This window comes from Strigops habroptila, chromosome 11 (genome assembly GCF_004027225.2).
Source record: "Strigops habroptila isolate Jane chromosome 11, bStrHab1.2.pri, whole genome shotgun sequence".
NCBI classification, from domain to species: domain Eukaryota; kingdom Metazoa; phylum Chordata; class Aves; order Psittaciformes; family Psittacidae; genus Strigops; species Strigops habroptila.
This window is the reverse complement of record NC_046360.1, coordinates 971,244-1,213,504: the sequence shown is the minus strand read 5'-3', so window position 1 is coordinate 1,213,504 and position 242,261 is coordinate 971,244. Positions and strand designations below refer to the sequence as shown.

The window sequence follows — 242,261 nt, the reverse complement described above, 5'->3', positions numbered from 1 at the left end:
TACTTACCTGGTATTAGTTGGCAACCGAATCACTAGAGACCAGGTTCCCAAGGTGTGAAAGCAGAAATGCTCTGCATTCAGGGTGCAGGAGGCTGGCAAAATCCTGCTGCGGAGAGTAAATGATCCTAAAAGTGAGTTTCATTCATTTTTAACTCGGCCACTTTCTCACAAAAGCAGATATCCGGAGGTTGTGCGTTGAAGAGCTCTGAGATTTCCATCAGGATTGGCACCTCATGCAGTGAGGAGACACCAGCCTGCAAAGAGGCTCCTCAAGGGTGGAGGTGTCTTTGCTGCAGGGAGAAAAGCTCCCTGATGCTGGGCGCTGGGCCGCAGAGTGGCACTGCAGGAACGGCCACTTTGGGTGGCAGCTCCCGGGAGGGCAGGAGGGGTGGTGGCAGCCCCAGTGCTCTCCATGGCCCGTTTTGATCCTCTGCTGCGTGACTCTGAGCCCTGAGGCTGCTGCTGCTGCTGACAAACCGGTTTTCCATGGCACATGCCCAGGGCAGCCCGCGGGGCTGGATGGGATGAGGGGCTGTGGGGGTAGGTCCAGGGCTTGTCCCAGCTCCCCATCCCCACATTGCTGTGGCATGGGGGCACCTCGGACATGGCCTCGGTGCCGGGAAGGACCAGGGATGTTTATGACACATCATTAACATGCATGAATGAACATGTTAAACCTCGGCACAAGGTACTTCTCGTCTAAACACCTACTTTGCAAAGGACTGCTCAGTCCTGGTAGCACCTCTGGCTACGTCTGACTGTGAAGGTGTTCTAACACGTATTACAAGATGCCTTTTTGCTAAAGAAAATAAAGCCATTACACAAAGGCTTACCCACAGAGCAGCAAACCTGGGCAAATCCTTTGGAAAGCCCCATTTTGGCTGGCACAGGCAGCACTAACCTACCCTGATGCCAGGGTGAGGGGCACCAGCATGAGCTGTGCTGGCAGCCAGGGGTCCTTACCCTGCCCAGCATTACCGAGAGCCCAAGGTCTGTATGACAGGACCCAGCTTTGCCAGCCTGGGATTTGGAGTTTCCTGCTGGATCTGAATGGGGTGATTTGAGCCACGGTATTTCCAACGAGCTGCGGATGTAGCTCACAGTCATGAAAAACAAGCTCAGATACAGGAGACAAAAGAGCAGGGATGCACTGAGCTGTTCCTTAAGCACGAGGAAGTGGAGTGCTTTTTCCTGGAGCATTTCTCAGAAACCGAAAGCATTTCTGCAGCGCTTCTCTCCGCTGCATTGGGGTGACGGTCAGCATTATCCAGCAGAAAGCTCTCAGCTGTGACCATGCACCAACTGAGGCCATCGGGGCTGCTTTAGACCAAAATCTGTTTTCTGGGCAGCTTCCAGGAGCTCGGTTGTTTGGGAGGAAGATGCCGTGAGGGTTCACTTGTGCTCTCTGGTTTAGGGACTGGGGTGAACAAGTTTGAGCTGTTCTGAGATCAGCAAATGGAACAAAGACACTCGCTGGCCTTTATCGCTTTGGCTGACTGTTGTTGTTGGCCGCGGTACAGGCGCGCGCTGAAATCTGAGTCACTGCTCTGCCTCGGAAAACACAAACAGACTCCCAGGAAATCTGCTTCCCTTTGTTCTCCCACAGCCCCCCCACGTCCCACCATGTGCCGTGTGCTGATAGCGCGGCATGGGATGGGAGCTGCGGCGGGATTGTGCAGCTGGCAAAGGCTCCACAGCCGTGGAATGTTCACCCTCATGCAGCAGAACCTCCCCTCCGGTGCACTCTAACAGCTCCTTCCTGCCCCAGAGCGCTGTACACACAAATGTGATGCTCAGTTATCCCTGTTGTTTTGTCAAGGATTCCTGGCCACAACTGCTTGGTTGAGAACCTTCCTGCCTTCCTGGATTTCTCCTTTCTGGAGGAGAAAGTGTGTTGTGGCAGGTCTGTGCCCTCCCCTGTGCTCTGCTCCGGGCCCTTGGTACTGTCTGTGCAGCTTTGCGCTGATTTTCATGGTGGATGAGGATGAAGAGGGGGGAAAGGAGCTTTTGAGGACCCTGCCGTGGTGGCGATGGGGAGCAGGAGGATTTTCTGCCTTCCTTTTTGCAGATGATCTGTAGTCAGCACCTTCCTGCAGTACTCGGTGCCTGAGGGGTGCAGTTTGCTCCTGACCGGTTCCTCCTGAGGCCACATCCTGAGCCTTCACCGATAGTTTTGGCTTCCATGGGAGCACTTTCTTCATGGAGGGTTGCAAGATGGAACACTGAGGTGCTTCACCGCTTAGGGCCAGTGCATTTCAAACCCATGTGGGCCTGAGAAGAGAGATGCATGTTCCCAGCTCCAGATGAAGTGGTTTGCATACATCTGCACCTCTGCACAACAGGAGCGGCTTGCTCAGCGGGAAGAGACAGGGATTGCTGATGGCTGGAGCAGAGGAGGGAATCTTGGCTGCTGGAAAAGCCAGGCAGAGCCCACTGCCGTTATGGCAGAGGTGACACAGGAGCAGACTTACATCCCCATGGAGGCAGCAGGGCAGCTGATGCTCCAGAGCTGGTTTAGGTAGGGGCAAAGGTGTTTGCCTGGGATCTCCCCCCCGGCTCCCGCGGCCTGACCCCAGGTTGGCAGGCATGTAACGTGGTTTGGCAGCCGCTCCCTGTGGTAATGCAATTAACCCATTTCTCCACTATAGGGCACTGAGAGACTATGCGAGAGGAACAGATCACGGAGCAGCCCCGCTGCTACACCCAACAGTGCTGGTTAATCGCTGTTTTGTGCAATTCTTAGTCGAATTCTGAAAAGGTTAATTCTATCAGAGAGAGGAGAAACATTGGCACTGCCTGTGTGAGAAGCAGAGCTGCTGGTAAACTGGTGCATCAGCCCAGCAGAGCCTTTTGTGGGTTTGGTGGCAAAGAATGTTTGTGCTTAAAAATGGAAACTTCTTGTAGATAAGGGTCCTGTCATTCTGTTCTGCACACGAGCTGTATATTGCTTGCATATCATCACACTGATGGGCTGGTGAAATCATAAACCAAAGGTTCAAAGCTCAAATGTCTGTGCAAGATGGAGCTGGCAGTGTCTGTTTGCTATTGCCATCCACACCGCAGGGTGGAATTACAGCTCTAATGTATATACATGGGGTGATAAGACAGGGCTCTGCATTTAACTCTGCCCCTAGATTGCGGTTCCCTCTGCTCCAACACTTGCTGATGGACACAGGGGGGAGAAAGGATCATGCAGGGTCTCAGGTGGGGAGGGAGCACAGGGGATAAAACCCTTCCTGGAGGCAGGGCTGTGCGCCCTGTGCTTGCCCAAGGGAGCCACGGTGATGGGTGATGGTGGGAGATGATGGGTGATGGTTGGTGGTGGTAGGTGATGGTGGTTCTCCTGCCTGAGCTGGGGTGCAAGGGCTGAGTGTGATGGTTGGTGCTGGGTACCCGGCTCCCACAGTTCCATGGTTCCCTGCTCTGTGCTGGACCCACACTACAGCCATTCCCATTCCCACACATTTGGGATGTCCCAAGGGCATCAGGGGCCGAGCGAGGGTGAGGATACGGCCCCCCCAGCTCTGCACTGGAGGCTTGCCGAGACCAGGCCCGCTCTGCACCGCGCCACCCTCCGCAGCTCTGCGATGCCTCATGCTGGGGCTTGAAGCATCTTTTGTGGGTACTTTGAAGCTCCCAGGTCTCATGTCCCGGGGCATTCACAAAGGCTCACACTGAGGTTCCTCCGCAGACAGTGGGAAACGCGGCTGCAGCTTCTTGGGAAGGCGACTGCTCCTCTTGAAGTCGTTCATTTGAATGCAGAGGCTGTGGAGCCTCCGGAGCCCGGCTTGGCCAGTTCTCTCGTCTCATGTAGGTGTTTTGTGGAGGGTGCTGCCATTAGAGCGGCTCCTGAATAACTGATCAGACAGATTCAGTGTTTGGCTTTACCTGCTGAAAGCCCCATGTGCTAGAGCTGGGGTTCCCAAGCCATGGGTGGGACAAGAACCACTTCAAAGAGCTGCAAGAAGCAGTAAGATGCTCTTTGCAGAGGCACCGATCCAAGCCATGGATCCCCCTCTTCCATATGGGCAGGTACGAGTGACAGCCTGAGCTGCGGGGTGTGTGGCATGGAGGGGGTGATATGTGGATGAGGGGACAGGTCATGTCTTGGTTTCAGGAAAAAGAAAGGCAAATGAGCAAAGGAATTGTGATCCCTTTGTGTTTGTGTGTGTGGTGAAGATGAAAGGCTTGCTAAGGTGGGGAAAACACATCTATTATCCCTGATTTGGGAGCAGTCGGGGGTGTCTGTGGGAAAGGGATCTGAATTTAGCCGGGATGCGGGCGTGCACAGCACGGGTGGGGACAGAGGAGCCGAGGCACGCTTGCGTGTCCCTGCAGCTGCTGCAGAGATGGATGCTTCGGCTGCTGAACCCTTTCTGCTGGCTCCCATCCATGCACCTGCTAAGAGGCAGCACCAGGCAGCTAAGCCATGTCTCCCTTGTGCAGCTGGGGAGCGGATCATGGAGACATCTATCAGCTTGGTCTGCTCAGGACCATCAGCGTCCGCAAAAGAGGCGAGGTTTGAACTGGCCCCCTTGAGGGCTGGGTAACGGCGGATGAGTAAGTTCCCCATTGAAGAATGAACACAGGACCTGCTGCCTGACCTGGGTCCTGCTGAGAGCTGGGGCGAGGATGTGGAGCTGCCTTCTTGTGCCACAGCACTGCCCTTGTGCCACAGCACTGCCCTTGCGCCACAGCACTGCCCTTGTGCCACGGCATTGCCTTTGTGCCACAGCATTGTCTTTGTGCCACAGCATTGCCTTTGTGCCACAGCATCATCCTTGTGCCACAGCATTGCCCTGGTGCCACAGCATTGCCTTTGTGCCACAGCAGTGCCCTGGTGCCACAGCACTGCCCTTGCTCCATACCCGCTGTGAGCTTGGTCCCCGGGGCCGCAGCCCAGGCGCTGCCCGCGGGCCGTGAGTCAGGAGCCCGGCGCCGGCCATGCCTCAGGAGCTGACTTTGGACTCCTCCGTCACACGGGGCCACACCTTTTGTAACGACGGAACGCAGCTTTTGGAGCATTTGCGTTACTACACCCATGGCCCGGCCCCGGAGGCGCCAGAGGGGCCACTGGGGCGGCTGTGGGCACGTTCAGTGACTTGGGCGCCATTTCGGGGGGGGCATGTGGCTGAGGAGGAACACGCTGGTGTGAGGAGATGTGCTCCTTGGACTGACTCCTGCCACCATGTGAGCACCCTGCAGGCTGCCGCAGGGTCCCCCACTGCAGCCCAAAGCTCAGCGCCTCAGCCATGGTGGCACTAAGCTCACCCGGAAGGGCCGCCCCTGCCCGCGGTGCCTCTCACCCAGCGCCCGCCCGAGGAGGCTGAGAGGCCCGGGGGGGGTGGGTGCTGCCGGGGGTTGTGCTGTGCTTCGGGGCGGAGGACGGGCAGCATTGCCGAGGGGCGGCTGCCCTCACCCGCGGCGGGGTGGAGCGGCAGGGCCGGGACGCGAACCCGCGGCCCCGGAGCCGCGCCCGGGACCACCGCGGAGCAGGTGGAAAAGGGGCGGAGCCGTGCGGTCGCCATGGCAACAGAGGCGCTTCCCGCGGGGCCGGGCCGGGCTGCGCGCGCGCCGCGGCTCCTGGCGCTGTGGGGAGAAGGGGCCGGGCCCTGCCCCGCGGCTCCGCTCCGGGGGGGCGCGGCGGGACCGCGACCGCGACCGGGCGAGGCCCTGCCCCTCCGCGCCGCTCCCCTCCGCCGCCCGCCCGCAGACCCTCGCCCCGGGGAACGCGGAGGGGCGGCCCCCGCTCCGCCCCGCCCCGCCTCCCGGGTGGGGGTGTCCGGCCGTGCCCGGCCGCCGATCGCCCTCCGCCGGGCAGGCCGCCGCGCTCCGCCGCGCTCAAAGTTAGTTGGGAAGTTCCCCGGTTGCGGCGGGGGCAGCGCCGTCCCGCGCCGCCTGCCCCGAGGGACGAGTCGGTGCCCCGTCAGGGTAAGCGCAGGGCGGTGGGAGCGCGGTGCGGGGCGCGGAGCCGCGCTGGTGGCGGCGCCGGGACAAAGGCGGCCCGGCCCGGGGAGGCGGCGGGCGGCTCCGGTTCGCTCACCCTGAAGGGAGCGCTCCGAGAGCCGTAGCCCCCAGAGCCGAGCCAGGGGAAGGAGGGGGGGGCTGCCCGTGCTGCTCCCGCGGGTCCCGGTTCCCCGGTAGCGGCGGGGGGGGAGCGGACACACGCGGGGGTCCTGTGCGCAAACGGGGTCTCTGTGTGCGGGGTCCCGTGTGGGTCCGTCACCGTGGTGGTGGGTCGCTTCGCCGCTTGTTTTTCACTGCGTCAGAGCCAAGGGCGAGGGGAGAAGTTGGCTCCTCGTGTGTGCGTTTGTGTTTGGGAGAGAGAAATCCCCCCCGTGGCTCCGCAGCCGCGCCGGTGTGGGTGCTCCGGTGGTGATTTTGATGGCTCATGGGTATAATGTTCTGCTGGCGAGCGCTGCAGATTAGAGCCTTATTTTGTAATCCAAGATGACTTTTGTAAGCGCTGCAATTATCTGTTCCCCTCTGGATTAGTGACGGTAATGTGCTTGGTGTTCTTAAATGTACAAATAAAGATGCCCCCCTCCCTCTGCCCCCGAAGAGTTCACAGCAGAGCTGACTTCTGCTCGGGTGAGGAGCTGTCTGCAGGAGGGATTTGGCATCCCAAGCGCGGTATGTGACTCCCTTTTGCCTTGGACTTCAGGAAACATACCTGAAACAGTTTTAAGTGCCAGTTTAAGGTCATTGTGCTGGTTCCTTTCAGTTGCAGATGCACATACCTTGGCTTGCTGGCACATCAGCCCGTGTGTGTGTCCGGCTCTTTATTGTAGAAGCACGTCTGGCGTTTGGGAGGGCAGATTTGTGTTGTTATGCAATTTATTTGTCCGTTTTTCTTCCTGAATTCCAAATGTAAGTGGTTGATGTGTGGATGGGGGGCTGTGGAGTGCTGCTTATGGGTGGAAAAAGCTGCTCCGAAGGAGGTCAGTTCCCGGTTCCCTGGGTTTATGTGGAGTTCTGCGCCTGGGTTTGGGAGGGAGCAGAACTGGGGTTCTGGAAGGGTGAAGCTAATCTGGGAAATCGCTGTTTCCTGCGTGGTGTTGAGTCCTGTGAAGAGCTTTGCCTTCCCCCCTCTGTTTGCAGCATCGTTACTGTTGTGGCATTTCTCCTGTCTGAGCGCAGGAGATTAATCCTGTGGGTTCAGGTATTGACTTGACTTCTATTTCTGTGGCGTAATCCCCGTGTTTTTGATTTGTGTGTGAGGAATGGGATTAAGGGAAATCACACTTGGCAGATGGCAGAGCTCTGCTGTACCATGGCGAGATACCGTAACCTTTTATAATACCTATGGATTTGGCTGCCTGGAGTTTAGCAGCACAACTGTATTGGAGCTGAAGTGTTGCTGGTGGTGGAACACGGGGTCTGCGTTGCAGGAATGGCAGCACACAGCAAGGGACATTTTGTCAAGCTGATGCTTCCTGCCACCGTGGTAACTGCAGGCAGTTTTCATGGTAGGCTGAAGAGGTGAACTATGTTTCCAGGGTAACTGGGAAGTTGTTCAGCTGCTTCAGAGGTACTTTTTGCCAGAACTGAAGGTTGTTGGTATTTTCTTTCCTTGTCTCTCTTCCAGAAATCAGAAGGTTTTGCATCTTTTTAATGACCACATGAAAATACCATTTTTCTTTGTTTTCCTGTGACATTTTCAGGGTGCAGTAGGGAAACAGACAATGTGGGGCAGAAATTCCGGTAAAGCTGCCTGGCAGCTTAACCCAGGTAAAGACCTTATAAAAAAACCCCCAGACTTTATAAACTTCACTTTCTTATTTGGTAGGATTTTCATCACTGTATGCTCTGCCTCTTTCTGTAAAAGTTGTCAAGGATATTTATTAGCAAGTAAACCTATAAAGCCTTTCTACTTGAGAATAATTAAAGAGGTAGGAATCCCATTTAAATAGATGTGGCCTGTAATTCACTTTTGATAGGCGTATGGTTTGTTGAAAATACACTCGTAAACTGGAGTCTGTTCTCTCAGACGATGCTCTGAACTAATCTGCAGCTCAGTGTTTCTTTTCCAGTATAGAGAAGAGCTAGAAAAAAGCGACTCCAGAGTGTCATAGTATGGGAAGTCCAGTCCCTAGAAGAAGTCAAACCCTAGGACTGTTCCTGACTCAGATACCCGAGTTTGTTGGGTTTTGCTATCTCATTTTATCTCATTTTATATGTGGTGGCAACGACGTGAGTGTCAGAGTCCCAGGTTCGTGCTCACGCTGCAGCCCTGGAGGCTGGAGGAGAAAGAGCAGAGTACTCAGATATGTTCTCCTGCCCTGGGCTCTTGACTGACACCGTGCCCATAGAGCAGGAAAATGTTAATGTCTGATGATGGAGCAGTTTACCTCCTCTGATCCTTGCCATCCTGATAGCTGTGTGCGGTGCTTGGTTGCCTGTTTTATTTTTAAGTACTGTTTCCAGCCATGTGTAGCACTGTCATCCTGGGTGCTAATTGGGTCCCTCGTGTGTCTGCAGACTCCTCTGACAGTAGTAATACGCTTCCTGTGTGCCTCACTGCTCCCAAAGGAAAATGAAATAAAATAGACCTTATTGAAAGAAAGAATTTCAGACTCCGAGGTCTGCCTTTGACAAGTTTGCCAGCCCCTACTGCCCATGGACTGAAGGTAGAATTTAGACCCTGTGTGGAAGGTTTGAGTCCTGACCAGCAGGTCCCGGTGGAAGGTCGATGGCAGCTCAGGTATTCCTGCCTGGGATTCTTTGCTTGCTCTGTGGTTTTGCTTGGGTGTTGTCCTGGACTCTGCTCCATTCAGCACTTCTGCTTCTCTAGCTACTAGATAATTTTGAAGCCAGTCCTGTTACCTCCCTTCTTTCACACATGCTTGGTTACTGTCAAGTGAAAAGGGAGCGCACTCGCCCTGGTGAAGAATGTGTTGATGCCTTGGCTGCCTGGTGCCTTCCTCGGGATTAGTCTTTGTTTGATCTTAGGTCACGGAGCTTTCTCTCTTCTGGTAGGTTTCCCAAGTATCATCAGAGCCAGGTTGTTAGAGCTCTTTGTGATTTTTTTTGTCCTGTCCTTGAGTTTTTAAATAGTGGTAAGAAAGCTTCCCATAGTCTTGAAAATGTCAGTGTAGCAGTGCTTGTGGGGAATGCTCCACAGGTCAGGGGCACCGGACTTGGGACTGCACTTGATCAGGATCCAGTTGGGGGTTGGAACTTGATAATCTATAAGGTCCCTTCCAACCCAAACCAGTCTGTGATCATTTGAGAGGATTACTCTGAGCATGTCAGTTAGGGACATGGGGCAGTTGTGACAGCAGAAACCTACCTCTCACATACCTTGGGCTGCTCATGTGTGTAAAACTTGTACTGGTTTCTTATTGAGCAGTCACATATATCCAGATTTTTCTCTAGGACTTGGTATGTTTTCCTGAATTGATATTCCGCCGGAGCTGGTAACTTGGCTCTGCTCACTGGCTGGGGAAGTTTCCCTTGGCAGATGAGGTTGTCATGCTGAGTTGTGAGCTGTGGAGTCACTTACAAATTTGACTAGTAAAGGGGTGTGTGTGTGCATGTCTAAGTGCGAGTTCTGAATGTCCTGCATCCAGTTAAGTGTAATGTCACTGTTCTTATTTTCAAGCTCTTTGTTCCTACAGGATGTTTTCCTGCACGAGGGTGTGAATAACGCTGGTTGGAAGTCTGTCTTTCACTTCCATAGCTTGATGAATTTGCGTGATGCTGTTGGAGGTATTCAGTGCCTTAGTTTTTCTGCTGATTTATGTATTAATTTATTTCTTAATGCATGTGCAGCCTTTTGGGGCTCCTTGTTCAATTGTGAAGTAGCAGGCAGCTTTTGAGAGGAAAGTATTATGTCTGTTGGATACTTTAAAGAGGCGTTCATGGGACAGGAGATTGTTCTGCATTCAGTGGGCTGTTTGTAAAAGCGAGACTGAAGTAAACTACTTAATCCTGCAAGCCCAGGCATGAAGCTCGCAATGATGCTGTGAGCACAATCTGTATCACTTGTTTGTGTTTGATGCATGAGGGTGAGTAGAACCTGAGAATGTTGCAATGGTTTCGGTGTGTTTTTTGTTGTGTATGTAGGGATTGCCCAAAGACATCCTATGGAAAAAGCCGCAAACTCTTTGCTTTTGCCTCAGAAGTCCATTTAAGTGCTGCTACCCTGGTTGCAGTAGTAGCCTCTGCAGGGTAAACCACTGTGGGGTTGTCTTGAGTGTGCAGCCAAAGAGACTGGAATAATAGCAGCAGGAGAGCTGTGGAATTCCCTCCACAACAAACTAGTCCTGAATCCTAATCACAGCCTCCTAAACAGCCACAGGCCTGATGGATTTAACAGTGTAGCTGGAAGACCCCATGCTCGGCAAACTCTAGATGCATCTGCTCTGTGAGGTTGAATGTACAGGGATTTGCTGCTGGTTGCCCATGCGCGAGCTTCAAGCGAGACGTGACTGAAAGGAGCCGGTTCTGAGGAGATACCCGACTTGCTGTGTCAAAAGAGGTGAAAGCAGTTGTCCTTTGTTGACTTTTGGTACGTTTGAAGGGTGTACATCAACTTTTGTCTGAAATCTCAAGCCCTTTACTAGAGCACAGCTTCAAAATAACCCCCACAAATCAATTGCTGTTTTCCTTGAATGGGCTTCAGTGGGTGAAGCAATTTTAGCTGCAGGGGACTTTCCATGCCTTAGGTTCTGTTAGTCGGAGGAAAACCAGATTCTTAACCTGGATATTGAGTTCTGGAGAGAAAAGGGTATGGAGATCTGCTGGATGATGATTTTCCTCAGGCCTAGGCTTAAAAACCTCTTTTAAGAGCCTAGATTATTCTTCTGTAAACAGCCTAATCTTCAGATTCTTTTCTCAAATCAAGGTGACTTATTTTCTTGCCTCCCACTGTCTTTGGTTTGTTCTGGAAATACCTAATGCTGGAACTTCTGCAGACAAGAAAGCCTTCAAACGGCTTCCCAAGCTGGTTGGGGTTATTTTTCAGTGCAGCTGTATAATTAGGAGACTGTTAATACATATTTTCACAGTTCCTGAATACCTCAAAATTACATTGAAACAATGGGAGTTGAGTTTTTTTAATACTCATCACTATGAAACATGCTTGCAGAGGAAATGAACTTGTTCTTAGGCTGTGTGATTGTGGTGATGCAACGTGAGCAATCTGGGACTAGAGAGGATTATTATCCAAAACATTGCTTGGTTTTGTTTTGAGTCATGTCCTATGAACATGCACTTAAATGTTGGGATGGGGGGGAGGGGGGAGAATCTGAACTGCTTTAAAGGCACTTACTGAGCTGTTCATTAAAAGTTCTTATCAGTATTAAGTGCCCAAACTTTGAGTTTTGGGCTGTAATAAAGCTGCTGCATGCCTGAAAGAAGATAAGCGTTGGTCTTGCAGCACTGTGAGAACTGAAAGCTTTGTACTGTTGCAGTGATTATGAGTCAGGATGGTCATTAGCCTGCTGTAACAAGTACAAAAAGATAACAATTCAATTGCTGAAGGTTTGGTTATCTGCACAGTTTTCACTTAGAAAGAAAAAGGGGGCATGTGCATTCCAGCGCTTCCGAGAGTGTAAGTACACGGCATATGAACGGCGCCAGCTTTGGGGTGGTTTTTATTTGTCTTATTTTACAGATTCAGTGTAAGCTTTCGGGGGGGTGGTCGTTGATCTGGGGCCTTTCCCCAGCTCAGAATACCCCTTCGAGCTGGCTGGGGCTGGGGAGGGAGCTCTCACTGCGGCACAGGCCTGACCCAGTTCCGTGCGGCCGCCGAGGCCGCTGAGCTCTGGCCTTGCTGGGAAGCGTGGGAGCTCCTCGAGCTGGGCCAGCCCAGGAATCCATCCACAGCTTTGGCTTTGCTGCACTTGGGTGCAAAGGAGATGCTGGCAAAAATAGAAGAAACAGAAAATGAGCTGCATTCAGTTTTTTTAAATAGGTAAGCATGACGTGATGGAGAGAGGTGGAGAAGAGAAGGTGCCGATGCCTTTATTTTGTTAGTTTTTCTTTAAATCTAGTTGTTAAAAACTGTTCTACCCCTCATAGTTCCTAAGGGTAAAAAGCTGCCAGTATTTTAATGAAATGCATGGAAATATGAGTATTTTTGTGTGCTTTTGCTGATGCAAACAGTGTTGTTGCCACACACATCAGCCCCTTCTGTTTGTTTTCATAGTGACTGTTTCTTCTGGTATTGGTAAACACACGCTTCCCGTGCCTTTCAACAAGTCATATCAATATATGTAAAGTTCTGAGACTTGTTATTCCTCCTGTTGTAAAACTAGCTTGATCTTTATTTCACAGCGTTGATGAGAATTTGAAAACCATAAAGAGGAATGGGATGTACGTTTGTCTTTGTTCTGTGTTTTAATGAGGCCAGCTTGCAGCCTGCGTTAAGTCTGGCTGCTCTTTCAGCTCAGCCATAGTATCAGGAGCTCCTGGTAGGGAGCGAGTTGTGCCAAACTTGAAGAGGGATGTTTATCTGCTGCAAGCATGTTCAACCATACAAGGCTTTGGATGGACAAAGCTGTCTCATCCGTAATGAAGGCATTCGGCCCAGCAAAGCCATCATGTGTTTTAAACAGGGCTGGAATTTTGGCTGCCAGAATTGTGCTTGATATTTCGTGAGAACACTCGGAATTCTTCATTGAACAAAATGGGCGCAGATGCCTTTCTAAAAGGAGTGCTCGTGCTGGGGTTGTGCAGCTCAGCTGCCGCCTTAGAGACCTTTACAAGAAAAGCCATTTCTATTACTTGTGGTCAAACGGTGCTCTCGCTCTTTTGGCATTATTAAATGTCAGATATTAGTATAATCTGCCCTTGGAATGTTTTAAGCAACATGACGGTTGCAGGCTTACCGAAGTATTGTCCTGTTCTTGTAGTCCACATGTACAAATGATACAGGGCTTTTCTTCTGCACGTTTGAGCCTACAGTAACAGTTATGTCCAAGCAAACAGATGTCTTGATTTATACAAATAATATTAACCATTTCTAAAACATGTTTGAATTAATGTAGTGTAATTCTCACTGGTCATCATAATGTTCAATTTGTTCTTCACAATATTAGTGTTGAAAAATCACTGCTGCTCTCTGTGGTTCCTGCTTGCGAATGAGAGATTAAATGAATTGGTTTGGTTAGGTAGAGTTCCAGTACAGCTTCAGAGCTTTAGTTACTCGCCTAAATTCGGTCTTCCTTAGGACAGAGATGCTCAGTGTTGCTGCGTGGTGGCGTGAGGCTGCAGGAGAGGTTTCCGTGTGTCTGACCCATTCTCACTCAACTTGACAGAGCAACGGATGTTTTCTCACTTCTTCCTCACCATAGTTGAATCACGGCGCTCGTAGGAAGGGCTCATCGATGGCTACAGAGCAGCGTTTCAAGGTCGGGGAAGCGGGTTTCTGCGTGGTGAGCATTATGCTAATTCAGTTGTTAAACATATTGGAATTGTGCTTCCTTTTGCTTCTGCAGTGCTTGCAGATTCCATCAGAGCCTTTGCGCTGCGCTTAGAGCACAGAGGCTTGGATTAGGGCAGGGAGCAGCCTTCTTGTGTGCTGGGTTGTAACCACGTGCAAGAAATGTGTCTGCAGATCTCGGATTGATTTGAGTTCTTTACATGGAGTACTTGCTTAAACAGCGTCACTATCGTGCTGGTGCTTATGCCTGAAGATGAAATCTAAGGAGGTGATGCCGCGGTGGAGAGGGTGAAGGCTTGGAGGCTGGGGGAGACCAGCAGCTGTAATGATGGAATTCATTGTTTGTGTGCATGCAGAAATGAAACAAGAGTGTATTGAAGCAGAGGTGGAACTTAGGCCCCAGTACTGACACCCTTTACAAACAACACGAAGCCTTTTGTCTCGTATTTGGTCTGGCATACTATGAATGTGTACTGGCATTGATTCCTAACCAACGTGTAGTATCTTTAGAGATCTTGTGACGCGTTAAAGCGTATGTGATACTTGTATGAAGTAATGATCACACAGTGACATGTTTGTTTGGGATCAGTTGCACACACTGTTAAAAGTAGTTAATTTTGAATCCAGCTTTTCTGTGCTGCAGACGTATGGTTGACTGAGATGGGTTTTGCACAAGCTTGGCTCTGTAAGGAGCAGGTGAGGGTAGTTTTCAATGACTGTGCTTGTATGTGTGTTACATCCTTCCGAGTCACCCTGGGAAGCTGAGCTCGGTGGTGTTCCTCCTGGTGAGTTAGAAGCATCATTGTACCTCGGGACAGTTGGAGCCTTCCCACAAGTTCTGAGGGCAGGGTGACGCCTGCCTCCTGTCCTGCCTCCTGCTCGGGGCTGCTGTAGCCTGGATTTTTCTCACTGCTTTCAAACCTTTATAAGTGGTGACCTGCTCCATTTTCTGCTTATGTTGGCTCCTTCAAACACTGCGAGGCAGCTCTGCTCTGGAGATCTGCATCTCAGCATCCTGCTAATTACACTGGTTCTGCCAGGACTCACTTGTTGATGGGGAGTGTGGAAAAGGCTGTGGATGTGGGAGGAGCGCCTCAACCCAGAGTTTGAGAACATCTTCAGCAGTGCGAGAAGGAAGCAGTGAAGCAGAAGGCAGGTTAGTGTCTGGAGAGCTTTAGAATAGGTGGTGGCACATGCTGGAAGGCAGCGGGTGCTGTTTGGACACTTGGCTGCCTGGCAGCTTCCTGCTCCTGCCGAGTCCCTGGCATTGCTTTGCGTGGAGGCCACTGCCAGTGCTTGATGGGCTCAGGTTGTGGAGCTGTCTGACTAGTTTGAGACCGGGGGTAGTAACTGCTAATGATCAGAGAGACAGGCAGCACCAGAACCTGTCTTCAAAGAGCAACTACAGAATGTGGTGTTGGCCAGATTCAACAGCTCTGCCCTCGATTACGTCTGGAGAGTGTACTGGAGAGGGGCCTGGAGTGAAAAGCTTGTTGAGGCATGAGTGTGTATTTTAAACTATATAATTAACAGAAGGTTGTTTACAACTGTCCAGCCAATATTGGCTTTAAACCAGTGCGCAAGACAGTGTTTAGAAGAAGTTGGACTGGCTTTTATTAGGCATCACAATCTGGAGGGTTTATCGTTTTGCTGCAAAACAAACAGGCCATGTGCTGCCTGAACGTTGGGCAGTTTGGGTCAGGTAGGTCTCTCCATCCTGCGTTGTGTGTCTTTCATTCACCTGGTCTTCTGCTGGCTCATCAAGTCTCTAAACTACAGATTACTGGAAACTGAAAAGAAAAGGTATTTTGTGCCTTTGTCACTTCTGAAGCATCCTCCACTGGCTGCTGTCTCCTGAAAGCTGCTGGGATGTGTGAATCATTGATTGCAGTGGCCAAGCCTGCCACTGGCTTGAGGAAGCATTTGACCTGCAGCTCCCTGGGTTGGCATGGTTGTTCTGAGAAGGGTTTCATTCAGACAGGATTCCTCCTGCGGGAATTCTGGATCCAGAGTCAGTTCCTTGTTCTCGTGAGAGCATCGTGCCACTACCTGAACGTGCAGATCTGCAGCAAAAAGGCCAGTGAGGGAGTTGGCTCAGGAGATTTCCCAGGAGCTGCAGGACTTACCGTGCCTCTTGAAGCTGGTGAATGAGTCTTGTGCCTTCCAGAGGCATCCAGTGCTATTAACAGGGAAGCTAAACCCAGGATCAGTCAGTCACGCTTTGCTGCGTGGCTTTCTGGGGGCAGGAATGGACACGGGCAGAGGAGTGGAGCTGGGAGAACTCCGTGTATTCTGGCTTTGGTTTGGGTCAGATTTCAAAGGATCCTTCTTTGTAATAACCTTGGAAAGATGCTGTTTCCAAGTTCACTGTGAGATCATTCTCGGGTTACTAAAATGCTGTTAAAATCCCTTCTTTGGATATGCCCTGAGAAATTTGGATCAGGCTCTGGGGCTGCTGTAATAGCGGTGAGGGTGTGATCCGAGGGAAGCATCTGGGCCTGGATGCTCCCAGGCAGGCGAGTGCTGATGCCCAGGTTCTGGATGAACTACTGAGAACATACCTGTGACCCTTCATTCCTGCTGGTTTTTGTGACCTCCAAAATATGTAGGTGATCTCCACACTGCACCATCTGTTCTTTGACAGGTCTGCGCTGTTTAAAGTGTTTTTATGTTACTCTTACCTTCATTTCGATGTGTTGAGTGGTTCTGTGGCTTCTGTGCTTAAAACTTCCCAGAGAATTAAAACCCCACTGTTGACTTGTGGTTAAACTGCACTTCTCTGCTCAAGGTGTGAGCGTGGTGTGAGCAGCCACCACCGCCTGCCCTCGCCTCGCCCTGTGCCCCCGCTAGCACAGGGGGGGTGCTCCCAGCACAGGGGGGTGCTCCCAGCACAGGGGGGTGCTCCCAGCCAGGCTCGGCCGCGTTCTCAGTGATGCTTTCTCACACTTCTGCTGTTTTACTTCCTTCTCCCTCCCCCCTCAATAGAGACATGAGCATTTGAAGTGTCTAACCTGTTGCCTTTCAATTAATGGGCATTTTCCCCTTTCTGTGCTTTCTCAAGCACCCAAGGAGGTGGAGGGGACTATGTTGTAGTCAGTATCTTCTAGCTTGTGTATTGATCAATAATTCATTACCGGCCTTGGTAGTACTGAATAACATCATGTTTGTGAAGAGCAAGGTAGCAAACGATGGCTCATGCGTGTGCAGGCTTTGTGCTGGCAGAGGTCTTGGCTTAAACATACTTTTGTTCAGAAATGGGAGGAAATGTATCACTGCTCTGGTTCCTCATGTTCTATTTCATGTTTGTTCAGCCTGGAGAAGAGAAGGCTCCTTAAGGGGACGCCTTAGAGCAGCTCCAGTGCCTAAAGGGGCTGCAGGAAACCTGGAGAGGGGCTTTGGACAAGGGCCTGGAGGGACAGGCCAAGGGGAATGGCTTTAACCTGCCAGAGGGGAGATTGAGATGAGCTCTGAGGCAGAAGCTCTTCCCTGTGAGGGTGCTGAGGCGCTGGCACAGGGTGCCCAGAGAAGCTGTGGCTGCCCCATCCCTGGCAGTGTTCAAGGCCAGGTTGGACACAGGGGCTTGGAGCAACCTGCTCTAGTGGAAGGTTCCAGACAAAGGTTGCTACAGCTTAGAGGAGCAGGCCTAGAACTTGTTCATTAGTTTGTGGAATGGAATAATCCGTTCTGGGAATCATCTGGAGCAACCCCTGTTCAGAGCAGGACCAGTTCAGAGTGTCTTTCTCCCCTTATGCTGCAGCTCATTTCTAGAGTAGTGCTCGGGACAAGTATTTTGGGCTTGAGTGTAGCTGCCTGTTGACAAAGCAAGACTACGTGCTTCTGTTATGACTAACGCAAACATTTGGAAGGTAGAATGGTGGTGTGAGTGGGGAAACTGCTGCTGGACAATATTGGCTGGCTGTGCTGAAAGAAGATATGTTGTTAGCAGTAAAACCCAAAGCTGTTGAACACAGCTTTAGAGCATATGAGTCTTTAAGAAAGCAAGTGGAACGTCAGGCGGTGAAGACATCAAATGGCAGAGCTGTAAGAGCCAAAGCAGAACATTAACATCTGTAACAAGACTATACAATGACAAGTTTGTTTCAGCTGGGTGAAAGCTTAGAAGCAGCATAATCTATTACAACATCTTTGCTCTCAGTGTTTTGCCTGTAGATGGCACGTGCTTTTTGTGAATGAGTCTATGAGCTGGTGACTGCAGCCTCAGAGTCCGTCCTTTAACACAAGAACAGGTAAAACTAATACAGTGGAAACCCTCTTTCTTTTTTGTAGAATTGAAGGGATCTTAATGCTTAGACCTCAGGTACAGATGTCGGTCACCCCCTGCCCTTGTGCAGGACTGGGGCTGCACTGGTTCCGCAGCTCCTCACGTGGGTCTCTGCCCCTCAGCTTTGCACAGGGGGTGATGCTCTCCCCTTGCCCAGCAGCTCTGGCTCTGCTCTGCCTCGTGAGCAAACAGTGTTGTCCCACAGACATTTCCCCAGGGCCAGTCACTCTTTAGCTCTTTTCAGTGGCTGTCAGTGGCTTTGAATCTGCATGGTGAGAGCAAATCCTGAGGACTAAAACAGAAGGAAAGCTGACTTCCTTATGGAAACCATGCAGTTTAGCTTTGCCCAGGTGCTCTATCTTGGAGAGGATACACACATACCATTTTTAATCTGTCATGATTCTTTTTGGTCTTCTACACCATCACTGTGTTTCCTTTATCCTCTGTTTTATGGGTTCAGGTGTTTGATTGGTTCAGGTGATTGAACTGTTGAAGTGACCTGTTGAAGGTGCTGCTCCTTCAACAGCCTCAGGTTTGCTTAAATTCTTGGTGAAACCGCTTTATTTTGTTCTCCATACGGCAATACCTTCATCCCTTTTCTGGCAGTCAGATGAATGTATAAAAGCTGTAGCATTTATAAATTGGTACTGGTGATATCTGAGTCAATCACAGCACAGTGTGAGCTGGTTGTACGTTCTGAAGGTGCTTTACCATGCCAGGCTTTACCATGCAAGGCGTGCGTCTTCCAGCGCTGGAAATCCTGTTAGAATTTGAAGAGGACGATCGGGGATTATGGGCTTTGTCCTTTCTTACGGGCCCTTCTGCCACAGAAGCACCTGCCACACTCAAAGGCAAGCAGGAAACGTCTGCTCACATCGCTGCAATACAGTGACCTTCAGCAGCTCAGCTTGGGCAAGCGATCCGGCCCCCCAGCTCCTGCCTGGGGGCAGGGGTGATGTGTCAGGTTTATTTCTGAAGGCTTCAGAGCCCTTGCTCACAAGCACTGGTTCTGTGAAGGCACTTGCTATTTCTGCACCAAGTAGGTGGATGTTTTAATAAACCCAAGCCCACAGATGGTTTCACTCTGTTCTTTGGCTCCCATGTCACTGGGTCAGGCACAGACCCACCTTCCAGGAGTAGTTCTCCTTGTAGTTCTCCGTAGCTTTGTTTCCATCCTGCTGGCAAGCGTAGCAAGGGATTTTCTGAGCAGTATTTTGACTTCGCATTTGCTCTGTGCAATAAATAGTTTCAATTTCCATGTAATTTTCACCAGTGTTTTGGGAGGAAACTGTCCCAGTAACATCACTGCTGCCTATAAAGCGTTTGCAGCAGCTGGTAGCTCTGCTGGCAGCGAGCACAGTGAGCAAACCAGAGACTCCAGCAGTGCTACCTGTGTCCTGTCAGCCCTGAGGCTGGCACAGTGTCCTTTGCTTCCCTTACTGCCAAGGGGACAGGAAGTACAGGCAGTCACAGTAAATATTTCCTGGTGTGGGTGGTCTCTGAGCTCCATTGACTGTTGAAACCTGGTACTGGACGTGGCATTCTGTAGGGGAGTGCCAAAGGTTGTTTTCCATCCTATATTTCTGTCTGTGCTGCGGGCAGCTGGCTCCTCCATCGCTTGCTCTGCTTCAGCTGCGTCCATGGAGTGCCTGCCAAATGGGAGCATTCCCACCCAGAGCCGGAGCCTGTAGGGAATACACAGCCCTGCCTGGCCTCAGGGCTTCATCCCTAAAAAGGGATGCTCGGAAGTGCTGCCTGCGCGAGGGCAGAGGGGTTGGTGGCTGCTCGATGTGTTCTGAAACAGCAACAAACCACGTTTCACCCTTTCTAAAGCAGGGTTGTGGAGACCACACGCTCAAAGGAGGTATAAATAAATCAGCATGTGATTAATTGTATTTGGGATGTACAGCATAGGAGAACGAAAAGGACATAGCCAGGGATTTAACCCTGTTCCTTTAGAATCTGTGCAGAAAAATTTATCCTAATCCAAATCTGAAGCTGTGGCTGCCCCATCCCTGGCAGTGTTCAAGGCCAGGTTGGACACAGGGGCTTGGAACAACCTGCTCTAGTGGAAGGTGTCCCTGCCCATGGCAGGGGGTTGGAACTGGATGAGCTTTGAGGTTTCTCCCAACCCAAACCAGTCTGGCATTCTATGAAAATGTATTCTAAATACAGTTAAAAGCTTCCTGCAGCAAGAGGATTGTGTTGTTCCCACACATTAACCAGGAGGAAGTTCTCTAATGATTCTGAAAAGGTCTGAGGAGAAATTTGCCAGGTTGCAGATTAAGGAATCCACCCTCTGTTGTGTCAGGGACACGGCCCTGGTGACTTTTTGAGCTGCAGGTGGGGCAGGGTTCTGCCTGAAGCAACTGAACATTGGCCTCCAAGAGCCTTGGCTTGACCTCTTTTTCAGTTCCATAGTCAGTTCTTCTTGCCTGTATCCAAGCCCAGTCATTAATATTTCACCTGGCATGTGCTGGAGCTGTTCCTGGAATGTCGTCTTTTCATGCTAAACTGTGTATAATGGGGGGAAGTTATTTGCAAGGTCTTGTTTGTGGGTGAAACACATTTACAAGGATGAAACCTAAAAGAGTATTACCAGGACTTGAAGCTGACCACAAAGCGAATGTTGGATGACACAAGCAAACAAACCAGCACTTTCTGAGGCCTCCTGGGAATACCGACCTTCCGCACAAACACTCCTCAGCCTTGCCCAGTAATTCGTGGTGTTCCTGCTGAGTGTCCTCCTCCGCTGGCACAAATCAAGGTTTTGCTTTTGTTCTCTGGTTCAGCTGCCAAAAGCATTGGGCTTTCTGAAGATGCCCACCCACTGGTGAGCCGATGGAGTCCCTCGTGCAGAGAGCGAGCAGTGACTCAGGGGGGTGAGGATGCGCAGCAGCTGGTACCAAAAAATGATGATTCACCAACATCTGAAAGCATTTCTCCTTTGGGTAGGGTTTGTTCTAGCTTGCTCTCATGAGGCTTTCAAAAGAAATTAGACCCTCTGTGAAACTTGGAAGGGAGAAGAGTTTACTCTGAAACTGTCAATGAGAGGGTTGTGGAGGATGAAATTATGGAAGAATGAGGTGTAGTTGTGCAGGTCAGGAAATGCCTAACGTGCTCTTTCAGTCAGTGTGCTCTTGATGGATCTCTCTCCTGAGGAGAACACACTGGCAGTGGTGTATGAAAAGGAAACACCCGAACCAGCAGGCTGGCTTTGACAAAGCTGATCTTCACAGAGAAGTAGTTGCCTTTGGTTGTCTTAGAGAGGCTGTAATCATCCCCAAAAGACTGCAGAAAGTTTTGGAGGCCTTGCCTGTTTTCAGGTCTGAGAATTGGTGATAAATGTGATAGCCATGCAGGGGAAGGTACAGTCGCAGCTGGTGTTTGGAGGCATCTCCTTTTGCTGGGAAGAATCCTGGATTCTTCCTTTAAAATCATTTGGCACTGCAGGGGAGAAGAGCATCCTGTTGGTGGGGAGGGTGGTGGGCACCATGCCCGGCCATGCTGCCGGGTGGAAGCTGGGCTGGCTGCGGGGTGAGAGCACAGAACAGAGGCTGATGACCCAGGAGGGATGACATTCAGAAGCTGTTTCCTAAACGCAGCTGGAGTTAAACCCCTCTAGCTCCAGGCCTGCTCCACTGCGCTGCCTCTTCTAAACAGAGGGTGGACGTGCTGCTGGGCAAAGGAGCAGGGATGCTCCTGCTCACTAGCGACTGATTTCTGTCGACAAATCCTGTCTGGTTGCTTCTGTCCATGACACACACACACTTTGACAGCTCTGTAGGACTGGCAGCTGCGGAAATGGGTCATTACCTATAATTTTGTCACAAATCATTCCCTCCAGACTCATCTTTGTCTCACAAACTCAAGGAAATTTGGAGGATGAGATGGCTCCCTGTGCTGCCCAGCCCTCACAGAGTGTTCCCTTGTGGTTACAGACTGTTGCATCTTGCTGTTGAATCCTATTTTAACATAAACTAACGTGTTTTCCTGAGTGAATGTCTCTGTGTCCTGCTGCATCAGGAATGCAATCTCAGGTTTATGTTGTCCATTCCACGGGCACGCCAGCGTATTGAACATCCCATTTTTGCCTTGCTGTAAATGTTATTGCCTCTGTGAGGCCAGTTTGAATTATTGAAGCTATTGGCTTGTAGTGCTTTATAATTTGTTACCCTTTTAACTGCCTTACCCGTCTAACATGGGTATTGAAATACGAGGTGTAAAGTTTGCACTCTAGTGCTTGGGTAGCAGCACATGATGAAAAGGATTGTAGAAGATAGTCCTATTCTTTAGTGCATGTCTGGGTCTCGGTGCAGCTCTAAGGAGTGATGGTAGTTATGCAATTGTCCCGGCAATAGCAGTTAGAGCTTTACAAGTGCTTGTAAATGCTGCTATTTATAGGATGTGCACTTTGTTTAACCAAACGGTAATCTTTCTCTGCAGAGGGAGAAATGTCAGAGCGGAGCGGTTCATCCTTGGGATGGGACTGGGCTGCAATGTCCAAAGGAACAGCACTTCATCCTTAATGAAAAGAGAGGCTTCAAATAGGCTTGTACCTGGGGAATGGAGGAAGATTGTAACTTTGGAATACTTGGAATATTAGTATGAAAGATCTGTGGGGCTTTGCAGGTCATAGGAGATCTCTTGTGAGATATGAAAGGTGTGCTTTTAGTTCTCAACCTGTTACTATCGATTATTGAGAAGCAGAACAAGCCCTTTGTTCTCCCAAACTTCCCTGCGAATATGGGAAGAGAGGATTTAAATGTGTTTTATTTCCTGCTCTTACTTTGTGAATCAGTTTGTCCAGGGATATTTTTAAAACTTAGAGCCAGAGTGACAGGACTTTTGTTCATCTTTCTCTTTAATAAAAGACCCCGTATGTCCTCTTAAATATAACTGGTGGATTCCACTTCAGGGAATGACGATATTAATAACGGGAATCAGGCTTAAATCCAAGAACAGAAAAAACCCTTCTTTACTGAATTAGTTACATGATCCACTTGGTGATAAAGGTTTCAGAAAGGGTTTTTTTCCCCCATCTCTGTGTTACTTTGGTTGTGCTGTGTAAGTCGTGTGTCCTGGCAGCATTCACACACATGGTGAAGTTATTCCCTTCTTCCTACGTGCCCAGTAAGTGATTGGATTAAGCAAGAATTAACGGAGGGATCCTGTCAGCAGCAATGCAAGTGCAGGAGGAGGCAGCAGGAGGACAGTTGCTCGGGAGAACTGATGGGACCTGCTGTACGCTGGTGCCAATACATGGTCAGTGAGGAGAGGAAGGGGTGAAAAAAGGGAAAAGAAAATAATTCTTTTTATAAAGACTGAAACATTTAAGACACAGGGGAAGCCTTTTGTAGAAGGCAGGAAATAAATCCTGGATTGTTTTGTGTCTGGTCACTGCATTTGTTTTCAGTGGTGCCCGTGGCCTCCCGTCCCAGTGAGAACCTGCAGCAGAGATGAACGTACAGTCCCTGGCAGAGCTGGGCTTCCAGGAGCTCTGGTGCGTGTGGTTACAGAGAGCTCCTCCCGGATTTGCACACTGACTTCTCTTGTACTGGCAGCAGATTTGCTGCTGAAGTTGTTTCTAAAGAAGGAAAATCCTTTGTTTAATAGTTTTCTACTGGAGTATTCTTAGTGTAAACAGGGATATTCACTGTTGGAGCCATGCTTTTGGGTTGTTTCAGTTTTATAATCTGGATTTGGGGAGGTTTATTATTTGGGGTTTTTTTGACATCATAGAGATTTTTCTCTGTGGAATTTTTCTGTTTCCCATCCTTACAAAGGACAGATGGACTCATCTGCTGTGCACTCAGGGACAGCTTATAGATTATTTTGCTTTGTGTCATTTAAAACATTCTTATTTATGAGCAAGGAAGTTGGTGATAAGCACATGGTTCGTGGTGCAGAAAGGACCCGCAGGCTGCTGCTCCTCTTGTCCTAATAGGCTTAAAGGAATTACCAGTGAGGTAAATACCAGTTCCGTGCTGGTGGTGGGCAGGGCAGGGCAGCGCGCAATGCAAAGGGTGTGTTTGGGGTAAAGCCCTTCCCATAGGATTTTAGCAAACACAACACTGCAAAGGGAACAATCCATTCCGATTTCTGAGGAGGACTGTTAATCATTTTGTACAGATAGATTGTTTAATTAAAAGCCCAGACGGCACCTCAGGACATGAACACTGTAAGACTCTGCTTGAGCCTGGAGTGGTGTTGGCATGTGCATCCCTGAAACACCCTGTCCTGGTTCAGCTTGGCCCAGGAAAAATCCTGGCTGCAGTAGTTGTGAGGAGGAGCAGAGGGAAGAGCCAGGCCTGCACACGCTGTTCTCTTCATTATCAGCAGGAAGAATTGCAGGAGAGATTTTGGTGCCATTGGTAATTTCATTCGTGCATCCCGAATGTGCCCTAGAACAGCCGAGGGGAGCGAGACCGGAGCTGAGGGAGCGTGGAGGAAAACAGGGCCCAGAAAAGGGGGCAGTGTGGCTTGGGGCTTTGCTGGATGGAGCTGGGACGTGTAGAGGGTGAGCACAGGACTTTGCTAGGTCTTGTGGAAGAAAACGGGATCCTGGAAAGCTGTAGTATAATAAAACTAAGGTACAAATATCATCCAAATGGGTAAGCTGTGGTTGAGCAATGTTGGCTGGAGACAGCAGTTGTACACTGTTAGCAGGGATTATGTCCCGCATCGTATACTCGCTGCCTTGCGTTCCGTTGAGGATCAAGTTTTATCCCATTTAAGAAGCTCTGTGCCCCCTTCTTCCTGTCCAAAGGAAAAGAGCTCCAGGATGAGAGGAGCAAACATATTCTCAAGCACTGCAAGGCAGATGCTGGGTTTGCAGCTGAATTTTTGCCCTGTGGTATTTCCTGTTGGCATCACCCTTACTGCAGCAAGATTCCCTGGTTTAGAGCATAACTCTCCTTACAAAACCTTTGCAACCTTGGAATGTGAGAACATATTCATCGGATTTTAATGATGTTTCTTAGAATAAGGAGTGGGTGAGGGAGGAAGACTTCATTCAGATCTGTGAGACAGAGGAAGGGACAGATTGATGCTGATAAGCTCATTGGGTTAGTGCCTGTTTTGGAAAGGAGAGGTCATGGGCTCTGCGGGGGCTAGAACAGGGTGTAAGTGCTTGAGACACAATTCCAAGTGGGTTGGAAGATGAAAGGGAACGGGCAAGGTGAGTCCACAGCCTGCCCCAGAGAGGAAGGCATGAGTGCAAGGGACGAAAATAAATCCCTGCAATCTATGTGCCAGTGTGGTGTCAGGCTGCTCAAGGGAAGCTGAAGGTGAAATAACCCTTTTCCAGACTGCGGGCTCAGGAAGGCAATGGTCTGCGGTGGGGTTTGTGCTTTTTAGGTTAATATTCACATGCAGGGGCTCCATATTCCACAGAATCTGCAAATAGGCGTTTTGGTGGGGGCTTAAATACACACCAAAATAGATCGGGCGAGGGGAGCCCAAGGGCTGCCCAAAAGTAGACAAGAGGGTGGCAACACAAAATTGAGCCCCTCGGTGAAACACGGTGAAGTACAGGATGAATTGCCTCAAAATCAAGAGAATGACAGCTTTTAAAGGGGAAAAAACTGAGCATCTAACCTTACACAGCCACCAGCATCTGCTCCAGAGCTTAAATATGCTTTTTATTAGGACAAATTCAGGTTACTTCTTGTTGCTGAAATTGTAATTACTCTGGTTTGCCCTCGTCTCTGCACTAAGGATATAATTAAAGCCAAAGCTGCTCTGCCTTTGTGGTGAGAGCCTGGAAAAACTGCTTTGTCATGGCAAAAGTCATATTTGGCTGGAAAAGCAGCCGCTTGAAGGTCAGCTGCTCAGGTGGCACTTCCCTGCTGCGGCCACAGAACGGAGATTTACAATAGAAAGTAGATGGCAGTAATTGAGATGATGGCAATGCAGAGCTCGTGTTTAACCGGCGACTGGCAGCACCTGAACTGCAAACACTACTTGTGGAGACGTGGTTTTACCTGTGCTCAGGCTCGGTCTCTCTATTGTGCGCACCAAGTTAGACCTTTCAGTTTGACCTTTCAGGCTGTAGGTGGCAATTTTTGTTGATTCTTGAATAACTATCTGAAGAATAAGCTTTTTATTTGCTGTATACAGTTAAATGAGGTGGCTTTATGCTTCCACATGGCAGCCAGCTCGTTTCCCTTTGGATGCTCAGGATTTCTGTCTCGTGGTGTTACCTGTGCGCCTGGGTCTGTGCCACGCCGGGCTCTGAAGCTCTTTGTTTGTGTGCAGGAGAGGCCTGAGCAGTGCTGCTGCAGTGATCCCTTCCCCTGCTCTTAATGCCATCTTGGGCACCAGGACCCTGTTCTCACTATGAGGAGTGAATCCAGTTGTATGGATCAGTTCCAGCAGAAAATGCAGATTATGGTAAGTGGCAGCTAAGCTTTTGGAGATCTGGAGAATATGCATTTATTTCCATTGTGTAACTCTAGGCCTTAGCTAATAGGTAACCAATAACACTCTCAGACACACCAATCTGGCTGTTTTTGTTAACTGCAAGTACATTCTCAATGCAGCTGAGCAGCTATTTGTATTTTAAGAAGGAGTTGATGTTTGTATGAAAACATCGAGGTGTTTGCTTTGCAAAAGAAATCTATTTCTTTATTTTGAAGCATCTCAACCCTTGAAACTTGCTAATGGGAACTCAGTGCTGTGCAGAAGCTCTTGTAGGCTTTGAGATGCATTCTTTGGTGGTTAGGTCTGATCAATGAATAATGGTGTTTGTTGCTGCTGTTCTAGGGGAGGAGCAGGATGTCTGTCCTTGTGATACACTCTGTAAGCAGCCTGTCTGAAAGGCACCTTAATCTGAGTTTAGCTACTGCATGAATTTAAATTGGAATGATGTTATTTGATATTCATGCTCCCTCTACATCAGTACTTGCATTTCCTTTCTTGTTTTGCAGGTTCTTTTTCCTTGCTGGATTTTTTCAGTTCTGTTGAATGTGTAATTACAACTATGGCAACAAGAGTAGAAATAAATTCTACTTTGGCGTCTTTGACGACAGTACCTGACTTAAATGAGATCAGAAAGGAGGATAAATCACAGCGTGTGTATGTGAGTGTGCTTTCAGATGCAACTAGCAAGGCAAAAGAGGCTTCAGCATCACTGACTCTGGAAGAGAAGAGCAAGTTTGGGAGTACTCTGAGATCTGCAACGATGCCATCGCTGGGATCACGACCAAGGCTCTTCCCAAAGCCCTTTTCGAAGGAGAAATCTTCAGATACTTTTGCAAATGTAAAACCACCTGTTCCAGCTTTCAGGTCAAGTAGTCTTGTTAGAAAGGGCCCTGAAGAAACATCATCTGTTAAGGTATTGAGTGGAAATGTTCCTCCATTAGTAGATCAGAAGGCAATAGACAATGAAAGTAAGGCTGGCAGTGAAGTGGTCACAAACATGACGTTCTACACTGGGCCCAGTGCAAACACTGTCATTCTCTTTGAGGCAGCAGGCACAGAGCAAGCAAAGGTGAACCTGGCCCAGGAGAAAAGGGCTGCTGATGACCGCAGAGTGTTTACGACTATGCAAACAAAAGAGCTGCAGTGCAATGCGAAGCTGGAGAAACCATCTGAGACCTGCAGGAGTCCTGAGGGGTCTCTCCATAGGCAGATATCTCTTTCCTCCAGTCTCAGGCCAGCTTCTTGGAACTCCCTCAAAACTGGTGAAAAAAAAGATGCTTCTGAAGTTCGTCCAGGGGAGAAAACCGATGATGATGCATATAACATCGGCAGAAAAGTTGATGTCTCTATTGATTTGCAGCAAAGGCCAAAGCAAAGACCAGTATCTGCTATTTTCCTGGAATCGCTACGGGATCAAAAGCATCGCACTGTGGAAGATGCTGAGGAGACAGCTCCTGCAGAGAAATCCTGGGCTAGGAAACCTAGGCCTTTGTCCATGGACCTGACAGCTAAGTTTGAACATAAAGATCTTTCTCCTTGCAAGAAGACTTGTTCCTCTCACGACAACAAGGAGAATGCATCGAGAACATCTTTTACTGATGTGGGCTGTCACGGTCAGGCTGAAATGGGGCCAAAACCTGAGGAAACTGAATTTAATAAAGGCAGTTCTAAACCAACTCTGAAGTGCAGTAGTCAGGATATTGGTATCCTAAATAATGGAAAATGCATCTGGGAGACAAAGCTTAAACCTAAAAGTGAACAAATTGAGACAAAACCAGAACTAACGACTAACTTGCAGGGTTCCGAAAGAAGCCGTGAAACCACGTGTGAAAACAGAACTGTTAAGGGGGGGAAAAGACCAGATCAGAAGGACACGTGTATGATCCCAGGCTCTGAAAGCCCTGCAGCTTCCTCACAAACAGAGAATACTATTGTAAGAGGTAGTGTTAAAAAACACATTAGTTTGTTTACTCCCGAAAATCCCAGCACCTCAATGGATGCAGAACTGCTCCCATCAGCTGCTGAGAAGGAAAGCAGAAGTGTGACCATCCAGCAGAGAATCAAAGAGCTGACAACAGAAAACCCTGAGGCCAGGGCAGGAAACCTGCGCAGGTCACTGCCGTCACGACCACGTTCTGCAGACTTCACCAAGATGTGAGTTCAGAGAAATTCTGTTTAATCCTCTTAACTCCACCTCATGCAGTAAAATTTGTTCTCTCAGTGCCATAAAACTGATCTTCTTGGTTCCACTAAATGTAATTTTTCTTTATACTGTTATTCTGGAGCCTCTTTCTCACCTTTTCTTACCCAAAAAGTAGAAAATGTAATGAAACAGAGCCTGACAAGAGCTGCAAATGACAGCAAAAATAATGCTGTCAGTCTGGTGGCTGTAACAGTATATCTGTCATTAAAATCTCATGCATTTTGAGATCTTGAGGTGAGCACTGTAGCCTTGCAAGCTTCTATATTTGTTGGAAGGCAGAAGGATGGTTCCCATGTCTCTGACAGCAGGACAGAGTATCGGGTTTTCAGCCAGACAGGAATCTTATTTTGCTGTCATATTAAAGCCTGAAGATCGATGATGTCTATTCTGCCGGAGCTGCGGCCCTGAGCAGTGCTATTAGGGTAATATGAGATCTGCTATTTTTGTACACCCACCCAAAGGAGCAAAAATCCTGTCCAGTACAAAGAGATTGAGTCCACGATAAATGTGTTCTGTCAGAGCCAAGTTGGGTAACTGCGGCCGGCAGCCGAGGGAGGGGATTCTCCTGCTCTCTTCTGCTCTGGTGAGACCCCCCCTGCAGTCCTGCATCCGTGTTCGTGGTTGTCTGTCATGCAAGAGGCAGAAGGACAGAAGAGTGGTGGGTTTAGGTAGTGTAAGGGAAATGTGCTTCACTTAACGAGTGCTGCGGGTGTTTTTCAGCGGACCTGCTTTGTGAACCTTGGTCTTTCAACATTGTGATCAAAATAAGATTTACCTGAGGCACAAGAGTATGAGTATCTCTTCCACTGTGCCTCATTATCTCTAAATCTTACACTGTACAGTCAGCTGCATAATCAACCATTTTTTGGGAAACAACAATCCTTTGGTTTAGATGCAATGAAACCACCAAATACAGTTGCTGACTATGAAATGGTGATGTTTCTCCTTTAAGAAATACAGGTTATTGGCCAATTTCTACCAGCCTGCTTTGGTGGGAGTGTATTTGCTAACTAACTCGCTGGAGTAAAGGAAGTAACAGAAATCTCTTGGTTTAGGTTTTCAAGTCTGACTTCAAGCAGTGAAGCAAAGCCTGAGAAACCCACTGAAATGAGAAGCGACTCTATGGGGGAAACACCAGAAACCCCAAAGGTAAGAAAGTGGCATCAAGCCGGTGCGGTCTCCAGCTGGGTGTGCATTGGTTTGGAAGGCAGAGAGCACTGTCCTGCGTGTCTTTATCAATCAGTGACTTGAAAATGGGTATTGAGAGTATTAAGAGTGACATAATCCTAATAGGTTTACTTGTGTGAGTCTATCTTTAGGACACGCCGATCAAGTATGGGAGTCTTCAGTGCTGAGTGGTTCTGGGGTAGCTGGGGTTATGAACCTTCTCAAGTTTTGTGCTGTTTTGGCATGTGTTGTCTTCTCTGGAGTTCGATGTGGGTATAAATTCACCACAGATTAGAATGTCTTGTGGAATCTGCGCTCAGGAGTTCAGTCCTGCATATCACGTATCAACACTTCTTTCCTTTTTTGCATTAAAAGGAAAAATCAAGCTGTGAGATAATTATGTTATAATCAGGAGCTACACAATTGCTTAGTTACCTTGGTCTGAGGGGATTTTGTGTTTAACCTGTACAGACCATGTTGCACAGAGTAGGCACAAGTAAGTTTGAAAATAAGCTTTCTTACACACCTTTTCAATAAACTCTCCTAACTGTCGGATTTTCCTGTTCCAGAGCAAGGAGATCAAGCTTGGCCATGGCACTGATTGCACTGAGGCACATGCTACTGGGAACCCCTGGAAGCCCCGGCAGGTTTTGAAGATAACACATAAAGCTGCTGAGCTGGAGAGGAGTAGGAGCTTCCTTGGAGACAGTCAGCGTTTTCCCCAGCAAAGTGACAGCTCCGTCTCCTTCACAAGCAGCTTGGAAAGAAAACTAAATGCAAGCACACCTCTGGAAAAGACCTACATTAAAACTGTCCGAGCCACCTTGTTTGACCATCATGTCCAGAGGCATAACGTTGCTGCTGATCACCCTGGAGCTGATTCTGCTCTGAAAGTGAATGATGAGCCTGAGGCAAAGCACGATGTGGTGACTTCAGGGCCCAGCAGACGATCGTGGGTGGGAGAAGTGGAGGAAACCACAGGTATAAAGAAGGAGTATCAGAAGCAGCCTGATCTCTCAAAACATACAGCATATGGAGAGAAAAGTGGGAAACCAGCTGGTTCAAGTGAAGACAAGAAGATGACTTCAGGAATTCTCTTGGAAAAATCTTTGGTTGAGAAAAGTGAAAAGCCCACTCCCAAACATGCAGAGGGCTCTGTGATTTACCAGAGAGTAGAGCCAAGATATGAAATCTTCCAGACCTGTGGTGAAAGAGCTCTTAGTGAAGCCATTACAATGGTTCCAGAGAAAAAGGCCATGACACTCAGAACTAGAAAATCATCTGTGAAGGAGAATAAAACCGATGAGGATGTTTCACCCACTGGTCAGTTGGTTAGGACGAGTAGTAAAACTCTCTACTTGAAAGAAGATAGTATTATTTCGGAAGTTAGAGACACAAAGGTGTTTACAAGCAAGGCTGCTTTGAGAGAACCCGCTGAGTGCACTTTACCTGAACAGAAAAAAGATTCTGATAAGACTAGTCCAATATTAATAGCTGAGAAAATCCCCTATTCTACAAACAAAAGTAAGTGTTTGGGAATGAATGAAGAAGCAAACAAGCCACATTCTGAAATTCAAAATGAAAAGAGTGAAGCCTCTTCCTTGGATAGAACAGAAAGGTTTAATGTGATGAAATCCTCTTCTGAGAAGAGGACTTTTAGACCAGGAGGGACAGACAGCTATGAATACAGAACCAACTTGGATTGGGAAGTTACTTCAAGTGTCAATAAACATGGGGCCCAGTCCTCTGTGCTTTCAGGTGGACAATTTAGTACATCATCCAGTAGCCCCCAACCTGATCCAACAGCACTAACGGTTAATAAAGAGGAGCCCAGGGCCTTTGGTTTAAGGAAAAGTCTAGACTTTACTCGCAAAGAACAAGGCTTTAGCTTAGGTAGTCCAGCTCGTGAAAGCAGTGAAAAAATGAGAGTCACAGATCCAGAAGACAAAGTCAGGAGAACCAGAAGCAGCGTTTCTGACTTGAAGATTTCTGAGAGGTGGAGGAGGAGAACCTTGCCTCAGGATTCCATCAAGACCGAAGAAGTCATCTGGCTCACCCCTGACAACATCAAAAGGCTGAGTAGGACAGATTCACTGCAGTTGGATGAAGGCTTAGTTAAAAAGAGAAGCAAAAAAAGCAAGGAAGGGGTGGAAGGGGACGAGGCAAACCAGACTGCTCTTGGCAGGCCTGCTGATGACTTGAAAAAACAGAGTTCTGCCTTTGAGCCAAAGGCAACTTATTTTGCAGTCACTTATCAGCTCCCTGATAACAAGAAAGAGAAAAGCCTCATATGTGCTCCTAGTACAAGTGAAAGCAGGACAAGTTCTAGCTCAAGTGAGGGAGCCACAGTTAATCTGGACCCTGTTTTCCCTGGAAGGTCCAAACCTTCCTTGCAGCAACCAGATACAAACGTGAGGAGTACAAACTGTAGAGAAGCCTCACGGGAAGTGCACGTTCACAGGGATTGGGGCAAAGATGACCACAAAGATGGTGTTTTTTCCAAGAACATTGCATTTGGTAATTTTCCTGTATCTACGAAAGATCACCAACAGTATCATGAAAAAGGGCTGGATCGTTCTAAAGAGAAAATTGTAGATGTTGATGCCTTCGTGTTAAAACCGGATCTGGAAAGTTCAGCTCAAACTGATCTCAAAGGTAGCAGAAGAAAAGCCTCCTCTTACCATGAGCCCAGATCCCCGCTGTGTTTTGCACAGTTACCTAAAGACAGTGAACCAGCCGCCCCGAAACGGAGTGAAAATCACTCTGATTTACCTGGGAGGAAGGCTGAGGAGGGTTACAGGTCCCACATCCTCGATATTGATGCGCTTATGGCAGAGTACAAAGACGACCCAGTGAAGGCCAGTAATGTTCAAGACAAGCTCTCTGAAGAGCAGAGTTCGCTGAGTAGGGAGAAATCAAAGAACAAGAGAAACGTGTCAGATAGGGTGACTTCTTCCTATAGCTGGAAAGAGTGGAAGGGATCAGATCACTATTCTGTTGTTAACAAACAAGGTGAGTGTGCAGATGAGTACAACAAGCCAGAGAAATTAATTCTAAATGAAAAGAGCAAAGAGAAACAGGAATCGCATAGCCCTGAATTTGATAAACCAAAGCCCAAAGACAGAAAGTTCCTTCCTCCTTACTGGGGAAATCCGAGCAGCTTTTGTCCAGAGAAGTTTGTGAATTCCCCTGTGGAGTTCACGAGGAAGAAAACTTTCATTGTTGATGAGGATGAAGAAGTGAACTTCAGTTCCAGGAGCCAGAGTTCAAAGTTGGTGATCGATAAGGTACAGCCCATCAGCGCGGTTGGTGCAGACCAAAGGGTGGAAGTGAATTTTGCTTCCAAGTTGTCCATAAAGGCGGATGATGGCCTCTTACAGAAGAAGTTGGTCACAAAAGAACAGTCTCTGGAGGCATCTCCAGAAGGTGATTGGAGCAAAAACGTAGCAAAGATCTCTATAGTGAGGAACAAAGACGGTGCAAATAAGACTGAGTGTGAGAATGACTCTTCCAGTGTGAAAAGCAAAGCTGATTGGAAGAGCTATACCTCTGGCTTGGGAAGTGCACCCTCAGATTTGAGACGATCCTATTCGGAAAAGAGCCGCCAAGGAAAAGACACTCTGCTGCTTCTGCAGGAGGTGAGGGCAAGGAAGGATCTGCACCCGTCCCGGCAGAGCTTCCCGCTGGAAGGAGCTGACAGCGGATGGAAACACAAGGTGGCAGCTCGGTCAGAGTTGTTCTTCTATGAGGATAAAAAGGTATTGCACAGGGTATGCAGGTGTTCCTGGAACTGACACTGAAAGTGAGGAGAAGCTTTTATTAAGTGTCTACACAGCTTTTCAGCATCAGCTGTGACTTGGCAGCAAGTGAGCAGGGACATCCAGTAGAGTTCCTGTCCTCTGGGTTGTGTTTTCTTGAGGAATTTGTATTGTACTTCATGACTAGATTCTTCTTTCAAGTGCATAAATATTTATTGATGTTTCCATGGGAAGCTTGGAAAAGCTTTAAAGTGTGTGCGTATTATTTCATTAATGTTGGGATGTTAAACTGTTAATTCTGCAGCTCTATAATTATTAGAAAAGTAGTAGTTTGGGTTGATTTTGCAAGTTGTCAGCAGTGATCTTGGAGTTCTTTTTGGGTTGTTTTTTTATCTTATCTTTTTTTCTGAAGGAAGCAAACTCATAGAACCACAGAATCCCAGAAAATGGTTTGGGTTGGAAGGGACCTTAAAGCTCCTTCAGCTCCAACCCCTGCCCCGGGCAGGGACACCTTCCACTAGAGCAGGTTGCTGCAAGCCCCTGTGTCCAACCTGGCCTTGAACACTGCCAGGGATGGGGCAGCCACAGCTTCTCTGGGCACCCTGTGCCAGCGCCTCAGCACCCTCCCAGGGAAGAGCTTCTGCCTCAGAGCTCATCTCATCTATTCTGTATTTTTACTGGGTGAACAGTCCTCATGTGTAGGTGGAACTTCCCTGCTCATCCTGACTGGTGACACGTTACTGCGGAGCCAGGTGAACGTTGATGCCTGCAATGTTTTCCATTTGCATTTTCAGCTTTGAACTTCCTCTGTTCTTCTTTTCTTTTCACAGGCTTCGAGGAGAGAGTGGAGCAAGCAGAGTTCAGATAGAACAGACTTCTTCTTGGTTTCCACCCAGGGAAGCCACCACAGCTTTTACAAGGAGAGGAGGGCAGACGACAGGACGGTACGTGGCTGTGGAGGGGTTCTCGGGTGGGGGCTCTCAGCTTAGGCCGTGAAAACTGAACTATTGCACAAACAGAACCATTTCAGAGCCTGGAAAATGACAGCTTGAATTTTGTTCTGTTAGCAACACACAGAGAACTATTTATGTGAAGGATCACAGCTGACGTTTTGGGTTGTCTGATTTGTTTTTTGGGGTAAACTCCCACTTAAAGTTGTTGTAAGAATATCACTTAGGTGATATTCTCCTAAGTTGCAGAAGGATGGCCTGACTTCAGCCCACAGTGGAATTTTCTGTTGGGAAATGGCATCCTATGTCCAGGTGTTGGTCTGAAATACAAAGCAAAAACCTGGATCTGCCAAAAGTTACATAAATGAAATACCAGTATTTTCTGTGGAAAATGCAAGGTTTGAGGCCACATCAACAGCACAGAACTCACCGGTTTTAAGAGAGACATTGTTGCTGCCACTGAAATCCTTCCTTACTGGAAGAACTTGTTTGGAACCACTGCAAGTGCTGTGGGTTTTTTGTTGGTTTTGTTTTTAACCTTGTGCATGGAAACAGATTTGATACACTGGAATAACACTGTAGTCACTTCAGAGTACACTCCGTTATAAGTCCACACACGCATCTTTGCTCTCTTTGAAAATCTGGGTGTCCCCCATCTTTTCAGAGCCCTTCCCCTTGCGTGGACAGGGGGTGACTGAAGGGTGTTTCCATTCTGACTGTCCCAAGGTCATCTGTCCTCTTGGTCTGCTGCACACTCGTGTGGTGGCTGCGAGTACTGCTGCTTGCAGAGATGCTGGTTTTGTAGTTAGTCACACTGCTATTTACAGCCCTTCGATAGAGAGCAGACAAAGAGAAAACAAAGGAAAGGAACCGAGTTCTTTTTTCCAGTGAAGAAAAAGGAAACCTGTAAGGATTTTGTAACAAGTTTCCTAATAGGAGTTTTGGAAACAGGCTCATCGTCTTCCAGTTCTAGCCTTAAAACTTCATGGAAGGTATCCAAGGGCTCATATCCCCTTGTCCTTCCAATTTCAGCATGGCCTTCAGCTTGAATCTTCGTCTTGGGGGGAGTTGGGGTTATTTACAGAGTTAGCAATTATCACTTGATCCCTAAAAGTTGTTATGTGCCATCAGCTTGTGGTGCAAATATGTAAGATGATGTTGACAAGGCAGAATATGGGGGATAGAAGTGCTGTCAGAAGTAGTGCTGGGGTGGTTGAAATCTTCAGCTACTGGGCTTACATAAACATGACTGTTATTCTCCAACGTGGTTGTGAAGTGTGAGGTGGCTCGGGATGGACCCTTGACTTTGCCCAGTGTAGCCTGAGGCAGGAAAGGAAGGCTGAGAGCCCCACCAAATAAGAGCACTCTGTCCAGCACCCACTGGAGTTGCTTTGAAGAGCTGGATCGTGGTGTATTTGTTCTGCAGAGCAGTGGCAGCAACAGGGGCAGCCTGGTCTCTGTGTGTGTAAAGCGTTCAGGAGGTGGAAAGCTCACCATACTTCCCTGTTTGCCAAAGCCCCACACAGATATCGCAGAAGAGGATGTAAAACTGAACTATTTCTTCTGGCACCAAGGTTGAAACCTTTGTTTTCATTTGGAGAAGCTCTTGGTGTGCAGTTTGCAGTGTGGTCGCTGTTCTCTTTGGTACGTTTCAATACTTCCCTCTGGTGGAGAGACCTGTTGTGTTTGTGTTGGAGCTCGAGGCTGAGCTCTCTCTAACACACCATAACTGCACCGCACTGTGGTGAACCACCTGGATTTCAGAAGGTGTTTTCAAGGGTTGTCTTTCATAAATCAGGAGGATTCCATCACAGCTGACACATGTCTTTAATTCTCTGACGTTGGGTCACAAACCTCAGTTCCTGGTGAAGTCATCAAGACTGATAGGAGTCTTATGAATTACAAAGTGGGGAATGTGCGATGTGGCTCACCCCACCAAGTAAGGTAACTGCACTTGTGTCGGGCCGAAGGGATTGTGCCTTCATCTGCAAACAGCAGCTTTGATGCAACTATGAGTTAGATCCAAATTTGCTACTTTGTGTAGTTCAAACAGAGCACTCTGGTCCTAAAGCTGGTGTAGGCATGAATTATTGTGAAGCCTCTGGTTATACATTTTATCTATTTATTTTATCATAGAATCCCAGAAAATGGTTTGGGTTGAAGGGACCTTAAAGCTCCTCCAGCTCCAACCCCCTGCCCCGGGCAGGGACACCTTCCACTAGAGCAGGTTGCTCCAAGCCCCTGTGTCCAACCTGGCCTTGAACACTGCCAGGGATGGGGCAGCCACAGCTTCTCTGGGCACCCTGTGCCAGCGCCTCAGCACCCTCACAGGGAAGAGCTTCTGCCTCAGAGCTCATCTCAGTGTCCCCTCTGGTAGGTTAAAGCCATTCCCCTTGTCCTGATGTCCTTTGGTGAGGAAAACTTGGTATCCATATAAAGATGTGGCGTGTGGGTGGAGAAGGATTTGTTTAAGAAAATCATGAGCTGACTCTTAGAAATATTTTGGAAGGGAACCGCAAGGGAGAGAAGATAAATATTTTATAAACATGAGCAGATGAATTTGTAGTTGGGCCTTTCACAGATCTGCAGTTCCCAGTTCTGCCCATGACAGGTCTCTCCTGCCCACTGGAAAGCACGCCTTCTCATCTCCGCGTTGTGTAAAGCCTCCAGTGCATGCAGATGCACTGAAAACCATGCGTGGAAATCTGGAAGAAAGTGAAAAGAACTTGTCAGCTCCGCAAGGTCTTTCAGGTGGTGATTAGAAAAGTGAGGGGTGTTTTTGTTAGCCATCCAGACCCAGAATTCCAAGCAGAGGAGGCTGTGGTGTCCTGGAAGGTGTTGTGCCCCCTCCACGCTGTTCCTCACAAGGAAAGGTGAGAACTGGAGAGAGAACAGCCGTCAGGGTCCTCCCTGGACTGGCTCCGGCCACTTATCTTGCCTTTTCCCATCCAAAGCCAGACACAGGTCAGAAAAGCAGGAACAGGTAGAGGTGTTGCAACTCTCTTCACAAAGTACCTACCGCTCTTCAGTCATTCAGTTCTGCTTCCTATTGCTGAAACCAGCCCGGAGGAGGGTGGCTGGTGTTGGTTAAGGACTGGGTTTGCCCAGGCTTGCTTCCTTTTTTGGTAGTATTCGCTTGCTGGGAGCATTCCCGTGGTGTATAAAAAGTCACTTTGTTGTGTCTGTTTCTTCTGGTTCACAAAAGACGTTTTTCTATTTAAAGCAGCAGCTCTTTTCACATGTGGTTTTTGCTTTTCCTTCTACATTAACTGAAAATAAGGTCAGCTGGCAACCCTGACCACTAACAGCATTTCATAACCCAGCCTGCCCAGCAGAGAGGGGGGAGAAGCTTCTCTTTCCCTCCAGATGAAGAGCTTTTTAGCACGAAACCCAAAGTACTATTATTAATTCCAGCCTAACGCACTCGGGATTACAGAGAAGGGAGAGGTCGGAGCAGTTCGATGCTAAATAACAAGTGGTGAAGTCACATGGTGCCGGGAGCTCAGCTACCGCTTATAAGTAGTCCCAGCATCTGTTAAAGGCACAGAGCAGAGCGTGGTGACGTGGGGCTGGGCAGCACACACCATTCCTACAGCGTTCCTGCTGCTTCTCATCCCACCGCTCTGCTCTGAGCTGCTGCCGGAGGCGGGGAGGAGCAGGAGCCTGGCTCTGCCCACCATGGTTCTGCCTTAACTTCAGCTGTGGAAGATGGAGTATTATTACTGTCCACGTCTGCTGAAGCTGCTGCAGTATCTGTGGGTAAGTGGGCTCGAGTTGTGCTTGTCAAGTTGGATGTTTGTAGCTGTTTTCAGAGATACTGAGGATGTTCACAGGCAGCAGTGGGTTTGCTTTGGAATTTTGTTCTGATGTAGCTAGATAGTAACATTGAACTTGGGGGTTATTTTGGGTGAGAAAGGCTATTTTATCTTTAATACTCACTTAAAATAAGGAGACTGCAGACTACTTGAATGTGCCTCAGAAAACCCTCCTAGTAACTGGAATTTCTTCCTTGTTAATGTCTAACTATAGCAGTTGTAGTTTTGTATTACTGTGTGTTAGAAATACTCTTCCTGATGTAGTGATGGGGAAAGGGGAATGGCTTTAACCTGCCAGAGGGGAGATTGAGATGAGCTCTGAGGCAGAAGCTCTTCCCTGTGAGGGTGCTGAGGCGCTGGCACAGGGTGCCCAGAGAAGCTGTGGCTGCCCCATCCCTGGCAGTGTTCAAGGCCAGGTTGGACACAGGGGCTTGGAGCAACCTGCTCTAGTGGAAGGTCCCTGCCCGTGGCAGGGGTTGGAACTGGAGGAGCTTTAAGGTCCTTCCAACACACACCAGGCTGGGATTCTGTGTGTTTGGAAGCTGGGCTCTGGCGAGTGCTGTTCCCAGGGGTGCTCCTTCCCCTGCCGCCTCTCTTTGCGTCAAGCAGCAGCACCCCTGGTTCAGCAGTGTGGGATTTCACAACTCCGTGTATTTAATTTGGCTGTTCTGGGTCTCTCGTGTCTCAGGTAGCGCTTCCTCTTCAAACAGCCCTCTATGAAAAGCTCTTTCTGAGAGTCTGCTTGGGCAGGCTGCTGCCTGGGAGGGGTTACTGTTGCACAGGGATTGCTATTTGATATTTTCACATTCATAAAAGATGAGTGTGATTGTAAAGCGTTATGAATAGATGCTGTACTACTTTGAGCCTAATTCCTTAATGTTTTAATTTCTTCTGTACAAATCCAGCATCAGTTTTCATTTGCTTGTTGTGCTGTTTGCATTAATCTCACGACATTTTCAACTGTAAATCCATGTAAGCGGCACTGACACACTACACCCTTTAATGTTAGCTGTTTGCTGGCCTGTTTTGAAACTAGCAGAGTTGGCTTCCCACATTTAGAGCTGAGTTTTACAATCCTTGCCTTGTGTGTGCTGTGAGCAGTTGTGATCAGAGATGGGGCTGCCAATGCAAAGTTCTTGCAGCTGGGAGAGAAAATAGTGCTCAAAGAACTAGGTCTTTCCCTGTTGGAGACTGTAGTGCTGTAAACCATGGAAGTCTTTGGCCATTCTGATTTTCTTTAGCTATGGTTTTAAGAGGCAACCTGTCTTTAAATCGCATATTAAAAGGTGACCATGATGTATCAGACTTCAGTGTGATGAGGGAGTGGATGTTCTTCCTGGTGTGAGAACGCTGAAAGAGATCTCCAAGAGATCTCCAAGTGCTTTTGCTTTCACATTATCTGGTGATTTTCCATAAGGCCAGAAGAAAAAACCCCAACTTAACCCAAACTGTTCGATCAGACCAGATCCTCACTGGGATGGTGTCTAACATGGGGCAGTTTTAGTCTGTAACAGGACAGGTATGTTCTGTTTTCTGTGTGTACAGGCTCTTTTAGGGACCTTGAAGCATTTCTTAAGGTGTTCTCTTTAGTGCACTCCTGATATGTTGCAGGAAGATATTGGACAATAGGATATTAAATACATATATAAAAAAAAGAAATTTTAAGGGAAAAGCACATTTGTGCCTTTAGTCTCTTTCTGTGGTGATGTTACAGCTGAAGGCTGCTAGGGAGGTATCAGTTCTCTCTTTAATCAGGAGTAACTAGAGATGTCGGGGTTAGTTGTCAAGTGTTATTTAATCTATCCTGGGGAGCTAAGATACTTTATTCATTAGATGGACATACCTGAAGAACCTGTAACTCTTAATTAAAAGGCATTATAATGAAAATGCATTTTAAAAGCTCTATTTTGAGTTCCCAATGGGTTGCATCTCTCCTGCTGCGTAGTTGCTTTACTCCTGCGCAGTGGTGTAGCTGTGGGACACAGGGACACAGTCAGTGCCAGCTGTGTGCCCATTATTTGGTGATTCCTCTCCTGATCTGCGGACAGGATACGTGGTGTTGTGGTGTGTAGGGACATTGTCAAATCCTCAGAGTGTTTTTTGAGCACAGCATAGCTGTGGTCTGCCTGAGCATGCGGGAAGTGGTGAGTGCCCACCGCAAAGCCTGCTTTTTGTCACTAGGTTGTGTTAGATGCAGGCAGAGGTCAGTCCAGCAATGCAGCCAAGAGATCCCTTTTCAGTTGGAGTTGTGATAATGAGGAGAGCAAGCTAATCAAACCTGGGTCATCTGCACCCATAATGAGGCCTGCTGCGGGACTCTGAAGTACTGCAGCTCGCTTCATGTCAGTGTTTTCCTTAGTGTGATGGGATTGCTGAGGAGCAGGTTCCCGGGCAACACCTAGGGTTGGACTTTGTGATGGGTAATGAGAGCTACTGAGGACTATGGCTGCAACTGTACCAACCAGCGAAAGAAAGAGCAGTAAAAGGAAAGCCAGGAGTGCTGATGGGTCGTGCAGATCACTGCATAAGGCTTTGAGTGTTTAGGATAGCTGTTCCAGAATCAGAAGTTCCTGGCTGGTGTGATTCGCACAGTCTGATTTTGGACAGGATAGTTGATGTTTCCTTGAGAGGGGGAAGAGCAGGACTCTTAAATACCACTCTGTTTGGTTCACCCTCAGTAAATTGTCTTTTCATACTATAAATGTGCCTGTTGTTGGGAGAAGTTTCTCCGCGGCTTGTGGGTTTGTGACTGCAGCAATATATCGATGCTTCTTTGGCTCTGACCATTCGGATTCGAGGTGGTGTGAGCTATAAGCTGTATGGCACACAAGTAAGCTTTTGCTGTGATGGGGAGAAGAAGGGTCTGGGCTTCCTCTTAGGTCTGTCTGCAGCCCTTGCTGGGGCTGTCTGTGGTTGGACCTGCCTTAGGCTGAGCTTAAGCCACAACACCGTGGTTAGGCATAGGCTGCTGCAGGTGTTCCTCTTCCTGGCCTGCCCAGGGCTGGCTGTTTTCCATCAGCTGGTGTCAGCACCAATTCCTCTTGCTGCCTTTTCCATCAGCCTGGAATCCACACGGGCCAAGCTGCTCTCAGGCATGTTTTCAATTACAGACTGTAGGTGTTATTTGGACCCCTTCGGATACGTGTGGGGCCGGAGCACTGCGCACTGATCACCAGCTGCGCTGTGGCCGGCAGCTGACGTTCAGACACCGAATCATAGCTCTGTACTCCACGTCATCACTTCCTCCTCTGCTCTGCCTGTACTTCCTCCTAGCCGAGCTCTTTCCATTATCTTTAATTGGTTCATTATTGTAATTACATATTCAAGTGTCAGTCTTGCAGTGACCGTGTGCTGTATTTATTCTATTTGAGTGTTTTCCAGGGTACATGGGGTATTCATCATCCCTTTTCCAGATGGTGAGGAGCTTTGCTGCAGCTGATAGAAGACATCTTTAGGTCTGACTTGAATAAGAAGTCCTTTAAGTGCAGCTCAATAGTCTGTTGTCCAGCTGCCTGCATCAGTCACACCACGAGCTGGTCGGCATGCCAGGGATGCACCACAGGAAGGTGGTTTCCTGCTCCTCTGCAATGCCCTTTGTCCAATAACCAGCTTTTTGGGCTTGCTTGTGGACACAGCCACTACCGGAGGGCTCCGTCAGTTCTGTTCCTGTCCATAGCTATCTCAAAGTTGTGAGCAATTCTTGCTCTGCCCCAGGGTGTTTTGTGGGATGCTGCAACTTTGATGCTGTGTCTGAGGCTGCTGTAGGAGCACTGTGATAAGCAGCGATCCGTGTCACAGGTAGAACCAGGTAACATAAGCCGGCTCGGTGAGTGGAGGCCAGGCTTCGGTGGGGGCAGAGCTGGCAAGAGGTAGGGAAGCTCTGGATCCCTTCCAGAACAGGTGCTGAAGGGAGGGAATAGGAGCCCTGGCTGATTGTGAACAGGAGCTGCCGAGCTCACACGGAGAAGATGGTTGGTGTCAGGATGTGAACTGTGCTGGGGCAGTTCTTAGTACCTTGGCAAGTGAGGATGCCTTGAAAACATCATAGGTGTGGTCTAAGGGAAGCTTGGCTCCAAGTTAGCACAGTGAAGGTGCAAAAAGCCTGTGGAAGCCCAGTGTCGTCCTCTTAGGAGCAGAGAATCTCTCATGAATCTTGCAGCTGCGTCACACACACATAATACTGTGGTACAGCTGAAATGGAAGGTGGCTCTAGGCTGCTCAGTTTTGGCCTTCTGGTGCAGATGCTGGTGTTGAGCCTCCTGAGCATGGCGGGTACCACTCCTGGCGAGTTGTTTCTTCCCAGCCTGGCTCTTGTCTTTGTTCAAATAGCAAACATGCTGCATCCTAAAAGCATTCAATGGAAAATGGCATGTTTTAAATGAAATGTTCCCCTGCAGCACTGTGATGATTTTAGAAGACTTCCTTACTCTTTATGAACAGTCATTAAACGACAATTGCAAAACCAAAAGAAAATTGGGGCATTTCGGTAAGATCTGAATTTTGTTTTGACAACATTTTGTTGCTGCCTTTTAAGGGTGGTTTTGGTACCTCTTTATCAGGTGATTCCAGAGGAAGTGGCAGCTCATTAATAGCCATGGCAAGGGCATGTCATTGCTGCAGCGTTTCCAGGGGGATGGAGGGAAACCCTAATGGTGGGTCTGTGTGCTGTGGGAATGGTTATCCCTGCTTGGAGGGAGGGCAGGCACTCGCTGTGGGTGCTCTGTGGCTTCCTCTTGAGGGCACTGCCTTGGGTTTCCTCTGGACAGTCTGTTCTGTTACAGGTTTACTTCTTACGATGGGGCAGTTGTGTTTCAGGCACATATCTTTTCCTGAACACTCAGGAATCCCTCACATGCAGGTAGTGTGTGAGGTGTATCTGCTGGGCTGGTGTCAGCAGCTAAACCTGCCTTTCAAACAGTAAATGGAGCCCTGTTGCAGGGAAAAAATCTGTCTGAAAAGGCATTTTCCTAATCCCTGAAAGCTGCTGTGGAAGAGGAATTCTAACTTCTGTGCCATAGCTAAGGGCAAGCAGAGAACGCAGGGAAGCCCGTTCCCAGCAGGAACACGAGAGAGTGCTGTTCAGCCACCAAGGCCGGGCGCTGGCTCCAGGCCACTCATCCTGCCATGACTCCAGGCTTGCACAAGGGACAAGGTGCAGGATCCAGGACAGGCTGTCGTCATCAGGTGTGGTATTCAGTTTAATTTACCATCAAATGCTTTGATGAAATGGTGCATTCTAGGTTAATTCTGCACTATAAGGTCTGTTCAGGAAGAGGTAGACCTGGTAATTTTTATTCTGGAATGACTGGGTCATTCCGGGCTTGGAGCAGCTGGAGCTGGGCACTGCCTGCCCCTTCCCCTTCAGTGCGAGCCTGAAGTGGTGAGTACGCCTCTGCTGGGAGGCTGGAAGTGGATTGTTAAACCTCATTGATACACACAAAGCAGAGGTAACCGCTGCCTCCCCACTAATATTTTGATCTCAACTTGTTGTGACTCAGTTCCTGCTTTCCCATGCTGTTGTCCGTGTTCCTGGTGCTGGGAGACAGCCAAGTTCCCACTATTGTTCCCATTCTTTCGGCGGCTGCGAGTTGTTCGCACAGCCAGTGCGTGTTTACTGTACTGGAAGGAAACAGCGTTTTGGAGAGCAGCTTGCGCAGGGGGAAGGTAGTTCTTTGTCGTGGGCTTTCCTCAAGAGGTGCAGGACTTTGTTCTGTGCTGCGGAGCTTCTCTTAAGTAACTGCAGGTGACTCTCAAGCCTGAGTGAAGCTTGGAAGTATCTGATTTAGTGATTCATGGTTGAGGCTGATAAGTACCTGCCATGGTAGGAAGGCAGTATAGGTTATTTGCTAACCACGGTACCTAATTTGGCAAGTTTTGATTGCTAGGGCTGGAGATTGCAGATGTTGGATGTGGATTTACTTCTGAATTTGTTCCTTAGCTCAGCAGCATTCCTGAGGGCAGGAAATAGAGCAAACCTAGTTATGATCACAGGAGGAATTCCAGCAGACCAACCTTTAAGCTCTGCAGCGTTCCACACCGAGCAGGAAATAATGCACTTAATCTGTGAAATGTAAGTGAAGGGCACTCCTGGAGCAGTGATCCTGATAAGCAACTTCAGATGTGGCCTCCTGCAGCACTGTGGGGCTGGTCTTGCACCGTGACACTGCTTAGGGCTGCACAAAAGCGTCTCTGCTGGGTGTAGCTTGGTGTAAGTGTGGGCTTGGCCAGCTTGTGGTCCCCACGTCCCCGGGGATGTGGGAGCATCGGCCCTCGTGTGGCTGGGCCACCCTCCAGCAGCTGACGTGGGGCTGGTGTGCTCTGCCTGGCAGGAGGAGCAGGGGGCAGCAAGAGCCAAGAGTCCAAGAAGTAATGGAGCCGTGTATACATGCGAGGTGCCACAGCCACGGCAAATAAATGCTATTGCTTTTGTCATAAAAATGGCATGTTGCAAGATAAAATGGATAAAGGAGCTATTGTAGGAACTTGTACCTGGTGTTTGTTCTGCTTACTGCCATCAGGAAGTGGCTGATGTAAATGAAGGATGCATGGAACAGTGTTTGTAGGAAGAAAATGGAAAGAGCCACCAGGCCTCATGTTGGGGGCCCCAGAGCTGAACGCAGTTGCCTGTGCTTAAGGTCTGAGAGTCCATTGGATCAGGGCATGGAAAAGTAACTGCTCCCATGTTGGAACCACAGCAAAAACTGCATCCGGTGCATGTTGAGGTGGTGCATTGGATCAGAACAAGAGACCTGCTCCCAGGAGTGGCGCAGGGTGGTCAGCCTGCTTTATACTTGTTTACACACCCGTATTTTCAGTTCAGTGTGCAAATAGCTTCATTTCCTTAGGGATAACTTTCACATCGTGTTTTGTGTTGGCAGCAGATACCTCCCCTATTGTAAGACAGCTCCTGGTTTTCCAAAGCCTCTCTCTTAGGTGCCACTAAAGCCAGTGCTTAGCTTGCTACTAAGCTTGTAGCTAACTTGGTTGTAGTTTCCAGCCCACATTGGAGGGGATGTCTGGTATCTGTATAGCAATGTTTATCAGCAACAGACTTTCATCCTGGATTCTTATTTGTATAAATGGAAAATGAGCAACTCCCCATCTTTTGCTTGGCTTGAGCCTTTGGATGTAAACAAATGTAAAGCAAATGTTTTTAGGGCTTTCCAGAATATTTGTGCTGTAGGAATTTCCTGTTTCTGTTTTGTTTTTCAGTTTTTCCCCCTCCATTGAGATAGAAGGGAAGTGCTGAATGATTATGGACGTGGCCTTTCAAACAACATAGTGTATTTTTAGCTTGTTCCCTCAGCTTTGACATTGATAGCTTTGTTTTATACTGAAACAATTCAAGGTACAAAAACTATGCATGTTCAGGATGTTTAACTGGGCCTTTCTTTGTTCCCTCCAACTCTGTTTCTCTTGTTTCCCAAAGAAAACTCTTTTGGCACTCTGGTTGTTGCAGTTATTGCTGGTGATCATGTTTAAACTGAAATTGTTTAAAATCTTAGATTGAAAGTTATTTCACCTTATTTTACCTTTGATTTGTATTGAGCTTGGAATAATCACATAGTACTGTAAAAGCGCTCAGAAATTTGTACAGGAAAGGGGATGTCTGGCTTCCTGCTGGGATTGCAGTGAAACGGGAAACTGCGGTTTTTCACCGATCCCATCACGGATGACCACAGTGGTACGATGATAAGGTTATTTAGGGAGATAGCAACAAGTATGTGGAGAGTTCAGTCATGAGAATTATTAATGTGTTTTCCCTTATCACAGGCGTAGTTCTGTAAGGAATACAAGGAATGCAAAGTTAATGTTTTCCTTATCTGACAGCCTTGGACTACACTGATACCTTCTGAAGCGCTTTAGCACCTTCCTTTGTCTCCGGTATTAATGGGTGCTTGTGTAAGCTTGGCAAGCCTTGATGCAGGACCTGTTGCTGCTGCAGCCTCTCCTTGCTCACTAGTTCGTGAGGCCTCTGTGGGCTTTTAAAATAGCCCAATGTAAGAAAAAAGCCTGGAAATGGAATTCCAGACTCTTGCAGCTGGCTGTGTGTACGAGAGGAATGCCTTTAGTGTCATGTTCTATACAAGCTGACTTAAATTCTGAATAAGCATAAGGTAGAATTGTCTACGTGAGTTTATTTGCTTTGTATCAGGAGAAATTGAAAGTAGGAGCAGAAAACAAATATTTAGGGTAAATATTGAGATACCCTCTGTTTGAGGTTACAAGAGATTTCACTGTACAAAGTCCTTGTGCTAAAACACTCTGTCCACTCTTTTTTTCCTCCTTTTTCCCTTTTTTGTGTTGACCACAGGCTGCTGTGGTTGGGGCGGGTGGCACAGTCTGAGCATCTGAATGAGTTGTAGTTATCCTGCCACCATGCAAAAGAAACCAAAAAACCCCAAGAAAACAAAACTGATGCAACCACTAAGGCCTTTAATCTTTGGCTGTGTTAGGTTGCATGGAGAATCTTGGATTTGAGGGACAGGAAAGTGAGGTACAGCCAATGGGAAGAAGGATGGAGGAAGAAGAATTACCTCAATGACTGGCTGAGAGTCCATGACATGTCAGTTATTCTGGGGTGGTAGATGTGATACCCTCTCAAAATCAGAGGGGAAGCAAGGCTTGTGTTGTCTTCCGAGTACCTGTGCAGCAGTGTTGGCTTTGTTGGGGCCTGTGTCACGAATTTTTTCCAGTGTGGGCAGAGTGGGACATGTGTTCCAGCTGATGGTGCCCCAACACTGTGTTGGGAGCATACAAGAAACCTGGAGAGGGGCTTTGGACAAGGGCCTGTAGGGACAGGCCAAGGGCAATGGCTTTAACCTGCCAGAAGGGAGACTGAGATGAGCTCTTAGGCAGAAGCTCTTCCCTGTGAGGGTGCTGAGGCGCTGGCACAGGGTGCCCAGAGAAGCTGTGGCTGCCCCATCCCTGGCAGTGTTCAAGGCCAGGTTGGACACAGGGGCTTGGAGCAACCTGCTCTAGTGGAAGGTGTCCCTGCCCGTGGCACGGGTTGGAGCTGGAGGAGCTTTAAGCTCCCCTCCAACACAAACCAGTCTGCGATTCTGGGATAACCTCAAGGTCCTCACATTATCACCCAGGCTGTCTTCACAGCCTGCAATACGGGGAAGGTGTGAGGCTGAAGGATGTCAAGCTGTAGATGGTTCCTGGCCTGCTGCGGGTCCTTGTCAGGACTTCTGCCTTCGGGACGGAGGTGGATGCAGTGGTGTGAATCCCATCATCTGTTCCTCCTCTCTCGGCACAGATCCTGGCTGCACCAAGGGTTTATTTCTGTTTCAGACGAGGCATGTCACAGTGATCCCTGCACCCTGCTCCGAGCAGCTTGTCACGGCTTTGAGGTTCTGCTGGGTTTGGAGCTCTGTCAAGTAAAAGCAGGTGCAGGAGCCTGAGCAATTCCAGTCTTTTGTTCATGCACCTAAATATAAGCCATTTGTTTAACTTTAAGCTCTGTGTTAATTCCTATTTTTTTTAAACTTAAATGAACAAGATCACTGTGTGCTGTGAACAAAGCTCTAAATTAAAGACTCTGCAGTAAGAGTGTTCTATGAACAGTTGTGACAGCTCACTGACAGGAACAGGGGAAGCGCCTGCAATTCTCCAAGTCTGCCTTCTTGCCAGTGAAGTGAGATTTAACCTGGCAGACACACACAGACAGTTCCCCCCCCTAAGTCTGATAACCTGATTGAAATCTGTGCCTTTTTCAGACTTCCCCAAATCCAGATAATCCCCAAACTGCACCCAGAGATCTGTCATTTTGTTTGGGTAACAGCAAGCCATTCTGCAGAGGAAAAGGGGGAGTGAGAACTGGCGGGTTGGCAGGAGCTTTGTAAAGAAACCAACTCGATACACAAACAGTTTTGTTCTTTGTATGTAGAAAGCAAAACAGACTGTATCTGCCCAGGCTCTTAGACACTGTGTGTTTTCCCAAGTTAAAACTGGTTTTAAGCAGTTCAGTTGGTCTTGGCTTGGAATGCAATGAAAACCTCTGCTCCAGCTGTTGGGCTTTTGTGCCTGTGCCAGATGTGGGGTGGCCGGAGCGGTTTGCAGGGGGATCACTGGGAAGCCTCAGGAGTATTGCTTGGCATTTCAGATGGCTGAGTGCTACAGTACTCCTTTTTACTTCAATTGAGAATCCGAAGGTGACGGTAAAAACCTTTATTGTGGGATGTTACATGTAAGAAATTCAGCCTGTGGTTAGGAAAGCTTGTTGGTCCTTCCATGAGCATGGCAATTCAGCTGGCAAAGTGGAGAGTACAGAGGCAAAAATAAGGAGCATATAAAAACCATAAGCTGGTTTGTAGTGTCTGAGGAGCCCACGGAGTAATTGGGTCTGGAGCTGCGCAGCTCAGCTCAGCACAGTGCTGTGTGTCTTTAAATAGTCCGTAATGTCAAACACAACAGGTTAAATTAAGTTCTCTTACTAATGAAATGGAAAGAGTCGGTGTGGAATGCGGGCCCAGGACAGCCTTACAAGGGCAGGCTTTGCTCCTCGTGGTGCTGAGACTGGACAAACCAAGAGGCCCGGGATGGGACTGAAGCTGTTGTGAGCTTGGCGAGTACTTGGTCATGTGTGAGGTGATGACTTGCAGGAAACACTTCAGAAATGCATGAATTATTAATAATTGCTAACTTAAGTGGAGTGATGGGCTGTGAGGCAGGTCAGGATCCAGACAGTGGGTTTCTGAGGATCCCACAAAAGAAAAGCGGAGACACTGTTCTCTTGGTTAGAGAAGGATGGGCAACATTAGCGTATCACATCTGCTTTGCTGGCTCAAGGATCACTCAGGGATCCAGTCAAAGTACAAACTAATCCCTGGCGTCCCTTTGCTGGTGTTTCAGCTGGGTTGCCCTCCCAGTTCCGTGCACCCCAGTGCTGCCAGAAGGGAGGAGGTGGTGGTGATGGTGGGATCCATGGCCATGCAGGGCTCACACTCCTCATGGGGCCGAGCTGTGAATTCCACCTCCTCCCACGGCAGGTCCGTCATCTTCTGTGCTACACGCAGGTCTGTCTTCGTTGGACCTTTCAATCCTATATAGTCATTAGCATAATTACACCTATTTGAGAACAGGTAAAGCTCAAAATGAGCTGAAAAAGCTTTTGGGAAATAGAATATAACCATAGAATTTTCTTTTCTGCTGAATAAGGGGAAAAATAGGGATCATTAGTTCTTTGTGCGGGGTTGTGTTTGTGAGTCGGAGGTGGAATGGAGGTTAATAGTAAAAGTATCCAGCAATGTTTGAATAATGAGGTCCCATTTGCCATGGCAGTGATTACTTGTGCAGTGCCAGTTAGCTGCGTGTGCTCTGTGTTCTGAAGCTGCAGACCCTCGACAGACCCAGGGCGGCTGCAGCTCAAGATAATCACTACCAGCTTTCAAAGGCAGAAGATCATCTTGTGCTGTTCTTGTTCAGAAACAAACCCTTACTCAGCCAGAAAGACTGCTGCTGAAGTGACTGGGAGACAATTATAGAACATCTGTATGGTTTGAGCTATGTTCTGTAGGCTGGTGGTTATAAAAAGATGCGTGGATTCACCACAGAAGAAGTAAAGAGAGACCATGTGTAACCCACACGCTGTTGTTTAATTAAAATACAGTTGTGAGCTTTTTGCCAGCTGGGAAGTGTGTGGAATGCTGCAGAGCATCGTATTCTGGGGAGCCTTAGGAGGGAAAGAACAAGCACAAGCTGGCGTGCTCCCCGGGGAGCCCAGGCATTGCTGCTGTGTGGTGTGTACACCCCAGGCAGGAGACCTGCTCTGAAACTGCTGCTCTCCTATGGCTAATACAGTCCTTACCCTACTGTGAAGGCGATTCACGTCTCTTAACATTATTTTTAATAGTGGCTTATGTTTTTAATACAAATGAAATGTCACTTGAACTAGAAAAGCCCAAACCCATGATTTGCTACTCACAGCTATTGAAAACTCTGTCCTTTAGGCTTTTCAAGTGTGCTCCCACTTTGGCTGGTTGATGTCACCGGGTTCTCTAAGGGCTCAGAGGATTCTTTTACCTACCAGAATAGAAGGGCTAGAAGCAGTCCGTTTTAATAACATGGAATAATAACCCTCCTCACACCCCCTGCACGGGTCCAGGCAGGGCTCAGCTGTTGATGACGAGGGGCGAAAAGAACAAATTTAGTATCTTAATTTAGTATTGCAGATAGACTCAGATCAGCAGTTTTACAGCCTCCTAAGGATGAAAAAGGTAAATGGGACATTAACACGTGAAAATCCCACTCTTTTCAGGGAGCTCTAATGAAAAAGTGAGTATATTCTCTAGTGAATTCTCAGATCCTTCAAGCCACGTACACATGTAGAGGCTCTCACAGCAAGTGTGTGAGAGCTGCCTCCTGAGGATCTTGGGTTGAATCTGGTCGTGCATCTCCTCCCGTTCTGTGCCGGGTGATACAGCAGATACTGGTTGAGTTTCAGTTCTGTGCCCATCCTGTCTCAGTGCAGGGACTGCTGACTGACCCGTGTGGCAGCTACTCTCCACAGCTCTCTGATGGCTATTTTGGGGGGCTGCTGAATCAGACAGAGCCTGAACCCATCCGAAATAGCCAAGTGCCTTGTGAAGAATCCCTGTACACACAGAGCTGTGCTTGCAAGTGCACACATTTGAAATAGAGAGCTCAGATCCAACAGCTTAAAAACGTGTAGTAAGTCTTGAATTTCAACCTTGGGCACAGGATCTCCATCGTTCATGAAGCATTATCCATAACTGTCAGAATAGATTTAGGGGTTTTTCTATTTCTTTAAAAACGTTAGAAACTCAGGTCTTGGGGCATCTGATCAGAAGTCTCTCTTCCCATTTCTGTACAAGAACATCTCTGTAGCTCTTTAAAACAAGAGCTGCCTAAGGGGGGCAAAAATGTTTTTCTCTATTGGTTGCGTTTCTCTTTAACACTGAGGGTTTTTATTAGGCTGCTAATTTGAGAATGTTCAAAACAAATATAATGTATTCAGAAATGAAGGAGAGCACAGGGAATGGGATGCTTTGTCACCAGATTTTTTTTCTTGGAGCTAAGTTACAGGATGGTGGAGCCTTTCAAGCAGTCCTTAAAAGGCAAAACACCCCATTTCCTCAGAGCATCTCATGCTCCTGTGCCTGTTTGTAAGTAGGTTTTCTGCTATAATAATACTCTGTGAGAATCATTTCATAAAACATCTAGAAATTATTCATTAATTAATGAATGCATGAACTAATACATTTAAATCTCTTCCTGAATGGTTTAGAGGAGGAGAGGATGATGCAAGACCAAGGTACTTTGTATGGCAAATGAAGCAACAGCAACACAACCCCCTTGAACAAACAAAGTGAGCAGCTCTCAACATGCCTTTTTTGCCTTCAGACCCATATCTGTCTCCCCTCACTTCTCAACTAGTCACGTCTTGACTTTGGACACCTTTTTGTGCTTATTATTTGAAACCCTTAGCTTTTATTTCTGCTGTCCTCCCAAATGGGCTGTTTCCAGGAATTCCATGGCCAGTGGCATCTGGCTGCTCAGTATTAGCTGGTTTTATCTGTGGGGTTCTCCTGTTATTTCCACCTATGTGAGGCTTTGTAGCCACGATCCCAGCCAGGGTCTCCCAGCTGGGGAGGGAGCAGAGCTGTTGCCGACAGCGAGCCCTTGCTCACAGAAGTGTCTGAAAGTGGGGGAAAAACTGCTTTACGTGGTCAAACCCACTCAGCTTTGCTTTGAGCTCTGGCTTAATCATTGCCTTGCACTGATGTTGTAGTCACTAACTTGAAAGTATCTTGTTTGAGTTTAGTCACGTAATGAACGGTTAGAGGTGATGGTGCTGCCCGAGTGCCCCATCAGACAGCAGGAGCAGGGTGCAGGCTTTGCCTGGAGCTGCCCATCCGAGTCGGAAGCCTTTTGGTGTCGGTCAAACACTCCCTTGGCAGAGAGTTTGCTCCCGTTTCCCCGCGGAAGGGTTAAAATCAGTAAGTGCACGTGACATATGCAAACTATGAATCATTCCAATAGATCTGTGCAACTCCTGCCTGCTCCGGCAGCAAGCAGATGCTGTTCCCTCGTTGCCGTGGTAACCCTGCCTGTACTATAATAAAGCCCAGCCCAGATCCTTCCTTAGGCAGACCTCTGCGGCTCTCCCACCTAGCTCATTGTTTCCTCTCCGGAGCAGAGGGAAGGCAGGGACACAGAGGAGGGAGCGGGATTCCAGAGGCAGCATTCCTCCTGCTGTGACCTCTCGTGCCTTACCCAGGGAGCGTTCGGACCGGGGCGGGCATCCAGACCCGGCACAGACCCAGCGCCTTCTGCAGCGCGTCCCTGGCTGTGCCGAGGAGCTGGTGTGAGCAGCGGCGTCAGCGGGGCAAGGCTCCGTGCTGGCCTCTGGTGCAGCTGCATTCCTCTGGGTGAAGCCCCTTGGAGCAGAGGAGCTGATGTCATCCAGGAGATCTCTCGGCAGGCTCTGAGCAGCGGCAGGTCCAGTCTGAAGGCAGCAGCTCGACCGGGGTCTCCTTCAGCTTCACAGGGAGCTCGGCATCGGGAAGTGAACACCTTGAGAATGGCTCTGGAGAGGGGAAGAGTGGTGAGGAGGGGGTGCTGCTGATGGCGATACCTTCCTGCAGAGTTCCTGGGGAAGAAAGCCATTGGGATTTATTGCTCGGAAGACCTAATCGTGTTGCTGCTAAATGGATTGTATAGAAGCATCAGAACTTTGTTTCGTGTACTGGCACCTGAAACCAGAAGAATACGTTGTTTTTTATCCTTCTGATGGTATTTACAGCAAAACAAAAACTTGGCTTAAAAAGGGAGTTGCTTTTCCAGCTCTGAAATGAGACAGTGAGAGACCAGTTCTGTGCTTGTAAATGGACTAATTTCAGGTGATTGTGTCAGGATTTAAACCTTGATTTCTCTCTCTAACATGGCTGAATTAAACGTGTTTTGATGGAACTCTGGAAATCTGCTTGTAAGTGGGAAAATTCTTTGATTTCTTCCTACTTGACAAATACCAATCTCCAACCTCACCTCTCGTTTGCTATTTAAATACAGAAATATGCTGATGGTTATCGTGCAGAGCTATTTACCTTTATGAGTGGAATCCTTTTTGCAGAAGAAAATCAGGGTTGTTAAGGAGAATCTATTCGCCAGCAATTCCTACTGAATATTGATTTCTCATCTCTGCTGGAGAAATGGATTACCTTGGAGACAAGCTGACAGTGGCACAAACCCACATGACCCAGTGGATGGGCACAGTGCGGAGATCCTTGCAGGAAGCACTAAATTTAGTCACTACTGCGGTTGCTCACGAGCGGACTAGCGGGGAAGGTGGCGGCAGGACTCCCTTCAAGCGAACCTCCTCCTTCAGGCACTTTGCATCCCGGAGCAGAGAGTCCTTCCGAAGGTTTTCAGTGCGGAGTCAGCAGAGGTTTTCCTCTTTGAGGAAGAGGCAGACCAGTTCAGAGCCACCCGAGCTTGTAAGCTAAACACCTTTTTGAGCCTCTCGAGGTAGATAACGCAATGCAAAAACCTTGGTGGTGTTGCAGCATTTTATCTCGATAACAGAACCTGTATCACATCTGCTTTTCAATGCAGAAATAGCCCCCAAAACTCTTGCAGGTAGTGGTGTGTGTCTGTCTGTCTGCTCCCAGCTGGTTCCTTTCCACAGCGCAGGTGGGTATTTTCATGTGCCAGGGAACAGTTAGCCCAGGTTTGGGGATTGGGGAGGAAATGTTGGACTGCTTTAAAACAACACGCTGAGGTAGGACAAATATTTGTCTGACATTAGAACAAGTTAGTCTGAAACTGCACTTGGGTCATTTCCACACCGTGGGTCCATGTCACTTTGAACTCACAACAGTATTTGTGACTTTTCAGTAAAAAATGCCTTAAGCCAAACTTGTACAAAGCATTAAGTGCTGTCACTCTGCAGTCAGTGAAAAGAGGTGGTTTCTCTCAGTGTAATTGCTGTTTTGTCATGGGATAGAAGCTTTATGACCAGCATGGCCTGTGAGGGCTGCAGTGAGGTGTAATTTTATGGGGGCAAAGGGAAGGTGAAGAGCTCTTGGTTCACCCCAACTGTGTGCCACGCAGAGCCCCCATCCCCTCCCTTCTCCTTAAATGCCTTTCCTGCTCTCCAGGTTGTTTTCAGGAAGACCAGTTGGTATTGAAGAGCCTCACAAAGTGCTGGAGGAGCTGCTGGCTGTGGAGAGAGAAGCCCCATCCCAGTGGAAGGGGTGCGGGTCTGGTCCGGGGTCTGCCCCGCTCCCTGCAGGCCTTATGTGACACCCCCTGTGTCTAGCTCTACCAAATACTGCCAGTGGGTTTAGGTTATAGTGTGTGAAAGGTAAAGGAATCCGGTTTATTCTGGTTTTATTTTGTGAAGTGGGGCCTAAACTGGCGATGTGAGTTGTAGCTGGAACTGAGGGTTTAGGGCTGATGCTTGAACTGCGGGTGTGCGGTTCTTGACTTGAGTGGAATCAGACCAAAGCCTTGGAAGCAGCATGTGGGTAAATCCTGCAGAGCTTCCTCTCTGAAGTGGCTCGAATGTTGTTGGGTTTTGTTTTTGTTTTCTAAATGAAGTAGTTACTGGCTGTACAGTGCAAACACACAGAGTTGTGGTGCGGCCTCGCGGCGCGCTGCTGGTGGAGCAGCTGAAGGTAAAGCTGCATTCCTTGGGCAGGCGTGGCGGTTGGGTACGGGCTATTTCCAGTGCTTTTTATCAGGTCTGGTTATAGCATTTTTGTCCTAGCTTGCTGCTCGCCTCCCGTTTGGAAAAGAAAACATTGTCAAGTGAGCACAAAAGAATGAGGAGGAAAATATTTGGTAACCACTGTTACAGCGTTAGCATGGAGGAGCTCTGCTGCTGCCTTTTGTAAGCTGATAATTTTGATTTATTAGAATCATCTGACTAAAAAGCTTGTTTAAAAGAAGGCTGGAGAATGGGAATGTGGAACCTGCAGAGGACAAGTGTACAACTTCCTTGGCTCTGCATTGCTTACAGAGCAGGAATGGTGAGACATGGGGTGACCTTTTCGCTCCGTCCATGGTGACAGTGTGGAGCTGCTGTTCTCTCTTTCAGCAGTCATTTTGTGTGTGCTTGGCTTTATGCATGAATTTGCTTTAACTTGTGCCCAACTACTGGGCTCAAACTTAAGTTTTTGGCACTCGTTCATGGTCTCTGTCCTCCACAGAACAACTTGTGTATATGGACTTTGAGCTATTTATTATAGTTTTATCTGGCTGGGCAGGGTCCTGGTTTTATTTCGACCTTGGAGCTCCTGATGTTTTTCTACAAAACAACTGTGGAATTACTGTCAAGCACATAATTCATCACAGCCTGAATCCTTTATTGTTTTAGGGATGTGCTGTAGAGTAGCCTCTCAGCACTGGTACTTCAGCGATGCGGTTAAAATAGAGCAGCCAGGGGCTGGGGGCTCGCAGCTCCCATCTCTGGTGGCTTCTGGCTGAGAACTTGGCATCATACAAGACCACGGAACCTGTCACAACTCGGGTCAAACAGCACAATTTAAGGTAGTGTGAGTAAACTTCTTGACCTATAAATGCCTCGCTGCTGAGGCTGAAGGCAGGGGAGGTGTGAGAGCGAATTCAGCTGCATTGTGTAGCTGTGCTCTTGTTCCCTCTCATGACTTTGGACAGGATAGAGTTTGTGTGGATCTTCTGTCACTGATCAGATGCCTTCTAGAGGAATTAAGAGTATTGCATTTAAAGCAATCATCCATTTGTAGGTATATCTGTGAATATACAATGCTTGGGCTCATAAATTGCCTGTTCTCTGTAGCTGCCACCCCGTGTTTGCAGTAGCTGTTATGGCAGAGGGCCGCTGCTGTGTGTGCTGCCTGCTGGATGCGCAGTGGAAACTCAGGGCTGTTCCATCGGCCTGGCATGGGTGCCGTTCCCAAACTTTTTAAAGGTAGAGAAACTGGGAGGTCAGCACCTTACTAATAACCCAGTACAGCACATTTGAGCTGGCCCCTGCCGCATGTGTGGCTGGGGAAGGGCTCACGGCTATCGCGGTGTTTTCTGGGCTGCGAGAGATTTTTATCAGCTACGGAGCAGCTTCGGGATTGGAGCAGGAGGGATTTGACGTAACTGGTTATTTCCTTGCTGAGATTGTAAAAGTAGGGATCAGGCTGCGAGAGAGAGGAAATCATTTTCTTTTCAAGCACTTCTCTCTAACAGCTCCGGGTGACGTACTCGCTGTGATGGTCGGTTCATACCTCGTCACGTTTTCCTATTGGATATGCAGGGCTGGATTCCTGACCCAGCTCCCATTGTGGCCGGTGCTTCTCTGCAGCACTGTGGGCAGGAGGTTCTGCAGCAGGTTCCTGAGGAAGGGAGCTGGGTGGATACACCTTACTTAGAGTGTGATCCTCTAGTTTTAATACGGGAACCGGTCTGTATGCGCAGGACACTGTCAATTTGTGCCTTATAAAGGCTCTTCCAACCTCCACTTGTTCTTTTTATCGTCTCGTTTTTAATTCTTACACCTTACATGACACCTCAATAAATAAATGTCTAACACAGGGCGGTCTGATTCTGAACCTACAGAAAGTACAGCCTAAAAGCAAGGACAATCCAGGCATAAAATGAGCCTGAGGCCTAAGCTGTTTATCTTGCTCTCAAACCGGTGGTTGATCAGTCAGTTTAATGTGTGCAAATCACAAAGAGGAGTGCAGGGATAATTTTTCTTTTAAACAGCTTTTCTGGTATGTTCAGTGGGACTGCCCAGAGAAGCTGTGGCTGCCCCATCCCTGGCACTGTTGGGACAGGGCTTGGAGTAACCTTCTCTAGTGGAAGGTGTCCCTGCCCATGGCAGGGGTTGGAACTGGAGGAGCTTTAAGGTCCCTTCCAACCCAAACCAGGCTGGGATTCTGTGTGTCTTTCTAAGCCAATCTAAGCTTGTGCAGTCACTTGTTTCTTGGAAGGGTGGTGGACTATGGCTTTTTCCAGTGGAGTAGGATCCCTGTCCAGCACAGAACAACAGGAGAGGGATGAGAGGAGCACTGTTAAATCCTGGATGGCACCTTGGCTGTTAAAGGAGCATTGATCTGTACTATCTGGTTTGACTTTACCTAAGGTCTGTCTGGAAATGTTTGTCCTTTATGGTGAACACCCTTCAACAAACTACTTGTAAAAAGGAATTAATGCAAGTTGGCACTTTTATTCCGAGCTTGGCTGTTTGGATCCTGCTGGACTGTTTTGGCCTAATATTCACTGAAAGCACAATGAATTGCTCTCAAAAATACTTTGTTGTGTGAGTTGTTTGTGCTGTTTCGGGGTGGAGGGGAGGAGTAAAGCTGTTTGGTTTAATTAATGAAGATACAAGGGCCAGTGCTGAAACAGTTCGGGCTTTTTCATTCTTAATAGCTTCTCTCTGGTTTAACAGGCCATGAACATAGCTGGCAGCATGAATCTGGGCCATGAGACCACAGCGATGGGCATTTGGTAGAGTGCCTTTGTTGGTCCCTTGTTGTTCTGACAGGGGTTATCACTTCAGCGACTTTGCTCTGGGATTTTACTTGGCTGGCTGCAAGGGGTTGATTTTTACCATGTTAGAGCATAAGAGATGAACATAAATATGTTTGGAGCTGGGCATTTTGTGCTGATTCACCTTGGGGGTTTAGCTTTGTTTGCCTTTTTTTTGGTGGTTTTTTGTGTTCTTTGAGTTTGTTTTTTAAGCACTAAGTGCTATCAGGGGGAAATAAATTGTATTAAACAAACATATGACTGAACACAACTCTTACCATTGGCAGTCCATTTGTGTTGAGCTTTTGTAACACTGCAATAGTTGCAGGAAATCCTGGTGCTGGTTCATTGGGGGGGGGGTGTGTGTATTTTGACCGCTCTCTTCTAAAACAAGAAATCCTGTCCCTTTCTGCAGATATTTAAATCCAGACTTTCAATTAAAGAGCACTTTTTTCCCCAGGAATGTTTGTTTGAAATTTGACTTGTGTCTTACGTGGCAAAACATTAACTGTGCAGAAGAGGTGTGAAATCAAGTATTTCACGTAGGAGGTGTTGATTTTAAGTATGCAGCTTCTCAAAAAAAGCAAATAGCTTCACTTCCTAGCATAACAGCAGAAAACTGTCTTGGCTTGTTCTGGCTTGTGTCCCTTGTGATGCTGGAGATGAGGGATCCTGTTCAGCTCTGGCTGCCAGCTTTTATTACCGCTGCTGAGGTAGGACAGCACTGCTCTGCTCAAAATCTGCCTGATGGACAGGCCACCGCGGCTCTGATCCTGCTGGGTTCGATCTCTTGGAGTTTAATGTCTTTAGAACTTGACTGTCTCAGGCTGAAAACAAAACTTAATATAGAATTATAGAATGGTTGGGTTAGAAGGGACCTTAAAGCTCATCCATTTGCAGTCCCCTGCCACAGGCAGGGACACCTTCCACTAGAGCAGGTTGCTCCAACAAACCCCAGTTGATACAGGAAGGGTTTTAAAGATGTTCCCAGCTATTTCCTCTGCTCTACTTTGGTTTTCAACCACTTCTCAGAGGACGTGCTCAGCTTTAGCAAGGTATATATTTAGTATTTGGTTCTTGTCTGCTTTTTGCACATCAAGTCAACCTCTGCTCTGTCTTCAGCCTTGCACTGAAACCACATGATATGTGCGTGGTGAGTGTTCACAGCAAGTCATAGCAGCTCTATTTTGAGGGTATAAAAAATGTCAACTCTAAAATGGCTTTGAAATCCTCAATGGAGTGAGCAGGTTCACTGCTCTGAGAGTCACTGCAAAGCACTGAGGAGATTTCGTTGCTCGGTGGTAGCTGGTTTCCTGGCAAAACTGAAATAACCTGGGTTCATTTGGCCACATTCTCTGTTGTGGACAGGCAGCTCTGGGTAGACTTCGGGTCTCTTTGGTGATGCTGCCTTTCAAACCCTGCGTCTCTCAGCTGGACCCGGCTGGCAGAGCCAAGCAGGGGAAGTCATTCTCTGTGTTCAAAAGGCATAGGAAATCATAGATTCCCAGACTTGTTTGTGTTGGAAGGGACCTGAAAGCTCCTCCAGTTCCAACCCCCTGCCATGGGCAGGGACACCTTCCACTAGAGCAGGTTGCTCCAAGCCCCTGTGTCCAACCTGGCCTTTAAACAGCCCATGTTTCATAAGGTAAACACTGTCAGCTTTAGGGATATAACTGGTTGTTGCTTATCATATCCCAGTGGAAGAGGTAGAGAAGACACATACGGCTGAGGCAGGCCAGGTTGCATGGCAACAGCGAGGACGTGGCTGACATCATTTATGAGAATGTTGTATACCGTGGGGCTTGGTACCTGCTCCAGTGCACAGGGAAAAATTCAACATAGAATCAAAGAATATCTGGAGTTGGAAGGGACCCACAAGGATCATCAAGTCCAACTCCCAGCTCCTCACAGGGCATTTATTATTTAAAGGTTTTCTGAGTAGAACGGCAGTAGATCCTTAGGATGTGATGGTGCTAAATGTGCTGTGTGAGTGCTTTCCAATGCGGGCTGGGGCATTTGGGGCACCTTGTGTTTCCCCAGGCTCACATACCCCTGCAGTTTGCCACGTCAGACCTGCCTGTCCCCTCCAGGGCTTGTCCCACCGGGGCCAGCTGGAGCAGGTTACAGCCATTCCCCTTGGCCTGTCCCTTGTCCAAAGCCCTTCTCCGGGTTTCCCGTAGCCCCTTTAGGTGCCCCTTTAGGCACTGGAGCTGCTCTAAGGCGTCCCCTTCAGGAGCCTTCTCTTCTCCAGGCTGCCCCAGCCCAGCTCTCTCAGCCTGGCTCCAGAGCAGAGCTGCTCCAGCCCTCGCAGCAGCTCCGGGGCCTCCTCTGGCCTCGCTCCAGCGGCTCCACATCCCTCTGGTGTTATGGGATTGACTAATTCCATTACTTTCGTGGCTGCTCTTAGGCCTGGTCTCCAGCGCTTGTAAAGTGCTTCTGTGATTTGAAGTGGGCATTAGGGTGGGCTGAGGAACTCGTCCTCGCTATGGATGCCTCTGGGTGGAGCCTGCACTGGAGGTCGCTTAACTTCCCTCATCAGTGAGGTCAGAAAGAAAACATACAATTTCTGGAACTGCTTATCTGTCACTGCACGTGGTGGTGGGGGGAGGCAGAAGGTGCTGCTGCTGCCCAGGACGCTGGGCTAAGGCGGTTACTCCTTTCTTACTTACACACCGAGGTGGCAGATCTTCTCGCCTGCTTGCTAGGAACCAACTGGAGTGGTGGTCTTGAACCATGGCTTACTCCTTGTGGGCAGCTCTAGTTCGTTGCATAGTAAGTATACATGGAAATCCGAGGATGCTGATCCCACAGAGTTAGACTTTCCACTTGCTGTGTAGGCATTTGGCTGCTTACCAAGAGAAAATATATAGGTTGTGAAATGTTATATAAGGCCCTCTAAAAGTGTGGTGGGTTGTGTTGGTTGGTTGGTTTTGATATGGTGATATGTTCTTGATAATTTTTAGAGGTGCAGAATATATAGTTTACCTTTTAGTAATAATCCTTAGAATCGTTCAGGTTAGAAAGGACCTCTGAGGCTCATGGAGCCCAGCGTCCAGGTCAAAGCAGAGTCAACTGTGAAATAAGAGAGTAATATTTTAACAGGATAAGGTGTATTCCTGGCCTAGTGCAGGGAACAGCTGGGATGGTTTTCTGCATCTGCAAGGACTTGTAAGCTCTCCTTAGTGCAGCGTCACATATAAGGGGCAGGGGAGTTCTGAATATGGGTGATTTAACCCAATTTCTGACTTCTTTTAATTATGAAAAGGAGGGAGAAGGAGATAAGGAAAAAAAAGCTTTCCAATAAATAGGCAAAAATTTTTCTCTTTGAGTTCCACATTAACAAGGCAGATGATCACAACTTCATTCCATTGTGCAATCACATTCATATGCAATTTATGCCAGTAGATTTTAACTTCTATTTCTTGCACTTCAAGCTGTGGGGTGTCATTTTGGCTGTCGGATGTCTCGGTCTCTTTGGCAAACAAAGCTATTTTTGAAGCTGTCTGTGCGGATTCTGACTCATGAGATCTCTTTCAACTGGTGGAATAAAGACGTGGTGTATGAGGAATCCATCAGTGCAGAAGAGTTTTTCACATCAGTGTGTGCATTCGTGCTTGGTTACAGTTAATTTTTGTGCTGGTAGGACCAATATTGTGTGCACATCACTTTCAGGAACTGGAAATTGCAGGAGTAATCAGCCCTGGCCTATGGCCAAACCCAGCTTAATTCCAAGGGAGCACTGAAAGAGCCATAATCATCATGTCTCATTTTAGAAGAACTAGAGGGAAATCAGTATAGAGGTTGGCTGGTTTATTTTGTATGAAAATTAAGTTAATTTTTTTCCTGGCTACTGGTATAAGAATTATGAAGTTCGAGATCAAAGATGGAGAATTACAGCATTTGAATCCTGGATCAACAGTGGTATTTATTTGATTGGGGAGATTTTTCTCTGATTATAAACAACAAAATCCCCAATTTGGGTTTATCTTGTGCACTAAGAGGAGACCAGGCCCCCCTTTTGATGTCCTTTTCCTCTGAAATGGCTGGTTTTACTGTACGATGAATATTCTGTTTATCGAGGAAATGCTGTCTCTGGCCTCGCTCCACGTGTTGTACACCTCTACCTTCAGCTTTGATTGCTTCTGCCAAGGGATGGAGGAAGAAAGAGAATGGATCACACGTATTAGCACAAGCTTGTCTAGTTACTAATGGGTAGTTGTCTCTTACAGAGGAATGGTTTCTGTTCAGAACAGATCTGTTCTTAAAAGCAACAAAAGTCAAAGCCAGACATGTCAGTTCTTCATTCCTTCAGGATCTCTAGTTCTGTGGAGCTGATACACGAAAAAAGACCTGAACTTTGTCACTTTGGTACATTCAGTGTCTTACGTTATTTTCCCAATCTGTCATGTTTTACAGCTCTTGATTTGTAATCCCAGTTTGTTCTTCATTCATGCTCTTTGGCTGGAACACCAGGTTGTTCCAAGTAAAATGTCAATGCCAGAAAATGCAAATGTATCTCTGTGATCTAATTTGAGTTGTTTGTGTCTTAGAAGCATCTCAGCCATAAAACACAACGGTACCTATGTATAGTTCTCAGAGTATTTAGGTGATTTTGACTGGTATCTAAAAAACCAAAAGTTTAAGAAGAACTATTAAGTGCTATCCAGAGAGTATGAAGGCTCAAAGAGGATGGAAGTAGAGAAAATTATGTCTTTTTTAAGGAGCCTCTGCTGTGTTTGAAAACTCAGCTTATACTTACTGACAAATAAACCTTTTGAAGAGGAAGGAATGGATTTTTCCCCAGCCACCTCCAAGGTCCCACTTTCAAATTCCCAATTAAGAATTACTGAGCCTTCAGATGAGCCATACATTTGCATCTAGATGTTCTGCTGCTGAGGCGGTGTTATCTGGGCTGTCCATGCTTTCTGCTTCCAACTATCACATTGGTGATAACACAGCACTTGTTATAAACAATGTCTCCTACATGCCATGAGAAGAAGTTGCTTTTCTGCTGCTCCCATTCCTGTTTCTAAGCTTTTCAGGCTGCGTTTCTAGCTAGAAACAGTGTGAGTGATTGCAAGTAATGCAGTCTGTACACCATGCATAGAGAGAAGGTGCATCAGTCACAGCCGGCGGGACATGCTGGCTTCCAATGACAAGGAGATGCTCATGTGTATTGGGTCATCTTCTGTCTGGGGCAGAGAGTGTTGTCCCACACCTGCTGGGGGCTGCAGGTATGGGCCTAACATAGATGCCGCTTTTTCAGTGCAGAAAGCAGCAAAAGTTGATAAATATTCATTTATTGTATTTTTTTGCAAGAATGCAGGACTCGTAATGGGAGATTGGGATTGGAAACAAATTCATAACAAGCAAGTTTATTCCTGCCTTTATGTTGACCAAGTGTAACTGGTGGATTCCAACCCATTATGGCAAATGAACTCTGTTAATTGTTGCGCTGGGGCTGAAGGAATGCTGAAAGGTCTGATGGTGTCGTTGCAGGATCAGCTGAAGCAGTGCTTCTCCAGACAGCCCGCGGGAGCCAAGGACACCGACACGCTCGTGCAGGAGCCCGACAGCCAGTACGGCACCTGGAACAACCCGCGGCACAGCGGGGACAGGTGAGGGGGCCAGGTCCCGCTGGGCATGGCTCTGCTTGGCTGGCAAGGAGAGAAACCCTTGGCTTGGGTGTGCACGTGTGCATGGGGCTTCTCGAAAGCGTCATGCTCACTTTCAGTGGCCACGTGGTTTCTTTAGTCTGTCAGTGAAGAAATATTCCTTTAATGTCTGCAAATTGCAGTAAGTTTTGAAATGTAAACTCCACCCTCAGTGAGAATGCAGCATCACCACTCCTAGAATCAGTGACAGTACCTGCCTGGACTGGAATAGGCTGGTGTCGGTTGGAAGGGACCTTAAAGCTCCTCCAATTCCAACCCCTGCCACGGGCAGGGACACCTTCCACTAGAGCAGGTTGCTCCAAGCCCCTGTGTCCAACCTGGCCTTGAACACTGCCAGGGATGGGGCAGCCACAGCTTCTCTGGGCACCCTGTGCCAGCGCCTCAGCACCCTCACAGGGAAGAGCTTCTGCCTGAGAGCTCATCTCAATCTCCCCTCTGGCAGGTTAAAGCCATTCCCCTTGTCCTGTCCCTACAGGCCCTTGTCCAAAGCCCTTCTCCAGGTTTCTGGTAGCCCCTTTAGGCACTGGGAGCTGCTCTAAGGTCTGTCAGGTGAATGAAAGATAGTGTTACAGATGCTTTTCTATTATTAACATGATTTAATGAAAGAAACCTAGAGCACTGAAGTGTGAGGGGTTTGTAACTTACACCTGTTGTGTAAATTATAGCTTCATCTACACTGAGCCACTATCCTGTCTGCTCAGTGCGGTGTGAAAATAGCATTTTATCTGGGGTTTTAATGCTATACTTGTTGAGATCTTATAGCAGACATTAATGTCAATTATGTTTGGTGTGTTCTACACTTGAGAACAGTGTGTTATAAATATTTTATTGCTTATGAGATCAGGGTAGCTTTCAGGCTGAGGTCAGTGAGCTCACTGACACACCAGCAGTGACATCCAAGTCTTCCGTTAAATTACTTGGATTTCAATATGTTATAGGCATTTTCTGAAATCAGTTTCTTAACAAAGGTGCTGTCTCAGCTCCGCAGCAGACAGCAGCTGAGTGTAGCTTCAAACCTGGAGGATTCTTCCTGACTAGAAAAGCTCCACCTAGAAATTCTGGTTCATTGAAGCACTGAACTCAGTCCCCGTGTCCTGGAGCTTTGTTTCCACTCTAAGAAATGTTTAGTTGCTTCTGCTTTTACAGTGTAATGATGACACTATAGTGAGTTTTTAGCATTTTGCCACCCCCTTGCTCTACTTCAACTTGACGTACGGCTCACTGCGGGGGAATTACTGGTGTATTAATTCAAACACTTAGAGGAATGACAAGAACATGCTTTTAAGTATTAAATTAATAATAGGAATCTTCCTGGAATCTGCATTTTGTTTGCAGTTTATGTTTTATGAATCAGAGGACTTGTCATAAGGACAAGGGCAGACGTTCTGCTGCTCTTGCTGTGGGTGATGGAGCACATCCCTGCGCTCGGCTGCTGCGGTGCTTGTCTCCTCCTCTGCTCAGCCCAGAGGCAGGAACTTACAGGAGGCTTTGATAATTCAGCTTTCCTGTTTTGCCTGGCTCGCTTCCCTTAGACTTTATATCTCGCCAGCCACACAGCCCTGGGGTTGTGTTCCCTGGGCACCTCTGTACGCCTGCCCGGGCAGCGCGTGGCTATCGCTGAGCACAGGGCTGAGAGCACACTGGGGGTATGGGCACCATGACCCCAGTCCTGGGGGGCACACAGGGAGCAAACGGGGACAGGAGGGACAGAACAGTGTCACCAGCCTGCTGCTGCTGTGTCACAGGAGCTTCCGGCTTCTGGCATTTTCATAGATTCCTGGAATCACAGAGTGGTTTGGGTTGGAAGGAACCTGAAAGTTCATCCAGTTCCAACCAGATTAGGAACCATCATGTGAAATTAGGAGCTTTGACTCCTGATTTCAGATGATGAAACAACACATTCTTTATGACCTCTTAGCATTATCTTGCTAAAACTGATGAAACTTGATTGCAGTTGACAGTGAGGATTGGTCTCAGTTTGCAGTGTGTCTGTGATGCCCATGCTGCTGGCATTGGTGTGGGCTGGATGAAGGACAGTTTTTCAGAGAAGCCAGTGTCTGTAGATGGCACCAGTTGAACATTGTTGGTAGCTCACGGATGTGCTCGTAAAACTTGGAATCTTAATGAAGTAATAGAAGAAGATGCATAATGCATCATCTTCCATATTCTAGTGGATCTAAAGCCTAACGCTGCAGATACCAAATACCATTCAAAGCCAAACCAGCAGACAAACCCTTCCCCCTGGAGCTCATTAGAACCATTGCTTAATTATCTGGGGCCCACACGCTGGAGGAGGGAAGAGGCATTCACTGTGCCCATGTGCTGGAAACCCTGTGTGCAGGGTTTGCTCTGCCAGACTGGAAATATACCATGCACTGCTGCTTGGTAGAAAGTTGTTATTCAGCAGCTCCTGAGTGTTTTCCTCTGAGATCACTATTGGACTGTACCAAATACTAAGGTCTATTGTTCAAAACGTGTGTGTATATTCCTCTGTAAGTGTTGAGATTTTGGGGGGGGGGTTTGAACAGTTTTCCTTGATATTTGCTGAAGAAAAGGTTCTTAGTAACAAAAGGCTCTTGTTAAGAAAAAAAGCCACATATCTGTATGAAATATACAATAATACATTGGTAACAGATTAATCTGAATTAAAATAAATACAATCTAAATATTATATGTGTATGCATATATAAAAGCACCTCCTGGGGATAAGAAGGGAACATGAACAAATGATCTTGAAAGCTCTGCTAAGTACCTCGTAGTGTCCTGCAGGAATCCACTTACAGGAAGAGTATTGATTGTTCTGTATTGATAAGCATTTATATGTATTTGAGATTATTTTGGATGAGAAAGGAGAAGAATCTTTTGTCAGTTTCTCTTTGCTTGAGGCCTGCAAACAGGGCATTACCCTTCACAGTGGTTTCAAATGTACACAGTGCCGTAAGGTCTGCTGCTGTTATATATTAAACAGGGAGGGGAGGTATTTCCTGGCTGTTATTTCCTTGCTGTTTCCCTCATCTTGTTTGTGTGTGTGTGTTTGGAGGGGCCTTTGTGTGTTACAGTCCAATAATTACAATCTATCTGTATACTTGCATTATCCAATACACTGTAAATCCATGTAGGTAAAAGGCTGTGCTAATGAAAGTGAGCCACACCCTTGCTGCTGGTTCCTGCTGCCTCCAAACCTGCCCTTGGTGCTTTTTTCCAGTTCTACCTTTATTTATCATCTGCTGAGTATGTGTGATCCAGACTGTCCTGGCGTGTATTTGTTTACCCTGAAGTCTCACAGATTCCATTGTCTTCATTTGCAGCTTTGTACCCGAATCTCCTTCCTTGGAAAACGATGTCATTTCAACGAGGAAGCAGCCTCCAAACAGCCACCCATCCTCACTGTCCTCGCAGACAGAACCTGCCTCCCTGGCTGATCACCATGACTTCTCTAAAGACCAAAGGAGCACGAGTTTGGATCGTTCCAGCACTGACATGGACTCTACTGATGGGGCTGATTTACCTCCTCCAGGAGACACCTACCCTGATGAAAAGACCACTGACTTCTCTTTCATTGATGTAAGTTACCATAATGGGAAACAAGTTCTTCTTCATTAACTATATCATTACCTGTGTTGGTCACTGCAAAGCAGTATCTTAATGGAAATTTTGCACTCAATCTTCCTCTGCCTTTTCTTTATCACATGGAGTTTTCCCAGCTGACTTCCTGCCTGAAAAGTTTAAGATCAAAGCTACAAAGTTCTTCTGGTTTCTTTCGTGCTTAGATTTTTGAGAGATTCAGAAAAGCTGTTGGCCTTGGGTCTGCCAGTGGCTTAATAAAGTTGCTGTTTCTCTTGGTGCTCCTCAGTGAGCTGTAACGGAAGAGTTAGATGGCTTTATGAACACTGGAAGCAAATATCGCAAATAGCTACTGACTGCTGTGCTAGGAGCCATGCAGATTCAAAGCTATGAAGGCCTTTACTAATGTTTTTCTTATTTACAATTGGTCTCCATCTGAAGTCACTTACAATTGCCCTTTAAGGGGCTTCTTTCATACTTAAGAACCTTGCAGTTAGTAGAACAGCGATTTCCTCTGCTGTGGTTAAAGGTGTCTCTTTAAAATATGAATAGCTGCAAGTACAGCTGGCAGTATGCTGTTTTAATGAGCAGTTCATTCCTAACCTGAAATCTCTTGAAAAGAAACAAACCCACATCTCCTGAAGAAGAGGAGGAGACTCAGTGGTGTTTGCTGATGACCAGCAAGTCTCTCACAACAAATTGCTTTAAACAAATAAAAAAATTACAGCTCCTTCTTTTGCCCTGTAAATGTTATTGCTTTACTGTCACACCCAGAGATGGATGTGTGGGAAAGGACTGAGCACAGAACTTTTCTGAATGCTGTGACACTTCACTTGCAACATGACAACTTCCTTGTTGCTGGTGAGCAGCTTGACGTGTCTGCGGATGGCAGCCCGTGAGGACAATGAAATCCCAGCACTCTGCTGCAAGAGAATTTTGTGTAGTTGCACTTTTTAGGTCCCAGTCATCTCTTCAGCCTTCAGCTGGTACTAGCGAGCAAGGCTGCATTCTGAAACACTTGAGGAACTGAAATCCTACTTATTGCAGTTAGTTTTTTATTAATTCAGTTAAAATAATTCATGCAGATCAGGCACCCACAGCCGAGATAGATCAAAGAAGCAGCGCTGCACCCAGTTAGCCACAATCTAGCTTATCCTCATTATCAATTCTCTTTAATATAATTTTAAGTAACTACAAGAATAATAATCAGGCAAATAGCTATAGTTTAATTAAACTGAATGGGTTAATGCATTAATGTAGGGTGGGAAATCATTACGGAGGAGATGACTTTTATTTTCAGGCTGGTTAAAGGTTTTGTCTCTCTTTACAGCAAACCACTGTTCTGGACTCCAGTGCTCTGAAAACTCGAGTGCAGCTCAGCAAGAAGAGACGCCGCCGGGCTCCTGTTTCCCACTCCCTTAGAAGAAGCAGAGGGCTGGAGTTCGAAAACAGGTTTTCTTTGACAGAAGAACCAGACAATACCTGGATGTTTAAAGATTCCACAGGTATCCCTCACTACCTGAAATAATCAGCTGTGATCAGTTTGGTTGTAAGGGCAGGAATTTCTACATGGTACAACATACCTGAAGTTGCATCGAGGTTTAACACCAGTTTCCTTTTCCTACCTCTGGGTCATCCTCTAAATCAAGTCTCCCCCTCCATTCCTTGGAGTCTTTGGAGCAAGGGAAGCTGCAGCACCAGACCTGCAGAAGACCAGGGTGAAGGGGAACGTTGTTGCGGTTTCCGAGTTTCTGGCTACTGACTTAAAGAGAATTTTGTTCACTGAGGAAATACTGAGTTTGGAAATTGCTGCAGTTGGGTGCATTATCTCACATTAAAACTTATCTCACATTATGTGATCAACCAAGATGTTTAGAAGCAGCAACATTCATTAAATTAGGAGTACCTTCCACTCCCTCACCTGTCAGCAGGAAATCTTTGTATTGCTGAGTACCTAGTATGTTTGTTGAAACACCTGGTTCTGTCCTGTGGTGTGTTTAATATAACTCTTTATACACATTTGAATGGAAAGGGAGATCTAGAACAAGGTATAGATAATAAAACCTGCTGGCTAATGGTTTTTCTTCTCCTCTGCTTCTTTTCTTTTAAACAATGAATTAGAAGAGAAGAAAACTATGCAACAGGAAGATTCCGATGAGGAAGACAAGGTCCAGCATACCGCGAGGTCACCATCTGTACAAGCTCAGAGACTCCCCGTGTTCCCAGGAATGGATCATTCTGTTCTCAAGGTAAGTGTAGGCAGAAGGTGTCAGCTGAGAGTTAACCCGGGTCAGGAGCTGCAGATCCTCTGCAGGAGCAGAGTTGGGAAGTTTTGCTGAAGATGTCTGCAGGGGTGGGTGTGATGTGTGGAAAAGCCACCCGGTTATCTTTCTTATTTTAACTCTTGGCTAGAAATATGAAGTGATTTGGAACAAAACAAGCTTTGCAACAGCAAACATGCTTTTGAACCTGCAAGGTTTATAAGGAATCCCTTCAGTGATTTCAGGCATATGGATCTTTTTGGGTTTATAACTCTCAGTAATCTGTTTTCCATTCCAAAAACGTCTGAATATTGGCTTAACAAGGAGCCCTTTTTTCTATTTTTATATTCAGGCCCAGCTGCGGAGAAGACAAGAGTCAGAGAGTCCTGGTGAAATAGGTTCTGCTCAGCTCTTCAAATCCCCTAAACCACAACCGCAGCTCGGAACTCCTGGTAGCAGAGTGCTGCCCTCCAGTGTAGAGAAGGAGGACAGGTGAGAGACTTCCTCCAGCGTCAGAAAGATGCTAAGACTCATTTTGGTGGGAGAAAAGCATAATGCAGACACACTTCCCAAGGCTGTAGGGGAAACGGGATATTCCTTTTTTGATTCTGTCATTAATTTTTATAATTAAAAGAGGGGTTTTTTTATATCTTAGGTCGGAAGAAAAGTCTCCTCAGTGGCTGAAGGAGCTGAAATCAAAGAAGAGACAGAGCCATTATGAGAATCAGGTTTGAAAAGGTACCTTCTGACAGAAAAAGGGGCTTTGCAGTGGTAGAAGCACACGTGGGAAATGTTTCCTTACCATCTCAGTAAAACAACTCTGTAAGCATAAACGTTGAAGCAGACTCACCATGAAGTGTGCACCCAGGAACGTGCAGCAGTTCTGTGCTGAGGCAGAGCAGTTTTCCTAGACATTTTCATTCACTTGTGGTACAGAGCCACTGGCTGTCTGCAGATAATTTAATATTTAACAACACCCAACCTGCTTGTGCTTCCACCAAGCAAGAATGAGTCTGTCACTGAGTAACTGAGGCTTGCACACAGTCTGAAAACCTTGGTGTACGTTCTTTCAGCACCATTCTGGGCAGCTCAGTTAGCACATTAAACAGGACCAAGACAACACTACAACAGTAGTACTGCTTTGTGGGGGCCTTCCTGTCACACTGAGAGGGGTCTGACTGTTTTCTTGATGGTGTCATACCATGACTTAATTGCGTCTGTGTTTTCTTTGCAGGTAGTGGTTCTAACTAGAAGAAGATGAAGAAGTTTAACAGAAGCCTTAACTCATCTGAACCTAAAATTCACACGTCACGTTGCTGCTGTTTGCTTCCTGCCTCAACTGCTATGTGCATGGTGCCTTCCTGTTTCGTGGAGAAAGCTGCTTCATCTTCATAGTCAAATACAAAGCTATATCTTTTCAGATGTGGGAGGACAGTCACCCTAGGCCTGCCTGAAAGAAGAACCCGTGGGTCGTAGGTAGCACTTCAGAAAGTCAGGAAAGACGGGAATACTTGATGTAGGAGCGGAAAAGTCCCTCGGTGTTGAACAGAGACTACATTTCTCCATAGGTTTTCAGGGGCTCGGAAGGGTAACTGCTGGTAGCCACATCAGGTGTAAGGCTGGGCTTTGTGTTTGGTTATGAAAATAACAATTTTAATTAAATTTATCTCTTTCTTTTTTTGTGGAAAAAATAGTAAGCTCCTGTTTAGACTGAAGTCTGTGGAAGGTGAGAGTGAGCGAACAAATGATGTTTACTGCCATATTGCAAAAGGAAACTTGATTATTTTTTGTAAAATGTATTTTTGATTGGCTTATATTTACATGTGATCTGCTGAGCCAGCAGATGGTATAATTTTTAGATGAACAAAATGTTGACTTTTGTCACTCTTGAAATGGTATATTCTGTGTTTTGTCAGCATGTGGAATAATTGCTTCATTGGAATGTCCTTCCTAAAAAGGATCAAGCAATAATGTCAACCAGTTCTCTCTAAAAACCATAACTATGTAAATACTGTTTTTATAACAAAAAAGGAAGGGAAGAGGGAGGATGTTACACTCATATCAGGGTTCCAGTTAATTCTTGAATGTCACTTTAATAGCAGTTTGGATAGTCCCACTTCATAGTTTTCTTTGTTAATCTGTAAATACCAGGTTTAAGTTTTTATTTTTATGCTGATTTTATGGAATAACCTAAATGTGATCTTCAGCTTCTCAGATCATTTACTTTCCTTTTGCTAAGACTGATGTTCTAATAGCGGCATAGATCTCATGCACAACACGGGTGTTACGGATACCACTGATATCTCAAATATGTTACTATCTTTGAATACAGATTCTGAAATAGCAACTGAGGTGTCCATGTAAGACATACTTTATTCTCTCCCCAAATAAGTGCTCTTTTCAGTAAACCTTTTCAAGATGTAGCCCCCCGAGGGAGGTTATTCTGTCGTGTCAGTATTCCTCGCGCAAAGCCCAAACGCTGCGGCTGGGTGGGAGCAGGGGCTGCTCCCGGCCTTGCTCTCCCTGTATCCTGCTTTTGGGCTTCTCTGGATATTAATGATAAAGCACCAGCACTTGAACTAATTTTCCTTCTTCTTTTTTTACAATCAGCATTCGGAAAGCTTGATCTTCCTGGGGTTACCACAGTGGTGCATCTGCGAGCCAGAGTGGCATGCCTGCTCTGCTGTCTGTCAAGCTTGTAGCTGCCAAAACCATGTGCCAATTCTTCTTATGGAGGAGTCATAGAGGAGGGGAATTTTAGTCCCAGTCTGCTCATAGGAAATAACAGCAGTATGTCAGGAGACAAGTCCCATATGCCCAGATCTCTCTCCCAGATTTAGTTCCGATAGCAGCTCCCTGTACTTAATGGAGATGAAATGAATATGTTTCTCTTACGGGAAAAAACCTTTCTTTGCTGCTTTGCCCTGTTTCACATCAGAGCTCTTCCAGTGTTAGGGTTTCACAGCCCCTTCTGCTACCAGTTCAGAAACGATCACCCAGATTTCTGCCAAGCCTTTCACTCTGTGTGGGTTTAACCTGGGCCGCGAGATGGGCTTCCATTTGGATGCAGTCAACCACTACTAAAGAGCTGCTCTCAGCTCACTTTACCATGTTGCACATAATCTCTTCCCTCTTCTTTAGCTGATGGTGGAAATGACGACTCTTAAGCTTTGCTTGTGTGTCTTTTGGGATGTGTTTTGTGATGGCAGCACTCGAGGGTACCCTCAGTTCCATACCCCGTGTGCCACACGCTTGGGTCCCCCTGAGCAGCAGCGTGTGCGGGTGTGAGAGGAGCAGCGATGCTTTGCTCACTCAGATGGAGTGGGGCTGACTTCAGACAGTACCTAGAAATCAGGTAAATTCCCCCTGCTCACGAGAGTATTTACCCAGGCTCGATGTTCAAATTCAGCAGGTTGAGAGTGTTGCATTACCAATAGCTGGAGGATTTACTGGTTCTTGGTCTAATAAATGAAGGCCAGAAGTTGTGTAACTGAAGTGTTTGCTCTGTGTTTGAGGAAACTGAGGGGATTAACACCGGGTTTCCACAAAGCCCTTTGAATGTGTATGCATTTCCACATCTGCTTGGACAATGCACTGAACCTTACTGTAATTAGTAGTTTAACCTACTACTGAGAAATGTTTAATGCTTAAATGTCTAATTAAAAAGCATCTTTAGAATGTTGTTGAATGGGAAGGTGTTTTTTCTGCTCTATCATTTCTTTATGTTGTACATGGATTAAATACCTACTTCCTTCTCTTCAGGTTATCGCTATGTAATAAAAGATATATAAATATGTTATTACTACCTAAATGACAGAACATACTGTAATACACTTTATATAATTCTATTTTATTTCCGAATAATGCTTGTTTGGATTTTTTATGCTTTTACTTTTGTTGCCACGTACTTCTTTTTGCTGTTAGTACAAGGTGGAAGTGAGCTCTTGGCCTCAGCACTTCAGGGATGAGCCTTCATGAATTACTGGAACCTGCCTTAGAGCAGGTTCCATTTCTTGTCCTAGCAGAGGCTGAGTAATAACAAGTGTGAGGGAGATCCTGGCGCTCCAGGATCTCTACCTAATGTTTTTTAAGAGTCAGAGTATATGTAATTTGGAAGTCTTTTCTGCTAGCACTACTCTTGTTGTTACCAGAAATCCTTCCTCCAGTTCAGTTTGGGGATTTACACAGCCATTCTGTTCCATTTTATTGGAATCCCCACTTGTGGATTTCTTCCCTGTTATTTTTCTGTTCGCAGATGCACATCTTCAAGGTCTGTGTAGCTGAATTCGAGCCCTGAGCTGCTCAGGGCCTCGCTGCTTTGGTTTTACTTCCTGTGGAGAAAGAGGCAACCTTTCTGTTCTTCAGCCTTTGAAGTCTGAAAGTGCCCCTATAGGAATTACCCCCCCTCCTTCTGCTTGCACAGAAGTTTGTTTCACCCTCTATTTGTTTGCAAACAATTATTGGGGAACTGTTAAACACTGTGTGTCAGATTCAGAAATGCAACCCTTCGCTGGCCCTTTCATCTGGAGCAGCAGCATCCGTTCGCTTATAACCTTTAGTACTTGTGCAAACACACTGGAATAGGCCTCCTGGCTTAGGTATTAAACCGAGGATGTGGTTTGATGTCAGGGTGTTAAAAGGAGAGCAAAATAGCTTAGTGGGGATCAGGGCAGTTCAAAGGCAAATATCATATAAATACTTTAAATACAACGTGTTAAAGTCTGTGCCCCGGTAAAAGGTGCTTCTGTCTCGAAGCCTTTTCCCCTTTCTATGAAAATCCTGGTGCTGATACTGCAGTGTCGTTGCCCTTCGTGTTCCTGTGGGAGAGAACCTTTGGCAGATGCTTATCTGGATCCTGTGGAGCCAGAGGAGCCGTGTATCCACAGCTCCGGTCGCCTGTGTGTGGTGTCTTGAATGTGGTCAGTGAAGCCATGGCGGAGCGTAGGATTGCCGGCACGGATTGGGATGTAGGGACAGGCCAAGGGGAATGGCTTTAAGCTGCCAGAGGGGAGATTGAGATGAGCTCTGAGGCAGAAGCTCTTCCCTGTGAGGGTGCTGAGGCGCTGGCACAGGGTGCCCAGAGAAGCTGTGGCTGCCCCATCCCTGGCAGTGTTCAAGGCCAGGTTGGACACAGGGGCTTGGAGCAACCTGCTCTAGTGGAAGGTGTCCCTGCCCGTGGCAGGGGGGTAGAGCTGGAGGAGCTTTAAGGTCCCTTCCAACACAAACCAGTCTATTAAATACGATGGTATCTATTAAACATGATGGTATCAAGCCTGTTTTTAAAGGAGCTATTGTTATAGATTAACATTTTATATTGTTCCACGTAGCCTTATAGCTTATGTAAATATGGGTCACAATAAATACATTGTGCTATAGAGAATATTTTGTACTACATAGTTTCCTAAGTAATAAAGATATTCTGGCTGCTGTGTATTGTACTGTACCATTACCATTCCAGTCCAGCTTTACCAGATATTAGGGAAAAACAATCTATTTCCCAACACTATAAGCATTTCTCAAAGGGATTTAAGAGGCTGACAGCAGAAGGAAATTGAGTTCCGTTAGGAAGGCAGATCAGTGAGATCTAGTGCCCCTTCTGTCATGTTTCTGTAATTGCCTTATCAACGTGCAAGCTGCGAGTGTGGGAAGGAAGATTCATGGGCGCTGCAGGGCTCGGTGTGGTGGGAACGCTGGCCAGGAAGGGCTGGTGGGAAGAGTTCTGTGTTTCTAATCTGTCAAAACCAGATGCTGTTGTGTTTGGTGAAGGAGGCAAATTAATGCAGCCCAGGCTCGCCTCTGAGCGCCCCTCCTGTACAGAAGGGATTTGGTATTTTAGAGCCAAGCAGTTTCATTGCAAAGGGAAAATGAAATTGTGCAAAGGAACTGCAATAGGAATGGGGTGTTTCAGACTGCTGACCCTGCCGGGCTCTTTGTAGGTATCATGGCCACAAACAAGCTCATGTGGAGCTGTTCTGCCACGTTAACTTCATGTTGCCGAGACCCTCATCCCACCCCAGCTCAATTCCATGCAGTGGAGCTGTGCAGCACCCATGGATGGGCTCCAACGGGACGGGCAGAGCTCCTCGTGGTGGTTGGACTCGTCCTTCACCAGCATCCACAGCAATGGGAAGTGTTGAAGATGGGTCGCGGTGGCTGTGGATGGTCTGTGTCACACGGGGCTTGGTGCATCATCCCTGTGGCTCCCCCTGCTCCGTGCTGGGGCCAAGCTCCCTGGGGAAGCTGCCCCATGGCCGTGCATCGGTGATGGGATGGGGATGAGGAACCTCGCCATGAACAGCTCTGATGTGCGGTGTGATACAGCACAGTGTGGCAGGGCTCTATCTGGGTGCTGTCATGGACAGGGTGGTTTTCTGACCATCTCCCACTTGGGCAAACTCCAAGTTTGTCCAACTTGGCCGAGTGGACCTGGTTTTGGGTAGTTTTGGGAGCTGTTTCATGTGCGGTTCTTCGTCTCAAGATGAGACACAGGTGGGAAACCCTGCAAGAGGTGCAACGAATGGAGAGGTGTGGAGTTGGATGGAGTTGAATGGAGCTTTGTACTCACTGAAGAGGGAATCGGGCCCACTACCAGCAAAGTGGAAGGCTCTCGGCTTGGTGCGGAAGGGCTGCATTTCACCCTGTTAGATTGTGCTCCACCTCTTGAAGGTGGATGAACCCACAAGCAATGCCCTTGGCTCCCAACAGCCTGTTGCACACCCCGGTATGTGTGTATGGGATGCTCCTGGGAACCACATGGGGCAGGGAGATGGACTGGGGTGTACAGGAGGAAAAGGAGCTTGATGGAGGTCACCTTCCCCTTGAGGGGTAACACTAAGCAGAACCCAAATCCCAAGGGCCATTCCTGCCCTCCTGGCCTGGTACCAGCAGAGCTCCCGGGAGCCCCCCGGGTCTCTCCATCCATCCCAGCCCAAACCATAACCATTCTGCATGTTTATGCTCTGTGCTGTGTTTGGTTTCCAGGCCCAACCCTCCCGTTTACTGCTGATGTGAGAGTTTTCCCTGGCAAGAGGCGGCGTGAACGTGCTGATGTGAGTTTCCGCGTTAATCTCCTGCAAAGCGCGCGGCCGTTCCGCGGGGAGCGCCGGCGGCACCTGAATGCCGTTGCCATGGCGCGCTGCGAGCCTGCGCTATTGAGATGGGATCTCATGGATGGAATTCCATGGACGCAGCTGCTGTATCAGCGCCCGGGCAATGTGCTGCTCTGGTCAGAAGCAGCCCATAAATAGGTGGGCTCCTGCGCCGGCCGCAGAGCGGAACCGCACCGGAGAGGTCCCCGCAGCACTGCCTGGAGCGGGCTTTGGGGGAGCATCAGCGTGTCTGAGTCGAGGTCCCAGCACCTGCTAACGCTTGCCTTGGATTGAGGACGCTGGTCAATGCGGTTTCTTTTATTCTTCTCCTATTAACCTCTTGCCAGCCTCATGGCGAGAGACAGGGCAGGCGCATCCCGATGGGTTTCCTGTTTGATGAGGAACTTTGGGAGCTGTTCCTGGAGAGCAGCAGTGGGCTCTTGCTGCCATCCTACCAGCCAGGGGTCTGATGCCCCTCTGGACACTGGGAATGTCAGGTTTATGTTAGTGGGGAGAGATGGCAGCAACTGGAAGCTGAAAATCCTGCTGGAAATAAAGGATGGGACTTTAGACATGAGTTCAGTGAGCAGCTGGGTGAGCTGGCCAGGGACAGAGGGATCCAGTGCCACTTGGAAGATGGCTCAGTTTGGTCATGGGCTCTCTGGCCCCATGGTGATGCCTGGGTGAGGATGCAGGGCCCGTGTGCCAGAGGGATAGAGGATGGATAACAGAGTGCTTCCTTCCAGCCTGGGCACCCCTGGGGCTTTCCAGCAATTGGGCGCACTGAATTAACTTTGCTGCCTGTCCCCAGCCAGCTTCGTTTGCTGTGTTTTAGTACATCATTTAAAGGCTGATACCTCACCTTAACCTCCTCCAATTTGGGTTTTCCAGGCACAATGACCGAGCAGCAAAGTCCCCCCGAGCAGATGGCGACCGGGGAGGGTGCTGGTGAGCGAGGTGGCACTTACAAGGTACCCTGCGGGCAGCTGGCTGTGCACGGACTCTGGGTGATGCTGTGGGTCCCTGCGCATTGCAGGGTGTGTGCTGGCACCGGGGAACCAAGTGGTCCCCGGCTCCGCTGATGCAGCAGCACATCAGTGTCAGTGCTGGGGTGAATCTGCTCCTGTGGCTGGAGGGAGGCTTCGTGCGAGGGATGTGCTGCTGCCTGGCAGGAGGAGACGCTGCTTGCCCTTTGCCTGCCCGGCTGCTGTGCATTGAGCCGTGTTTAATCCAGGAGATCAAGCACCGGCACAGCGGGACCGGCTGCGGGTTCAAGTGGTGAAACCCCCCCGGGTGTTTCTCTAGGTTCTGATTCTTGTGCTCACGGGGTGTGAAAGGTGAATGAGCTCTGGGTGTTGCACTGGCTGCAGCCCTGTCGGCAGCTCGGCAAGGCTGATCCTGGCTGGGAGCAGATCCTGCAAATGGGATAAAGAGCTGATGCTTATCGGGATGCTTATTGCTTTGGGGTGGAAAGAAGTTCCTGAGGACCACGGTGTCACCTCCATCCCTTGGTACCCCCATCATGCGGGGTCTGCAGGAGGCTCTGCCCTTGTACTGCTCAGAGGTTTAACTGGGACCCTGTTAGGGCAGGTCTGGGGGTGCCAGGGTGCTGTGCTGACCCTCCTGGTCCCCAGATTGCACTGGGCACCCTGGGCCCTGCTCCCTGCTGTGCTCTGGTCCCCGGCACCAGCTCGAACCCATCCTGCAGCTCAACTGAGAGCGGGAGGTCCTGGGGACACTTTGTGGCCTTTGTACCCAGCAGAGTTTAGAGGAAAACACAGAAATGAGCTTGTGCCCGGCCAAGGGGACAAGTGGATGTGAAGGGAGCAGCGAGAGTAAAGGATGAGCCATGACCAGGCTCGGAGTAGGAGCCCACAGCCCTGGAGGTCTCTCAGCACAAACCCTCTGTGTTTTCGATGTGTTTGAGCCAGCCGAGTTGTTCTCAGCCTGTCAGGGATGAAACATCAGCCTGTGTTTTACTGAGCAAACACCTTTGGCCAGTACAGGGCTGCAGAGGGAAGCCCTGGAGCCGTCCATCGGGGCAGAGGCACGTGCAGGGCCCAGCTCTGCTGCAGGAGAGCAGCGATGTTGGCTCGGGGTAGCTGGGACAGAGGGGATGTGGCTGGAGCTCTTTGCTGCTGCTGCTTGTGCTTGCCCAGGGGGGTCCTGCCCTGTTGCAGGGTGTTCCCCCCACAGCTGACGGCATCTCTCCTGCCTCAGGTCATCATCTACGAGCTGGAGAACTTCCAGGGGAAGAAGTGTGAGCTGACGGAGGAGCTCCCCAACATCGCTGAGAAGGAGCTGGAGAAGGTGGGCTCCATCCAGGTGGAGTCTGGACCGTAAGTCCAGGGTGGGAGGGCAGGGAGAGCCCCCCCCTGCAGCGCTGCATCGTGCTGGGTGCCGGTGCCATCCCCGGTGCCATCCCCAAGCTCCGGTCCCGCAGGTGGCTGGGCTTCGAGCGCCAAGCCTTCGCCGGGGAGCAGTTTGTGCTGGAGAAGGGGGATTACCCGCGCTGGGACTCCTGGTCCAACAGCCACAACAGCGACAGCCTCATGTCCATCCGCCCCCTCCAGATCGTGAGTAGTGGCTCTGTCGGGGTGTTTGTGCCCCCAGGGACAAGCACGAGGTCTCAGGGCACTGGGGGGCACAGGGCAGCCCCTGACCCCCCTCTTCCCGCCAGGACAGCCCCGACCACAAGATCCACCTCTTTGAGAATGCGGGATACACCGGGCGGAAGATGGAGATCGTGGATGATGACGTCCCCAGCCTCTGGGCCCACGGCTTCCAGGACCGTGTGGCCAGTGTCAGGGCCCTGAATGGAACGTAAGGACGGGGGCACCGGGAGCACCCCAATGAGGTCCTGTCCTGTGGCACCATGGTTGGTCCCCCTGCAGTGGTGTCAGGGATGCTGGTGCAGCAGGGATGCGGCGGCTTGTCCCCATCGTGCTACTCATGCCCATCACATCCTTTTTCCCCTCCCTGCTGCTACCCTTTCCCTGGCCCACAGGGAGTGATGGGGACCAGGGCAGCATCCCTATGGCTGTGTGATGGCTCCTCGCTCTGCTGCAAGAGCAATGGAGCCCTGGGCTCTCCAGCTGCTCTTGGCATGAGAGTGTGCCCCACCAGGGCTGCAGCAGCACTGCATGGTGATGGAGCTGTGGCCCTGGCAGCAGCAGGCAGAGCACCGGCACTGCCGTGGTCCCTGTGGTGGCACAGGGATGCTCTGTGCGGGATGTGCTGTGGGGCTGGGGCACCGCTGAGCGCTGCCTCCATCCCTGCAGGTGGGTTGGCTACGAGTACCCCGGGTACCGGGGCCGGCAGCACGTCTTCGAGAAGGGCGAGTACCGGCACTGGAACGACTGGGACGCCAACCAGCCGCGCATCCAGTCCGTGCGCCGCGTGCGGGACCAGCAGTGGCACCAGCGCGGCAGCTTCGAGGAGAGCTGAGGGCTGCAGCGCTGCCGGGGGGGCGAGGGGTCCCCGCGTGCTGCTGTGACCGTGGTGGATGTTGTTGTGCAAAACCCTCAATAAAGCGCTGAGCTGGAGGCTGCCGGGGCCCGCCTGGGCTGGGGTGTGCTTGTGGGGATGCAGGGAGGGACGGTGGACATGGGGGGTGCGATGGGGGGTGCCACAGCAGCGCCCCAGCAGCTCTGTGCAGAGCAGAAGCGTGGAACAAGTGAGTGTTTCCAGTTACATGAAGGCTTCAGCTTCCCAAGCTAACCCCTGGTGCTGCAAAGGGACCTGAGCCCTGAGCCAGGGGCAGCCCAGCCCCAGTGGATGTTATTTGGGCTATTGCCAAAGGTTTTTCCTGCTCTTTCTCAGAGCACCCCCCTGCACGGGGGTCACTCTGCTCATGGCTCCTTCCCCACGTCCCTCAGCTCTGCCTGCTCTGATGGGGGGCAGCCCAAGGGGCACGGTGGTGGCCGGGGGACACGGGCAGCCTCAGGGCTGATGGGGAACAACCGTCCCCAGGTAGTGCCAGGTCTTGTGCACCCCAAAGGGGGCCGTGCCCTGCGGGTGAGTGTCGCCATCCCCTTGCAGGGCCCCCGAGGAAGCTGCGCCCCAGCACTGCGGTTGCTGCTCCCTGGGGATGATCCCTGTGGCACATGGGTGCCTGTTCTGGTTGCAGGGGCAGAGGCAGAGACCTTCTGGGCCGTGTGTCCCAGGGATGGGGCAGGGATGGGCAGCGCTGCAGTGCCTGGGCTGGCTCAGGGGCAGAGCCGGGGGAGCCGCGCTTGGGGATCACTGCGCTGGCGGCCGGGGTGAGGCTTTGTGCCGGTCCCTGAGCAGCCGCTCCAGAGCTTTGCTCTTTGGGCCCGGGTTTGCAGCGCTTAGAGGACACTGCAGGGCCCTGAGCAGCTGAAGCTGCTCCCAGGACAGTGCATGGGGCTGCCTGTGGCGTAACCACTGCCTGAGGCTGAGATGAGCTAAAACCCGCCTGGCAGGAGCCGTGCCGAGGGACTGGGATGTGCTGTGGGGATGCACATGCCCGGTGCTGGGACCCGGGGCAGCTCCATGGGGATCCTGAGCTGGGGACCCCGATGAATTATCCCTGAAAGATGGGGAGGGCAGCGGCTGGATCCCTCTGGGGTGCTGCAGGTGGAGGCACAGGGCATCAGGAGGATGGTGGCACACTTGGGAGCGTTGTAGGTGCTTCCTCACAACTTCAATGTGCCGAAATCCGCCCGTGGCACAGCGCGATGTCTTGCAGAGCTGCACGAGGCCTCACAGACCCACGAGGTCTCATCTGGGGCAGCTGCAGACCATGGGGACTGATCCTTCTGCATGTCACTGGTGCCCAGAGGTGCCATTGGGGGGCTGCAGCACATCTGCTGCGGGACCATGGGTGTTGTGTGCAGAAGGGAGCTGCTCTGGGCCACGGTAACACTGCGTGGCCGTTGCTGGGGTGACATGGGGGATCCTGCTCCTCTGAGGGGTGGGAGGGGGCTGTGGGTGCTGCTGTGGTGTTGTCCCCCCTTGCTGGGAAACTCACTTCGCTGCAGCCTAAACCAACCCATGGCCACGACACATCTCCCCAGGTCATCCGGTAGCGAGATGCCAGCGAAGGGGTTTTGCTGCTGCTCTCAACCCTCAGCTCACTCCTTAGGAAGTGCTGCTCATGCTGGGCACAGCCCGGATCTGAGCTGATGGCCTTGGTGATGTCCTGGTGTGATGGAGCAGCCTCTGTGCTGCTGTACCTGCTGCCCCAGGGCTGGGGATGCTGCTCAGGGACCTCAAATACATGCGGATAACGGAGGAGCCCAACACTTGGCACCAGCGCCCAGGCTGAGGATGCTGCCCCGCTGCATCGTGCCACCATGAGCACCCCCTGCCCATCCCCGCAGCCCCGGGTCAGGGCCCAGGACCCTCGCAGGGTCCCTGTGTGGTGGCCGCGGGCGCTGCAGGTGCACCCAGGCGTTCCCCTCTTGTTTGATGGCATTTACTGCGCTCGGGAAGAGCCGAGCTCAGCAGATCCGTGCCGGCGGCTCGCGGGGCTGTGGAGGGATCAGATCCCTGGCTCCAAACGCCCTGGAGCAGGCCTTTGTTCACAGGGGCTGCTCAGCTCTTGGCACGCGTTGGGCTGATGCATGCAAACTCCAAAGCTCCTTCCCCACAGACCCAACAAAGCAAATGTGAAAGGTAATGGAATAACTCCCGGCTCGGGGCTTGGGCAGACAAAGGCAGCGGCCCATCAGCTGACCCGGGCTTTCACTGGCGTTTAATCCAGCATTCTCGCTTCGAATCACGCTTTAACTGCTCTATCAATGGTTTTGGCACCGTCCTGCTGCGCCTCGGTATAAATTCCACCTCCCAGCCCCAGCCCTTCACTGGCTCATCGGGTACTGGTATCACTGGTAAGGATTTTGCTATTTACTGTCCTGTTTTGTGTCGTTGCCTCCTCTCGACCCTGGAGCTCCTGAAGAGCCTTGGAAGTGGCAGCGGCTGCGGGCACAGGGGGGATCCATGGGGATGATCCTGTCCTTGCAGCCCAACCCGGGTGGCCAAGGCAGGAATATCGCTGCCGGCCATGGCTTGGGTTTTGGTTTATTGGGAATGGGCTGTTTGGAGCCTGCTCAGACACTGGGGGTCCCGCTGGGCTTGAGGACGAGGGTCCTTCATGGCAGTGGCTGTGCTGGGTGCTTGGCGCTGGTCACCCTGCACATATACAGTGGGAGCCCCGGTGCTTGTCCCCATCACCCCGTTCAGGTCCCTACATGGGACAGGGACTCCTCAGCTCTCCCAAGCAGGGACAGTGGCAAAAGCCTTGCCCATGGGGTTGGGAACAGCTCGGGAATGCCCGGGACTCACGGATTCCTTGCTGCAGGTCCCATCACGGGTGATGCTGCCCCAGGACCATTCTCTGGGCTCCTCCATGAGCCTGGGGACGGTTTGTGGTGACAAACAGCCCTGAGTGGGACTGGCAAACTGCTGGGTGAGCTGTGGATATGGACCTGCCTGTGAGCGCAGTCCCGGTGCATCCTCAGTGGCAGCTTTCAACCTGCTGTGTTTCCCCTCAGGGCACTGGACAACCCAGTTTATGATGGCTTCCGAGCACCAAATGCCAGCCTCCAAGCAGCAGCAAGGCAGCTCCAAGGTCAGTGTGTGAGTTCTCTGCTCTGAGGCATCCTCAGCCTCACTGAGAGCCCAAAACATCCCCAAAACACCCCTGAGGAGCAGCTGAGCTCCATGATGCAGCCCCTCACCCGCATCCAGCATCCCGCTGTGCTGCTGAGCTTGTGGAGGGATGAGGGGATGTGGAGTGGGGCAGGAGACACATGGGGGTGTTTCTGGCACATCGCATGTCTCAGTGCAGCCGGAGCGGGTGGGAACGGATCATCTCCTGATCCCTGTGCAGGTTTGGGGGCAGCAGACATGGTGCTGCACTGAGCTGGTGTCTGGGCGCAGCGTGTGCCCCGCTCTGAGGTCCCCGTTCCCCTCCAGATCGCCATCTTCGAGCAGGAGAACTTCCAGGGCCGCTGCCATGAGCTCAGCGGCGCCTGTCCCAACCTGAAGGAAGCTGGTGTGGACAAAGTGGGCTCCATCCTCGTGCACTCCGGACCGTACGTGCTGGGGGGACTGGGGCACCACAGTGATGTGCGGGAGGGAGGCAGGGGCTGGGATGTGGAGGGGTGTCTGTGCTGGCAGCACCTGGATTTCATGTGGTCAGTGCTGCTGTGCCCACAGTGGGTGCCAGTGGGTGAGCAGGGGGTGCCAGTGTCCCCACGGTGGGCTGGCCTCCCCCAGCCCTGCTGGGTGGGTGGATGTGGGCATGGGCACGGATCATGGTGTTTCTGCTGTTTGGTTTCCTCCCCTTTGGGCACAGGCGGGAATGGGACCCTCTGGTGGTGTTGCTGGTGGCAGCTCCTCACCCCATCCACCTGCTGACCCCTGGGTGTGCTCTCCGAGGGTCTGTGCCCCCCATGTTGGGGCTCTGGGCAACGGGGAGCCCCTGGGAAGCACCTATGGAAGCACCAGGGTGGGCTCCCTGCACCCTGTGCCTGGCAATGTGCTGCACCCAGGACCTACGGGGCAGTGCAGAGCATCCTTGCAGGAGCAAAGCTCCATCTGGGACATGTGAGTGATCCCATCCTGCTACATGTCCCCAGGAGCCAAGGATGGGTGGCCACCACATCAAAGCATCTACCCTGGCGCTGCTGCCAGGCCCCACGGTGCTGTTTCCACGTCCAACAGGGAGCAGAGGGGTCTGTGCTCTGCCGGGGGCACGGTTGGGGCTCAGCTGAGGGTGTTTGCCAGGGTCAGTGCCGGGGTGCTGGTCCCCACACCTCTGCCCCATCTGAAGCCTGCCCCCTGCTCTGTTGCAGCTGGGTGGGCTACGAGCAGGCAGGCTGCAAGGGGGAGCAGTTTGTGTTTGAGAAGGGGGAGTACCCCCGCTGGGACTCCTGGACCAACAGCCGGAGAAGCGACAGCATCACCTCCCTGCGCCCCATCAAAGTGGTGAGAGCACCCAGACAGCCACTACCCACCCGCCAGACCAAGGTCTGCAGCCACGCGTGCTCCCCAGCCTTCCCCGCGCCCCCAGCCCCGCGGGCAGGGGGAACCCCTCCTGTGCACCCCCGGGTGGGGGGACGGAGGGAGCGCAGGGACGGGGGCAGTGGCTGTGGTAAGTCTGGTGGTGCCCAAGCAGGTACCGGCATCGGGTGGGAGCCGTGGTGCCAGCCCCTCGCCTCGGTTTCCCCATAGCCCTGGGCTTATCCCCCCATCCCTGCCTGCCCCCGGGTACCCGCAGCCGCTGAGCCCCGTTCCTGCTCTCCCCGCTGCAGGACAGCCAGGAGCACAAGATCGTGCTGTACGAGAACCCCAGCTTCACCGGCAAGAAGATCGAGATCATAGACGACGACGTGCCCAGCTTCCACGCGCACGGATACCAGGAGAAGGTCTCATCCGTGCGGGTGCAGAGCGGCACGTGAGTACCGGGGGCGGCGGGACCGGGGCGATGCTGGAGCATCCCATGGCTGAGCAGCATCGGCCGGGCTGGGCGATGGAGCCTGACCCCATTGCTTGCCTTGGCAGGTGGGTGGGATACCAGTACCCTGGCTACAGGGGCTACCAGTACCTGTTTGAAAAGGGGGACTACAAGGACAGCTCAGATTTCGGTGCTCAGCACCCCCAGATCCAGTCGGTCAGGCGCATCCGGGACATGCAGTGGCACCAGCGCGGCGCCTACCACCCCACCAACTAGAGCCGCCGGCCCCTGCCAGGGCGCAGGGACTGGAGCAAGCTCCCCCCCGGCCACCAATGTCGCCCCATGGCCTCGCCTCCCGCCTCCCTCGTGTGATGCCCAACGCTGCCGAAGCAACTGAATAAAGCTTGGAGTTTCAAAGAACCGGCTTTGGCTCCTTCATTCCTGGGCAGCAGAAAGGGCCCCACCAGCAAGATGCTCGTCCTGATCGTGTGCTGCTGGGTGGGAGGGGGACCCATTGCTGCACCCCAATGCTCTCAGGGTCACCTGCATCCCACCCTCCTCATCACCACCAAGGTGCCTGAGGGAGGTGGGCCGGGGGCACAGCAGAGGGACAGGAGACAGCACCCTTGGGGGGGGGTCCAGCCCCACCGTGGTGGCTGCAGGGCTCAGCCCTGCCCTGGGCTACACAGCCAAGGAGAAGCAGCTCCTCCACAGCCGTGCATCCCCTTGTGCCTGGCAAAGCTATTCCCAAAGCACCGTGGTGCCGGTGTGGACGCAAGGGTGTCTGTGGGGTTCACCCTCTCGGTCAGGACACCCCCAAGGCAAATTGCTGCTTTAATTATTAGGCATCGTAAGCTTTGATTAGCAACAATGCTTTAATTTAGCATTAATAATGCTACAGAATGGTGTCACTATTTGCATTGTAATGAAATGTCACTGCAGGGGTGCAGGGGCTGCTTCCCAGCCCCAGCAATGGGCATCTGATGGGACACCCCGGCCACCCCCATGCCACATCCTGCCATGCTCCTCTCCCATGCACCGCAGCCCCTGTGGAGTGGGGACCCTCCTGTGGCTGTTTGGCTGCTGTGTTTTGGTGTGAACACCATAGAACCAGGAATCACAGGGAGATGGGGATGCATGGCCCCACTTATCAGCTCCCACACAACTGCCCCACAGACAGTGTTTTGCCTCTGGAATCCTCTGCCTTTCGGAGCCTTTTCCACTGTGCCCGGGATGACTGATCCCAGCATCAATCCTGCTCTGGCAGGGCCCAGAGCCTGAATTAATCATCTGCCAAGTGTTGCTGTGAAATGTCAGCTCCCGGAGAGTCGTGCTTTGGCAGCGCATCACCACGGCCCAGCATCCCTGAGGAAATCTGTGCACCTCACTCAACAGGGGGAATTCAGAGTGATCCCAGACCTCAACATTCCCTGTGAAAATGGGGTTTAAGGGAAATAGGGACACGCACCCCCTGTGCTGCTGATGGGCAGCCGCTGCCTCATCTGTGAGAGGGAAACGGTGTATTCTGGGGGTGCAAGCTGCTAAAATCAGCAATGAGACCCACAGTCCCCCCTGGGGACCACAGGGCTGTGAGCAGTGGGATGTGGGGGCCTGGGAGCAAGAGCACTGAAAGCAGAAGAGGAAAATGTGAATGAGCCCAGAGGAGGCTCATCTGGGGCTTGTTGGGGAATTCCCTCAGCTGGCGGCTGGTGTGCTCAGGTGGGTGCCCTCAGGTCATCTCCTTGCAGCTTTAGCTCTGCTCAGGGGGGGTTTTCCACTCTGAGCTCTGCCTGCTCTCAGGGTAGCAGAAGCCCTGGTGCTGCTCTATGTCCCTGCAGCAAGAGGACTTGGCAATGCCCCTGGTCATCGCTGCTGTTCCTGGCTGTTATTCCCTGGTCATCGCTGCTGTTCCTGGCTGCTGCGGGTAAGGATAGCTCTGGAGAGGGCCACTTCCCCATCTGGTTGCGTTTTCAAGCAGCCACAGATAACAAATGTGGAGCCATCTGCCCGGCAGCGCAGGCAGGGTGGGCAGATCTCCCAGGCTTCCAGAGCCGTGGCCTGGGCTGAGAGAGGCAAAGAGCCGGGTCTGGTGCGGGGAAGGTGAGCAGGGACCTGCTGCATGGTGACAGCCCCAGGCAGGGCCGGGGCTTCCATCTTGTGCCAAACACCAAGGCAGGAGCTGCCGGGTGCCGGCGCATGGTCAGGGCCCGATGGGGCTCTGGCTGCTGCCCAGCTCCCTCAGTGGCTGCTGCAGTGTTTGGGAGGTGATAGCATGAACAATCACTGCACTGGTCCCTGGCCGTGGCACCCACCCAAGGGGCTGGAGGGATGGGGGGCAGAAGACAGGGCCCCCCGCTATTCCCTGCCCCAGCTATGGGGTGGCTGTACCATGGCAGCAGGGAAAGGGGGGCTCAGGCACCGCTCTCAGCTGCAGAGCCCTCCTCGTGCTCCTTGCAGGGAGGTTTTCCAGCCACTTATCTCAGTTTTTGTTATTTTCTTGTATTTCTCAGGTTTTTCAGTCACTTGTGGCTTTCCCAGAGGTTTGGATCCACCACCCAGGAGCTTGGGGCTGGAGAAGGCAGCATGTGGGCTGCTCACCTCTGCTCCATGTCCTGCTCCAGGATGCTTCCTCCTTCCAGCTCCCTTTTCCTTTTCCCTGCTGGAGAAGCTGTAGAAATGGAAGGACACAGAGGGGGGAGCAGGAATATGAGAGTCGGCGCTGTTCAGCTCAGCGAACAGCCAGAGCTGCTGCTTGGCGCTTGATGCTGAACAAACGGAGCCGAGGAGCAAGGGCTGGGTGAAGGCAATCGGTCAGTCCTGGCCGGAAGCACCCGGGACTTTAGGGGAATTCACCACCATTGGGAATGCCACTACTGAAACAAGTGTTTCAGGAGATGTGGTCACCCCGATGGCGCAGCTCCGCAGCACGGCGGAGCAGATGCTGTCACTGGCTCAGAGAGAAACGGGCTGGGATTTGGATGGGGGTTATTAACGTCATTCCAAAGCCCAGGGTCGCGCGGTCCCATCAGCTGCTGCCCTGCCGCAGTGTCCCGGTGCCCCAGTGCCCTGCGCTGGCTGTCCTGCAGCACCTTCCCCCCTCTAGCGCCCACCCGGCCCCGCAGCAGCGGGGGAGCCGGCGCCGGGAGCGGCTCTGCCGCGGGGGGGTGGTGCTGTCGTGCCACGCACCGGCAAAGCGCTTCGTTCTCTTCCACCCAGCAGATACCACGGGGGGGGTCCAAACCCTGCCACCAACCGCGGCGGTGCCTGTTGGGTGCCCAGGGGAGCTGTGGGTGCCGTGGGGTGCTGGGGCTCCCCCGGGACCCTCTGCCTGCGGGGGAAAGCCCAGCAGCAATTTGCCACGGAGTAATTCATGCAAGAACAGCAATAACACAACCCCTGGCTGGATCCCACCTGAGATGTGGGTGCTTTTTCCTTCCCACTTGATTTTTCAGCTGGAGCATTGGCCATTGTGTGTCCTTGGAAAGTGCCTCCGTGTGCGACTGTGTCCGATGCGGGATGGGCTGGGAAGCAAATGCAATGAGGAGATGACAACGTACCCATGACTCACACCAGCTTTCCTTTGCCTTCCTGTGGTGCCCACCGAGCCCAGTGTCAGCAGTTGGATGGTTCCTGCTTTGCACGGGGCACCAAGGCCCTGGGAACACGCTGAGGTCAGGAAATCACTGACTAAAACCCAATAGTCCTGAGAAATAGGAAATATTTACTCTTAGCTCTAGTGAGGCAAGTTCTACCTTATCTGCAGCCTTGGGTGTTGAACGTGCCTTGCCCACTGTTAGGGCAAGGACTTCATGAGTTTGTATGGATTTCGCAGAGTTTTGTCCTTTGAAAATTACTGTTACTGTTATTTTAATTCTCCAGTTTCTGGAGCCACGTGAGATTCTTAGCTTTGATTGTTGGCTTTTTGTCTCCTTTAAACTAAATTGAGCTCTAGCCTCGTGTTTGTGCATACACGCACAGACCCGAGCCACGGATCCTAAATGCTTAAGAAAGGAAGGAAAACTAAGCAGGAACCCAGCACGTGTTATTAAAGTCTTGCAGGGTTGTGATTTATCGCTGCTCAGCTTTGGCATGTGGAGAAGTAATCTCACTTCTGATTGATGTGAAAGCTGGGACAAGTGTGGAATAACCCAGCTGAGAGAGGGACAGGGGGGGCACAGGGGTGCTGGCACTGCGCTCCATGGCGAGCAGATCGTCCTTGGCCTGGCTTTATAGAATCACCTCTGTTTATAGGGTTTAATGTTCGTATGTGAAAACTGGGGGGGGGTGTCAGGTAATTTTTCCATTTCAGGCTCTGAGTGCTGCAGCCAAAACACAGGATTGGGTGTGGAAAGCTGGGATTGATGCTGCTGGGTGCTGGCTCAGGACCCGTTGGCATTGCTGGGCTGGTGCCAGCCTCAATTATGGCTTTTCTCACCCTACAGGGGCCGTGTGGGTCAGTGGAGGAGATCTCTTGTATTAGAGGCAGAGGGAATACCACATCCTGTCCAGCAACCAGTGAGACAAACGTGCCTTGATCACCCTGTGGTACCTGGGCTCTGCACTGCCCCGGGAGCAGAGGACCGGATCTGATGGATGTCCTTGTCCAGAATTCCAGACTCCCATTTGCTTTCCTGCTGCTTGTTTTTGTTCCTAACAGTGTGAAGAAGGAGAAGTTGGGAGGACAGAAGCTTTGAAGCTTCATAGGCTCCTTCCAGCAAGTAAAACTCCCGTCCAGCTGAAATGCTAATTAAGAAACATCATTTCTTCAAAGGCCAGAATTGGAAACAGCCGCATGGAGACGTAATGGGATTAACAGGTACCAGGGGATTACGGCAGTGGAGAGGGCTCAGCGGCGCTGCTCCTGCCCTGCACTGCAGCTTGGGGTGCTCTTCCCAACGCCTGGTTATGAAACACTCAGGACAAAACCTTTATGATTTAATGATACGAGCATCCAAAGGTCTGTGCTGGGAAATAATGAGTTGGCTGCAGCTGAGAGCAAGGAGCATCCTTGCGCACACAGCTCCCAGCACAGGGGCTGCAGCCACCCTTGTGCCATGCTGTGGGATGGGGCTTTGCATCCGATGGATTTACCCGAACACATCAGGCAACAGGGAATGTTCTCTTCCCCTCCAGGCGAGCAGCCAGGGCAGCCCTGGTGCGGCAATAAAACCACAGTGATCACCAGCACACCCAGCAGCAAGAGGTGGGAAACTGGAGTATGAGCAGCCACCACCATCAGAGAATGGCAGCACAGAAACCAGCAGCAGGGTCTCGCTTTCAATGTCAGCAAAAGGCAAAGAAACTATTGTCAGTGATGCGAACTCCTGGGCAGCAGAAGTGCCTATTAGGAAGCATCTGCTCCTCCTAGTCCAGGCAGTCTATGGGAAAGCACATGGCAACATAATGGGATTAAAATATATCACTGGATTATGGCATTTCTGCAGAGATCAGCTGCTGTGGATGTTCTTATGAAGTCAGGGGGGAAATGAACAACAAATTTCTCTTTTCAGGATGGACATAACCTTTCCTTTTTCCTCCTTAGTTTCTATCTTGCATAAGGCGCAGGAGCTGGCGCCATACCTTTAATCTGTACGGTTCAGTTCATCTAAAAAGACAGCCTGTGCTGAGCTGAGTTTGGGCAATTTCAGATGAAATGGCCACAGGAGCAGCTGGTCCCTGGGTGCTGCTTGTGTGGCCGTGGCCGCATGGTGGGAGGCTGCAGCCCTTGAGAATTCCCTTCTCCCAGGAGCCTGGAGTGTGATGTGGTGCCTGTCCCGGGCCTGGAAGGTGCAGCATGAGCAGGATTCGGTCCCTGGGGTACAGCAGCAGTGGGAGGCTCGTGCCTGTGAGCATCCCTGGGGTACGGCAGCGAGAGGCTCTTCACCTCAGCTGCACCCTCTGCTCCTAATATCTGGCCTGTGGTAAAGCCCTCAGCAAAGCATTAGGACAGAAGCAGCAGCGATTTCCAGCCACCAGGAGCTGCAAACCCCGCAGACAATGGGGACATTCTTCAGAAACCCATACAAATAACCCAGGCAGGCGCACACTATTTTGGGATGCTCGTATGCTCGGAGGCAAATGTCATTTGTATGTAACATCCATTTCGGGAGCCGAGTAATGAAGTCGTGCATCATAAGGAGGGAACTGCTCGCTTAGCAACCTTCCAGCCGTGACGTCTTCCCTCCGCAGGACGGGATTGCTCCTTCCACAGCCAGGAGATGGAATGCTGCTCACAGCTGCCCTGAGAGGTGTTTGGAACTGAGGCACACCAGGTCCCCTTAACAGCAAATCCTTCACTTGGATTTGTGCCCTGAGCTAGAGACAGGCAGCATTTGTGCTGCAAGGGGTGCTTGAGAACTGCCTCACCCCAGCACATCCCTGTGCTACCTTCCTGAGGGCTTTCCATGCTCTTATAGGGATGGAGAGGAGTGGGGCATGGCAGAGGGGGTGCACTGGGTGCTGTGGATGTGTTGGGTGCCTGGGTGTGCTGGGTGTTCTGGGCACACTGGGTGCTGTGTATGTTCTGGGTGCACTTGATGCTGTGGGTGCTGTGGGTGCAGTGGGTGCTGTGGGTGCAGGCTGACAGCAGGACAGCAGCAGGGAGGGAGGGGGTGGCTGTATCACATGGTGGGGAGCATCTGTCCTGGCTCACTCCGAGCTTTCCAGATGATAAGCAATTAAGGGAGAGCGATTTACAGAAGGTTAAGTCTGAAGGCAAAGTCCATTATCTCTGAGATGAGCTCCAAGGGAAGAGGCCGTGCGGAACAGGGAAGTAGGACACTTTAACTGTTAACGTCCCTTTCGGCACTGATCTGGTATCTGAAGGACAGAGGCTGATGGTCCCTGCAAGGATGCTGGCACGAGCACCCCAGTGCCTCTCCCTGCCACCGTAATGGCATTTGGGTACCTGAATTAGCCCCGGTTCTCCTGTACCAGCCTGGCTGCATGAGGGATGCGCACACATGCGGTTGCAATGCTTGGTTTAAGCTCTCTGTGCACCTGCTGTGTGCAACGTGCCACCACCCTGGAGCTCTCACATGGCAAAGGCATCAGGAAAGGTGTTATTTTTTGTGATCCATGCGCCTACACAACAGCTGTAATTAATAGCCTGCATTTTCCTCTGGGTGGTTTAGAGGCATTGAGTCCTTCTCTGCCCTGCCCAAGCAGAAAGGAGCTCGTTGCTTTTAGGGTTTAATTGAAACAAGTGGCTTTTCTACATCCCATCTGGGTTTGATTTGCTCTTAGTGCAGTGCATGGTAATGGCTGCAAAGGTGCTTTTCACCAGCGCCGAGGTCAAGCTGAGCTGAAGATGCTAAAGCCATGTGAACGCATTTTAGCAGAAAGATGTTTTTGAGGTCGCTGGCAGGTTATTTACTGTGCTTTCCTGACATGTGGATCTCTTTCCTCCCAGGCAGGCTGTCTTTGGGGTGCTGAAGCCATCTGCCTGGATGCACCCCCAGACCCCATCCACAGGGTCCTGCAGGGATGCAGACCTGCACCCCTGGGCTGGGCAGCCTCCCTGGACCACGTTCCCTCAGCTGTGAAATGAAGATAATTCACTGGTTTGCTTTACAAGGGCACCGAGAGGGTAAATGAACTGTTTGGCATTTGGGGACTGCAGATAGGGTGGGTTATGATCCTGCAAATCCTGCTCTGTGGTTATGCACAGCGCAGCAGGAGCATGGCTTCACTCCGCTGTGGTCCTGGGCTCCTTTCCCCCATGGACCTTTCCTGTGGTATCGCTCCTGCCCAGGCAGCCACAGACTCAGGTGGCAGCAGGAGGACACAACCAGTGTCCCAGAAATGACATGGCCACCAGCTCTGGTGGCCTCACGCCTGGCATGCAAAGGGCAACCCGGTCTCCAGCATCCACGTGTGGGGTGATGACGCAGCCGTAGCTGCCGGCCGATGGCACCCGCTGCCTTACATGCCTTTGGTGTCTGGGTTAAACCCGGTACCTAGAGCCTGAAATCTGCTTAAGGGAAAGCTGACATAATTCTGTGTGGCCAGGACGTGCTGCGGAGCAGGGGCAGGTCCCTCCCTGCTCTCCTGCTAATCAGACACTGCACCCATGGGCTTTACCCACAGCTGATGCAGTGGGACACCCCCTGCACCATCCTACAGCAAATGAGAGAAATCCTCTTACAGGATGATGCCTGGTGCCTGCAGATGGGCAGCAGACATTCCTCACTTGCTGCCCGCAGCCCCTGGCCCTTCTCACAGCAGGGATGTCCCCAGGGATGTGGGACTGGAGCCACACCACGCGGTCTTGGTCCTTCCCTGGTAGGGATGATTTCCTGAGCATCCCTTTGCCATGCCACCAGCACCAGTCCCTCAGCATCCCTGAGGTACTGGTGGTAAGCTGTGCCCCCCCTTTGACAGCCCATGAGCTTGCTGGGGTGCTCCTTCCCCAGCTCTGTGCCATGCAAAATCAGGCAGTTTTGCTTGGCAGCTCACTTGCCTGTGCTGGTGGCTCTCTGAGCATAGCAGCACCGTGCTGATCCTCTGGGACCTGGGCGCTACTGACACCGAAGTAAGTTCTCACTGTCATCTCCTACCAAAGTGGAGAAGGCAGTAACTAAAGCTGCTGAGCACACACTTCTTCCAAAATTACCTCATTTATTCAGAGGATCAGATGCTGCAGTCTTTCATGGCTTCTTGCAAGGCTTGGATCTTGTGGGATGTGGGGCTATTAATAGGAACCAATCTTTCCCCTTCTTCTCCTCCAGGCTAAAGGGAGAAGAATTCAAACAAGGGCCCCTTTGATGTGATAGAAGTACAAATAAACTCCATGTCACTTTGTTCCCAAGCTGGCAGCGCATTCCTGCCGTGTCACCCCATCTTTGTGGTGGGGTTTGACTGTGTGAGGGCTCGATCCGCAGTATCTGGGGTGCCCTGGAGCAGGGTAGCCGAGGCGGAGGTGCAGCCTGTCACACCGCAGCACTGCCACAGGACATGGAAAGCACCAGGTTGGTTCTGTTTTGCGGAGAGTTGTTTTCTCTCACTGAAATAGAGATGCAGCCAAGCAGAAAAATTAACAGCGTAATGGCTAGCTCAGGCAGAACAGCGTGATTTCCCTTCTGCTTTCCTGAGCAGCCTCGCAGGGAGGGCTTTTCCCATGTAGGTTTTAAACACAGATAGGGGGAAAGGAGGGCTGGGACACAGGCAGGAGGCTGGCACGGCTTGGCTGTCCCTGTGTCTTGCGTCCTCCATCTGCAGCTGATGGAGATGAGCTGCTTTCTGCTCCTCTGTGTGTGGGTGCAATGGCCGGTGCTGAATCAGTGCAATCACTGCACAAATCCGTGGCCAAGCAGCAGGGACACGGCTGAGCAGGGCCAAGGCAGCAGCCCCGGGGCTGTGTGTGCCAGGGGGATGCTGAGTCCTGGTTCTACTCTGCCCGGAGCAAGCCTGAGCTGCCAGGCTGGAGGAAGAGGACATCCTCTACTGCACCTTCTGGTGTTGGAGCAAGGCAAAGCCGCCCTGTGCTCATCCAGCACCAGGCATGTGCTGGCCCCGGGGTGGCTCGGCCATGGGGAGCCATGACTTTGTGTTCTGCCACCGTGCACCTTCCGTCTGATGCTGCTGTTGTCTGCAGTGACATCAGGCGCCAGGGCCAGCTCGGGACCAGACGTGTGCTATTGGATCCGGGTGAATGATCAGCCAGGGCAGTAAATGCCAATCTGTGTGCAAATAGATTTTGAGGACTAAAAGCCAGGGAAGAGAAATGACTAGAAAGCATTTCCTACATAACTAGACTCGTTTCCAAGGAGCACATGTGAATGGTTTCCTCGCAGGCTGCCGAGGCTGGCTCAGCACACTGGAGACCCGACACCCACCGGCTGCCAACTGCTCCCACCGGAGCACCGGGTGCTTTGGCATCGCCCCGGGGTGTTGCCATGAGCCCCACACCTCCCACTGCCTGCCAGAGCTCCCTCTGAGACACTCCTGCATATGCTGATGTACAGAGTCCTTCTGATCCACTCCTACAACGGGCAGCAAAACCACCCGGGAGGCGCGGGAGGGCTTTTATTTCCAGCACTGCATGATTTACCTTCCATCAGATGTGGTGACAGAACCTGATTTAACTTGTGCCATTTCACTATCTGCGCAGTTGTGGGTTTGTTCCTTCCACCCCTCAGAACTTATAGCTAAATTAGTCAATTATTGATTTTTTTTTTTTTTTTTTTTTCCTCTTTCCCTCTACCAAGTTACATTCAAGCCAGGCTGTGGAACAGTGAATGCTCAATGGTTCCCTCTTGGCATCTGTTTGTCTAATCAGGCTGTACAGGGAAAGTGCTGCTTTAATGCCAGCTGATATTAGTTCTCACTTATAGTGCTGAAGGGGGACTCTTCTTAGAGCTTTAAGACATTTGCTGTTACAGTCCTCATTTGGTTTATTTGCCTTAAACTGTAGCAACATCCTCTGTTGTTTTTAAATCAGGGAGCTCTGGAAGATGGGTCAGTTTTGAGCTGGGCAAAGGAGGGCACAGGCAGAAGGACATGGGGAAGGTGCCTGTGATCCCAGGGACTGCAACAACAATGAAGGGTGGAGAATTAAGCATAAAGACAGCTTGAAGATCTCCTTGTTCTCCTCTTGCCCTGTGAGGTTTCATGCAGGGCAGCCTCCCTTGCAGAGGAAACACAGGGTGGGTGCTCACGGTGATGGTGTCTAAGGTGCAGAATAAGGGCTGGCCATTAGCCTCCATCCCTGGGTCTGCCTTCCTCCTGCAGCAGAGGTTTTGGTACCACCAGTGTTCTGGCTGGGCTGGTTTCAGTGTGGTGATGCTGCAATGGTGATGCCGGTTCTGCAGCCCCAACTCGCCTGGCAGCAGCTCTACGCTGGGAATGCTGCTCCTGCGCTTTTTAAGCTTGCCCTGGCCAGGTGAGAAGCATGTTTCCTGTTTTAGATGTGTGGGGCAGAAAGCTGTTTCCTCACCATGATCGGGTTTAGGAACATTCCTGTGTGCAGTGCACAGAGGTCGGAGCCAGCTCCAGCAGCAGCGCAAGAGCATCAGGCTGCAGTGACAACGCAGAGCCCATGGGAAGGGACCGATGGCTGTGTGCAGCTGGGAGGCAGAGCCTGCTGGCGCTCCTGGTGCAAGGGAAAGCTTTGGTGTTTGCCATGCCTGTGGAGCCAGCAGTGGCTGTTCACGTGCTAGGATCGATTTCACATCCAGCCATTGCGGGTGGCCTCAGGTGAGGGTTTCTTTCAGCACACAAATATTCCTCTCCAAAATGTTAACTCTCTATTTACAGCTCCATTAGTAAAGAGATAAATGGTCTTTACTACCATTTTTCTGAGTAGATCACAGAATCCCAGACTGGTTTGTGGTGGAAGGTTCCTTAAAGCTCATCCAGTTCCAAGCCCCTGCTATGGGCAGGGACACCTTCCACTAGAGCAGGTTGCTCCAAGCCCCTGTGTCCAACCTGGCCTTGAACACTGCCAGGGATGGGGCAGCCACAGCTTCTCTGGGCACCCTGTGCCAGCGCCTCAGCACCCTCACAGGGAAGAGCTTCTGCCTCAGAGCTCATCTCAATCTCCCCTCTGGCAGGTTAAAGCCATTCCCCTTGTCCTGTCCCTACAGGCCCTTGTCCAAAGCCCATCTCCAGGTTTCCTGGAGCCCCTTTAGGCACTGGAGCTGCTCTAAGGCGTCCCCTTCAGGAGCCTTCTCTTCTCCAGGCTGCCCCAGCCCAGCTCTCTCAGCCTGGCTCCAGAGCAGAGCTGCTCCAGCCCTTGCAGCAGCTCCGTGGCCTCCTCTGGACTCGCTCGAGCTGGTCCATGTCCTTCTTGTGTTGGGGGCCCCACACATATGATCTTGCTCAGCCCATAACACTTGGATTTGAACACTCTGCCACTTAGTTGACTTCTGGTTCCAACTATAATCGAACGAGTGAAAAGAGAGAAATGGTGTGATGCAATTGCAAAAGGAAGGACTCATACCTCTTGCGCCTGTGTTTTCTAATGCAAGACTTGAGACATTGCATGACTCTGTTTTTCCTCTCTGCCCCCAGAGGACATTATTATCACCAGTCAGACTATTCAAGTACAAATATTTGATGTTGATAATATTTTTGAGAATTTAATTGCCATTTGTTTCCCAGTTCCAACTTAACCTCATCATCATGTCAGCTAGTTACAAAAAGGAACATGATGACGATGAACTACATCGTGTGGTTTACCTGTCAGAGATGGTTGAAGTACCCTCACTAAGAGTGTTCAGGAGAGAGCTGGAGGAATGTGTACAGATGCAGAAGAGACTCTGTGTTTCTCCATGAGGCCAGAGCTGCAGCGCTCATTCCCCTCCTGAGATTCAGGGTGCCTAATGCATCGGCACTGCTAAGACAGAGGCTGTCTTCTGTAAAATTGCTCCTTCTGGAATAGTCAGCGAATAAAAGCAGCAGCAGAAATGGCCATTAATTACTCTATTTGTTTTCCATATTGCCTCTCACTGCTTATTAGCATAGCATGAGACGGGATGGAACTCCAGCTTCGGTGCGGATGCTGCAGAGGAATGCCTGTGGGCTTGCCCTGGGTGTGCCTCCCGCCCTGCTCTGCACCACATTCAGAGAGGGGCCAAAGCCTCCCAGAGCCCAGCAAAGCTGAGGAGCCCAACAGGCAGAGGGGATAGTGTGAGGCTGACTCCTTGGGATGCTGGGCTAAAGCCATCCCTGTCCCTGCATCCGCTCCCATCCGAGCGTGGGAGCAGTGACTCTGGTCTGTGCCGTGGGGTGATATCAGAGAAGGCAGCAGGCTGAGGGGGGCTGATGCTGCCGAGGTTCCATGAGGAATAGTTTGCATTTATTTATCTCTTACTGTCCTCTGGGCACTTTTTACCATTGCTTACTAATGAATCCTCAGACAACCTCACCATGCAGGAGCGGCTGCTCCTGTGCTTTACCTCCAGGTAACCCTGCGCTCTGGGGCTGCTTTGAAACACTTTGGTGAGAGGAGCTCGGAGGAGGTGGCGCAGGGAAGGGGTTTCTGCCCTCTCCCTTTCAGCTGAGCGTGGTTGCGCCTCAGGTGACGCTGCCAGGAGTAGAGGAAGCAGCAGATGCAGCCCCTCTGCTCGGCTATTACACAAACAAGCCACGGAGAGTCAGATCCCATCGGAATCCATCACCGATAAATGCATTATCCCTACCAGCACTGTTGAGGAGGGGCAAGGAATGCAGCGGGGTTCTGGCTGCTGGCTTGCTCTCTCCATAGGCAGCAGCATCCCATGGAGGGAACTGAGCTAAGCACTGCTTAATGCTCTTAATCTTAAACTATGTGTATTTCTGGTAATAGATCAGAAATACTTAAAAATTAGCATTTAATAATCTTCTCTAGAGAATAAATACTCAAGAGGTGTATCATTATTGTTAGCCATGCACAGAGGCAGAGCTCTGACCTGTTTGCAGGTCTGCCTCCATCCTCCTGTGCCCATTTGCACCATTATCTTGATGGGATGGTGTTGGTATAGGGCAAACTAATAAATCTGCTTCAGACGCGTTACTCTCTGTAGTATCATCTGTCATCCTGTGAAGCAGAGCAGTGCAAAATTAAACATTTAAATCTTATACAGATGGTAGGAGAACTCGCTCCTCGGAAGGAAGGAATGCCAGAGGGGAGGCAGGGTTTCTTGGCTCTGCAAACCCGGCGCTCAACCCAGACAGGCCTCCAGACACGCTTGAATTGATTGAACAGGATCAATCAGCATGCACAGAAATGTCAGGAGGTATTTAAATGCACTCGCAGCGTGCAGGAGTATCGTGTTCTGAGCTCTGCTAACCCTGGCATCGATGGATTCAGGGTTCCCTTCACCCTGGGGAACCCTCACCGTGCGCTGTTTATAAACACAAATACCACACGCAAACACTGAAACCACCACAAACCAGCGCACACAAAACCAAACCCCACGTACAGAGCAAACACTAAACCTGGGATACAAACACATGCCAAGAAAAGCTGCCGACTTGCACTGGGGGAATTGCACTTCCCTATGTTGGATGCCTGCATTACCTGTTCTGCTCGCTTCAGGATGAGGAAAACAATCAGGTTTGCTTCCACTCCACAATTAAAAGAGGCCCGTTCAAGTGACCTTTATAACCTCTGAGTATAAAACTGCAAAATGTGTGAGTTTTACCCGCTGCTAGAGGTAACAGGTACCAACCCCCTCCCCTGCCCTGAGGCCCCGTGAACGGTGACAGTGACACCTTTCCTTAGAACCCACCATTGGCTCAGTTGTAGTTGCTGCTTCCACAATGGTTTGCGCCGATGGAAACCCAAAAGCAGAAAGAACAAGTTTCTTAATTAGGTTTCTGTATTAGCCATCACCAAACATGACTTCCTAGAAACTGTCACCAAGAATGGCTTTGGAGGGTCTATTACAATAATACCCAGACGATAATGGTGCAAACATGTCAGGGAATAAAAAGGACAGCATTTGGAATCCGACGTGGCATTTCCGTGGTTGTTATTGTTATCATCAACATCAATGTAAAGTCATTTGAATGTTTTAGACCACAAAAGGCCCTTCTTGGAGGCGGCAGTGGCGGGCAGTGATGGTTTGTGTTTGCTCTCCCCTCCCTTGGCGCGGCTGCATCGGGATGATGGTGTTTAGCAACACTACCAGCAGTGCTGTTGCTGCTTCTGCACATTCCCAGCTCAGGAAATGAAAACCGGTTCTCTCCATGGACGTACCTGTGAGTGGTGAGGGACAGAGGAGCTGCCGCTTAGAAGAGCCAGCAAAATGCATGTGTCCGCTCATGGAACCAGGCTGAGGACGTGGTAAGGGTGGCAAATGCTTACTCCTGGTTAAACAAATGAGGATATTCCTCATAACAGCGTAGCCAGTTTTGGACCCATCAGTAGCCAGCACCAGCCTTTCCTATTGAAGCTCATTTTGGAAAGGGGCTTTTTATAAGTGCAAGTAGGGACAAGGCAAGGGGCAATGGCTTTAACCTGCCAGAGGGGAGACTGAGATGAGCTCTGAGGCAGAAGCTCTTCCCTGTGAGGGTGCTGAGGCGCTGGCACAGGGTGCCCAGAGAAGCTGTGGCTGCCCCATCCCTGGCAGTGTTCAAGGCCAGGTTGGACACAGGGGCTTGGAGCAACCTGCCCTAGTAGAAGGTGTCCCTGCCCGTGGCAGGGGCTTGGAGCTGGATGAGCTTTAAGGTTCCTTCCAGCCCAAACCAGTCCGGGATTCTGCGATTCCATGATTTTATAACTCTAAGATGATTCCACAGAGGAGGTGCAGAGGAACCTCCCTGGCGGAGGAGAGACCTTCCCCACCGGATCTGCTCTGGTGAAAAGCGTTGGTTTAAATTCATGTTTTCCACAAAAAGCAGGTTCTCAGACGGCTCATAATGAGCCGCACGGTGAAATCCTCCCGGCTGTATACTCTACCTTGCTTTAATCAGATCATTAACTTTCATAAAGCTGTAGGAAGGAGGAGTGGCGGCACTTGAAAAGAGCTCAAAACAAGCTGAGTTTCAAACTTCAGACTTGTCATTGACTTAGCCTTTCATTGAGCCAATTATTTATGACATATTTGACGAAATCCAGAGAAGAAAGGAGTTGAAATCTGCATATCTGCTTGGCTGCAGCAGAGCTACTACTACAGCTTCAACCAGGACCGCGAGCGCGGGGCTCTGCTGGGTGCGGGAGCACCCACAGCGCTTCAATGAGCAACAACGGGGTTCCACACAGGTGCATCTATTTGCATCCCACTTTTCTTATGCACACCATGTTTCAATGAACTATGAGGACATTAATCCTAAGCCAACGCGTCCAACGGGTGCCAGGCTCCGAGAGGGCAGGCTGCTGCGCTCCGGGGTTCGGGGTGCTGGTCCCCCATGGTGGGCCGTGTCCATGGGGCCACATTCAGCTCTTGCTCCCCCCTCGCTGCCATCGGGGCTGAGCCGTGGGGGTCCCGCGGGGCACCCGCACCCCGCGATAAGCCGACAATGGGGACCCTGCGGTTGCCCCCTCGGGTCCCTGAGCCCCCCGGGGCAGGGGCTCCGCGCCCTCCCCTGCGGCCGCACCGGGACGCGAGACCCCCCCCCCCCGGGGCCGCCCACCGCCCCAATCCCACCCCGGCTCCGGCCCCGCCGCCGAATCCAGGTCCGGATTTTCGCACCCGCCGCCGGGCAGCCCCTGCGGCCGCGCCGCCCGCCCATGGCCGCCGAGCGCCGCGGGCGCACTCGGAGCTGCCCGCCCGGCGCCGCGGGGGCCGCGTAGGCTGCGAGCCGGGGCGGGGGGGCCGCGCCGGGCGGCCCTGCCGCCGCCATGGGCCCGGCGGGGACGGGCGAGCGCTGAGGGGCCGCTGCGGCGCGGCAGGGGCGGTGCGCGGCCCGGGGGGGGGGTTTCCCGCCCGCCCGCCGCGGCGGCCGCGGGCTGAGGGCGCGCAGGGCCGGCGGCGAGCCCCGGGCGCGGAGGGCGGGGAGGCGGCCGCTGCCCCCCCCGCCCCGCTCGCACACACACACACACACACACACACGCACACGCGCAGCCGGGAGGCGCTCGGCGGCACCGGCGGAGGGGGAGCGGGAGCGGGAGCCGCCGCCCGCCGCCAACCCCCTGCCTCGGGGGCGGCTGCCCCGGCGGAGCCTCCATCTGCAGCCCGGCGGCGGGAGCGGGAACATGGCGGACCTGGAGGCGGTGCTGGCCGATGTCAGCTACCTGATGGCGATGGAGAAGAGCAAGAGCACCCCGGCGGCCAGGGCCAGCAAGAAGATCACCCTGCCCGAGCCCAGGTACCGCCCGCCCCGGCCCGCGGGGCTCCGGCCGCGGCCCGGCGGCCTCCCCGCTGCCTGCCCCTCCGCGGTGCTGAACATAACGGTCTGGCGGCCTCGGGCGGCCCGAGCGGGGAGGGGGGCCGGTGGGTGCGAGGGGTTGGAACAACTTGTGGGGCGCCGGTGGGCAGGTGGAGGTGTGGAGAACGTCGCTTCTCCGGGGGAAGCGACCACCCCGCGGCCGGGCGTTTATTCGAGCCTAAACTTGATGCTTCATTCAGCGGGTGAGAGGTAGTTGGAGCGGTGAGATAGAGAAAATGGTAAACCCGAACTGAATCATGCTCGCCGCTGTGTTCCGCAGAGCTCTTTTCTCGGTGGTGCTTCGTGAGGTTTGACAACAGAGCAGGGAGATGCGGGGACAGACTTGGCAGGAGGTTTTTCCCTTCGCAGGCAGCTCTCGGAGCAGAACTGGTGTGTGCTCAGCCGTGAACCGGGGCACGGCTCGGTCTCTCGGCCGGCTCCATCACTTGTGGGTCTTGCCGGGCTGGGGTGGTTTGCTTGGGGCTTGGAGCAACCTGCTCTAGTGGAAGGTGTCCCTGCCCGTGGCAGGGGTTGGAAGTGGATGAGCTTTAAGGTCCCTCCCAACCCAAACCAGTCTGGGGTTCTGTGAAAAGCATCTTTTCTGCTGAACGACAATCCCTGCTTATGCACGCGTTATAAAACCACCTGAGCATCGCTTACTTATTTACTGCTGAAATGAAAAGTAAGCTTTCCCTCTCTTTCACGGCTTTCTGTGTGTGTATACATATATATATGTATATATGTAAAATGATGATTTAGCCAGCGAGCTAAGGATTGCAACAGAAAAAACCAACCCCCCAATGCACTGCAAAGCGTGTAGGCAGTTTGCACGGCTGCTGGTGGCCTAGCCCGGCTCTGCCGCAAGCAAGGGCTCCCTGAAGCCCTCTCGCACTTGGTCACTTGTTTTTCTGCCTTTATGATTGAATTCTGGGCACTGTGGATGGTGAGGGGCATGGGGGAGCGCGGCCTGTGTTAATCCTCCTCACAAGGGCATGAAACCTCGGGTAAAGGGGTTTGGCAGTCGTTTTTAGGGTCCAGTTGAGGATAGATTCTTGGGCAGATGAAGGTGCCTGGTTTTCTACTGATGTGTGGAGATGCTTATGAAAATAATACCCAGAATATTTAGCCTGCTGTTAGCCTGAGGTGCTGTGTGCTTTACTGGAGCGCTGCTAGCTTCACATTCCTCAGTGCTTTGGATATGTGTGCTGCTGTCCTCGGTGGCAGGGATGTGCAGTGGGGTTCTATCTTTGCAGCAGGGATGGGACCCCTCTCAGGAGGTGGAAGGTGGGATGTGGAGGGGTGCAGGGGAGGGAGGGGTCCTTCCAGTGCCTGCAGGAACAAACAGCAGCAGTCTTGGAGCTTGTGAGGAGGCTCAAAAGCTGCTGCTGGTACCGATAACCCATTGCACAGAGTGTGGTGCGAGCCTCGTAGCCCAGCACAGGCCTGGAGAACCCGCAGTGTGCTGCTCTCCTCCTCCAGGATCCGCGCTTGGCCGATGTTTGGTCGTTTCCCTGGGCTCGGGGAGATGGTTCAGCCGCGTTCGGGAAGCGGCAGCCCGGTGCAAGAGGAAGTTTTGCAGAGTAGGAGGAGAGGTGAAGGGTGAGTTGGGTGCAACGCCTCGCTCCCTGAGCTGCGTGTGGAAGAACCTGTTTGCAGGTTACATGAGATATTAAAGGAAAAGGATTGTTTGCCATCCCCCCCGGACTGTCGTGCTCTGCAGAAGGTGAGGAGCCTTAAGCAAGGGATTGGTTTGTAAGCGGTGCCAGGGTGCCGTGGGACAGACAGGACAGCTCAGGAGATGAGTGAGAGGAAGCGTGGACATAAATGAGAACAGACTTACCTAAGCCTGGGACCACAAACGGCTCTTAGGTTGCTTGAAATGACTGAACTTCTCAGCTTCTAACTGAAACCAGGGGTTTCCTCATGCAGTAGGAAATTGTGACCGTTATGCTGGTGTCAGATGTCTTCCTGCTGGCTTCTGGTTGGGGTTTTTTTTTGATCCCTCTCATTAAAACAGACACACTGTGTTGGATATACTTAAATATTCTGTATCGCTGGCAAAGTGATTCATTTAAAATTACATAAATCGGCTGGTTAATGCAGGTTGATATAGTAACAGTAAAAAAAATACAGCACGCAAAGTCCTCTCTTACATGAGTTTGAAATCAAACAATATTTCCAAATATATATTTTCATTTCGGGGTGTGAGAGCAGCTCCTCGGAGGAGCACGAGCACCGGGTTGTAACGCTGTGAGCAGCATCCTGGCGTTCGGCTCCTGCCTGTCACCGGGACACATAGCAGGAAGGTCACTGGAATATCACATCCATGCCTGACAGTGCATGGCTCTGCCTTATTGCAGCAGGAATGTGTTTCTTGTTGGTTTATCTCCAGCGGGCAACCGCTGCCCAGCGACGGCATCCTGTGCGCTGACGTTACCTCCTGGGGAAATATCACAAAGGTTTTCCCCCCCCCGTTCCAGTTTGTCTCTTTGCTGGAGCCTGGCACACCTGTGGGCACCGTTTTATATCTCTCAGATAAGAGCAAATGAAGCAAATGAGTTTACTGTAATGCAAATTTGAGGGGGCTTCCTGTTTACAAGGAAATAGCTGTAGTGCAGCAGAATGAATTCCAAGGCTGCAGGCCAAGGCTTAGCAGCAAATAAACTGTGAGGGTGAAGAGTTTATTGGCCATGGGGCTGATTATTGCTGAGTTTACACGAAGTATCCTCAGACTGTTTCTGTACTGAAATCGTTAAATATCACAGTTTGGGAAGAAAAAGGACAGTGAACACTGATGAGACAAGAAGTGCCCAAGGAAGAGGCTGAGGGTGTTTTTGTTGTTTTAAAACACCAAAACAAAACGACCCTTTTTCCATCCTCTGTCATCTGCTTTTCCTTCCCTTGCGTTTCCTTCTTTCGTTCTGAAGGGCCTTGCCAAGGACCGGGAAAGCTGCGGTATCCTTGAGTTTTGCGTTGTTCCTTGGGAGCTGCTTTGTGGGTGGATTCGCATGGGTGGACAGGAGGGTGTCAAAGGCAGAATGTCCTGCACAAACAGGACTGAAATGGAAAAGAAGACATGTTGAAATACGAGCAAATATGAAACCTTGATCATTTGCTGCAGAATTAATGTCCAATACTTGTAGTTTCAGGGGAAGGAGTAAATTCACTGCACTCCATTTTTAGCCTATTCAGCAGACTTGTGAAGTTCTTCACTTTTCCATGTAAATTTTAGATTTCCCTTATTTTGGTCAAAGGGAGTGGAAGAACTCTATATAACAGCTCCTTTTATTTGTCAGCAGCTTCCTCTTTTCTGAGTAAAGGATTTGCATAATGTAAAGTAGAGGAAAAAATGGTCCAAGAAGTCCAGTAACTGGAATCAAAGAGGGTGTGGGGCTTGCAGAGGGTTCCATACAGCACTGCTGTGCTCCTCCATGCCTCTGAATCCTGCCCCTTGGGGAAAAAGGAGCCTGTTGCAGTCACTTTCTTAAAAGCCACGCTTTTAACCTGTTTTTCCTCAGTTATCATCCATCCTCGCTTTACCTTTAGAGGTGAAGACTAAGGCACTGGCACCCAGCTGCTTCTTGCTGAGGCAGGTCAGTCTGGGGTGTGCTCTTTGCTTTCCAACCAGGTATTCAAACCAACTTGTTTAGAACCAGTTGAGGTTCACTGAATGCACGGAGGTTGCTTTTTCTTTCCCAATTCGGTGCTGAGCTATTTGTGCTTTGCTTTCTTCATGTTACAGTGCTGAATATTGTTGAAACCCTAGGGCATCTCCAGCTAGGAGTGAAGCATCTCTGTCCTCTATCCTTCTGGTTTTCCAGTTTTGTTCTCTTGGCATTACTGTACTCTTTCTCTGAATTTCGGTTGTTTCTTCATGTTCCCTCCAGCGTTTTCTTGTACCTCTTGAAACTTCTGTAACATCCCTAAGTTACAGGCTAAACCTCTGTCTCTCTGCTGTCAGTCTCGGTTACTTTGATGGTGTTTTCTCTGGCTTTCTTTAACGCCTTCTTGTTGTGCTTATTCATTTAGAGTGCTGTCTCTACCCAAATCTTCCCAACACTTGTTTGTGTAATTTTCATCTTTGTTGCTGTTACGCTTGTGTCATCCCTTTGCATCTTTCTAGGCGCTTCTCTGCTGCTCCAAGCATACCCCTCAGTTTGGGATTCTGCAGGTGGCACTTCACTCACTGAGCATCTCTTGCTCAGTGTCACGGTGTTGAGAACTGCAGCAGCTTCTTTGGCCCGACGTGAGGTGAGAGGCACTGCCTGCTTTGGTCCGTGCTGATCATTGCCGTCAGGTCTGCAGGACTCCTCCCTGAATCCCTCATTAAAACACCCTGTTTGTAGGAGGCTTCTGAGGTTTATTGTGATTAATCTCCCAGTGCTTGCAGTGCTGAGGCGGTGCTTGCTGTGTTTACCCGTGGAGTTTCCCGTCTGTCTCCCTCTACCCGTTTGCATTCACTTCCCTCCGATGGCACGTGTGGGACCTGGAACACCTTTTGTGTTGCTGCTCCATGGCATGGCAGGGTCTCACCAGTGACATTAACACCAAACCCCTACTTTATGCACAGGTTGTTTAGAGAATGTAGCGGCTCCAGGAAGCCCTGTGCTCTATCACGCTTCTTCCTCACTATCTGAATGCAAATGGTAGAAATCTTCAAAGTGCTGTTTTCCTGTTTTCAGAACGTAGGCCCATATTCTGCAACGGCTTATGCATTTCCTGGGCTTTGCACAGAAACGTGCCAATGAATGCAGAATTAAACAGGAGATGCTATGGAGGACTAAGGATCTAATGCTTAATTCAGATGAATTCGTGAATTTAGCTCTGTAAGGTGGTGGTACTTCACTGAAGCTTGTTCCATCTGCTTGTAGCAATAATGACTGGAAATTATTTGACTAGAATTTCTGAAGCTTGGCCGTGTAAAACTGCAGAACAGTTCAGGGTTTTGTTTGACATTTACCATTTTTTTAGTCAAGTGAATTTGTTTCTTGGCATTTTTATGCCATTTCCAGGACTTACTAAATATTGAATTGAAAAATCTGAAGTGAGAAATTAAAACCAGCATGCAGGACACTCGAACTGTTCAGAATGGTTTCATCGACGTGCAGTTTGTGAAATACAGAAGGAAAAAGGATTCTGGATGAAATGGGTTTAGGAACCCATTTATTGCTTTGCAGCTACACTACATCTCGTCGTTTGAGATGAACATTTAAGTGAAAAACGCAGGAGGCAAAGCTTGGTGAGAGCTAAGGGTGGCTGAATGTGTGGTGGACACCAGACAAGGATTGCGAGAGGTGCTGTAGGTGGCTCTGGAGTAGGCGTGTGTTGGAGACAAGCAGTAGGGACTTTCCAAGGCCAGAGTCCCTGTTAAATGGAGCTTCTCGTAGTTCACCGGGCACTTTGATGAAACAGGTAGTAAACTACTCATACGGATGCATTATTCCGTGTTATTATACTTCTGCAATGCAGCTAGCATTTCTGAGATGGTGAATTCTCATTTCAGTGAGACAGCAGAGCATCTGCCCAGTTTTCAAGTGCTAAAAATACCCATGAGGGTGTATTTTTACATATTTGAGACACTCCAGCATGCCTTTTGTCCCCTGCCCCAAGCAAGAGTGCTGTGCGATGCCTGGAGAGCAGTGTGAGCTCACTGCACTGGCCCATCCTGCTTGTCTCCTGTCTTGGGCTATTTTTTATTTCCTTACTTAACATTGTAAATTACTATTGACAAGTACAGTCAAGAAAGCTGTTGTTCATTTAGTTTAGTGCAGTTCATAGTGATGTATGTATTTCAAAGGTTAGTTTTCATGTTCAGGAATGATGAAGTGTGTAGACTGAAGCTTACACGTTACCTTGCTTGGCTGAAAAGGGATGCGTGGGTATTCATATGGTAACTGGTTGAGGAGGGGTTAAAACTTGATTTTTCCTGAGCTAGCATTACAAGAAGGACTGAACAGTTGTGGTTTTGTTGTGGAATAGCTCAGCCCTGCTCGGGGTGAGGACAGATGACAGTAGTTAAATTTTATTTAGCAATTCAGCCTCCTAACTGCTGTCAGTAGAAGTGTGTGGTTGGGAAGGTAGTAAGAAGATGGGTTTCTCAAAATAGTTTAGTATACATACGGGAAGCTTGGGGCTGCTGACAACGTGTGCTTGCTTTTTATCTCAGCTTCATGCTGCAGGACTGTCTTAGGGAAAATGCAGGCTTTCGGGCTGGAGGTGGACTGTCAGTGCGGCAGCCTGTGGAGCAGGGCTGCGGATGCTGCTCCCTGCACCAGTTGAGTGTTCTCTCGCTTGGGAATTCCGGCTGTTACTTGTTTATCTGTTTATCTGCAGTGACACATTAATAAAAGAGACAGGCCTATGCAGAAGAGCATGGGAGGACGAAGGTCCCGTGGCAAAGCTCTTGCAGCTTTAATAGACAAGAAAGGAGAGTCTGGACGAAGGGCCCTGGTGCTACCTGTGCTGTACGGATCAGAAACTAAGCCAGATAGAAAGAAAACATGCACCTTTGGTCACTTGTAGGACCTTTGGCAGCTGCAGGGATTGCAGTCTGATTTTCCAAGCTTTGGATAAGCAGTGGAGGCCCTCGAGTGTCTCAGCTCCTGAGCACACAGTACTCGGAGCATCTTTGCACAGGCAATAGAGCTCTGGCCTCGAGAGAGATGCTCCAATTAGCTCTCCTGTGGGGATGCTGTGAGACTGAAGCTTATGTTTTGAAACATAGACCTTCCCTCGGGTGTCATTACTTTAATTAAGAAAAAAGGTAAATGAGGGTGATCTGGGAAGAGCTCAGTGTGCAGTCTGCTGGTGCTGTGCTGAAAACAGGGATGTTTCCAGGGGTGTTTTTGGGGGAAGGCTTCTGTGGTGTGATGTTGTATTGTTGCTGTGGTGCATCCGACCAGCTGCAGCACACAGAGCACAGATGGTATTCCTGGTGGGAGATGTGGACAGGCAGATTTGCCTTTCCAGTAAAATTAATGCACTTTATAGCCATTGCTCCCCGCACAGGTATGACAGCTTTCCAGTGTCTGGGCTTTCCCGTCTGAAATGCTTTCGGCAAAGCTCTGGAACTATAACATCAGGACTTGAACGTATGCAGCTCTCAGTTTCTTTTCAGGTGAAATCCTGTGGAATGGTCTGGTTTAATCTTCTTATCAATAACAACATTATTATTTCTTTTTTTGTAATTAATAGAATTAGAAAAAAGCCAGTCAGGAGCTGTCAGGTCCAGGTGCATAAGCTGAATAACACAATTTAATTGAACTAAATTGATGTAAAAGCAGCAGTGCCTAGCTTTAGAAAATACAGCTGTTTCCCACAGCAGGAGCTTCACCCCATGCTTGTTAGTTTCTGCAAGAAAATCATTCCAAAACTGAGTAAATACCTATATAAATATGCCTTTCATAAATAATAATGTCTGAGAGTGTTGGGACAAACTGCTTCCATGTAGAACCCCCCAGTTCCCTTCCAGTGTGCCAGGAATTCATCCTGTCAGCATGTGTTCTGTTGGGAAAGGAACTGGGGAAAGGGGAGCTTTCTCAGGTAGAGTTCTGCAAATCAGAGCCTTTATTATAGACAAACAGCAGTTCAGCCAGGCCAGTGCTGCACGTTGGCGATGCACTGGCAAGCACCACCTCCTGTAGTCTGAACTTGTTTAAAAGGCTTCTGAGAAGAGCTGAGTCTTAGGCCACATATTCCTTAACAGGTTTCACTTTTGATCAGTTTTGCATTGCTAAACCTTTTAAATGCACTTCTCTAAAGAAGGAAGGGTTGGCTGCACTGGCTGCATGCCAGTCTGTCCTTGCTTTGAGCTGGGCTTGTTGACCCTGTCATGCTGGCAGTTCAAAGGCCTTTGGGGCAGGATCTGTGGTCCAGTTTTAGCAACTTTCTGATGGATTTGGATAGTGCAAATAAACACTGAAGTCTCTGTACAATTGCATCTTAAGACTATAAATGAATAAATAAATCACAGGCGAAAGAAAACGTTGGCCGTAGTTTGTGGTAGCTCAGTTAATGTTTATCGTTGCACACTGAATTTAAAGAAAGATCTAAACATTTTATAGATATGGAAGATTAAAAAAAAATTGGCACGTCTTGAGGATTTTGTATTTGTTTAAGAACAAGAATGATGAGTGACAAATTACTTAATTGCAGTAGGAGCGAGGAGATGTGGTTTTACTCCAGTTTCTCCTCGTACTCTCTCAGTAGCAGCATTCTGGTGGAAGGGCAGGTCCTTGACATTACCAGGCAGTGTAATTATTCCTGAAAAATTCATGTACTTAGAGGCTTTTATGTTAGTTTCAGATTCCAGCAACGATAATGCGGCTGATCCTCAAGGAACATGAGGATGGTGCATATTTTGACATCGTCGCTATGTAGCTCTCGCTTTTGGCTCTCTAGTTGTGAACTTGCTCCGTTACTATAATTTGCACAAGTGAAGCTGCTTCGTCTCCTGGATGAGATACATGCACTGGAGGGGGGGTGTGTGGGAAAGTGTGGCTGAGCTTTAATCCATTCCATCATAAACAGGGTGAAATATGCTGTTAATTGTCCTTGACAGTTGCAAGAGCATTAGTTGGCTGCAGGGAATGACTTGGCAATGGGCTTGGCATCAGCTTCAGAGGGTGTGCAAGGGCAGAAAATTGGGTAGAGGTAGGTGCCAGTTTCTATCGCTGTTCTTGTCCTGTGTGGTATCCATGCAGGAATGAGCAGGACCCGTGCTGCAGGCGCGTGTGCTGCTGCACTGGTGGAAGGAGATGAAGTTTGGTTTCCCCCACTTTATCTGTCAGCTGATGAGACTAAAAGTAGGACGAGCTTGTGCTTTAATTAATGTAGCACCAACCATCACTTTTATTTCTCTATTAAATGATGAAGTCAGCTGGATATTGCATTGCTGTCTGGGGTATTGCAGTAATAGGATATGATAGTATAGGATGCTCAGAAGTAAAAGAATAAAAGGAACATATATTTTCCATGTTATTTCATTGTTTGGGTTTTGGCTTTTTTTTTTCTTTCCACAGTCTTCTAATGATTTCTTTCCTGTTCAAGTATGGAATTGTACAAGTAAGGGGTAGATAGATGGTCAAATGGGCCCTTCTAGCTTTATATGCTGGGAATTTACTTTGCCCCATTAATCGCTCAAACAAACGTTGCGATGTGTAAAATACCTTTTAGAGCATCTGAGAACAAAATAATTTGGAGAAGTATTAACTTCTGCTGAACTTTGCACTGGGTACAAGTCTGAGAGGAAGCAAAATGAAATGGCTTGAGTGGCTTGTGATACGTTCACCATCTCCTTTACCTCTTACACGGGAGGGAAGCTAATTCTTTTTTATGGGTTGCAGCGGGTGGCTGCCCTCCGCCTTCACCCCCCAAGTGGAGCGTTAAGCTGAGCTGGGGGCTGAGAGCCAGCCATTTTTGCAGTTTAGTCTCATTCAAGGGGAGTTTTCTGTTCAGTTGGAGAGATTCTTCATGCCAGTGATGAACGTACTACAAGAAAAATAACAGCATCCTTAGTAATCAGCTGCACAGATTTACTCATTATGTTGAGATGTTTCTTTTCTTCTCCCTGTCGCCTTCTGTTATGTGACTTGTTTTCTTTCCTTCTCCACAAAACCTCAGTAAAAATACTTCTGAGGAGAAGCTGTGTTACTGATGATGCATTGGTAGTATTATACTTCAGGCTTTCAGATTTTCTCCTCATTTGAAATTGAGTCTAAGTGGGTTCAGTTATTTTCTGACTCTGGCAAGCTCAGGTCTGTGTTGGCTTTGGGAGGCTTCCCTGCGGGTGCAGGCTGAAGTGTTTGTGCAGATTGAGAAGGCAAAGAGGAAAGTAGAGATGAAGGGATGGGATGAGGGGACGTGATGAATATGGTGAGAACAGGATGAGAGGGAGGTTGGGAAAAGGCAAATAGGGAGTGAGAACAAGAAAGGAGAGGAGAAAGCAGTCGAGAGTAAATGGAAGGTGACTGTCCAGTGTGGAAATGGGATGCTGGAATGGGGAGAGTGGGAAGGAGGTGCCACAGGTTGGCAGCCAAAGCCAGTGGTAGTTCAGCAGCTGAATATCTCACATTCTCTTGAAATGATTATTAGCATCTAAGCAGTTTTTGGAATTGCCAGGAGCCATCAGGAGCTTCTTGTGCTGGGTACAGGATACACACGTGCAGAAGGATGCTACTGCCCTGACGACAAAGAGGAGGAAGAAAAGAAACCCAGCTTAATTTTACAGACTGGAGAGCTGAGGCAGAGAATGTTCAGGGCTTGCCCAGGACGGTACAGGGGGTGATGGCAGTTACATGGGGCACTCTGCTCTCCTCAGGCCAGCCTCCCTAAAGCTGCCGTTTCATTCTTGGTTTGTTTTTCTGTTCCCCTTTTGCTGGTTCACCTTATAGGTGAATATGCTGGTGAGTGTAACTGTGTATTCCTAATGCAGGTATGATTCTTTAATGCTTGCTATAAGACCAAACATTTTTCTCCTCAAGCTGTTGGGTACATTTGTACAATATATAATATTCCACAAATCTGAACTCTTAGTGATTTATAAGAAAAAATAATGGCCTTTTATGATAAATAATTAAAAGCTCCTTTAAGGTACAGTAAGGCCAATAGTAAGTAGCTTCTTGATCGAGTTCCAATAGTAAGAGTATGTATTCACATACATACCATCACATCTTTCTTTACCCTTTTCATTTCCTAGGTGCAAGATTCTTCCAGAACTCCTGCACAATTCAGTATATCAAACCTGCAGGGACAGAATCCATGCAGCTCTGAAATTAAGAGCAGAACAACTAGGAAATGCCAAAATGAGTGCTCTTTATTTTGCCTTCCTCCCTAATTTGTGTTTCTGCTTATGCCCACATCCTTTGGGGTCCTGTTCCCAGCTGCCTGTACTGGCTTGGGCTGCCCAGTGCACTGTTCCTTGGGTGCCGGTGGCTGTCACCCTGCTCTCCCAGGGACCTCCTGGTTTGCTGCTGCTGGTGTAGCTCGCCTGGGAGGGAGGGCTGTGGGTGAGTGGTGCCCCTGCCATACACGTCCTTTTCTGTCTTAAATAGAACATAATGTGTTTTCTTCCTGGCTTTCAGACGATGTGTTTTGAAGCAGACATGTTCCGCCTGTACCGACCTTGGCCCCGCGGCGGTCGGCTGCGTCCTGTCAGACCATGTGCCACCACACATGCTGGTAGACAGCGACAGCTTTTGAATTGCCAAATATATTTTAACCTAAAGGTTGCTTTTCAGCGTGTTTCTTTGATCAAGTCTGAAAGACCAGGATGCTAGCTGTAGTAACCAGAGCTTCAAGATGCAGCTTAAAGCTCCTTTCAACAGATTCTTCAGCTCACGCTTGTAACAGACCCCTCTCCTGGGGCGATGGAGGAGCTGACCAGGTTAGAGTGACCTATGCTGCTCGCAGAGTTTATAGTTAGATGTCAGTGTCATCTTTCTTCCTGCTCCTGGGCAGGCAGTACACTCCGAGCTGTTTCACAAGCTGGTTGGGTTTGTTCAGCCTTTGCTTTAAGGGCAGCTTCTCCCATGGGGCTGCAAGAGACAAGCACGCCGAGCGCTTGCAGCATCCCATTGCCCCCCTCAACATCAGCAGGAGGCACTATATGGGTACTGCCTGCACTGCCAGGGGTGGAGGCGACTGCCGTATCTGCAGTGAAGAGCTCTCCCAAAACTTGGTTGCTGGGTCAGCACTGTGTTAGTCCTTTCTGACTGACCTTAGCACGGTGCAGCTCCCTTCCCTGCCTGGTCGAGGGCAAAGGGCTGCATCATGCTCCCAGATCCCCACTTCAGTTCAGTCCTGGTTAAACCAGCAATGAAGTATTCATAGTCCCTGTTGCATTTCTTATAAAATCTTAAGCCTGACTTGTGATTTCCCCTAAATGCACTTGTTATTTCAGTTGACCTGTGGTATGCAAACAGCGAACTGAGCGTTTCTGATACTCCTGTTGTTTGCTATTCTTTATTTCAGAAAGGAAGAAGATGCACAGACAGAAGGTTTTGCCACAGCACAGCCAGATACGCTTTTGTTTCTGAATTTCATTTTTAGCCAGCTTTTGTTTCTGCTTCTTTTGAGTGTTGCTATTAAGGTAGATCATGCTGTGAACTGAGATGAACTTAGCAAAGAAGTCCACTCCTCGCATTAGTGCATGGTTTGTGCTGAAAGCACATGTGGCTGTGGAAAGCTTTTCAGAAATGGTTACCTCTCTGTGAAATGCAGCTTTTAACTCAGATTGTTTACATGTAGGGCAACTGATGATTCAGTGTATGGAAGCAGAGAAGGTTCTTCCTTCCTGTTTGTGGAATGTGCTAGGCTCCATTTTAAAATTTTCCACCCTTCTGAAGCATATATGGACTCTGCTTCATTTCTTTTGAACACAGAAGGATTTCTACCTTTGACGTCTGTGTGAGAATTGAAGGTGGTTATTCTGGGTAGTCATAATCTAGTCCATGTCCTTTATTCCTATTTATTCATCTGGATAAGGAGAACTGCTTCTGAAGGGGTGGCAGCCTGTGTTCGGAAGCTGGAATGCAGTGTGGACACCCGGAGCCTGTGATCATTTTACAGATTTGTTCAGATTCTGTAGCTGCCAAAACGTTTTGTTCCTTTGACATGTTATCCATCAGACCAGAAGCACCGCGTGTCGAGGGAGAGGAGGAGGCGCGCTCCTTTGTTCCTGTCACAGAGTGTTTTCCTGGACACTTCAGTCACACGTTAAATTTTTCATTATCTTCCCCCGTTGTCTAGACTGAGATATGTTTGCGTAGTTTCTTGCAGAGCACTCGTTGGAGCAGAGGAAAGCATTCGTGATGTCATTATTATTAAAAGGGCTCATTCTGTTAGTAATGGTCTAGCGGTCAGTGGGAATGGGACGTTGCACAAGAGTGCTCCAAGTGCAGGCGCTCTGATGGGCTCGAGTCAGCCAGGAGGCTGAGGGGAGGGAAGTTTGTGGTCTATGGTGTTGCACACCATGGTCATTTATGAGCCCTCCATGAGCATGGAGTGACAAGGGGAAGGGCTGGTTGGGAGAAGCGGGATGCAGAGTGGGCTGTACCGCCTGTGCTCACCATCGTGTGGTGGTATCAGTACAACTGGAGGTATTTTGCCATCGATGTGCTCACATTCATATTTAAGAGAAGAATTAAGTTTTACCATCACTATTTTAAACATGTTAAGCTAGAATGTATATTTTTAAAGATCTACCCATAGAACAGGCAGCCAAACTTGGCAGTTCTGCCAGTTATGTGATAGATTTTCTTGTGCTACCTTGCTTTTCCCGAGTGCAGAACCATAGTGTCTGTTTACTGCTTCTTCTTCGCTTGGAATCAGTATTTTGTTTAGATTGTTAAAATACGCAGAGAAGAAACATAGTTTTTAATGAGCAGATAAAAAGATTAGCAAGTTCGTCACTGAATAATTTATAACCTTGAACCTGATTAACAACGTTCAGCCCTCCCCGTTCTTGTTTAAGTTGACGTGGTGCTTACCCTCCAGAGTGCTCCCCTGGGATCACAGTGTTCGTGGAGCTGTGTTCCAGGCGGGGCTTGGAGATATACATATCATATTCATAGAGTGATTCCCTACACTGGGGTTTGAGCCTTCCAGCTAATTCTTGGCTTTTATTAGAGATGTTTTTCTGGTCAAGTCACATAGGCTTCGTGCCTCAGGTCCTCGTTTGAGGAGGAGTGCAGATACTTTCCTCCCTCAAAGATAATGGAAGAGATGCTGGTTGATATTTGGGAGGGTTTTCAGAAGCTCTGGTGATGGGTCCTTGTAGGCACAGGAGAGGGGATGGTCTCAGCCCTTTGCTTTTTCAGGCAGGGCTCTGCTGCTCGGGGTGACCCAGAACTGCACAAATACATGTTAGTGATGAGGCTTTAGAGGAAAAATGAGAAACAACCACAGAAATCTAGCTTTTTCTTCTCCAGACAATGTTAAAATTCGTCTCTGAGCACTGACCTGTTCAGTTTCTCCTGACACGGAGTAGTCCTGAGGCCACATTTTCCAAGGATGAGGTGCTCAGTCTTTCTTCTGCAGGAACCTGAGTGATATTTAACAGTGTTGTTCAGGGCACGAGCACTTTCTACAGGGCACTTGTGGTACTTTTGTAAAAACAAAAAGAGCGTATGAAAATATCAATTGTAAAATTGGAACAGAAAACTTCTAGTGGAATTTTGGCTTCATGCTATGGCAAGAGGGTTGGTTTACCAAGGCACGGCTCTGCCTGGGCTACATCGATTCGCAAATTTATCAACTTGTATTGTTGCCCCTATGAAATTTTTATGGGCATTATATTACAATGAATATTGAGGTTACTTGAAAATAAAGGAAATCTTTGTTAATGTGGTTTAAATGGGTGATTGTGACGTTATAAGTTAGGCAAAGTAGATGTTAAGTGCACTGCAGCCAAGCAAGGGGCCTAATGGAGCTTGTGTTGGCTCGTTTTCTGGATGATGGATGGCAGTTGCAGTGTTAACAGCCTGCTGTAGCTCGGAGTGACTTGTATGCTTGTTTTACATGGTGCAAGCTAAAACCTGATGCAAGAATAAAGAAGTGATGACCAGAATGTCCCCTGGGAAGTGCTGTGACCCTGAGGCAAGGTTCCACCTGGTGCTGCCTAGGAGTTTCTGCTGCAGTCTCTGTTTCTGAGGAAGACCATCCAGTGTTCGGTGCTCCAGCTCCTGCTGGCAGCCCCATACCAGCCTTTCATTCAACCCACAAATACTTAACTGGGATAAAAACTCCTCTGGGCAAACCCAGGGAAAACCTTGGGGCTCTCCTTCAAACTGAGCTCTCCTTTAAGCTGCTGTGCTCTTGCCTTTGTAGTGGTGTACAGCAAAGGCAAGTGTGTGCAATCACTGATGGCTTTTCTTTCCAATTTATGTTCAGTTGTGGCATTTTCAAACCTTACTGTAAGTGGAGAAAAGTGATGTTTCTTGTGTACCTCAAACTCTAAGAACTATTAAAAAATCGCAGTATTGGGACTGGAAGGCTGATTTCAAGGTAGCAAGGTGCTGTCTGCAGGGTTATTCATAGGTGACAACTGGATCTTCATGAAATGAATTCTATGAATGCAGCAGCCTGTGACTTAGCTGCAGGTCTGTTGGTGTTGATGGCTGTACTCCTCTGAATCTCACTGTCTTTAGACAGAGCAGCAGGCTGCCTGTCATGCTGTGAGCTGAGGCACTAGATGGGCGGTGGGATCTCACCTTGCATGAGCCTTTTACACTGACATTTCATTTTAGAGATCTGTTTCTCCAAGAAGGTCTGGTTTAAAATCAGCAGTTTCAAGTAACTCTTCCCCCCCCCCTTCTTTTTTTCTTTCAGTATCCGCAGTGTTATGCAAAAATACCTTGAGGAAAGGGGTGAATTAACCTTCGACAAGATCTTTCATCAGAAAATTGGTAAGTCATAGTTAAGTGAAATGTTACTCGTGTGAATGTTAAGACCTGCTTGCCTGCCACCTCTCTGTAATGACTGCTGGAAATCAGTGTTGGAGATGGTCTGAGAAGCACTGGAGTATGGACAGGACTCAGTAAAACACAGGTCTTCAATAAAATGAAGTGTTGTGGAAGGGAAGAAGATGAAGCAGAGCAATCTATCAACTTCATGATCTGGAAAACTACTGGGAAAATAATGAAATTAATGGAAACATTGAGGAGAAAATTATATTACGTGGTATGGGCTTGTCAACAATGTAATGTGTCACATCAGTTAAGCTTTTTTGTTTCCTCTGCAGGGCTAATACGCCTTGTTGATAAGGGAGCAGTAGTAGAAAAGATAATCTATGTGTTGTCTTGACTGTCCGACATCATGTTTTTGCTGGCAACAGAGGGAGATGTGGCCTGGGTGAACCTGCTGTGTGCAGGGGGCAAACTGCTGGGGAGATGGGCTTGAGAAACAGGTAGTGAGTGCTTCCATGGGAGCATGGAAGGATGTACCCGGGGAGTTTGTACCAGAGCATCAGAGATCAGTTACTATGCAGCATTTCAGTTAACGGTGTGAATGTTGGGATGGAGAACCTCTGTATGCGTGCTGTAACCACACCGAGGACAGGATGACAAAAGATCCCCCTTGAGGAGGGGAGAAAATGTAGTGCAGCTCAGTTAAAACCAGCAGTGCCCTCTGTGTCTGTGCTGGAGTAATCACACAGATCCAGGCTGGAGAACCACTGCTCGGGTAGACGCTGTTAACTGAGGTTGTATTGTCTGCGCTACATCACACAACTAAATATAAAATCAGGATCATAGCCAGTGAGGCATGTGAAGTAATCCTCTTTTGGCAGGGTATTGTGTCCATCCTGGCACTGGACTACAAAATATACATGGACCTGCTGGAGAGAGTCCAGGAAAGAGCAGTGGGAATGAGCAGACCTTACTTAGCAGTCTGCTAAACACGACCTGCGAGGAAGTATTGAAATGGGGTGTTAATGTAGGCTATAAAAGGGAGAAGTGAGGTTGAACAGTCTTCAAAACCAGAAAAGCTGTTGCAGAAATGAAGAGGTTGGTCAATTTTCCAGGGGCTTGACATGTGAATTATAAAAGAACCTGGATACGACTGAAACAATTACAGCAGTAGGATGGGTGATGAAGCAGGGGAACTGATTTCATGCGGGGCTTGTGAAATCTTTGTCCTTTGGCATATGTCTGCTGGGATAATCCAGCTGCTCTTGTCTTGCAAAATGGGAACAAAAGCATAAAACAGGCTGGGAAGACTCGAGGAGGTCAGTGGATCTATTCCTGTCTGAAATACCCTGATTCTGTAATTAACAGTGGAAGCAAATGCCCGTGAACAAGGTGCCATGCAGCTTGTTGCCCAGGGAAGGTGGTGCAGTGGGGGCATCTTCGGGCAGGTTGAGCTTTAGCTGGGCTCCATGGCTGGAGCAGCAGTGTCCAGCCTTCCCAGTTGCCTGGAAATGTGCAGCTCAGTAGGCGGGAGAATATTCCGGAGTGGGAGTTTCAAGTATTGCCAGATTGAAATAAAGAGTATTCACAGATTGCCATTAATGGATTTCATGGCTTTGTGCAAAGAGGGTTGTGGAAATACCAGGCTATAGAACACATTCGTAGCAGTCTCAAGGAACTTTCCTTTGTATTACAGTAGCTGAAGCGTGGTCTGTATTTTTGTGCATAAAAGCTAGCATTTTTTATTCTGGCCCGAAATTTTGCACTGTAAATACCTTGTTTGCTTGTACTGACGTCTCTCAGCATGTGCTTCAGTTTAGATGTCTGTGCTGAATCATTAGGATTTGCTGTAGCATGGCAGTTGCAAAATAAGTGGAATTTTAAGCAGGCAAACACAGGCTGGCTCTAACTGTTCCATTCTCTTTGGTGGCAATGAAGTGGAGTCGTCTTCTTTTTATCTCCTTCAACCCAGAGCAGCTTCACTGTAATGGATATTTCTGTTCATGTAATGGAATACGTTTCATTCATCGTTGGTTCCAAAGAACAGTGAAGAATGCTGCCGTTATTCTGATAGGTTACAGCAATTACAGTTGGGTAGCTGTAACCTTGGAAGGATTACAGCTTTCTGTTCTTTCCTGCATTCTGGTGGCCATCGAAGCTGGCATTGTAGAGCCCAGCGTTCCATTAGCACAGCAGTTTCTGGCCCAGGCCTCGAGGTGCACAGCTCGCAGGCGTGCAGGGAGGTTTCCTCTCCTCTCCCCATGGTACGCTCACAGCAGCGCTTGCCCGTGTTACCTGGAAATGAGGAGGTCGCCTGTGACCACTTTGGTGGTGTTTTGGTTACTTCTGAAGCTGGTTTCTTCTGAAGTAGGATTTAGACTGGAAGAAAACACAGATTAAAGATAAACATGACTGTTTTTAACAGAAGACTTTGCATTGCACTGGAAAATGTTCTATTTCCTTACTGTGGTGGTTCATTTGAATTTTATTGCATTTTCTAGCTAGTTCTTTGCCACTAAATGAGTTCTGTTTCCAGACGTTAGCATAATTGCTTGTGGTAAAGTACCTTCGATTTTAGGCAAGCATGATGTGAGAGGCTGTGAAAATAAATCTGGCGAGGTAATTAAAAAGTCTGATCACTTTTTTACCCTCGTTGTTATCTCTTTGCATGGGGGGGACGTGGCTCAGGCTGGGCCCGCACGCAGGAGGCAGCTCCTGCTCCGAGGAGTTTCAGTCAACCGGAGCTGGACGAGTGTCTGGTCCTGAGCTGTCATTCTGCTGCTTCACCCCCTTGCTGCTGGCTCTTCCCGTGCCTTTATTTTCTCAGTTAAAGAGCTGTCTAGTATGCAGTGCTTTATCCTTGTGTATTATAAAACTTTATCAAGCTGCCTGTTCTTTCCTTTGGCAAGCATGTAGATGAGGACTGTTAAGCTGTTTTTTTTCCCCAGACCACAATTCTTTCTTGCAGCCCCAGGTCATTGTTTTCTCTGTCTCCTCCTTTCAAATGCAAACCCCAGGCTTTGATCAGTTGTCTGATACGATTCTTTCTGATGTCCTATGTGGGGCTATTCCTGTTGGATGTTTTCCTATGAGTATGTCTAATTATGGTGCTGTTCTTATCCAGGTGCAAGTGCTTATCTTTAATGAGCCCTTAAATCCTTTTAGGATCAGTGTTTTCCAGGTCCCTCTCTAAAAGATTGGCCTAGATTCCCTCCGTGCCACCTTCCCCAGGTGTGAAGGGAGGGCTTGGAAACCAAAACCTTTGCTCTGCCCTTTGGAATCACAATAAAAGCAGGGAAGTCCATCCGCGAGCTGTGGCAAGAGCCTTCCAGGGATGAAAATGGCCTGGAGGCTTCATAAGATCTGCATAAACAAGTGTCTGTCCTCTGTTCACATCTTTTTCTTCATGAAGGCAAATCGGTTGCTCTCCTCTCTCGAAGATGGGATGACTAGCTGCAGGAGTGATGCTCCAGAATGATCTTGAACTCTCTAAGAATCGCCTAATGAGTCAGAGGACGTGAAGATACAGAACCACCCAGAAGAACGCTCTGGCAGCGCTCAGTAGCCCAGCAGCCGGCTGTTCCCACAGAAGCTGCTTCCTCCAGAGCAGAAGCTTCATGGGGGAAGTACAGGCTGTCTCGAAGCGGAGTGCGTAACCACCTCTAACTAGTTTTCATTTTACCACATCCTGTTTGCTACAACACCAGATTATGTGTTTGCTTTAGCAAAAGAGACGTTTTCTGGTGTCCCCATATCCATCATTTACGTGCAGAACCCGCTCTCGGTTCACGACTGAGTTCTCCTGGTGCCGTGGGGAGGGCACGCCTGTGACAGCGCTGCTTCCAGAGGGCAGTTTGGGAATGAGCTGGAAGGAGCATCGCTGCTGGGTGGATCAGGGTCTGCTCAGCCAGTGCAGCTGCCAAGCGTGAACCGGAGTGAATTAGGTCATAGTGTTGCTTTAGAACAGGATTATCGAGGTTATTAAAGTTAAATGCTTTGGAGCAAACTTGTTGCTAGTTATAGTTCAGTGGCTCTTATGTCTGACACTGGACTTACTGACAAATTGCATCTACCTGGTAGGCAGTGAATAAAATCAGCTTAGAGCTTCTGGGATATGACAGTAAAGCATCCTAGAGCTTCAGGTCCTGGCTTGGGTTTGCCCTTGGGTTTGGCCTTGGGTTCTCTGGTGACTGCTTGGGAGCTGGTGGGTTGTGGCAGTTTGTCTACACCCATCTCGGTTTCTCATCGGTTACACAGAGACGTTGGGTTTGGGTCTTGGGGTGAGATGAGACCAGAACGTGTTTTAGCTGTTTCGGTAGCTGGTCATGCTGCAATTTCAGCCTTTCGCCTTGCCTGGGGAGTCACTTGCATGGGTTTTTTTTTTTTCCCTGAAACTTGATCTAATTTCTGGTTTATTTTCTTTAAATACAACATTTGCAAAAAGAACCAATTAAAAACCATGTAGTTGACGTAATGAGTTACAAATGGGGTTTTTTTTTCCCTATTTACCATCTACTTTCGCTTAGTGAGGAGTGATCTTTCTTGGGTGATTCATTTAACTGTCTTTCATATCCTCTTAAATCAGCAGGCTCCAAGTTGGAGGTCTTCCCAGCCAGGGTGAGCATTTTGCCATCTGCATCAGTGCTTCTTCCTACACACGCACATCTTCTGCGGGGCTCTCGCTTCTTATCTGCTCCCTTTACACTGCAGCAGCTAAGTATAGCTAATGTATATTCCTTTTAGCTGAGTTTCCAGAGCAGATGAGCATTGGGTCTCTTTTGTAGTTCCTCCTGCACAGACAACCTCCATCTGCGGGGAGGGACTTTTCTGCCTGCCCTCTGCAGTTAGAGGGAAACGTGCTCCTGACCATTGTGGCTGCTGTTTCCTCCAGCTCTCTCAGTGACAACGTTGAAGAAAGCCCAAACCCCTCCAAACTAGGGTGAGAACAGCTAAAGAGGTTTTTTTTAGGGCAATGAATCATGCTTTCTGTTGCTTGTTTCTCTACTTATGGACCCATCGTATTTCATTATTTCAGAATTTCGATGCTAATCACTAGGTGGATCTTGAGTTAAAATCTGTTGAGAAAAACATTCTTGCTCTTCCTCTTTCTGTTGCCAGTGTGGTAGCACAGCGCACTGCGCTCTCCGAGATACCTAAAAATAACAGGCTGGGAAAAGCACCTCCCTAGAGCATTATTTAAGCTATTGTTTAGTTTAAGCGTAAGATCTATGTGCCGTTGGCATTCTGAACTAATTAAATAGTCCTCTGAGGACACAACAACGTAAGCAATAGAGCTTGGTTGGGAGTAAAGAAAAGCACCTGAGGTTTTGGCTGTTAAATGAGCAGGGGATGACAAAATTATTAGCAGATCTTGCTTCTAGTCACTTCTAGCTGCTTGAGATGGCTCTGAAGCTGCAGCTTGGGCATGCGAGTGGTGGGGCTGGCCTGGGCGTGCTGCGAGCTGATGATGGACCGAGGTCCTCCATCCTTCCAGGGAGAGGACTGTGGTGAGCAGAAGGGGCCACCCAAAACGCCGTGTTAAGTGTCTAAAACCAGATTGTTTTGAGAGCCAAAGTCACCTACAGGTTGTATGTTAGCTACTGACCTGAGACTTGAGTGATGGCAAGTGTCACAGCCTTGGACTTCTTTATTGACAGTGTCCATGAGACTTGTAGCAGTGTGGTAATTTTACTCTGTTCTGGTATGTTGATGTTGAATAATATGCAGCCATATAATAGGGAAAATAGGCACTAGCTTGGTGGGTTTTCTGTAAAAGCAAGAAGGCAGGTTGGTTGTTGAAGTGCTTTTCTTCTGGGGCTGTTTCTGACCTAGGGGAACCAGCCACCATACAGAAGTAGGCGCCATCAAAATTAGGAAGTAACTATACAAACAAAACCCCCGTATTTAAAATACTTTTTAAAGACTGATCTTCTTCTTTCTCCTGTTACTTCTTATTTTCAGTTCAAGTTTAAACTAAACCCTGGATTCTGGAGAGCCTGCGGGAGGGTTGATGAATCTCTTGAACTCGTGCTTTCCTTGCACCGTTGATATGATCAGTTAAAAACAGCGCAAACCCCAAACCGCAAGTCGAGGTCGGAAAATGGGTGACTGTAAACTGAAACAGAAACGATCCGTGTAAGATGTGTCATAGAATCATGGAATGGTTTGGGTTGGAAAGGACCTTATGATCATCTAGTTCCAACCCCCAAATTCCAACCAATTTCACAGTGATTCTCCACTTGTATCAAACTGGGGTGTGGACAACAAAAGGGAGAAAATAACGTGCTCAGAGCCTACTTATAAAGCTGTTGTCTGGTTTGCTGTGTGCAATTTCCCTTCACCAAAGTAGGGCGAGGCTTAAGAATTAGTTTTTATGTCAGAATTTAAATGTCACTGGATGCTAAATTTCTTTCGACATACTTTATTTTGTGGTAAAATAAAAGTGGTACTTGCATGAATTACACTGAAGATCATTTAGCGGGATATTGATGAAGATTCCCGCTGCAGATTTTATGTGCAGGCAGTTTTAAGGAGGTGTCTGTCTTGTGTGTCAGGGACAAATAGTATCCAAAGTCACTATAAAAAATGTATGTATTCATTTTGGTTTCTCTTCTGATCATAAATAATTGAGGATTTCTCTGTTGGGATGCAGCCTGATACTCTCCCATGCCTGCTAGTGCAGAGGGGTTGGAAATACTCAGTTGTGTGATTTCCCAGAGGAGGTGCAGATCAAGTCTGAGCTTTAAAGTAGGAAAAATATATATCCTATCCTCTGGAACTTCTTATAATGGATAATGTACTGAATGGCTTTAACCTGCCAGAGGGGAGATTGAGATGAGCTCTGAGGCAGAAGCTCTTCCCTGTGAGGGTGCTGAGGCGCTGGCACAGGGTGCCCAGAGAAGCTGTGGCTGCCCCATCCCTGGCAGTGTTCAAGGCCAGGTTGGACACAGGGGCTTGGAGCAACCTGCTCTAGTGGAAGGTGTCCCTGCCCGTGGCAGGGGGTTGGAGCTGGATGAGCTGTAAGGTCCCTTCCACCACAAACCAGTCTGGGATTCTGTGATTCTATGAAACTCATCCTTGATATACTGCAAAGTGACTTCCATGCCAAAGATGTTTTTTTCTACCTGCTTGTACTTGCTTGAGCTTTCTTAGCCCATTTCTGATGGGATCTCCTTGTGTACCAGCAGTGATGGCGAGCAATCTCAATTTCTCCTTTCTCCACCCCAGCAATTTCTCTGTCAGTCCAAAACAGTTGCACTCCCATGGAGTTTTTATCAACGTGCCTTGAAACGATTCACCGACTAATGAAGCCTCTGAACACCACTGTGAAATAGGTAAATATTAGTTTCCCATGTCTGTAACGTGACATAATAACAACTTTAATGAGATTTATCTGCATGGCTCTGTACTACTAATAAAGCAGATTCTGTGGTCCTGCCAGTGCTGCTCATTCATCTCAGTGGGATAACTCATTAGTAACAGGAGAAAAGCTCAGGAAGAAGGAGAAGAGTAAGTAGACCCTGAATTAGTGAAGCTCTTAAGTCTTCTGACTTTCAGTTTTTAAGAGATAGAGCAGTTAGAAAGTCACAGAGCAGAGAAGCTGGAGAGCTCTGGCTGTCAATTTCCTCATTGATTTGTTTGTAGAGCAGATATTTACTATAAACCTTTCAAATGCTTTTATTGTTCTATACCAGTATCTGTCCTCTAAAAGAATGATGCAATAGGACTTGCAAACCCCCTGGGGAATTGGTCCAGATTTGCAAGGTTCTTGCTGCAGAACATCACTTGGAGCATGGTCAGGAGGTGAGTAACACACCATCAGAACTCAAATCTTCACACTGTGTAGGGGAGCAGAGCAGTAACCTTGTGGGGTTGCTGCTTCTCTCTTTCCCGGCCTCTTTCCCCTGACAGCATCGTGTCCAGCCAGTGCATCAGTACCATTCTGCTCTCAAATGTGTGCATGTCTGCAGGGGTTGGATAGGTGGGTTCAGAAATCTGCAAACCAGTTTCTTGATGTTTCTGGATGCTTCTGTCAATAATGTCTGTGATTTAACGGGGAAAGAGGCTGAAGAGAAGTAGAACCATCTGTTTCTGAACCTCCGGCTCTCAGCAGCTTTCTTCTTAGAGCGCACAGAATGAACCACAGGAAGGCTTTAAAATTCATGTAGGAGAATCATCTGTGCTCTGTCACTGTTGTTTTAGTGGGTTTGTTCCTCTTTACCTAAGTGCTGCCTGTATTTACTAACTGAATACTACTGGTTTTGTGTTCTGATTTAACCATGGTACAACAGACTTCCTAGAGGTTGTGGCAGAACCGTGTGATTCGTTACAGTGGTTCAGATACTGAACAGTCCTTGCTAAGGTGAATACTGGCATCAGAGGCTTGAGAATCTCCTTCTGCTGTGAAATTATTCCATGTCTTCAATAAATGATGTTAGTGCCTCGCTCTTCCCCAAGCAAAGCCACGCACAGGCCCTTCCTCATAAGCAGAAATACACCTCCCAGTGGGCTTCGTGTGTTAAATAATTCATAACGGTGAGCGGTTCGTAGCGTGGAGAGGTCAGAAGAGACTGTGTGCTTTTCAATCATGAGCGATGTTCCCTTGCATTATGTAAGCGATTTGCAAAGGTTCTATAATGGAAAAATACTGATCAAGAAAACGACAACTGGCACGTCCTTCGTAGGGACTGAACATCCTTGTGACGTGGGGAAGGAACCGCTGCAACAAATAACAACCATCGTGACGTTTTTAAGCTGCTAATGCTTGTTAGCTTGCTCATAGCTTGCTAGTAGCTGCTAATACCACTTGCAAAAGCGGTGGGAGTTTCTTCTATGTACAAGTGAAAAGAGAACAAAACCTCAAGTGCTGTGTATTTCTTGATGAGCTTCAGTGAAGGAATTTAATCATGTTCTTTGCAATAACTGATGGATTGAAATGAAATGCTTCAACTCTGTATTCAGTTGTCCTTTTAGAAATCAGAATAGTTTTATGTGGTACTAGTCCGTCTTTCAGAGGTAGGTTTTCTGATGTACAACCCTCTTTTTCGTTCACCTTTGGTATGTGAATACATACTCGACTTCCCCATCCCTGGCAGTGTTCAAGGCCAGGTTGGACACAGGGGCTTGGAGCAACCTGCTCTAGTGGAAGGTGTCCCTGCCCGGGGCAGGATGGGCTTTAAGGTCCCTTCAAATCAAACCACTCTGTGATTCGATGATTCTGTGACTTTAGTCAACTGGAATTCTGCATGTTAAGGGAGACCAGAGTATGAAAGATATGTACTGTATGTGGTTCAGCTATAAGTTTTTCCTATTCTTTTCATGGCTTTAAGTAGTGCTTTATTGCATGTACGATATTCAGAGGTACATTTCATGAGGATATTAGGATAATACCTGGTGGTTTTGGGGTTTTTTTGGAGGTAAGGATCCAGTGGCAATTGCAGTGGGTGAAGCACAGACATGGCATTTTTAATGGTTTACAGCTGTGTGTTAAAAACAGCACACATTCTCCTTTTCCTTAGGAACCCTTTTATCCTGTGAATTGCTGTGCCACCACTTGACATCTTGACAGCTGCTGGTCCTGCCCTCTGGAAGTGCTGAGCTCCTGGCTGCTGTCAGGAAGGGTATTTACAGTGTGCCTTCTCGTTTGAGATGCAGGCTCTCTAATCCACCTCGAGTATTTAGCTCTGAGCTGCTCTGCGGGGCTAGAGGCAGAATAGTGATTGAATGCTTTTAGTAAACCAGTGTATTATCTGCTTAAGATTCTCTACCTTGTGGGCCTGGATTGAGGATTAACACACAGTCTGTGAATACTCCTCCATCGTGTCCAGTATGTGTGTGCTGGAGGAGGTGAAGGCACGCATAGCTCCGGGATTTGGGACCAGGGCTGGCCACGTTGTAACAAGTGTTAGTGATTTCACGAGGGGAAAACTGTTGGAAAACATGCCTGGAAATAAGCATTTTCTTTGAAGACACTTGAAACCTTTTAGCCAAAGTTTATTTTTATATAATGATTTATAGGCATCATTAAACAAGCTACCTGGCAACTTAGTAATGCTGAGCTCAGTTTGAGTGTGTTGTAGGGAAGTTGTTCTGCACTCCTCCCCACTGTATGCAAGTCCTGTCTTGGAAAATACAATTTGTTCTTTTACCCTGCTTTTTATGCACACAGATATGTTTTAATTTGTTATGATTTATTTTTAAGGAACAGTGAATGTACTTTAGGCTCTATTAGGAGAAATAGGTTAAGGACAAACAGCTCATAATTGGAAAGCAAAGTAGTGAAATCTGTGGTGCCTTCTGGGCTGGGAGGATTTTTGTGGCTTTGTACCTAGCCCAAGCTGTGATTCCTACGCAGATGAGTTTTCCCTGGTAGTAGCAAGTCTCTTTTGTTCCTGAACAAGGAAATCAGTGGTTCTCTCAATTCTGGAGCTTTTAGGTGGTCTTAATTATGCTGCGCTATGGCAACTGAGTGCGTGTAGCGTACAGAACAAGATCCTGAACTTGACTGGATGATCCTTAACAACTGCAGCCTGGTTCGAATCACAGCTTTTATATCGTTTAATAACAGACTCTACCCCTAATGTTTTGTGTCCATGATCCAGATCTGTTACTGGTACCAGTGGTGGGCTCGTTACATTACTTAAGACAAATAAAATAGGATGGGATAAACCATTTCACCTCGAATCCTGTGCTCAGTTCTGGGCCCCTCACTACAAGAGAGACATTGAGGTGCTGGAGCGGGGCCAGAGAAGGGGCCTGGAGCACAAGTGTGATGAGGAACGGCTGAGGGACCTGGGGGGTTTAGTCTGGAGAAGAGAAGGCTCAGGGGGGACCTTATCGCTCTCTGCAACTGCCTGACAGGAGGATGGAGCCAGGAGGGGGCTGGTCTCTGCTCCCAAGGAACAAGGGATGGGACAAGAGGAAACGGCCTCAAGCTGCCCCAGGGCAGGTTTAGATGGAGCTGAGGAACAATTCCTTCCCCAGAGGGTGCTCAGGCATTGGAACAGGCTGCCCAGGGCAGGGCTGGAGTCACCGTCCCTGCAAGGGTTCACACCCCGTGTAGCCGAGGCCTCAGTGCCATGGGTTAGCGGTGGCCTTGGCAGTGCTCGGAACGATTTGACTTGGTGATATTAAAGGTCTTTTCCAACCTAAATGATGCTGTGATTCTGTGGTTAAAGCAACCAGCAGCTGGGTTTACACTAATTAGCGTACACTAATTTCACTGTGGAGTGTTGGTTGAGGTTTGCTGTTACTGCATCCTGCAGGTTCCTTGGCAGTCCTGCGCAAGAGGCTTTGCTGGAGACAAGTTGTCTGTGTCCTTCTGGTTCTGCTCCTCTGACTTCTTCATGCTGCTGTCTGAATTCAGCCAAATAAGAAAGATCAGGAGATTCTTGGAGGATCTCAGGACAGAGACATTTAAGGGCCCTGAATGAGGAAAGCTCCTTGTGTTGCATGGTTTGCACCAGCCTGATGTTGGGAAGCCTGTGCTGAAGCTTCCCCTGCCTGAGCCGGAGCTGTTTGCCACAGCCGAGGTCTGAGGAGCCTGGTCCTGGTGCAGATGTCACTACTTACTGGTTTGTCATTATTCTGTATTTATACACTGCACGTTTAGTTAGGATTTGGAAGCAGCTTGATATCTTTGTTTTCTAATTTGCTATTTTGCCTACTCGAAAGTGTCTACATCAGCATTTTGGACCACATTCAGGTCTGCTGTAAATAGCTGCAGCTTCCTTTCAGTCAGTGACATTGTGAATACTTGCATCAGGGCGGAATCTGTCTATTTTTAGCTCTGCTGTCTTACCTAGTCGCTTCTGTTTGTTTTAATAAGGTTTTTATTTACTCCCGTTAAAAGCGTATTTGGATCAGATACCAATAAAATTCCGGTTAGAATGAGATAAGTCGTTCTCTGCAAGGTTTGTTTAATTACAGAGTTCCTCATTAATTGTTTTATTATTATCTCATGCTCGCAATTAATTGACATTCTGGTGAAGATAAAGGTACGGTGCGAGCGCAGGAGTGACCTTGGGCAGGCAGAAGGCCAGCGCTGTCCCCTGGCCTGGCTGCCGGCGTGGCTCTGGCTGCCGTCCCGCTGGCCACTGCTGGCGGAGCTGAACCTGCTGATGGGGCAGTGCCGCCTGCTTCAATAGCGCTGGTGGCGGGGCAGGAAGATGACATGGAGCTGTAAAATGAGAAGGTGGCTTTCGTCCCTGTGAGTGGAAAGGGCAGCATTTCTTGCTTAAAACTGTAAGAGAAGGGTTTGACATTGCAAGGTGGATATAGCCCATGGGCATCGGCCTCGCTGCAGGACAGGCTGTGATTCTATGAAATATTGCTATGTTCCTTTTTAAAAGAGATGGGTTAACCTCATTCCTTTCCTTGTCCCCTCCGAGCTGGTGAAACAGACTTTGCCTGGTTGGGGATGAGCTCTAGGAATGGCTCAAGCAGGCACCAGCGTTCTCACCCCAATCCCCCCGTGTTCAGCTCCTCTCTGCATCCCCCCATCCATGCCTTGTCACAACTGTCCAGCTGCAAACCTCAAGGGTTGTCTTTGTCCCTCCTTGAAAGACATGTTGTCTTGGTTATTAGAGTTAGCGCAATTAATGGCATTTGTCAAACTTAGCTATGAAGGGTTATTCATCAAAAGATAATGGGAAAAAGATACTGTCCAGAGAGTGGGAAAGTTGAGGCTCGGAGCTTGGTGTGTCTCTTACTCCAGTGTGTGCATTATTGATAGCATCCAACGCTTTTGTGTTACCAGGAAAAGCTTTTAGAACTTACTTTTCTTTTCCCTTAACAAGTAGTGATCTGGTTGTTGCAGAAATTATATAGTATAGAGGAAGAAATCTTTAAAGCAAAAGCTGTCAGCATCTTGATTTCATAAATAATTGCTGGTTCCTTTTATCTGTTACTTAACGCTATCATTTTTCTAATTCCTGCTTTCTGTTCTTGGTCTGATTTTCGGTGTGTAGTTAAAGGTGCTTATTGTGCTTTGCGTCAGTTCTCCCCGAACTTCTTCAAACTACTGTCACTTCTTCACTGCTGCGTCTGTCAATTAGTTTTGCAATTATGTGAGAGCTGCAGTTTCTGGCTAGTAATTTTTCACTCAATCTAAGAGCAGCAGTAGAAGAGATTTCCTTTATGCTGCAGTGGAAGTGCAGACTTAGGGAAGTTGTAACACAAACACTTCCAGTGTGGAGAACATTAGGCTCTAACTGGATTTGTTTGAATGCAGGATGGTGGGAAGATGTCACGTGCTGATGCCCGGGACGTGGATTGAACAGTCAGACAAGCTGCAAATGCAGGATGAGGGAGGAGTAGGATGTTTGTATTTGCATTGATGCTGTAAAAGAGTTTAAGAGAAATCATTCAAGAAAAGGTTAAATCGCAGAATCCCAGACTGGTTTAGGTTGGAGGGACCTTAAGTCTCAACCAGCTCCAACCCCTGCCACGGGCAGGGACACCTTCCACTAGAGCAGGTTGCTCCAAGCCCCTGTGTCCAACCTGGCCTTGAACACTGCCAGGGATGGGGCAGCCACAGCTTCTCTGGGCACCCTGTGCCAGCGCCTCAGCACCCTCACAGGGAAGAGCTTCTGCCTCAGAGCTCATCTCAGTCTCCCCTCTGGCAGGTTAAAGCCATTCCCCTTGGCCTGTCCCTCCAGGCCCTGTGTTTTCATGCTATGATTTATTTTACTGCAGTATTTTTAATAAACTTTTTTTTTTTATCGTGTGCTTTAAAATGCTGCTGTAATAATTCTGCTCATGTTCACTGGAACTGAGTGACAGCATTTTCTCATACTTGATATGGCTGTAACGTATTATGACTGTATCAATCATCTAGAAGGGTTTCTAACTTCTCATTTGGGATGTCTCCGTTTTCTTGCACAGCAATGCAGTTCAGAACAGAGCCCTGGGGAGAAGCAGCTTTGCAGCACGGGCAGCATCAGCCTCCTCTTGTTCCCTGCCATAAAGAAATTAAACAGTTTGGAAAACACTAAGCGGGCCTCAAACGTTTGCCAGGGCATTGTTGAGGGTGCGTGTTGGTGTATTTTCACACTCCTCCCACAGTTGTCTTTGTGGGTTGGGTTTTGTTGTTTGTGGGTTTGTTTGGTGACCAGCCAGTGGCTGGGACCTCGCCAGGGATTTTTCTTTCAGTGCATTCATTGCTGTTTGTGCCGCTCTTTAGTCTCTTAATTACACGACTGTAATCTTCTTTGGTTCATTGTCCAAGGGAAAGTTCAGTCAATTCAGCAGTGTTTTGCTCAGTGCTGCTGCTGCTTCCATCATGTGTAAAGTGAGGAATTGGGTTCGTGCCCTCAGTGGCAGGCTTTACTCTCAGAGCCAGGTTCATGCCGTGTTCACCACGCTCCAGAGGTGCCAGGAGCAGCTCTGGGGTTTGGGCAGGAGAAGGGACAGTCTGGGACCTGCTCAGGGTCCTGCTTGGAGTGAGCCTCGTGTTCCCACCGGGGACGGGGTGGCTCTCGTCTGGGAGCAAGGTCTTCCACATGAGGTGTGGGGATTGCAGGGGCTGCTCTGGTGCTGCACTCCTGTCCCCTGTGCAGCAAGGGAAAACAGCTCACCAAGAGTATTCCCAGCAAAATGGGAACTAAGGCAAGGCCTTAAAAGAGCAAAAGGAAAAGCCCCAGTGTAACCACAGATTGCTGTAGGGAATAGCAAACTCGGGGTGGGTTGGTTTGTTTTCAGAAAAGCGTGTTTGTTTGTAAAATATTTCAGGAATGATTCTTATTGTTGAGAATAGTGAGAAAGTTTGGAGATTCTCAGAAGGGAATCTCTTAATTAGATTTCTGTCCTTCTTCAGAGAACAAACCCCAGTTTGTGTAACCTTTGAAAAACCGCCCTAACCAGCTAAATGAGTTGAGCAAAGTATAGGAGCTGTCTGGTCATAATCCCTTCGCTGATGTCCTGATTGCACCAAAGAAATCCCGAGGACCTCAGGAAAACAAGTGCTTCCAATAGGAAACATAACTTGGGATCTGGGAATATCTAGAGGGGCTACCAAGAAGCTGATAAATGTTTTCATTGTACATAAATTAAAGCTTTTGTTTGGCTGGTCAGCAGTGCTTTGTCTGCTGGGACTGAGGGGTTTGCCTCTGAGTAGTTGGTGGTCCTTAATAAAATCAGGTGATAGTGAGTTGAAAGGACATGATGCTCGTAACTGACAGTTAATGCTCTCCTGTACATACTACAATGGAATTACAGTGTAGAATAGTCTGGAATATATGAGATGTTAAAGGTGGTTGTAGTATTTCTTAGTTGAGTGTATAATTTTACTATAAGTTCAAATTACAACGACATTTTAATTAAATCAGGTCTTTGTATGTATAATCCCTTCTCTGTATTATTATAAATACTAATATGAAATATTATGTATATCTTAAGTTGAAAAAAGGCATTTTCTATCTCCACATGTTGCCTTCTTGGGAAGGAAGAGGGGCAGGGGAGCGATGGAGCGGTGCTCAGCCACTCTGCTGCTTCTTGCTTCCTTTGCTGTTCTAGTTCATGTTTTCCTAGTCCTGCCTCCAAAAGATGGGTGGGATTTCCATAAGCAGCAGTAACTCTAAATAAGAAAAGGTATTGCCTGATGCGTTGGAGTCAGAGCTGGTTCATTTACAGCTCTGAGGGGCTGTAAACCCAAAGCATGAGCTGTGGCACCAGATACCCATGTGAAGTCCAAGGGTAGCGGGTACCAGCCCGGGTGCACGTAAGGACACCGCTTCCATGAGACTCAGCATGTCACGATGCATGAAGATGCCTATAATGGAAAATACTCATCAGCAGGCTGCAGAGGTCATGCTTTAAATTACTTGCAAAGGAGCTATAAAGGTCCCGATGTAATTTATTGTGCTATAAAACCTATTAGAGGTAACATTAACCAGTAATTTTAAACTGGGAATGCAGAAGAGGTTGTTTTTTATCAATAAAATGTAGGTAAATCTATTTCAAAACCAAACGATATGAATAGTATTTAGTCCTTATTCTGAAAAAAAGAACAAAATCTGGTCTGTGAAGGGGAATGGGATGTTCCAGTGCAGTATGGAAACATCTCATGCAATTCTCAGCAGGTGGAAATTGGAATGTGCTTAATACACCTGTGGGAGGTGAGTGAGGTTTATGATCCTTTTCTGTTCTGAATGCTGGTGGTGGGTATTGCTGAGCCTTGGGACCAGGGATCTGTGCAGGTATAGACAATCCAGGATGTTTTCCAGGGAACTGTATCCCTGTTTACAGGTTTCTGCAGTAACGATATGGCATTTTCTGATTTTATTTTTCCCTTTTCTCTTTTCTTTCCAGGATTTTTGCTTTTTAAAGACTATTGCATGAATGAGATTGATGAAGCTGTCCCTCAACTGAAGTTTTATGAAGAGGTAAGGAGGAAGGCTCTCCCTCTGCTGCCTGGGGACGCCGAGAGGGCAGGAGAGGCGTCCAGGGGGCACCTTGTTCTCAGTCACTTCAGCTTCACAGTGTAATGGTCGATTCATAAGAGACAATCTTTTATATAGTAACGATGGCACCTCAAAGGGACAAAACTATCACTTTAAACAAGCTCAAGAGACTTTTAAGATAGCGATGTAACTATTGACAGGTTGGTAATTTGGTACAGTCATGATCAATACGGTCAGTTGTGCTCCATTGTCAGGAGAAAATCAGTGAAGAACCCACAGACGTGGTGCCCGAGGCAGGCATCACCCAGAGGGATCCATCATCTGGGGGAGCACGTTGTGTCCTTCCCATCCCTCCTTGGCTGAGGGGCCCCGGCAGCGGCCGCGCAGGGACCCTGAGGAGCCTCCTCGCTCCATTCATTCCGTGCTCTATTTGTGAGGCTCTAAATATAAAAGTGTAGTTAATCCTGTCAGAGGTGCTGGTTTCAGTTCAAACACGCAGACGTGCTGGGAAGAGGCAGCCTCTGCTGCTCACTAGTAATTAGAAAAGCTGCCTGAGATAACCTTTTGTCTGGATTACTCTTAAGCTGAATTTCTCTTGCTGGCAGCACAGAATAGCCTGAGCTGGTCATCGGTGGGAGATAAATCCTCAGTGATGATTCTATGATACACAGTTCCCCCCCGTCCCCGATATTAGATACTGTCAATAAAGAAGAACCTTTTTCCTATCGTTTCCACCTTTTTATATCCTGAAGATATCACTGTCATAGGTAATCAAAAAGGCACGTTGTCACGGATTGTTTAGCAGGATATTTTTAGCTGCCTCTTTATCTCTGAAACAATTTGGAATTACATTTTTAGGTTATTAGCAAAGTGTAGCTTAAAAAGAACTTCAGTGCTTTGTCAGGTACTGTTCAAAAAGTCCCATTACAGATATTTCGGGAGGGGTTTGGTGCGGTTTTTTCGGTGACATACCGGATTTCTCTCTTATTTTTTAATATTCGATTTACTTGCTGCATCTATTACATGTGGAATAATTTGAGTACATTGCCCCATTAAAAAGCGCTTGATGTAGAAGGGCCCCGTACTCCAGGGATTTCATGTTGCTGCAGCTGAAGTCACGATCAGGCATTTAGCTGGGGGAGTGATTCATCCAGCTCGGCTTCGAAAAGGAGGGGAAAAAAAGGAGAAAAAGAAGAAGTACTCCGGGGTGCTTGAAAACTAACACATTCTGATTCCCGTTTTCAAAGCTGTGTCTCTGGAGGCGAGCTGAGGTTGGCCAGGGAAGGGTTGAAATACAGTGACAGGGTCAGTTATCTCTGCGTCAGGAGCAATGCTGCGGAGCGGCTGCTGACAGAGACCGGTGACGGTTCTGAACGCTGACGCTTCGGCTCTGCCTAGTGCTGTGGTTTTTTGGCATGCTACTGTAATGTTCTATTTAATGAATGTATAAAATTAGCTGTGAATGTGTCAGGCACATGTGGTAGATGTGGTTTGTAGTAGGGGTGTCTCATGGAATCACCTGTGTAATGAGCAGCATCGGGCAGTGTGCAGGGGGGGAACAGGCTGAGCTGCCCTGGAGTGCATCACCAAGGGGGACTTTGGTCACCTCCTTTCCTTCCTCCAAACCTTTACAAGACAAAGGGACTTTGGTTAAAAGGTGACAGCAGGCGGGGATGTGCCTGGGGCTGTTGGAGGGACCCCCCTGCTTTGGGTGTGGAGTTAGATGATTTGAAAACCAAATATCAAAAGGGCAGGAGGTTGCATTCGAGTAAGACAATATAATGTGCATCAGGCTTTCTCCTGAACTTCTAATTATTTTATGACATGGCATTAATTAAAAAATGTTTTCTTGGCAAAGATGTATTGAATCATTTTAATTATAAATGGGTACGAAGGGGAAGCAGTCACAGATGGCAGCTCGTGGTGGAACAGTTTCCTTATCATAGGCAGCAAACAAGGGGACTAGAAAAACACGGAGTTCAATTACGGTGTTCCACCTCTCGAGGTAGGCTGGTCTGAGTCCGTCACGTGGAGACCTGCTGGAGAGCTGTGCGGAACAGCTCATCCTGTGAAAGGAGCAGCCTCGGAACGAAGGGACAAAAGAAAGTGTATTGTGAAATAGAGGCAGAACACTGGGTTTTTACATCTTTGCTTTCTGAAGTCCTCAAGGATGTGCTTTCTGTTAACCATGGTGCTGTTCGGCTCTGAAGGGTCTGGCAGGACAAGCAGAGCCTTCCCTCTGTCCCTGCTTCATGAGGAGATGCTCTGTACATCTTTTGTGCAGGGTTTATTCTGTAGGCTGAAGGTACAGACAGCTCTGATCTGTCCTGTTCCCTCTCCCACAGGCACTGAATGAAATCAGGCCGGGAAGTACTGTGCCTCGGTTTTCCTGAGTCAGAGCAGGGCCCCAGAGCAGGGCTGCATGCTTCCTTTTATTTGGATCCAGGGATCTCACAAGGTCCCTGGTTGGACACAGGGGCTTGGAGCAACCTGCTCTAGTGGAAGGTGTCCCTGCCCATGGCAGGGGTTGGAGCTGGATGAGCTTTAAGGTCCCTTCCAACCCAAACCAGGCTGTGTTTCTATTCTGTCATTCTGTGATGCTGGGCAGGTCTCAGCAAGTCACAGCTGAGTCTGTTCCCTAAAGATCCTGTATGGTTTTTACATTCTGTCAGTCCTGGAAGAACTCTTTCCCTAAATAAACCCCAAAGGACCCTTGGGCTCAGTGAGGGTTTTGTTCTGTAAATTAACCATACGGGGTTGCTGTTGTTTCACTTGGAACACACTCACCTATACCCCACCTGAAGAGTCACACAATCATTTAGGTTGGAAAAGACCTTTAAGATCATGGAGTCCAACCGTTAATCTGTTCTCAATGAAAACAAGTTTCAGATGTTTCAATTCCTACTGACAGTAGTGGCAGCAGAACTGCCCTGGTGGGATTCCCTCCATACATGTCTTTACACTTTTTGCCAGGGGAGGTGTTTAACTGCAAAGGGATTTAGCTGTGATGGAAGCATGAGGGACGGTATCAGACTCAGTTTGAGCTACAGGGAGAGAAGTTTTCTGCAGACAAATCCAAGGGGAAAAAGCCCTGTTCCTCAAAAATAACAAAGACTTTCTGAATTCTTCTTCAATGTTTTAAGAAGTCTCCTCTTCATTCTCAGAGTCAATACAGCATTTTTCAAGACAAAAAAAATGTTGCAAGCAAATGTGCTCTTTAAGCATTAGTTAAGGAAATAATAAAGGAACATAAACTTCAGCTAAAGTATTTGGGCTTTTTTAACCAAATAAGTGAAAAATCATTAGAAATGTGCTGATCTAATGGACCTTTTCTCTTGTGTTACAGATAAAAGAATACGAGAAACTGGATTCTGAGGAAGAGCGGCTGACCCGGAGTCGGCAGATCTATGACACGTACATCATGAAGGAGCTCCTGTCCTGTTCCCATGTGCGTATCTTACATCTCACACTGCTCTTTGCCTTACTTGAGTAGCTTGACAACAGGGATAATTCACAATACCCGTTGTTTCGTTCAGAGAACAATTAAGACTGTTACTGAAGGGGTTGTAACTACAAGTGCTTGTAGTGCTGGGGATTTCCATTTGAAGTCCGTGGGACTGGGTTTCTATGCTGGCTGAAGTCAGCATAGAATGATAGAGTGTTTGTGTTGGAAGAGACCTTAAAGCTCATCCAGCTCCAACCCCTGCCATGGGCAGGGACACCTTCCACTAGAGCAGGTTGCTCCAAGCCCCTGTGTCCAACCTGGCCTTGAACACTGCCAGGGATGGGGCAGCCACAGCTTCTCTGGGCACCCTGTGCCAGCGCCTCAGCACCCTCACAGGGAAGAGCTTCTGCCTGAGAGCTCATCTCAATCTCCCCTCTGGCAGGTTAAAGCCATTCCCCTTGGCCTGTCCCTACAGGCCCTTGTCCAAAGCCCCTTTCCAGGTTTCCTGGAGCCCCTTTAGGCACTGGAGCTGCTCTAAGGTCTCCCAGAAGCATTCCTTTTTTTAGTTTATTTTAAGTAATAAGAGGTGTGTGCCAGTTATTGTTAAACTTGGTGGTAGGCAAAGGAAATATTTGGAGATTGATCTGTTTATATTTCTGCAAACAGAATATTTTACAATATGATAACATCAGTGCAGTTTGTGTGTGTATATACTTGCACACATTAACCAACCTCCCCCAACCCAGCAGCAGCCCTGCCCCAAAAACTCAAAGGAATGGAGCTGCCAGGGACAGTTTGTGGAACTCTGGTGTCTGGAAAAGCTCAGAGTAAAGGTTGAGATTATTGTGTTTAAAACTGGTCACACACAGATTGCTGGGGGTTTTGTTATGATTTGTTTGGCCATAAAGCAGGCTTTCATACTACAGGGAGACAATGCACTCTTTAGCCTCAGCGTGGCGAGTTGAAGGCGTGGGGCCGCACTGGGACAGATACAGCTTTGTTATAGCCCATGGAAACACGTGTTCCCTCCAGCTGAGCTTTTGCCCCATTGATCTGTATTTATCAATTTCATTTGCTGTCACTTTAAAGAAGGATCTGCAGTGGGTTTTGCCCCAGTGGTGTGGTTCAAGCAATTTTTGTTAATTATTATGTTACTAACCCATTATGGGCTCTGTAGTGGTGGAAGGTCCATGTCTCCTGTCTGTGGAGCTGTACCCGGATAGGGCATTTTTCATTGATTTGTTAAAGGAACATCATCTGGCCCTTCTGTCTTTGCCTTTCTCCTCCTCATCTTCCCCTCTCTTGCCTTCCTGCTTTGGAGTATTTGCTTCACTGCGTCCCTCTGCATGGTTCACTATGACATGCTTTGGGGGGGGTGTTGCACTCATTCAGTCTGAGGTACGTGTCTTTCTCACATGGTTAAAAGAACAACAGTGCTGTAGACCTTCAATGAAACTTTTACATTTCCAGCTGTTTGAAACCTTTCTCTTTCTTTTCCAAAAGCCTTTCTCAAAACAAGCTGTAGATCACGTACAAATGCATTTAGCCAAGAAACAAGTGCCAGCCAGCCTTTTCCAGGTGAGCCTAACACTCAGAATGGTCTTGTTGCTTCACTTCTGTGATAGTAAATGACTTGGTACGTCTTATTTCAGGAGACAGAATAAACTGTACTGGTGTATATTCTTTGCTGTGGTAGTGATGAAAATGCTTTTTTAAGTAAAAAATTACAAATTAGTATTATCTAAAATATTTTAAGCACATTTATGAAAGCAAACTGTACCTTGGTGTATATGAACAGAATAATTCTTAAATCTGTGCGATTTTAAGCCATTAAATGATTTAGAGTAAATCACTTTCCATCAGGAGGATACACATCCTGTCAGGATAAGCCGAACTGAGAAATAGCCTTAATGTTTCAGCAATGTGAAATCTTTGAAAGCATTTTTCCTTTAATTTTAAGGTGCATTAATTCCCACTTGATGCTGGTGTGGAATTCAGCATTTGTGCCATCTCACATGTTCTAGCGTTCCTCTAGAAAAAGCCACGTATGAATGGAAGGTGCTGGTTTCTTGGTAAGGACAGAGAGGAGATGAAGTGAGAGAGCAGCTCTGGGAGTACAGACTCCACAGGAGCGACCACTTACTCTGTTTGAATATAATGGGGAAAAAGAGCTGTGCTGTGATTGACTTGCCAGACCTGTTGTCCATAGGCAGGTGCTTCACACAGGTTTCATACATGAACTGGATTCCAAAAGCTAAATGAAGCTTCAGTGCTTCATTCAAAGTGCCTCTTTCAAAGAAAACACAGTAAATGCTGTAGTTGTACAGGGCCAATGTGAGTTAAGTGCAATGGGTAGTATTGCATCATCAGTTTATTGTATGCTTAAATACTAATTGTGTTTCTTACCCCTTTTTAGCCATATATAGAAGAAATTTGTGATAGTCTCCGGGGAAAAATATTTCAGAAATTTATGGAAAGGTAGGAACATGGCACATTATCCAAACTTTCTACCTAATGTAGCAGGAAGCCGGGACCATAAGTATTGCTGTAAAATAAGGCTGAAAATGTTTAATAAACTTCATTTAATTAATAGTGTATTGTCAGCGAGCTTCCGCAAATGAGTGGCTTTGTTGTGTGTCGTGATTAATGTCAGGATGCAGGAGTGGAGAAATTGTAAAGCTGATTTTCTCTCTTGCTCCATGTAGCAGCAATAATGGGCTGCAGTTTGATCTCAGGGGTTTACAAACACAGAACTATGTTCTGGGGGGAGATTCTCATGAGTCACCAGCTCTGGAGTGTGACTGAAAGACCTGGTTTGTCTCTGGACACCCCGCAGTTAAGCAGGAAAAGTCTAGTAAAGAGCACAAGACAAGAGATGATGGTAACAATCCCTCTGTAGAACTATAATTTCTTACTCTGAAGAGAAATACTTAATTGTTTGTGTAGAAATGAGAAATGATTTTTTTCTTTGGAACAGCTTGTGGTATTATCGATGTTTTTCCTATTTTAAGATAAAATGAGTTTTAAATGTTCCTTGGAGTATATGGAGGCTCATTAACATGAATCGAGCTGCCTCTGTTTTCTTACAATTATCTTACAATTATCTTCCTCTTTCTGCAATTTAAATGTTTGTTAGTTCCAATTTTAGTTGTTTTTAAAAGTTAAAAACCATCTGAAGGAGAGATGTGAGGGCATAGTGAGCACTTACAGTTACAGGGATAAGATTATCTGATGTCTGTCTCCTACAAGGATGTAAAATCTGAAGCATGCACTGCTAGTAATTGTTTTTCTTGGTGGGGGTAAGATTGCAGTTGTTTGAAAGGGAGCCTGTCATTTGCTAAATAGCACCACATGCCCTGGTGCAAAGTTATTTTACATATCAGGGTCTTGATGTTTCCTGTGATCCTTCACCCAGTGTCTCAGACCATTTCTAAACTTCTTTTCCCTACAGTGACAAGTTTACTAGATTCTGTCAATGGAAAAACGTAGAACTAAATATTCATGTAAGTACCTCCAAGTATATTTATCTTGTCAAAGGAAGAATATGTTTCTTTTTGAATACTTGCTTGCAAGTAGATTGAAATAGAAACAATAAGGAGCTCCTTTTTCCAAAACAGTGCATGTTATATGGATTACACTAGTTAAATATCTTAACACATTGGTAGGTTCTTTAGATGTTTTTTACAGTAAGTTTTTTTTTAATGCTGCAAATTGAATCTGGTTTTGTTCTGGTTTGTTTCTTGCATTTGCAGCTGACCATGAATGATTTTAGTGTACATAGAATAATAGGAAGAGGGGGATTTGGTGAAGTGTATGGTTGCAGAAAAGCAGACACTGGAAAAATGTGAGTATATACCCACTTTATTTTAGAGGTAATGCTAAACTCTGAACTAGTAAGGAAATCCTTCCAGTTGTTTCTTACAAAACCACTGGGAAGCAGCGTCACGTTACTCTGTAGTTCTTTGTAATTAAATGTTATCCCAAGAGGTTCCGATTTCTGGATCATCTTTAAGCTTAGTTTGATATTTGATCCTGTTACGTGCCATGCAGTGGGGCTTCAGTCTAGCAGAGCTCTTAAGCACATCCTACATTTAAATGGTCTTTTCAGAGGTAATGGAAAGGGCAGATGTGTTTGAAATGAAGTGTGTTCTTAACTGATTTCCTGGCTCGGAGCCTGACGGCGCAGGACGGTGTCCCTGTGGAAGCCGTGGTGGTGGTGTGGAGGTGCCTCTTGTCTGCTGGAGGTTGCTCCTCTCGCAGTGAAGCCCATCCCGTACCTGGTGCTGATGTAGGGACATGACTTCAGTGCTGATGTAGGGACACGACCTCAGTGCTGTGCAACCTGCAGGGTCGGACCTGAGCAGGTTCTGAACACGGAATTCCAGCCGTGTGTGATTGCATGTTTGTGCCCTGAAGAGTACATTTCACTGGTGAAAGCAGTGATCCTTATTTATATTTGGTAGAATATAGTTCCAGTGTTGAAGTTCTCTTTAGCAGAGCTCTTGGTGGGAACTCCAGGATCAGCCCTCTGTGGTTTTTATCCTTTTTCTGGTCTTACCATTCACACGCTTCTCCTGATCATCAATTTCTAGGCATAATTGCCCCATTATGTTCTCTTTTGAACATCTGGGCATCAATTTAACAAAGTGTTCTCAATATCTCTCTATCTGTTTATTTACATTCCACCCCGCCCCTTTCAACTTGCTTTTCTCCTAACAATTTTAGTCCAGGGACCATCCTTAAACATTCCTCTTCTAAGTAGGCATTGGCATGTTTGACGTGCCAAGTGTCTGCGGTTACAGCTGGCTTCACTGGCAGTGCTGTGTGCTTGGCATCCTTGATAATAATAAACTTCTGAGCTATTAACAAGTGGAAGACATCTTAATGTTGCTGTCATGCTCAGTATTTTTGCAGTGACTTCAAGTATTTATATTAATACTATTACTAACAATACTGTCTCTATTCTTGCTTGGGGACTTTTTATGTCCACGTACAGTTCATGAATTTGTCCATGTTCAAAACTAAAGATTTTATTTAGCTTGAGCCACTCTAAGTAGGCGTCCACCCCGAAGAGGTAGCTGACAGATTCCCAGGCATTTTCATGTCTCAGGAGGTGGATAAACCTTGGGACTAGCAAGTGAAGCAAAGGGCAGGTTTTATCAGATATAAATAAAGTGAAGTGAAATGTGGGAAAACCAACCTATTTCAAATTTGAAGCAAGACTTTAGATTAGGTTCAGTTGCTGGGTAGAGGTTTGGTTTAGTTCTTTCTTAATCCAAACCTGTTTACCCATCCCTAATCCAGATCCCGTCCACTCTAGATGGCTGCCTCTGCTGCACTTACTGCCTGCAAGGAGCTTGGGAAGCCACCCCTCGAAGGTAAATGCCATCGGTGTTTCACTAACCCACAAAGACACACCTGAGGCTTCTTTCACATCACCTCCTTCAAGGACATCTAAATAGGGGCCAGAAGCATGATGCAGAAAGCAGTCCAAAGGGGGAGGGATTGCAGTGCTTTGTGAGCATGCAGCTCCAGACGAGGATGAGGTTCCCCATTTCGGTCAGCCCTGAACGGCCCCTGTCATTCACTTGATCAGGGGAGTCAAAGCGTGAATCAAGGACAGCATGTGCAATGTTATTTATAGTCATCGTCTGCAGACTCCCCAGCAGGAGCACGTGCTGTGAATATATTCCTTGTTTTGGAAACGTAGAATTCCGGGATGTTCAGGCTCACTCTTCCCCCACTCACCACACATGCATGGCAGGGATGACGTGGCTCGTCGAGGGAGTGCAGGGCGAGGTGATGCGAGGCCCCGTGGCTGTGCAGAGCTGTCAGTGTAGGCAGTTGATGAGCATCGATGCAGTGCTGTAACATGGTGTTCTCTTCAGTTTAGTTTAACACCAGTGGCCTAAAAACCTGCGGTTGCCCATGTCTAGAAATCATCTATGGAGGAGCACACGTCTTCTTCTCAGCTGTTGTCTAATAGTGGCCTCACCTACTGCCTTCAGCAAATAGCCAGACCATGTAATATCCTACTCTTGTTTGATGGTTGTTAGGGTAACGTTCTGGTTTTGAGCAAAATGTTATTAATTTGTGTGATACAGATGGTAGAAGATGAAAAAAAAAAGCTTTCCTGTGTGTATCTGACCTTTGAGTAGAAAGAAAACTTAAAATGATAAAACTCAACGTGTGTTCAGGATATTATTTTCCTCACAGAAACTGTTAGAATTAAATATAACTGTAATAGAGTGTCTGTTACTTAATTCATACTGCAAAGCCTTGCTTGTAGGTATTAAAAAATGGATGTATCATATGTAATACCTCTATCTCTGTGGCTGTTTGGACACAGAATTATTTGTTAAGGCACATTTCTGTGTTAGGAGGCTTGTGCTGAAAATGTCTTAACTCCGAGATGTTGGAGGTTTTCTTATTTAGTTGTGTAATGATGGTTTTAGTACCAGGTTTAAGTCTTTAAAGAGCTTGCTTACAGGATATTGAAATATGCATGGCATAACTGGTAGTGAATAACACTGAGTAAGGAGGAAGTGTTTTCTGGTGCTTTTTCTGAACGGTTAATATTTTCAGGTATGCAATGAAATGTTTAGATAAGAAGAGAATCAAGATGAAGCAAGGAGAAACATTAGCCTTAAATGAAAGAATTATGCTGTCTCTTGTCAGTACAGGAGTAAGTATCATTGATTTGATATTTTTTTCTTTTTTCTTTTTCTTCCATGTAATATAAAAGCTGTTACGTACGATACATATTCCATCAATTCAGTTGTGTGACATGCAAATGTTAACTCCTTCTGGAGCCTTCCCCCCGATTCTAGCAATGTGTCTGAAACAAGAATGGAATGTGTTCCAGGCCCTGCACCAGCTCCGGTGCCCTTCTCTGGCCCCGCTCCAGCACCTCAATGTCTCTCTTGCAGTGAGGGGCCCAGAACTGAACACAGGATTCGAGGCGCAGCCTCACCAGTGCCCAGTGCAGGGGGACAATCACTGCCCTGGTCCTGCTGCCACACTGGTGCTGATACAGGCCAGGATGCTCTTGGCCTTCTTGGCTGCCTGGGCACAAGTTGGTTCATATTCAGTGCCTGTTGACCAACACCAACCAGGTCCTTTTCCTCTGGGCAGCTTTCCGGCCACTCTTTCCCAAGCCTGGAGCATTGTGTGGGGTTGTTGGTACCCACGTGCAGGACGCAGCACTGAGCCTTAGTGATCCTCATACAGTTGGCCCCAGCCCAGTGATGCAATTGGGATTTATCAGACTTTTAATCAAGTTGATTGTTTTCACCAAAGTTGTGGCTTCTGCAGAAGCGTCAGAAGTCTCGAGAGCTGGAGGGGTGAAGTTCTGTAGCGGAGACTAGACAAGAAATCTGGGCAAATTAGTAGTAATTGTCCTATTAACTTCAATTTGTGGTTCTGTTGCTGCAGAACTGACTGTGAATTCTCATGTCTAGCGATTCGAAGAGAAAATTGCTCCCAAGGCTGCTAATGGTGGGGGTAGTTTTCTTACGTGACAGCGCAGAGCTTGTCATTGAGCAACAGAAAAGCAGGGACAAACCATTTATTTTTTCATTAAAGATTATGAGCTCATTAGAGAGTAACTACTTTTAGATTCTTACAAACTTGAAAGCGAGTTTGAAAAGAGGTTTTGTACAGGATGCTGCCCATTCGAGTTAGGTACATCTGCTGACACGAGATGCTGGAACGTTCTGAATATGCAGAATTCAATAGGTTTGAAAGGGGTAGAACAAGGTAAGTCATTTAATTCCTGAATCTGAGCTGTCAGGTTTGCACGGCGCGTGCCGTGCCCGGTGACAGGATTGATGTGCTGCCCGGAACTAAATGGAACTGGGAAGTTCATTATGGTACAATTAGTCATTAAATAGGGAATCCAGATGTCTCTGCAAAGTACATAATAACAGCTGCACAGATTACACATACCTTTGTGTAATCAGATCTGGTAACCCACCTCAGATGTTGGCTCTCACAGCTACTTCTTGAGTAGGGAGCTCCCGGACTTGAGTCCATCATGGCTGCGCTGTGAGAACAGCTTCTCCTGGTGACTTTGCAGATGAGCACAGCTTGGAAGCGGGATGGACGCTGCTATGGAGCACAGGGAGCTGATGGGCTCAGCCACATAACACCGAGCAGGGGTTCCTCACTGGGGCATGTGCTTTGTCACTGATGGTTGGTGTAACACGGACAGACTGTTGGTGAGGTTTGTGTTTCCTCTCCTGCAAGATACAGGCCCTGGCTTCCTGTCCCATAGAGATGTTCAGGCTGGGTGCTGGGAATGCATTTTGAAGTTCTTGGGAAATAGCAGAGTAGGGAAAATATTTTGCTTTCTGTTAAAAGAAAGAAAAATATTTACTTTCTGTAATAGCCGATGTTTGCCTAACTTGTGTTCAAAACCAGAGCATCGAGGTCACTGAGGGCATCGCTGCTGATGGGCTGTGTAACAGCAGTAACCTTCACACACAGCAGTGTGCCAGAAGGTGCTGTCTGTGTTGGGAAGCAGGGGCTCTGCACTGGTGGGGCTCCATCCACTCTGCTGTGTCTTCTAGTTCTTCTAAGAAAAGCAGGTGGTCAAGCTCTCTTATTGAGGGTAGTGATTGAATTAGGAAGGCTTACACAAAAATGAATTACACATCACATTTACACTTGCAGAGTTCCTTTAAAAAATGAGATCCATAAAAATACAGGTGCACTGGTATAGAGACACCCTTTTCTTTTTCTGTCTGTGGTGTTTAAATTCTGATCCTTCTGGGTAATTAGATTGCTCTAAGGTTTTAGGAAGCATGCTTGGGGACACTGCTGAATTATCCAGTTGATTTAGAAAATCAAGTTAATAATTCTACTAAAGCTTTTGCTCTGGAGGTAAGTTGGAACTACAGAATATGGAGTTTATAACAAGAGGTAATATCTTTTGTTAGATGCCATACAGCCTTGCCTATAGGCTCCTTGTCTCTAGGACCATTTAGCAATTACTTTCACACGTTTCAAACACGTGCCTGCCTTCTGCATTTGGGATTAGTATGGGCACAGTAGCAATAAAACACAGTTAGGTTCAAATGTTGCAGCAGGATTGGTCCATGCAGTGTGGGAATCACTGGAATTCCAGTCAAGTAGAGAAAGGTTTACATTTCAACCTTATCTGGTTTTGCCTTGTGGGAGGATGCGCTGACCTGAGCTGTCCCAGTGGTGGTGGGGATGGGGTGTGTGGCTGTTCCCTCCCTTCCGGAGCCGGCTCCGCATCCCCCGCTCTGCCCAAGGCCACTGTGTTTTGCTGCTTCTAAATTGGGAAGGAAGCGAGTTCCTGTTAGAGATTCCCAGAGCTTTCACTATCAGTACTGCAGTAATTAACTCATTGTATAAGTCATGTTAGGTCACATTCGTGCTTCCTGCCTGGGGTCCTGGCTCATCAGCAGTTAAGCTCATCTTGGCCCATCTTCCCGTCAGCGCTTTGGGGTCGGACCGTTGTCTGTTGGCATTACTGTGCAGCCCAGTCCGGTTCGGTAGCACAGCCACTCCTTAAGCTTCCACTGTAGACTAACCAAACAGCCCTGGTCTCATTTGACTTTGGAGAAGGGATCGAACAGGTAATAGCCACCCCCTTTTAATTAACATCCAATATAAGCCTGATGAAGAGAGGATGTTCTGCCAGCTTTATGCCGTGGCCTGTGCATTACAGAGGTACCAGCACACGGAACGGATCATTGGCAGCACAGAGGTGTTTTCCCAGCTGTATTTTCAAGGGCTGCTTGTCTTAAACATCTGTGTGAATTAAGGCTCAAGCGCATCAAGCAGTGGCAGTGTAATCCGTCCCCGTGCACGGCCACCGTGCAGTGACACTTAAATCTGCACCCACCACACTTGTTTTCTGGGTTTTGCATAGTCTGGAGCTTGCTGTTCCTGCTTCCCGGGCATCACATACTCATCAGAGCTGTGGCTTCCTTCCTGGTGTCTTATGTTCCCTTTAACCATCTGCTCTGAGTGCTGCTGGGGAGCTGCGGGGCAGCAGGGGGTGGCTGTTCCCCCCCGTGCAGCTCTGCAGGGGCTGGCACTACTGTGGCTGCATTTAATGTCTAGGTGAGGATAACACCTTCTTTCCTTTGGGGTTTGGTACAGGATGTGACTCAGATCCTCGGTCAGTGTTCCAACAGCTGAACGTTCACCGTGCAATTGTGAGAAATAGTGTGTATCCTTTACACTTCATGGGAACAGCTTTATTTCTCTCCGAGCTGCCTAAAGCTTGTCAGCTTTGATGTATTTTTCATGTAAGTCTCGTGCAAACTCAGGTAAATAGGATATTTGTAGCTGCTGTAGGTGCAAGTCTTCAGAGGATAGTGATGATACCTGCACCTTTTAAGCCTTTGGCTCCTCACAGCATATGAATATTGGCAGATATCATAGGAAGAACATCCCATCTAGTTTTAGCTTCTCTAAGAAGTGGTACTTTGCTTATTGCCCAAGATGAACTCTTTGCTCCTTTCCTTCTAGGACTGTCCTTTTATAGTGTGTATGACCTATGCCTTCCACACCCCTGACAAACTCTGTTTCATTCTGGACCTGATGAATGGTAAGCAAGACTCATGCAGATGATGGTGATGATGTTACAGAAATACTGGCAGGAGAACTTGTCGAGACCATAAGGAGAAGGAGGGAAAAATAATCTGGCCTGCAAGCACGAGGGGTGAATTGATCTAAACCAGGGAATGTATAGAACAGGCTGGAAAATCTCTGTTACCTTGAAACATTAATATATTTAAATAAAGATATCAAAAGGCCCACCAGGCTGGAAGCTTGGGGAAGTGATGGTCATGTGGAGAAATGTATGAGATCAAGGACACAGCTTTCAGAATAAAATAAAAGGGCTGCTATAAATAGGTCTGCAAAGAGAGTTGATGAGGAAAGCATTCCTTAAAGGAAAGGACTCATACCTAAAAGCCTTAATATATCTCTTGTGAGGACGCACAGAGAGAGGAATTGGTGGAGTTAAGAGAGAGAAGATACTGCAGTGTCCGTGTTTGCTGAGGATGCTCAGTGCTTGTGGGACTTGGACTATTTCCTAGGAATATTCACAATTTAATGTGGTGATGGTGTGGATTAGCTCACAGAGTGACGTGTTGTGCCTGCTCTCACACAGCATTTTACTTGCTGTGTAAATCCTTTACATTGAGACTCAGTTGCTGGATTAGTCACCGAATGCAAATGTATATGAAGTAGATGTATTCTTAAATGGAGTTTCAGATTGATCAGGTTGATTTATTACCTTACTCAGGTATTTTGTCCCCATTGGTGCTTGCAGAGTGTAGGGCTGGGTCTCTGTGCTCCACAGGTCCTAAGAACCTACAAATGCTGCTCCCCACAGCATCCCGCTCTCTGCCTGTGAGGCAAGATTTGGCTGTTCCTTTAATGGCATCTCAATTGTCCTCTTTTCAGGAGGAGATTTGCACTACCACCTCTCCCAGCACGGAGTGTTTTCTGAAAAAGAAATGAGGTTTTATGCTACTGAAATCATCCTGGGTTTAGAACACATGCACAATCGCTTCGTTGTGTACAGAGACCTCAAGGTAATCGTGAACAGAGCGACTGCTTTCACCCCGGTGCTAGATAGCAGCAAGTAATCCAGACATACCCACAGGTTCAATTACCCGACCTGAGACCTTTCATGGGGAAGAATACAGATTATTTGTTCATCTTCAGCTGATTTTTCTAATAATTTTCAAAATAGTTCCGAGCTGAGCTGTTACCCAATTTGATGTGCCTGAAAGATGCTTCCGTGGGGTCAGAATGACTCCTGTGCAGTGTTACTCATCTCACCATCTTAATGATGCTATTAAGTTAGAGAATATACTAAAGTGATGTGGACTTGAGGCCAAATGGGATTTATTCTGCCATGTGCTTTCTGTTTCCCTAGTGGTATTCTTCAGGCTTTTATAATCTGTGGGATTGATGGTGGTGCTCCATTAGAATGTAGATTTGAGCTAGAAAGTGACTGTTACATTGATGTAAAAAACCCCCAAAAGCAATTACCAGTTACCAGAGGGTATTGATGTTTGAGGATGAGTTACTGTGTTCAGAGAATGTGTAGTTCTGTCAGCTGTAACATAGCAGGCAGTAACCTTTCTGTGCCTCTGGCTTTCCAGCCTGCAAACATCTTGTTGGATGAACATGGGCACGTGAGGATATCAGACCTTGGCCTGGCTTGTGACTTTTCCAAAAAGAAGCCCCATGCCAGTGTGTAAGTATTACATATGGGGGCTTCGCTGCACATACAGCTACTGCTAAGTAAGTCCCTTATGTGTCTTTATCATTTAACTTCACCTAAAGGAGAAAAGATAACACTTGTGTGGCACAGGCTTGCTTTGGCACACAGCTGAGCTGGGTTCAGCTCTAATAAGGTTTTTCAGTCTCCTCTTTCTGTTTTCCTGCACAGTTGTAGCAGCTGATGTGTAGGCATGGCTGGAAGATGACACATCATTTTGAGATGATTCACTGCTCAGAGAAGAACTGAGCTAAAGTACCAGATTGTTTTAATTGTCCTAAATGGATAATTAAATATTCCTATACTGACTGAAAAACAGGATTTATTGTGTCTTTCTCTCTCTGGATCTTTGTAGAACTGGAGGCAAATTGTGTTCCTTGCTGCCTCTTGGCATCAGGTCATAACTGGGATCTGAATTTCTTGGGTTGTGTGTGGATCTGCCATCGTATCTGGCAAGTTTTATTCTTAGGTCCTCATTTGCCCTGATTTAGTCTCAGAATTTATGCAAAAAGGAAAACTTCATCCTGTCATACCTTCAAAGATTTGCAATTCAGTGGGTTCTTGGGAAAGTCCCTGTGTTCCAGTTACAACAAGGGTAAAAGCAATGCGCGGTGACTGCTTTCTAGTGGTGACCAGCCATGACTTCTGGCAGAGGCGTCCTGCTGTGACATCTCGCTGTTGGCTGGAAAGAGACACGTGGAACAGCTCGGGAGAGCAGGAGGCAGCTCTGCTCGCCTCAGGGCTGGGGGTGGGAGCAGGTCTCAGCCGTTCAGGGCCCAGGGCTGGAGTGATCTGGCCTGAAATACCAGGAGCCCTGACTGTGTCCTGGGGTCTGTCCTCCCTGTAAACCGAGTGAATGGATTAGGCAACCTTCCCACCTCTCTGTTGTGTTCCACTCTTAGACAGAAGCTACTTGCTGACCCCTGCACTGATTCTGCTAAAGCTTGCTGTAGCTGCTCCCATTTGCCTAATAACTTGTTGTTCTGTTGGTCATGTTTGAAGGTATTTCCTCAGTAGGTACATAAAAACAAAAAGCAGATGTATGTTGGCCACAGAAAAAGCAAAATAAAATCATGTTTAAAATGAATTCCTTTAAAATGAGACTACCTTATGTAGATTTTGAATTATTTTTTCAGTGGTAGTTCTGGTTGTGATAAAGATTTTGTCCCTTTCTACTTGTCAGAGGTACCCACGGCTACATGGCTCCTGAGGTGCTCCAGAAGGGAACCGCGTACGATAGCAGCGCAGACTGGTTCTCGTTGGGCTGCATGCTTTTCAAACTCCTAAGGGGGTGAGTGAGGTTTCATGTCCTGTGTGCTTTTTAGCCTGGGCCTCGTCATTGTCTGCCCCTTGAAATATTAATATGTAACGTATTACACAGCATCTGAAATGGTATCTTACTGCCATCTCTGCAGCGTGGACCACGTCTGCACGCGAGGCTAAAGCAGGCTTTTTGCTTCCAAACCAAACAAGGAACAAGCTCTGCTTCCATTAGTAGGTGCAGGTGTGGGACAGGGAGGAAGGCAGATGCTATATTCACTCTTTTGACTTCTACTGATACACAGTTTACTCATCTCTTGGCAAGTGTTAATATTTTAAATGACAGAATGTTATTCATTGCTTAAATACACCAGCAGCCCTGTTAAATGATGGGCTTCATTTTATGCTTAAGACCTGCTATGATGATGAAACTCTTTGCTGCACTGTTTCCTTTTTACATGAAGTCTTCCCTCCTGTAGTGCTTGCGTAAGTTATCATGTGTGGAGGCTTCCACTTGTTGAATCTGCCCTGTTACCTTAGTGGTGTACAAAAGTACGTGATGATTACAGCTTTGTCAACCATGACCTTCTCAGTAAACTTAAGTGGCTACGTAGACTTTATTAAGACTACAGGATTTATCTGAACAGTCAATAAGCACTGATTGGCAAGTGTTTGCTGGAAGTAGCATCCTCAGTATTAATGGTAAAACAGAAGAAATGTTTTAAGCTTTTTAGAGTGCTTCTCTGTAAAGATCGATCATCAGTTAGATCACTCTGTGTCCTTGCACTTAATTAGTTATAAGCTCTTACCTTTGTCCCAGACACTGTACAAAAGGTGTGTGGCTTCTGAGTGGAACTACAGAGCTGTATCAGTTTAACAGTAATTGTTCACAAACTAGACTGAATGTAAGTGTGCAAATAAAAGAAGTATTTCTAGGTACAGACAGCATCAGGCTCCTGGGAGCAGTCCTGTGTCTGTAATCAGTCCCTGAAGCCCATAGCAGGACACACGATGGTTGGGGTTTGCTGGGAGCAGAGAGGAGAGCATCCTTCATGCGGGACCACTGTGGGCTCCTCATCTTTCCTTCTGAGACCTTCTCCTTTTGAGTCACTTGGGCACAGAGGATTAAAACCGCTGGCTCTGGTGTGGCTCTTCCTTTGCAGGATTGAAGTCATGTGATGAAAGAACCGGCAGCTAGGGACAAGTGATGCCATGTACTACAGGCACTCAGGCTTACAGGGTGGGGAGATCTCAGTCCTTACGAGCTGCGATTCCTCCTGGCAGAGCTGTGTGGAGTGGTACTGGTGGGCGGACAGAAGCCAAAGCATTATTCACTGTGAGCTCTCCTTCCTCATCTGTTCTGAAGCCAGTTAAACATTTCACATCTCAAAACAAGGGCTGGGCACATGGTGCCATTTCTTGGTGTTTAGTAAATTTAGGCTGGCACAAAATCTGCCCATAAGTCCCCAGTGAATCATTTGCTTCCCTGATCTACTCAGAGCCTCGCCATCGCAGTACCTGAGGCTGTTACTCTTGCCTTCTTACTTGTCATGCTTAAATCCAGACGAATGGAATTCCTGGTCCATCCGTCGGATCCATTCATCAGAAACATTTTTGAGGATAAAAGGCAAATAACTCTTTCAGTAGCAGGTCCCCAGTTGAAACAAGCTGGTACCCAATGCCGTGTGGCAACACAAAATGGTTTCTAATACAATAAAGTGTTGATAAGTAAATAACATCTTAATTTTGAAAAACACCATTCCCTCAAAGTTTTGAGGAAAACTAAGAAACAGGGGTTATAGCCTAAATTTAATGAAAAAATCTCTTACTAAAATTTTTCTGCTTGTAGTTGTTTAAATCTGTAAATATTCTAAGGTCTTCTATAGCTAAAAGGAAAAGGTCAAACTCAGAACTATGAAGCAGGAAAAGGATAAAGCTGATAATTTACGAGGTGAATTGGAGGTAGCTAGTAGCCACAGCATGCCAGTGTGTAAAGCTTCATGTTGTAAATGCTCAATGTGTTACTACTTGTTTCCATGTTCTGCAGGACAGGATTGGTGAGGTGGAGGAGTGGGGCTAAGGGGATGCTACGCTCTTCCCTGGGGTTGCCACAGCTGCAATAACCTGATGTGTTATGGCTTTCCGTTGACTAGTGCATTCTCTTATTTCTACAGTCACAGTCCTTTCAGACAGCACAAAACCAAAGATAAGCATGAGATCGACCGGATGACGCTCACCGTGGTAAGATCCTGGCGAGGGTGGCACTTACATTCCTCTGGGTTAGTAAATTCCCATCTCCTCTAAAACTGGAGCTCTGCAGCCAGCTTTCTGAGAAAGCTGTATTTGCACGTGGAAGAGTTGCTTACAAACCACTATCAAAGAAAAGCTACTCGCCTATGTGGGGAAAGCAGATCACACCACCTCTATAATGAAACGTCTTTTCTTGTGCTTCTGTTCTTCATAGAATGTGGAGCTCCCGGATTCATTTTCTCCTGAACTGAAGTCCCTTTTGGAAGGGCTCCTGCAGCGAGATGTTAGCAAGAGGCTTGGATGCCAAGGAAGAAGGTAGGTGTTGTCTTCTCCTTGGACTGCTGCCTTCAAAAATTTCCACTTCTCTGTAAATGACTGAATTCATTTCATGTCAAAATCTGCTTCCTGTTGTGATGACTTTAATTTTGGAAAGAGAACATTCAGAAATGCAGTGCATGGAGTAATGTTTCAGCTTCCTTTGGTTTGGACCAATTTTTGGGCAATTTCTGTCACTGAAGACTTGCCCGAGCTCCCTGCAGTCGTGCTCACTTGGGTGGTGTTTGTACTTTTCATCCCTGTGTTGTTTTCATGGTTTTGCCTGATCCGTTTTGGCAGGAAGTCACATTACTTGACTCAGACATACTGATAGCTTAAAATTTATTGCTTATATTGTATCTGTAATGATATATTGCACACAGAAAACCCCAAACCCCCAAGCACAGAAACTGTGAACGCTTGTTTCGTTTTGGGTTGCCTCTGTTTCCACATGTTCCTCTTTCATTCTGTGATTGTAAGGAAAAGGCATTTTTTTGTTTGTTGGCTAAAAATCCCGGCTTGCTCCATCCAAGCTTACCTTGCTCATAGCTGCTCACTGAAACTGGTGTTATCACCTACTCAAAAAGCCAGGGTGAGGCCAGAGAGAAAACAATGGGAGGAGTAAACAACTGTTGAGAGCCCATTGGCAAGGTGTGATAACAGCTAATTGAGAGTCACAGCTGAGGCTGGGCGGGCTCTGATTCCAGTGGGATAGGCAGTTTTTATCGTGGAGCCCTCTGAGGATAACCTGAGGTTGCTTTTCAGCCTGGGGCCTATCCAGGGGAGTTGCTTATTTTGCCATGAAATATGTACGATATGAAATGGTGTGGAGTAAACTTGTTACTTGGAAGTAGTATATGGGATCTGACAGATGAGTGTTGTTTGAAACGATGGACTAGCATAGCAAACCAGGAGTGATTGCTTGCCAGCCCTACAGCATGGTTTCCAGTGTTTCCACATGAAAGTCGTCTGTTATTTGCTTAGGAAAACTTATTTCCCTAAAAAAGAAAACATTTTCCCGATGTTTTCAAGTGATAGAAATGTGACCTTTGAAGGCTTTCTATTTCTCAAGTATGTTAGAAAAGTCTCTTCATTTTGTTAACTTCAGTTACTTTTATTTTGCAGTGCACAAGAAGTAAAAGAACATCTGTTCTTCAAGGGCATTGATTGGCAGCAAGTCTATTTACAAAAGGTAAAGGATTAAGATAGTAACCTTAGATTATTTGGTACAGCAGTAAAGGAAAATAAGCCGCAACAGGTAATGGCCAGAAAACTGCAGGGTTCCAGTCTTGTACTCACTTGCATGAGTACGTGGAGGATTGTTGAGGAAAACTGCTGTATGGTCATTACTTCAAGTCGTCCGGATCAGTAGTACTGAATTATTCAGGGTTAAATGACTGCATGGAGCCTCCTGCTTTGCTGTCTCTAAACTGTAGGGTTTTCTCCCTGAATTTTCAGAGGAGCAATTACTAAAGGAGAACAATTCGGGCTGAAGTTGACTTTCAAGGGACATACCTTTGCAGTCATGGGTAATCTGTGCAAAAAATAAAAAGGCTGTATATATTAGAGAATGGGTTTCGATAATGTCCATGAATTTGTCTTTAATTCTCCTGCTTTTAATTCTTAGTATCCTCCACCATTGATTCCTCCCCGGGGAGAAGTAAATGCAGCGGATGCTTTTGATATTGGGTCATTTGATGAAGAGGACACTAAGGGCATTAAGGTACACAGCTTTAGCTGATGGGTACAGAATGACTGCTGTGCTTAACTTGCCCTGTGCGTGCCATTCCTTTGCTCCCAGGCTACTGAGTGTGCAAGGGATTGCTTTCAACCTCGGGAACTTAATCCATGTTATGAAAGAGGTTATGAAAGGGGCTGCTTGGCTGCTTTGTTCTTGCATGCTAAGTCCTTACATTCTATTTTTCAGATTGACTGAAATGTGCCTTCTTATCAAAAGTTTTATAGGATAAAGCAAGTATTTCAAATGGTCAGATGGCTTTTGGGAAATCCTCAGATTTTCAAGAATTCTTAATGGTTTGTAGTTTTAAAAACTGTAGTTTTTTTCTGGTAGCTTGGAGAAATGGACTAAACCTTATTTTAATAGTGTTACCTTATGGTCAGAGAGGACAGTGGGAAGCAAATTAAATAGCTATGTATCAATGGTAGCAACTTTGTAAGTTAGAAAAGTGATAAAAAGAAACTTTCAGGTTCTGATATTATCCAAACCCTAATGAAAACAATGTAAGTGAAAAATGGGAAGTTAAAGCTGCTGGCCTGTTGCTGACACACATGGAGAGGGCGTGATGCACCCTGTGTGTTCATCCCGCTCCCAGAGCTTCCTGGGCACTTGGAGACAAGAAGTGAATCAGTGCTTGTCTTGGGTCTCTCCTGTTCTTTATTCTTACCATACCTTTCTTCAGTAGATCAGACTTTATTCTTGTTAGCACAGAAGTGAGTCAGGAGGGAAACTAATTGCTCTAAACTTTATAAGCAAAAACACATGTTAAGTACTCAGTGTGCCGAAAAGGAACTTGTCTGTCAGTGTCACCTGCTGTAATTACAGAAGTTGGCACAGAAAAGGTTTTACGTGTTTAAAGAGCAGTGCGGAGAACCCAAGATGTTCTTTATCCCAGAAAACTCCACGCCGTCAGTGTTAGACTAACAGGATTCCAGTTTCCTGCAATTCTGGAATGCTGTAATTCAGAGGAATGTTTTGCAAGGAGAAATCAGGTGGTCTTTGTCTTTCTTGTGGGGATCAGATATTCTCAGCAAGGCCTGTAACTCCTGTAGCCAGATCACTTCTATGTAATCTTTGTTCAGGCCGCCTATAAGATAAGTTTATTCTTAGTCATGAGTCAGTGAGGGGTATCATGTACAGCTTCTTTGCTCTGCGCTCACACTGGGACGTCACAGCCTTTTAGAAGGGACTGAATAATTCCTGCCTGTGAGTCAGCTGCAGCCGGAGCTCCCACTGAGGTGTCAGGAGCCGCCTCTGCCCGTGAGGATGCCAGTTCTGAGCGCCTTGTCTCCTCCCTTGCTGCTGTGGGTGATATTTATACTGCAGAGTGTCCTGTGACACAGAGAACATGTGTTCTTTGAGGTTACAAGCGGGAAAGCCAACAGTGGATGCCCACAGTTTTCCTCTCTTACTCAAAGGCCGTCAGGAGTCCCTGTAAACCACGTGCACTCAATTGCAGAGAGGTCTTCTGACTTCAGATCCAGCATGTATTTTCCTGCTGTGGTCATAGAATCACAGACTGGTTTGGAGTGGAAAGCTCATCCAGTTCCAACCCCTGCCACAGGCAGGGACACCTTCCACTAGAGCAGGTTGCTCCAAGCCCCTGTGTCCAACCTGGCCTTGAACACTGCCAGGGATGGGGCAGCCACAGCTTCTCTGGGAAAAGTCTGTGCCAGCGCCTCAGCACCCTCACAGGGAAGAACTTCTGCCTCAGAGCTCATCTCAATCTCCCCTCTGGCAGGTTAAAGCCATTCCCCATTGTTGTATTCTTACATGTCCTTCCTGAAGATCCAGTAGTTTCAGTTTCCTCCAGAGCAATTCAATTCAAGTACTGTAGTTAAGGATTAGGGGAAAAAAGCACTCATATAACAGGGAAACTGAGGTCTGCATCATGCACTGCTGAGTGTTGAAGGTTAATTATTAAGAATGCAGAATTAAGCTGTGGAAGCATAGCAGGTATTCTGGAGTACAAGATATCTTTTTATTTATTCATGGAATATTTGTGCTGAGAAAGTTTTTAGGCAACAAAGTTAAGAATAGTGCTTACGTTTAAGGGATTATATAAATGTAAAGTCTAGAGAACATGATGGGACAATGTTGAGTAAGGCTTTTAGAGCTATGAAACCAAAGAAGGCCTGTTCTCTGTGTCTGAATGAATATCTGTGTTTATACATTAATATCTTTGCTTAAGTGAGTATTTGTGTTTTGTTTGTACCTGTTTGTTTTGTTAACATTTGAGTTCATCTTTTAAAATAATGCTGTTATATGGGTTAGTATTAACTGTTGGGGATAAGGATAGTAATAAATGATTAAAATGTTGGTGTTTTTATGTTGTTTTTCTCTTGCAAGTTGCTTGATAGTGACCAGGAATTATATAAGAACTTCCCTCTGGTAATATCGGAGCGTTGGCAGCAAGAAGTAGCAGAAACTGTTTATGATGCAGTAAATGCAGACACAGATAAAATTGAGGCCAGAAAAAGGGCTAAAAATAAGCAGCTTGGCCACGAGGAAGGTAATCTGTCAAATATACTTCTCCATCTTTTGCTGCGAGGTAGTAATTCTTGTGTTTGAAGTTTCACAAGGCAGACTCTTATATTACTGTCATTCACCAGTAATTGTTAGCATTCATTTAGTCAGTGTCATGTTTCTTAAGATGGTTCTTAATGTTTTGAAATGCTGTATGGTGACATAATGTTTTGGAAAACCTTTTGTACTCTCTTTTAAAGAATATCATGTACAGCCTTTCATCGCTTTTGTTGATGGTGTGTGCTCAGAAAAGACTATGTGGGATTTGATGTCATGACAGAGAAGCTGAGAAAGCAAACGGGAGGTCCTTTGCAGTAAACCTCGCTTGTTTGCATGGGGGTGTTCATCACAAACTCTGAACTTTGGATAGCAATACATAATTCTTTTCATAGTTAATGCTGAAGAACTGGATTCTGCTTTTGGTTACTCCACTGCAGCTGCCTCAGCCCATGTAGTTAGGGCAGAATGGGCTCTGTGTGTGCCTGTGCACATGCAGCACTACTGCGAGGGCATGTGGAGTCTCTCTGTGTCAGGGCTGTGCCCTTTCTTAACGCTGCATGTTTGCAGAATGCAGCACCTCGTTCTGCATACTAATGCTTCCTCTTGTTGTAGATTATGCACTTGGGAAGGACTGTATCATGCATGGATACATGCTGAAACTGGGGAACCCCTTCTTGACTCAGTGGCAACGTCGTTACTTTTACCTCTTCCCAAACCGACTTGAATGGCGAGGAGAAGGAGAGTCACGGGTAAGTGGGGTCCTCTGGAGAGCAGCAGCAGGAAAGGCAGGTGGATGTTGAGGCAGATCTGATGAACTCATGCTCAGGCACATACCTCCTGTGGACGCAGGGTTTTGTCTGAGTCAGTGACCAGTGGATTTGGGTAGCTTATCTGGAGTATCGCTTTAGTTAATGGGTAGCTACACAGCACTGAGGAAACATAAAGTTGACTTGAGAAACCTGTTTACTTTGTTTTGTCGTGTTTTGGAAGGAATTTGGTAGTTCATGGTGTTGTTTTTCATTTAGGACCTCTGGACTATTTATACAAAAAAACATAAACTGGTAAGGTCATAAATGCTATAGCATTTTGTTTCAAAGAAAATGCTATAGGAACTTTAGTTTAGTTCAGCTGTGATGATGTGCTAGGAGATCCTGTGTGTATTTAGTTAAGTAAGGTTTTGGAATTTCAAAACATTATTGTCCATAGGGAAAGCTTTTCTGCACACTGTTGTGTATGTTTGCCTCTTTGTAAGTATATAGTGCTTCAATATTCATTCCCTTTCAGCTCTTTGAAATAGTCAAATTGCTCTTTTTTTGTAATAGCAGTAATATTTGGAAAACGTATAACATTATTTGCAACTCTCTTGAGGGAAAATAGTGAATATCTGGTTGTAGACACACCTATTTGTAGATTCTTATTTTGTGCTGTCATTCCTGGCTTTCTTAGCTTGTATTTCGTTGTCTCTGTCGAAGCAACCAAGCCCCTTGCTAAATCTCTCTCTTACCTTATAGTCTATCTTTAGTTGATGACCCACTCTTCAGAAATAAATGTTTGTGTAATGATTGTTCATGTTCATAACTTGATTTACGCGGGTAGTCTAGAGAAATTAGGTAGTGGCTTCATTTGATGGGTAAAAAGGTTTTTGAATCATCTCTCTGATTTTTTGCAAATGCTACAGCAAAACCTACTGACAATGGAACAAATAGTATCTGTTGAAGAAACACAAATTAAAGATAAGAAATGCATCTTACTGAGGATTAAAGGAGGAAAACAGTTTGTCCTACAGTGTGAGGTGAGACACTTGTTTTTCAGTAACTGTTAATCAGATTGGTTTTGCATATGATAAGGATTGAAGTTTTTCAGGTCCTCCCATTACGTATTAGCTAAGGGTGCTTTATGAAGCAAAGCTGAACCTAAGCAAAACTGGGAAGTTCTTATCCCACTTGAGTTTTGAAAGCAGGAAACCATGCAGTTCCTGTCCTGGATTTCAATGGTTGAATAGTTTAATAATAAATAGCTAAAAACCTCAAAACTCCTCAACCTCCGTGGGCTTGGAAGGCCTTGTTGGCACGTGTTGGTTGGTGGTAGCTGATGTGTTTGCAAGAGAGGAAGTACACCAGTCCTCAGCACGTTTTGACCGGCTGTACTTGCTGCTGCCTTGCCTGGCTTTGGAGAAGCAAGGGCTGCACGTTTCAATGCCTAAAGTTCCTCATTCCTTCGGAAAACTAAACTAAGTTGCTTTAAGTGCTAACTAAGAGAGAAGACGCTATTGGCAGTTTGCTGTGAAGTGCCAAACGACTTCTGTATCTCTTTCAGAGTGACCCAGAGTTTGTTCAGTGGAAAAAAGAGCTGACAGAAGCTTTTACTGAGGCACAGAGGTTGCTGCGCCGGGCTCCAAAGTTTCTCAATAAATCTCGCTCAACAGTTGTAGAGCTTTCCAAACCACCGCTCAGCCACAGGAATAGCAATGGTCTGTAGGAGGAACAGCAACGCAGGTTCACTTAGGGAAAGCTGCTTCGTGAACATGCCGAGTTTCACAGAATCCTTACGAATTACTTTGTGCAATCCTGCATGCGGGATGTGCTTAGAAGAGGAAGAACTAGATGTTTACAGCGTGGGATATGTCAGAACTCTGTGTCTGGAGGTTGTGAAGACTGGAACCGTGGCAAGTGAATTCATGCTCCTAGCAGAGGTGGAAATTGCCGAGCGTAGAGGCTGCATGTTGCTCCCATGCATTCCCCACCCTGGCGGTGTCGGAACCGTGGTCCGTTACCTAGAACTACTGATGGAAGGAAGATCCTGTTCTCCCTGCAATACACGCCAAGCCTGGAGACTGGGATGGTGACTGCTGGCTGGGAGCACAGGTCTGTGCGGGACTGACGAGCCCCTCGGCTGCAGGAGGAGCTGCAGACTTGCTGTGTGGGATAACCTTCAGTCTGTTGTGTTGCCATGTTCTTTCCGACCATTACTGCTGACTTTGTAATAACCTTTCTCCATACTGCTGATGATCAACAGTGTGACTCTTATGCACTTCAAAGTACTGAATTCTAACTGTCCTGTGGTTTAAATGTTATTGCTACTTCATGGAAACATTGAACTCAAATTATTCACTTGGTTTGTTGTACTCACTAATAGTAGCTACCACCGTTTTGCTTCTTCTACGTATATGCAGTACTATAACTGACACCATAGAGTAATAATTGGTGAAGAGGAATTTATGGTAGCTTCATCTAGTGCTCTGTTGTATAAATTGACTATTTTAGCACAGTTTTTAAAGAGCAGATTCCTTTTGACAAGTTTACAGTGAACATAAAGACAGTTCTTTTCCATTTCAGGTCAACTGCACTTTTTAAAAATTAAAAAGAAATTACTCAAATCCAATGCATACTAGTGCATGTACTGGGTTAAAGTGTCTGGGTACCTCGGTACGTAGTCGGGATCGCTCCTCAGTTGTGGGACTTGTGGATCCCTCTCTGTTGTACACAAAACCATGAAGCAAGTGTGTTCTCATAGCGTAGGTAGCCCGGGCCGTTGCTGTAGCTCAGCTCAGGAGCTTTGTGCACCCATCACACAGCTCAGCTTGCAAAAGGATTTTTAATTGTCTTTTCTAGTGAGTTCAAACTGTCCACATTGAAAACAGTCTGAAAATACTGGGATGGAACTGAAAAACGAGCTGATCGAATGCCAGGTTTATATTAATTCTGCTTGAGACATCAGTCCTGTCATGTGGAAACTCTTGCTAAAGTAAAGATCTAATCTCTTAGCTGTGAGACAACTTCAGGCCTGTCAAGTCAGCTTTCCCTGGCTGTGCTGGTGTTTTGTAAGAGGGAGGTCAGGGCTGAATTTGAGCTTTCCTTCCGATTCAGTGAACACCTTAGAGAACGTTTTCTGCCCAGCTGTGGTGGTACAAGTCTCATAGTCCCTAAAGACGATGGGAGTCGTACCCGCATGGATGGGGACAGCGGCTGCCCTGGCAGCGTGCTCTATCCCCTGGTGTGTACCGTGTGTCTGGCTGGTGTCACTAACAGATTTCCATGGAGTCTGGGCCTGTTTCCATGGAGAAAAGTACAAATTGGCAAAACCAGGAGAAATACTTTGAAAGTACTAGTTTATCCTGAACACACTTGTGATAAAATTGGGTGGATTTGCTTCTGGAAGTGGCTTAACCCCCCAAAGCCTGTGCTTTGGCCATCCCATACAGTGCGAATGGAAAATGCACTTTGGAAAATACCCCTTGTGAATCAGGTGATAGCTTTTAATGATCCCCCCATTTATTTTTCATGTTATCCAGTATAAAGAGTACCAGCTTCTGCAGTCCTCACTGGTAAGTGATGTTTAGCACCTCAGCATCCTCTGTAAGGAGTAGGGATGGTGTTTATGACATTGGAATAGGAAAAGTCTCATCTCACTGGTGCTGACTGTGCACTGGGTGTTGTTAAGCTTTTCCTACAATGCCATGCAATGGGCTTATTTTTCTTCTTGATTTGGAAAAATACCCTCAGATTATGATAAAAACCGCTCTTAGTTCTCATGTAACTTGTTTGTACGTCCTTAGTTCACGATCGGTTCCGTTCTTATCTTTCAGTTATTTTCCATGGTTGTTTTTCACTTTAAATCCTTGTTGGAAGCATTTTGCGGCTCCTGATGTGTCTCTGAGGAGGGGAGGGACACATCTGCGATTGGGAAATTGTGCCTCAAACCCATAGATTTTATATGACATGAAGGCTGTGTGTTGACTTAGGGAAATAGGCACGTTTTGAAGTGTAATGGAGTTGGGATGCCCTGGAACACACTCATTCGTGGGGTCCTTCTTGCCTCATGCAGGCTCAGGGCAGCCCCGCTCGCAGTGTCAGTGCTTCAGTCAACTGATTTATTGACCATTTATAAAAGCTTTATATTGGTGACTTATACATGACTGTGCTGTAAGGAGAGGAGAGATTACCGCAGCATCGGATTCCAGTAACAAATGGGGTTCTGCGTGGAAGGGACCGGATCTGCCAGGGAGGGAGAGCTGGAATTCCACCTTTCAAAGCCAGTATTAGATACTGCTCTGGGCTCATCTGTTTAGCTACCGGATTCTCTGCAGCTTCTTTTTCTTGGACAAAGATTCTTGATGCTGTTCCTTGACAGGAGGGTCTTTAGCTGTGTGTGTAGAAAATCTTGTTGAAGGCAGAGCACATAAGGCACGGTGTGGTCTTTTATGTGTTTTGAGCACAACTTTAGGACTGGGGGGTTTGGGTGGGGGGAGTTGTTGGGTTTTTCCTCAATGATTCAGGGAAGTAAAGATAAAAGAAATTAGAGCTTTGGGCATCAACAGTGAATGATGAAACACAGACTTTTAAACACGATATCTGAATGTCCTGTAAAACATGTTGGCTGTACTGATGTTCTAGTTCATGTTCAGGAGCCTGCTCAGGAATTGTTTCCTATATTCCAAACCAGAGAATCCCCTGTCAGATAGAGCCGTATTCAGCACTCCCCGGACCCAGTGCCGAAGGGATTATTTTCCAGTTATTCCTTGTGTCTGATGTATGAGCTGACAAATGCAGTGAGACTGGATGCTGGAAGGGAAGTGCCCGAGTGACGTGGTGGGAGAGGGATGTGTAATTCCTGCCAGAGCTGGCCTGGGGGAATCACAGCGACTGCTCAGGGAGCTGTGGCTCTGTTCCATGTCCTTTCCCTTTCCTTTCCCTTTTCCCTTTCTTTTCCTCGCTCTTGAGGTAGGGTGACATTTTTGTTAGATGCAAGTTGCTGTAAATTAATGTCTCAGGAATAGGGATACAGCAAATTCCAGCCAAAATCAGGCTTTTTTGAGTTAAAATTGAAGTGCAGGAGAAGCAAAGCTCCAGTTTTTCCTGCTGCAAGTAGAGTGTAATGGAGGAACTCTTTGGAGCTGGGACACACTGCTGAGGTGTCCCATCGAGGCAGGGATAAACGAGGCAATTTTTATTACTCAAATTTATTTGGTAACAAATTCAGGAAACTGTTAAAGGAACACGAACTAATTCTTTTTTAAATCCTTCATTCCAAGTGTAGGCTCTCCAAGTGTTCCAGGTGTAAAAGCTTCATATTAGTTGTCTTTGAGCTTTATGTTTTGTCACTGGTCCAGCAAAGTCTTTGGCTGCAGCCTCCCGGGTTCCTTCCCCACCACTGCTGTGATAAGCTCCACTGGTGGAAAGGCTGGAGCTGACCCACCCAGTGGTGACATTCCCAGTGTCACCCCCCGTTAGGCTTCAAAACCAGAAGACCCCGAGCACATTAATAATAGTTGGATGTGCTGGAAACCTGGCAGGTAGGGATGAGGGGAGGGCGCACGGCTCCGGGAGACAGACTTGGATTAGTTGCGTTTGAATTTTGCTTAATTTCAGTAACTTCCCTTTAGAATGCAGCAGTTTTTATTCTCCTGCTTCTGTTGGTGGGGAGAGGGAGGGAAGGAAATAGATCACTGAAACATGGAATGGCTTGGGTTGAAGTGGCCTTAAAGCTCATCTGGTTCCAAGCCCCTGCCACGGGCAGGGACACCTTCCACTAGAGCAGGTTGCTCCAAGCCCCTGTGTCCAGCCTGGCCTTGAACACTGCCAGGGATGGGGCAGCCACAGTTTCGGGTTGGTTTTGCTTTTAATACAGATGCAGGAGTTTGATGGCAGTGCACAGACAATAGGAAACATGTTCGGTGCTAAAAGCAAACCTGTTTCTCTCGGTTGTGATGTGCACAAGCAGAGGCTGTTGGAGCAGCTCAGGTGTGGTGGTGCACAGCACCACGGGTGGGAGCAAGCCCCGGTGTGTGTGATGAGGTTTGCAGTGTGTTAGCTCCTGGGAAGGGAGTACCTGGGGCTCGGTGTGTGGCTCTTTCCCTGGCAGCTGATCAGCTTTAGGCCTCCTGTAATCCCATGGCCGTGTCCGTACCGCAGCCGTTCGCAGTCGCACGGGGGTTTCGCTGTCCCCACACAGCACATGGCAGGGACACAGGTATTTCACTCTGGGATGCTCCCACTCGAGGTGTGGCTGGGGTGGAGGAAGGACTATTTTGAAGTGTACAGTAGAAAGTAAATAATTCTAGTTGTGTTGATTAATATAAGGAATGAGTCAATTCTACAAATGAAAAAAAATCTGAGAAGTGTATTTTGGAAAAGCATAGTATTAATTTTAATATTGTAAAAAACAAAGGAAAATATCTAAAGTATACAGAGAACAGATGTATATCCAAATGTCTGAGGAATTTCCAGGTGATCTCCTTTTGTTTTCTGTTGATTTCTATTCCATGGTGTACATATTGTGTGGACTGAACATCGGCTGTTTTAATACTATTGTTAAATTGTATTTTTATTTTGTGTTAAACTAATCCCCACAGACTCAGCTTTATTTTGTTTATGTAAAGGTCGCTATGCTCTGTAGGTATAAACCCCAGAATTCTATTTTAACAGAAGAAAAAGCATTTTATATTATTTATTAAATACATGTTTCTCCAACTTCTGACATTCCACAGAATCTCTGCTCCGTACATGTATAGAATCGGCAGTTCCTTTCAAGCAGGATCAGCTTTATTCTGTTTTTCATAATAAAGGCAAACCAGCTTCCCTCAACTGTGCAGCCTCTGTTCCCAGCACGGTGATTCCAGGCGCTGGCGGGACCATCTCCAAGTGCAGAAACCCCCCTCGATTTGCTGGGTTTAAGTTTCCCCGTTATCCCGCGGCATTCCAGAGAGGAGGCTGGTGTTCACGTGAGTCTGTGCTGGGTGATGGACGAGAATGAATGACCTTAAATCAGGGCGAGGGGTCGGTTGGATGTTTAAGAGAGCTGGGGCATCAGCTCCGAGGGTTCAGAGCTCTTTGGTCGCAGTTCACTCGAGCGGTGGCTGTCGTCGGGCTGGTCTGTGTAGGGCAGAGGCGGCTGCGTGGCATCGGTGATGGCAAGATGTGTTCACTGGAAGGGATTTTTGCTGTTTTGGGGCATTACTTGGTTCTTGATTACCTTAATTACTTGGCTAGAGCCCGTGAAGACCGTGAAAGTGTCCTGGCACGTGCCCGGCCATAGAATCCCAGACTGGTTTGTGTTGGAAGGGACCTTAAAGCTCCTCCAGCTCCAACCCCCTGCCACAGGCAGGGACACCTTCCACTAGAGCAGGTTGCTCCAAGCCCCTGTGTCCAACCTGGCCTTGAACACTGCCAGGGATGGGGCAGCCACAGCTTCTCTGGGCAGCCTGTGCCAGCGCCTCAGCACCCTCACAGGGAAGAGCTTCCATAGATGAGTCAGGGCCGTGCCCATTGCCGCAGCCGAGGAGGGGACCGGGCACCCAGGTCCCCAGGGACTGTCCCTTTGGGTGTTGGGAAGGGGACCTGGTGCTTGCTGAGGCTCGGCTGGGGCAGTGGGTGCAGCAGTGCTGCCATCCTGTATGGCACGGGCACCGGCTCTCTCTGCCTGCCAGGAGCTACCGCCGGGCACGGCTGTAGGTGACCAAACCTGGCACCTCCTTCCCGAGCAAGGGACAAAAATAGAGCGAAATTCATCAGATAACTCATTGGCTAAAAATAATTCCAGTTGCAGCCGTGGCCTCTGCAGTTGGAGGAGTACTCGAGGTATTAAAGCACGTGCTCTTAATTTCCACCATGGTGGAGCTTGTAGTACATGCTCATTGCGGCTTAACCCGAGGTGAGATTTGGCTTTTGCTGGCCATGCTGCTGAAGATGCCTCTTGTTGAGACGTGTCCCAGTGTGGGGATGGGGGTGGCTGCTTTTCCCCCATCTTTTTTCCTTCTCGTTTTCCATTTTCCCTTCCTCATTCCTGCCCTTTGGTGGTGTATTCCTGAGCTGAGGAGCGAGCTGTGGTGCTGAGCAGTGGGAGGGATGGAGAGGCCGGCAGCAGGGATGAAACTCTGCTGATGCCGGTGGGATTGCGGTGTCTTGGGTGATTGGGATAGTGCCGGTCCTGATGCTGCAGATCCCACGTGTGCCCTTGCAGGGTTTCCTGGAAAACCAGGGAATGGGCACTGTGTGCTGCTGGTTGTTGGTGCAGGGTCAGCATTTATCCAGGTTTGTGTAAAGCAGTGTGTTGTCAGACTGGAAGAGGAGACAAAACTGCGGGCTTACCTGGAGGCAGGGCTGGGAAGAGGCTTTCCCAGCGGTATCGGGCAACTTTTCCTTAAGGAAAAAGAGGAGAGGGCAGGTGAGATGGCAACTAAAAATGAGTCTGAAAAACAGAATAAAGCGAGAGCATCCTGAGAGAGGTGTTTCATGAGCACTGTTTCAGTGACTGCATTTGGTCCTTGACAAACTAAAAGGAGCAGATTCACATGAGTAGCTACGAGTCATTTAAAGAGATATATTGAAAGAGAACCTGTTTTCAATGTGTAATTTAATGGTAAGAGAAGCCAGTATGTGTAAATAACTTTAGATATTGTATCTATGAGAATCACTCTTTGTTTTATGTACTTGGCTCTTTTCATATTTATTGTGCAGAGGAGGGGGTGCCCCGTGTTCGCTGCTGCACGTGCAGAGTTCTCCTCCCAGAGGTGATCTCCAGGTCCCCGCGGATTTGTGATGTGCCACTCTTGGTTAATCCCACCATTCTTTTGTTTTAGAAGGATTCTTTTGGCACAGCTAAGCTGCTTCTGTGTGTTGGTCAGTACAACTGCTCTCATACCACGAGAACCCCAATAAAAACCGTCCTTTGCGTGTGTGCTGCCGCCTGGTTCTTTCGGTCTCGCTGGTCCCTGCCCACAGCGACAGGTTGGATGGATCCTGCATCCCTGCATCACCGCATCCCTGCATCCCTGCCTGCCCTTTTGCTCACTGGAGGAGCTGTGGTTGTTGGTGCTTTTTCCACTTGTGGCTGCAGATGGGACGGTACCTGCTGTGGTGAGGAGGGTGCTGGGGGATGATCTTCAGCACGGTGTGATGGAGCAGCACAGAACCCAGCCCTGGCAGGGACCATGAGGTGTGTTTTGGGTGATGAACAGTGGATTTCCAGAAGCATGGGAGGGACCCGATGCTCATGCCCAGCAGTGAGCCCCACACAGGCTCCCCTGTGGCTGCGGTGCCACTGGGGACCATGAGAAGGATCATCTGAAACTGCACATCCTCATGCTGCTCCCAGGGCTTGGGGAGATCCTTGGAGCAACTCTCAGCTTCCTGCCAGGCAACAAGACACTAACAGTTATCTCCTTTCCTGTTAACAGCCTTCCCACTTACTGGTGCTGATGCCCTGGGCACATCCATGGAGCTCTCTGAGGGAGATGCCCAGCAACAACGGGTGTGTTTTGCCTTTGTAGCTGGGCTTGGCCTGGGCTCACATCCGTGCATGAGAGGTGGATGCTGGTGGTGGGTGGCACGTGGATCCTGGTGGTCACTGGGGGTTATCTGGTGGCACTTCCACGCGCTTTGTCCTTGGCAGAGCTCAGCAGGGAGGTGAGGTTGGGGATGGTGGTGCCAGGGACCCCTGGGCAGGCAGGACCTGCTCCCTGCCCTCCTGCCTGCCGGTGCTGCTGATCACGCTGCTGTTAGCACCCCAGTGACGACTTCTTTCCAGCAACCAGAGGCTATTTCGGGCGCTGCTCTCAGGTCCCTCCCCAGGTCATCCTCCCCATATCAGGGTGTGGGGAGCTGGGGAGCTCCAACCTGCAGTGTAAGGGGGCATCCTAGGCTCCCCTCCTGCAGCAGCAGAGCACCCAGGGCTGGCTCATGTCACAGAATCCCAGACTGGTTCGTGTTGGAAGGGACCTTAAAGCTCCTCCAGCTCCAACCCCCCTGCCACGGGCAGGGACACCTTCCACTAGAGCAGGTTGCTCCAAGCCCCTGTGTCCAACCTGGCCTTGAACACTGCCAGGGATGGGGCAGCCCAGGGCAGTTCCCCGCTGCTGCAGGGCGCAGACATGTGCGCGGTGACGGGCACAGACACGTGTGTGTGGGGGACACGGGTGCACACGCGTGTGCGGGCGGAGCAGGGGCGGGAGGGCCCCGCGGAGCCGCTGCCTCTCCCCGGCCAGGCCCCGGTGCCACCGCGGTGGGTATTTTTAGCAGTGACATGTGTCAGCTCAGCTGCCGCGGGGGGAGGCGCCGCTCCCGGCCCGGCCCGTCCCGTCCCGCCGCGCTCCGCTCGCTCGGGTCCCGGTGCCACCGCGGCCGCAGCCCCCGCGCCGCAGCCGCCAACGCCGCCAGGTAATGGGTGCTCCGGGGGCTTGGGGTGCGGGTCGGGGTGCGAAGGGGCCGTGTCGGGTGCGCGGGCAGCCGGGCCGCGGCCCCTCGGCATTCCCGGCTATTTTTAGGTGGGAATGGATGGTGATAGCGGCGGTCCCGGCGTTGGAGGCGGCCTCCAGCCGTTGTTCTGTGCCGGGGAGGGCTGGGATGGGAGCGGGGATAGGAATGGGGACGGTGCTCCCTGGCCTGTGCAGGAGGGTCGTTGAGGACCTCGGATCTTGGCACCCACCGGGATGGCAGCAGGTCCTGGGTGGCCCCAAAAGCAAGACCCTGGCCGGCTCCCGCATGGGGACCAGAGCCACATGGGGCCGCATCCTGAGCAAGGGAGCCAGGGTGGTGGTGGTGGTGGTCCCCAGCCCTCGTTCATGCCATGCTGTGTGCTTGGCCAAGGCACGTCCCCCTCTCCGTGCCTCAGTTTCCCCCCGTGCAGAGCAGGACTGAGGATCCAGCTCTGGCTGTTGTTGGCCTCCCGCAGGCACCCTCCGGGCCCTGGCCACGCTGTCTGGGGCTGGTTCTACCGCTCGGCCACCGAGCCCTGGCCGGGGGCACAGCGCTGGGGCAGTGCTTGTCCCCGCTGGGAGCGAGGGCATGCGGCACCCAGGGCTGCTGCCCCAGAAGGCAAATGACATTCCTGACCCAGCTCCTGGCGCTCCTGGCGCTCCTGCCCTTTACTGTACAAGGAGATGCGGCTGCTGGAACGAGTGGCTGGGGCCGGATGAGCCCTGACCCGCTCGGTGCATGAATGATCTTGACAGGTGAAGCCGGGGCCAGCCCAAAACAGGGCATGGGCTGGATCCTGCAGCCACCAGGGCCACCAGGGCCACCCAGCCCAGGGCAGCAGGGCCCCAGTACCACCCCCGTGCCACCAGTACCCTGTGCCATGCCGGGGGCTGGATGTGGCTGCTCATGGCTGTGCCCTCCCCAGCACACCAAAGCCCCGTCCCCTCAGTGCACAGCCCTGGGCCCAGTGCTGTGGCCAGCGGTAGCCCCTGGCTAACCCTCTGCTCTCTCTCTGCCCGTGGCTCTCCGTACAGCCCCGTCCCGCTCACCGGCATGGCCATCTCCTCACGCCTGGCGCTCTGGGAGCAGAAGGAAAGTCTCGGTCTGGGATGGCACCAGTGGTGTTTGGGGGCTGGATGCTCACAGGATGCAGGGTGGGGGGACACAGTGCAGCCAGCCCCCCGCATGGCTCCAGGGTCGGTGTCCCTGTGGCTCCAGTGCACATCGCTTGTGCTGTGTCCAGCCCCACGGGCTCTGGGCACCTTTGCAGCCTCAATGGTCTGGTTTGAGTGTTTCTGCTGCTGTTTGGGGCACGTGGTTCCCTGCGGGGCCAAGGCTCTGCAGGGTTTGGTGCTGGGAAAGCCCATTGCTGCGGGTGATGCAGGAAGCGGGGCTATGGTGCAGCTTGGGCCCTGCATGGAGGGACCGCATGTGGCCACAGCGATGCTGGGAGCTGCTTCTGGACTTGCTGCAGCCGGGATGGTTCCTGCCGTGGCCGTGCTGGAGCTGCTGGCGCTGGGCAGAGCTGGCAGCGCAGCCAGAGCTGGTGTGTGCAAACCTGGTGCTTCTCCGCAGGGCTTGTCTCAGTGCTTCTTCCCCTGCTCACCACCAGCCCGGTGCTCACGGGTGGCTCATGTGGCATCACCAGCATCCTGCAACCTGCGGCTGCCGCGCTGGTCCTGTATCGAGCTGGTGCTCAGCTCTGTGCCCGTGCTGCTGCCTCTGGGGTTGGCTTTGCTGGGGCGCCCATCCCTGTCTGTGCGTGTAACCAGCCTCTGCTCCTGCAAAACAGATCCGGGACGAGGACCGGGGGCCGCCGCCGGCCGCTCCCCCCCTGCTCCTGTCGGTCATCCCCGGGGGGTTCATCAAGCAGCTCGTGCGGGAGACTGAGAAGGAGGCCAAGGCGGCCAAGCTGAGGAAGGACAAGGCGAGTGGCAAGGAGGAGGTGAGTGGAACCCCCGGCATCACGGGGTGTCCCCGTCTGTCCCCAGCCAGAGCAGGTCCCTGGGGACTGGAGGGTGAGAGCCTGAGGTGGTTTTGGGGTTGGATGGCAAGGCTTCGAGCATAATGCAAGTTGGTGTTCTTGACTGGCTTAATTAGAAGGTGAGTAATTAAGCAGACCATGAAGCTCTCTGGTTCAGCAGGAAGGGGTGTCCCTGGGCATGGCACCAAGTGGTGACCCAGGATGCGGCCAAGTGGGAGGGAGGAGGATGAGGATGATGCCACCACTGACTGCACCCATGCAGCCAGGTCCATGCAGCCACCCGCAGCCATCGGCTGTGCCTGGAGGGAGCGGGTCAGGGCTGGGGCTCCGTGTCCTGCCGGGCTGTGCTCAGCATGAGCATCCTCCTGATGCCAGGGCTGGGGCCGGGTCCTTCACCCTGTCCCTGTTGGACCCGGATCCTCTCCTTCACTTGGCAGCCCGTGGCAGCGGACGGCGAGGCTGGAGCTGGGGTCACCGCAGCGGCTGGAGCAGAGGGGACCAAGGACGGGCAGGCGCTGCCCAACGGGCTGCAGGCAGAGGGGCCGGGGGCCAAGGGGGTGACGGCCCCCCCACGCAAGGAGCTGCCACCCGGGAAGGCTGCATCAGGACCCATCAGCAACAAAGCCCCATCCCCAGCGCCCGGCCCGGCAGCGGCTGCCCCAAAGCCAGCAGAGACCCCTCAGCCAGAGGCAGCGAAGCCATCGTGCCCCAAGAGGAGCCCCAAGGACCCCCATCCGGGGGGCAGCCCCCCGCCTCTGACCCCCACACCAGCTTCCCCCAAACCAACAGAGACCCCTCGCCCTGAGGCTCCCAAAGCAGCAAAGCCATTGTGCCCCAAGAAGAGCCCCAAGGACCCCCACCCAGCGGGCAGCCCCCTGCCTCTGACCCCCACATCAGCTGCCCCAAAGCCAGCAGAGACCCCTCGCCCTGAGGCTCCCAAGGCAGCGAAGCCATCCTGCTCTGAGAAGAGCCCCAAGGACCCCTGCCTGGGGGGCAGCCCCCAGTCTCCAGCCCCTGCACCCAGCAAGGGCCCCCAGTGCTCCAGCAAAGCCCCAGCAAAGGTGGGTGACACGGCCAAGAGCACAGTCCCTGAGAGCACCAAGAAGGAGAAGGGGGCACCCCTGAGCCGCGTGGAGCCTCCAGCCAGGGCAGGAGCCAAGAGGGAGCTGGGGCCGGCCAGGAGGGAGCCGGAGAAGATGAAGAAAGATGTTGGAGATGGGAAGAAGGAGCCAAGGGAAATCAAAAAGCCTGGAAAAACTGCAAACAAGTCAGAGGGGCCCAAGGAGGAGCCAGGACGGACCCAAGAGAAGTCAGAAGATGTGGCAAAGGAGTTGGGAAAGGCAAAGGAAAAGCCGGGAGAGGGTAAAGAGGCACCAGGAGAGAGCAAAGAGACAGGCGAGAGCACGGACAAGGACCAGGTAAGGTACCGAGGACCTGCCGGGCTGTTCCTGTGGCCTGGGGCACTGATGCTGTTTTCCAGTTTCACGCTGCAATTCCCATTGGCGTGGGGGGCCAGGGGAAGGTGACCCATGGGGCCAGGCAGGCAGAGGAGCACAGGGCTCCTGCTGCTGTGCATGGGGCAGATGCAGTTTGTCCAGTGCAGTTTTCCACTGGTTCCTGCAGGATTCCCTTCTCTCCTCCCCACAGGCTCCCAGGGATGTTTGGTACGAAGCAGAGAAGGTCTGGCTTGTCCAGGAGGATGGATTCACGCTCGGTAAATGCCTTCCTCTGCCCTCATTTTCCAGCACTGAACCTAAGAGGTGTCTCCAGCCCGGCTGTGGGTTGGCAGCAGGGTGGGCACTGGGTGCTGCTCCACATCCCATTGGAGACGACCCCTCTGCAGCTCCCCACGATGCATCCACCCTGGTTGGAGGCACTGGGGGGACTCACGGGTCTCTCATTGCAGCCACGCAGCTGAAGCCGGACGTGGGGACGCCGGAGCTGCCGGCGGGGAGGGTGCGGGTGCGCCGGGACGCGGACGGCAGCATCACCGAGGTGGACGAGGACAGCGTGCAGCGGGTGAGCCCCCCTCGGGCCCTGCCACAGGGATTGGACCCAGGGCATCGCCCTCGGCTGGATGCGCCCGAGGTGTCGGGGTCCGGCACAGCCCGTGGCACGATGGCGTTGCTCGAGGGGGGGTCTCCATCTCTGTTCCTCTGCAGACCAACCCCCCCAGCCTGGACTTGGCCGAGGATCTGGCCGCGCTCGTCAGCCTCAACTCGTGCAGCGCCATGAACACGCTGCAGCAGCGCTACCGGGCCCGCCTGCCCTGCACCTTCGCCGGGCCCAGCCTGGTGGCCATCCGGGACAGCGGCACCGGCGGCGGCCCCGCGGGCAGGGTGAGCGCGGCCACCGGCCCCCGAGGGACAGAGGCGGGGGGCGCCGGGCGCGGCGGGGCCGGCAGGTGGCACCGTGCGACCGCCGCAGCCGGGGCCGGGGATGCGCTGAGGACGCTCGAAACGAGGGATGCTCAGATAGGGGATGCTCTGAGGATACTGGGGATTGGGGATGCTCAGATGGGGGATGCTTGGGGCTGGAGTTGCTCTGAGGACTCTTGGGATCAGGGATGCCCAGAGTCCTTGCTCATGGACAAGCTGCAGCGGGTCTTGCTGCAGGTTCCCTGGGTCAGTTCCCAACCATCTCTCTGGTACTAGTGTGACAAGGCCAAGCTGGCCGGGCTCCGCGGCATTTCCCTTTCCCCTGGGAATCTCGGGGGGTTTTGCACTCTGGGGAGAAATCATCGCCCTGAGTGTGAATGCTTTCAGGATTTTCCGTGTAAGCAGCCTGTTTTGGGCCGTGCTGTCCCCCTCTCCCGCAGGCACTCAAGGGGAAGCGGGACATGCCACCGCACATCTGCTCAGTGGCACAGCGAGCCTACAGGAACCTGCTGCTGCAGCGGCAGGACCAGGCCATCGTGCCCCTGGGGCGCACTGGGGCTGGCAGGACCTCGTGCTGCCGGAAAGCTCTGGAGTTCCTGGTGGGCTCCGCGGGCAGCGTGGACGGCAGCGTCTCAGGTACGAGCTCCCAGCCCTGCTGCGGGATGCTGGGCAGAGGCAGTGGGGTGCTGGGCAGAGGCAGTGGGGTGCTGGGCAGAGGCTGCGGGATGCTGGGCAGAGGCTGCAGGCCGGGCAGCACAGCAGACACGAGGGGGATGCTGTTTCCATCTGCTGGCCTCCGTCTGACCTGTTCCTGGTGTGATTCATGCCCTTGGGGTGGCTCCCGAGCAGCCGGTGCGAGCCCAGCACGGGCTGGCGGGGCTGTGAGTGTTCTGCGTCCCAGACCCAACACATTTACTATTTTGATAAACAGCAGAGTAAGCACCAGGAGGGAATTACTGGCGTACTTGGGGTAGCACTTTTCCCACCCGATCAAGTTACGGGTGACGCGAGGGGAAGCACTGTTCAGCAATCAGTAGCTTTAGAGGGCAGGTTTGGATATCGGACGTCTGGGTACACAGTGCTCTTGCAAACAGGGCTGGCGAATGGCCTTGGAGCAGTGTGGTGGTGTGGGCAGGCTGGCACGTCCCCTTCCCACCATGCACCCGTGCTCTCACGGTGCGGGATGCTGACCCCATGTCTGGCTCGTCCCTGGGTCCCCATGTGCTGGATCAGACCCCCAGGAGCAGCAGGCAGGGGTGCAGGCAGGAGGAGAAGCCTCCTCCAGTGCTTGTTCGCAGCCTGAGGCTGCGCTGGTGCAGCAGCATCATGGTCTGGCTCTCTCCCGGTGAGCACCACAGCAATGCAGCGCTGCAGGCGGCTGAGGGGGCTGCCGGTGCTGGTTTTGCAGTGGAGAAGATCCAGGCGATGTTCACAGTGCTGGGAGCCTTTGGGTCAGTGACCACCAGCCACAGCAGCAGCTCCACGCGATTCTCCATGGTCCTGTCACTGGATTTCGGTGCCACCGGCCAGATAACCGCTGCTCACCTCCAGGTACCCAATGGGCCTGTCGCCTGGTGAGATGGGAGGGCTGTGGCTGAAGCCGGGGTCCTCGGGATGGGGCAGACAGTGATGCTCAGCTCTGCTTTGGACCAAAGTTGCCCCAAACTGCAGCTGAGCAGGAGCTCTGCCAGCGGTGCGGTGGGGTCCCCGCAGCACATCCTCCATCCCCGGGCAGGGAGAGCAGAACAGTGCTAGAATGAAATGTTGATGAGGAAATGTATAATTCAGCATTTCATTAGCAGCACCTTCCACATCAGCCTCGAGCTGAAGCCTCTGAGGGCTTTTATCGCCATCAGGGCTGTGATGCAGAGGCACTTTAGTGAGAGCTGCTGGTGCCTCGACTGATGGAGGAGAGGGCTTGAGCTGGTGTCTGCTGTGGGGAACACCAGGGCTTCCCATGGCTGCCCCACTGCTGCATTTGCTCTTCAGACCACTAGAACCACCCTGGGGTGCTGGAGGGAGGATGGGACCTCATCCTCAATCAACTGGGGGGGGCCCAGCTCTGCAATGACTTGTTCCTGGTGTCAATGCTGGCATGAAACAACCTTGACAAGGCTGGAGGCTGATCCAGGCTCCTCCCGAGCTCAGGCAATGGCTTATGGAGAGGCTGTAGCACCTTTGCTAGGGCCATCACACTGCCCAGACCTCCAGATGTGCGGGGAGACTGTGGGTGTTGTATCCATGCACTGAAATGTTGCCCCTTGATGCACGCCAGGGGCACGATCCAGCTTTTTCTTGTACACCCTGTGGTGCACAGCATCCAAAGCCAGCCATGGCCCTGCAAGGAGAAATCCAGCCCCTCCTTGGCAGCTCCCAGTAGCATCTCCATGTCCCTGGGTGCCACTGTCCACTCTCCTCCTGTCCGGTGTGCCAGGGCACCCTGCCCGCAGCGAGGGGCTGTTCCTGCCTGCACTGGGGCTGTCCCTGTCCGCACTGGGGCTGCCGCTCACTCCTGCCTCCGCTCCCTCCCCAGACCATGCTGCTGGAACGGTGCCGTGTCGCCCAGCAGCCCACTGGAGAGAGCAGCTTCAACGTCTTCCCCCTGATGCTGGCGGGGCTGGATGCGGCGCAGAGGTGGGTGTGAGGGTCCCAGGGCTCGGGGTGGCTCCTCTCCACGCCTGGATGCTCAGCTGATGGGTTCCCCACTGCCGAGGGGCTCCCCGTGGTCTATGCCCAAGTTGGCTCCAGGAATGTGGTTTTTGAGACCCCTCTGATAAAGAGGTCGTGAGAGTGATCCCATTAGTGATGCTGCAGGGATTTTATACACATATATTAGAGAGTTTCTAAGGAACAGGGGTGTTTTCTAGTGCTTTTTATGCCCTTTCACTAAAACCAGCATTGGGCTGATGAAATAGAGGTCCCTTTCTCTGCTTGCTCCTGGTTTCCCTCCAAGGCTGCATGTCTCCAGGCTATCCTGGGCAAAAAAAAGGTCCTGGTGGCAAAAAATGGTCCTGACTCCATCCCCTGTGTGGGACAGACCCATGGCAGCATTCCCATCAAGGTCCCTGGGATGCTGCTGTAGAGGGGCTCTGTGGATGTCCCCAAAGAGCAGGCAGGGGTTTGGGGAGTGCTGGGGCAGGCGAGGAGGGACCTTGATTCTTGTCTTCTGTAACTGCTTCCAGGACAACGCTGCACTTGCACCAGGTGTCTGAGAACAATTCCTTTGGGATCAAGCCATTCACGAAGGTAAGGAGAAATGCTGGAGCCATACACTGCCTGCAGTGGGGAGCTGCAGCGCGTCCCCTTTGTCACCTGAGTAGAGGATGTGTTGGGTCCTCGGCTGATGGGTGACTTGGGATGGTGCCTCTGTACCGGGTGCATGTCAGGGTGTGAGGAAGAATCTGTCCGAACACCCCCCAGGACCCCTCCACAGCCCATGGGAGCTGCTGGAACCGGGGCTGCTGCTGCCTGGGGTCTGCACTTGGGTTTGGATCCCCCCATCTACCCCAGGGACAGATCCTGCTGCTCCAGAGCCAACAGTCCCCAACGTTTCCCTGCAGTGCAGCTCCTGGGGATGGGAAGCGCGCTGTTTGGAGAGCCCAGAATGTGATTTTTAGGCACTAAAAGTACCACCGTTGGTTCCCAGCCCCTCATTAGGTCCGAGCTGCTCGCAGAGATCAGGCAGATCGTGCCAAAGCGCCAGGACGAATCGCAGTAATTTGCTGTTACATCATCTACTGATGGATTCAATATTCACTCTTCATTAGGGAGCTCCTGCTCTGGTCCAGCAGCCAAAGGCATTGGCTGCTGGAGCAGCAGTTCCTGCACAGGGTACAGTGAGGTACCACGGTACCCAATTCCTGTGGGATCCCCATCCCAGCAGGGAGGGTTTTCCCGCTGGGATGCAGAGGGTCAGCAGGAGCTGGGCAGCACTGGCTTCGGGCAATATCTCTTCAGTCAGGGAGCACGTGGTCTGCAAAAGGGACAAGATGAGCGCTGTCCCTGCCTCTGCTTCTCCATTAAAGCCTTACTGCCTTGCTGGCCATACAGTTTTCACCTGCTGCACTGCATTTCCCCTGTTCCTGCGATGCTCTGGCAGAGGCCGTGACATTCCCCCCCGTCCCTCTCCTCCTGCAGCCCGAGGAGAAGCAGAAGGCCTCGGCAGCGTTCACCCAGCTCCAGGCAGCCATGGGCACACTGGGCATCACCGCGGAGGAGCAGGCGGCCGTGTGGCGCGTCTTAGCCGGCATCTACCACCTGGGAGCTGCCGGCGCCTGCAAAGGTGAGCAGGCTCCTGCCTCTCCTTCCCTTGTACCTCCTCTCGGTGCAGGGGGCTAGAGGAGGAAGGTCCCCACGGCACTTGGTGCCTGGGTGCGTGGCGAGGCGTGCGGGAGCGATGCTCACCCCGAGGCTGTTGTGTGGTTGTGGTGGCTCTGAGCTCTTTGCTGCCCATGGAGGAGCCGGGTGGTGCTCTGTGCTGGTGTCCTGCCCACGGGGGATTCTGGAGCGGGTCCATGCCCTGGCTGTGTGCAGGCAGGATGGGGGCTGAAAGGCATCACCTCGTGGCAGCTCCTTGGGGAGGTTGGGGGGGTAGGTAACTCATTGGAACCGGGTGCCCAGAGAAGCTGTGGCTGCCCCATCCCTGGCAGTGTTCAAGGCCAGGTTGGACACAGGGGCTTGGAGCAACCTGCTCTAGTGGAAGGTGTCCCTGCCCATGGCAGGGGTTGGGACTGGATGAGCTTTAAGCTCCCCTCCAACACAAACCAGTCTTGTTTGTTTGCCTGTTGTCCCCAATGACACTGCGAAGGGACAGCTTCAGGTAGCAGTAATTTTATCATCTCCTGGGTGCCTAATACAGTAACTGAATTATAATAGGATGAATCTGGATGAAAATTATATTTATAAAGACTTTATTAATACAGGTGTATAGAAATTGCCTTATTCCTTATAAATTATTTTAAGATGTGCTCAAACCCATTTTAGAGGCAGCCACATTGATTTACACACTTCAATTTATGAGGGCTGCATAAAGGCTGCTATAAACTAAGCTGTAGACATTTATAAATGTCTCTGTAACATGTCATAACACATCTTATGGTAATTTATGCCATTAATCATATACTAATTATTTTAAAAGGATGAATGCTGTTGTCACTTAATGTGAGTTCTCCTTCTCCTTCTCTCTGGTGTTGTCTTTCCCCATTTCCATCTCCCCTAAAATGCCCTTCCAACTGGCAAAGTATGACACAACTATCTCAGGCTGAAGAGTGTGATGAGGTTCTTGGCAAAGGAATCAAAGTGCTTCTGCCACCAGGGTTTCCAGGAGAGCAGGTTTTGGGGACATGTGTGTCAGCTCCAAGGCAGAGGGGGGACGGTCACTGTTGGCTGCAGAGGGTTTGCTTGAACTTCCCGAACGTTCCGTCCCCAGCATCCCGTCACTCAGCCTTGGGAGCGAACCGAGGGCTGTGTTCAACAAACCTTGTCACAATTACTTCAGCACGAGCAGGAATGTTAATAGTGGGCCCAGGCAGGGCTGTGGCTTCGAGGCGGACTCGGGTACAGGATTAACAAGCAGAGCATGTCTCAGCATCACTCGCTCTGGTATTGATTCTCCCATCGTGTTTCAACAAAAGGGGAGAAATGAAAGGAAATACGGATGAAAAATGGATCAAAGCTGCACAGAGCAAAAGTCTCAGTGGGGGCGATGACTCTTTTAATGTGGTTAAACCTCTCTCCTGATAGCCATCTCTTCCCTTCCCCTTTCATGCGCTTTGAAGCTGTATATTCAGAATACTCTCCTTGCAATCTCACCCAAGGGAGCCTCGTCGCTGGGGTTTCACTGGCATTGAGCAGCACAACCGGGCACCACGGCCTCACTGCAGCTTAAACCCACCTTCTGCTGATGGCTGTCACCTCATTGCAGATTCGGTTCATCCAGGAGTAAAACAGGAGGGGATCGTGCCCCCTCCCTCTGGCTGGGAATGGAAAACACATCTGCAGGTAGAAAAACACCGAGAAGAAAAGGTTGTATTTCAAAGGCCGGCTCCATCCCGGTGTCAGTGACTCCTGTTGCCTTTGAGTTGTGTTTGAGCTGGGTTTTTGTGAGGAAGCAGCCAGGGGCCAGCAGGGCATCCCGGGTCCCCATTCACCTGAGTGCTCCTAGACCCTTTGTGGCTGCAGAACGTGGCATATTTCAGTTATTCTTTGCCTCTTTAACCGGGAAGGAGGGTTTGGGGGCAGCATTCAGCTCGCCCTCAAGCTGTGAATTCTGCTGACTGTTATAACAATAGACCATCACAGCTCCCTGCTTCCTGCAGGCTTCCCACCATGTGCCTTTCAGAGAGGGAACTGGGTTTCCAGTGGTGGCAAGGCATTAGAGTCCTCCCAGTGCTGTGGTTGGTGTGTGCCAAGTGTGGTTACCCCGAACCCCACCATGCTCTGGCACAGCCAAAAAACCAGTGTCCTGAGCACCGTGATAGAGGAAAAACATCAGGGCAGATGTGCAGGAGGGGGCTGGAGCAGGAGGGGCTGAGCCCGGGCCCCACGCACTGGTGTGCAGGGCCCTGCTGTGCCTCTGCAGGGTCTGCTGGCAGCGGTGGAACCCCTCGAGCTCCCTGTGAGCTCTGGGAATGGAAAGTTTCCAGGAGGCTGGAAGCTGTTCAGCCAAGTCTTGTAATGGGAATGTCCATCACACTGTGAGAGGGACAGCACCCAGCAGGATCCAATGGGCATTAATTATGCAGCTTCCTGAGCGTAGATGTCTATCAGGAGTGGGCTCAGTGACTTACTGCTTTCTTGCCAGAGCTGAGAAAAAAGCCTCGAACCTGCATTATTTCTGCTGCTTTTTACAGCCTCTGAGATGTAGTGACCTTTCCTTAACTGATATGGAAATGACACTTTTTTCTTTGTTCCACCCAAGCTCAATGCCCAGATTTACCCTGATTTTTTATTGCTGCCTGTTGCTAAAAGGTCCCTTCCAACCCAAACCAGTCTGTGATTGTATAAGAGGAGGGAGCAGGATGCCCATGGAGAGCCTCTGCCCCTGCTGCAGCTTTGCTTTCCCCCACACAGAGCGGCTGTGGGGCACTGGCACCCAGCTGTGGCCTTGGCTATGGTTAAATCACTGCTCTGCCACAGCTCTGTGCTATGGGTGAGTGAAAGGCCACTTCTCTCCTGACGGGAAGGGTTCCTCTGTTTCCCTGCATCCTTTATCAAAATGCCTCTTGGGAAGGATTGCATTAGGGCCGGCCTCTCGATCTTGCCCATTTTTCTCTCTCTGTTAAAGCCTTTTGCTTTTCAGCACGTGGGTTTTCCTGCTGTAGAGGGAGGCGCAGCTGATGTTGCAGTGTTGGCAGGATGGTGGCTCTCTGTCCTGGAGCTGCAGCCCTCGAGAGCAATAGTTTTGCCCTGAGGGAGCCTGGTGGCTTCCTGGGAAAACCCAACCCAAGGTGATGCAGTGTCCAGGGCCTGGATCACAGCGGTGACCATCCAGCCACAAGCCTGGTTGGTAATGGTTGGACTTGATGACCTTAAAGGTCTTTTCCAGCATGGTCGATTCTATGATTCTAAGCCTCTGTACACCGGGGGATGTCCTTAAGATTTCTTTTCCCCAGCCCAGAGGATTTAGGCAGGATGATGTGTGTCATCCCCACCCCAGGGCAGGGGGATCCCAGTTTGGAGCACGAATTGGGCAGAGCTGCCCTGATCTGCAAAATGAGGAGATTTGCTGGAAATTGAGCTTTGCAGAGAAGAGCTCCAGCCCCATGGGCAGTGGGATGCTGGGGGTTTCTATACCCCAGTGCATCCCTGCTCAACATGGGAGCTGCTTTTCCCCTGTGTCCTGGCTGTGGTCTGGGGTTTAGAGCCAGGGAAGCAGGAGCAGAAAACACTGGGAATAGCCAAGTCCTGGCTGGAGCCTGGCTGGCTGCTGGGGGGGTCTGGGAAGCTCGTGGGTATCCTGTTAATGGTGCATCTCCTTCATGTGGTCACAGCACAGCCCTGGTCCAGGCGGGCTGTCTGCTGCGATACGGTGCTATCTGTTCAGTGCTCTGACATCTTTATTACAGGCAGTCGGGGAAATGCAGCCAGAATGGCAGATTTCTTTAATCATGCTATTACACAGCTCTTCCCTTTGTTATGTATAGGCTTTAATATGTCATACATCAGGCAATGGGTCAACAGAGAATAGACTGGAGAATTTAGTGCAGGACAAATAGATTAACCATGCAAGCCAGGAGGAGCCTCCTCTGTCTCCCTGTCCCCTCCCAGGGCAATAAAGAGGAACAAACGGGCTTTTTTATTTGTCCCATTAGCAGGGCAAATGTTTTAATGATAAAATAAGTGAAAGTAAATGGGCAGGCTGAGAAAGTGTGCTTGGTGCAGCCGGGGGGGCTTGGGAAGGCAGGAGAGTAGGGCTGCTGACCCACATGGATTGCATGGGAGGGGAGCTGAGCTCCCCTCTGCACCCAGGCAGTCACCTTGCAGGTACCAGCACAGGCAGTGATGGGGGTGGGGACATGGGATCCATCTCCTCCGGGCTTTGCTGCAGCTCTCCACATTGGAATGAAACCCAGGAGTGAGATGAAGCTGGTGTGACCCTGTCTTTTCCTATCGCTTCTCTTAAATATGAAATGGGCCGAAGTAATTACCCATTAGGTGTTAAAGCTGGCGTGTTTTACAATGGCCACATTACACCCAGGAGGGCTGCGTGCTGCCGCTGCTGCTCTTTATGTTTTATGAAGTGTGAAATGGTGCCTGGGCTCTGCAGGGCACGCGGTGGGTGATGGATGCAGAAGCGGCCGTGCGCCCAGACTTGCTGACTCAGCCCTCGCTGGCTGCGTACAGAAAGGGTCCAGTTTGGGGAGCACCAAAGGGCCAGCCCCTGGTGGGGGATGGAGTGTGTCTGATACCACGTGCTGGTCAGACAGTTGTGGTTTGGTTTTGTGGAGGTGTGAAGCCTGGAGCAGCAGGATGTGTTCCATGCTGGAGCAGCATGGTGGGAGCCACTGGTTTCCCCACTTGCAACTGCTCCGTTGGGAAGGGTTTGCACTGGGGCTGGGAGGGAATGGAGCCCCTCAATTGTCTCAGGGCTGCTGAAGTGGCCAGCATAGGATGCTGGATTGGCCAGTGCATGATGCTGGATTGGTTGGTGCAAGATGCTGGATTGGGCGGTGTGGGATGCTGGAGCAGGGAGCACAGGATGCTGCTGTGGGAGCTGGGCAGGGGGCAGGTCTGCGGCAGCCCTGGCCCTGCAGCCCTCTGCTTCCCAGGAGCTCTCCTGTCTGTCAGGAATGAGCCTGTGTCCAACCAGCTCAGAGGAAAACAAGCGATAGCAAAGTAAATCAAAGCCTGGATTGTCGAGGTGGTTCCTGTGCCTGCTCCAGCACAGCCCTTGATGTTGGAGGCCTTCAGTCAGAATAAGAAATAATGGGAAAAGATCAAAGGGGAAGGGGGGGATGACTCTCTCAGGTGTGCTGTGAACCCCCCAGCTGCTGGCCCTGGGAAACGTGGCCTTTTGCTGCTTTGTGCATCACCTCATCCTGGAGCAGGGGCCCCTGGTCCCCCACAGGACTGCCCAGGATGTGGCCATCTCTTGCTCTCCACCCCACCCCTGCGACCAGCCACCAGTTGTGTTTTAAGGGATCATCCTGTATGTGATCCTTCCAGGCTGGCTCCTCATCCACCACCACCTAAAAGCCCTGAGGGCTCTGCGTGACTTTGCTTGCCTGCTCCGTCTCTGCTCATCCTGCCATGTGCTGGGTGGCTGCATCTGCAGCACTTTCCTTCCTGGATTTGTAAAAGGATTTATCCTGCATATTGTTTCCCTGTTGACTTTAATCATGAAGCTGGAATTGCTGCTGCTGGATGTAAACATCGTGTGCGGGTTCCGTTTGCTGAGGCTGCTCTCGGGCACAGCAAACATCACCAGAGGTGGGGAAGGTGATCCCGGATTTTGAGGGATTGGTTCCTAATCCCATCAGCTTCCACCAACACATCTGCTGGTTTGCTCCACTGAAGCTCTTGAAAAGCACAATATTGCTGATGCCTCACTGGCAGCAGCAGCCTGGGCATATTGTGTCCACATGGGTCCAGACACGCTCTGAGTTGCCTCAAAGCATCTCTTTGGAGTTGTCTCCTCTCTGCCCTGTCTTGCTGAGCAGGAGGGATGCTCTGAGCACCTGGGGAGCACTACAGTGGGGAAAATAGGTTCAAAAGCATCGGTTGGAGATCCTTGAAGTTTTGAACCACCTCCTGACCGAAGAAAAAAGGTCTTCTTATGCTAAAGGATTGCCCAAGGGACAAATCTCTCAACCTTTCCGGAGTCAGCCGGCCTTTAATATGGTAATCACCCTGCAAAGCTGAGAAAAGCCTTACAGCTGTTGTTAGCAGAAGTGTGTGTGTAGAGAGGGCAGCCCCATGTATTGCTCATGGGAGTGCAGCCAGATGGGCCACTGGGACCGAGTGCTGAGAGAGGTTCTGGAATTGTCCCGAAGGAGAAGGAATGGCAGGGGGAAGTGGATAGACTTGAAGGAGGAAAAAGCTTTCAGTTCAGTGTGATGTTACGCAGCTGGGGACTGAGGTGATGCTAAAAATCTTCCTACCAGCCATGCCTTCGAGGCGGAAGGGTTGATCTGTAGCTGTTTTGCACCCTGGTCTTAGCCAAGCATCCAAGTGCTGCTGGGGGCAAAGCCCCCTCCCTGACTGCTTTGCCCAGGTCCACTCTTCGCCCAAAGGGCATTTCCAGGCTGTGTCTGCAGGGTCCTTGCTCTGAGCACTGGTAAGGGCAGCGCCTGGTCTGAAACTGCATGTTAAGGATCACAGAATCCCGGCCCGGTTTGGGTTGGAAGGGAGCTTAAAGCTCCTCCAGTTCCAACCCCCTGCCACGGGCAGGGACACCTTCCACTAGGGCAGGTTGCTCCAAGCCCCTGTGTCCAACCTGGCCTTGAACACTGCCAGGGATGGGGCAGCCACAGCTTCTCTGTGCCTGTGTCTCACCACCTCGAATGCGAGGATGTGAGGGAAGGGCTGATCCAGCACCCTTGGGGAATGGAGGGAAACTGGGGTGCACTGGTACATCATCCCCACACCTCCCCATCCCACACTGCAAACAGCAGCCCTTTGTGGTTTGATGTGATTTGGGGGATGCACATGGGAGCGGGCAGGATGTCTGCGGCCGGCTCTGCTGAGCCCGGCTCTGCTGAGCCCGTCCTGCCCCTGTGCCCTCCGCAGCGGGCAGGAAGCAGTTCATGAGGTTCGAGTGTGCGAGCAGCGCGGCGGCGGCGCTGGGCTGCGACCTGGAGGAGCTCACCACAGCCACCTTCAAGCACCACCTCAAGCAGATCCTGGCGCAGGTCACGGCGCGGGGCCGCCGGCTGCCCCCGGCAGAGGAGAGCCCGGCAGGTACCGGTGCTGCAGCCCTTTTCCTTTGCTTATGGGTGACAGGGAATTGCTGTGCTCCCTGTGCAGGGAGAGGGTGGAGGGTGGCTGCAGGAGGGGAAACACCCCTCTTCTTTGCAGGCAGTGAGGTCCCTTGAAGTATGTTCATGTTAATCTAATTATTAACTGTGCTCTGTCATGTAGCTACATGAAAACCAGGTGAATTCAGATAACGTCCCTGGCACATAAGCAATGAGGCTAGTTCTGCCTAGGAAAGGGAGGAAAAACCCAAAGCAGGAGGGCAGCAGGGTGGGCTCACAAATGAAGCCATGCTGCGGGTGTGCTGCATGCACCCATCTCCTGTGAGGAGCCCTCCAGCTGGACAAACTGCTCCTGAGCCACTCTAAACCCCAAATTAATACATGGCTCTAATTCTGAGGCAGATCCAGCATGCACACGGGATATGCCTGGCTTTAAGGTGAAACTTTCCACACCCTACTCATCCTCAGTGGCAGAATTACAGCCAGGCCCCTGCAAGCGATTCTGATAAAAGCAAGAACTGGCCTTTAGCACAGCAATAGTTTTACCTCTTAAATGCACGTTAGGCAGGAGGCACAGGGGGAGCTGGAGGCAGGCGGGTGACACGCAGTGCCTGTGTAAGGGAGCGGTGCTGTGCTTGGTGCTGCTACCGGCCGGGCCCTGTGTGTGCTGCAAATAAATGACGTGTCGTTGTCTCCTCTCCTCTCTGCCTGTGCCAGGGCCGAAGATGACGGGTGTGGAGTGCGTGGAGGGGATGGCTTCGGGTCTCTATGAGGAGCTCTTTGGCGCAATTGTTTCGCTAATCAACAGGTACGGAGCTGTTGGGAGCTGCGGGTGATGGCTCCTTCTCCAGGGGCTGCTCAAGAGGAGCCTTCTCTGGCGGTCTCCAGAGAGAGGCTTGGAGCTGGCAACTGCTGCCTGCTCTAAATCAATGTTATATGAAGATCTCCATATGGGAGATGCGCTGGTGCTCGGATCTTCTGAGGGCTGACTGCCGGCACTGGGGAAAAAAGGGCCCTCTGGAGCATCATGTCTGCAGCTGGATGTTGCACAGGGCAGCACATGTCCTGGTCCTCTTGCCGACATGGGCAGCCTGGCACGGTGACCTGGCACCTCTCCTGCTGCAGCTTCTAAGCTGTACCATGAGCAGACATACCAAGCAGGGCATCACGGTGCTGAGAGGAGCAGCCCAGCTTCCTATTAATAATAGATGTGACTTTGCAGACTGAAATCAAGGTTACCAGTACAGGCAGAGCAACAAACCAGTCCAGGAATCCCACAGAGAGCCCTGCAGATGTGTGGCAGGAGTTGCTCCATCACAGGGGAGGATTGAGGTGTCAGTGAGAGGGGCTGGTACCTGAGCAGCTGCCGAGGTGCCCTGGGAGCTGCGGCTGCATCCCGGTGATGGTGTGGCCAAGCAGGCAGCACCTTCATCTGCTCCAGGGGCTTATTTCATCTGGAGAGCCGGGATGGGAAGTTCATCCCCTGTGGGCTGATGTATCTCTTCGGGTGCTGTAAATACAAAATTATCTACTGGGATAAATGGAATAAGTTAACACCAGGGTGAGGATCAGGCCTCAGGAACTGTTCCATTTTCTCAGTTCTGATGTGCAACTCAGTTTGTTGAAGTCAGCATCCATATAAAAGCTGGTGCCCAAAATACTCTGTGTTGCTGCTGCAGGTTTATTTTAACCTGCAGTTATTTAACCTGCATAATATTTTTATTGTAATTCCTAGCAACCACACTCCAAAGGGGAATTGCTGATGGTACTCAAAGAGCTGACAGAGGAGCAAAATGCTGCTGGTTCTCCTGAATAACAGCATTAGCTCGGGATGTGTCCTGGGTCTCCTCTTGTCTTTAAAGGTAGCTTTGCTTTGCCCAGCTTTATTTTCCACCCCAGCCCACCAACGCCTGTTAAACCACTGCAACAACAATCCAGGCACGATCCATGAAAACCCTGCTTCCTCAGTGAGTTGATGGTGATGGTGAACCTGAATCTTTTTAACCCCAGCTGCAGGAGGATGCTGCTATGGAAATCTGCACGCAGCACTTTATAAATATACCTTTGTTTCTTCATTCCACCCTGTGCTTTCACAGAAGCATCCTCACTGCCCCGTGCCACTGAGGAGAAATCCTTTAATCTCTGCCGCAGGGCTGCCGGGGATGGAGCAGCACAATGTGATGGTGATTCAGAAATGTGCATTAAAAACAGCCCTGGAGGTTTCCCAGGGTTGGAATCCCTTGCTGCCCTCTCATCCCGTCCCACTGTTAAGGGTTTGTTAGGCCAGGTCAGGAGCAGTCTGCGCCTTATGCTTCCATCCAGGCTGGGAGGCGATGCTCAGCTTGGGTAGATCGAAGAAGAGGGAGAAGGGAGAAGCAAAGGAACCGTGTCAGGAGGTGTGGGTGCTCCCTGGCAGGAGACATGGGGACAGGGCAAGATGGGAAGTGCTGGTCACTGCTACATGGGATGGTGCCCACCCAGGGGTGTTGCATGTCGGGGGGGAGGAGGCAGTGTCACCTTCAAAGGGAGAGCTGGGCATGTCCATGGGTAAAACCCATGATGCGTGTGGCTCTTTCCGCAGGTCTTTCTCGTCCCCGCACCTCTCCGTGGCCTCCATTGCCGTGGTGGACACCCCCGGCTTCCACAACCCCCGGCACCAGCGCCACGAGCGAGCAGCGACCTTCGAGGAGCTCTGCCACAACTACGTGCACGAGCGGCTCCAGGCGCTCTTCTACGAGAAAACCTTCATTTCGGAGATGGAGAGGTACAGAGAGGTGAGGAGCAGGGGCTGGGATGGGGCTTTGACACAACGGGTCCCTGTGCCCTGCCAGGGTGTGACCAGATAACTCAGTACCTTTAGTGGAGGGTTGCAGAGAAATGAGGGGTCTGTATGGAGCAGTCACCTTGAGCCAGGTCTCTCTTCTCCCCACTGCCCCAGTTGTGGATCCTCTTGGATATTCCTGACATTCCCAAGGTGCCAGGCTGCCTTGGCAGCAGTTTGGGTATGCGTGTTCCAGCTCAGGGACTTTGTGCCCTTCTGGTGCAGCTGAGTTTTCCCTCAGGTGATGAATAATAGAGGATAGAAAGGAAAATGATAAATTATTGCAGAAATAAGCTGCTGAAAAACCTACCAGCAGAGATGAACTTATTAAGCTTGCAGGAGTTACTCTAATACCTCTAGCCCTGGGAACAGAGTTGAATTCCCATGGCTTAATATTCACACAACACTTGTACCAAGTAAGTATCTGTGTGCTCTCCAGTAGTGATGAATATCACTAGATAGATATTCATCTAGATACGGCTGAGCTCGAAATGGCAGAGGGCTCAGCAGGCTCCGCTCCGTTGCTGCCTGCCCTGGTGCAAGCACATTCCCTTTGAGCCATAGCACTGCCACTGTGAGCCCCAGTGACCCATTTCCTCCCCGAGCTGGGTCACAGAGCATGGGTCACGCACAGGATGATGCTGGCACGTGCCCTGGTAGGCAGAAACTCCAGCCCCGCTGCTGCTTTCTCCACTTGCATGCTGAGGCTGCCAACCTGAACCTCACCGTGTTACCAGGGAGAGACACCGAAGCTGCAGCTCTTGCTGAGCATCCCTGGTTCACACAGGAGCAAGGGCTCACCCTGCCCATCCCAGGGGCTCCCCGTGCTCCAGGGCACATTGGGGGTGCTGGGATGAGGTGCAGGTGGTGGGTTACCCTGCAGCAGGGGCTCCTCGCCTGCAGCCCTTGGCTGAAGAAGGGAACCCCACAGAGCCAAGTGGAGCAGTACCCACACCACCTTCCTCCCCCTCCATGCAGACATCTCTCCTCTTGGCTTTCAGATGCCAGACCGTGACTGAAGCAGGCTTTTAAATAATGTTTTCCAGGAAAATGTTGAGGTGTCTTTTGATCTTCCAGAGCGCTCTCCACTGGACACGCTGTCCATCATCGACCTGAGCTCCTCACAGGTAACTCGTTCCCATGGGAGCTGGTTGCTCTGGTCACACTTGGAGCATCCTCCTGCTCAGACGAGGGAGGGCTTCAGAGGCAGAGCGGGACCTCATGGTGTGTTTGGCACAGAGCAGCCTGTGGGGTTGCAGGGGAGGGTGCAGCATCACCCAGGGCCTTTTTGGCTTTTTAAAATACAAGCACCCCTCCTGGTCAAGCCCTGCACCCAGGGCACATCCCCCTGCCCTGCTGCAGAGCAGGATGGCTGGTCCCTTTGGGATGCTGTGTGACTGCAGAGGTCTCAAGGGTGATGGTGTTTGGAGCTGGATGCGACCAGGAGGGTTTCCCAACCCTGTTCTGGCTGGTCCGGGGCAGGAAACACAGTGAGCAGAGGTGGCGGGGAGCAGGATGGCAGTGGGGGGGAGCAGGCTGGCATGGCTGCCTTCAGCCCCCTGCCCCATTCCCAAGCTCATCTCCTTCTGCAGCCGCAGGCGCTGCCGGGCAGCCCGGGATCCGACCGCAGGGGACTGCTGTGGATCCTGGACGAGGAGGCGCTGACCCCCGGCTCCGGGGATGGCACCGCCTTTGACCGCCTGTGCTCCTACTTCACAGCAAAGGGACCCGACCAGGAGGGTAAGCGGGGGCCAGCTCGGCCGCCCGTCCTTCGGCATCACCGTGTAGCTTTGGGAATTGAATAGGCCATGTAATAGATTAAACAGCTTTTCTCCTGGGGTTGTGGGGCTCCTGCTGCAGGGGACAGCCACATGCGGAGGTGCGAGCAGGGGCTGCACTTTGAGATCTCCCATCAGCTGGGCACGGACCCCGTGCGCTACGACCTCACGGGCTGGGTCAGCAAAGCCAAGTTCAACCTCTCAGCACAGAACGCCATCCAGGTGCTGCAGCAGTCCACCGTGTAAGTATGAGCGAGGTGCCGCGACACTGTCATCCCTGTGGGAGTGGGATTGGGATCCCATGGGAGTGGGATTGGATTGGGGATGATGCTGGTGAGAGCTGAGATTGCAAACCTGCCCCAGCTCTGAGAGGCCACTTGTGGTGGGGAAGGCAGAGGGTTGTGTGGGGCATCCCAGCAGAGAGGAGGGGACCTGCAGCCTTGGTGCTGGCTATCAGGGGTCCCTGCCTGTTCCCCCCACCTCCTGCCCAATGCACAGTGCAGGGATGGAGCTGATCTGGCTTTGCATGAGCACGGTGGGGACGGGATCTTGAGTGGATCCCATCTGCAGGGCAGCCCCGGGCACATGCTGACACCAGTGCAAGAAAGCCATAAACCCCCACAGCTTCAGCCCGGCTTTGTGGGAATCCTGAGAGCTTAGCTGAGGTGTGGGGAGCAGATGTCAAGTGATTTGAGTCGCAGCCATCAAGCCCTGGGGCTGACTGACAGCAGGATGTACACGCTGTGATCACAGCAGATGCTGCCGGGTGCTGGTGAATAGCGCCGCAGCGAACAGCTTCCCATCAGAGCTGGCTGGCTTCTTCTAGTCAGCAGATCTGTGACACTGGCCTTTCAGTGGGGGTCCCCTCCTGCAGGCGTGGGCAGTGGGGGAATGAGGGGCACCAGGGGGACCCTGCGATGTCCTTGGCTCCGCAGTGCCACAGGGCAGGCATCAAGCCATGAAGCATCGCTGCCTGAGGTCACGTCCCCTTGCAGCAATGGTGCAGGTTTTCCCCACTTCCTCAAGGAACCTTGTGTACTAAATTGGAGTTGAAATGTAATCGAGCTGCTGCCGATGTCTCTGCACATGGCAGGACTTTGACCTTGTGCTTAAACACTCGCTGCTCATTTTGGCTTCAATTCGGGGAAGTTTTAACAGTGGTGAACAGCTTGGTGCCCAAACCAGAGAGGAGCAGAAGGGTGGGAGGTGTCCTGGCACCCTGCTCTGCTCCATGGCCGGGTGCCGTGCGGCAGCACTGATGCTGAATTTGGGATGCTGGTGATTGCATCCCCCTGGAAGGGGCTTTGAAGCAGAGGACCCCCAGCACTGACCACACTGCTCATTGCTCACAGCGAGGCCGTGCGGGAGCTGGTGGTGCCGCGGCTGCGGGCGCCGCTGGGCTGCCGCGCCGTGGCGGGGCTGGAGGGCCGCTCGCAGGCAGCTCTGCACCGCAGCGCCTGCGTCAGGAAGACCTTCGCCAGCAGCTTCGCGGCTGTGAAGAAGCGGTCGGTGTGTGCTCAGCTCAAACTGCAGGCGGTGAGTGCACAGTGACCACAGGGGTCCCACTGCGGGGCTGTGTCCCACAGGGCTCTGAGCCTGGGGTGCTGCTCTGGCCACGGGAAAGCATCCCAGGCAAACATATCATGAAGCAGATTACACACGCACCTTGCTGTGCCACCGCTTAATCCTCTTAAGCACTCGGGCAACTAGAGCAGCCTCTTTGCTGGGCACGTGCCAAGCTCCTGCTGACCTCAGCCATAATTAGGTGCCTAAAGTCTCTTGAGGAGAGTAGCACAGTCTCTGTTGACTCCCCTTCCAGCCCACTTTGAGGTCCTGGGTGTCCCTGGCAAACCCTCGCTCAGCAACCCTCAACCCTGTAGGATTTGGTAGCCCATCAATAGAAAACCTGGGACATGAGCAGGAAGGGTCCCACTCAGCCTCTGCGACCTGTGTGCTGGGCTTGCACCTCGGACCGAAGCTGTTCCTAACATGCACTGAGCTGTGGGGTTCTGAGGATGACTCCAGCTGGTGCGGGGGGTGTCCCCAGCACCGCTCCATCCCCGCTGACCTCTGCTTGCCCGGCAGGATGCGCTCACGAACCTCCTCCGACGGTCCCAGCTGCACTTTGTTCACTGCCTGCTCCCGGAAGCGGGGCCCGAGGGGCCGGTGCCTCGTCCCCCCGCGCCGCCCGGCGCAGCCCCGCAGCTGGATGTGCCGACCCTGCGGACACAGCTGGAGGGGACCCAGCTCCTGGATGCCCTGCGCCTGCACCGCATCGGTACGCCTGGACCCCCACCGCCGTGTGTGCTGCCCTTCCACACCTTGCTTTGCTCATCATCTGCCTCTTGCCAGCCCCACTTCAGAAAGCCCTCGAGGTTGTATTGCTGCTTTTGTGGGGGTTCCCAGCCCCTCTCCTGCCCGCAGCCTGGGCACGGTGGCTGCAGACCAAATGGGGTTCCCCCATGCTCCCTTTGGAGCATCCACGCATCAGGTCCAGGGACATCTGCATGATGCAAGGTGCTTGGGTGGTGTCTGGCTACCTCAAGCGCATCTCTGCTGCTTGTCCACTCTTTCCACCCTGCCCTCACTGTAGCTCCATGGTCCCCACCACCCGCAATGCCTTTTGCTATGCACAGGAGGTGCCACCCTTTGCCTCAGCCCCCCACCGCCGGTTCCCTCCCCAGTGTTTGGTGTGAGCCACTTGCCCCGAGGCTGGTGCAGCCCCCAGTGATGTCTGTGTCCCCCCAGGGTATGCGGATCGCCTGCTCCTTACCCAGTTCCGAAGGCGCTTCCAGGTCTTGGCTCCGGATGTCATGAAGAAGCACAGCTCTGCCTACGAGGTGCCGAATGAGAGCAAGGTATGTGCCAGGACGGCATGGAGAGCACAGGTTGGGAGCCCCTCATTGGACCGTGCCGATGCTGGAACTCCTCCAGCCTTTCCCAATGCCATAAGGGCTTGCTTTGCAAAGAGGAGCAACTCCTGCAGCTCCCTGCAGGCAGCCGTTGTGCTGGCATTGCCTGGGCCCTGTGTGATCCTGGCTGTCCTCTCTCCAAACGGGTCACGCCGGCATCTCCCTGCCCTGCGACAGGAGCTGCTTCCCAGTCCCTGCCTCTCTCAGGCATCCGTTGTTGCTGGGATGTAGGGGGGTTCTCCCAAGTTTCTGCTATAAATTTATTATCCCACAAAGCCTGAAATTCAAGGGAGCTCAGGAATGAAGATGGAGATTTGCCATTTTTATTGTTTCATAATAAATTTATAGCAGAATCTTGGGAGACCCCCCCGTGCCCCTGGAACAGGCTGTGAGAAGCACTGAGAGCTGGGAAGAGCCGAGAGGAGATGAATTAAACATGGGCACGTGCTCTGTTGTGCAAACTGCCAGCCAGGGTGTGCAAATTCAGTTAAGACTCGGGATTTAATAAGACAAGTTTGACAGCCAGAAAAGGTCAATATTGTTATTAAATGCTGTAAGGAGGCAGAGGGTGCCTTCTCAGCAGTGTGTAAACCAGGGATTTGGAAAATCCTGGCCTCCCTGGAGCTCCTGCCACACGGTGTTAGCTGGAGGCTGCTTCCCAGTGAGTGCATTAACTCGGCCACTGCAGCACAAGAGATGCTTGTCTGGAGTGAGGGTGATGGTGCAGCAATGACCAACCTTGTGCTCATGCTGGCCCTGCTGGATGGGATGGGATGGGATGGGATTGTCCACATAGCCCTGTGCTGGACCCAGTCCCAGCAGTGCCACAGGAGCAGGTACTTCCTTGCCTCCAGCACACGGTTTCATGCATGGTGGTGGTCCATATCCAATGCACTCATGTGCTGCATCCCCACCTTCCCCCAGAGCATGCAGGGCTGCAGGCTGGGGTGCAGTTCTGCTGCAGCAAGGTGCTTCAGGGGCCGTGGTGAAATAATCCTTCATGGAGGAGATGTGTGTGGCCTCCAGAGGCTGTTGTATGGAGTGAAGCATTAGTGGAGGGGTTTTGTTTCAATTTTGGGAGCTCTGGGGTTTTCAAATCATCCGTTTGTCCAGATAGTGTTGGCTGCCCCAGGGAAATGTGTGATGTTGCTGGCTGCTACATTCGTATGCTGGTCCAAAGCTCAGAGTAATTGAGTTCAGGCTTCTTTTCCTGCTTGCCTCCCTGCAGGGGCTCAGCTCTGCTCTGGTGGAGCCCCAGTGGGCTCCAGGGGGAATTTGGTGCTTTCCCTCCTGCGTTTGGCTCCATAGGCAGAACTCTTGGTCAGGACAGGCTCTCACCTTCCCCTGAGTAGCCTCCAGCCACAGGCACCCATGCATCGGGGCCCTCCGGGGCAGAAAGCCCTTCTCACACCAGGACTCAGGGCTGGATGCACCCTTACTGAGTGCCTGTAAGGACCGGGGGTCTCTGCCCTGTTTCATCAGGCTCGTATCAGGGTGTAAATGTTTTCTGAGCAATTCCATGGTGTGCTCCTTCTCCACAGGCCATACAGGAGCTCTTCCAGGTGCTGGATCTGGAGAAGAGCAGCGTTGCCATTGGGCGCAGCCAGGTATGACGGCTCCAGCTCTGCTTCCCTGTTGCTCTCGGTGTGTATCTGTAGAGCCACTCCCATGTCAGGCACTTCCAGCTGCCCAAAGCTTCCCAAACTGGAGGGAAAACCTCTCTTCTGCTATGCCCAGGGGGCTGGGAAACCAAGCTTCACCAAACATCAAAGCAGAAGGCTCCTCATTCACATTTGAAAGCATTTCCCTGGGTGAAGTGTGTACCTAGTTATCGACATCCGGCCCCTCATGGCATTGATGTTCCTCTTTACCTTTGATCTCTCCTGGGAGTTAATGGGGCTTGGGCACTCGTGGTTTTGGTGGGCTGGGGTTAACACTGCAGGGCCAGGCAGCTGAGGTGTTGCGGCAGCAACGTTTGAACTGAAATGTGATAAGCTCAAAGCAAACTGAATTTTGCCAGCTCCCGGAGTCTATGAAGAAAGAATTCGTGACACAGTTCTGTGGCACAAAATAACTTTCTTTTATCCTGCACAGTGCAGTTTGCAATTACCTCTTCTATGAAACCCTTGTACTTAATCAATAGCTCAATAGCAGCTCCAGTCACATCTTGTTATGGAGAGTTAGTTTTGCCATTGCTTTGAGCATTGATTTTGCACTAGCTTCTAAAAGTTGCGGTCTTGTGAAGTTAATGCAGACATTAATGAGACAATCAGATCGGTGGTGAAGCAATCATAGCATTATCTCAAGAAAGGGAGCTTCCTTGGAATTGTTCTTTGATTCAATTTAGCATCTTTTGAATGCAGCTTTAAGTGTGCCACTGGCTTCATGAGTGTAATTTGGTTTTTATTAGAGCTGTATTATGCAAATGGGGCACAGTAGTCAGAGGGATCAGTCCCATGTACCGAGAGCTTCCCCAGGCAATGACAGAGATTTTTCACTGAGAGATTGATACAGGCTGAATTTGATGCCATCAGCAAATCTGTATCATGGAATCACAGACTGGTTTGTGTTGGAAGGGACCTTAAAGCTCCTCCAGCTCCAACCCCCTGCCACGGGCAGGGACACCTTCCACTAGAGCAGGTTGCTCCAAGCCCCTGTGTCCAACCTGGCCTTGAACACTGCCAGGGATGGGGCAGCCACAGCTTCTCCGGGCACCCTGTGCCAGCGCCTCAGCACCCTCACAGGGAAGAGCTTCTGCCTCAGAGCTCATCTCAATCTCCCCTCTGGCAGGTTAAAGCCATTCCCCTTGTCCTGTCCCTACAGGCCCTTGTCCAAAGCCCCTCTCCAGGTTTCCTGGAGCCCCTTTAGGCACTGGAGCTGCTCTAAGGCTGGTGCAGTTGTCGCATGCACTGGTCCAAGGACATTCAGTCTCCTGCAGGTCTCTGGGAAGGCTGCTGGGTGTTAGCCATAAATACATCCCACTGGCTGTGGGCAGGTTTCAGGCCCCATCCTGAATGTCTGTTTCTTGCTGTCAGGTTTTCCTGAAGCCAGGAGTCATCTCGCGACTGGAGAAGCAACGTGACAAGCTGATAGCCCAGAAGATGATCCTGCTCCAGGCTGCGTGCAAGGGCTTCCTCAGCCGCCAGACGTTCAAGAGGTTGAAGATCCAGCGCCTGGCCACCCGCTGCATCCAGAAGAACCTGGTGGTGTTCCAGGCAGTCAGGCACTGGCCCTGGTGGCAGCTGCTGAGCCGTGTGCGGCCCCTGCTCAGCGTTAACCTCGCGGAGGAGCAGCTTCGGGCTAAAGAAGTATGTACCAAGGGGTGGGATGGGTTGGGAAGGGGCAGGATGGGATGGGGTGGGATGGGATGCTTTAGGGGCTCTGTCTGGTGGGTTGGGCAGAAGTCACTCCTGTCAGAGCAGAGATGTTTTTCTGCCCGTTAGAAGCTGTCGTATGTTCTTGGCACTGCATTTTTTGCCCTGAGTAATGTGTTTTGCTGTGAAGTGAGAAATAACTCTCCTTCTTTAGAGGGACAGTAGCAAATGCACCGTGTCCCCACATAGCCAAAGCCCTGTCCTAGGGCCGTGACTGCCCCATTGCCCTCCTTATGCCCCCTGCGAGGCACTGGGTCTGCTGAGCCAAGTCCCTTGTGGATGGATGCCCCACATCAGTCTGTGGGATGATGGATGCTGAGCGGCCAAACACATCCTTGAGGCAGAGAACTGCTCTGTACTGTCACCAGCGCTGTGCTGGCTTTCCCCTGTGCTGCCACTGCTGATGAGAGAGTTTAACGGGCACCTGCTGACCCAGGACATGCACCTTTTGCCCTTCTGCACCATCTGGGACCTGCACTAAATTCTTTGTCTGTCTTCCTGACGTCCTGCTCCTCCTTTTGCCTTAGTGAGGTTTTAACAAGATGTTTTCAGGCTGGTTCAGATGAAATAAAAGCTGCCCAAGCCTCTGTTTCTCTCTCCAAACCCGCCTGGGATCCATCAGGCCCCATCACCCGTTAACCTCTGTTTTTATCACAACTCTGCACGTTCTGCTTCTGCTCAGTGTTGAGCAGGAAATCAAAGCAGGACAAGGCAGCGCCGAGCAGCTCTCGCTGCTGTTACAGCCAGGCTGCCTGAGAAGGAATCACAGAAAACAAGGTGCCTTTGCACCCGCTCTGTGATAGCCTGCCAGGGCCCCAGGAATGCTCCTCGAGCAGGATTCCAGCGCTTGGCTGCTCATCCAGGCTTTTGAGGTTTGCTGCTTCCTCACAAAGCGTGCTGTGTGCACACAGCAGTGCTGACGTTCCCTCCGATGGAATTCATGTCAGGAGCTGCAGTCCCGGCAATTTGCAGTGAGCAGCCTTCAAAGTTGCGGGGTAAATTGTATTAATAAGGCAGCCGTGTCTCTCCTGCTTATTTTGAACAGAAAACGAGGTTTTCATCAATAAGCTGGGGATGCTGGAGCTCTCCATGTGTGTTGTTTTGCAATCTTCCCTAGGAGGAGCTGGCAGCGTTGAGAAGGAAGCTGGAAAAATCTGAGCAGGAATGCAGCGAGCTCAGGCAGGCTGCAGAGAAGCTGGAGAGCAAGGTAGAGCCCAAACCACCTCTGTAGAGCCCTGAAACACCTCCGTAAAGCCCCAAAACCACCTCTATTGAGCCCCCAAAATGCCTCTGCCACAGATCCTGATTGCAGCACTCAGGACCAGCGTCACTGCAGGGTCTGTGCTGGGTAGGATCCTGCCTGCCTCAGCAGCAGATGGTTGCACCCAGAGAGCAGCTCAGACACCTTGGGAATGGGCTGTTCCCAGGATTGTTCCCGGGGAAAGCCTCATATCCCCTCCAACAAGGGCAGATGTCACCTCATGCTGCCACCAGTGCAGTGTATGAGGCTGGAGAGTGGCAGTGTGAGTGTCATCCCTTCTGCTGACAAAAGGCTGCAATTAGAACAGGAAATTACACACTGATGTAGCACATGATGCTCTCAGGACTGCAGGCTCGCTGACCTGTGCAGACACCAGAAGTGACTTGGTTTAATGGGGTGAATGCTAATAGTGAGGAGGCGGCATGCAGGAGAAGTGTCCTGCATATCCCCTGCAGGGGTGCAGCCACGGGCTCCTGCAGTGATTGCTCTTTGCTGGGTGCTGTCAGTGGGAGCCTGGGGTTCTGGTGGCACTGGTTGGTGATGGTGTGTACTTACCACGTCCCCTAAGCACATGCAGTGGGAGCAGTTGGGATGCTCAGGTTGATGCATGCATAGTGATGCCCAGACTGACTCCCTGTTTCCCCCCAGATCATCGACCTGAACACGGAGCTGTTGGATGAGCAGTACAAGGGCGATGTCGCCTGCCAGGTCCTGGATGGGGAGCGGGCAGAGAGGCTGCGGGGAGCCCGTGAGCTGCAGGAGCTGCAGGTAGGAGAGTCCTGAGATGTTGGGCCATGCCGGTGGGGATGCTGCTCTCAGACCCAAGTACCCTGGAGCTGGGTAGAGCTGCTCCCTCCTTCCCTGCTTTCCCCAGAGCAAACATGACCAAGTGCAGAAGAAACTGGAGTCAGTGGAAAAGCAGCTGGAGGAGGCCCAGCAGCTGGTTCAGTTGCGTGAGATGAAGATAAGTGGCTCTGGAGGAGGTAGGGGCATCCCTTGGGGGTGATGCATGCTCTGGGCACCCACTCTGACCTGCCTCTGTAGGGCAGCAAAGCATTCTGGTTTGCCCACCTCAAGCAGTGCTGCTCCCCCAGCCCTTGCACACCCCAGTGTGGTTTTGGCACCCCATCTTTCTGCACTGCTCACCCAGCAATAAGCTGGCAAGAGCAGGAGCATACACGGCTCTGGCTATTACATGGAGCTGGAGATACAGGCAGGGATTCTGCCTAAAGGCACTGCCAGCACTGACTGGCACTGCCTGGCACTCCTGGCAGCTCCGAGTGTGATTGAAGCATGTTGTGGAATGATGAGGAGGATGGGATGGGATGGGATGGGATGGGATGGGATGGGATGGGATGGGATGAGCACGCATGCTTTGCTGAAGGCGTTGTGCCTGTGCTATGTAAGCTGGGGCAGAGCTGCACCCTACGAGCTCAGTGCTGGTGTTTGTGCCATACAGGAGCCATGGTGCTGTTGTGTATTCACCCATCCTACCCCAGCATGGCTGGTCGGGCCCGAGCACCCCCCAGCACCTCGTGTCTCTCTCTGTTGGCAGAGGACGAGTGGCAAGTGCGCTTCGAGTGCGCGCAGACAGAGATCTGCTTCCTGCAGAAGCGGCTGGTGCAGCTGGAGCAGCGCCTCGAGTCCGAGCGGGGCACCAGGGCCGGGCTGGAGCAGAAGGCAAGTGCTGCCAGCCCCGGGTCATGCGGGGAGCGGGGATGCTGCTGGAGCCGGGTGTCCTCTCCCTGCTCCCCGGGCGGGCTGAGGCTCAGAAGTGCAGCCGCTTGGTGCTGATGCTCTCACTGACCGCTGGTTTGAGAATAAATATCCCCAAACTTCCTTCAAGCTTAAAAATGTCACTTTTGCACCAGAACATGGCAAAATTCAATGTTGGTCAAGCGTGAGCATGAGCAAAGGGCGGGAAGCTGCAGAGTGGGTGGGGGCTCAGTGGTGGGTCTTGGTGCTGAGCTGGGTTTTGGGTACTGGACGGGGTTGTGCTCGCATGATCTCTCATGCATAGAGCTGCTAACATAAAGAGCTGGCAGTTCTCAAGCTCTGCCATGAGGAGGGAAAAAGCCACTGTGCTTCCCTGAGCAGTTCCTGGGAGTCAGGTCACTTCCCATGAGGATAAAACAAATAAATTGATATTATTCATGGTACATTAAAAAGTAATAAGAAAAGCAGCCCGGTCACTGGAGCTTGGGTAAAGCAAAACAGCCCATTTACTTCCCGATAGTTAGTTTGGAATTACAGGCTTCATTAATGCAAGATTTTGCTTATTTAAAGTCATTCCTTAATGACTCCATTCTCTGGCTGGCGAGAGCTCTGTGTGTGTCTATCCCAAACACAATGCCATTCCCAGAGGGATCCAGCTCCTTTGGTCCAGGTGCTGCTTTTTGCAGAGCAGGGCTGGGATGCTGCAGGCACGGGGCGGGGGGGGTCAGGTACCTCTAATTGTCCTTGTTTAACGGTGGGTCTGGGGTGAACCATCCCCTGGCACCGGGGTGCGTGTGCCGGGGTCTCACCCACTGTGCCCACAGCTCGGCGCGGCGCAGGCAGCGTGTGAGGCGGCCAAGAAGGCGTCGCAGCAGCTGCGGCGGCGGTGCCGGCGCCTGGCCTGCGAGCTGGAGGATGCGCGGGTGCTCGCCGAGAGCCAGCAGAGCCGCAACCACGAGCTGGAGAAGAGGCAGAAGAAGTAAGGCTGGGGGGGCACAGAGAGATGCCTGGGGGGTGGTGCCGGGAGCGGGGCTCCTGCTCTTTCTCCCTGCTTTGGCTGCTGGAGGGTGCACCGAGCATGAGGTTGTTTTCACATCCTGTTGCTGTGTGGCTGTAACACACTTCCATAATGGAAATCTCTCCCAGTGCGATGCTCTGGGGAGGCACCGTGGGGAGGGATGCTTGGGGCATCCTCATCCCAGGGTGTCCAAGGCTTCTGTGTGCCCTTCATGTGCCTGTGCTGGGAGCGCTGCTGGCAAACCGGGCACATGGTGTGCAGCAGAGAAGTGTAAGAAATGAACCCCAGTGTTTTAGTGCTGCTGTTTGAAGGAAATGGGTTTTCTGCCTCAAAATAGGATACCAAGATGAAGTAGACAGAGAAAACATGGGAAACCACCAACTGCTTTATAATTTCTTTAAATTTACACTTTGTTTCTCATGTTCCCTGCTGTCCTGTGCTGAGATGCTGACTGTGGGCTAGGGCTTGGTCAGACCCGGAGATACAAAGGTGCTGAGATGACCTGTGTTTCCCCATCCAGGTTTGACCTGCAGTTAGCCCAGGCCCTGGGGGAGTCCGCCTTTGAGAAGAGCCTCCGTGAGAAAGTGTCGCAGGAGAACACCAGCATCCGCTGGGAGATGGGCAAACTCCAGCAGAGCTTGAAGGTAAGAGGGAAATATCCCACTTTGCGGCATTATATCCAGTTTCGGGAAGAGCTCTCAGAGCAAAGCCATTATCTTTGCAATTATAGCTGAGGCAATCAGGCACAAGCCCAGCAACTTGATTCCAATTTCTTTCAGTGCAGTTCTAGGATGTGCCTAATGTGTTTAAATACCACCATCGTCTGCCAGAAGAAGGGCTATCATTGTACACGAGTGATAACCATCCATGCTTAGCTAATCAGCAACCCCTCATTTCCACTGAAGCCACTTGTGCTCTTCTCCACGCCTCTACCCCCAATCTCACCTGCAAGAGACCGCAGGGATGTGGTGTGCTGGGGCTGGGGGAAGCTGCAACGCTGCTGCAGCCACCCCAGGGCTCGTGATGGGGACGGGGCTGCTGGTGCAGGGAGGGTCTGAGGATGTTCCTGAGGATGCGGTTGGGAATGGTCTGGGTGTTAGGAGCAGGGTGCAAGTGCAAAGCCCCTCTCCATGTGTCTGATCCACTGCTCTGCCCTGCCGAGCAGCAGAAGGAGGCAGAGGTGTCCGGCCTGGCACAGAAGGTGTCGGTGCTGGCCGGCCGGGTGGAGGAGCTCAGCACCCCCAGCGCCCTGGATGCCCGGGCAGTGCCTGCGCTCCGGAAGCAGCTCTGGGACATGGAGGCCAGCGCTGCTGAGCAGAGGAAGGAGCTGGAGCAGCAAACGGCTGCTGTTGATCACCTGGAGCAGGTAGTGTGGCTGGGGATGTTCATCCCTGCACGTGTGTTAAACCCGCACCACAGCATCCCCATCCCTCCGGGGTTGTGTGCAACTGCTGGGCAACCACCTCTGGGTATTTCAGCAACACCAGTGGCTGGAGCTGGAGATAGAGCGGATGAAGCAGATCCACCAGAAGGAGCTGGAGGACAAGGACGAGGAGCTGGAGGATGTGCGGCAGTCCTGCCAGAGGAGGGTAGGTCAGCGCTGGGTTGGGGATGATGCTCGGTCCCCAAGAGGAGGAACCATTCCCAGGGGTCCTTCCTCCCCGCTGTTTCCCCACCACCACCCCAGCATGAGCCCCAGCAGCAGCCCCAGAGCGCAGAATCAGGGTCTGAGTCAAACGTGGGTCCATGCATGCTGGAGGCGCTGCAGGGATGGTGCACAAGAGCCATGTGTGATGCAGCATATGGGCTTGCTGCTCCTGGTAGCACCAGCATCATGCTGAGGGCACAGCTCCAGCCAGCCAGGGCTTTGTGTTGGGGGATAATGAACAGAAAATACCACTTCAACAGGGCCATGAGGTCGGTGACATGTGAACATGAACTCCAGTTTCTTCAAAACCCCTGCGGTGTTTGATGTGGGGTGTGTGGTAGCAGCCAGTTCCCATTAGGCCTGCGGCATACCTGGCTGTCCATAGTGAATTAGCATTGCCGAGGCTTAATGAAGCGGTCGGTGGGGCTTTGCAGGTGCTATTTTAGGAAGGCAGGCCAAGTGGAAAGGCAAACAAGGCAACCTCTGCTCCTCCTACTCCTGTCAGCACATAGTCATGCCCAAAGCCATAAAGAACTGTGTGCCCCAGGGGCTGCCCCCGCGCAGGCACCATTTCCCCCTGTGCTGCCCTTCTGCTGGATGCTGCAGCGGCAGGTCGGTGCTGCTCAATCCCCCTCTCCGCTGGCCCATGTTGCAGACGGTCTGGGCTGGTTGTGAGGATGCATTGCTGAGAGATCCTCCCCGGGGTCCTCCCTGTCCTTCTGCACCTCTCTGCCTGTCTAATTGCCCTGTGCAGAGCGCCAGCATGACTAGAGATGCTGTGCCTTGCGGCTGCCCTCAGCCAGCAGAGCCATTCATCCTTTCTCTCCCTCACCCTGCATGGCCTGACTATTATTTTCCAAATGAGTAAATGGCAGAGACACAGCAGAGAGCAATTGATCCTTAGCAGCCTGCTCCCACTCCCTTTCTGAGCCCTGTTTCCGAGCAGTGGCTGGGGATTGGAGCCAACCCCTCTTCTAGGTGGCTGAAGGCCCTGTGTTACTGCTCTAGAGCTGCAGGGACAACCTTTGGGGAGGTCCGAGTGTGGGTTAGCTCAAATAGCCCATGGTGTCCCCAAAAGTCCTGTAGGCTCCTGGGCTGCTTCCCCTTGCTCCCGCTGGCCGCTGCACTGGAGCAGATGCTCCAGGGGATGTGGCCCATCCCTGGTCCCCAGCGCTGGCTGCAGTGATGGGAGGGTTTGATGTGCACCCTCCGGGGGCTGCCAGGTCCCTGCCATGGCAGTGGCTGTGCCACACGGAGCCTTGGCAGAGGATGCTGGGCTCTGAGCGTGGCTGGTGGTGTCTCCCATGCACAGCTCCGGCAGCTGGAGATGCAGCTGGAACACGAGCACGAGGAGAAGCAGATGGTGCTGCATGAGAAGCAGGACCTGGAAGGGCTCATCAGCACCTTGTGCGAGCAGGTAAGAGCACAGAGCCCACCCCAGGGGCTGCTGGTGGGGAGAAGCTCACTTTGCTCTCCTGGCTGCTAAACCCGTGCCCTGGCTCAAAACACATAAGAAGGGGCCTGTGAGTGCCTCTGTGTGTGTGTGTGGATGGGCAGCAGCTTGGTTCTTCACGCACAAATGGCTGCGATGCCTCTTCCAAACGCTGCCCATCCAAGCAGTGGCACGTGCTGCAGCAGGCACTGGGTGCTGAGAGGGTTTTGGGGCTGCAGGCATCGTACAGGACCCCGCCAGCCCCACAGAGGGGAACTGAGAGGTCTCTAAGCTGGGGGAGTCATCTGCTTTCTTGCTGGTATTTTCATGAGAGTCAAAGTGCTGGAGCAGCTCCAGCTGCCCAGAAAAGCAGTTGATCAGATTCTGCTCTTTGCAGAGGAATTCTACCCCAGACACATTTGTTGAACAAATCTTTTTTCACTCTCTAACGTGTCTGTGGCAGTGATTGAAGTGCATGTAATGGGAAAAACACACACAGCTGCTCCCTGTTAAATTAGAAGGCGAGGGGCTGAACGCAGCCTCATTGAACAGCATTTATTGGCTTGGGCATCACTTAGCATCACCCAGCAGCCAGGCCCAGGGGCTGCCTCATGCACAGCTCCTGCTGAAGGAGCTCTGGAGGCCAAGCAAGGTCCTGCCTGGCCCTTCCCTGGGGCCATAGTGCAGCTGGGGCTGATGGTGGCATCAGTGCAGCGTGTTCAGAGGGTTCATCTTGGTGCTGTGCACCCCAGGGCTCCTGGTGCTGATGCTCCCAACCCTTGCAGAGGCCCCATCACACTGCAACCTCCCCTGCGCACACGAGAGGAGGAGTTGGTTATCTGGAGTTACAGTCATTAAGCACCATGTCCTCCAGCCATTGGCACATGGGTTTCACCAGCTCACCATTCCTGGCAATTGCATGTGTTCATTACATGGGATGGCTCCGGGAGCGTTGGAATGATGGGCATATTTCACACAGACACAAAATGGTCCGACGAGGCTTATCCATAACGTCGCCCCTGCTCCTGGCTTATAAAATGTTTTGGGAGCTGTCAGTATCAATCTTGCTGTATAAAAGCAGGATATGATTACAAGTGCCTCTCAGTCCATCACGTCCCTCCTGTTCAGTGGAGGAGAATTAAGATGGATGAGGAGGGGGCTCTCGAGGAAAGGCACCTTCTCCTCACCAGGACTGGCCCCACTGAGGGCAGTGTGAGGGGAAGAGGGGATGGAACAGCACAGCTGGAGATTGTCATAGTGCTTGAAAGCACTATGAATGAAATCCCAGCTTTCTAACCTAAAAAGCACCAGGCTGCAATGGTGGGAGGTGTTGGTAGCTGCCATAGCTGCTGCTTCCAGCTAAGATACAGAACCCATCCTCTGTGGTGGTGGGTAGACCCTGAGCTACGGGAAAAAGATGCTGAGCATCATCCAAGAGCCCATCCGTAGGGATGGCAGGATAACAGCAGCCTGCTGCGTTGCAGGGTTGATATAAACGCTGTCTGATTTACAGAGGACACTGTGCTTCAGAGCAGTTTATTAAAAAAGGGGAATGAAAATCAGCAAACTAATTAAGGAAATGGAGCTGGAATGGTTTGTGGTTCCAGCACACGCAGCCGGCTCTGAACTGAGTTACGGGGTCAGAGCCGCACAATTAATTTTAGCCACTGAACAGAAAATGGGAGAACAGCTTTGAAACAAGAAGAGACAGGGAAAACAGACTCGGTGGAAATGCTGTTGTACTTCAATTAGGCTGAAATCAAGCACTGAAACCACGTCCCTGTTTATTTGCTGTTTCTCTAATTCTCTCATCCTTGTAACCATGGTTGCTCTCAGCTTGAGTGGGGAGTGGAAAGGGGTTTTTTCCAAGGTGCATCCTACTTCCCTTCTTTAAAAGGCTTCAGAGTAACGCAGTGACACCACATGCCCAGGATGAGCATTCAGATCACCCAGCAGTGATGCTGCAGCAACAGCAGCAGCATCGAATACATCCCTCCACAGCTGCCGGTGACTCCAGATGCTCTGCATTAGAGATGTGTAAATGACTCCTAATGGAGCTTTCCTCACTGGTGTTTGGTGTTTCCTTCTGTTTCCCCTGTGGGCTGACTTTCTCCTGCCCTGGTCACTCTTTTCCCTAAAGGGACGGAGGGGTTTTTCTGGCTTTTTTTGCTTTCACACAATGACTTTTGCATTTTCTGTGCCAGCTCTCAATGCAGACACTGGACCAGCATCCTCTGGCTCTGCCCCTCTCTGGCCCTACCCCTTGGTCAGGGTGGTTTCCCAGGGGAGTGACATGCTCAGTGGCCACAAGGACAGGGTGCTCCAGATCTGGGGACCCGCAGTGTCTGCCTGCCCCTCTGATTGTATAGCGGGGCTGTCCCTCGATCACAGGGGTGGTCACAGGGCTGGCACGTGCCTGATGGACACCAGGGGTGGGCAAATACTTTCAGAGGAACAGCTTTCTGGTAGGGAAAAATGTGGTGTTTTGGTGGAATCTGCTAAGTTTAGTGTTTACAAAGTTCATTTTCCCCCTTTCACTGAACTATGAAATAATTTTAATAATGAAATTAATAATTAAATAAGTAATATGAATGAAATAATTAAATAGGATTTTAAGAATTAAATTAATAAGATGGAAGAGGGGGGATTTAGATTAGATATAAGGAAGAAGCTCTTCCCTGTGAGGGTGCTGAGTGTTCAAGGCCAGGTTGGACACAGGGGCTTGGAGCAACCTGCTCTGGTGGAAGGTGTCCCTGCCCGTGGCAGGGGGTTGGAACTGGAGGAGCTTTAAGGTCCCTTCCAACACAAACCAGTCTGGGATTCCATTATTTGATAGAGGGCAAATGGTAATATTTATACATAGATATTTAATCTCTTCTTGCATCATGACTTCAGCACTACCAACTTCTTTCCCTATTCCCTAATTGTGTGGGGAACACCTTGGCATGGGACAGACAGGTCCAATGGTGGGTGGGACAGGAAGGCCCGATGGAGGCTTTGCGGGGTGGGATGGGGCAGTAGGGCTCAGGACAACCCATTATCCCTCCCCAGATCGGCCACCGGGACTTCGATGTGGAGAAGCGGCTGCGGCGGGACCTGCGCCGGACACGGGCTCTGCTGGCTGACGTGCAGCTGCTGGTGGCAGCGCCCGCGGAGCCTGGTGCCAGCGCTCAGGACATGGAGAGGCTGCGCAGGCAGGTGAGCAGCATCTCCCTGCCCTTGGAGCATCGCCTCAGCCAAGGGGATGCTGGGAGAGACATTCACCCGTCTCCCGGGTTTAATTTTGGTGAGGGGACCCTGTGCTGTGCCAGGCCAGAGTGAGAAGTGCCTCTTGCACTGATGAGGGCCTCCTTGCGAGGAGCACTTCTCTGTAATGAAGCCGACAGTGGTTAAGTATCCTTTTACCTCTTTTTTTTTGCCTGCATCCCTGTTAATTACCTTCTGTTGAGTGTTTTCTGTCTATCTAATAAGGAGCAGCGCCTGGTTCAGGAGGCGTTGCCATAGGGATGCTGTAAAGGCAGGAGCAGGGATTGCCGTGGATTTGCCATAGTTTAAGGACAAATACACACCGGGTTCACAGCCATGTGCCACACTTGTGCCCACCATGCCAGGGATGGCCTCAGCCCTGGGGTGAGCTCAGGGTCCCTGCCAAGGGACAGGGGTGGCATGGGGATGCCCATCCCCAGGCTGGCCCTGTATGTGCATTGCACTATGCCAGGACTGGGCGAACAGTGCCAGTCCTCCAAACCCACCCAGTAATTAATCCGTACTGTACATTTCCCCTGGAAACAAACTAAAGGGGAAGCCTGAGCAATTCCAACAACACACGTATATAATTGAGATAATAGTTCTGCGTAAATAACATCTGTGAGCAGCAGCTGTTCCCACCTGTGCTGGGGGAGAAGGGGAAGGTGAGCTCAGCGTGATGGAGTGTCCGTGCCCTTGCCCATGCTCACATCCATGCCCATGCCCATGCTCACATCCATGCCCATGCCTGTGTGGCTGGCCCAGACAGCCAGGACAGGGGATGGCATGGCAGAGATGGGCAATGGCCATTTTTGGCACTCATTCATTCTCTCTTGACCATTATTCAGCTAATGCTGCACTCAGCAATTAACCCCTCAGTATTTCCTGAATCCTGCTTTGGGGCTGGAGGTGATGCACAGCCCCTTCCTTGCTCCTTCCCAGCTGTGGAGCAGTGCCCTGTGCTCAGCAATGGAGCTCACAGCAATGGGCTGGAGCTGAGGGACCCTTCCACGGGTTGATCTGAGAGACCAGGCAGTGATGCTGGGCTGCTTGCTGTGGCAGAGCATGGCCATCCCCATGGTGTCTAGCCCTATCTTGCTGGGGGAATACTGCCTCGGTCCCCACAGCCAGGCAGGCTCATGTGGGACGTTGCTTTCTCTTCCTGTAGTGCCTTATGGCCCACTCCAGCTCCCTTCCAGCCTCTGCCCGGCTGCCTCATGCTTTGGAAGAGAGCAGGAATCTTTAATATTGGGGATATTGAGTTTTTACTGCACCACCACCACCGAGACTCTGCCTGCGTTAAAAATGCCGCATGATTCTTTCATCCTTTAAATTCAGCCCATTTCTAATGGCATTCATGACGACTCTCTCAAAAGCCAATGCATCCTACCACCAGCCCACAAACCTCCCCAGGAATGAGAACTTTGCTAAAATGCTACATTTGCGTTAATCAAAATCCATATGGCTGCGAGTGTAGCATTGTTTCTTAATAAGGCTGAAGCATCCATTTTACGCAGGTATTTAACAGATGGTGCAGCACAAACTCCTGTTGTTCAGAAGTTCATACATTATGCATTTGGGGGGGGGGGAATTTCAATTTATTCTTCCCAAGTGGGAAAATTCCATTACACGAAGTGAAATGGAGGCTGGAATTTAATGAGAGGTGCTGGGATGTGTTTCTCTCAGATTAAAGTATCCGGAGATTCAGTGTGATCGTGGCAAGGGAAATGCCATGGTGGTTGTGGATGGGGTTGATTCTGGAAGAGGCTGGAGCTGGGCAGGTGGAAAAGCCGTGGCCATAACACCAGCAGTCGATGTGGTTGGCATCTTTAACACCTCCCAGCAGCTATCACTGGGTCATTTCCATCATGCCTGAGCTTTATGCAAAACCAAAGGCTATTTCTCAGCCCCTGGAAGGAAGGGGAGCACAGCACATGGCTCTGCAGGTGTATGAATAGACCGACCAGACCATCCATCAGCAGGGCTGAGTTCGGACACAGGCACATCATTTCTCTACAATTCAAAGTGCCAAACGTCTCCGTGCCAGAGCTTTGTCTTTCCCACAGTGAGCAGCTTCTGGCAGGCTCAAAGCTGGAGACACAAAGATGTTCCGGGTTATTTCTTCCCATCCGTTCCTTGGGTGGTGCAGGGGTGATTGAAGGGCTCAGGGATGGATGTGGTGGTCCCAGGAGGCAGAGATTTTCTCACTAAAGAGGTTAAAGATAGCGAGAAGGGGATGCAATATAGGAAAGGCCATTGCTGTGGCCCCGGGGATGGAGGGGGGAAGAGGTGCTGTGCCAGGAGTATGCAAAGAATCATTGATTTTAAGGGACTTCCATTTCCCCTGCAGATTAGGCACTGAGGAAGCAAATTACCTGCTCAACTTCCCCAAGTAGGTCTCAATCACCCCAAACAATTGAGGGAAATGAGCCGAGGATTGCTTCTGTTGTAGTCTTCATAATCCCCCTTTGCTTTAGAGGGAGAGCGTTAAAAAAAGACAAGTAAACCCTGAGAAAATAGCCTAAAAGGCTCCAGCTCTCGGTGTTGTGAGCCTTTGGTTTGTTGGGAGCCGTGGTGTGCAGCGGCTCCCATTCCCTTGAGAGCTCTGCATCCTCTGCGGGAAAACTGGGACCGGCCATGGGAAATGAGCAGCAAGTGCAGGGGTTTAGGTTTCTTCATCGTAAAGAGAAAGAAACCGAAACGAGAGAAGGAACTGGCTGTTCAGGTACAGCCTCCTCCGTCCTGGCAGTGTGAGCTTGGGGGATGCTGCAGCATGCAGATGTTTTGCAGCCCATTTAAGATCATTGTAAGTCTTAATGGCTGAACTATAAAAACCGGGAGCGAAATCAGCATTTATAAATGTGGGATTTCATGTGTATTTGCAAATGCAATTTATGCCACGTGAAAAGCCCATTTGCAAACTTGGAACCATGAATTGCTCTAATCAGGAATTACATGTAATTCCCATAATTTTGCAAATTAATGATCCCAGCTCTCCCTGTGCCACGGCAGAGGGTTGGATGCGCAGCGTGAGGTGCAATAGCAGGGGAGATGCTCTGAGGCTGAAGAGCAAACAGACTGTGCAGCAAGGGGAACGCCAGGATCTGTATGTGGATTCTGCTTAATTGTGCTCTTCCCCAATTTTTCCCAGTTGGAAGAGAGCGAAGCAAAGTGCACAGAGGCCCAGAGGACCCAGCAGACAGCAGCCCAGCAGCTGGAGAACTTGCACATGGAGCTGGAGACCCTGAGCAAAAGCAAGACCCTGGTGTGTTCATGGGGATGCATGTTTATTAAATCACCTGGCAGAGAGTTAAGAGGCCAGGTTGGACACAGGGGCTTGGAGCAACCTGCTCTAGTGGAAGGTGTCCCTGCCCGTGGCAGGGGTTGGAACTGCGTGAGCGTTAAGGTCCCTCCAACACAAACCATTCCATGATTTACTAAATCACCCGTCCTCTTTGGGAACAACAGCCCCAGGGTGGTTTAATGGGTGGATACAATGACTACATGGCTGCAGCATCCCATAGTCCCACTCTGGAGATGCGCAGGGGCTCCCTTTGCCTCTCCTGGTCAAGCACAGTGTTGGAGACTGGTGTATCCCAGAGGATTCCATGGTCTGGGCAGTGCTGGGATGCACCAGTGGGATGCTGAAGTGGCCCCATGGATCCTCCCACAGGTGGACGAGCAGCTTAACCAGCTGCAGCATGAGAGAGCCGACCTCCTCAAGCGCATCGATGTGGACCAGGAGGACCTGAACGAGCTCATGGCAAAGCACAAGGCCCTGATTGCCCAGGTACGATCTGGGGCAGCATCACCCTCCCTGGGAGGGTACCTGGAAACCCCACAGCTCAGCTGGGGGCAAACATCAGTCCCCATTGGGGCACAATGGGATGGGGACCCTGACAGCAGATGCTGTGATGAGAGGAAGGGATGGATCACAGCTCCGGCTCCTCCCACCCATAGCTTTGATTCTTCTTTCAAGAGGTGTCTTTAGTTTCAGTAGTTTGAAGATCCTATAGCTTCCTGTCTGGATCCTGTTCTATTCTTTCTTTTATTGATTTCTCAGGCAGAGCTCAGAAAGTGCTGACAGCCAGCCAGCCCTGGGGCTTTCTGTGCAATACCCAGACTAAGGCAGGCTCTCCCAAAGGATTATACCCTGGAGCTGAGGGACCCCAAGGCTCCCAGAGGAGCAGGAGAGGATGGTGAGACCGACAATTCACAGTCAGGTGCCCCTTGCAGTTGTGGTACAGAGCCACAAGCCTGCATCTGAGGACAGAAATGACCTTGACAATCAGTTTCTGTCCTGATCTGCAAATACTTGTTTCATAAACTAGGGAAGTTGCATTGAGTCAGGAGAATTCAGGTCCCTCAGCCCAGTGCAGGAGGGGCTGTTTGGGTGGTAGGAGGTGCAGGCAGGAGCCAGCCTTCAGCCCCGAGCTCCTTGTGGTGTGGGTCCTGTGCTCCAAGCCCCCATCTCTGACCCACCGCTGTGCTTTCCCCTTCCGCAGTCGGCAGCAGATATCGCTCAGATCCGGGAACTGCAGACGCAGGTGGAGGATGTGAAGAAGGAAAAGCAGATCCTTCAGGAGAAGGTAATTCCTCCCCAGCCCGTAGCACCCAGAGCTGAGGAGCAGGAGACACCCGGGCATTCTCTGATGCCTGTGCCCAGTTCAGGTGCTGTGTCCTTGTCTGAAATCAGATCAAGCCTCTACCCCAGGGGTACAAAGCCACAAGGGGAATAGCTTTAACCTGCCAGAGGGGAGACTGAGATGAGCTCTGAGGCAGAAGCTCTTCCCTGTGAGGGTGCTGAGGCGCTGGCACAGGGTGCCCAGAGAAGCTGTGGCTGCCCCATCCCTGGCAGTGTTCAAGGCCAGGTTGGACACAGGGGCTTGGAGCAACCTGCTCTAGTGGAAGGTGTCCCTGCCCGTGGCAGGGGTTGGAGCTGGAGGAGCTTTAAAGTCCCTTCCAGCACGAACCATCTGTGATTCTATGATTCTAGTACAGTCAGGTTCTTCTCTTCCTGACATGCTGTGAGTGCCCTTGAGAGCAGCACGATGCTGCGTGCGCACAGCCCTGACCCCACGGGCAAGATGGGCCCAGGGTGGCTGTGGGCTGGAGAAAGCTTTTCCTGGCAAGGCTGCTACCTCCTCCCTTCTTGAGCTGCTGGTCCCATGGGATAGGGCTGACCCTGGGATGGGGCTGACCCCGGAATGGGTGCCGGTGGGTGCTGCACTGCCTCGCCTCTGTGGCTGCACTGACCTTCCCAGAGTGCACGGATTTTGTTTTAAACATGAGTAATCCCATAAACTTCAGTTCTTTGTTGGAGCGTGGCTAAGCTGCCCAGCATCGAGCAGGACTCACTCCCTCTGAGGCAGAGCGGGTGGTGCTTTAGAGACAGGCCAGATAAAAGAAAACAAATTCCTGTAGTTTTAGGTCAAATACAGAACCAGAAGCGAGGTTTTAGCAGGATCACTAAAGGGCAGTTTGCTTTGGAGGTCTCAGTGTAAGCATTGAAGAAACAACTCGGCCCAGGCAGCTTTCCGCATAGGAATAAATTGTGCAGTTTTACGCCTGCTGTCCTCAAAGAGTCTGTGAGAAGAGGAAATCAAAAGAGCCCCAGACACGTGTGGTGTGGCCAGCACCAGCATGCTCATCACTCAAAACCACACATTCCTGTCATGCCTTTCCTGTAGGTACTAACAGCAGGAAGCCTTCAGGAAGCTGAGGGCAATGCTTTTCCTAGTGCGCCATCAGCTCAGGGGCCACGAGGTCCCCGGGATGGAGGCGAGGGACTGGCGGGGATGTGGGGAGGGAGCGGGAGGTGTTTGTGGGTCAGGGCAGGAGGTGCTGACGCTGCCCGTGCCCCCAGCTGCAGGCAGCGCAGGCGAGAGCAGCGCGCATGGAGCAGTGCCCGGCCGAGCGCTCCATCGTCAGCCGGCAGGAAGCCCGGATCCGTGACCTGGAGAGCCAGCTGGACTTCCAGGCCGTGCAGATGAAGCGCTTTGAGGTACCACGTCCTCCCCGCTCCCTGAGGAGGTGCAGAGCTCCAGGGCAGGGGCGCTGCCACCTCGGCTTTGGGAAAAGGCACTTAGGGAGGGGTGGGGAGGGACAGGTTGGGTCTTCGGCCGGCTCTGCTGTGCTCGTGGGCAGCCCATACAGCTCCTGCTACTGCCATTATATATACATGCTTCACTGCAGCATCTGTTGAAAGCCAACAGTGGGCCCAGTGCTATAAACACCCAGAGGAATCTACAGTCCCTGCCTCTGGATAGGGAGCATGGTTCAGCACATCCACCACAGCACCTCTCTGACAGGCTCTGGCACCATCCAGATGTCAGGATATCAGGCTCAATCACAATACTTCACTGTTCACATTAATCAGCACATTTACAGGCATCCTGGGGCCACTGGGGTCTGCACCATCACCTAGTAACTCCTCACCTCCATCTCCTCTGCTTCACCTCGCACCCTCCTCCCCAGGTGCTGGTGCTGCGCTTGCGAGACAGCATCATAAAGATGGGTGAGGAGCTGGAGAAGGCAGCTGAGTCCGAGGCACGGGAGAAGGAGAACACCAGGTACTACCAGAAGAGGATGGAGGAGATGAAGGCTGACATGGACGAGCTGGTGCAGAGGGAGCTGGAGTCCAGCCGCCGGCGCGTGGAGCTGGTAAGAGGGTGCTGTGGTGCCAGCAGCTTTAACCTGCCAGAGGGGAGATTGAGATGAGCTCTGAGGCAGAAGCTCTTCCCTGTGAGGGTGCTGAGGCGCTGGCACAGGGTGCCCAGAGAAGCTGTGGCTGCCCCATCCCTGGCAGTGTTCAAGGCCAGGTTGGACACAGGGGCTTGGAGCAACCTGCTCTAGTGGAAGGTGTCCCTGCCCATGGCAGGGGTTGGAACTGGAGGAGCTTTAAGGTCCCTTCCAACACAAACCACTCTGTGATTCTCTAATTCACCTCTCTGTGGCTGGGCTGGCAGCAGGGGCAGTCCCTCTGCTCCATGTGTTGTTCCAGGAAGATTTCTTTGCTTGCTCAGCTCCAAGAAATGCTGAGAAGTTGCTCAGGTCATTCCTGTACCTCCTTGTGCTGCTTTTCCTTGTGTCAGGCAGCACCACAGTGGTGCTGCGCATTCCCGGCACAGGGGAAATGCCCCATCCTCCTGCCAGCCCCCGGTGTGCCGAAATCCAGTCATGCAGCATGTTTGTTGGGCTCCTCATGGTGTTCCAGGCTCCTCACCGTGCTTGTGGCTTTGCCAAACAACCTCCCTGTGGCACGGTGGTTCATCAGATGGTGCCAACAGGCAGCGAACCTGCTCTGCACACACAAAGCCCCAACTGGATCTGAAGTACAGCAGAAATAGATTCACCTTCATTTTGCAGTCCTTTACAAGCATCTCCTTTCATGTTGGCTGTTCCCAGTAAACAAAAGGAAAGCTGTGCTTCCAAGCAGTAATTGAAAGATATTGCATTTCTGCTGGCAGCAGAGCCACATTAGAAGCAGTTATTTTATCAATAATCTTTAATTTAACAATCAAGGAGATTTCAGCATTTATTTCGCCCCGAGGCTGCCAGCCTTTCTGAAGGGAATTGTGCTGTAGTGTGAATGATTCCACATCCCCCACCTGCTGTGCCATGAACAGGCTTTGTCCTCGCTCTGCCAGCCTGAATCCTCAAGTGCTCACATGCAGCTCCGGCTGCTGGTCACCCTCCTGGGCACGAGACAAAGCTCCTCTCTGGGCAGGAGCCACTGGTGCTCTGCAGAGCCAGGAGATGTTCCGATGAGCAGCTCTGCTGGGTGCACCCTGTGTGCTCGCCAGCCCTCAGCACACCAGGCTGCAGGGCTGCAGCATCCCACCCCAGGGCTGCATCCCGCTGCTCTCCCTGTGGGTATCACCGCACACGGCTTCAGCTGCTGTGATAACTGTGTGTTTATTGCAGCTTTGTTGGAACGGGGTGTTTTGGAACACAGATGTGCTGCCTGTTAGGATACGGGTGGCTGCTTTCAACTGTATTTTTGTGTTTGTGAAGGTATTTTTAGAAGCTTTTTGAATGTTTCCTATGGGGATGTGAATGGTGGGTGGAGCAAGACACTGGTCTTCACACGCCTCTGTTCTCACAAATTACGTTTGCAAAGAAACCTGAAAGGGATTTTAGAGGCACTTCCCTGGAATAAGACACAAGACCCCATGAACAGATAAACTCATAAGCAAATACAGAGGGGTTTGAGCTTATCCAGACACCCAGACATTTGGGGTTATCTGGTATCTGCTGCAGAAGGAGGGAGCCAGACCCATCACACCAGCCCCGGGTTTATCCCCATGGCTGTTTGGGGGGGATGCTCTGCGGAATCTGGGCTCCATGAGCCCACCATGGGAGCAAGGGATGCCTCAGCATTCCCAGGAGCACAGAGGTTCCCCAGACTGTGAGTGCTCTTAACAGTGCTTAAATAAAACATCTCGGGAGAGCTGCGATGGCAAAGCCCAGCTCTGCTCGTTGAGAGGCTGGCGGAGAGCATCAATAGTTAATAGAAAGCCACTTACATCTCTGCTCCTGATAAATCCCCCATCCATTATAAATTCTGCATGAATTATTCACTTAACAGTCCTTAAGTCATGGTCTGCACCTAACAGGGGTTTTTTAATTTATTTAAATACACAGTCATGACGTTGTGGACCTGTCACTCACTGTCAGGCTTTAAGAGAGGCATTGAAGGAACAAATTCATTGTACAGATTGAATTAGAAATCCAGTCTTGTTTCCTGGGTTCCCAGGAGCTGGTGCCTGTGTAGAAGGTACTTTGTTCTCACAGCTCGTGTTTATCAGTGGTGGCGGCACTGCACAATCCAGTCCCACCATCCCCACACCTACAGCCAGGCTCAGGGCAGCTATTTTCATCCCTCCCTCATTTCAACCCAGCTTTGGGCAGGGGAGAAGCAGCCTCATGCCATTTGCAGGCAGCAGGAAAGATCCAGCGTGAAGCAGGGATGGGAGCTGGGGAGCTGCCTGCCAGGCAGATGGCTCTGCTCTGCCTTATGAATTTTGTAAGCATGGGGTTTGAGCACTTTCCAAGCCCGGTGCCATCGCAGCAAGGGAGGCATGTTTCCTAACAGTGAGGGTAGTACTTGGCCCTGCCTGTCTCTGTCTTTGCTCTGGTTGCGTGTCCTGGGTTTCCTCTGTGGAGCTGTAGCTCCTGTTCCAGTAAGATCTGGATCCCAGCCTGCAACAACAGCTCCTCGGTTCCCTGCTGCTGTGCTGACACCCAGTGCCTGACAGGCCAGACCCAGGCGCCCGGGCAGAGACTGAGACACAGTGAGAAGCAGGAGATGAGTTTCCAACTTGGAGTCAGTCCTGGAGAGCTTCAAACCAAGCCCTGGTCTCTGCTCATTGTGCATGTGCATGAGCTCCTGCTTGTGCTGATACGCGCATCCCCTGGTGAAGCTGCCTGCTGCGGTGCAGGGAAGGATGGAGCAGGGGCTGGGAGCAGGCGTGGGGCAGGGGTGTGTAAGGTGATGACCTGGGACCAGCCACTGCCTGGGAGTTCCCTCCTGAGGCTGCTGTTAGGACAGGATGGTGCTGGGTGCTAGGGATGGCTCCTGGTGTCAGTGCTCAGGAGATGATTGGATGCTCAGGAGTCAGGTTGTACGGGGCTTGGAGCAACCTGCTCTCACGGAAGGTGTCCCTGCCTGTGGCAGGGGGCTGGAACTGGATGAGTTTTAAGGTCCCTTCCAACCCAAACCATTCTGTGATGCTGGATATAGGTAGATAGCCCATCATGAGCATCAGGAGGACAAGGCTGTTTGCAAGGTGCCTCATCTCAGCTGCTTTGGGTGTCCACAGCCACCACTCAAAGCCCTGGGCAGGGATGATTTGTGAGGACCCTGTCCCATACCTTGCCTTTACAGGGCTGTTTCCACAGGCCTTCTGGCAGAACATCTCCCTCCTTACCCATGAATTTGCTGCAGCAGAGCAGGGAGATGTGAGCTGCTAACAAGCCAGGATGGACTCATTCCACATTTTAGACACTAATTCTTCCAGTAGGTGCCAAGAAATAACTAAAAAGCTTTAGAGAAGCTCATGTTTCTACAAGAGGGGACCTGCAGCTGTGCTGCTGATGGCTGAACTGCCTGAACAGCTTGGGTTTCATGGGAGAAACCAAGAGGCTGCCGGAGGCTGGGATGGGAGCTCTGGGGTGGAGCTCAGTGGCAGCAGGAGCCCTGGGGTCCCTCCTGCCCTGGAGAGCCGGGTGCCTCCCACCTTGTCCTGGGATGCTCATGGAAAAGCAGGGGCTGATCCTGCTGGGATGAAGCCCTGGCTGGCAGAGTCCCATGCTGGGGAGCCGGTCGGACTCCTTGCATCCCCTCCAGCCACCCTGCACTCCCGAGCCCCCGCTGCACACCGCAGGGGGCTGGTGGGCACTATCCCAAAATCCTTTTTCTTTTAACGAAGCTGTGAAGTTCATCAGCACAATAATTAACTTTTTTCACTGCAAACTGAAGTGCAGGTGTGAAGGTTTTCTTCACACTTTTGTTTTTCTTTTTTAAGGTGAGAGTCACAGTGTAAATAACCCTTTTTTCCTGGTTATTACGCTGGCAAATCCCCTTTGTAGTGCAACCCTGTTAGCACCTCGCACCCAACGTGCTGCAGCACATCACAGCCTCAGCTCTCTGATCTCATTTTTGTTTTCATTTACAAGCTTTAAAGGCTTTTCTGGCTCTTTCAATGAACTTGAGAAGCGAAGCGGAAGCTGTTTGTGCCTCCAGCCGGGAATGCCGCGCTCCCAGCCGGGCAAACCCACAGCTCCCAGCAGGGTCCCAGCTGAACCCTCTGATGTCTCCGCATCCCTCGGCCCAGCCGCCCGCTCCCGGCTCTTCCCGAGCTGCTCTTTTCTTTACAATCTGACAGCTTTGTCAAAGTGTAACGACAATTATCATCAAAGGGAGCGGGTGGTTAGAGGTGAGGTTGGGTGATGGAGGAGCTGCAGACGTGCTAATTGCGAGTGGGGCAGGATGTGATTCCTGGTGTGTGATTCCTTCGCCACTAAAGCGGTGGGCTCTTTAGGAAACCATCAGTACTTTGACTGCTCACACCAGTTACCGGCTTTGCTGCTCGCCCCGTCTCACTCGAGACTTCAAGCGCCTGAATTTTGTCACTTCAAACTTCCTGAGAAGCCGCCAGTTAATTGCTTAATTAAAAGTAATGACGATTGATGAATGGTGCAGGTGTACTGAAATGACTCCAACAGGCACAATCCAAGCAGGACTAATTAGAGCCCACTTCACTCGAGGTGGAGGGGAGCTGTTGGGGTTGTGTTGTGACAGCAGAGCTGCAAACAGCAATAAAAGGCGGCTGTTCTGCGGTGCCTGCCCTGGCATCCTTCACAGCCCCACAGGTTGTCTCACTGCTGCTTTGGGTTAGCGCTTTTTAACTGATTTTCAAATGTTTCTGAGACAATATTAGTTGAAAAAGAATCTCTTGAGACAAAGAGGGGTTAGAAGGTGTTCCTGCCCACCCGCTCTTCTCCCCTCCCTTTTCTGCTCAGAGGAAACAAAAAGCTGGCCATGCTCCTGAGTGAGGATATAAATGCTCAGACCAGTTACTGTATTAAAAGGGAAATGCTTCTGGCATTTACATTTAGATTGAAACGGGTGTCAAAGATGTCTGGTAGCTTCCTGGGATAACAGCAGCCTGATGCTGCGACTGTTCTTGTCAGTTTATATCATAAAGGTAAGTTTTTATGCATTTGAAATATAATTATACTGACATAATTATTCTCTTCCTTGAGACAATTGTATGGTGCAGAGTAAAATATAAAGTGCCTTCATGCATGAGGTCTGGGATGGAGCATTGGGATGGGTGGGATGTGGGGTTTGCAGCCTGCTCCCCACTGCAGCGCTGCCATCGTGAGCACAGGCTGGGGGACGTGACTGCTCTGTGCCTCTGTAAGCATGGACCTTTCTCTTTTGCACTGATTTGAGCCCAAAATGCTGAGCAGCACATTCACTCGGAGCATTTCCCCTTGCTCTGCCCCTGGCCAAGCTGCGGCTCTGCCTTCCTCCTCCTCCTTCTGCTTTTCCTCTTCCTCTCTGGCTGCAGCATTCTCCGGAGCTGTGGATGTACTGAGCCCATGCTGAAAGGCAGGGCACAGAAGTCGAGCAGTACCAGTTCTCTTCCCCATATCTTATTGCTGCAGATTTATATCACCAGAATTCTCTTTACGGCAGTGCCTGAGCCCCAAGAGCTGAAATTCCATTTCTGCACAGGCTTGTGCAAGCCTCTTGGCAGAAGCCAAGTGTGAAGCAGCCCCGGGTCGGTCTCTGAAAGAGGCTGGTGCTTTCATCTGCATTCAGCCAGCTGGGTAGCTGGGGTGATGTCCTGATGCCACTGCCTCTGCTGGAAGGAGTCTGGTTTAGCGGTATTGCTGTGCTTGAGCTGTGTCAACTCCCATTAAGAAACTGGTATTTCCAGGCTTGCATTGAAATTGTCACTCGAGTGGCTTGTGGGCAGGGGACATCAAGGTTACCTTCAGTGCCACACAGTCCCAAAAGTGCCCTGGGCAGGTGCTGCCATGTAGTGTGGGTGCCCCAGCCTGTGGGTGCCCCAGACTATGGGTGTCCAGTGCCTGGGGGGAGCTGGGCTGGGGTCCTGGCTCAATAGCATCACCTCCGCAGTGGTCCCATTTCTTTTGCTGTGCCCATGGCTCTCATGCAGCAGGGGCGGGGGGACCCCCCCAGCCTCTGGACACACCGTTTGCTGCTCTCGCAGCTGTACCCAAGGGAATTGGGGTCTGGATGCAGGAGGGGAGCACGCTGCTGTGTCCTCCCTGCCACTCACTGCCAGGTTAACAACAGCAGAACAGAAGAAAGGAATTAAATGCAGCCACTGAACTACACTTAGTTTGCACAGTGTCCTGGAGCTGAGGAACTAGTTCAACAGAGGCTCTTATCAGCCTGTTTGAAGGGCTGAGCTCTTTACCTGGCAGCTGGTTTACTGCCTGGTCTTGCATTATACAGGCACGCAACCAGCCGGAGCTCGGGGCTCTCTCCCCTTGGGCTTTTCTTCTCTTGGGGGTTACCATTTCGCCATGTCCCTCCTCCCAAGCCTGTTTGCAGGGTCAGCCCTAGTGTGGGGAGCATCTCCGCTGCTCCGTGCACCTCGGAGCAGTCTCCTTGATGAACTAGGTCTTTTCCACCTTCCGCATTTGCCCAGGCTGGGAGGGAAGCGAAGGGCTGGGAGTTTCCAAAAGCTTTTGGCAGTGTTCTGGTTTTTGCCAATACCAGTGTGTTTTCAGACCCAGCTGTGGTGCTGTGCAGCCTGAACCGGTCCGTTTCTTTGCGTGTTTCCATGAACTGGAATGCTCCTCCCCGAGGGCCCGTGTGCCTGCTGATTCCAGGGCTCCCATTATTTACTGTGACAGGCTGCCGGCGCCGGCACCATGGCCTGTCGCAGCCCACACTGCAAATCATCTCTCACCTTGTCACCACCGAGATGGCAATTTTACAGCTGGCAGCTCCAATCACGGTGAATGTGCAGTCGCATCTCTCTGTGCCGTGTGAGGGTCTGGAAACGGCGCGGAGATTTCCTTCCTCGGAAATGGCACTGCTCGATTTCTGTGCTGAAAGGACTTGCTGGTGCCGGGTCAGCATTCCTGGTGTGCCAGGAGTGATGCTGGCTCCACGGAGCCGTACGGGTTGTGCTGTTTGTTCAGCCCTTCTTTCCCGTAGTTTAAATTATGAATGGAGTTTCTAGTTTTTCTTATCAGCTCTGGTGTTTCTGGAAAGGGCTTCATTTCCAAGCAGGAATGTGAGATGTGTGAGTGGAGGAGCAGCCCTGAAGCAGCCAGGAGCATCCCTGTGGTCTGTACTCGCTCCATTCCCAGCAGGGATGTGGTGCTCTCACGCCGGGTGCTTTTACATGTTCCACATGGGCTGTGTGGGGTTAATGTTTAATATCAGAGTTACTTATTTGGTGTATTGGTGTTAAAGTTTAGTTTACCCATATTGTTACACAGATGTGATGCTGTACTCTGTCTCTATCCACTCACCACCATGGCACCAGGCATCCCTGGCTGCAGGAACTGATGTGGGGCTGAAGCCAGCTCAATCCCATTGCTCTCTTCAAAGATTGTTTTATTATTTATATTTATACTCTATATTGGCTGAGCCACATATTTGCTTCCCCCTCACTGGCCTGGCTGGCTCAGGAAGGCACCACTCTACATCTCTGTGAAGGCTGTTTGTACAACCTGGGGATGCCCGGGTGCAGCCACGCACCTAAAGCCAAGGTCACCCTCCCCGGCAGTCAGTTCAGTTTCCACACAGTAACTGATGGTGGCTCCGTATGTTCTGCCCTGTGCCCAGAGTTTCTGGCTCATCCCTGAGACTTTTCCCATTGTGTGGGGTGTTGGTTGGTCACGGAAGAGTTCAGCTTCCTTGGCTCCTCTTCTTGCACAAGGTGGTGTGCATTTACAAGCCGTTGCAGGCGCAGCAGGGTGCAGCAGCAGATCGCAAGCCCTGGCAGGGCACAGGGAGTGCTGGTGTGTGGAGGAGCTTTCGCAGACCCCTCGCTGGCCTACTCCTGGATTTAGGATGCTGTATTGGGGTACCAGCACGAGCACAGTGCTGTGTGAGGGTACCAGCACTAACACAGTGCAGTGTCAGGGTACCAGCACGAGCACAGTGCAGTGTGAAGGTACCAGCACTAACACAGTGCAGTGTGAGGGTACCAGCACTAACACGGTGCAGTGTCAGGGTACCAGCACGAGCACAGTGCAGTGTGAGGGTACCAGCACTAACACGGTGCAGTGTCAGGGTACCAGCACGAGCACAGTGCAGTGTGAGGGTACCAGCACTAACACGGTGCAGTGTCAGGGTACCAGCACGAGCACAGTGCAGTGTCAGGGTACCAGCACTAGCACAGTGCAGTGTGAGGGTACCAGCACTAACACGGTGCAGTGTCAGGGTACCAGCACTAGCACAGTGCAGTGTGAGGGTACCAGCACTAACACGGTGCTGTGTCAGGGTACCAGCACTAACACGGTGCCATCCATGCAGGAGCAGCAGCTGGCGGAGCTGGCGGCGGTGCGGCAGGCCCTGCAGGCTGACCTGGGCACCGCCATCCGCCGCATCGCAAATCTGCAGGCAGCCCTGGAGGAGCGGCGGTCCAGCGATGACAGCGATGCCGAGAGGTGAGGAGCGCAGAGGGCTGTGGGGAGCTGCAGGGGGCTGTGGGGGGCTGCAGGGCAGGCTCAGGTGTGTTGTGCTGCAGAAGGATGCTGCACCACGCAGGGGCAATGCTGGGGTGGCTGTAGCTGTATCCTCACATGTTTTTGCTGCAGCAGCACGTGTTTAGGAACAAGGAACTTGGTGTTAATGGAAGGTTTAGTGAAAAAGCATCAACCCTAAAATCACTCTGTGTGGCCCAGCTTAAAGTCATCAAAAAGGGTGGGAATAGCCCCATTCACAGAGCAAGGTCCAGTCTGTTACACCGTGCACTGCTGTTCATCAGCACATCCCCAGCACTGGGTTTATTGATGATCCCGCACTTTGATCAGCTGCAAGAGCTGGGGGCTGGAGGAGCTGGTGAAGCAGCACAGATTGGGTAGAGGATTTTACTAGGAAAAAATGGGGAAAAAATTCCAGCCAATTTTCCAGGTGGTGTTTCCACAGCCCTCAAGTTTCCCCCTCTGCCTCACTGCTAAAGGGGAGTTAGGACAAATGGAGATAAAACAGATAAATGCATTTAAAAAGTTATCAGAGATGTGCTCATCCCATGAGAAGGGGTTTTCTTTATGTGCTCATTAAGCCAGGGCAGGGTGAGAGAAATGAGAGAAACCATGAGCTCAGGGATTCGTCCTTCATCAAACAAAGTGATTTCCAACCCAGCCACCGTGTTAAGGGGAGGTTTGAAGTACTGCCCGTAGGGACCCTGGGGTGTTTTGCTGCCTGCCCTCTGCCAGCCGGGCACCCAGAGGTGTTCTGTGAGTGCAGATGCTGCAGCAGCACCAATTGCTGCCATAGGGGTGCATGCATGGGGGGCCCTTTTGCAGCCTGCAGTGCAGGGAGCAGGGGAGAGGTCTTCAGCCATGCGGAGCCTCTGCCCTGGCCCCTGCTGCATCTCTGCTCGGGCTGTTGTTGGTCTGTCATCTGGCTCAGGCAAAACCCTGCTCTCAAGTGTTGGTATGGTTAGTCTGGGGAGTTTTGCATCCCATCAGGCTCAGTGGGATGGGGAGGCCGTGTGAGTGCTGGGGCTGACTCTCTTTTTGTCCCTTGCAGCGTGCAGATGACGCAAGAATCACTCTGCTCCAGGAGAGAGATGTGAGTGAAGGGCAGGAGCCTGTGCCTGGCTGTGTGCTGGGTTATGGATCCCCAGCTGAGGGCAGGGCCGGGTGGGCTTTTGGATGTACTTGTTTTGTGCCCATCAACCCTCTCACTTTCTCTTTGAGCGCTGATAAATCAGTGGGATGTTCTCACTGCTCCAGGCTGTGCTTGGGGACTGTGAAGCTGATCTGTGGCTTTGAAGGAAAACTGAGATCCTAAAGGATTTCACCCACTGTAGCTGGTCTGGGGGCTTCTGGTGGGTGGGCAGGGGTACCTTCAGCCCTGGGGGAGCCCAGGGGTGCATAGGGCACAGTGGGGTACCCAGGTCACACTGGCTCTGTCACTGCAGCTCCGATCCCAGGTACTGCAGGCAGCAGTGGGGTTTTCCTGCCCACTGTTACAGGGTACAGGGCACTTATAAAAGCATGAGGGAAATATAGTCAGTGGCAGCCAAAATGGCACAAGGACCAGGTTACCTGGAAAGGTTTGTTTTACCCCATCTGTGCTGCAGAACAGCCAGTGTAGAACCCATCAGGTGGAGCTGCCATTGCTGGAGCTGTGAAGGCTCCCCTGGTCTCTGCCCATCACATGTGCTCCAGGACCCTTTCCCGGTGCTGCCAACGCTCCTGCCTGTGCTTGCAGAGCTAATGGCACCTCTGCTCTCCCCACAGGGACGCCTGCTCCAGCACTGGCTCCACACTCGGTCTGGAGCCTGCAGAGAGCATCAAGTCCTGGCCGGGTTCATCCACGGGCTGGTCTTCCCCGGCAAGCGCCAGCGTGGCCGGGAGCGTTTCAGCGCAGTCCATCGGCAGCCGCAGCACCCTGAGCCCGAGGTAAGGGACCCCCAGCCCACACCAGGCTGCACCACACAGGCACCCACCACAACCTTTATGGTGATGGGTACCACCGTGGTGGCACCGCTACCATGCCTGCGGTTCATCAGGGGATGCTGCAGGCACTGGCCTGGGATGCAGGAGCTTCAGCTCTGCTCCTTTTGGGATGTGCAGGAGGGAGGGACCTGTGGTATTTAAGGTCAAAACACCAAATCAAGGAAGGTAGTCGCTGCCACGCCAGGATCAGTGAAACACAAGATGAAAGTCGCTACATCAAAAACATGCTTCAAGCAGTATAATATCCCTTGATGTATTCCCTAGAGATAATTTAAAGAGGCGATGCAGCCTATTTGAGGATGTGTATGCCATATGCTTGCCTTTCGCTGCTGAGGAAACAGTCTGCATTTATACAGTTCTAATATAAAATATGTTAATTTCTGACGGTAATGCTAATGGGCTGCGAGGGAGCTGGAGAGTGGCCCAAGTACTTGTATGGCCAAACTGCCTCAGCTCGGCTCCTGTGGAGCTCCAGGGACCCTCCAGCCCACAGACAAGCCCCGTTTTTACAGCCATCCCCAGCACTGCAGAGTGCACAGAGAAGCTGGTTCATTGTGTTTGTGCCCTGATGCAGAGGGACGGTGCATCGGGACATTCATCACTATTTTCCCATTTTTTCCCCCCATTCCCTCAGCACCAGGGCAGGAGCTGGACTGATGCTTGGCACAGCTCACTGTAGCACCCTGTTTGCATGCAGGTCTGTAGATAGATGCTCCAGGCTGACGGTCTGGGGGGTTGCAGATTGCCATTGCACTGCAGCCATTAGTATTAAGCTCCCTGCTTCAGTTCTGGTGTGATCTGTCCTCACCACATCCACCATTTGGACAGTAAAATAGTTGCCAGAATTAATTGTCTGAGGAGCAAGTCCCCTGGCAGCGGACACCTTGGCTGTGCTGGAGCAGTTGGAAGTGGCCCATTGCAGATACAAGGCAGAGATTAAGAGCAGCTGGGCAGGGACCTGCTGGGAAGTGATGGGTGGGAGCCCTGAGAGCTCTCTGGGATCTCACAGCGCACCCCAGCACCCACCAGTAAAGCAATTCCTAAGTACTACCAGGTTGCTCCAAGCCCCGTCTAGCCTGGCCTTGAACACTGCCGGGGATGGGGCAGCCACAGTTGGACCAAAGACTCCTAAGTAGTACTTAGGAGTTGCTTTGCTGATGGGTGCTGGGGTGGGCTGTGAGGTCCTTGTGGTCTAATGGAAGGTGTCCCTGCCCGTGGCAGGGGGTTGGAACTGGATGAGCTTTAAGGTCCCTTCAACCCAAACCAGGCTGGGATTCTATGATTCTATGTAGGCTGGGCTGACCGTGGCCACTGTGAGAGGTAATGTGTACCTAGACCTGGAAATCTTGTGACAATCCGTCTCTGTCCTGGGGGTGATGAAAAGGCGAATTGCAAATGCTGGTGCGGTGGCTGTGTTTGGCTTCAGCTAATCTAAGATGGAAATATTGGAGAGGCGGCTGTATGAAATGCAAACAGACACGGAGACTGGTAAAGTAATAAAACTGAGATCAGGGAAACAAGCTCTTCCTTATTAAGATTCCTTTGTCTTACACAAGCATCCAGAAATGAAAAATGAATCTTCCCAGCACTACATATGGGATATTTGCTGAACAAACAGCTGCCAGAAGCTAGAGGAATGCATAGCAGGCTGTTATCATCAGTGTGGTGTACGGGAATGAGAGATTTGATTAACGTTTCCTTTAACTTTCTGCTATTTAAATGTGTGTACAAGACACTGGCCAGCAGGGCTAAGCCTCCAAAAATATGACACATTGCAGAGCTGGAACAAACTATCTCTTATTTTTTATTAAGAAGCCAATGCAAAACTTTATGCATTTTCTCTGCCCCTCACCAGGCAGGCTGAGGTTGCGTTGTGATAGAAGGGCTGCCCCTGAGGTGCAGGCAGGGAGCAGACCTGCAGCACAGGGCCCTGCCTCTCGGCTCCCGCATCCCGCAGCATCATCCCAGCATCCTTCCCCTTCTTCAGTTCTCAAAATCAGGACCCCAGGGCCCAAGGCTGGTGGGGATCCAACACGTTTATTTTTAAACATTATGGTGTCAAAAGCAAATTATTATATCGGGAAACTGGGAGTACTTGTGTAGATGACAGCGTGACAAGAGAATCCTCTTCTGACAGAAATTAGGCCAGTCTCTCTCCTCTCCCTGAAATGGAGTTGTCTCAGCTTTATTTATGAGCTCCCAGGAAAAGCATCCGAGCCAGACTTTCATCCCTGGTCATGTGTTGCATCGCATGTGTGGATTTTATTGTATAAATTATTTCAACTAGCATAATTGTAATCATGTTAATTGCTGTGTAATCTGCACTAATTATTGTTGTATGTCATTTGCTTTGGTGTGAATGGCATATTGCAGAACTCCGTTTGGCTTACAGATGCCTTCCGAGTCTGCTCGGATGCTGTGGGATGGGATGGGACCATCTCACATTGTGCCGTGCCTTGTGAGGAGGCTTGAGGATGGCCAAGAGAAGATCAGCTATGGTTTTGGGGTGTTTTTTCTTTGGATGATGTGCTGGTACAGTGGTGTGGGTGCAGTCACGGTGTCAAAGCTCGACTGGTGACAGGGGACACAGCAGCCTGGTGGGATGCAGCAGCGCACCAGCTCCTTCCTCTGGGCTTGTTCCATCAGAAACCTGTTGATGGGAGAAACTACCTTGTGGTCCTCAGGCTCCTTATGCAGAAATGAAGGTGTGATTTTGGTGTGCCCATGGCAGGGCTGGTGCCGGGGTGGGCTACAGCTTGGAGCCACCATCGGAGGGTCTCTATAAGCAGGTTTTGGCTTCTTAGAAGGAGAAGCAATAACAGGTTTTGCTGGAAGGACCTGAGCACTTTAGATGCTGGAAGGCGAGAGGAGAAGCATCAAAAGCAGTGAAATCCCTGCAGCGTTTCCCCATCACACGGTGCCTTTTGCTGCTCATCTAAACTCTGGGGAGGATTTGCATTTTCATTTAAAATTCAATCAGACCCGCGTGCACTTGCCAGGCAGCTGATGCTGCTCTGAGCTAAAACACCATGACCTTGGCACCAGCCCACCGGCGCTGGCACCGCACGCACCGACCATGGGCCGATGAGCCGTGTGTGGAGAGATGTGGCTTCCCGGGGGGAATTGGCCCTTTCCATGGTAGGTTTTGCTTAATGAATGCAGCTAATAGGAACTGTGGGGAGAGACAAAGCTGGTTTTGGGCTTCAGTTCTTCTGCTGAAAAGCAGGGCATAGAGAGTATGGGCAGGAGATGCTTCAAGAGGTCCCTGTGTGGATCTTGGGGACTGCAGGGTCAGACTCATACGAAACATGGGAGCTGGGGGAACAATCCCATGTTTGCAGCTTTTCCCCTTTCAGGCTCTAAAGATTTTCATAAAAATAGTAACTGTTCATCATGCTGAACAGGGCGATAAATAGCAGCGTATGAACCCTCCATGTTCACAGTCCATTAGTGTTTCTTACCTCTCCAGCTCACTCTTATCTCAGTCCTAAAAACCAAAGGCAAATATGAAAGCTGGCTGTTTAATTTATGAAAGCTGGTTATGCAGCAGGCAGCTTACAATGTTATTTGTAAACATAGAGAGTGTTTGGAGCAATTTCTGTACAAATTCTGTACAAATGGGAAGGATTACACCAGCTATTTAGGTAAGATGCAATTTAGGATCCTAAGAACCAGCATTATTGAAATGTCTCCCACTATTAATCAGCTGCGATGCTTCTCGGGGTAGGTCTGGAGCTTGCTGTGTTTCAGAGAGGTGGAATTTCTGGTTAATTCATTTTGCAGTGAATAATCCCACAGTCTGGGCTGGTTTCATGAGCTGTGGGCACAGGGCATGGTGGGAGCACCGGGGCAAGGTGAGCATCTCCATGCTGGCTGTGCCAGCGGGTGCCAGGGCCCTGAGGCTGCTCCATTCCCCCATCCCTGCTGCAGTCACTCCCGTTTCCCAGCCCTGGAGTCTGTCTTCAGCCCATCTCGGCATGTAAATTATTTCACGGGTCAGCAGAGGGGCCGAGCGGGTCCGGCGGTGGCGAGATTATCCGCTCTCACCCTGTTCCCATGGCAACGCCAGCATTCCCGGGGCAAGATGCTTCATTACTGCAATGTAGTACTTGACCACTGCTCCCGCACCTCGAAGCCTGCTGGCCTCCCAGGATGTATTTATATTTAGATCCTGATGCTTTACCCTACCTTTCACTCTCCTTTTCCCTGCTCCCTCCTTTCTCAGAAATTCATGTCCCAGCAGCCGGTTCCCGGTCCCTCTTGGCTGAGCAATGCCAGAGTATCAGTGAGTGGGGATAATCCTTCTGCAGGGCCAGCAGCTGCCAGCACTGGGCACAGCCTTTGTCTAACCCCATGGCACAGGGTGCCTGCTCCTGTCCCACTGGCAAGCGGCTTTATTCTTTCCCTTTCCCTTTATTCTTTCCCTTTATTCTTTCCCTTTATTCTTTCTCTTTCCCTTTATTTTTTCTCTTTCTCTTTCCCTTTATTTTTTCTCTTTCCCTTTCCCTTTATTTTTTCTCTTTCCCTTTCTCTTTATCCTTTCCCTTTCCCTTTATTCTTTCCCTTTCCCTTTATCCTTTCCCTTTCCCTTTACCCTTTCCTTTTCCCTTTACCCTTTCCCTTTCCCTTTACCCTTTCCCTTTCCCTTTACCCTTTCCTTTTCCATTTACCCTTTCCCTTTCCCTTTACCCTTTCCCTTTCCCTTTACCCTTTCCCTTTCCCTTTACCCTTTCCCTTTATCCTTTCCCTTTACCCTTTCCTTTTCCCTTTATCCTTTCCCTTTATCCTTTCCCTTTCCCTTTATCCTTTCCTTTTCCCTTTATCCTTTCCCTTTATCCTTTCCCTTTCCCTTTATCCTTTCCCTTTATCCTTTCCCTTTCCCTTTATCCTTTCCCTTTATCCTTTCCCTTTCCCTTTATCCTTTCCCTTTATCCTTTCCCTTTCCCTTTATTCTTTCCCTTTATCCTTTCCCTTTCCCTTTATCCTTTCCCTTTATCCTTTCCCTTTCCCTTTATCCTTTCCCTTTATCCTTTCCCTTTCCCTTTATTCTTTCCATTTATCCTTTCCCTTTCCCTTTATCCTTTCCCTTTCCCTTTATCCTTTCCCTTTCCCTTTATCCTTTCCCTTTATCCTTTCCCTTTCCCTTTATCCTTTCCCTTTATCCTTTCCCTTTCCCTTTATCCTTTCCCTTTATCCTTTGCCTTTCCCTTTATCCTTTCCCTTTCCCTTTATTCTTTCCCTTTATCCTTTCCCTTTCCCTTTATCCTTTCGCTTTATCCTTTGCCTTTCCCTTTATCCTTTCCCTTTCCCTTTATTCTTTCCCTTTATCCTTTCCCTTTCCCTTTATCCTTTCCCTTTCCCTTTATTCTTTCCCTTTCCCTTTCCCTTTATCCTTTCCCTTTCCCTTTATCCTTTCCCTTTATCCTTTCCCTTTATCCTTTCCCTTTCCCTTTATCCTTTCCCTTTATCCTTTGCCTTTCCCTTTATCCTTTCCCTTTCCCTTTATCCTTTCCCTTTCCTTTTATTCTTTCCCTTTCCCTTTCCCTTTATCCTTTCCCTTTCCCTTTATCCTTTCCCTTTCCCTTTATCCTTTCCCTTTCCCTTTATCCTTTCCCTTTGTCCTTTCCCTTTGTCCTTTCCCTTTCCCTTTATCCTTTCCCTTTATCCTTTCCCTTTTCCCTTTCCCTTTTCCCTTTTCCCTCTTCCCTTTTTCATTTCCCTTCCTCATGTTCTGCGGACAGTGTCTGCTGTGATGGTGACCCATGTGGCTCCTCTTTGGTGAGCCCACAGGGTTCCTGCACCAGCCCTTGTTTGATAGTGAGGTCCCATCCCCACACCTCACTTCTGTCAGTCCCAATTCAATAAGCAGCCCCTGCTCAAGCGTTATCTGGCTCCTGCAACCCACAGTCACAGCAGCCTGGGTGAAACATGCCCTGCAATAACATTTAGATGCATTTAGGGTGCTCAGCGAGCTGCTTTCATAAAATTTTAGTGAATAATCTTTGGCTTTGACAGAACTAAAATAAATCCCACATATTACTACAATCTGTCAAGGAAAAAGGACATTTGAGGTATGTGTTTGGCAGAGCTGAGCTTGGCCGTGCCGGCTCGGCTGACCTAGAGTTATTTAAGATAAAATCTTTGGGCATTGCCCAACGCTTGATGCAGCAGCAGTTCATTCTGGGACTGCCATGCCAGGACTGGCTTTTCGCTGCTCAGCCCTGTCCTTGCTGAATGACACTGGAAATCCCACGGCTTAAACTAATGCCAATATCTGTTGTTTAGGCTGAGCAGAGACACCAAGGAACCCGCACCGAGCCGGCCGGCTTCTTCCCAGAGCGCTGCCAGGTCCGTGGATGCTGCGGATGTGGGAAGGATGGCGAGTCCCCTGCTCGGGGCTAGAAGATGGGAATATGGAAAACCTCTAGCAAATGAAGAGGAGCTGGAGAGCCTCAGGAAGCCTGTGGACAGGATGGGAGAGACGTCCCCATTGGTGCTGCGGCGGGGGGGGTCCCCTGCCCCGGATGGGAGGTTCCCCAGCCCGCTGTCTCCAACAGTGCCAAGCAGGAGGAGGAAGGGGAGGCTCTCTCCAGGGGCAATGCCAGTGCCCAGCTCATCGGCCGCCCTCTCCGAGTATGTGGAGGAGCTGCGGCGGCAGCGCGGAGTGGAGCGGGAGCCGGGGCACCCTGTGCTGGGTGACACCTCTCCCTTGCCCATTTACCGCACCACGGGTGCCGCGGCCCTGCGGCGCTGCAGGGCTTTCCCCACAGCAGCGGAGGATTCCCTGGGGAAGCTGGATGGGAATGAGCCAGGGGAAGAAGGGGAAGGAGCAGGCGCTGGCCTCGTGCGCTCCTGCAGCCTGCGGAGCATGGCCTCGGAGCCGGCGCGCTCGCCGGCGCTGAAAAGAGCATCCAAGTTCGGCTCCTACGACTCCCTCCTGCAGAGCCTGGACGGGTCCGGCCGCCGGCCGAGCTCTCCTGCTGCGGGGATGGAGGTGCTGGGAACGTTGAGGCCGAGCTCCTGGAGGAGCTACCTGGAGCCGTCGCTGGAAGATGTGGAGGTGGGAACGGGCTCTGCGGAGCTGCTGAGCCCACCCTCCAGCGACAGGCTGGATGAGGGGAAGGGGAGTGACCCCTTCAGCTGGCGAATCCCCACCCTCAACTACGAGCGCAGAACCAATGTTGACTTCGATGACTTCCTCCCGGCCATTCGCAAGTCCCGCTCCACCAGCAGCCTGGCCAAGCCCGGGAGGGACAGAAGGGACGGACACCGGCCCCTCACCGTGCGCTTCGAGGACGAGGCCATAGCAGGCACCTCGGCATCCTCTGAGACAAAGGGCATGGCCAAGCGCAGCCCAGCCCCACGGGAGGACCCCGGGAACCTCTCTGACGCCTCCTCATCCTCTGGCTCCCACCAATCCTCCCGGAGCATCGACAGCATCAAGCGCCGGCCGCAGCCGCAGAGAGGGGATGGAGAGGGATGCAGCAGCAAAGCCAGCACCCAGAGCAGCGGGGCAAGCCGCCGGGCAGAGGCAGAAGGGAAGGAAGATGATGTCAACAGCATCATGAGGAAGTACCTGGGAAAAGACTAAGGTAATCCCAGAGCTCACCCCACCACCAGCCCCAAGTCCACTGAGTTCCCCAAAAATAGTGTCCCCCCAGCTCCTACCATGCCTCCGGGCAGACAGGTCCTCCCAGACTCCCCTCCCAGTGCCCATGCTCGTTTGGTTAATGTGAAATTGGCTTTGGCTGGGTGGCGGAGGTCACCCCCCCAGCTCATGTGGGCTTCCCCCAGTTAGCAACTGCCTCAGCCAGGCCCTTGGATCCAATCCCTGTATTGCAACTGACACTGCAAGAATTGGGATTTATTACTGCGATGCAGGTTTGAAAGCAAAGTCCCTAATGAACGCGCCACAACTGTAATTAAGTGTTTAAAATAGATTAGGAAAACATTTTGTAAACCCATTGCCTTTAGACTAACTTATTGGGTGTCAAGCTGTGCCCAAATTGGCTAAGCCAACACAAGACGGGTGCACATGTTAATAAAACATTTCTTTCCAGGAAGCACAATTTGCATAATGAAACATCCCACTTGCTCCAGACTTGGTTTCAAGAAGCTGCAACGGCCTTGGTGCTGCACTGAGCGAGGGGCTGTGACCCAGCAAAGTGCTTCCCTGCTCCTTTGGAAGAGCCCCGGTAGGAAACACATCACTTACACAGAGACTGGAAATCATGGGATGCTTTTACAGATTACAAGACTTTTTTGGGGTTTAGACATGGTTTCTTTCTGCTCCTGCCCCATTCCCCATCACCACTGCTTTGCTCAGGGCCAGCCGCGGGGACAAAGGACTTTCTTGTTCTCCTGCAGTTATTTGACTCAGGAGTTGGTGCTGTCGTTGAGGCCCAGCGGCTGCCATAGATGCCTGATAACATGCTGGGGGAAGGCCCCGCTCTAGAGCTGGAGAAACACCAAAGCCCCTCCTTTGTAACCCAGGAGGAATCATCCCATGTAGCACTGATCAGAAACCAGCAGAAGGATGCATTTGGTTCTTGGTGTGACACCCACCAAGCTCTGGAGCTTTAATAATTCCATAGATATTTGAAGACAGATCCACAGGTGCTTTCACAGCTCCTGCCTCTCTGGGGCACCTGGGCACACACCACTGGGCTGCGGGGGCTGCAGGCAGGTGGCAGTGGGAGGCTGTCTTCAGATGTCTGCTTGGGTTTTACACAATAAAATACTTGCTTCTTTGACGTGAGCCTCTTCTTGTCCTTCCTCTCCCTGCAGTGAGCTGAGTGCTCTCCCCGCCACCTCCATCTCTCTGCACTCACAAAAAGCTCTTTTTCCAGCCTCAACCTTCCTGCCTAGAAGAGATCCAAACTTGTTCAGACGGAGGTTTGTGGCAAAATTATACAGCTGATAAACAAATCTCTCTTTTCCATCAGTGGAAACCTGCTCTAGTGGAAGATGTCCCTGCCTGGGGCTGGGGGTTGGAAGTGGATGAGCTTTAAGGTCCCTTCCTACCCAAACCAGTCTGGGATTCTGTGATTCTAAGTAATTTGCTTAACTGGGAAACATGCACCAGTTCCACATGCCCGTTGGACCCTCCGGGACAGCCACAGTGCAGCGCCGGCTCAGAAACTCAAACTGGGCAGTTGTCAGCGTTTTAGTTTGCTTCTGGGATTCATCCCATTCGTTTCTAATTTAAACCAAAGCCTCGCAGTGAGAAGCATTTTCCTTGTCACAGATGAACGCCAGAGCCCGGCTGGGGGCTCACATCAGCAGTTTGCTTGGCTGCCTGGAGGCTGTCAGCAATTCCCAGCAATTCCCGGATCCCCGGCGGCTCCGTGCTGCAGACAGCCGGGCAGGCACAAGGTGACATTCCCTGTGCCTCCAGGTCTCCCTTTTGCCATGTGTGACTCATGCAAGAAGACAGCAACTGAAGAAATTACCTCTAATTAGTTTAAAATTGGCCTTTCTAATCATTCTCTGCTATTTCTGGAAGCCAAAAGCAATGTGTTTTGTAGCTCTCCAGTGTCTCAGCACCACCACCCTGGCACACACAGGGCTGTGCACCGCAGCCAGGTACGTGTGCTGGGGGTGGTTGCATCCTGACCCTTCCCAGCTCCAAAGCTGCTGCTCCGTGCTCCAGGGAGGCATCACAGGGAAGGGCTGCAGAGGGAGATGTTCCGCTTGGGCAGGAGGTTCTGCCCGTGTGGCTCCTGCCCTGTGTGTGATGCTGATGGGAGCAGGATGGGTGCTGGGTGTCCTGGGAGCCATCAGTGAGACCTGGGATGAGGAGGAAACCACTGGGGATCACTTGGATGCTGCTGTGTCTCTAAAGAGCTGTGTGTGCCAAAACCACGTGTAATTGCACCCAGAACTGATGACTTATGGGACCTGATCCTGAGTGCTGGCCCTGCCGGCAATTGCTTCCTAGATGAAACTGGGACCAGTTGGGCGATGCTCCTGGAGCCTCCAGAGATATGAAACAGCTGGAGAAAAGATGCCGTGCAACCACAACCGGGTCCGTGCTGTGGGAGAGATGGGAAACATGGGGTACAGGGCGGTAAGATACCGAGTAGGGGACAGATCCAGGGGTGAAGGCAGCTGATGACCAGAAAGAGCATCGTAGCATGACTTCCTCACGCAGCATCACAGCTCTGTCACTCTGCTCCATCCCTGCGGCACGAGGCGAGGGGAGTCTGCAGGTAATGGGACCCTCGGCTGGTGGCACGCTGGGGAGGAACAACAGTGGCCTTGGAGGGAGGGACATCCTGAAGGGCACCCAGCGCCAGTGCCAGGCATCCAGCCCCGCTCAGCATTGTCCCCACCTCCTGCCCCCGAAGGCTGACTGACCTACACACGCTGGCGGGCTGAGGTGTCGCTCTGCAGCTCGGTTTTAATCTCATCTCAAAACGCTACATAAATTGCTCATTATTTGGTGGCTGTAGCAAAATGATTCCTTTGACACTGAGCCTTTGATGTGGAATTACTACAGCGGTGGGTTTGCTTAACATTAAGCTGTTACTATTTAAACTTGCAGGAGGAATACAGGTTTGTGTGTAATACACTGACTTCTATTTTTTTTGCCTTTTGCTTTGCAGGACACGAAGGAAATTGCTCTGTCACTTGGAATGGCTTTGCACATCCTTTAACAGCAAACTTGAGGAAAATGATGCTCGGGCTGGAGCTTTTCAGGCTGAGTCCAGAGAACTGTTTGCCCTTGAAGCAGGAGGAGAGCAATGCTGATGGTGAGAACAAGCCATCCATCACCTCTGGACAGTGATAAATACTGTGGGTGTATGGCACAGGGTGGGAAATGCCTGTTCCCTGCCCACTCTGAATGCACCAGAGACAAGTAACCAATGGCCAGGTCAGTCGAGTTTAGGACTGTGGCAGTTTATAGTCTGGAGTAGGAGAATAAGAGTTATTCTCTTTGCCCCTGTATTTTAGCCACATTTACCTGCTCTCAGCACAAGAGCTTTGCTGTGTGCCACTGTGAGGGATGGTGCCTGGGGGGAGGAAGGCTGCTGTGCCCTATGCCAAGCTGCTGACATACAAACAGTGCCAGCCCAGTTTGGGGTTCTGTAGGGGAGTTTTTCTCCTTCAGCATGTCCATGTCACCCTTGGAGAGGGGAGAGTGCTGCCAGCTCAGAGCCCCCCCATCGGCATCCTTCACCCGGGTGCACCACAAAGCCTGGATAAGGCTGGTGCTGTGAGGGTACCCACCAGCACCCCACATCACCCAGCTGCTCCCGCTCCTCTCCAAGGAGGGGAGGCACTGGGAAGGGGAAATGTCTCCCCATCAGAGGGAGAAGCACCAAGCAACTGAAGCTGCCAAGTTTCTATCCAGTGTAATTACAGCATGGATGAGCCTTTGGAGAGCCTTCATGAGAGACAGGGTCTCTGTGAGGAGCTCCTTCATTTGCAAGATGCTCATCATCACACTGAGAGTGCCCAAAGCCATCCTGCTGCTGACTGCAGCATTGATGGAGCCTGGACCCGGCTGCTCTGCTCCTGGCAGACACTTCCAGCACTGATGGAGAACCCAGGGCCAGAGCCCAGCACCGGTCACCCAGGCAGGTGATGCACAGTCCCTGCTGCGGGGGGACAGGGCTGCAGCCCCCTGAGCTTCCCATTGCAGCTGGAACAACGATGAGCTCTGTGGTCCCCTCCAATGCTCTGAGGGAAGCCAGGGAACTCCATTTAACATACTTCCAGTTTAATAGTGGGTAGATAAACCTCTTTTCAAGCAAATAAGCTGTTTTTCCTGGTGCCTGCATTTGCGAATGCTGTTTTGATTCGTATCTCTGCTCAATGGGATGGCACACACATGATGGTGCACATCCTCACTGCATCCCTCCTGGGGATAGGACCTGACAGAGCAGCCAGAGCTTCTCCCACAGGCTGGTGGCTCCAGCAGCCGGGAAGGGAGTGAGAAGCCTCCCCTCTGCCTGCACAAGCAGGGCCAGGCAGTGTTCTGCTCCCACCCCACACATGATAGGATTCAATTTCATGCCTGTTGGATGCAGGGAGTTAATACCCTATCGCTGCTATGCACGAAGCCTCACTGCCACTTAAATGTGTCCATTCCAAAAGGGAGATATAACTGAAATCATTCTTCCTGGGGTGGTTCAGCAGGCGTGGAAGCCCCTCTTGCTTTCCTCAGTGTTTGCCATTGTGGCTGGTCTCACAGCCAAGCCCCAAGCCCGCCTTCATTGCAGCGGTTTGCTGGTTATCTTCAAACAGGCTTGGGCTGGGGAATTCCCTTTGCAAAGAGGTGAGACAAGTCCTTGTTGGCATGGCAGAGCTGGACTAGCCAGGTCTGATTGCCTTGGCCAACCTCCTCCTCCCTATGTGGATGGAGAGCTGGGCCAGTGCCCCTCTGAGGGACCACTAAGGGTGACGCCAAGACCTGGGTCTCAGGAGGCTGCATGGTTCTGAGTTACTGGCTGGGCTTAAACCATGACATCGTATCATATCATATCATATCAATCATATCATCATATCACACATATTCTATGTATCTATGTATTATAGAGGTGCTTGATACGTCATCAAATTCCTGGCTCATTAGGGAAAAGAACAGCATAATTATCCTAATTCTATTTTCCAGTTCTCACTAAAGGGACTTCTGTTTCTCTTCAGCGCTGGCACAGGGTGCCCAGAGAAGCTGTGGCTGCCCCATCCCTGGCAGTGTTCAAGGCCAGGTTGGACACAGGGGCTTGGAGCAACCTGCTCTAGTGGAAGGTGTCCCTGCCTGTGGCAGGGGGTTGGAGCTGGAGGAGCTTTAAGGTCCCTTCCAACCTAACACATTGGCCGTGGCTCTTGTGGAATTATTGCTTCTCCACAACACTCAGTCGAGCTGCTCATCTGAGCTGTAAGTGATGAATTTCTCTGAATTGAAGACCTGAAAGAACAGCGAGAGCTGAATTCCAGTGAGAGGTCCCTGTGCTCGTGCAGCACATTGCAAACCAGCTGGGGGGAAAAGTCTCTGCAGTAGGAACCTTCCGAGTAAGTTCTGGGGACCTGGGGCACAGGGAGGTGTTTAAAGGGAATAAGAAAAGCCCAGCAGAAGCAAATCACCAGTGTGAGCTTCATTTGCATTCCTATTGCAGAGCTCCAGCACCGGCAAAACAACTTCAACCCACCCAGACAGTGCTCACAGGAACAACTGCAAAGCCCAACAGTTTCCTGGGGCAAACTGTTGATGCTGAAAACGCTTTTCAACATGAATATTAATGTTCTTATCTGCTGCTTGGAGGGGCCGAAGCACAAGGACTGTGCCCCTCGGTGGTGGCTGTAACCCTGTGTTGTGAGAGGAGCTATCACCCTGCTGCTGACATGTTAGAAACAGCTCAAAGTCTTCGGGTTTCATTTAAGATAAAGGTCGGGGGGTTTGGTACCTGTCCTTTTTAATTACTTTCCAACAGCACGGCCTTTGCCAGCAGCCATCCTACAGCATAAACCCTCTCTGCTTTGCCAAAGCTGCCCAGCAAAAGTGGGATTTCATCAGGAAGCTGCATGCAGAGCACAGGACAGCCCCAGCCCTTCCCAGGGCTCCTGCCCCCAGGAAGAGGGACCAGCACCAAGGTTTGCTGTTGGGGCAGGTTTGGGATGCTCCAGGCAGGGGCTGGGGCTCACAGGGACCGCGGTGGCTCGTGTGAGCACAGGGAGTGTGGGCAGGGATCCAGGGAAACAGGGCTCCGTGCTGAAAACGTGAACATGTGCTTTACGGGAAGTGCCAAGAAAGCAACATTTGGAGGTTAAGGAATGGCAGAAAACAGACAGATTTCTGCATGTGAGATTCAGAAGTGACGACTGAGAGTTCCGCAGTACACAGGCTGTGCTGCTTTGTAACTAATGATGTTTGCAGAGGCTTTGGGATCCTCTGCTGGATGGTGCCAAGAGTAATTGCTGTGATGGATGGCCGGTGTCAAAGGAGGGAATGAAGGTGTGCAGGAAGGGGAGCAGTGGCCAGGGCAGAAATGGGCAGAGCTGGGGGGGAGATCAAGGGTGTGCACCCAGAAAAGGCCTCGAGGGCTTCAATTGGAGGGTCCAAGCACAGGGGAGGTGAGAGGGGGCTGCTGGCTCTACACTCTTCGGGCATCTTTGCACTGATGTCGCCAATTACGGCTCTGAGCCCGAAACACCCTGAAAATTAAATTATTTATTCCTGTGCAATGTGCCCACAATTGCAAAAGGGATTCACTTAATTGCATGTGCAGCCAGCATGTTAATAAAACCATACAGGGGCGAGACGTGCACAAATGGGTGAGAAGTGTTTAATCTCCGAGCGATCGCTTGATGTTAGTGAGAGCATTTAGCTTCCAATCGCGCTAAGCAAATAGCACTGCGATCCCACGAGCAAGGAGCTATTTTTGTCCTTTTGCACAAGCCCTAGGTTTAAATTTGACATTATAATTGTGAATTATGTTCCTTCATTACCATAGCTACGGAAGGCTTTGACCAGCTACTGGATCACCTTACTAACGGCTGCCACAGGGATGCGGCACAGCAGCGATCCCTGGCACGGGGCTGCTGTGCCATCACCGAGCCAGCACTGGATGAATGTAGCACATTAGGGATGCAGGGTCAACATGGAAAATACCCCCTGCTTGTGTTTAAACCACTCAAATCATAGAAGATGGCAGATATATGTGAGGAACCTGGCTAATGAGGAGGGCTGATGGTCACCTGCCACTGTCCCCCAGCTCTGCTGGCTCCTATAGATCCCAGGGTGCTCCTATGGTGAACATTGCACCCAGCATCAGCTTGGAGGGTGAGAAAGGCTTCTGAGCACCTTTTATTTATCAGCCCAGGGTGCTCCCCTCTCATAGGGGCTGCTTTTAGGAATGATTTATATATGATTTCCTGCTATGATTTCTCAGCTGGAAGGTGCTACTCTGAGGAAACATGGAAAGGGGCAAGGAGCTGCTGGTTCGGGCACCAAGGAGTGCTGCAGCAAGGCCATGCCCTGCCCTGCGCAGCCTTGGGGGGATGGAGGACCCAAGAAAATGTTTGCTTGTAGAGTATCAGCACAACACCGTCACAGAGCTGCATCTCCTGGATAGCAGCACTGCACCTACACATCCCGGGACACCGGAGCTGGGAACAGCACCTTCCGGTGTGCACTGGAGTGTGGGGAATGGCTGTGGCAAATCGGGCCCTGTGCTGGTCCACACCAGGTATAACAGCAGAGCATCCTCGCTCCCACCAGCCAATTAATCCTTTGTCTTGTTCATACCTCAGAGCAGCTTGTCTGGGCTGCTCCAGCCTGTCTGCTTCCCCATGAATAATACAGCACAGCAGGGAGGCTGCTCAGGAATTATGCAGTGATTGTAATTAGTGTGGCAGGTGGAACAAGGGGAAACGTGGGCACGGAGGGGATGTTCCCTGGGAGTGGGAGGGGAGGATGGAGCCCGTGAGCTTTGCTTTGGCCCAGACTGGTGCATCCACAGTGCATGCCGCTGCCTATTAATAGCACCCAGCTCCACATCAAGGATGAGGCCATTAATGCTGGAGGAAGCATTTCTGCCCAGCCCTGCAGTGATGCTACTGGGTGGTTTCCTGCCAGAAACCTCCTCTTCTTCCTTCAGCCATCTGACAGCAGAAGCCCTGGATGCTCTGCACAGAACAGCATCACCTCCTGCTTTGAAACGCCCCAAATGCCCAATCCTGCTCCTTGGGCTGTGCTAAGCCTCCCACATTGGGGTTTGCCCCTTCCAGGGCAGGGCTGTGGGATGGACACGGTCATGGGGATGGTCTCAGGGACACATCCAAGAGATCCTGGCTCTGGAGAAATCCCTGTGGGGGTGCCACGCGGAAGGGTGAGGCTATTCTTCACAAGGATGCTCAGCTGGCATCTGCTGAGAGAAATAGATAGACAAGTTCCAAAACCAGTGCAGCAAGAGGCTGAAATGCTCTGCACTGCTCTGGTCATGAAACTTCCAGCTGAACTGCAAAAACCACCAGTCAGGACCAAGCTAGCGCGAGCAGCGATTGCGCTGAGGAACGTGCCTCCCACCCGGGGACAGCCCCATGTAGCAGCGCCTGGGGGTTGCGCCTTTGTTCCCTGCCTACGGGGACCCCTCACGGAGGACACAGTGATAGAGAACACCAGGAACCTGCTGGGGAATACAGCGAGAACCCACTCGTTCCCATACACAGGGCAGAGTATTAATATATTCCTGCCTATTTTGGAGTGTGCTCCTGGGGAGGAAAGCCATTATTTAAACATTAATTCCTTGTGTGGGCTCTCCTGCAATAAAGCAGGAGTGCGGAGGTGTTCAAGGAATTACGCTTTTATTTAATCACGGAGTAATTACAGGACCAGAGCACTACGGAGCGGCTCTGGTTGACTTCCCTGCCCAGCCCAGCCCGTGCAAGGACTAACCTGTTTTAGACACCAACACACAGAGGGATGACTTCACGTTGGGCATGGCCTCTGCACCTCTGCTGCAGCATCCTGTGACCTCCCTGGGCTCCTGCACGCTGCCGGCTCCTGCCTGCACCGCGCCACTGCCAGCACTAGTGCAGGATGGTCAGCAGGGCCGAGGGGCTCATCAGGTTGCATATATATATATATATATGCAGATACACAGAGTCCTGCAATGTGAGCCCCAGCTTGGACAGGATAACCCAAAACAGATACCCTGGGGACAGCCCATAGCGGTGATCTGAACCTTATTTTGCCTTAAAGCTTCCACCATTGTCATCAAAATGCTGATTTTAGGGCCAGAGGGATTCTGCAGGGTCTGGGCCGACATTCAAGCACGGGTTATTGAACTCCTCCATTTGTGTTTGAGTTTAAAGGAAAAAACATCCCATCTTAATTTGAGAAGTTCCACTTCCCCTCGACAGTTTGTTCCAGTGGTGAATTACCCTCACTATTAGAAATGTGTCCTTTGTTCTCATTTAAATGAGTCTGGCTCCAGCTTCCAGCCATTAGTCCTGTTATGCTTTCACTGTTAGATTAAAGGGCCCTTTCAGAGCCGCTTTATCCCAGGGAAGGTTTTTCCACAGTGGATTCAAGGCACCTCTGGATCCTCCTTTTGCTAATCCACATGGACTGCACTCCCCCCTCGCCTCTTAGAGGTGTTTTTCCAGACCTCAGAGAATTTTCCCACCTCTTTTATTCCCCCTCTCACATTTGCCCAAATCCCTCTTTAATTAAGCACAGCTCCCAGCCCTGCCTGGAACATTCCAACTGGTCCCATGAGGATGGAAGGAGCGCAGCAGAGCCACTGCCAGCCCCACACCAGGGCCATTTGCTCCAGCACAGCACAGTGGAAGCACATCATGACTTGCAGCCCTATAAGTGCCTGTTGAGCTGCTTTTCTCCTACAGCCTCTGAATTCTTTTCACATGTGATGTTTTCTGGGATGCAGCCCCCCAGTCTGTGAGCACAGCCTGTATTTTCTGTCTCTGGATTGCAACATCACCTTTGATTACACTAAACTGCAATTTTCCTTGAATTTTACCACATAACCCAGATCTCCTGCTCCTGAGGGACACCAGCGGTCGCAGGAAATGTGGCTCTTGAGCTGCTTTCCAGCATCACCCAAACCTTGAAGGGAGGCAACTGTGTCTGAGGCTGTTTCTTAATCCCACAGCAGCAGCATTGGCACCTCTGCCAGCACTAATAGGCTTAGCATCAGGCCCTCTGACTTAAGCTCCTTAGCAGGAGTAATGCTGGGTATGTGGGGAGATGAGGGCAATGCTCCCACACAGGGATCCCTGCTCCCAGCCCTGTCAGCCCGGGAAGCAGTGGGAGAACTCCCTGTCACCCATCCCAGCACATCCATGGAGTCATGTTCTTCATCCCATATTGCACTGGGTTTGATGCCAGCACCAGGTGAACCGCATGGCCTCGGGCTCCCCATTGGGGTGTGTGGCTTTGACATTAGTGGGTGTTCACCAGACAGAGGCCATAAATGGTTTCCAGGTCAGGGGATGCCCACAGAGAGCTCGGATGAGGTTACTCACACTCTGCTCTTTGTATTGTGCAAGTGGCTGTGTACAGACCCAGCATCACTCCTGCCTCCTGGCTGGGTGACAAACAAACAAGCTGAGACCACGCACCACCTACCACCACACAGGAGGACGTGCGGGGGGGCTCCTTCGGCAATAAAGAGGATCTCTGGCAGCTTGAGTGAGACAGAAGGTTTTGACAAGACCCCGCACAGCGAGGTTCATAAATCATGGATGACTTGCTCAGCCCTCCTCTCTTGGAGCCAGTTTCTTGTGGCAGTGCTCCAGGATGGTCTCTGTGGACCTGCTCCTCCTACTCAGAGGTGTTCTGCAGCACCATCAAGTAAATAAAGGTAAGACTCCTGCTCACGGCTGCCCATGTGAGCCATTGTTGGGTCGCACAAGGGCATCAAAGGAAAACACTCCCTTTTCCCAGGCCTCTGCATCCCCACTAACAAAACTCCTGGCTGTCCCCTCGCCCTTGCTCTGGGCTCTGCTGACAGCACTGAGCTGCCAAAGCCTCAGCACAAGCAACCTCCGCCAAGCATGTGCAGCCAGTGCAGGAGCACAGAACTAACTGTGCTTCCAGCAGCCTGCGCTGGCCTTTCTGCATGTTTTTTATTCTGCAAAGGCATTTGCACACAGGGGAGAAGCACCAGTGGGAAAGGCACCCAAGGGGAGAAAACAGCCTTGGCGGCAGGGAGGTGATCTGAAAGCCATCGGCTTGGGGACCTGCTGCTCTCCTGCACAGCCACACCACTGAGCTGGAGGTTGAGCAGGGCTCTTGGGATTTGGATGGCCTCAAGCCCCAGCAAAAGCCCTTGGCTGGTGCTGTAGGGAAGCAGCCGCAGCCCATGATGTGCAGGGAGCACAGCCCCAGGGAACTGAGGGGGTGAGATGCTGCTCTGGGACGTGCGGCTTGGTACAAGAGGATTAAGGGATGCGAACCTGGAGTGAAGTGCCCAGCAACAGGGCAGGAATGCACCACTCTGAAACAGCAGCCCAAACCACAGCTCCGGCTGGAGAAGTGGATAAATGAGGGGTCTTGCCCCAGCAGGACTCCACAGACACCCCTGCCCTGGCTCCCAAGTGATGCTTTAAAAACTGCCCATGTTAAAGGGCCCATCTGCCATGGAGCATCCTCCACCACCCCCAAGCCCAGCAGACATCCAGAGGGCCCACGTGTTGCAGCATGAGTGAGGGTTGTTCTGTACCGACCCAGGAGCTGAAATAAATTGCAGCTATACAATGAAGAGGCACTTTATTGCTAAGGCATTAGGGAAAGCTAATGTAATCTGAACTGATATTGAATACAAATCCTTGACTGTGAGTCACCCTGCTCTTACATTGTGTTCTGCGGCGGAGGAGCAGCGTGCCTTCAGAGCCAGGCATTAGGGAAAAATAAGAAAGGAATATGCTTTTCTTTCTCCCTGTGAAAGGCAGCTGCAATGACGGCCAAATCACCCAATCACTGCAGTAATTAATAAGTGTTTGGAACCTCCTGAGATTGATTGCATCATTATAACACCAAGTGAAACCTAAAGAGAAAGAGCTCATGGGGGAAGACGGTGCTGATTTCGTGTTCACTTTGGCTCTGCTCAATTGCAGAAAAAGTATATCAAAGCTGAAGCAGTTCAGGAGCCCACAGAGAGCTTTTTTTCCTGGATAATTCATTACAAGTGGCGCAAGACTCTACAACTGGCTTCTGTTCTTTCTGACTTAAGCCCAACATGGGGCCAAGCTGCTGCATCAGGCAGTGATGAGCTGGTCAGGGATGCTCCCGCCACCCCTCCGGTGCTCCCTCTCTGCTTTCCTCATGCCCAAATCCTGCTGCTCAGGCCGAGGAGCTTCATTTTCCACAGCCCAGCTCAGAGACGAGCCCTTTCCCTCCATCCCTGAGAGCAGAACGGAGGAGCTGCGATCCTGCTCAGCAGGACATTTGTTCTGCACAAGATGATTGCAGGTGCCACGTTGGTGCACGACACACAATTAACAACCACAATAGTGCTTCAGAGTGACGGAGCATCCTTCACC

General features: G+C 50.3%; 5 protein-coding genes across 7 annotated transcripts; all 5 read left to right on the top strand.

Annotated features, from left to right (window-relative positions):
- Positions 1–5,560: 5,560 nt before the first annotated feature.
- On the top strand, positions 5,561–72,810 carry KIAA1671 (KIAA1671 ortholog). Its single transcript, XM_030501041.1, has 13 exons — positions 5,561–5,931; positions 25,932–26,066; positions 26,603–28,250; positions 29,355–29,448; positions 30,036–33,224; positions 34,055–34,168; positions 62,962–63,080; positions 66,446–66,701; positions 68,032–68,206; positions 68,823–68,950; positions 69,315–69,454; positions 69,618–69,700; positions 70,197–72,810. The coding sequence occupies exons 3-12, from the start codon at positions 26,656–26,658 to the stop codon at positions 69,694–69,696; spliced, it is 5,889 nt and encodes a 1,962-aa protein (XP_030356901.1). The 5' UTR covers positions 5,561–5,931; positions 25,932–26,066; positions 26,603–26,655; the 3' UTR covers positions 69,697–69,700; positions 70,197–72,810.
- Positions 72,811–76,043: 3,233 nt separating this feature from the next.
- On the top strand, positions 76,044–79,614 carry CRYBB3 (crystallin beta B3). Of its 2 annotated transcripts, none has more exons than XM_030501044.1 (6): positions 76,044–76,352; positions 76,942–77,021; positions 78,271–78,389; positions 78,494–78,626; positions 78,731–78,873; positions 79,332–79,614. In XM_030501044.1, exons 2-6 carry the CDS (start codon positions 76,947–76,949, stop codon positions 79,495–79,497), a joined length of 636 nt encoding a protein of 211 aa, XP_030356904.1. In that variant the 5' UTR covers positions 76,044–76,352; positions 76,942–76,946; the 3' UTR covers positions 79,498–79,614. The 2 variants fall into 2 exon arrangements, with proteins under 2 accessions (XP_030356904.1, XP_030356905.1); XM_030501045.1 differs by having other exon boundaries at positions 76,061–76,209.
- A 2,972-nt stretch (positions 79,615–82,586) lies between these two features.
- On the top strand, positions 82,587–84,887 carry CRYBB2 (crystallin beta B2). 2 transcript variants are annotated; one of them, XM_030501042.1, is made up of 5 exons: positions 82,587–82,645; positions 82,993–83,111; positions 83,874–84,048; positions 84,333–84,475; positions 84,583–84,887. In XM_030501042.1, the coding sequence occupies exons 1-5, from the start codon at positions 82,589–82,591 to the stop codon at positions 84,749–84,751; spliced, it is 663 nt and encodes a 220-aa protein (XP_030356902.1). In that variant the 5' UTR covers positions 82,587–82,588; the 3' UTR covers positions 84,752–84,887. The 2 variants fall into 2 exon arrangements, with proteins under 2 accessions (XP_030356902.1, XP_030356903.1); XM_030501043.1 differs by having other exon boundaries at positions 82,592–82,645; positions 83,874–84,006; positions 84,583–84,751.
- Positions 84,888–100,592: 15,705 nt separating this feature from the next.
- On the top strand, positions 100,593–166,556 carry GRK3 (G protein-coupled receptor kinase 3). The gene is made up of 21 exons (XM_030501269.1): positions 100,593–101,209; positions 116,597–116,673; positions 132,982–133,055; positions 136,420–136,521; positions 138,022–138,096; positions 138,935–138,996; positions 139,970–140,021; positions 140,271–140,362; positions 143,104–143,203; positions 147,025–147,103; positions 147,967–148,097; positions 148,674–148,768; positions 149,976–150,083; positions 152,227–152,293; positions 152,517–152,617; positions 153,743–153,809; positions 154,245–154,340; positions 156,705–156,867; positions 157,494–157,630; positions 158,560–158,673; positions 159,198–166,556. Exons 1-21 carry the CDS (start codon positions 101,097–101,099, stop codon positions 159,357–159,359), a joined length of 2,067 nt encoding a protein of 688 aa, XP_030357129.1. The 5' UTR covers positions 100,593–101,096; the 3' UTR covers positions 159,360–166,556.
- Positions 166,557–169,126: 2,570 nt separating this feature from the next.
- On the top strand, positions 169,127–230,984 carry MYO18B (myosin XVIIIB). Its single transcript, XM_030501404.1, has 43 exons — positions 169,127–169,169; positions 169,846–170,018; positions 170,495–171,475; positions 171,705–171,771; positions 171,964–172,076; positions 172,220–172,396; positions 172,876–173,071; positions 173,844–173,986; positions 174,969–175,069; positions 175,618–175,681; positions 176,573–176,717; positions 183,665–183,835; positions 184,570–184,660; positions 186,434–186,626; positions 187,720–187,800; positions 188,266–188,413; positions 188,534–188,693; positions 189,804–189,987; positions 190,537–190,729; positions 191,200–191,309; positions 192,905–192,970; positions 194,399–194,671; positions 195,855–195,944; positions 196,647–196,766; positions 196,873–196,981; positions 197,554–197,678; positions 198,539–198,693; positions 199,253–199,376; positions 199,898–200,098; positions 200,211–200,321; positions 201,693–201,797; positions 204,864–205,010; positions 208,210–208,323; positions 208,732–208,848; positions 209,564–209,647; positions 210,925–211,062; positions 211,536–211,721; positions 220,096–220,229; positions 221,317–221,358; positions 222,033–222,194; positions 228,537–228,714; positions 228,829–229,843; positions 230,312–230,984. Exons 1-42 carry the CDS (start codon positions 169,127–169,129, stop codon positions 229,840–229,842), a joined length of 7,329 nt encoding a protein of 2,442 aa, XP_030357264.1. The 3' UTR covers position 229,843; positions 230,312–230,984.
- Positions 230,985–242,261: the final 11,277 nt, after the last annotated feature.

Coding starts and splice junctions, on each gene's coding strand:
- CRYBB2 (XM_030501042.1), top strand. CDS start 82,589: ATGATGGCTTCCGAGCACCAAATGCCAGCCTCCAAGCAGCAGCAAGGC. Junction 84,049..84,332: donor TACCCACCCGCCAGACCAAG/GTCTGCAGCCAC, acceptor TCCCCGCTGCAG/GACAGCCAGGAGCACAAGAT. Junction 84,476..84,582: donor GTGCGGGTGCAGAGCGGCAC/GTGAGTACCGGG, acceptor TTGCCTTGGCAG/GTGGGTGGGATACCAGTACC.
- CRYBB3 (XM_030501044.1), top strand. CDS start 76,947: ATGACCGAGCAGCAAAGTCCCCCCGAGCAGATGGCGACCGGGGAGGGT. Junction 78,390..78,493: donor ATCCAGGTGGAGTCTGGACC/GTAAGTCCAGGG, acceptor CCGGTCCCGCAG/GTGGCTGGGCTTCGAGCGCC. Junction 78,874..79,331: donor GTCAGGGCCCTGAATGGAAC/GTAAGGACGGGG, acceptor CCATCCCTGCAG/GTGGGTTGGCTACGAGTACC.
- KIAA1671 (XM_030501041.1), top strand. CDS start 26,656: ATGGCAACAAGAGTAGAAATAAATTCTACTTTGGCGTCTTTGACGACA. Junction 28,251..29,354: donor TCTGCAGACTTCACCAAGAT/GTGAGTTCAGAG, acceptor CTCTTGGTTTAG/GTTTTCAAGTCTGACTTCAA. Junction 68,951..69,314: donor TGGATCATTCTGTTCTCAAG/GTAAGTGTAGGC, acceptor TTTTATATTCAG/GCCCAGCTGCGGAGAAGACA.
- GRK3 (XM_030501269.1), top strand. CDS start 101,097: ATGGCGGACCTGGAGGCGGTGCTGGCCGATGTCAGCTACCTGATGGCG. Junction 133,056..136,419: donor AACTGAAGTTTTATGAAGAG/GTAAGGAGGAAG, acceptor CTTGTGTTACAG/ATAAAAGAATACGAGAAACT. Junction 152,294..152,516: donor ACCGGATGACGCTCACCGTG/GTAAGATCCTGG, acceptor TGTTCTTCATAG/AATGTGGAGCTCCCGGATTC.
- MYO18B (XM_030501404.1), top strand. CDS start 169,127: ATGGCCATCTCCTCACGCCTGGCGCTCTGGGAGCAGAAGGAAA. Junction 184,661..186,433: donor ATTGTTTCGCTAATCAACAG/GTACGGAGCTGT, acceptor CTCTTTCCGCAG/GTCTTTCTCGTCCCCGCACC. Junction 192,971..194,398: donor TTGCCATTGGGCGCAGCCAG/GTATGACGGCTC, acceptor TCTTGCTGTCAG/GTTTTCCTGAAGCCAGGAGT.